Below are 288,358 nucleotides of genomic sequence, written 5' to 3' on the forward strand. Positions count from 1 at the left end.
ATACACACACATATATATATATACACACACATATATATATATACACACATATATATATACACACACATATACAGTTGCAAGAAAAAGTATGTGAACCCTTTGGGATTACGTGGAGTTTTGTATGAATTGGCCATAAAATGTGCTCTGAACGTCGTCTGAGTCACAACAATAGAAGAACACAGTCTGCTGAACATAATACTACACAAACATTAGATGTTGCCATGGTTTAATTACACATAACATGTAAACATTCACAGTGCAGGGAGGAAAAAGTATGTGAGGCCCTAGCTTAATGACTTCTCCCAGAGCTAATTGGAGCCAGGAGTGAGCCAACCTTGACTCCAATCAGTGTGATGATATTGGATGTGTTGCTGACAGCTGTCCTGCCCTTAAAAAACACACACCTGTTTTGGGTTTACTGGTTTCAAGAAGCACTGTCTGATGTGAACCATGCCTCGCAGAAAAGAGCTTTCAGAAGACCTACGATCAAGAATTGTTGACTTGTATGAAGCTGGAAAGGGTTACAAAAGTATCTCCAAAAGCCTTGATGTTCATGTGTCCACGGTAAGACAGACTGTCTACAAATGGAGAAAGTTTAGCACTGTTGCTACTCTCCCTAGGCGTGGTCGTCCTGTAAAAATGACTGTAAGAGCACAGCGCAGAATGCTGCATGAGGTAAAGAAGAATCCCAGAGTGTCAGCTAAAGACCTACAGAAATCTCTGGCACGTGCTAACATTTTGTTGACACATCTACAATAAGGAAAACATTAAACAAGAATGGAGTACATGGGAGGACACCACGGAGGAAGCCATTGCTGTCCAAAAAGAATATTGCAGCACATTTGAAGTTTGCAAAAGAGCACCTGGATGTTCCAAAGCACTGCTGGCAAAATATACTGTGGACAGATGAAACCAAGATTGAGTTGTTTGGGAAGAACGCACAACACTATGTGTGGAGAAAAATGGCACAGCACACCAACATCAAAACCTCATCCCCACTGTAAAACATGGCGGAGGGAGCATCATGGTTTGGGGCTGCTTTGCTGCCTCAGGGCCTGGACGGATTGTTGTCATTGATGGGAAAATGAATTCCAGAGTTTATCAAGACATTTTGCAGGAAAATGTACGACCATCTGTCCGCCAACTGAAGCTCCGCAGAGGATGGGTGATGTAACAGGACAATGACCCAAAGCATACAAGTAATTCAAGAAAACAATGGCTGCAACAGCACAGAATATGCCTTCTGAAGTGGCCCAGTCAGAGTCCTGACCTCAACCCGATTGAAATGCTGTGGCATGACCTTAAGAGAGCGATTCACACCAGACATCCCAAGAATATTGCTACACTGAAATAGTTTTGTGAAGAGGAGTGGTCCAAAATTACTCCAGATCGTTGTGCAGGTCTGATCTGCAACTACAGAAAACGTTTGGTTGAGGTTATTGCTGCCAAAGGAAGGTCAACCAGTTATTAAGTCCAAAGGTTCACATACTTTTTCCTCCCTGCACTGTGAATGTTTACATGTTATGTGCAATTAAACCATGGCAACATCTAATGTTTGTGTAGTATTATGTTCAGCAGACTGTGTTCTTCTATTGTTGTGACTTAGATGACGTTCAGAGCACATTTTATGCCCAATTCATGCAAAACTCCACATAATCCCAAGGGGTTCACATACTTTTTCTTGCAACTGTATATATACACACATATATATATATACACATATATATATATACACATATATATATATATACATATATATATATATATATATATATATATATATATACACACACACACACACACACACACACACACAGATATATACACACACACATACTGCATGTTGAAATGCGTTTCTATTACAAAATATATGAAAAATATTCTTTTAAATATACTGCATGTCTTTAAAAATACAAATCTACATTTTTGGAATGCATTTATACATATATGTAAAAATATATGTTAAAATGACTTTTGTATATGTTAAAAAAAAATCTGAAGAATATATTTAAAAATATATATATTTTTAAAAATATATATTTTTTAAATATATTCTTCAGATTCTTTTTAACATATAAAAAAGTCATATTAACATATATTTTATACATATATTTGTAAATGCATTCCAAAAATGTAGATTTGTATTTTTAAAGACATACAGTATATTTAAAATGTATTTTTAAAAATTTTTCATATATTTTGTAATAAAAACGCATTGCAACATGCAGTATATATATATATATATATATATATATATATATATTTTGAATATGGCCAAAATTGTAGCATTTTAAATATATGGCAATATATTTAGGAAGTATATTTTTAAAATATATTTCAAAATATATTTTTCTTCCATATGGGTAACCCTGAAATCTTTTTGATAATACAAACAATTGTTTGCTGTGGAACTTTAACTGAGGCATGACATAGAGCTGGGTTATGCATTATCAATTTATTCAACAAAACATAAAGTTGTTAATACATACATCTGAGGGTTTAAAATTACATGCTGGTTCCTTTTATCTGAGAAGTGTCAACGTAAAGCATACAATTCTTAAAATAACCATTCCATATTATATTTCAAAGAACACACCCAATAAAAAGGGGGGGGGGGGGAATACATCATAAAACTCAACGTGTTTCAGACTGATCCTCCAGCTTAAATGTAGAATGCACTGTATTAATCAAAATATCAAGAACTCCTTGTAAATTTGAGTGATATGAATTTACTGAAATACAGTCTCTTAGGGAGAAGACTGAGAGGATTTTGAATCTGAATCAAAGGCTGTAATAGGTGGTTTACCTCAGACACACTTCCAGGTAGGTAAGAAAAAGGTCCAGTAAGGTCAGAAAAAGATTCTGCTGTGGATGGCTCTGAAGTTCCTTTAGAATCTCTGTGAGAACACTGCTCCAATAATTGCACATGAACTGATAAATAAGACAATGTTGAGGTCTTCTGAATATATGGGAGATCTGAGCTTAATGTAGCAGAGCTATACATGACTACATGAGAATGACCCTGTAGTAATAGGGGTCCCAAGATGTAGGTTAAAGGTGTCGGTCCCTTCTGGGGATACTGAGAAATTACAAAAGAGGAATATGGGCTGAGGTCATTTCTTGCAGATGGACTGTCCTCTGTATGTCTTTCAAAATATATGCTACACAGCGTAACAGAGAAACAACTAGGCCCAAAGTGATGTAAGGTCTTGTGTTCTTACAAACCTGAGCAGCTGATGTTCAAAATGAATATAGGGGGCCATAAGTGACCAAGTCACTTTAGATGAGCAGTATAATGAGACCCAAGAGTGGTTGACCACAAAATGCTTAAAAAGCAGGAGTAGCAACAGGAAGTTGCTTCTGCTAGGTTGAATGACAGGAGAAAAAGTGCAAAGAATATATGCATTGGCCTACCTCATCGCAGGCTATCCCACCTTCAGTCTATCATGAACGCTGCTGCCAGACTCATCCACCTCATTAACCGTTCTGTCTCTGTCAATCCCTCCACTGGCTCCCAGTTGCCCACCGGATAAAATTCAAAATACTAACTATGACATACAAAGCCAGCCACAACACTGCCCCAATTTACATATCCGATCTTATCTCTAAATATCACCCAAACCGTACACTCCGCTCCTCGCAAGACCTCCTACTCTCTAGCTCCTTTATCTCCTCCTCCCATGCTTGTCTCCAAGACTTCTCCAGGGCGTCACCCATCCTCTGGAACTCCCTACCCCAATCTATCAGACTATCACCTACTCTACTTACCTTTAGGCGATCATTGAAAACCTATCTCCTCAGGGAAGCCTATCCCGCCCTCTGCTAATACTGGAATCCTCTACGCTTCCAACCACTCCATCCCCCACAGTTTTACCTATTGTACCACTCACCCCTCCCTCCTAGATTGTAAGCTCCAAGGAGCAAGGCCCTCAATTCCCTCTTGTATTGAACTGTATTGTTACTGTATTGTCTCCCACTATAATGCAAAGCGCTGAGCAAACCGTTGGCGCTATATAAATCCTGTATAATAATAATAATAATGCAACACTCCATCTAGTGGGTGACATCAGTTCCCTCAGTCTAAAACGTTACCACTGTAGGGTGGCGGTGCTGGGAATTTTAAAATGGTGCCCAATGGTACCAACTGTGGGATAGCGCCCAGTTCTTTAGCCTGACTGGCTTTACTCATTACATGATTCCTCAAAGACTGGGTCACACCAGGGGCTGTGCCATAGCTGTGGACCTGGAGAGAGCTCTGCAGCTAACAACTACAACACCACAATGCAGAGTCCAGTGTCTAAGGGTAATATGCCAGGTTAGCCTTGCCATTACCAGAGGCCCATTCACAGTGTGAGTCTTTAGGGACTAAGTCACACCAGAGGATGTGTCACTATTTTGGATCTGGAAAGTGCAAAGTGTGGGTGTAACCTCCAAAGTTGTTGCTGAGGATATGCCAATCTAGATATCTTATGTATAGAGACAAAATCACGAATGAAAGAATGGTATATCAAGTATCTTGACTGAACAAAATGAAAAAATCAGAATAAAAAGACTAGTAAAAACACATTTTTTTCAGTAGAGCTGAGGAAAAGACATCCAAGGACAGTAGAAAATAACTGTGGCATGACAATTAGAGGTGAGGTTTTACGGGGACTCCTAATGAAACAAGCTAACAGGAGGGCATGGAGCAGAATGAGCAATGATTCATCAGAATGCTGCTAAACTGTCCAAACAGAGATTTGGGGTATGTCTTGGACCAAAGGTTTGCTGAAGTGGAGGTCCAAAGCCAGGCTATCCTGTCTAGAGCACAGTGGATAAATGGTTAACACTTCTGCCTAGCAGTACTAGGGCCGTTGGTTTGAATCCCCGAGACATGGCACCTCCTGCCTGACGTTTGCATGTTCTCCCTGTGCCTGCATGGGTTTCCTCTGGGTACTTCGGTTTCCTCCCACACTCCAATGACCTGCTGGTAGGTTAATTGGCTCCTATCTAAATTGGCCCTAGTATATGAATGTAAGTTAGGGACCTTAGATTGTACGCTCCTTGGGGGTTAGGGACTGGTGTGAATGTACAATATATATGTAAAGTGCTGCATAAATTGACAGAGCTATATATCGTAAGTACCTGTAATAAATAAATAGATGGGACAACTGGACCAGCAGACTGATAAAACAATTATCTTTTGAAAGTAGACAGCTCAGATATAGATATTCCAATTGTGTTAGGCTAGTTGCCTGAATTTCAGCTTTAAATATTAGGTAAGATTTATAAGACAAATTTGAAAACCAACAAATTCTTTTTTTTTTGCAAAGCACATCATTAAAGCATTACTATAATTAGTATCCTGTAAATCACCACAAATTCTTGCTGTAATGTCTAGAAAATTACAAAAGAAAAGAACTCTCTTCTATCTATTATCTAAATATCAGATAAAACTACAACTCTTATGTGACTACAGATGAATCTCTGTGTAGGGATAGGTGACCACAACATTTTACCTGTGCAAAACCATTTTTAGAGAAAACCAAGAAGGCCTGTGAAAAATAAATGTTACCTGTAACAGCTAATTCTTGTTAACGTGTATTATCTCATCAGGACTTGAAAGCAGAAATTGGCAAGTTCAAAAAGAGAGAGAGAAATCGAGCAGCAGCCTACAAGAGTCGACAAAAGAACACAGAGCGTGCTGACATTCTTCACCAGGTATAAGACAACTACAGCAATCAGCTAATAGACTAATCTGCTGTGGTTATAAAGCATATTTTTACAATCATGTAATTTATAACATGCTGAAAAACGCAATACAAATGGGGATATCACTCTCATTGTCATGTCATTTTCTTCTGATTCTTTAAAGGTAATTTTCCCAAAGAACTAACATGAGTGGGCAATGTATGCAGGTCACTTACTTCTCCAATGGCTTTGTCTATCTCTTAAGACCCAATGAAAGTTTTGTGTTTTTTTTCACTATGATGCCGTCACTGCATAAACAAAAATAATCATGAGTATTTTTTAAAATATTTTTTAACTTACACAATTAACCCTAGCTACATAATAACAATGAAGTATAAAAAAGATGACCAAACATATTAATGTTATGCAGAACTGCAATCATATTTCCAAAGAATGATAAAAAATAAAATGTTTCAAGCTATAGGGATCCAGCAAATTGAAATGCCAATTCTCCTGTACCTGCAGTGCTAACAGATTGTAACATTTGCCTTCTGTACAATTAACAACAGTGCAAATTCTTGATTAGTAGGGTTAAAACTGAAGGGCATATTTATCTAGTTAATAGCTTCCTAAAGATAATACCAGAATTTATTTGCATTTCCCATGGAAAGACACTGACAATACAACATATTCCTGAGTAGTTTGCCAGTTTGTATTTCTTTGGAGAAAACTAGTATAATACCAAGACACTTTCTCTAGCCATGACTGTTTACAGCCTTAGGACATATCTATACATGTTTACTACTGATATCAATGGCTTGGAAACAAAAATAAAGACACATTTATTTCCAATGACATATACAACTCTGCAGAGTGGGGTTTGATTTACCAATGGAGTGTTCACTTTGCAAGGTAAATTTTTGGTTTGCAAAAGACATTTTCATTCATCTTAAGGAATGGGGAATGTGAAGCTAAGTATAATAGTTTTTTTTGTACTCAGTGTAAATTTATTTCAGTGGAGTCCATTGAGGGGCACAGGAAGTCTGAAACCTTCGATTATACTGTTGACCACAAGAGAAATGGACACACACTGGCAACAAAAAACTGTTAGCCAGCACAAGATAACCAGCTCATAAGCAGAATGCCTCAGTTTTGGAGTAATGTAGTAACTAGAGCATGACCATAAATACAGAAGGGTGGGACCTGTATCCCTCAAGGGACTCTAAGAAAAGGATTCTACAGTGAGCTCAAAACTCCTTTCTTTTTTCTCCAGAGGGACAAAGGAAGTCTTATACTATTGGGATATCAACAAGGAACCCTGTTGGAATACAGTGTTCATGTATTTTTTGTAATATCTACATCAGTATTCAGTAGAGATATATTCTTCAACCAGGAGATACCAGTGTTTATACAGTCATGGCCGAAATTGTTGGCACCCTTGATATTTTTCCTGAAAATCAAGTATTTCACACAAAAAAGGTATTGCATTAACACATGTTTTGCTATACACATGTTTATTCCCTTTGTATGTATTGGAACAAATATAAAACAGAGGCAGAAAAGCAAATATGACATAATGTCACACAAAACCCCAAAAATGGGCTGGACAAAAGTATTGGCACCCTTAACTTAATATTTGGTTGCACACCCTTTGGAAAACATAACTGAAATCAGTCGCTTCCTATAACCATCAATAAGCTTCTGACACCTCTCACCCGGAATTTTGGACCACTCTTCCTTTGCAAACAGCTCCAGGTCTCTCTTATTGGAAGGACACCTTTTCCCAACAGCAATTTTAAGATCTCTCCACAGGTGTTCAATGGGATTTAGATCTGGGCTCATTGCTGGCCACTTCAGAACTCTCCAGCGCTTCTTTGCCATCCATTTCTGAGTGCTTTTTGACGTATGTTTGGGGTCATTGTCCTGCTGGAAGACCCAGGATCTTGGACGCAAACCCAGCTTTCTGACACTGGGCCCTACAGTGCGACCCAAAATCCTTTGGTAATCCTCAGATTTCATGATGCCTTGCACACAGTCAAGGCACCCAGTGCCAGAGGCAGCAAAACAACCCCAAAACATCATTGAACCTCCACCATATTTTACCGTAGGTACTGTGTTTTGTTCTTTGTAGGCCTCATTCCGTTTTCGGTAAACAGTAGAATGATGTGCTTTACCGAAAAGCTCTATCTTGGTCTCATCTGTCCACAAGACGTTTTCCCAGAAGGCTTTTGGCTTACTCAAGTACATTTTGGCAAACTGTAGTCTTGCTTTTTTATGTCTCTGTGTCAGCAGTGGGGTCCTCCTGGGTCTCCTGCCATAGCGTTTCATTTCATTTAAATGTCGACGGATAGTTCGCGCTGACACTGATGCTCCCTGAGCCTGCAGGACAGCTTGAATGTCTTTGGAACATGTTTGGGGCTGCTTATCCACCATCCGGACTATTCTGCGTTGCAATCTTTCATCAATTTTCCTCATCCGTCCACAACCAGGGAGATTAGCTACAGTGCCATGGGTTGCAAACTTCTTGATAATGTTGCGCACTGTGGACAAAGGCAAATCTAGTTCTCTGGAGATGGACTTGTAACCTTGAGATTGTTGATATTTTGCCACAATTTTGGTTCTCAGGTCCTCAGACAGTTCTCGTCTCCTCTTTCTGTTGTCCATGCTTAGTGTGGCACAGACAGACACACAATGCAAAGGTTAAGTGAACGTCTCTCCTTTTTATCTGCTTTCAGGTGTGATTTCTATATTGCCCACACCTGTTACTTGCCCCAGGTGAGTTTACAGGAGCATCACATGCTTGTAACATTCTTATTTATCCGCAGTTGTGAAAGGGTGCCAATACTTTTGTCCAGCCCATTTTTGGAGGTTTGTGTGACATTATGTCGAATTTGCTTTCTTTCCTCCCTTTTTTTGTTTTGTCCCAATACACACAAAGGGAATAAACATGTGTATAGCAAAACATGTGTTAATGCAATACGTTTCGTGAGAAATACATGATTTCCTGGAGAAATATCAAGGGTGCCAACAATTTCGGCCATGACTGTATGTTTGTAGCTGCATCTATAGTAATACGCTATGTCTTTTCCCTGAATAAAGTTTCCTGTTTCCTGGTTGCAGTGAAGCAAGCAGAAAAGCACATAAGGAGTGTGCACTGTTTGTTCTGTAGGGCTATATACAGATATTCGAACAAGTTTAACTGATGGGTGGGCAACATAGCACAAAGGTTAAAGCTAGGTACAGTATACACTAGAAGAATTTTGAACAAAAATTCCTATGAAAAATATTAGGAAAATTTGCACAAAAATTCTCAGAACATTCAAGTGTTGTTTGAAAATAGATTTTGATTGCTTTTAACATTTGATTTTAGAAAGAATTTTCCAACTTGTTCCTTTGGATTTACACATTACTGCAGTTGAAAACAAATGTCAATAACCCTACTAATAAATAGATTAATGAACAAGTGTTCTTACAAAGTTCTTTCAATGAAATATGTCAAATAAAATTCTAATAGTGTGTACCCAGCTTAGCAGTCCTCAGAAAAGCAAATGAAGACTGGAGACTGCCTGCAGTTTAAGACAGCTATCTGAATGGTTTAATGCCTAATGCTGCATCAGATGAAGCCTGAACATCCACCTGGTAAAATTTAGAAATAATAAAAATGTGCTTGATGCTGAAAAGACCAAGAAGCACTCACAGATCTCATAGAGTGCACCTTGAGCGAAAACGGTGGAACCTGATCCTTTAGATCATAAGCTTGAATAATTGTCTGAGCTAACTAAAGATGGTGGAACAAGAAGCTGGTGCAACCCTTATTGGGTCCATCCAGGATGACAAGCAGTGGCTGAGAGATACACTCTTGAAGCCTGGAACACATCTAAATAATAGAGGTAACTTTCCTTCTGGGGAGCTGCAGCCAGACACAGCAATAGAAAAACAATGTCCTTGTTGAGGTGAAAGGCAGAGAAGGAAGTCATCGGCCTCAATACCACCTTGTCCCTATGCAAAACCATAAGGGGTTCATTGCCAGATAAGGCTTCCAGTTTAGATACTCCTGTCCAGAGGTGAAGGTTACAAGAAACACCACTTTATACGTAAGAAGAGAGAGAAAGGTATGCTTCTATGGGTTCAAATGGTTGTTTCTGAAGTGCAGAGGAAACCAAATTCAGGTCCCATTGGTCTCTGAAACAAAATAGGAAGGGCAAAACTTGACTCTTCCATATCTGATGACAGTCCATGCGAGAAGTAGACTCCCTTGTTGTGAGCAACATAGCAATCAGAGGGGCCCCTGATCCTCAAAACACTCAAAGCACAATGGTAAATCAGCCCTTGAGAAAAATGATCCTGATGATCTGGAAGAACCCTTGCAGCATCTTACCAGACTGGCATACCACATACACCTAGACCTACTGTCTGCTTACCTGCCCACCCTGAACTCGGCTTGTCTCCTGGATTTCCTTTTGTCTCCTGCCAATTGTACTCTGCACACAGAATTGGTTTCTGCATTCTCAGCTGGGTGTATCTGGGGGTCGCAACCTGGTTTCAACTTGCTGCAATTCCATCTCCACAAACAGGAGCCCTAGTGAGGAAGAAGACTGGGGCTTAGACTCTGCACCCCGGGGAACCCTCACTATCCCCGACACAGGTAAAGGGTCAGTCCCCTTTACATGGAGGACAAGGAAAGAATGAATTTCCACCTAGCAGGGGATCCAAACTAACTGTCTTGCTGGGGTGATCATTTTAGAACTTTTCTGATGGTCGATGTACCTCACCACCGTGGTGTTTTCCAACTGAATCTGGATTAGACAACCTATCAACAGAATCATTCAATGCTGTAGGGACAGCCAAATCACCTTAAAATCCTGGATATTGATTAGTAAAGAGACTTCTCTTCTGATGAAGACCCCTGTGCTGACAGGATGGTGGTCCAATACTTGACCAACATACTCCAAATAAAGAGTTGGTGTAACTGGTGTAACATCTGGACAACCAAAGCCACACTGTCTGACAGAGCCCACACTGTCTGACAGCACCATTGTGAACACCTGAGGTGAAGAAGATAGGCCAAAGAACAGGACCACAACTGGTAATGTAGGTACCCCACAGTAAAGTGTAGGAAACCCCAATGAATTGGAAAAATTGTGACGTATTCAGAAGGTATGCATTTGTGATGTCCAGAGAAGCCAGAAAGTGCCTCTGGTGCCGGAAGTCAAGGACAGGCCTGGTGGATTCTCACTGAAATTTCTGGACTAGAATGATTTCAAGTTAGGATATCCATGAAAGGGCAGATACTTACTTCAGGTATGAAAATGGTGAACAGGTAGAAGAATATCCTAGAAAATGTGTTGACATAAGAACTGGGACAATGACACCTAGGGACAGAAGAACCAAGAGGGGCTGATTGAGATCTGTTAAAATGTGTGAAACTCCAGTTTTAGCCCACTGAAACTGAAAGTTTGAAGGGACTGGATGTTTTTTGGATGTTTGAAGATGGGACTGTGGGTGGGGAATCTTTCAGCAGAGGGTTGTCCAGGTACCTTGTGACAAAGATGCCCTGAGGCATTAGCAGGACCAAGAGCAGAGCAAGCCCTTTTGTGAAGACTCCAAATGGCAGGGCAGCAAATTGGTCTCCCACAGTACAGCGTAGAAAATGATGGTGTGCTGGAAAGATATGAATCTAAAGATAGGCATCTTGGATACCCACTGATCCCTGAAATTCCCCTCATCTGAAAGAAACAATGGCAGATCTTGTGGACTCCATGTGGAGTTTGGGGACACACAGATACTGTATCTGCTTAGGGATTTTAAGTCGAAAATGGAGCATATGCCTCTATTCGGTTTTGGGACTGTGAATAGGTTTGAGTAAAACCCTTTGAATCTTTTCTCTGCAGGAACTGTGACACCACACATTGTGTCTGAAATTAACTCAGGGCTTGGAGGGTTTTGGGGTCCAAGTCACAGGATGAATGGATTAGAAAAGGATGCTTGAGAGGAGCAGAAAGATCTCTTTCTTTGAGAAGATGTAGTAACTATGGTAGTAGTAGGCCAAGGCTGTTTTTGGTGGCGTAAAGTACCTTCCCCCAATAACCTCATTAATAAATTTATCAAAGGATTCACCAAACAGGCGTTCACCATCAACAGGCATGAATAAAAGGTGCCTTTTGCAAGCAGACTTAGCAGAAGAAACCTTTACCCACAAAATTCTGTGCTCATACACAGAGAGCAGTGTCATCCCTGAGACTAGGCAAAGTACATTTTCTAAGGCATCAGTACAAAATAGCAGCAACAAAGACATGAGTTTGAATTGTTCCAGCAGGACAGGGACAAAGACAAGATTGTGTTCTCTCTTTATTTTCCCAGTTTAGTGATCAACAGTCTGACAAATGGATATACATAGTTGCAAGGGCCAGTTGTAAGGCAGGACTAGCAAAAAGCAAAAGGTGCTTTCAATAGGGTTTCAAAGAGTCTATCAAAAAAATCCTTAACCACCTTCCACCCGCCATATAGTACAATGACGGGCGCAAGGTGGTTCTCTCGTTCTGATAGGACGTCATAGGACGTCCTTCCATTCTCACCGCGCATGCGCGGCTCAGGGAGTGCTCAGCGTGGTGATCGCCGGTGCGCTGTGTCCCTCGGACACAGCGGATCACGAAAAGAGCCGAAGATGTCGGCTCGGTCATGTGATCAGCTGTGTCCAATCACAGCTGATCACATGTAAACACGGAAATGCCGGTCATCGGCATTTCTCTGCTCTCGAGGAGAGGAGAGCCGGTAATCGGCTTTCCGCGGAGGGGACAGGTACACTGATCATTAGGGCACTGATGATCAGTGTGCCCTGATGATCAGTGTGGCCCCAGAAGTGCCACCTGTCAGTGTCCATCAGTGCCAGTAGTCAGTGCCACGTTCCAGTGCCCATCAGTGCCACATCAATGCCACATATCAGTGCATACCAGTGCACATCAATGTCACATATTACTGCCCATCTGAGCTGCCTTTCAATGTCACCCATCAGTGCCAGTCAGTGCCACCTATCAGTGCCAGTCAGTGCTGCCTATCAGTGCCAGTCAGTGCTGCCTAACAGTGCCAGTCAGTGCTGCCTAACAGTGCCGCCTATCAGTGCCAGTCAGTGCTGCCTATCAGTGCCATGTATCAGTGCTGCCTCATCAGTGCCCATCAGTGATGCCTGTCAATGCCCATCAGTGCAACCTACCAGTGCCTCATCAGTGCCCATCAGTGCCACCTATCAGTGTCCATCAGTGCAGCCTATCAGTGCCCATCACTGCAGCCTCATTAGCGCACATCAGTGAAGGAGAAAAATCACTTATTTACAAAATTATATAACAAAAACTAAGAAAAAAGTTTTTTTTTTTCAAAATTTTCAGTAGTTTTTGGTTTGTTTAAGAAAAAATAAAAATCCTAGAGGTGATTAAATGCCACCAAAATAAAGCTCTGTCACAAAAAAAGGATACAAATTTCATATATATACAGTGTTGCATGACCACGCAATTGTCATTCAACGTGTGACAGCGCAGAAAGCTAGAAATTGGCCTGGGCAGGAAGGGGGTATAAGTGCCCTGTAGGCTAGTGGTTAAAGGAGGGAACATTCTCAACAGGAATATTGAGATACTTGATGAGAACAGAAATGGCAGGATCCACTACCAGGACAGACCATTTTTTTTCATAATTCTTTTTCCATAGGAAACAATGATGTTTGGAGGAATGAATACCCTTTCATGATTTGGCTTAGAACTTGTATTGAATAGAATACCAACATTACAAACACCCTGGAGTGTGCCATTGGAAAGTAATTCACAGTTCAATGCAGTCAAAGATATGGCTGAGGAGAGATGCCGACAGCGTCTGAATCAGAGGTTAAAGTGTGGCCTGTCCCAAGAGGGGAGGCTCCTTTCCAGGATAGTGAATCCCCAGCCTATCCCTTTTTGTCTGGAATCTTTGCCTACCACCAGTTACTTTACCTAAGAAGTAGGGTCTCTCTTCCTACACTAGCTACTCGCAAAATACATGCAAAAACCTGGGGGCGGGAACTTAAAAAAACCTTGCTGGCGCAAGGTGGCTGCCATAGTAGAGAAAACAGACTGCACCTGCCTACAAATTTGCATGTGACTTTGCAGCCATTAAGAGCCCATAAAAGCTTGTATAGACTACAGTAAATTCTGGTGCTAGTACAAACAGCCTTAGCTTGTGCCTCATAAAATGCAGGAGGTGAAAACTCCTCTGCAGGATCCTTCTCTGTATCCACCTCACCTTCCCCAATATCATTGTTCAAAGGGTTAGGAGGTTCAGGGTCATACTTCTAAATATATTCAGCTGGTGAAGAGGCAGAACAGTGCTTTTGGGCCCCAATGACCAAAGGGCAGAGAGTTTTCCAAAGGAGTCATCTGTTGTAAATTTGAGAGGGAGACAGAATTAGAGTAAGGGAGTGGTGTCAATATAAGACCTTGCTCTGGTGCAGGGGAACAGCTATCGCCCTGAGAATTTCACTGGTTTTAACCAGTGTCATGTGTAGCACAAATGTTATTAGCCTGTTTTTTTCAGTCTGTCTCCACCATTGCTAAGTGAGGGGATCCCCAGTGTGGTGATCCGATAATGGATGCAGAATGAGAGTTATTAACATGTCAGGGAACGGATTTGTAATAATACAAGCATTGGCTGATGTCCTGTGGCAGTGTTCTGGAACAGCAGGCAGTGAATAGACCAGCTGATATGCTTCTGGTGCTCTCAGGGAAAATGGCCAATGGAAGTGCATCAGCCAGAAGGCATGGTGCAATTATGTCATTACTATTTCAGCACCCAAGCAGCAACACTATGTGGGAATAACCTGCCAATGTAGAAGAGACATTTACAGAGGGGAATAACACAATAAAGAGAATTACCCCAAATGTAAAAACAGGAAAACCTTGTCTTACCTTATCTATGCTGCAGGCTCCTGGAAAGGAACCAAACTTCATCCATGAAGGCCTTCAAGGTCTGCATACCATAGGAATAGACAACTGGGCATGTACACTATAGCATCCTGTGGCTTACTACACTCATTGCACCATGTGTCAAGGTGAGCCCTCAATGCAGGATCCAGTGCCTGATATTTTGCAAAGTGGAAATGTACTTAACTTAGTGAACAGGAGGAATTTGTGCTGACTTCAATCGCCCAATAATATGTGTTCATAAATCCTGTTTTTTTTTTCAAATTTTCCTTGCACATGATTGTGTATTTTTTAAAAACGATTTTTCACTTAGATTCACCCCATTCGTTCAACTAAGTGAAAATACATTTTGCTATGTGAGCATGCTCTACTCCTTTAATCAATTAACCCCACTGGATAAAAAGCAACATACAGAAGTAAGTAGTGAACATTCAAAAAACTGAAGGAAAGAATAAAAATAATAATCAGTATTGGCCATTGTAATGAATTGGATGTTTGCTTTCCTTTTTATAAAGAACATAGAAAATTTAAAATTCCAGGGTAAATCTGTGGTTTGTTTCCTTCAGGTGTTATAAACCAGGCACAGTAGGTCAGCATGGTATGCTAATGTGTCATGCCATTTTTGTGTATCTGTGAATGAAAAGACTTACCAAATACTCCAGCCATCAGCTAGTCACATACATCAGCCTTGCCTTTAATAAGTGGAACGACAGTCACCAATTTTAAAAACCTGTCAATTGAAAATGATAATAACTATATACAGTGGAATTGTTTTAGTAATTATATTTTTGTATATAATGTACTGTATTATAACGCACTAAATGCAAGCTTTCAACAAAACATTTTCCTACCTGATAATAGAGCTTTGTAAAATTCAAGAGCAGCCACTAGAGACCCTCATAACACTATAAAAACAGCCCCACCACTAACAAGATCTTCTCTCACTAGCCACCTTAATAGGTACACCTTGCTAGGGGGTTGGACCCCCTTTTGCCTTCAGAACTGCCTTAATTCTTCATGGCATAGATTTAACAAGGTGTTGGAAACATTTCTCAGGGATTTTTGTCCATTTTGAAATGTTACTATTGCCTTTCCATCATCTCAAACCAGTCTGAACATTCTCTTTTGACCTCTGATATCAACAAGGCATTTTCGTCCACATAACTGCCACTCACTGGATATTTTCTCCTTTTCGGACAGTTTTCTGTAAACCCTAGAGATAATTGTGTGTGAAAATCCCAGTAGATCAGCAGTTTGTGAAATACTCAGACCAGCCCGTCTGGTACCAACAACCATGCCACATTCAAAGTCACTTAACCTCCCTGGCAGTATTCCCGAGTGTAGCTCGGGGTAAAGTTTCAGTACCAAAAGCGGTAACCCCGAGCTACACTCGGGCTTACCATGTGGCGCTGCTCCGGGATCCCTCGATCACTTACCTTGTCCTGCACTCTTCTGATGTCCCTCCTGCAGCATCCCCTGTAATGTCCTCCGGCGGATGCTGGCATTTGTCATCTGGGTTCTGTCCCCTGCAAGCGTCGGGACGTACGGGGGACGGAACATGTGGGAAATTTGAAAATGACAAAAAGTGACATTCACTAAATACACTAAAATCACATAGTAAAACATTACTGTATCAAACCATTTCACATACATTTTGTCCCGAGTGCTTTGTCCTGTGCCCTGCCTAGCGTCCAAAAAGTGTCCCGTTAGGTCAAAATTGGCTTTACACCAGCTAGAGAACAGCGATAGTAAATTAGAACCACTTGCAGAATTGAGTGATAATGATTTGTATGGAAATTCGTCATCAGACACTGAAAATGATTCTGCGACTTTGCTCAGTGATGTGCGAACTTGGCGCTATATTTCAAATTTCAGTGTTTTTGGTTTGATTATATTATTGAATTAAATTTATTATTATATTATTATTTTTTATGATTAATGTATTATATTATAATTTATGATTTTGTGTTTCAAAGTTTAAACATACCTGGGATGTTTACTAGACTCTTGGTCGGACAGATTTCAGTGAGTTATTCCTAAAAATAACAGGCCTACAATAAAAAAAATATATATTTTCATGCAAAAAAATGTACCGCTTTGAGCACAGAAATATGGACACAATCAGACCACTAGGGAGGTTAAATCCCCTTTCTTCCTCATTCTGATGCTCGGTTTGAACTTTAAAAAGTCGTCTTCACCACATCTAAATGATTTGAGTTGCTACCATGTAATTGGCTGATTAGCAATGTGTGTTACCAAGCAATTAAACAGGTGTACTTCACCTGTTAGTACACTCGGTGAGTGTACTTCAGTTCATTTCTCCCTATTTTGTGGCAAAGCATTGTTAAAACATTTCCCATTTATATGAAAGGTTTGGGATTCAATGGGCCTGAATTACCAAGGGCTCATTCAAACTGCCCACAAAGCAAAAACTTGGTTTCAGTTTAGGCAGCTGTCAATTTTCGGCAGATGCAGAAAGTAGTGCTGGCATCATCACTGCTCCCAAAATCTTTGAGGACCACTGGAGAAGATCAGGCTAGAAAAAGGACTGTGTGCATCACATGACCTCTCAGAAAACATAAAAAACAAAAGCATAGCATACACACTGGAGGGGCTGCAGGGGTATAGAGAGGTCACTATTGGTAGAAACATAGAGCAAAGAGATGGGTTTTAAGAGTTGAAATACTTTTGCATTCTTGCCTAAAGCATTTTTCATTTATATAAATTAAAATCGCATAAGAAAAACACAAAAACCAAAAATTTTAATTTGGGACTTAAAGCACTACTCACACCTAACCTAGGTCAAATGCACATTTTTCCACAGGTTTTTATCTCTAGGTCGCTCAACACACACAGGGCAGCCCATTGATTTCAATGGGCTGCCCTACGCATGACAAACATGGCAAAGTAGCTCATGGAGCTTTTTGCCATGTTCCAGTCTTTATCGTACATTCTGTCACAATTGTTTCTCATTTTTGCACACAGCAAAACTACAAGTACCATCATGCCTCTGCCTTTGGGAGTCACTACATGGGAGTTGTAGTTTGGCAACAGCTAGAGTCTGTGTGTATGTACATGTGTGTGTGTACATGTGTCTCTGTGCGTGTGTACATGTTTCTGTTTGTGTATGTACATGTATATGTGTGTGTGTACAGGTGTCTCTGTTTGTGTGTGTTTGTTGGTGGCGAGTAATGGCTAGTAGCTCAGGACTTGAAATTTTAAGAACTGTTTAAATGTATACCCTGAGCCCACTTTCTATCTGAAACTAGGAACTGTCATCTTTGTAATGTATTATATAAGCAAGATGGATTAGTGGTACACTCTTATTTAGCAACAAATATAAACACTAATTGAAGAATGAACAGCACTAGCTGTTTTATCTCGTTCTATCCCCACACCCGTGATAAAATATAGTAAGAATGGTGTTTTAGTTTATCATCCGATAGCTATCAGAAGCATAATGTCTACAGGTTCTATAGCCTGCATACCATGGTTTATTGTATATATCATGTCAGTGTTTTTTGTGCCTGGAAGGAACAGTCATTATCCAAATATAATTGTACTCTCTTCTCCCAGTCCTTGTGTGCAGCAATCACTCACAACTTAGCTGTATTTGTCCCTTCTGTCAGTATACTCACTGTCAAGCAGTATGCACCAACACTGCCTGTTCAATTGTGTAGTCTTTAATATAATTGGAAGTTTTGAACTTCCATGTACAGTACATTGACAGATGATGTTCTGTCCTTCCATGCAGACACAATGGAATCAAATGGCCTCTAAAGATTACTTTTGCATATATAAATTAATACTCAACCCTTAGTGACTGAAGGTAAAACAAACGTTAATGCCTGAACACAGTTAGTGTGTTAGTAAAACTGTACATAGTATCACAACTACTTTGTGTGTCTATTATTATACCTTGTCTTTTTTCAGGACAGATTGGGCTTTCTTTTGGTGGTAAATGGTAATGGATATCTAATTTACAGTATTTATGTTTTTAGATAGTCAAAGGAAAAAACTGTCCCAAAATAGTAAAAAAAAACAAAATGTCTTTTGAATGTTTAAATTTAGCTGCATATTTCTTGCTATTATTATGCCCTACCACCAAAGAACAATGCAATATAAATTCTCCTGCTCCTGGCAATGTGGCGATACCACATACAGTGGGGCAAAAAAGTATTTAGTCAGCCACCAATTGTGCAAGTTCTCCGACTTAAAAAGATGAGAGAGGCCTGTAATTGGCATTATAGGTAGACCTCAACTATGAGAGACAAAATGAGAAAAAAAATCCAGACAATTACATTGGCTGATTTGGAAAGAATTTATTTGCAAATTATGGTGGAAAATAAGTATTTGGTCAATATCAAAAGTTTATCTCAATACTTTGTTATATATCCTTTGTTGGCAATGACAGAGGTCAAACGTTTCCTGTAAGTCTTCACAAGGTTGGCACACACTGTTGCCGGTATGTTAGCCCATTCCTCCATGCAGATCTCCTCTAGAGCAGTGATGTTTTGGGTCTGTCGCTGGGCAACACGGACTTTCAACTCCCTCCAAAGGTTTTCTATGGGGTTGAGATCTGGAGACTGGCTAGGCCACTCCAGGACCTTGAAATGCTTCGTATGAAGCCACTCCTTCGTTGCCCGGGCGGTATGTTTGGGATCAATGTCATGTTGGAAGTGGCAAGTTCCTACCTTTCCTCAGAGCTTGCTGCTCCATGTGCTGGCATCCATCTTAGGTTTCTGCAAAGCAAGGTGGGAGCCTTTATGCTTTCAGGCCTCTGAAGCTCCTCCTCCAGGAGGGTGTGGCTGATCACATTTAAGCCTGCTGTCTGCAGCTGCTCTTTGCATTCGTGTCCTGCATGTTTCATTGCCGCAAGCTCTTGTTCAGCTCTCGTTGCTCTACTGGAAACCGACCCGGCTTTGACAAGACATTTCTCTGCCTTATCCCATTACCTGACCTCCCGTTGCTGAACCCAGCCCGTGACCTGAGTATTCTTGCCTACCGTCTTGTACTGTCAGTTCCACTGTTATCGACCCGGCCTGTCCGACCACGCTATACGTCTTCCCATCTGGCTCCCACTAGCTATACGCCATTGGCGGCAGACGTTACCGCAGCTGGGGTTACTCAGGGGTCAGGCTGGTCTCAGGCTGCGTCAAGTCCATCCCCACCATCAGGTGCCCTGGTGGAAGGCAGCCTGGGGCTTAGACTCCGCGCCCTGAGGGACTCCGGTCTGTGGGTGGTGGCTGTCGTCAGTCGGTGCGTGACCTTACCATAAGGCCTGCCTGTCCATTCCCCCGCTCCAGCCCCGACAGGAAGACCCAGCCACGTTTCATCTTCAATGCCCTTGCTGATGGAAGGAGGTTTGCACTCAAAATCTCACGATACATGGCCCCATTCATTCTGTCCTGTACATGGATCAGTCGTCCTGGTCCCTTTGCGGAGAAACAGCCCCAAAGCATGATGTTGCCACCCCCATGCTTCACAGTAGGTATGGTGTTCTTTGGTAGAAACACAACTCATCATGTTTGGAGGAGAGAGAATGCTGAGTTCCATCCAAACAGTTCTATTTTGGTTTCATCTGACCATATGACATTCTCCCAATCCTCTTCTGGATCATCCAAATGTTCTCTAGCAAACTTCAGACGGCCCGGACATGTACTGGCTTAAGCAGGGGGACACGTCTGGCACTGCAGGATCTGAGTCCCTGGCGGCGTAGTGTGTTACTGATGGCAGCCTTTGTTACGTTGGTCCCAGCTCTCTGCAGGTCATTCACTAGGTCCCCCCCGTGTGGTCCTGGGATTTTTGCTCACCGTTCTTGTGATCATTTTGACCCCACGGGGTGAGATCTTGCGTAGAGCCCCAGATCGAGGGAGATTATCAGTGGTCTTGTATGTCTTCCATTTTTTAATTATTGCTCCCACAGTTGATTTGTTCAAGCCGCTTGCCTATTGCAGATTCAGTCTTCCCAGCCTGGTGCAGGTCTACAATTTTGTTTCTGGTGTCCTTCGACAGCTTTTTTGTCTTCACCATAGTGGAGTTTGGAGTGTGACTGTTTGAGGTTGTAGACAGGTGTCTTTTATACTGATAACAAGTTCAAACAGGTGCCATTGATACAGGTAATGAGTGCAGGACAGAGGAGCCTCTTAAAAAAGAAAGGTACAGGTCTGTCAGAGCCAAAAATCTTGCTTGTTTGTAGGCAACCAAATACTTATTTTCCACCATAATTTGCAAAAAAATTCTTTCAAAATCAGCCAATGTGATTGTCTGGATTTTTTTTTCTCATTTTGTCTCTCATAGTTGAGGTCTACTTATGATGCCAATTACAGGCCTCTCATCTTTTAAAGTGGGAGAACTTGCACAATTGGTGGCTGACTAAATACTTTTTTGCCCCACTGTATGTGTATGTTAGTTGTTGTTCGTACCCGTTCCAGGGCGAAGAAACAATAGTGTACTTTTTATCCTACCTAAAACATACTGACATGGATACTAATTTAAAAAAATAAAAATAAAAATATCTTACCCAAAATGTACTGACTCTGGACTTTGACTTTTACCTTGACTCTAATCCCAATCCTGGTGCTGACCTAGATCAATCCTTGATCTAGCTATTTTCTTCTTTATTTTTAATTTTTTTATTTTTTACATACTTTTGTTTGTTTACATCTGTCTCTCCTGCAACGAGAGAAAGATGTAATTTATCTTTCTCTCTATTCAGAAGAGAAAGAAAACACAGTGACTGATCACTTTGATAGCCAACCAGAAGCTATCACAGCAATTGGGTGACTGGCAACAAGGAGTTGTTAGTACAAGACCGGGTTCTGGGTGAGAGTCCAGTCCCTGTGCTGGGACCATGCTGTGTGGCACGCTCTCAGCTCAAAGAGAGGCACACCAAATGTGTGTGGCCTCACAGATATAGACCCACTTCCTTGAGGCCGCATATCTGCGCACTGTTGACGGGAGGGGGTTAAGCTCAATTCACAAAGCTTTATCACAAGGATAAGTATCTTAAGTCATGTGACTGTAAATTTCAAAGCTCACTGGACATATATATATATATATACACACACACACACACACACACACACACACACACACATAGTCAGGTCCATAAATATTGGGACATCGACACAACTCTAACATTTTTGGCTCTATACACCACCACAATGGATTTGAAATGAAACAAGTAAGATGTGCTTTAACTCCAGACTGTCAGCTTTAATTTGAGGGTATTTACATCCAAACCAGGTGAACGGTGTAGGAATTACAACAGTTTTCATATGCGTCTCCCACTTGTTAAGGGACCAAAAGTAATGGGACAGAATAATAATCATAAATCAAACTTTCACTTTTTAATACTTGGTTACAAATCCTTTGCAGTCAATTACAGCCTGAAGTCTGGAACGCATAGACATCACCAGACGCTGGGTTTCATCCCTGGTGATGCTCTGCCAGGCCTCTACTGCAACTGTCTTCAGTTCCTGCTTGTTCTTGGGGCATTTTCCCTTCAGTTTTGTCTTCAGCAAGTGAAATGCATGCTCAATCGGATTCAGGTCAGGTGATTGACTTGGCCATTGCATAACATTCCACTTCTTTCCCTTAAAAAACTCTTTGGTTGCTTTTGCAGTATGCTTTGGGTCATTGTCCATCTGCACTGTGAAGCTGCGTCCAATGAGTTCTGAAGCATTTGGCTGAATATGAGCAGATAATATTGCCCGAAACACTTCAGTATTCATCCTGCTGCTTTTGTCAGCAGTCACATCATCAATAAATAAAAGAGAACCAGTTCCATTGGCGGCCATACATGCCCACGCCATGACACTACCACCACCATGCTTCACTGATGAGGTGGTATGCTTAGGATCATGAGCAGCTCCTTTCCTTCTCCGTACTCTTCTCTTCCCATCACTCTGGTACAAGTTGATCTTGGTCTCATCTGTCCATAGCATGTTGTTCCAGAGCTGTGAAGGCTTTTTTAGATGTCGTTTGGCAAACGACAATCTGGCCTTCCTGTTTTTGAGGCTCACCAATGGTTTACATCTTGTGGTGAACCCTCTGTATTCACTCTGGTGAAGTCTTCTCTTGATTTTGTTGTTGCTGAGCTCACCAGTGCGTTCCTTATAAGAATGTTCCAAACAGTTGGCCAGAGTACTTGGTGTCATTTTGGACTCCAACCTATCCTTCCAGCCCCAAGTCCACTCTTTAACAAACTCGTGCAGACTCCACCTCCACAACATCGCCAAAATCCGCACGTTCCTAACTCCAGAAACCACTAAACAGCTCATCCACTCCCTCATCATATCACGACTCGACTACTGCAACTCCCTCATCACTGGCCTGCCTCCCCGCTGGCTATCCCCGCTTCAGTCCATCCTGAATACGGCTGCCAGACTCATTCACCTTTCCAACCGCTCCGTTTCCGCCACCCCCCTCTGCCAATCCCTCCACTGGCTTCCGATTGCGCAACGGATCAAATTCAAAATCCTAACGCTGACGTACAAAGCTGTCCACCATACTGCCCCGAACTACATCACTGACCTAATATCCAAGTACCGCCCAGCACGCACACTCCGCTCCTCACAAGACCTCCTTCTCTCTAGTTCCCTGGTCTCCTCCTCCCATGCCCGCCTCCAGGACTTCTCCAGGGTGTCACCCATCCTCTGGAACTCCCTGCCCCAACCCATCAGATTATCACCTACTCTCCTCTCCTTTAGGCGCACCCTGAAAACCCATCTCTTCAGGGAAGCCTACCCCGCCCCCTGCTAACTTGCCGACCTCCTCCACTCTTCCTACCACTCCATCCCCCACAGCTATCTCCTCCTGTGCCACCATCCCCTCCCTCCTAGATTGTAAGCTTGAAAGAGCAGGGCCCTCGATCCCCTCATGTTTTGCATTGTATTGGTATTGTTCTGTCACATGTTCTGTCCCCCTTTATAATGTACAGCGCTGAGCGAACTATTGGCGCTTTATAAATACTGTATAATAATAATAATAATAATAATAATTGTTGACTTTGACACACATACACCTACCTCCTGGAGAGTGTTCTTGATCTGGCCAACTGTTGTGAAGGGTGTTTTCTTCACCAGGGAAAGAATTCTTCGGTCATCCACCACAGTTGTTTTCCGTGGTCTTCCGGGTCTTTTGTTGTTGCTGAGCTCACCAGTGCGTTCCTTATAAGAATGTTCCAAACAGTTGTTTTGGCCACGCCTAATGTTTTTGCTATCTCTCTGATGGGTTTGTTTTGTTTTTTCAGCCTAATGATGGCTTGCTTCACTGATAGTGACAGCTCTTTGGATCTCATCTTGAGAGTTGACAGCAACAGATTCCAAATGCAAATAGCACACTTGAAATGAACTCTGGACCTTTTATCTACTCATTGTAATTGGGATAATGAGGGAATAACACACACCTGGCCATGGAACAGCTGAGAAGCCAATTGTCCCATTACTTTTGGTCCCTTAACAAGTGGGAGGCACATATGCAAACTTTGTAATTCCTACACCGTTCACCTGATTTGGATGTAAATACCCTCAAATTAAAGCTGACAGTCTGCGGTTAAAGCAAATCTTGTACGTTTCATTTCATTTCAAATCCATTGTGGTGGTGTATAGAGCCAAAAATGTTAGAATTGTGTCGATGTCCCAATATTTATGGACCTGACTGTATATATTTTTTTTTAAAATAAAAATCTATATCCTGGTGCATTATCTTTGTGAATTGAGCCGAAGGGATTAATTCTTGGATTTGCTTCACACTATATTGTGAAATACAAGCAGATATACTATCTTAGGCTACTTTTGATTCAATGGACAAGGGCCAGGGGCCTGCAACTTATATAAATTTAAATTTCACAATTTCGTGAAGTGCAAATATGAGGAGTAATCTTCTATTTATTTTTCATATAAAAGTTTTTTGAGTAGATTATTCACAAGAGTGCATATGTATGATTAAACACTAAGAGAACAGGGATTTGCTTAAAGACAATTTTACATTTAATAGCCTAAAATTTTACTATTATGTCCCTGCAGGAGTATGAGAGTCTAGAGAAAAGGAACAACGCACTGCACAAGGAGATTCAAAAACTACAGCAAGAACAGACATACTGGGCCAAAGTCTTACAGCAACATGAGGACACCTGCCTACTTCTTTCTCCTGATATAATTTCGGAACTCCAAAAGCCAGCACCTTTGGCTTCTCCCAAAGAAACAAACCAAATGTTTTTTGACTGCTATATATAGTTTTATTATATGTGTGCTGCAAAATAAAAAGCATACAAAACAATAAAAAGAGTAAAAAAAAAACAACACCACAGAAAGGAAAGTAAAACATATAGGAATAAACCAAGAAAAAAGGGTGAGCTTGCAAAAATCCCACACTGTCCAAATTATGTACAGAATTAGAAGTAAAAGAATAATTTTGGAAACTTTTCTCCCTGACTGTCTCCATCTGCAATCTCATGTAACTGGAGGTAAAAATAAAAACTGACGGTAAAATAAAGAGCTAAATCTGTATTAATCTTAAACCTGAGTTTTAGACACAAATTAATCCAGCACCATACTCATTAATACATCATTATATTTTTATTTTTTTTTTAGATGCAAGCAGTTTAACCATTTCAATACCGTGCAATTTTACACCTTCCTGCCCAGGCCATTTTTCACGTTTCAGCGCTCTCACACTTTGAATGACAATTGCGCGGTCATACAACATTGTACCCAAACTAAAATTTTATCATTAGAGCTAAAGCATCACTAGAGCTTTCTTTTGGTGGTATTTAATCACCGCTGGGGTTTTTATTTTTTGCTAAATTAACAAAAAAAGACCAAAAATTTTGAAAAAAAAAAACACGTTTTTCTTTGTTTCTGTTATAAAAGTTTACAAATAAATAATTGTTCTTCATAAATTTAGGCCAAGATGTATTCTGCTACATGTCTTTGGTGAAAATAACCCAAATTAGGATGTATTATTTAGTTTGTAGGAAAGTTATAGAGTTCACAAACTATGGTATAGATCTGAAAATTGATCAATCCTGAAGTACTGACAGCCAATCTAATTTCTTGAGGTCCAAGAATGTCAGAATAGTACAGATATCCCCAAATGACCCCTTTTTGCAGAGTAGACAGTCCGACTTACTTCATAAGAGGCATGGCGAGTTTTTTGAAGTTGTATTTTTTTTGTCATAATTTTTCGGAAAATGAAAAAATTAAAAAAATTATTTTCACTATTTTTTTTTTACATACTGTCACCAGTGCAGTACAGCGTCATCATATAACTGGCATGGCGGTGAACAGGGACACTGACTGGTGACCGTATGAAAAAAAAATATATATATATTTTTTTTTATTATTTTTAATTTTTTATTACATTTTTTTTATTTTTTTTAAGATTTTTTTTTCATATTTTACTATGACCAAAGTAGTACAATGTTACCATAGTAACATTGTACTACTTTGGGGAAGTGATCAGTATTTTTTTTTTTTACACAATTTGCTTATAGCAAAGAATTACTTTGCTATAAGCAAGCATTTACCTGAATAAAATCGATTCATTCAGCTTTTTTTTTTTTTTTGTGCTTAGCTGTGATTTGGTCACAACTAATCACACGACATGTGCATGTGATTAGCTGTGACCATTCACAGCTAGGCACTAGTATACAATGGATGGCATGAATGAAGCCATCCATTGTATACAACTGTCATGTGACCTGCTGTGATTGGTCACAGCAGGTCACATGGTACCAGCAACGGGGGCCGGTACTCAGATCTGTCAACGGCCGTGTCCGAGGTACACGGCCGGTGACAGATCGTGCTGCTGCGCCACTCTGCATTAGCGCAAACTGCGCATGTGCAGGAGCATGCCAAATGGCGTGCACCCAGAATGCAGCAGCACTTTTGAAGCCGCCAAACGGCCATTGGCCGGGCGGCTAATGGTTAAATACCTGCAATTGACCTGTTATCAGCCTTTTACAGTTTCCAAACAGCAGGGCTGGAGTATGAGAGGAAGTAGCAGCACAAGAAGCATGCTGATAGAAAGAGAAAGTAGAGTGACAAGAGAGATTAGGTCATCATTGTGTTGCTTCTCATTTCACTGTCCAAGCACAGGCTGGGGCACTGATCTGGGCTCAGATAGGTTGAATGATGCTGGGGAAAAGACTGGGGTCATTCTGCAGCAAAAAAAGTACTGTGAGGAGAATCTTTGGATTAAGCCTGGGTTTACACTGATGCGGTGCAGAATTCGCAGCGTTTTTTGTGCGAATTCTGCACCACATCAGAATCATATGCCGTTCATGCTACCGCTGCAGGTTTGTTAACAACATCCCAAAATCGGTCCGCAAAACATGGTGCGATGTGCAGAATTGGATGCATAGGTGTGAATACCCATGCAATTTGATTCTAATGCAGACCCAAAAAGCGTTCTGCATCATTTTGGTGCAGATGCGGTGTGATTTGAGTCATGTATGGCTCAAATCGCACCGCACAGAATTCGCATGTGATTTGCACAGGAATGAGGTGCGGTTCCTGTGCGAAACACATGCGATGTACGCACCACATTAGTGTGAACCTAGCCTTAAGCTGAATACTGCAGCATACCAGCATTGTAATTGATTCTTTTATTGCAGCACTATTTTTATCCTGTTATTTCTGTCTGAATTCAGAAGAATGCTCACTAGAAAGGATTACATTAATTCCTATCTGTGCTAACACAGGGGATGTCTGACTCCCAGACCTAGTGTGCATCTTCACAAGTAATCATATGAGTAAGAAAGGGATGGTGAACTATGCAGGAGTTGGATACATTGTATGTTAATAATAACACCAGATCAAGGTGGGCATTCTGAAGAAACTGTATTGCTGACAAACATAGGTGAAGTATGCTGGAAATAGAAATAGAGAATAAGGGAAACATGCTAAAATATCATGGAGTGAAACAACTTTTATTGAGGTATGCACATTGGATGTAGTACACATGGCAAAAAAAACTTCATTGAAATACAGGGTGTTTGTAGTATGCCATGTCCTGCTCCGCTGCCACTCTTCCCTTGCACTTGCTGGCAATTACTGACTGTCAAATGTTAGCAGGAGTTGCTGTGTAAATACAACAGTTGTAGAAGCTACTGCTGTCCAAAATGGACCTTCTGACACTAGAGACAGAGATACTGTATAAAGTAACATTGATACTTTTGTATCTACTCTGTTTCACTGATCTGCAGATCAAAGATGCATGCTCTTCCATTTCTATATGATGTCAGCCAAAGCAACTACAAAAAAAAAAAAAAAAAAAAAAAAAGCTTTTGTTTCTATTTAACCCCTTATTAAATTATTAAATTACCCTATTCAGCCCTAACAAATTCATTTTCCTTCTTCCTATAACTTGCAGATTTTTGTATTTCTTTCTTCCTGCTTTTTATATTTCTGTTTCTAACCACAGCATTCCTCTGCGGTTCCTGTGTGGTGTATTTTGTAGCACATTCATTTGAATGGGCTGCAAATAATGTCACAATGCAAAAAAAATGTGTGTACCCACTGCCAATCGCTGCACCAAATCACATGGTACTGTGTTACCATGCAATCTGATGATTGCAAATCCACTGTGTTTGAGATCTGCATTTGGGGTGCCAGTAAGCAACACATCGGCACCCACAGTAGATCACAAAGGTGTGCGTTTTGAACACAGTGCTATAAATGTGTTTGGAATGCATCTTTCCTGCACCTCGTTCTGGTGTGAACTGGCCCTTAAACCTTTTCTTTTCTTTTTTTTAAGTGTAGGATTTGTAAATAAGTACTTAAAACTATCTAGTGTTTGAGATGATCAGACAACACCAATCTCCTTTGGGGCACTATCTCAAGTGTGCATGCAAAAAAAAAAAAAAAAAACCTTATAGGGCTCCATCCACCCCATGGGTACTACCCAGTGTAAGGTGGAGATCCCCAAATGAAGTGGGACTTTCAAACGTGCCAAAAATGGGAAATACAAACATACGCAAAATATAAAACCAAATGAATTTTTATTACAAAATGTAGTTAAAATTCCATCTATTAAAAAACCCCAAGTATTACATCAAGTATTTTGTCTACATGGTTTTTACAAACATGAATAATTATAGCATTATATCAGCAAGTAGGATTGATGTGTTTCACATAGCTTGCTTCCTCAGGATCCACACTTGAACATGCATGAAAAAAGAGATGGCTTCATTATCCAAACATATCAAGTGTAATAAAGGAGGGCTGTGACAAACAACCAGATGGCAATACTAAAAGTGCAATAGTCCACCAAGGAGCATTATCTCTTACACTTAGAAGGAGCAGTTAAATCCAAATGACTTTAACCTATTCCACTAAATCTGATATGTCCCCAAAGCATAGTCCAAGAGGTAAAGCACTTGTTGGTCTTAGGGTCAGCTAAAAATCTACCCAATATAAATCCACTCCTTAGCATGTGATGTGGAATTGGGTTGATAGAGGTAGTGATAGTTCAGCACTCTGGGTCATTAGGATCTCAAATGTAAAGAGTTATAAGTTATAACAAAGAAAGCCAAGTATTAAGCCCCTATATGTCCCTCCTTGGACTGTGCTGGGCCTTAAAGGATACAATGTCCTCAAAGAACCTTCCAATTTCTCAATGGCATGAGAAGCATCTGCCTAATGTATAAATTGTCTACTAGCACATAGCATTTATTCTTCATATACTGTATTACTGGACTTGGTGTGGACTTCAACTGATATATGTAGTATCCTTGTAGTTCCTTTAGGCTCCATATGTATTCCAAAAAATGTTCACTTCCTATGGATGGGCAGCCTCATTGATACAATGCATGGATTTCACCTTCATGGACAACAGTACATTAAAGCATCCCCCATTAAACTGAGGACAATCCTAAACTCCTCTTTATATAGATAACAGGCATACAATACATGTGTAAGGTGCATTCACACAGATCCAAAACCCATCATATCCTCGCAAATACACTCACAGGCCACTTTATTAGGTACACCTTGCTAGTGCCAAGAAAACATCCCTCACACCATTACACCACCACCAGCCTGACCCGTTCATACAAGGCAGGATGGATCCATGCTTTCATATTGTTTACACCAAATTCGGACCCTACAATCTGAATGTAGTCTGCCCATTCTCCTCTGGCATTTGACATCAAGGCATTTTCGTCCACAAAACTGCCGCGCACTGGATATTTTCTCTTTTTTGGACCATTCTCTGTAAACCCTAGGGATGGTTGTGCATGAAAATCCCAGTAGATCAGCAGTTGTGGAAATACTCCGTCTGGCACTAACAACCATGCCATGTTCAAAGTTACTTAAATCCCCTTTCTTCCCCATTCTGATGCTCAGTTTGAACTTCAGCAAGTTGTCTTCACCATGTCTACATGCCTGGATGCATTGATTTGCTGCCAGGTGATTGGTTGATTAGCAATTTGCGTTACCAAGAAATTGAACAGGTGTACCGAATAAAGTGGCCGGTGAGTGTATATGCCAATAAAACGCTGTGAATATACACACGTTTTTGTGGGGCACTAGACCCTCCACTCAGGAATACCAGTGAGTATAGAATGTCCATTCATAAATAACCTTATCCCCAATGTTATGACACAGACTCATTCCATACTGATAGTGACAAACAGTAATGCCTCAGTATAGACTTCTTATCAGCCCAGGGTAAAGTTACTATCCATACCCGTTTCCCAGAGACAATCCCGATTGTGAGGGGTCTGCGCCCAAAAAAATGGATGTCCCTGGATTTGTCCCTGAGTGCCACCACCTCTCCAATTCATCACACTGCACAAGCATCAGTTCAAAAGTGGTGCCAGTAGACTGCTCCACCTGTGCAGTTTTGGACTGAGCATGGCTGAAGCGGTCTGAGCATGCCTGACAACATAAATGGCTGTACACACACACAGCCCTCTAGTCTACCTGTGCCATTTTATAACTGACACTTAATCAGTGTGATAAACTGGAGTCCTGAACTGTGAGGTTTTCAGTCTACCCTGCTGGGCACAAGCTGCAATTGGTGAGAAACTCCAAACCTGGCTTCTCAAGGACTAACATAGAATTCTGGGGTCAGAATTAAAATAACACACAGAGTTAATGGCCTAAACTCTGTGTTACTTAATCATGACCCCTAAACTCTGTACATTACTTAATCATGACCCCTGAACTCTGTACATTACCTAATCTTGACCCCTGAACTCTGTATATTACTTAATCCTGACTTCTGAACTTTGTGCATTGCTTAATTTTGAACCCTGAACTCTATGTGCATTACCTAATCCTGATACCTGACCTATGTGCATTACAAAAAGTGGTTATAAAGCCTAATTATAGCATCAGTATTCCCCCTCCCCCAAACTTTTACTTACCTGAGCCGTCATTTGATCCAGTGCTGTGCATGTCTGCAGCTCTTCTCTCCCCTCACTTCCTGGTTTTTAGGCTTTGCTGAGGCAGCGAGAACCATTGGCTGTCAATCAAAGCCAATGATGAAGGAGCAGGGGGCAGGGGCAAGTCCTGCTGTCTGCATCTATAGACATAGACAGCGAGGCTGGGATGGCAGCCTCGCTGCCATCTATTGCAGCTTTCTATTGAGGCACTCGCTGCAGCTAGGAGCACTGTCAGGGAACCCAAGAAGAGGAGGTTCAGGGCCACTCTGTGTAATTCCATAGAGCAGGAAAGTATAAACCAGTTTTTTTTAATGCATTTAAAATCACTTTAACCACTTGCCTACCAGGCACTTTTACCCCCTTCCTGCCCAGGCCAATATTTTCCTTTCTACGCTGTAGCACTTTAAATGACAATTGCGCTGTCACACAACACTGCACCCAGTGGTTTTTTTCTTTTTTGCACTAGAAACGAAAAAAGACCGAAATATTTGAACAAAATGCGGTTTTCTTTGTTTCTGTTATAACATTTTGCAAATAAATAATCCTACACAAATTTAAGCCAAAATGTATTCTGCTACATGTCTTTGGTGAAAATAACCCACATCTGTGTTTATTATTTAGTTGGTAGGAAAGTTATAGAGTCCACAAACTATGGTATATATCTAAAAGTAAAATCCTGATGTACAGACAGCTGTTCTGATTTCTTGAGACCCAAAAAGCCAGGACACTATAAATATCCCCAAAGGAGCCTAGGCAACTACCCCCCTACCTCCACCTCTAAATCTACTTCTCCCCCCACCTACCTCCAAAAAGCCACCCATGACCAGTGCTGAAGAAGGTGACCCTAGAAGGTGAGGAGCCTAGGTACCTACATTTACCCCACCTATCTCCCCCAACCTACCTCTACCCCACCACCCCTCTGGACAGCACCCATGACCAGGCGGTGCAGGTGCTGAAGACAGGGAAGGTGGTGACCTTGGAAGGTGAGAAGCCTAGGCACTTTCCCTTCATACCTACTTCTACAAACCCACCCCCCTCCCTCTAATACTCCAACACCCACCTATTACCCCCTACCTCTCCTCCCGACTGCCACCCAAGACCAGGTGGTGCAGGTACTGAAAAATGTGGGGATGGAGGTGACCTTATAAGGTGACCTCCACCCACCTACCTCTACCCCACCTGTCCCTCCAAACCTACCTCTACCCTGCCCCTTCAGATGGTCACCCATGACAAGGTGGTGCAGGTACTTAAGAATGTGAGGATGGAGGTGACCTTATAAGGTGACCTCCACCCAGGGCTGTTGTTAGAAACCACGGGGCCCATATAGATGACCTAACAGGGCCCCAGCTAAAAAAAAGAACATTTTTTTTTTACGATGCTTCAGTTATGAATGAACACAGTGAGTGATTGGTACCAATCACTCATTATGTACATTCAGGAAAGAAAGGGGCTGGTAAATGTAACTTATTTACTGGGCCCATCCCCCACTCTCCATTCTGAAGGATTCTACTGTGTGCTTGCTTGCAGCTGCCTGTGGGAAGCCGACAGCACTGTCGGGGGTGGGAGCACATGATGGAGGCCTGAACAGCAGAGGGAAACGTATGGTGCACAGGGAGAAAATGGGTGCAGCGGGGGGGGGGAGCAATTACTGGAAATGATGCCCTGTATGACTATCTCTGTAGCAGATGGGATGGAGAGGAGACGAAGCCAACTTTCAGCTGCTGCAAAAGAGCCATACAGGGGATTGGTTCCAATAATTCCACGCCATGCTGATCACCCTCCCTGCCCACATCCAAGTCACAAAGTTTCCTGGGCCCCCCTGCTGGTCTGGGCCCCGTACAAGAGGACTGCTGGTACCCCCTTATCCACGACCCTGCCTCCACCCACCTACCTCTACTCCACCTGTTCCCCCCAAACCTACCTCTACCCAACTCCCCCTTCGGATGGCCACTCATGACCAGGCAGTGCAGGTGCTGAAGGAGGTGACCCTGAAAGGTGAGGAGCCTAGGCACTGAACCCAGTTCTCTGACCCCTTCAACTCCCCCAAGTCATAACCCTAGCGGAAGGGACCAGAGTTAGGAGGCACAAACTACTTACCTTGCCCCAGACGCTGACAACCCACACTACGCCACTGGGTATAGCGGTAGGTATAACAACTGACTATTATGAGCACCCTGCTGACAACTCAACCACAGGCAGATCACCCATGCTCCTCAGTGATGGCCCCTCGCCCTGAGATCTGATCATAACTGTTTCATGTACAGGAATGCAGACAACACAAGATGCTGGTGTGAGGAATCATGTTGTACAACAGAACTACATCCAGGTCAGCATAGAACAGGAAACAGGAAGTACAAGGCAATGCAATATTACCATATGCAAGTAGGGTCACAGTATTTGCATAATAACTCTATAACAATAACAGCCAATCAGGATGCCTCAGCACTGTCACGTGTGTTCCCGCAGTGTCAAATCTCTGATTGGAGGGAAGCGCTGGAAGGGATCTGTCACACGAAGCTGAGGTGAGGAGAGCGCTCACACAACCACCTCCATAGGAGAGCTATGTATCCGGTCAGCGTATCTGTCCGCTCTACACCTACCTGGTTTTTCCCACGGAGGCGGGATGTGATTGGTGGAGATCAAATGAGCGGGAACTCGCAGCGCGGGAAGAATGTGTGAGGGAAGCTAGTGAGGAAGGGTGTCATGGTATATCATTCTAGAGGACTCATTCACTCAGGGTCTGAGGAGTATTGTTCATCTGCATAGACTGACGCAGGCTAAATTTGTGTGATTATTAGAAGCAAATATTTTCTTTACACCATGCAGGTGTATGAGGTAAAAATGCAGTATGTCTCCAATTGATGCAGCGCAAAACACCTCGCCGCAGGTCATTGCAGAACGAACCAGTGTGATGAGCTGTAACAAAACATTTCCTTCCTAGCAGAGCACACATTATTTGGAACACATACAGGCAGCTGTAAACAACCCCTCAGGCTAGATTCAAGCTTTTCTGTTGGGATGCATCACCTTAACCACTTACTCCCCTTCCTGACCAGGCCATTTTTTTGCGATACAGCGCTGCATTACTTTAACAATTGCGCGGTCATGCAACGCTGCACCCAAATGAAATTTATGCCCCTTTTTCCCCCACAAATAGAGCTTTCTTTCGGTGGTATTGGATTAAAGGAGCCATCAAGCACAGTGTATAGCTAGAAAATGGCCTCTACCTAGGCTTCTTCCAGGCCCCTGGAACATTATGCCCCACCCACACAGCTTAGACATAGAGACCACTATGACTAGACCCCATAAGTAAGGCGAAACAAAAAACGTTAGGGGTGTGGCCTGGGAGGCGCCTAAGCTGAGGCCGCTTTCTGTCTTTACTCTGTACATGGGCTGAATGTGTTTTGTAAATTCACAATATATAACTGGACATGAATCTGCATAAATAATAACTGTAGATTTTTGTTTCAGGGAAAATCCAATTCAATCCAAACCTTAATTGATCACTTGATCAGGAAGAATGTTTCTTCCCCGTAGAGCTGGGCTTTAAAGCAATGGCGTTTGGCATGTTTCTATTCCACATTTATGTGCTGCTTGGTGGTTTAAAGCCTTAGGCTCCATGTACACTGCAGCTGATAAACTGACGTTCAGGAGCTGTTCTGCATTTTTTTCAGCAGCCCCTGAACTCTCCCTAATGTTTTCCTATGTGTCCATGTACACATCGTCGTTCACAGGCAGTTGAGTTTACAGTCGTTCTTTTGAACGCATCAAACTGGCGTTCAGGAGTAGATTTTGCTGGCATTGCAAACGTCAATCACTTGTAAACGCGGTTAACTGCATTTATAAGCGTTTGCATTTAGAAGTGTTTTTTAACTGTTCCATGTCCAGATGCTGTCCAGAGCCTTTTTTCATCATCAGAAATGCATGCAAAGCGTTTTCCATGTATTCAAATGGACCCGGTACACCAGCGCAGTCAGTTCCAGGTTTCGCATGAAGGAAAAAATGGTAGAACTCGCGGCATTATGATCATGATGGGATCCATAGTGAATACAACCAGAAAATACAGGTCATCTCAACACATACTGCTCTCTCTGCTTCTGCTCTCTCTATTCCTCTCAAAATGTCTGAAATAGTTAATTATTTACTATTTTTTAGTGCATTCTGGGCATTTGGGAGGTTATCTTTTAAAAACGCTTTTAAACGCAAACGCGCATAAACGTATGCAAACGCTCCTAAACTGACGTTTTTTAACCTACATTTTCCAGCAGCCAGTTTCCATTTTTCAGGAGAGTTTTCTAAACGCCCCGTGTACATGATCACTTACACTTGTTTTGAAAATGAAGTGATCTGATATTTGTACTTTTAGTAAAATAACATTCATTTTGTTCTCTGTGTCAGCAGTAATATGCCAATAAAACCTTTCTCATTTGCTGTTCCTGAAACACGATTTCTTCACTCTACAAAATATGTTTACAAGTTCAAAATCCGATATGGGGTCTGCTTTAGGTAAGTGTTACATGGATATTTAAAAGGTTTTTGATGTTTATAGTGTTAGTTCACCTTACTTATTTTTCCTCAAAACATCCCTATGCATTACAGGGTCCTTAACAAATGAAAATGCTGCGCTCTGTTTTGCAGATAAACTTACAAACAAGCACTTCCAACTATGTTCCTTACCCACACATGCGTAGTTTGCTCTCTCTCGCAGACTCAGCTTTTTGCGAGAAAGAGAGCAGACTGTATATCTGTGGGTAAGGAATGAAGCCAGGACTGCTTCTTTCTAAATTTCTAGGGCCACACATCCAATACCTTGGATGGTCTTGTTAGGTGTTGCTGGGTAAGGTGGAGGGAGCCTAGAGAACATCCTTTTGTTGATCCCCTATCCGGTGAATGAACCCAGAAGAGACATGTATTATGTCACTTATAGGTTTAGCCCTGTCATTCCCTGGCTGCTGTGGCCAGGAATGAAGCTGATCATGCAAGATCTGTGCTTGATCAGCTTAATTTGGGTATTATAGACCCCCCAAGGTCTCCTTAAAGAGGGCCTGTCACTAGCAATATGCTATCACATAGGGGGATATTGGTCCCCTATGTGATAACAATAAAGTTAGGTAAAAAAATAAACATAATGAGAAAACCCCTGAAAAAAAATATTTTCAAAGCCCCCAGACACATACATACATAATTGTGCGCATTGTGGGCTCCTACATACAATAATGACAATTGTGCAACACATATTAGGCATGACCGTGTGCTGGAGGAAGAAAAATAATTCTAGGGCCATCATTCAGGGTTAACTCTTAACTAATTTCATTAAATTGCTTCGTAACTCTGCGCTAAGACAAAATTTCTTATTACTAAATAAAACCCCAAAAAATGAAAAGTAATGAAAACACTTGCTGCTGCAAATATATCCGCATATGCAGATCCAGTCTTTTAAAATCCACCATGTAGGGATATGTATTAAACCACCAAAACAAATCAATACACAACTCCTAACTAATGACTTGTAAAGGCTTTTAAAGTATCGCCCATAGACTGTTTTTGGGTAGTGAAGTTTGTAACCATTTCATGCGCGTGCACAATGTTACAAATCAAATTAACTTGATACAAATCACATATTTTATATTTTACCCACAAAATTGGGTAATATATTGTGTTTGCGTGCACATAAATTAACTTTAGTGTATTTTGTACTGAAATTATATTTTAAAACAGTGATAATATCATGTGACATAAAAACTACCACCATTTTATTTGCAGGGTCCCCGCTTTCAGAATACATGTCATATATGGGGATTTTAACTAATCTTTGTGCCTACTGCTTCTTAAGAATATTTAAACAGTTTAATGCTCATATTCTTAGCATAGGTGCACTCTAAAGAGGAATTGCATTAGAGGTGGTGGAGAGAACTTTCCATAAAGTGTAAGTATGTTGTATGAACAGAATGCCTACATTATGGTAAAATTGCCTTCCAGAGATGAGAGTCAACCTCTCTCAGGGTGCACTCACACTAGCACTTTTAACTGGTCCCAGGTGCAACTCAACCCATTGGTCCCGTTCGTTTGTGTATTGTGAGTGCTCTGAACTGCCCCGGAACCGGATGAGCACACTGCGCTTGGGACTACTTGGAAGAAGCGGTCCTGGGCCCAGTTCACTTGTGATCCAGTATGGTTTGCTGCAGTGTGAGTGTAAACCATGCCAGAGAACAGTTCTCTCCTTGGAGAAATGTGTAGTACAACAGGGATCACTGGTCTGGATAACAGAGGAGAGTGCAAAGGAAAACTTCAGAATTGATCTCAGGTTAAACCTGCCCAAGTGTGAGCGCACTATCAGCTGGCTTTGCTGCCATCTTCCCTGCTGCTTCATTTGCTTTCAACATCTTTCTTCTAAAGCTTTGGGGGGGGCAGTGATGATGCAACTTTCACACATGCCTGCTAGAGTTGTATTGTCCGGCAATGGGCTCCACATCTTGCTGTACCATTGGGAAGAGTGTGAGTTCTCTTTTTTTTTTTAATTTAACCTGTCACGGGTTCATCCGTACACCACGCCCACAGCGACTAGCTAACCGAGGCGCGCACGTGCGGCCGTGACTTGGGGTAAGAGGGAATAAAGGGGACTTAACGTTGAATATACAGTGAGGAACAGAAGTATTTGAACACCCTGCGATTTTGCAAGTTCTCCCACTTACAAATCATGGAGGGGTCTGAAATTCACATTGTAGGTGCATTCCCACTCTGAGAGACAGAATTTTTTTTAAAAATTCAGGAAATCACATTGTATGATTTTTAAAGAATTTATATGTCTTGCACTGCTGAACATAAGTACACAGTATTTTCTGGCGTATAAGACTACTTTTTATACTTAAAAATATACCCCAAAAATTGGGGGTCGTCTTATACGCTGGGTATGAAATGTGAACCTTGAGTTTGTTTGGGTCAAGCTGGCTGGATGTGTGGTAATACTGTACATACAGTATACTGTGCTGAGTCAAGCTGGCTCAAAACAAATGTCCCTATGACAGATTAATCTGTCAACCCGCTGGATGTGCGGTATATACAGTATACTGCGCTGAGCCAAGCGGTTTCAAAACGTACTGGTACGTCCCTACTGTAATCAGCCTGCTGGATGCGTGTATGTACGGTAGCTGCGGCTACATACAGTATACGCTGGGCCAATCACGACGAGTGATGTATTCTACTAATGAATACAAAGCCTGCTCGGATTGGCTGAGTCAGAGAGGTGGGCTGATGATGTCACAACCTTAGCCAATCCGAGCAGGCATTGTATGTATTAGTAGAATACATCGCTCGCCGTGATTGGCCCAGTGTATACTGTATGTAGCTACAGCTACCGTACATACACGCATCCAGCGGGCTGATTACAGTAGGGACGTACCGGTACATTTTGAAACCGCTTGGCTCAGCGCAGTATACTGTATATACCGCACATTCAGCGAGCTGAGAGATTCATCTGTAATAGGGACATTTGTTTTGAGCCAGCTTGGCTCAGCGTGGTATACTGTATGTACATTACCGCACATCCAGCAGGCTATATATACTGTATACTGTATGTAGCCAAAGCTACCGTATTACCGCACATCCAGCGGGCTGTATATATACTGTATGTAGCCGAAGCTACCATATTACCGCACATCCAGCGGGCTGTATATATACTGTATACTGTATGTAGCCGAAGCTACTGTATTACCGCACATCCAGCGGTAACCATCTGATTTGGTATTTGATCCATATGATGACTGTCTTACAAATGTATCACAAGATGTCATTCATGAACTTATGATGTCAGAGGATGAACATGAGGATTTTGAAGGATTTTAAGTACCGGTAAGTCATAACCATTTCAATTAAAAAATCTGATGTCTTTAAATGGTGTTGCCTCGGAAGGGGGGTAGTCTTATACGGCGAGCATAGCCCTAAATCTTTGTTTTAACTGGAAAATTAGGGGGTCGGCTTATACACCCAGTCGCCTTATACGCCGGAAAATATGGTATTTGAACACCTAAGAAACAGCAAGAATTCTGGCTCTCAAAGACCTGTTACTGTGCCTTTAAAAAGTCCACCTCTACTCCACTCATTAATCTAACTTAGTAGCACCTCTCTGAGCTCTTTAAAGACACCTGTCCACCCCACAGTCAGTCAGATGCCAACTACTACCATGGGCAAGACGAAAGAGCTGTCAAAAGACACCAGAGACAAAATTGTGGACCTCCACAAGGCTGGAAAGGGCTATGGGGCAATTGCCAAGCAGCTTGGTGAAAATAGATCAACTGTTGGAGCAATTGTTAGAAAATGGAAGAGGCTAAATATGACTGTCAGTCTCCTTCGGACTGGGGCTCCATGCAAGATCTTACCACGTGGGGTATCACTGATGATAAGAAAGGTGAGCAATCAGCCCAGAACTACAAGGGAGGAGAATAGGCCCCAAGCACTAACTTATACAGTGAGGATCAGAAGTATTTGAACACCCTACGATTTTGCAAGTTCTCCCACTTAGCAATCATGGAGGGGTCTGAAATTCACATTGTAGGTGCATTCCCACTCTGAGAGACAGAATTAAACAGTGGTTTTAAACTGCTTGACATGCATGCTAGGATTATAAAATGTAGAAAAGAAATATCTTTGTGTTGTGGCGTCTAACAAAGTCTACACACAAAGTTTATCAATCTTGGGACCCTTTCACAAAGTGACAGAATCCAATTTGCTCAGCAGGGGATCTGCTGAGGAGAGCAGAGCAGGCAGATGACAAGTCCGTACCTGCTCAGTTTATGCAGAGCAGGCATGGATAGAGCCCACTTCGCTTTATGGGTAGCCTTCTAATCCACCTAGACAGAGAGAGACGCAACCCGTTCCATTTAAATTTAAAACCACCAGTCCAAAGGTATACATAGACCATCTGATCAGGTCTGCCTGAAAATCTGCTCAGATTGCCTATGTGAAAGGGGCCCTATAGATTCAAGAAACACAGTTCATTCTATTCCGACATTTTTGTTTAATAACACATTTTTTTCTATCAAAAAATGTTTTGTACTGTTATTGTAAATCAGCAATAGTAATTTTAAAGCCCAGCTGAATATTATTTAGAAATTCAATAGTTCAACTCAGGGAGTAAAAAAAAAAGTACTCATCAAGCAAACCTTACTTACCAAACAATCTCCAGCAGCTATTATAAAGTCCGTGTCTGGTCAGGAAACTGCAGACGGAAGCATGTCTCTGTATGAGAGAGCAGCAATATCTTGGCTGTGGTCTGGCATGCTTCCCTCTAACTCAAAGCTAAACAATCAGCAAAGCACACACTCCCGGACAAATCTGGAACTGTCCCTAAAATATATAGAACGTGGACCACTATGCATCAACACAGTGTTTCTCAACCTCTTTGCAGTCGAGGCACCCTTCAGAATTATGCACACTCCATTTTAAAATGTAAAAAACATAGTTTTACATAAGGCAGCCACATTCACACAGTTAGGACACACAACATTAGAGGTGATATATTCTTACAAAGCAAACACACCTTTGCACACTGGTACGCCTTAGTATTCCATTGTTTCTCTTCTTCAGTTTTTCTCTCCTTCACTCAGCTTATGTGAGCCCAGTGCTGACAGCCAGGGCAGGGGAGGGTCAAACAAGGCTGCTGTGCAGGTGTCCAACGTCCTACTTATCTAATGATGACATAATTGGTTGTTAGGACTCTGGTGGCTGAAAGATTAGAAAGGTGCAGAATTAAACCCCAAGGCTTTGTGTAACTAAAAAGCAGGCCTCATCTGCCCGCTGACTTGTATACAAATTTTTGGCAATTTTTAGGCATGTTGCCAAGGCACCCCTGAAGAAACCTGAAGGCACAACTGGGGTGCCTGGACACCCTGGTTGAAAGGCTGCATCAGCATATCCTAAATGAAAAGGTCTGAAAAAAAGATCGTGTATGAGAAAGTCTAGAAAAACTCATTCTAACTTCCTATGTTTAAGATCACTCAAAGATGACTGACAAAGAAACTCAAGATTTTGATTCTAGACTGGGTCCTCAGCTTTAGCAGACTTGGTTTCTCTTTAGCAGAACAGAATTGCATGTGTGAGAGAGGCTTTGCATGGACTGAAATTTTCTTTCTAAGTTGATATTGGAACAAGTGGATACTGTGTGTGTGTGTGTATATATATATATATATATATATATATATATACAGTCATGGCCGAAATTGTTGGCACCCTTGATATTTCTCCAGGAAATCATGTATTTCTCACGAAACGTATTGCATTAACACATGTTTTGCTATACACATGTTTATTCCCTTTGTGTGTATTGGGACAAAACAAAAAAAGGGAGGAAAGAAAGCAAATTCGACATAATGTCACACAAACCTCCAAAAATGGGCTGGACAAAAGTATTGGCACCCTTTCACAACTGCGGATAAATAAGAATGTTACAAGCATGTGATGCTCCTGTAAACTCACCTGGGGCAAGTAACAGGTGTGGGCAATATAGAAATCACACCTGAAAGCAGATAAAAAGGAGAGACGTTCACTTAACCTTTGCATTGTGTGTCTGTCTGTGCCACACTAAGCATGGACAACAGAAAGAGGAGACGAGAACTGTCTGAGGACCTGAGAACCAAAATTGTGGCAAAATATCAACAATCTCAAGGTTACAAGTCCATCTCCAGAGAACTAGATTTGCCTTTGTCCACAGTGCGCAACATTATCAAGAAGTTTGCAACCCATGGCACTGTAGCTAATCTCCCTGGTCGTGGACGGATGAGGAAAATTGATGAAAGATTGCAACGCAGAATAGTCCGGATGGTGGATAAGCAGCCCCAAACATGTTCCAAAGACATTCAAGCTGTCCTGCAGGCTCAGGGAGCATCAGTGTCAGCGCGAACTATCCGTCGACATTTAAATGAAATGAAACGCTATGGCAGGAGACCCAGGAGGACCCCACTGCTGACACAGAGACATAAAAAAGCAAGACTACAGTTTGCCAAAATGTACTTGAGTAAGCCAAAAGCCTTCTGGGAAAACGTCTTGTGGACAGATGAGACCAAGATAGAGCTTTTCGGTAAAGCACATCATTCTACTGTTTACCGAAAACGGAATGAGGCCTACAAAGAACAAAACACAGTACCTACGGTAAAATATGGTGGAGGTTCAATGATGTTTTGGGGTTGTTTTGCTGCCTCTGGCACTGGGTGCCTTGACTGTGTGCAAGGCATCATGAAATCTGAGGATTACCAAAGGATTTTGGGTCGCACTGTAGGGCCCAGTGTCAGAAAGCTGGGTTTGCGTCCAAGATCCTGGGTCTTCCAGCAGGACAATGACCCCAAACATACGTCAAAAAGCACTCAGAAATGGATGGCAAAGAAGCGCTGGAGAGTTCTGAAGTGGCCAGCAATGAGCCCAGATCTAAATCCCATTGAACACCTGTGGAGAGATCTTAAAATTGCTGTTGGGAAAAGGTGTCCTTCCAATAAGAGAGACCTGGAGCTGTTTGCAAAGGAAGAGTGGTCCAAAATTCCGGGTGAGAGGTGTCAGAAGCTTATTGATGGTTATAGGAAGCGACTGATTTCAGTTATGTTTTCCAAAGGGTGTGCAACCAAATATTAAGTTAAGGGTGCCAATACTTTTGTCCAGCCCATTTTTGGGGTTTTGTGTGACATTATGTCATATTTGCTTTTCTGCCTCTGTTTTATATTTGTTCCAATACATACAAAGGGAATAAACATGTGTATAGCAAAACATGTGTTAATGCAATACCTTTTTTGTGTGAAATACTTGATTTTCAGGAAAAATATCAAGGGTGCCAACAATTTCGGCCATGACTGTATAGATAGTGGGGTTAGCTCAGGTGGGGGATCACCTTCCGTGGGAAAAAGGATAGACCGCACAGCAGGCTTTCTTAAAATCTGACTGGTTGTCAGCTTTATTTTCAGGTTTGCAAAAATGTCAAAACAACAAAAACAAACGCAAACCTTTTCTTGTAGATATAGTACACACACAGCTCTCTCAGAATACCTCTCTGAGTCCCAGGCCACGAGCGACTCCTTGCTCCAGCCCTGCCTTTTTTATACCACCTATTGGTGGTCATCAGCGGAGCACAAAATCCGGTCTAGAACCACCTCTGCCATTGTGGCCCCGAAAACCCGGAGTGGACTCCACCTTACACTTCACAGTATGACCTCATGCGAGGTGACACATATCGTCCATCCATCACCTTGCCATTCATACTGTCACATATCCCCCCCCTCTGCTCAAGCCCCTGTGGCTGAGCAACTGTCCCAACCAGGCAATGGACCCAGGAGAGGGCATCTACATTGCTTTGCAGTTTCCCCGCTCTGTGTTCCACCGTAAATTTGAACGCTTGTAGCGCAAGAAACCACCTTGTCACTCGGCTATTTTTCTCCTGGTTATCGCACATCCATTTGAGCGGGGCATGATCAGTAACCAACTTGAACTGTCTTCCTAACAGGTAATATTTCAGGGCCTCCAAGGCCCATTTGATGGCCAAACCTTCCTTCTCCACAATGGCATAGTTTCTCTCATGTTTGTTGAGCTTTCTACTTAGGAAGACCACGGGGTGCTCCTCCCCTTCTCTGATTTGGGACAGTACAGCACCTAGTCCCACATCAGAGGCATCAGTCTGTACCACAAACTCTGTTGTGAAATCTGGGGTCACAAGCACAGGTTGGGCACAGAGAGCTTGTTTCAGCCTTTGAAATGCGGTCTCCACCTCAGGATTCCACTTAACCATGACTGACCCCCTACCTTTTGTCAGATCTGTCAGTGGGGCTGCAATGGTGGCAAAATTGGGGATAAACCGCCTATAGTATCCTGTGATCCCAAGAAATGCCCGGACTTGCTTTTTATTTTGGGGCAACTTTTGAATTGCCTCGCTTTTATTTGTCTGAGGCCTAATGAGACCTGGACCAATAATGTAGCCAAGATATTTGGCCTCCTCCAAGCCTATGGCACACTTTTTGGGGTTGGCGGTAAGACCTGCTTCCCTCAGCGAATCTACTAGCGCTTGCAAGCGGGACAAATGAGACTCCCAGTCTGGACTGTGGATGACGACATCGTCCAAATAGGCAGCTGCATGTTGGCGATGTGGTCTCAACGTTTTGTCCATCATTCTTTGGAATGATGCCGGAGCACCATGTAAACCAAACGGCATCCGCTTATACTGAAAGGACCCCACGGGGTAGAGAATTCTGTCTTTTCTTTTGCAGCTTCCGTTAAAGGAATCTGCCAAAACCCTTTGGTTAAATCTAAGGTGGTTATGTACCGAGCCGTTCCCAATCTGTCAATGAGCTCATCCACCCGAGGCATCGGGTACGCATCAAATTTAGACACACTGTTCAGTTTCCTGAAATCATTACAGAAACGAATTGTTCCATCTCTTTTTGGGACCAACACTATGGGACTCGACCACTCACTGTGAGATTCCTCGATCACTCCCAACTCTAACATGTCCTTTATTTCCTTTGCCACCACTTCCCGCCTGGCCTCGGGTATTCTATAGGGTTATCCTCTCCTTTGTTTTCTCTACACCCAAGTGTCCCCCCATTATATGCCCATGGGCTAAATCCAGTACCATCCGGCGAAAGGGTTTGGGGACCACTAACTGTTCTACCACCTCCTCCCCTTGCTTTACCACTTGATACAGCAAGTTATTTTTAAGAGCCATGTAGGGAAAAGACACCCCTACATCATTTTCAACAGGTTCCCCATCAATTATTTTAATATTTTCACGGGCTCTATTAAGTGTGGAATCTTTCAGCTGTTCCGTACAAAAATCCTCTCCTGACCTCTAGGTCAGGCACCACATTCTGTCCACTCTCATTAGAGCCAGAGATAATCTCTTGTTCCGTATCCTCAATGTCTGGGGTTGGATCCAACTCCTCCTGCTCCCCAGCCATTACAGAGAAAGGGAAAAGATCTACGCCTTCCTCAGACTCCTCCACAGTTTCTACTTCCACTCTGCAGTCAAAAGGGTCAGGAGTGAGTTCAGGTGTTTCCCCAGCAGGGGGAGCTCGGTCCTCCTGACTCCTCTCCTTGTCCCATAACCTCCAGAAATGGGGAAAATCTCTCCCCACTATGGCTTCATAAAGCAGAGAGGGCACCACTCCCACTGAATGTGTCACAGGGCCCCAGGGAGTATCAATCTCTACCATAGCAGTCTGGTAATTACGTGTATCACCATGAATACAAATAACCCCAATAGTGCTAGGGTGTAACCTTGCAGGGTTTACCAAATCACTTTTAACTAAGGTCACAACACTACCCAAGCCTAGCAGAGCAGTTACTGGCTTTTCATCAATTGCAATCACACACATTTGCTTTTCCATGCGTTTCTGACATGCTGCAGTACATACCACCTGTGCAAAAAGAGACATGCATTTTCCTAAATAAGCATTTTCACATTGCATAGGTTCATCATTTAAAGGACAGTTTGCAGCAATATGACCTAACGCATGACACCGATAACATTTTATATGTTCAGTACGTAAACCTCTAAACGGCTTTGGGGACCTTCCTGACCTATTTGGTCAGTCTCTAGGTCCTAAGCCTACAGTCTCATTATCTGACACAATAGTCTTATCATTTTTCCCTGAGCCTTTGACCCATGGAACAGTCCTACCGGATCCTCTGGATAGTTTTCCACCCCTAGTGACACTGGGGTACGGCCCAGGTGAGTGCAAAAAGTCCTCAGCGGCTGCATATCTCTCCACCAGCTCGTTTGCAGATTTAGGGTCTCCATGGCCGACCCACTTCCTCAAAGTGGCAGGGAGCGCACGTAAATATTGGTCAATGACCACACGCTCCACAATCTGAGAGCCTGACAATACCTCTGGCTGGAGCCACTTTTTGGTGAGATGTATCAAATCAAACATCTGGGATCTGGGTGGTTTGTCAGCCCTGTAATGCCACTGATGCACCCGTTGAGCCCGGACTGCAATGGTGACGCCCAGGCGTGCAAGGACCTCAGCCTTCAGTTTCTCATAGTCGTGGGCTTCCCCTGGTTCCAGGTCATAATAGGCTTTTTGGGATTCACCTGTCAGAAATGGTGCAAGCAGTCCTGCCCATTGCTCTTTTTGCCATCCTTCAGCAACCCTTTCAAAAGTTGTGAGATAGGCCTCCACATCATCCGCAAGTGTCAACTTTTGCAAAAAATAGCTGGCCCGCACCATTTTCTGCTCCACTGGCAGCGGATCTGCAGATTCCTTCTTTAATTCCAATAGGTGTTGGGCTATCTGCTTAAGGAGCTCTCGGTCTGGTTGTTGGGCTTCCGACAACCGGCAATTCACTTCCTGTTGTGCTTGTTGAGCCTTCGAAAACTGACGATTCGCCTCCCGTTGTGCTGCATTGGCCTGCAGCAAGGCTCTTATAACTTCCTCCATCTTCCCACTTGCTCAGGAAGTTGCCCGCCAAATCTACCATATGTGGGGTTAGCTCAGGTGGGGGATCACCTTCCCTGGGAAAAGGATAGACCGCACAGCAGGCTTTCTTAAAATCTGACTGGTTGTCAGCTTTATTTTCAGGTTTGCAAAAATGTCAAAACAAACAAAACAGCAAAATAAACCCTTGCCATCCAGGCACTAACTAAACATGAAACTTTCCTCACTCAGAGGTGAAGGGCTTCTCCCTGTCACCCAAAACAAAAACAAACCTTTTCTTGTAGGTATAGTACACACACAGCTCTCTCAGAATACCTCTCTGAGTCCTAGGCCATGAGTGACTCTTTGTTCCAGCCCTGCCTTTTTTATACCACCTGTTGGTGGTCATCAGTGGAGCACAAAATCCGGTCCGGAACCACCTCTGCCATTGTGGCCCCGAAAACCCGGAGTGGACTCCACCTTACACTTCACAGTATGACCTCATGCGAGGTGACACATAGGGGTTTATTTACTAAAGCTGGAGAGTCCAAAATCAGACTCCCTTCTGCATAGAAACCAATCAGCTTCCAGGTTTCATTGCCAAAGCTTCATTGAACAAGCTGAGGTTAGAAGCTGATTGGTTTCTATGCAGAAGGGAGTCTGATTTTGGACTCTCCAGCTTTAGTAAATAAACCCCATATCGTCCATCCATCACCTTGCCGTTCATACTGTCACAATATATATATATATATATATATATATATATATATATATATATGTATGGGAATAGGCATAGGAATTCACATTACATAGAGAATCTTTCCAGAGCTACTTCACCCAAGTTAATGAGGTCTTCTCTCCAGCCTCCACCTCCTCCCTCTTACACATTTGAAAAAAAAATGTTTTATGTAAAAAGTAAAAACCTTTTTTAGGCCTCCTTCAGAAGGATACTGGCATCTGCATGTGCCCCCTGCTGCGTGCAGACAGCCTATGGTGATCTATGCAGACACAGCAGCTGCACGTATACAGCCGCATGTCAGAATTTCTCAGCTGTGCAAGAGCAGGTGCATGGCAATGAATACAGACAATTTGTGTTAAAGGACGCGCACCCACTTTTGCATGGCTGTCAAATTTTGACATGCTGTTGTGTCCATGCAACCGCTACGTCTACATCCACCTTCATAGGCTGTCTCCATGCAGTAGATACAGACATCATACAAAGGCCTCCTTCATGCAGTGTGGGTGCCAGCACACATCTGATCGACGCCTTATTTGTTTATTTATCTTTACTGGCTAAATCCTCGCATAGCCAAGTATGATGTTAAGGGCCTCTCTACATGCACACACATGTTGATGGTATTGCAGCAGAGAGCACCGTGGTGGGCCTGTGCATGTTTGAGATCTCGCAAACTGCCCCCCAGAATGTGTGACATAGACATCCGAAGATGCAATTTACAAGATCTCATGCATGTGCAGACATGGCGGACTGTCGTCTGAAAGAGACTCGCTGCGCATTGGGTCTCCATTAAAGATGATGGCGCTGTAAAAGTGTGGTCAATGAAGAACTTCTGTTTCAAGAAAGACAATGCTGGACTCCATGGTGTAGCAAGTATGTTTTTGGGTATTTTTGGAGACAGGTACACGTTTTGGGCATTTTTACTTTTTCATTTGGGGGTTTGGTAGAGTGAAATTCCTCTTTAAAGTAGACAAAAACTCCTCCTCTCCTGATAGTTCAGAAAATTAGCATAGACGAGAAGCTTTATCCTTACAAATATATATAGAGGAGAGAATGGAGTTTAGGAAACAAATTGAAAGTCATAGACATCTTTGCTCACATACTTATGATGGAAAGGAGATAGCTACAGATACAGGTTTTCAGGATGTCAACACCTGGTCTGCATGTTAATTGCATGTACTTAATTTAGGATTTTCCTCTAAATTTTCTGCCAACCCAAAAGTATATGTCAGCTGTGTTTCTAAAAAAAAATGTTTTTTTTTTAAATTTTTAGTTCTCAGCATATAAAGAGCAAAAGACAGGCTCTCCAAGAATTAGTAGTAAGTATTTTAGTAGTTAAAATGTGATGTAATGTAGTTGTCCAATAAAATGTTATTAAAATCTATAAATAAAATCAATAAAATCTTATCTGTTAATAAACAGCATCTGCTTAAAATCCTATTCCACAGGAGTCCATCAGAGCCATAATTGCCAACCACGATAACTTATATCCATTTTCAACAAGGCGTTTCATGATTTTTCCTTGTATCCTTTGAATACTTTTTTATTATTCCTGCATTGATCTAATGGATGTTATAAAGAACTATACTGAATCCATAAGACTATTTAAATTAGTTCCTGACAATTTTGGCACACAGTCTAATATGCCATCCACAATTCTCACACTAATAAAAATCAGTGGCAATTTAGATAGAAGCCACATAACATACGGTTATGTTTTTGGGGTTTGGAATTTAACACATGGTCAGTACAAGTAAACACCATAGCGATCCTGTCCCTGCTGTTCATTGACACATCTCTGCCACTTAATTGGACTGACCACTTGCATATTAGTGCACAGTCTTCTCTAAACATGTAAGTCTTGTTTAATCTTGACTAGATGTCTCCTAGATAAGAGCAAATGGGAAAGTGCACGTTGTCTGAGGTTTAAATATAAGCATAAGTCCCTCTGTCCATTTCCATATGTCTTCACGGTGTATATAGAGCCTTATTCTATACTTCATGGTAAGTGTGCTTAAATATCACTGGAATAATGTACTTTATACACATTGCTTTACTAATTCTTTGCAATTAGGTGCAATATACAAACACACAGGCCCCAATGTTTTAGCTTCGCCTGTAAATATTAGTTTGAATAACATAAGACTCAGGGTGGGCTTTTTGAAGCCCACCCTCACCTTTCTGTTGGTGCTTTTAAAGTGTTACTAAACCCAGGACCCTGCATTCACTATATCTGGTCTCCTACAGTACATAGAACATGTAAATGCAATTATTTTAGCAATTATAAACTGCTAAATACCTTTTCTCATCAGCAGTATATAGCAGTCTTGTGACTTCTATCTATGTCCGGCCGAGCACTGGTTAAAGTTTGTAGGAGAAAGTTTTCCTTCTCCTCTGACTGCTCTATGAGTTTGATTCACCCCTGACCGTCTGTCTGGATAGTTCTGATTGGCCCTTTGCTTATCACATGCACCCTCCCCAAAAAAACAAACAAAAACTCTTTAGCAATACACATTAAACTGAGCATGTGCAGAGTGAATCCTAGAGCACTGTATTATCTGTACTAGATGGATTGGGGACAGTAGAAGAAGGTGAGGATCAGAGAAGACAGGATCAAACAGTCTTTTTACACAATGCAGAGGATTAACCCCTTAGGTTCCACAGTGAAAATAACGAGCATGCTTTACTGCATATACAGACTCATTTTACTGTTGTGGGTTTAGTAACACTTTAACATTCAATTTGGGATGAATAGTATTCCCCCCCCCCCTCCCAAAAAAAACCACACATACACTAAAAAATGTGATAGTTCAAGCATATTTCATCTTGCACTTTTGAATCTTCTCATCACTATGGAAAATGGCGAATACAGATTCAAAATTCTATCGAAATTCTACTAGTGTATGGCCAGCTTAAGGCAGCCTGTTACACTAATTGACCAATAGGGAGCCAGGCTAACTTAAAACTAAACCAAGCATCAAAGGGCTTGGGAATTTGGGTGCTTATGGGGTCAGCTGCTGGGATGTGCTTATGTTTTATTCTGAAAGCCAGCTTAGAATATTTTAAAGCAAGAGCTGTATTTTAAGGGCTTCAAGAAATCTAACCAGTTTTTTAATGGTGGACAGCAATACAAGTTCTTGTACTTCTTGTATTTCTTTTGTGACTGAGTTCCTTTTAAATGTTTTTAAAATACCAAGCTTGATCTATAGACCACAAGCTAAGACTCTACAGAATGCCTGTGTGTATTAAGTCTTGGATCACAAATATCTACAGGTCATGGAACCAGGGGAAGACTGGGCTGGGGGACATTTGCCCCTACCCTTGGGCGATCTGTTTTGGTCTGGTGCACCTGACTGGTGATGTTCCCAGTCTTCAGAAGCTTGGACCCATATTCAGTGATAGCAGTTGAGCATTTTATAGCTACTTGTTCAAACATTTTGATCACAGCTCTTGTCAAAGGAAAGGTAGTGGGGAATAGGAAATGCACAGTGTAAGATATGAGAAAAGGTGTTAAAGAATAAGGAATGTGCAGCACAGAGACAATGGGGAATATAGAAAGTGCAGGATAGAATAAAGAATGAGGAAATAGGGAATGCACAGTGCAGAATACAGAATGGGGTGGTGGGGAGCAGAGAAAGCAAAACACAGAATATAGATTGAGAAGGTGAGGAAAAGGGAATGTGTAGCACAGAGAAAATAGCACAGAGAAAATAATGAGGCAGTAAGGAATAGGGAAAAAACAGCACAGTACAAAATGAGGCAGTGAAGAATAGGGAGCAGACAGCACAGAGTAAAGAATGAGGTATAGAATATTTTGTGTGCCAGATTTACATACACTCACAGTGCAGTTGCAGAAACAAGCATGTCAGATCACAGCTCTCTTCCAACAACCTCCACCTCCTACTGTGCACACAAGTAATAGAAAACTCTGTCTCCTGGAAAAGTGACACTGCACTTCTTACATCTGGAAAACAAGTGAAGCTGCACAATTAGCAAAAAAGCTGTCCGTTTCTGTCACCACTGTTTGCTTGCTGCCAGGGCTATGCAGTAGAAAAGCTGCATCCAGTTTCAGAAGGTCTGTAAGCACTGCAATGGAGGCTGGGAGAGTAGAGAGTGGTGCACTCTGCATCTGAGGGTCAAATAGAATTTAATTTTTCTTTTATAGACCAGTTTTACACAATTCTTTTGTGCCTTTGTACATTGCACAAATACAATCCCAATTCCAAAAAAGTTGGGGCTCTGTATAAAATCTACATAAAAACAGAATGCAATGTTTTGCAAATCTCATAAACCCATATTTTATTCACAATAGAAAACATATCAAATGTTTAAACTGAGAAAATTTACCATTTTAACAAAAAAAAGTAATAATGAAGTTGATGGTAGCAGCACGTCTCAAAAACATTTTGGATGGGGCAACAAAAAGCTGTCAATGTTAGTGGTGCTAACAAGAAAGAGCTGGAAGAACATTTTGCAGCTAATTAGGTTAGTAACATAATTGGGTATAAAAAGAGTATCTTAGAGAGTCAGAGCATTTCATTAGAAAAGATGGCCAGAAGTTCACCAGTGTATGAAAAGCTCTGCTTAATAACTGTTGAACAGTTTCAGAATAATATTCTTCAATGTAAAATTGCAAAGACTTTTAATATATCATCTACAGTACATAATATCATCAAAACGTTTCAAGAATCAGGAGAAATCTCTGTGCGCAAAAGACAAGGCCAAAATGCAATATTGGATGCCTGTGATCTTCAGGCCCTCAGATAGCACTGCATTAAAAACAGGTTGATTCTGTGAAGGAAAAAAAGAATAAGAGAGGGCGCACTCTCCTCGTGCATTACTGGGATGCAAATAAATTTATTGTGATAAAAACAAATGGATACTCACAAACCAATAGGTCATAAAAACAGAGAGAGCCACAATTGATGGTCCCAAGTAGCGGGAATCCTGTAGTGGAAAGAGCTAATGCGTTTCGGGAATCGTGCTGATTCTGTGAAGGACATCACTGCATGGTCTCAAGAATACTTCCAAAATTCGCTGCTTGTTAACACAGATTGCTGTGTCATCTAAAAATGCAAGCGAAAGCTCTATCATGCAAAAAATAAGCCATATCTGAACATAATCCTGAAAAAACGCCATATTTTCTGGGCCAAAGCTTATTAAAAATGGTCTGTTGCAATGTGGAAAATTCTTCTGTGGTCAGACAAATCAAATATTTTACATTCTTTTTGGCATCCAGGGCAGGTGCATTAGTGTGTATGGAATAGGCAGCTTGCATATCTACAAAGGCACCATTAATGTTGAAATTTATATCCAGGTTGTAGAGCAGCATATGCCCTCATCCAGACAACATATTTTTCGGGAAAGGCCTTGCATATTTCAGAAGGATACTAACCCACATACAGCATGGCTTCATAGTAGACGAGCGAGGGTGCTAAACTTATTAGCCTGCAGCCCAAACCTTTCACCAAATGAAAATATTTGGAGCATCTTGAAATGAAAAATACAACAAAGAAGACCCAGGACTGTTGAGCAGTTGGAATTCTATATCAGGCAAGAATGGTACAACATTCCTCTCCCAAAGATCCAGAAACTGGTCTCCTCAGTTCCCAAACATTTACAGAGTGTTGTTAAAAGGAGACAGGATGCTACACCGTATAAACATGGCCCTCTCCCAACGTTTGTGAGATGTGTTGCTGCCACCACTTTTTTTACTTTTCTTAATAAAATATGGGTTCATGAGATTTGTACATTTTACATAGCATCCCAACTTTTTTTAGAATTGGTGATGTATTTATTTTTTTATTGATTGGGTGTAATTATAGGTAGCTGAATATGTTGTACAACCTATTTACATTGTTAAAGACAGATTTCACCAGAAAAACATACACCACCACAATTAAAATATTAGATGTGTCGCGCTCCACTACTCAAAAGTGTTTACAATACTCTCCCCTTCAAACGTATATAATAGGAACATCTATACTAATTAATAATACATGATCCAAATAAATAAATAAATAATTATTAATCCTTAGTGGTATAATTTAAAATTGAAACACCCCTTGTGCTGTAATTAATTATAATACAATCTTGCTAAATTAATAAAATTGATAATGTGAAAAAACTAAAAAATCTATTCAAATTCCATATGCGTGATATTAAAATTAATCAAATCAGATAAACAAAAAAACCTCCATTCATATTGATATATATGTGCAAAGCATATGTGTGCAAAATCGCAAAATACACATAACAATTTTATGAAAAAATAAAAAAATATTAAAGAGTAATAAACAAGTTAATATAAAAAATAATAAATAATAATAAAAAACTCTATTTAATCTTGCTGTGCAGATGATATAGTATGCTCACCTCACCTGTGCAGCCTAAAATAGTAATTAGAACTGTATACTGATTGTCCTTAACTTGGGTAAAATATAACCGTCCCAATCTGTATATAGAAGTATATGGAAAATATATTGCTGTTGGAGTGGGCTGTAATGTTACTTTCCTTCCACTAGATGGCCTCCCAAATTCTTCTGGGTTATGAGGGCTGGATGGATAGATAGGGATATCTCCCCTCGTCCTGTGGGGGTCTATCTCCTATCCCCTCTTCTTCCCTTTTACTCCTCCAATTTAGGCCATGAAAAAGAAAAAATCCTCACATAGTGCTTTATCCTTTACAAAAGCTTTTAATTTGTCTCCGGCAAAATGCGAACTCACATTCCACAAAGCAATACAGAGCGTTTTTCAATGTGTGCCCTTGCACAATAACAGTACTCGCCGTTCTGCTGAAAGTGGCGTCGTGACGTCAGAGCCCCTCCCCTACGCGTTACGCCACAGGGTCACGTGGCTTCCTCAGGGGGATACAATGAGACGCCATAACGCTACTGCCCTTATATAGGCCGTTCCAGCGCCATTTTCTCGGAGTCCGCACAGAGGCGGCCATCTCAATGGGGCCAGATATTATTGTTTGTGCACATACAATGTGTGCATATATAAAACACATTGCTTTTATTATAATTACATGGTTTATTGAAGAACAACCTTTTACTCTGACTCTATATCACTAGTACTGTGATCGAGCTAGGCACCATCAAATACAGTAATTGGATACACAAAACCTCTACTTTGACATATTAATACTTCTAATGCTTATTATCCCATACTTTACAGTATAAGAATCCTTTAATAAGTTCATTTAAAATATATGAGATAAGATTTAAAAAAGGAACAGAAGTAAAGAAAATATTTTTTAATGTTATAGGGAAAATTGTATAAAAACAAAATAATAAGAAGAAAAATAAAAATAAAAAAATAAAAAAATATATATAACAATAAAAATAAAAATAAATATAAAAATAAAAAATAATAAATAATAAAAATAAAAAATAATAAAAATAAATATAAAATTAGAATAAAAATTAAAATAAAAATAATGAAAATAAAATAAAAATAAAATTAAAATAAAAATGAAAATAAATAAATAAAAATAAAAATAAAAGTTAAAAATAAAAATAAAAAATAAAAGTAAAATTAAAATAAAAATAAAAATAAAATTAGGAAAAATAAATGTAATTTTAATAATTCTTTAAAAATATTAACTTAATCCCCTTACTATCTAGTCGTACAATCTTATAACCATACACAAATCGGTATTGTGCTTATTGCATATCCCTATATGGTTCAAACTCTTATTGTATTAAAATCTATGTTTGAAAAATGTGTTAAATGTTACAAAATCTATTTTTAAAATTTATTTTAATAATTATGGAATGATGATATGGGAAATCACCTACATCAATACACTACCCTTAAGCAGGATTATGCTGCTATCTCAATCTACACATATGTGCATACCCAGACCCACCATATATGCATGTGTCTGAAAACGCACACGAGCGTACACTACACGCAACATGCTGTGTTTATTATTTATTTAAAAAAATGTTTTTTAAATCTTATAAAATGATATACCCTTCACTAATAATTACTGATAAAACAAGATAAGTCAAATTCCTTATTCAGGCCTTTAGGATCTAAACACCTCATTTCATATATCCATTTTGACTCCTTCTTGCTAATCTCTCTGATCATATTATCCCCTCTCCAATGCTTAATGTGCCTCTCTATTCCCCAAAATTGTAAATGGGAAGCATCTGAATTGTGAAATTGACGAAAATGTTGTGATACATGATGATACTTGTAGCCTCTGTTTATGTTATACACATGTTCTTTAATCCTTTCTTTTAGAGCTCTTTTAGTTCTGCCTATATATATGAGGTTACACGGGCATTTTAAAGCATAAATAACTCTTCTCGTTTCACACGAAATAAATTGTTTGATCTTGTATTCTTTATTATTATGGGTGTTAACAAAAGTGTGTCTACGTCTAGGGTTACTCTGAACCCTGCTGCAACTGTAGCAGCGTCCACATGCGTAAAAACCTACACCCTGAAAAAAGCTAGTATTCTTAGAGTGAGGGGGTTCCAAAATATTTTTTACCAATCTGTCTCTCAGATTTGGTGCTTTCTTATATATATATTTGGGTTTATCAGGTATTATATCTTTTAAATGTTTGTCTAACTTCAGAACTTTCCAATGTTTGGAGATTATTTTTTGTACCGCTTTATATTGTTTATTGTAGTGCAAAACTACTGGTACCTCGATGTTTTTTGTAATTTTTTTAGGTTTATCAATCAACATCATGTCTCTATCCATATGGCCTACTATGTTTCTTTCATTCTCAATTTTATCCGGTGCATATCCTTTATCTATGAATCTTTGTTTTAATACTTCACTTTGTGCTCTATAATCAGTTTCTTTAGTACAATTTCTTTTAAGCCTTATGAATTGACCCTTGGGCATATTATTGATCCAAGGACGATAATGACAGCTTGTGGTTGGTATGTATGCATTACGGTCTGTCTGTTTAAAGGAATTTTTTGTATATATCATATCACCTTCTTTTACCATCAGTATGTCTAGAAAATTTACAGCCTCTTCACTTATATTCCAGCTCAAAGTTATATTGTTTTCATTCCTATTTAGGTTCTCATAGAAATCCTCTAAATCTTCCTTGTTACCATCCCATATAAGGATAATATCATCAATGTACATCAATTTGCATACTGATGGTATTACCCATTATATTTGCAGTACCAAAAATACACAAAGATAGTAAAAATCCCCCAGGACGACCAATGGTATAGATTCAATGACATCTAGATTAGGTGAATACATTGATATCCATTTACAGCCATTAGTTGAAAAAACTACAGCACACCTTAAGGACACAAGATATATTATTCAGTTGACTCAAAATATGAAGGCAAATAAAAACACATTATTGAGCACAGCAGACGTTTCATCCCTATACACCAACATAAACCATGAAGATGCAATAGAGGCAGCTAAATGGGCGCTAAAAGATGATCCTGCAACTTCCAATAAGCATAAAAGATTCATTATCAAATGCTTAAAGTTTTGTCTATATCACAATTTATTTTGGTATAGTGGTGAATATTTTCTGCAAATAAGAGGAGTTGCTATGGGCGCTAAGTTCATCCCTAGCATTGCCAATTTTTACATGTCAAAATGGGAGGAGGAATATATCTACAGAAATCAGAAAAAAGAAATACAAATATATAGTAGGTACATTGATGATATTATCCTTATATGGGATGGTAACAAGGAAGATTTAGAGGATTTCTATGAGAACCTAAATAGGAATGAAAACAATATAACTTTGAGCTGGAATATAAGTGAAGAGGCTGTAAATTTTCTAGACATACTGATGGTAAAAGAAGGTGATATGATATATACAAAAAATTCCTTTAAACAGACAGACCGTAATGCATACATACCAACCACAAGCTGTCATTATCGTCCTTGGATCAATAATATGCCCAAGGGTCAATTCATAAGGCTTAAAAGAAATTGTACTAAAGAAACTGATTATAGAGCACAAAGTGAAGTATTAAAACAAAGATTCATAGATAAAGGATATGCACCGGATAAAATTGAGAATGAAAGAAACATAGTAGGCCATATGGATAGAGACATGATGTTGATTGATAAACCTAAAAAAATTACAAAAAACATTGAGGTACCAGTAGTTTTGCACTACAATAAACAATATAAAGCGGTACAAAAAATAATCTCCAAACATTGGAAAGTTCTGAAGTTAGACAAACATTTAAAAGATATAATACCTGATAAACCCAAATATATATATAAGAAAGCACCAAATCTGAGAGACAGATTGGTAAAAAATATTTTGGAACCCCCTCACTCTAAGAATACTAGCTTTTTTCAGGGTGTAGGTTTTTACGCATGTGGACGCTGCTACAGTTGCAGCAGGGTTCAGAGTAACCCTAGACGTAGACACACTTTTGTTAACACCCATAATAATAAAGAATACAAGATCAAACAATTTATTTCGTGTGAAACGAGAAGAGTTATTTATGCTTTAAAATGCCCGTGTAACCTCATATATATAGGCAGAACTAAAAGAGCTCTAAAAGAAAGGATTAAAGAACATGTGTATAACATAAACAGAGGCTACAAGTATCATCATGTATCACAACATTTTCGTCAATTTCACAATTCAGATGCTTCCCATTTACAATTTTGGGGAATAGAGAGGCACATTAAGCATTGGAGAGGGGATAATATGATCAGAGAGATTAGCAAGAAGGAGTCAAAATGGATATATGAAATGAGGTGTTTAGATCCTAAAGGCCTGAATAAGGAATTTGACTTATCTTGTTTTATCAGTAATTATTAGTGAAGGGTATATCATTTTATAAGATTTAAAAAACATTTTTTTAAATAAATAATAAACACAGCATGTTGCGTGTAGTGTACGCTCGTGTGCGTTTTCAGACACATGCATATATGGTGGGTCTGGGTATGCACATATGTGTAGATTGAGATAGCAGCATAATCCTGCTTAAGGGTAGTGTATTGATGTAGGTGATTTCCCATATCATCATTCCATAATTATTAAAATAAATTTTAAAAATAGATTTTGTAACATTTAACAACATTTTTCAAACATAGATTTTAATACAATAAGAGTTTGAACCATATAGGGATATGCAATAAGCACAATACCGATTTGTGTATGGTTATAAGATTGTACGACTAGATAGTAAGGGGATTAAGTTAATATTTTTAAAGAATTATTAAAATTATATTTATTTTTCCTAATTTTATTTTTATTTTTATTTTAATTTTACTTTTATTTTTTATTTTTATTTTTAACTTTTATTTTTGTTTTTATTTATTTATTTTCATTTTTATTTTAATTTTATTTTTATTTTATTTTCATTATTTTTATTTTTATTCTAATTTTATATTTATTTTTATTATTTTTTATTTTTATTATTTATTATTTTTTATTTTTATATTTATTTTTATTTTTATTGTTATATATATTTTTTTATTTTTTTATTTTTATTTTTCTTCTTATTATTTTGTTTTTATACAATTTTCCCTATAACATTAAAAAATATTTTCTTTACTTCTGTTCCTTTTTTAAATCTTATCTCATATATTTTAAATGAACTTATTAAAGGATTCTTATACTGTAAAGTATGGGATAATAAGCATTAGAAGTATTAATATGTCAAAGTAGAGGTTTTGTGTATCCAATTACTGTATTTGATGGTGCCTAGCTCGATCACAGTACTAGTGATATAGAGTCAGAGTAAAAGGTTGTTCTTCAATAAACCATGTAATTATAATAAAAGCAATGTGTTTTATATATGCACACATTGTATGTGCACAAACAATAATATCTGGCCCCATTGAGATGGCCGCCTCTGTGCGGACTCCGAGAAAATGGCGCTGGAACGGCCTATATAAGGGCAGTAGCGTTATGGCGTCTCATTGTATCCCCCTGAGGAAGCCACGTGACCCTGTGGCGTAACGCGTAGGGGAGGGGCTCTGACGTCACGACGCCACTTTCAGCAGAACGGCGAGTACTGTTATTGTGCAAGGGCACACATTGAAAAACGCTCTGTATTGCTTTGTGGAATGTGAGTTCGCATTTTGCCGGAGACAAATTAAAAGCTTTTGTAAAGGATAAAGCACTATGTGAGGATTTTTTCTTTTTCATGGCCTAAATTGGAGGAGTAAAAGGGAAGAAGAGGAGATAGGAGATAGGAGATAGACCCCCACAGGACGAGGGGAGATATCCCTATCTATCCATCCAGCCCTCATAACCCAGAAGAATTTGGAAGGCCATCTAGTGGAAGGAAAGTAACATTACAGCCCACTCCAACAGCAATATATTTTCCATATACTTCTATATACAGATTGGGACGGTTATATTTTACCCAAGTTAAGGACAATCAGTATACAGTTCTAATTACTATTTTAGGCTGCACAGGTGAGGTGAGCATACTATATCATCTGCACAGCAAGATTAAATAGAGTTTTTTATTATTATTTATTATTTTTTATATTAACTTGTTTATTACTCTTTAATATTTTTTTATTTTTTCATAAAATTGTTATGTGTATTTTGCAATTTTGCACACATATGCTTTGCACATATATATCAATATGAATGGAGGTTTTTTGTTTATCTGATTTGATTAATTTTAATATCACGCATATGGAATTTGAATAGATTTTTTAGTTTTTTCACATTATCAATTTTTTTAATTTAGCAAGATTGTATTATAATTAATTACAGCACAAGGGGTGTTTCAATTTTAAATTATACCACTAAGGATTAATAATTATTTATTTATTTATTTGGATCATGTATTATTAATTAGTATAGATGTTCATATTATATACGTTTGAAGGGGAGAGTATTGTAAACACTTTTGAGTAGTGGAGCGCGACACATCTAATATTTTATTTGTCTATTTTCACACAGCACCATGAGTATGTGTTTTTGTGTTGATGCACCATCACATTTCTAGGAGTTAGTTATTTATAAGTATTGTTTATACCTCTATGGTAGCTCACAAGTACACACCATTATAAAATCTATACACCACCACAATGTTATCATTAATGCAATGTGCAGTAAATTGCCAAAATATTTTTCTACATTTTATTTGTTTTTGTAGAACATTGTCCTGAACAGATTAAAGAACAAAGATGTGAAGTAAGTTCACATGTAAAATATTAATGCAGTATTAAATAAACACAGTACAACAATTTCCCAGTGTTTGTTCTCAGCAAAGACCTTACTTTAAAAAAACTTATTAGAAATTGATTGGAGCAGTTTTATTTAGCCTGCTGGATTTAGTGTGAGCATACACTGGAGGTCTTCCACTGCCAATTTGCTGCGGTGGGCTTCTGGTGTGTCCCTGCGCCTTTAAGGAGCAATGGGCAACCTCCAGGCATACCTGCCATCAATGTTTCTAGTGCTATATACAGTAGGTTCACAGAGAGGCCTTGATGAAACAGTGTTGCTTCCACATATATTTGCAAATGTGCAACATAAACTTTTGATGTTAATGTAAATTGTTAAATAGTGCATTTTTTTTTTCTTCATGATCAGAGTGTGATGGAAAACCTTCGTATTGTGTTGGTTCTATACAAAGTCCTATCGTGCACCTCACTTTAAAACTTTAACCTTACCTTTAAGACCAAGAAAATAGTGATCAAAGAATGCTGATAGTTCAGTTTTTGGTCTTCAGTGAGCAGAGAGACAGTGACTGTCAGTCGCTGGCTTTCTGCTCTGCCCCTCCAGCGCTCAGTGGAGCGCTGGGCTGTGGAGGGGGCTGGGGCAGCTGGCTCAAGCTCTCGGTAGTACGCTGAGAGGCTGAGCCAGCTGCCAGTCAGGCATCTGAGTGGATTCCAACATTAAAGTTGGGATCCTTCCATAGTCTGGACCAGCTGAGTGACGTCATCTGACAGAGCTGTGTATTTTAATACATAGTTAAAATACACACCCCTGTTAACTGCCTGTGTAAAAGATTAGTTCATCTTTCTTGCACATTTCCTACAACCCCCACCCCCCCATGCATTCCAGCATCCCAGCTTATTTCACACTACTGCTCAGCTTTTTTAAAAAGATACTCCTTTTCCATCTCCTTTGACCATGCGCCACCTGTCTGCAAAGACTCCCAGGTAGCTGAGCCCACTTCATTCAGCCTAAACAGCAGGACAGGCTGGAGATTAGAAGTGTGTCCCCAGTGGGCACACATGTGCATTGCTTTTTCTTTCCCTCTAGCAGCAGAGGGAGAAAGAGCACAATGCACATGTGCAGAGTTTGAGAAAGGCAGGCGCACTTCTAACCTCCAGTCCATCCTGCTGCTTAGGTAGAATGGATCTGGGTTGTTACCTGAAGGTTTTTGGAGACAGGCCGCACACAGCCTACAGAAATGGAGTGAAAAGGGGGCACCTTTTAAAAATGTTGAGCAGTAGTATGTAATGAGATGGGAATGCTGAAATGCATGGGGGGTTTTGTTTGAAATGTGCAGGAATACGCATACATTTTAAAGTATATGTGAATTCAGTAAAAAGTAACTAATTCTTGATATTATACTCTTAATAAGGCTAAATAGCCATATGTTTCTTAATGTAAAGTGCTGGTAAGGTGTGAGTCTCTGTACAGCACTGCTTGCTGTTTACATCTGGTGCCTGGTACTGTGTATGTCTGTTAACTTTATCATGGGTCTGAATCCATGAATAGCGTTGGCAGGAAAGCATAGAAAGAAGGTTAGAAGAAAGAAAAGTGGTAGGATTTTCAGGCATTTTCACTTCATTGGGTTGAATAATATAGAAAAAGTACAAGTAAAGACGCACTCTGGAATTGATATAGGGACTGTTTATAAGGTTTACAAACACTTAAAAATTGTAAATATTTTTAGTCAGTTTTATAATCCTGGCACTGGTATGACACTGTTAACGACTTCACTTTTAAGTACTGCAGTTAAGCAATGTAGCCTGTCACCAACCTCTCCCACCTGCAGAATGGACAGTGAAAGAACATCTTTACCCCAGTGAGGTTACGACACTCCTCTGTCTGCTTATTTCTCTATTTCTCCTGCGAAAAAAGCTAATACACACACACACATATTTATGTATACAACATATACGGAATATATATATACAGTATATATATATATATTGCCAACAGTATTGAGACACCCCTCAAAATCATTGGATTCAGGTGTTCCAATCACCTCCATGGGCACAGGTGTATGAAATCAAGCACCTAGGCATACAGACTGCTTCTACAAACATTTGTGAAAGAATGGGTCACTCTCAGGAGCTCAATGAATTCAAGCGTGGTACCGTGATAGGTTGCCACCTGTGCAATATGTCTATCCGTGAAATTTCCTTGCTACTAATATTCCACGGTCAACTGTTAGTGGTATTATAACAAAGTGGAAGCAACTGGGAACAACAGCAACTCAGCTGCGAAGTGGTAGCCCACGGAAAATGACAGCAGGATCAGTGCATGCTGAAGCGCACAGTGCACAGAAGTCGCACTTTGCCTGCAGAGTCAATAGCTAAAGACCTCCAAATTTTGTGTGACCTTCAGATTAGCACAACAGTGCGTAGTGAGCTTCATGGAATGGGTTTGCATGGCCGAGCAGCTGCATCCAAGCCTTACATTACCATGTGCAATGCAAAGCATCGGATGTAGTCGCGTAAAGCACGCCGACACTGGATTCTAGAGCAGTGGAGACGTGTTCTCTGAAGTGGCGAATCATGCTTTTCTGTGTGGCAATCCAATGGACATGTCTGGGTTTGGCGGTTGCCAGGAGAACAGTTCTTGCCTGACTGCATTGTGCCAAGCATAATGTTTGGTGGAGGGGGGATTATGGTGTGGAGCTTTTTTTCAGGGGTTGGGTTTGGCCCTTAGTTCCAGTGAAGGGAACTCTTAAGGCGTCAGCATACCAAGACATTTTGGATAATTTCAAGTTTGGTAATGGCCCCTTCCTGTTCCAACATGACTGTGCACCAGTGTACAAAGCAAGGTCCATAAAGACATGGATGAGCAAGTTTGGGGTGGAGGAAGTTGACTGGCCTGCGCAGAAACCTGACCTCAACCTGATAGAACACATTTGGAATGAATTAGAGTGCAGACTGCGCGCCAGGCCTTCTCATCTGACATCAGTGCCTGACCTCACAAATGGGCTTCTGGAAGAATGGTCAAACATTCCCATAGACACACTCATACACCTTGTGGACAGCCTTCCCAGAAGAGTTTAAGCTGTTCTAGCTGCAAAGGGTGGGCCAACTCAATATTGAACCCTACGGACTAAGACTGGGATGCCATTAAAGTTCATGTGCAGGTGTCCCAATACGTTTGGCAATATAGTGTGTATATATACAGTGGGTAAAATAAGTATTGAACACATCACCATTTTTCTCTGTAAGTATATTTCTAAAGGTGCTATTGACATGAAATTTTCACCACATATCAGTAACATTTGTTCAATCCATATATACAAAGAAACCAAAACAAATAAGTTCAGAAATTAAGTTATGTGTAATAAAATGGAATGACACAGGGAAAAAGTATTAAACACGCTAACTGAAATTTATTTCATACTTCATACAAAATCCTTTGTTGGTAATGACAGCTTCAAGACACCTCCTGTATGGAGAAACTAGTCGCATGCATTGCTCGGGTGTGATTTTGGCCCATTCTTCCACACAAACAGTTTTCAAATCTTGAAAGATCCATGGGCCTCTTCTATGAACTCTGATCTTTAGTTCTTTTCATTGATTTTCTATTGGATTCAAGTCAGGTGATTAGCTGGGCCATTCTATCAGATTTATTTTCTTTCTTTGAAACCAATGAGTTTCCTTGGATTTGTGTTTGGGACCATTCTCTTGCTGAAGTGTTTACCCTTGTTTCACCTTCATCATCCTGGTAGATGGCAGCAGGTTGGTAAATTTCTTCATTCATCCTTCCTTCAACAAAATGAAGTTTGCCAGTGTTGCTGAAAGACAGCTCCATACCATGATGTTCCCACCTCCAAACTTAAATGTTGGTATGGTGTTTTTGGTGTGATGTGCAAACATGGTGTTTATTATTGCATCCAGAGAGTTCAATTTTGGTCTCATCTGACCAGACTATATTCTCCCAGTATTTCATAGACTTGTCTAAATGTTGCACAGCAACATGCTTCAACATGCTTTTTCTTGCATGGTGAGTGTGCATACAGGCCATGGCAGTTGAGTTCATTACTTATTGTTTTCTTGGAAACAATTGTACCTGCTATGTACAGGTCTTTCTGAAGCTGTCCATAAGTGGTCCTTGGCTCTTGGACAACTCTTCTGATAATTCTTTTCACTCCTCTGTCTGAAATCTTGCGAGGAGCACCTGGTCATGGCCGATGTATGGTGAAATGATGTTCTTTCCACTTACAGATTATAGCCCAAACAGTGCTCACTGGAATATCCAGAAGTGTAGAAATCTATCAGTATGTTTTGCAACAATAAGGTTGCAAAGGTCTTGAGAGAGCTCTTTGCTTTTAGCCATCATGAGATATTTCTTGTGTGAAACCTAGGGTAATGAGTCACCTTTTTATAGGTCATCAGTTGAGGCTGAACCAGCTGATATTTTCACTGACAAGGGGCAGAATTGTTTTCTAATTATTGATGGATTTCAGCTGGTGTCTTGGCTTTCAATGCCTTTTTACACCTCCCTTTCTTCATGTGTTTAATACTTTTTCCCTGTGTCATTCTATTTTATTACACATAATTTAATTTCTGAATGTATTTGTTTTAATTTCTTTGTATGGATGGATTGCATGGGTTTTTTCCGACATGTGAAAATTTCATGTCAGTAGCACCTTTAGAAATAAATTTTAAGTGAGAAAAATGGTGACGTGTTCAATACTATATATATATACAGTTGATAATTGTAATGAATACATAACTTGATTATGTGTTGATGATGAAGGTGGTCATTTATATCTGCATGGAATCTAAACTTTAAAGGATTGACCTGCTCAATCCCAATAATAATATTTTTTCTCATTTTGACCATCAACACTACTGTTGCTTTCCTAAACTGGATCATACAAGGGCAAGTTTACATGACTGGACAGATTTAAGCTGGCCATACATGGACACCCTGCTGAACCGAATTTCAATCCATGTATGGGCAGGATGGTTGTACAGAAGTTGATCTACTGTAGCCATCAGCATTTATCAGTGTATTCTGATGGCTGGGAATTCTCTTTCCGAGAGCACAGCAGGGAGGATTCCCCATCCACATCGCTTGTGTGAACGGGGAAATCAAGTCCATTTTTTTCATTGCTTGCTTGTAACAAAATTAAAGGATCGGTGCATTTTTTCGCTAAAATCAATAGTGCACCCTTCCATGCCCTCCTTGTCAACACTTTACATAGAAAAGCAGAACTCTGATTAAAATATTTCTCTGGCATCATAGCCAGGACTAGGCAACAGTATTCCCAAATTCCTCACTTGCTCCAGGCCCAGAAGTAGAGATTGCTGACCTGCTTAACCAGTTCCCTACCGTGCTATAGCCGAATGACGGCTACAGCGCGGTTGTCCAGTTCTGGTTGCCCAGCGGCCTGCACTTGGGGCTGTCTGTGATTGCTGTGTTCGTTGGACACAGCTGATCACATGACATGGTAAAAGGCCAATCACAGTGGCCTTTTACCACTTGATCAGCTGTGTCCAATCACAGCTGACCACCATGTAAATCCACTTTTCGGATATCGGCAGTACTTTTTTTATGCTGTCACAGCAACTGTCAAAGGAAACATCTGCTCTGATAATCAGGGCACTGATTATCAGTGCCCTGATTATCAGTGCAGCCCCAAAAGTGCCCAACAGTGCTGCCCATCAGTGCCCAGCAGTTCTGTCCATCAGTGCCCAACAGTGCTGCCCATCAGTTCCCAACAGTGCTTCCCAGCAGTGCTGCCAGTCAGTGCCCTTCAGTGCTACCTATTAGTGCCCATCAGTGCCACCTATCACTGCAGCATCATCAGTACCTCCTCATCAATACCCACCAGTGCCGCCTCATCAGTGCAGCCTATCAGTGCCCATTAATGCTGCCTATCAGTGCTGCTTCATCAACGTACATCAGTGAAGGAGAAAACCTGTTTGCTAAATTTTATAATAGAAACAAAGAAGAACGTTTTTTGTTTCAAAATTTTCAGTCTTTTTTAGTTTATTGTGCAAAAAATAAAAAACCCAGTGGTGATTAAATAAAGAAAACTCTATTTGAGTGAAAAAAATTGATAAAAATTTCATTTGGGTACAGTGTTGCATGACCGCGTAATTGTCATTTAAAGTGCGACAGTGCTGAAAGCTGAAAATTGTCCTGGACAGGAAGGGGGTAAAAGTGCCTGGTAGGCAAGTGGTTAAAGATTGGTGAAAGCACCCAAGACAGTCATTATTCTCTATTCCTGAGTACAACACAGACACTATCAGAAAAAGGTGAGAATTTCCAATTCTGCTCAGTGATGGGTAGGTCGTGAAATTAAGAAGGGCAGGATATTCATTTAGCCCTGGTTCACATTGATGCAGAGTTTTCTGTGCAAATTCCGCACCGCATCAGAATCGCAACCGCTGTGGGTGTGTATGTTGAGTTAACACCCCGAAAGCAGTCCACGAAACACGGTGTGATGTGCAGAATCGGATTGCATAAGTGTGAATACCTATGTAATCCGATTCTAGTGCGGGCCAAAAAAAGGTCCTGCATCTTTTTGGTGTGGGTGCAGTGCAATTTGAGCCATACAAAATGTATGGCTCCAATCGCACTGCACACAAATCGCATGTGATTTGCACAGGAATACGGTGCTGTTCCTGTGCGAATCACATGTGATATACTGCACCGCATATATGTGAACCCAGGCTTAAGGTTAGGAATTCTATGCTAAGTTTTGATTAACAAGGTTGTATTAAAATTACCATTTAAATACCATGGTTACTACTAGTGGCAAATAATTGCAAAGGCACAACCACTTTTCATTTAGCCCAACTTCAGTTTTGTAGGTTTTTTATTTTTTTTCAACAGTGAGCAAGCAATTTTCAAAAAATAAAAATCAGCTCTGGCTGCAATACTAACTTCCTCATAGTGCTTTCCCGTACAGGCTTGCCTGGTCTGAGATTCAGTGACAGTCCATTCCAGTTTAAAAGACACCTTGTGTCATTCAACCCACTTCCTGTGAGTTCACAGCCTCATTGGGCTGCCACCCTTTGGGGTCCATCCTCATACCACCTTGCATTCACTGTACATTGTTGCAGAGAGGTACTGACAGGGCCACTGTTAGATATCACGAAGCCCCATACAGCCTACCTGACAGGCCCCCCTCCCCCCCACCACCAGAGATGATATCAAAATTATATGTATGGTAAAAATACACTTAAAACGTCATTAATGTACATAATCCCAACAAAATTCCTGTTAAATCTAAATGATAAAACGGTACTGAGTTCATAAATAAAGCTCTGTGTGAGGTCTTGGGGCTCATTCACATGGGTGCTATGGCCTGTAGAGTGTGGTTTGTTTATGTGGCTGGAGTTGTTTGGAGCCGTTTGCAGGCAACCTATGTTACACTATGGAAATGCTGCAGGTCCTAAATTGACAGGCATATATGTGCAGGTGTACAGCCCTGAACTCAGACAGTGAGCATTCAGGGCCACTTTCCCATACCTGCACACCTGTCAGATTAAAACCTGTGTTCATACAGCTGCTGTATATAGCGTAGCAGGTGGATCGAGCCACATGAACAACCCACTCATTCATGCTGTACAAGCCAGAAGACCTGTGTGAATGTGGCATTTTTGACATTTTTTTTTCCTTAGCCCATTAATTTCAATGGGCTGCCTAACATGTGGGAACATGCAAAAATACTGCAGGCATATTATTTTAAAAGTGTGTTGCACCTAACCGCACAGTATTGTGGTAGCATGTGTTATGGTGGCTGTGAATGCATCTGTGTTTTCTAGACGTGTGCAGGTGCAATAAAGTATTCATGGTACCTGTGTACATCTGCAAAGCGCATTGGGTTTCTTTGCTGTGCAGGAAAATGCATGCTCTTGCATGCGTTTCTGCACCACAAATGGTGTGAACAAGTCCTAAGTGTTGGTTCACACTATAAAAACGCAGTCTAGATGTGTTCTGGATGCGTTTTTGCATGCATGTTTTTGATTTATTTTTAGGGTGCATTTTTGACGCATTCCAGTAGGAGTTTTATGCATTCCAGTTTATTTTTCCCCTCTTTTTCTTCAATTTAATTAGGGATATATGCGTTCCAGTGTGTTTTTATGTGTGAACCAATGCGTTCCAGTGTGTTTTTATGTGTGTTACAGTACAGCTGTGCAGAAAAAATGCAGCCTGTTCTACTTTTTTTTTTCTGCACCTGGAACGCACTGGAACTGCAAGCGCTGATGTGAACTATGACATTGACAACCATATAACCTTTCTGTGCATTTTGGATGCAGAAAAAAGTAACTGAAACGCATATAGTGTGAACTGGCCCTAAAGGTTATTATAGGAAGGGGATGGGACTGACCAGGGTTTGTGAATGCAATCAGACTAGTGGTGAGAATCAATTAGGAATCTTATAATAATACAAGATTTGAGATGTAGGTGATAGGAAAGGGAACACTAACTAGATCAGTAAATAAATAGTGAAATAAAAAAAGTTGAGTAGTGATCTATAGATTTGCAGATGGAACAAGTGATAACAGTGGAGGGGGATCAAGTTGTATAAGGAGAGAGGTTTGTAGCAGTGAACAGAAAGAGATCAGTCTGGGGGAGAGGAGAGAAACAAAGTTGCAATCAAATGTAAACAAGATGGAAACTTGAAAGTGTCAAAACTGTGGAGCAGAGCAGGAGAGCAGCTAACATTCACAACACTGAGTCATGTGTGATAGAATGACAGGAGGCTAACAATGGAATTTAGGAGCTGTAGATGGACTTTTCAGCTGCCTGGGCCCCCCTCTGTAGCTGATTGGGTCGGGCCCCCTACAGGAGGAACAGGGGTACTCCCTTATCAGCAGCCCTGGGTACTGAGTACTGACATGATGGACACCCCAGTGCCAGTACAAGTGAGAGCTTCAAGGGGGGAGGACTGAAAATGCAAAGGTAAAGGAAACTTTATAAAATTTCTACTGCTGAATAATACTGTAGGTGAAAAGGGGATATGAAGACATTAACTGCTAGCTTCTTAAACACATCAGCTACAAACTTTTAAGGCCCTTTTAACATGGAATATCTGACCGGGTCTGCCTGTCAGTTTTTCAAGCTGGCCTGATTGTAAGCTCCCTGCAGGTCTTTGGGCAGGTGGATGTAAATGATCTTGTGTCTGTTTACATCTGCCTCCCTCCATCCAGCTCTAAAGAAAAAACAAACAAAGGACTGCTTCCTTTTTCATTTTTCTGGATTTAAACATGATGAAACAAAGGTAGCCTGATGTAAACAGACAAAAGTCACTTTACATCCGGCTGCCCACAGAGTCATCATGGTTCTGCTGTAGTATGCTGTCATACTACATATGCTGTCAAAATGTGGACAAAAAATGAACAAGTATAGAGGTCACAAGACAGACATCTGTCCTGTTCAGCTTAGATTCAGCAGGGGATCTGCTCATGGATTCCCTGCTGAATGGAGCAGAGCTCCCACATGTGAAAAGACCCCAAAACTGCATAGAATCACAGATATTAAATGGAGAATGTACACAGGCAGTGGCATTGAGAACACCAATATCCATTGTTTATTTTAGACCATAAATTAAATGCAAAAAAATATATTTTGTGTTTATTTAATGTACAGTATATTACTAGAATGACTGCTTGTAAACAGTAAAAACTGGTCTTTGTCGATCTAAAACAACATCTGCTCTTCATTATCATAATGAGTTGATCTATGTGATTAATTTATTCTTAATAAATGTTGTGCTTCTTTCACCACACAAAGCATGAAGATGAAGATGTAGAAGGTAATGAAACTTGCAATAATGTTGGTGAGATATTTTTAAAATTATTTTAACAGATAAATCATGAAAATATAGGATGTACATGTATGCATAAAGTTTTGTGTTGAAATGTTGATCAGATAAGCACAAAAACTAGGCTATTTTATTTGGGCTATGCCGTCTTGCAAAATACAGGTGTACCTCGGTTTACGAACACCTCGGTTAACGTAATTTTTGGTTTACGAATGAAAATCCATTGAAAATAATGCCTCGGTTTACAAATGTTTTACATTTTTTTTTTCGGAATACGAAGTGTATGTTGGTGCCGATTTTTAAATGCAATTGCCGGCTTCTTTTTTTCTTCACTATAGCTCACAGAATTATCTGTCACTTTCCCCGGAGCTAGAGGATACTTTGTTTCTTTTATCTTGGGAAACAAACTAAAAGGAAACATTGTTTCTTTTAACTCGGGGAAATAAACTAAAAGGAAACTTTCTGTCTTTTAGCTGTCGGGAAAGTGAAAGCTGATTCTCTGAGCTATAGTGAAGAAAAAAAAGCTGGTAATTACATTTAAAAACTGGCACTGACCTATAGTGACAGCAACTTTTTTTTTACTTTTTTCTGACCTCCGGAACAAATGAATTGGTTTTCAATGGGAAACCGCATTTTTGGTTTGCAAATTTTCACAATACAAAACGTCCCAGAGAACGCATTAAATTTGTAAACCGAGGTACACCTGTAGTATTATTCATTCTCAGGGGTGAACTTTGCTATGCTACTGCCTAAGAGGAAAACAGAAATTACAACCAACTCCATCACCCCAGGTACTCAAAAGGAAAATAATAAATTCCAGGATTTTATGCTTTCCAGCCTGGAAATAAAAATAGCTCTATGACTGTGACACTGGGAGGAAAGTAAGTCGCAAATAGTCAGTGTCAACGGGAGCAAAATAAACCCGATCCTTGATGTCAGTGAGATTAATATAATCCCCATCATTCATGGAAGAGGCATAAAATAAACTCCATGTTGTTGGTGTATATGGGAGTAAAATTAGCCCCATCAGTGTCGGATAAACTAAGCACCATCATTGGTGTCAGTGGGATAAAATAAACTTCATGATGTTGGAGTAAGTGGAATAAAATAAACTTGGTAATGGGGACATTAGGTACAAAACAATCCCCAAATATTTGGTGTCAGTGGAAGGAAAATAAGCCCCCAGTTGGTGTCATTGGGAGCAAAATAAACCCTATATTGTCCATGTCAGTGGGAACAAATATGCCCAAATCACTGGTGTCAGTGGGAGCAAAATATATTCTAAATCGTTGAGGTAGTTGGGAGTAATACCTGCATTCTTGGCATTTGTACCTAAATACGCATACCACACAGTACAGGGTCCATTTGCAGCATATTTCAGCCTTTCATAGACTTTGACAGGCTGCAGGCAGCAAGGCTGGAAGGTGCACAAAAATGCTAGGATTGGACACACGGGCTAGATGCCCAGTGTGCTTGTGGCCTAAGGCTGGCCATATACGTGTAGATTTTCCGATAAGAACATTCGTAAGAAAAGTACGAAAATTCTTTGAACATTCAATGAATGAATAAATGTCCTTCGAAAATTGTCTTTTGCTTATAGCATGTAATTGTAATGTAATTTCTGAACGATAACTACATACACTGGCTGAAAATTTGTTTGATCGAGAAAAGTTTTCCTTCCTGCCCCTTTGAATTTTCCCATCACTGCTGTCAAAAATAAACATCGATTTGACCCTACTAACGATTAGAAAACAAACGAATATTCTTGAAACAAAAATTCTCAAACGAAAATCTATATGTGTATGGCCAGCTTAACCTCCTTGGCGGTATTCCCGAGTGTAGCTCGGGGTAAAGTTTCAGTACCAAAAGCGGTAACCCCGAGCTACACTCGGGCTTACCGTGCAGCGCTGCTCTGGGATCCCTCGATCACTTACCTTGTCCTGCGCTCCCGCGATGTCCCTCCTGCAGTGTCCCCGGCAATGTTCTCCGGCGGATGCCGGCATCTGTCATCTGGGTTCCGTCCCCTGCGAGCGTCGGGACATACGGGGGACGGAACGGCGGGAAATTTGAAAATGACATATTATGACATTCACTCAATACATTAAAATCACATAGTATAACATTACTGTATCAAACCATTTCACATACATTTTGTCCCGAGTGCTTTGTCCTGTGCCCTGCCTGCATTTTTACTGTTCTTTCTGCCTGGAAACTGAGAAATGTCCATGGCATCCAAAAAGCATCCCTTTAGGTCAAAAGGTTTTAGACCAGCTAGAGAACAGCGATAGTAAATCAGAACCACTTGCAGAATTGAGTGATAATGATTCGTGGGGGAGATTCGTCATCAGACACTGAAAACGATTCTGCGACTTTGCTCAGTGATGTGCGAACTTGGCGCTATATTTCAAATTTCAGTGTTTTTGGTTTGATTATATTATTGAAATAAATTTATTATTATATTATTTTTTTTATGATTATTTATTATGTTATAATTTATGATTTCGTGTTTCAAATTTTAACATACCCGGGATTTTTAATAGACTCTTGTTTGGACAGATTTCAGTGAATTATTCCTAAAAATTACAGGCCTACAATAAAAAAATACATATTTCCATGCAAAAAAATGTACCTCTTTGAGCACAGAAATATGGACATAATCAGACCACTAGGGATGTTAAGGGTTTAATAAATAAAATGCAAATCAAGTATATATATTCACTTTTATTACAGACAATGGAGCCTGCCAAACAGCCAGCTACCCAGACCAACCAGCAATAATTCCATGCTTACATGCAGATAACAGTGGTTATGGTTTTCTGCAGTATTTAACCAGGTATTGAAGGGTTTAATTGCACAGATAGAACTATCTTACCCATATCTTTCTCTTTGAATATTTGTTGAATTGAATTGTAGATGCTATAATATATCCATAGACTTTGCAGTATGTTGTAGACTGTTCTACATTTATGCATAATATCAATACATCCACACGTTGTTTTTGCCATTTATTTTACATATTTCCAAGGGCATTTTCTCTGTGTTATCTTCCAGTGATTTAAAACACATTACTACAAGTATAAAATAAATGTCACCTTTTTCCAAAATAACATGTCACATTTAGGCCAATACTACTTTATTATCATTACCCTCCCTTTTCAGATTGTAAGCTCTAACGAGCAGGGCCCTCTGTTTCCTACTGTATTACATTGTATTGTAATTGTACTGTCTGCCCTCACATCATAAAGCACTGCACAAACTGTTGCCACTATATATATCCTGTATAGAAATGATAATAATTATGAAGAAAAGAGCATATATTTAAAGCGGAACTTAACTGTATCTGAGCACAACAAAATGAAAAAGCTATTTAATTGATTTTTACTATTCAAGCAAACTCACCCATCCATCCATATCTCCATGCCTTATTTTTATTGAGAAATCACTCTGAAAAACACCCCCTTAGCATTTCTAGCCATGGCCATATTGAGTAAGGGAAAATGATTCATGTAGCATTTACTTCCTGGAATGCATCCGCCTATAGCTCAGACATGCAGGCAAGAAGGTGTGCTTAGCTGAGATGGCCCCTTCCTCCCCTCTTCCAGTTGAAAGAAAACACAGCACATGAAGGCTCATGGGACTGATGACATTTTGATGTCAAGACAGCTCCCCCTCTCTCCTCCCCCGCTTAGGACCAACATACAAACAGAGGCATCTGCATAGTGTAAAACATTTTATCAAAAGTAAAGTGCTTTAATATAAATATACTCACAAAAGGAGAAATCAATAAATTGAATTAAAATAAAATGACAAAGACCGGCACTTCCGGGTGTGCATGCAAGTGACATCACTTCCACTCTATGCATTCTGTCATTAGACTTCCCCAGGATGTGATGCCACGGCAATGGTGATCCATATATACACAAGTCAGTTGCCTTTACATGTTGCCCATACTTGTTCCATAAGGAGCCTTTGCATCCTTCTTATTACCTACTGTATATTTCCACCCACACTCTGGCAGTAGTTTGCTTCATTTTTGCTAAGTGCAGGGGATACAATATAAGTTTTATGTTCTAAAGGTGAACTTATCCTTTCTATGCCTAAAATACATTTTTGTGTAGTTTTGTGTACTGTGCAGTTATTCATTTTGTTTTTCGTGTCAGTTTTGCTCCTCTCAGGTTCCTATTTGGCAGAAGTCATTCTATGTGAACAAAAGCTATTTTGACCTTGTGAGTGACTTCTGCGTTTGTCAGCACCAGTGAATACATCCTCAAGGAATGACATCTTGAGTTTATCCATGTTCTTTCACTCTGTTTTCATTTAACAGTTTAATTTCTGTGTCCAGTTTATCCCAGAAAACTATTGTTTATGTTCATATCTAGCCCAAACAAGATCTAAAAGTGAAACCCATGTATCACCTGTTCAAAGGGCAGTCAATCTCATAAAGGCCAGTTCCAAATAAAATGTTTTTCTTTAAGTTTTTAATATTGTAAAGTAGGGGGAAAGAGTTAGATCTTTTGTGTAGATTCTATTTCCATCTGTTTCACTTTTGTGGAGATGTATATCCCCTTGTTGATAGAGCAGGAAGTGATAGGAGATGGGTACACAGACAAAAACACATTTTTAGAAGAGTAGGAGTTATGCAGACCATAGAAGGGTCGTCTATCGGCTGAATTTTCTTCTGTACGAAAAATCGTCCGATAATCACACCGTTAGTGAGGCAATGCCGTCGGCTGTTTTTCGCGGATCTTCTTGTTTCTTTTTATCGGTCATGCTGGAAAATCCACGAAAAAACGTCTGTTTTTCGTAAGCATTGGTGGCAGCATCCAAGGCAGCAACGACCGATTTTTCGTTTATCGGCCAACAATTCAGCCGATAAACGGCACATCTATGGCCAGCCTTAGCCATACACAGCTTGAATTTTGTCTGATTGCTGCTAAATTGTCACCACCTGGCTCAACAAAATTCAATTTAAAAAATGACTGAAAACTATAAGATGCTGTCACTGCTCAGGTGTTCAGACAGCCATGGGCACTGCAGATGTCTAAATACTTTTTTATGTTGCTGCTGTTTAGGCTGCCCACATACATAGATTTTTTTTCGTTTGCCTTGCAGACTGATTTAGAAAAATCTTACCAATTTCTCCACCACCCTAGCCATGGATAGACAGGGTTTTTTTGCTGTGATTATTGTATTTTGACAGCCAGTCCTATAAGAATACCCAAAGGTAAGCTGCATTGGATTGGATACAGTCACTGTTTGACTGACAATTTTCCACCTGATTTGGTGGTGGACAGGGCCAGCTTTAGGATGAAGAGAGGAATCTGTTGATTTTCTCTCTTTTAGCTTGTAACAGCGCATACACATTCTAAAGTCAGAAATCCTAATTTGCTTGTATGTTCTAGGTTGGTATTTCAGAAAGTATAAAGCCAGTTAGATCCGAATGACAGCTAGGCAAAGAACTTTTTTGCAACTCCAGCTCAATATTCCCTCAGTATGGGTTTACTTTAAGAATAGAATTTCTTATTGAATTGTTATTCCAGTTTTGAACAATCTGACATCAGCTGCTAGAGCTAATCAAAAATTGTTTGTGCTTTGAAAAGCAATGTTTGAATTACATGCAAGTATTGTCATACAGATATGAGTAATTTAGTGTCTTGGAATATTGGAAAGAGACATTCAAAGTACATAGTAATGCAACCTATTATGCATTGTACCAATAACAATGACCTGCATCAACCAGTGCAATAAAAATGAATATCAAAGGGTCCAGTTGTGTGAGTTTTGTTTTTAATACTGTAAATACCACTGACATATTGTGTTATTTCCATTTTCTTAAATTAAACATAGATAACATACATATGGATCACTGCCAACAATAACATATGTTTTGGGTTGTTTTACCAACAAATGGTAAGCATCAATGCCATCATTCAGTGTCAGTAGTAACAGGATAAAAGAAAATGCAAACACATTTAGCTCTGGTAAGTGACTGGCGAGTGACACTGGGGAAGGACACATTAGGGAATCTTATTAAGCACAGCCAAGTGATCTCCCTAAACACCTTTTACAGCTTGTATGTTGGTTATACTAGGCTGTTGTAAATCATGTGTTTTAGCTCTTTTGCTTTTTGCATGGTATTGTTAGTGTATTGTTTTATATGGTGTGCCATATAAAGTATACCAGATATGTTGTTGTGATTTATAGAATGCTGCAAGCATACAATAAGATGGATTTACTATAGGCAAATAAACTGTGTACTTTGCAAGTGCAGTTGCAATAATTTTCCCCAGAGCTTAGTAAACATGGTAAAGCTCTGCTGATTTTCATCATCCAATCATGTGCAAGCAAAAATGCTTGCAAAGTGCACAGTCTGTTTACTTTCAGTAAAGTTTCCCCATTGTTTTGCAGTAGCAGAACCTTATTCAATATTAGTTCTATGTCTTTACTTTAAAAACTGAAGGGTAACCACTTTTGTTAATTGCTCTCCACTCTGTAAGGTGGGTAAAACAATCAAGTACAGGTAAGGCAAAAAATCTGCAAACAAGTGTATAAGTGTGGAAACCAGACTAACACTGTACCTTCTAAGCAAACAGAATTATAAAAATGAGGGATAAAAAGGGATCATTAGAGGGTGCATAGGGGAGTTGAAAAGGAAGGAGTGTGGGGAAAGAAAGAATAGGAGAAAGGGGGTTATAGGGATATTCCTGCAAGAAGCCAGAATTTGTCATAGTATTAAATAAGTAGGAGGGACCTATCAATGTCTGCAGATACTTAGTGCGCAATCCAGGGAGCCTGTATTCTATTAAATTTTGTTAAGTTTTTCAAAAACCATGCAGACATTGACCTGCTATCTAAGTTCCTCAAAGGGGAGAGTTGACTGTCTCCAGGCCTTTGCAACTGTCTGTTTTGCCACAATAAATACCGTGTGTATGTGAGTAAGTGATATTCTGTTCTGGTTATTCAATTTTATTTTCTTTTAGCTATACCTCCAAAGAATCCTTGTGAATAGATCTGCCCATTCTCGCATAGACCAACTGTTATGTTCACGACCGTTAGCACGTACTTTTGAGACAGGCCCACCATTTTTTTAAAGTTCCTTTCGGCTTTGCAGCCTCAAAAAAAGCACAAATGTACCGCCCCACATAAACTTTGTAATTGGTCTTGCAGTCCACTTAAGGGCATATTTGGTGGTAGGGGCCTGGGGAAGTTGGAGACAAGCAATTGAGAATATATAACAGATACATTGCCTGGTGCATATGGGTATTTGCAGCAATTTTCTTTGAATGTGGTAAGGCTTAGGGGGTTGTCTGTGTTTTCCAACATAGTGGTAGCGTAATGTTTTTATTTGTAAATAACTAATAAAGTTTATTCCCAGGCAGCATAGCTTATTTGGGGTCCAGTGGAAGTCAAAATTGTTCTTATTGCTCTTGTTGATGTGTTGTGAAAAATCTGTATGTGAGAGATATCTAATATTTTTGATTTTGTGTTACTTACATGAAAGCTATTATTTGAGTCAAATTGTTGGAGATTTTTAATATAAAGATATGTGTTGTTTATGAAAGATTTCAGTAATTTTATTGGGATGATTTGGCACCGGTATCTTTAGGTGAATGGGTTTCTTAGTGAGGGTGTAGCCTTGATGGTGGTGGCTCTCACAAGCATTTCTTCATAAAAGGAATGTGGTGGTGGTGGATTTGATCTACATAAGCAGAAGAGGATTATAATTAATTTCTTTTCTGTTTTTCACATGGACCTTTTTGTATGAATGATTGCTTTATATCAAGTGGACTAAGTTGATTTAGTACACTGTTATATTGTGGATTTACAGTTAAGATATATATATATTAGCGCAGCAGATATATTTTGATTTTGGTTTACACAATGATAAATATGTCATGGTACTGTTGTAGGTTATAGACACGCACAATATTTTTTTATTTCACATAAGAGCAGTTAAAGTTTGTACTTTTTGGTTTAATTGTATTTTGACAGCAAGGACAAGGCAGATGTATATAGAAATATCTCGTATAGTATGTGGTGGTATAACTAATTGAAAAGGTCCAAGGTGTGACAATAGTAGTGTCAGATCCCTGCCACTACTATCAAAATATGACAAATCAGATCTCACTGTGCTTCCACCAATACATGTTGAGAGGACTCTCAGCCTCACCCTGCACAGAGATTTTTAGTGTATGAGACCACAATCTAAGTGCCAGCAGTCAGAGTCATCGACAACTGGGTTGGTTAACTACGCAATTTGCCCTTTACTTACAATGCAGTTGCCAGTACATGTTTTATTGGAAATGTGACACATTTGCAATATCTCAGATACAATTATGACTTTTGCGAAAGGTCAGTAATAAACACTCTCATTCCAGATATTGTTACAACTTGATATATGGATAGTTTTACTCACTTCAAAGGCCATTTTTTTGCTATTCAGCACTGAGCTACTTTAACCGGCAATTTGTTTCACACAATTAAAGCTCTCTTTTGGTTGCATTTGATCACCACTGTTTTTTTTAAATTATATAAACAAAAAACACATGTGCGGTGCGGTTTGAAGCTCTGGTTTCACAGTTAATTTATACAGTAGTTGTTCAGTGGTTCAGGTCAGATTTACATAAGGTATAGGACAGGTTTAGATCAGGTTCAGCTCGGGATTTTATCCTGTTCACAATTGATGACTTGTACGGTTTAGAAACGGTTCCCATTGAAGTCAATAACCTGTAATTCACACCTAAAACCGGACCGCACTGCACAGAAATTGGATGTAATTTTTTTTTTCAATCCGCACTTAATCCACACTGCCAGTGCACCAGACACATGAGAACAAGCACCATAGGAAGCAATGTTATTTCACATGTCATGCGCTCAAAACCGCACTAAAAGTCCCAGCACTGACAGTTTTACCAAACAACATTACATGAAGCTATTCTGTACCTTAGTTGATCAGAAGTATACTTACTCTAATTCCATCATGTTGGACAGCCCCCACCTTCGGAGGCCTTTTTGGCCCATATCACTGTCTTGCCCAAACCAGGGAAAGACCCCCAGTATTGTGCAAACTATCCGCCTATATTTCTATTGAATTCAGATACAAAATCCTGCCCAAGCTTCTTGTAGTCCAACTTCATATAATGGCACTGGTACACCCAGACCAGACTGGCTTCATGAAGCACGTGACTACACCATTTGCACCTTGCATATTCTGCATTGGGCCCAAATAGCCCAGATCGCAAGCCCTGTGCAGTACTATCAATGTATTCTAAAAAGGCTTCAATTGGACTTATATGACGGAACTGTTGTGTATGCTTGGGCTGGGCAATGGGATGCTTGGCTGGATTCTGGCATTATACAGCAGCCTCAGAGTGAGGGTGAAGGTTAATGGGCTGTTGTTAGAGCCTTTCCATATATTTATCGGAACAAGACAGGTGTCCACTGTTCCCATTGCTTTTTGCCTTGGCTCTGGAGCCCTTTCTTAGGCAGATTTGCAGTAACCAAGGTTAGCATAGGGTATGTAGAGCAAAATTATCTGCCTACACAGACAACCTCCTTTTTTATGTCACCCAACCTCAAATTTCTTTGCCTGTACTCATAGAGGAACTACGTAGGTTTGGTAGTATTTCTAAATTTAAAATCAATTATGACAAGTCGGAGCTGCTACATGTCCCCTTGGAGATACCCAATGCACTGGGCCAATCCTACCAGTTCCAGTGGTGAGTAGATTTACTGCCTTATTTGGGAACCTACATTTCCCCTGATCCGCAGGTTTTTTATGACCTTAATTATGGTAGATTATTAGAGCAGATTTCGGGAGATCTGAAATTGTGGCATGACTATTCTCTGATGTGGTTGGGATGCATAAATGCGCTCAAAATTACTATACTCCATTGGATTATATATTTGTTGTATACTTTATGTTCCACAAGCTTTTTTTTAAATGTCTGAAACTGACTTTTCTGATGTTCATTTGGCATGGCAGATGACTGGGACTTGCTTACTAAATTTTACACAGACCTAAATGAGACAGAGGGTTTGGTTTACCGAATATTTCCTTGTACTATAAGGCCATAATGCTGGTGTATATTTTAAATTGGAGGCATGATGCTCTACTAAGATTTTGGTTCCCTTAGAGAAGACCCTAGTGGGCAGGAACCTGGCTGGAGCCCCATGGCTACCGATTGGTGACAGAGGATTCTCAGACTGGATGTCCCCACTGAGTCGAGCAACCCTCAGTGTGTGGGATAGATTGAATATCCAGGTTGCATATGCTGCCTGGACCTATCCCTTGACGCCTTTTAGAGGCTTGCCATGGTTTAACCTAGGGGAGGATGTTCGTTTTTTTCCACTCTTGGGGAACAGACAGACATGTTGTGTGCTAAATTTGCATCTGGATGGAAGCTATTGTCTGCTGAAACTCTATGGTCCCAATATGTGGACTTCCTGATGTCATCGTGGAGGCACAGACAACTGTTGGACTTCCTCTCTAAATTGCAACCCGCACTGTGCCCACAGGGTACACTATCTCCCTTTGAATCTTGTTGTGTACGGCATTTGAAATCTAGACACCTGTACAGTATAAGTTAGTGCTTGGGGCCTATTCTCAGAAATCCCTGTATTTCATCAGGGAATGGGAGAAAGAAATGGAGATTGAGTGCTCCCCTGCTCAGATCCAGAAAATTATGCACTTATCCCATGTTTCCTCCATTCGTACTCGCATTTAGGAATCCTCTTATAAATTTTGGTGGTACCGAACACCATCCCGTCTTGCTCAGATATTCCCAGAGGCAGATTCTTGTTGTAGGAGGGGCTGTCCTTAACGAGGTACTTTCCTTCACATTTGGTGGAATTGCCCCAAGATTAGGGCATTCTGGGAAGCAATCACGCTTTGGATCCAGAAAACCACCCCTAGGCCTATTCACTGTACTCCACTTCAATTAGATTTTCATGATGTACCATTCTCGGTTAAGCGGTGCAAAAAGAGTGCGACTCCTTATTTGTTAGATGCTAAGTGCTTGATTCCAAGGTATTGGAGACAAGACACTTGCCAAACATTGGCTGACTGGAAGTGAGAAGAGGACTATATTATGGAAACAGAGCATTGGGTACACACTGTTAAGAACCAGATTGACTGCTTTCATAATATCTGCTCGGGGTGGATGTATAACTCTAATGAGAGCCCAGATGCTTAACTATTTTTCTTTTGAATTCTATAGCAGCTCCCCCATGTCAACTTTTCAGCCCTTATATGAATTTCAAGCCTCTATGTTGTACTAAGTACTGTTATGATAACTTTGGCACCTTACAGCCCCACCCTATCATATTTTCTCTTTTATGTTAGATGTGGATTTTGAAGTGCTCATGCCCTCTCCTTCCATATTTTTCGGGGATGGTTACTCTCCAATGGATGGTTATTAGGTGTGCCCCCATTGTGATCGTAGTTTGTTATAACTTGTCTTATTAATTTTTTGTTTTTCGTTTTTTTTCCCTTCTTTCCTTTTTTGACGTTTTTTCCTCTTGCTATGGTCCTGTATTATACGCTCTGTATGGGTGAATGGTACCTAGAATTTATACAATATTCCGTATCTTTATCTTCATTGTGGGTTAGACTGTGGTCTATGTATCAATCGATATGCTTCATTTGGTCTATGGACACGATCTGTTGTACTGCAACCTGTTCTACCGTAATGATGTACCATATACTGTCAGGACTTATATTGCAATGTTGATCTTTTTTGAATAAAAAAAGAAAAAAAGAATTGGTTTCTGCAAAAGTTATAGCGTCTAGAAACGATGGTGTATATACTGCAATTTATGCAGTAAATTGACGCTATACTAGTAATGGCGGTGATCAACGATTTCTAGTGGGACTGTAATAGTGTGGTGGGCAATCTGGCGCTAGCTGATGCCATCTGGGAGGGACACTGACTGACACTGGCATCAATAGTGACACTAATACAGTGATCAGTGCTACTACTGTACACTGTCACTGTACTAATGACACTGACTGGGAATGGGTTAACTTCTAGGGGCAATCAAGGGGTTAATTGTGTGCCTAACTATGTACAATGTGTGTAATATACGCTGCTTTTACTTAAGTGTATGGCTGTTCCCTGTACACAGAGGTTTGTGTTTTATAAGCACAGAACTCTGTGTCTGATTGGACATAGCCCTGCAGCTGATTTCAGACAAAATCATTGGCTTGGGTGTAGTCACATGATTCAGTATCAGCAACTCCCTTTTGTCAAGGAATGCTCGACAACTGGTCTAAATCCACAGAGCCTTGACATCACCCACTGCCTTCCATTGCCCTTTCATTGTCAACACTCCCTCCGATCTCCTGCAGCAGCCACTCAGTGTCACATGGGAGCCTGAATCATGTGACTGTCTCTGAAAGCAGAGATAACAACCAGCACTTTCCCTTAGTAAAACACAACAGAGTACACATTAATTACCCTGCCTAATGCACAACCTCTTAATTGACCCAGATGTTAACCCCTTCCTGCCCACCATCATTAGTGATCACTGTATTAGTGTCACTGGAGATGTCAGTGGTAGTTCCCAACCAGTGTGAGTGTCAGAATGCCCACTGCAGTCCTGCTATAAGTTGCTGATTGTCGCCATTACTAGTATAAAAAATAAAAAAAATAATTCAAGTATATACAGTATACCGCCATTTGTAGACACTATAAGGTGCACGCAAACTAATTATTATACATTTATTGGGATTTTTTCTTACCCAAAGACATGTAGCAGAATACATTTTGGCCTAAATTTATGAACAAATCTAGTTTTTTTTTCTATTGTATATATTTTATAGCAAAAAGTAAAAAAAATTGTTTTTTTTTTAAACTTACATTCTTTTATAATTTAAAATAAAAAACCTAGTGATGTTTAAATGCCACCAAAAGAAAGTTCAATGTGGGTAAAAAAATTATATAAATTTCATTTGTGTACAGTGTTGCATGACTGTGCAATTGTCCATTAAAGTGGTGCAGCACTATATAGCAAAAAATGAGCTGATCATGAAGGAGGGTAAATTTTCCTGAGGACAAGTGATTAAGCAGACATATTAGCGTATACTTCCACTTTCTGACTTAGTACATTACGGTTCTGGATTAGTGCATTACAGATGTGTTTAATGATTTAAAAAATATTTTTTAACCGCTTAAGGACCGCCCTATAGCAGATATACTGCTACAGGGTGGCACCTGTGCGCAAAATCACGTGATTTTGCATCTCCTGGTAGGGGGCGCACGCGTGGATGTCAATCACTGGGTCCCGACTGGTGATTACGCGCCAGCACCCGGTGATTACCGAGCATCTCCGATGGGGAGGAAGATTGTTTTGTTTACAAACAATCTTCCTGCCTATCAGTTCAAGCACACTGCTCGGGATGGCTGTGCACAGTACAGCCATTCCGATCAGTGTGCTTACAGTGAAGAACACCTCCCCCGCCCCCTAGTAAAACGCACACAGTTAACCCTTTGATCAGCCTTCACTCTAACCCCTTCCTGCCCAGTACCATTAGTACAGTGTCAGTGCTTTTTTTTTTTTAGCTCTGATCACTGTATTGCTGTCACTGGAGATGTCAGTGACACCAAGTTAGTTCCCCCCAGTGTCAGAATGTCCGCCACAGTCCTGAAGTCCCGCTGAAAGTCGCTGATCGCCACCATTACTAGTTGAAGAAAAAAAATCCCATTATCTATAGCGCCATTTATAAATGTAATAACTTTTAAAAAAAAATTTTTACTGGACATGTTTAATAGCAAAAAATCCGCAATATTGTTTTTTTCTGAAAATTGGTATTTTTTTGCTTATAGCGCAAAAAATAAAAAACGTACAGGTGATCAAACACCACCAAAAGAAAGCTCAATTCGTGGGGAAAAAAAGGACATACATTTCATTTGGGTGCAGCATTGCGTGACTGCGCAATTGTCAGTTAAAGTAACACAGCGCTGTAACGCAAAAAATGGCCTGGTCAGGAAGGGGGGTAAATCCTCAGAAGGGCAAGTGGTTAAAAATGAAAAGGAAACATTGTGCAAGCAAAATGTTTACAGAAAATGGATTTTTACAAAACTAGAAAAGAATAGCAACAGAAAAATAAATGTGAATAGCAAAGAGGAGATACTTAACTCTCTGGACTTTGGGTGCAGGCAGGATTCCAAGATTCAGAGTTTTTGGGCTCTCAGAAATTAAGACGCTTGGTAGATGTTCTTTGTTTCAGTGGTAAAGGAGAGTATCAGACTTCTGATGCAGTCCCTCTTTTCTAGACCTCCAGGATGGTGTTTATAGAATGTGTACTTTATTTTCTCATAAACATGTATAAAGTTGCAGTGTTTATACCCCTAATTTATAAGGCTAGCCAGTTATAGTTATATACAATATTATATGTAAATTGTGATTCTGGACAGGTTTGAAATTTAAAGTCATGCTAAACCCAAAAAACAACATTTAACGTTTCAGCTTTTTCATTTTGTGATTCAGCTAGTAAGACTGCCATTTTTCAAATTCCTATAACAGACCAAGCTGTCCGCCGAAAGTGGCAGTTATGGGGTTGAGACAAAACCATTAACACTGACATGGATGCTTACAATGCTTAGTTTTTATTCAGTTATACAAAATATTGCTCTCTGGAACTAAACCCATACATTTAAAGGGGTTGTAAAGGCTAACGTTTTTTTTTTTTTAACCTGTTCCCGCCTGGCTATGGTACAATGACGGCCGGGGAAACAGCTCGTCCCTCCGGGAGGACGTCCTCCCGGTCATGCCTCTAGAGCGCGCCGATCTCTCGTCGGCTGTGTCCCATGGACACAGCGCTTCTCTGATGCAGGTAAACAGCCAATGAAATTGGCTGTTTACTATGTGATCGGCTGTGTCCTATCACAGCCGATCACAAGTGTAAACAAACAGCGGTAACTTGATGTTACCGCTTCTCCTCCTTATACACAGATCCTGTGTGAGAAGGGGAACAGCGAGTTACCTCATTCAGCACTGTACACCACAGTGCGGATTGACTGTCAGACTGCCCTGATATCCTGTCACAGCTGCCCATCAGTGTACCTGTCACCAGCCCATCAGCGTACCTGTCACCAGCCCATCAGCGTACCTGTCACCAGCCCATCAGCATTCCTGTTAACTGTCGCCAGTCCATCAGAGTACCTGTCGCCAGTCTGTCAGTGTACCTGTCAACACAGTCCGTCACGTACCTGTCAGCACAGCCCATCAATGTACCTGTCAGCACAGCCCATCACATACCTTTCAGAACAGCCCATCAGTGTACCTGTTGTACAGCCCATCATGTACCTGTCAGCACAGTCCATCACGTACCTGTCAGCACATTCTATCAGTGTACCTGTTGTGCAGCCTGTCAGTGTGCCTGTCAGTACAGCCATACTTGTCAACACAGCCCATCACATACCTGCTAGCACAGCCCATCAGTGTACTTGTCGTGCAGCCTGTCAGCACAGCTCATCAGCATACCTGTCAGTACAGCCCATCAGTGTACCTGTCCAGCAGTCCATCAGTGTACCTGTCAGCACATCCATAAGGGAAGCCTATCAATGTACCTTTTCATGCAGCCCATCAGCGTACCTGTCAGTACAGCCCATCAGTGTACTTGTCAGCACATCCATAAGGGAAGCCTATCAGTGTACCTGTCATCAGTGCAGCCTAATCAGAGTACCCATAACAGAGCCACCATCACTGCCGCCCATCAGCAGTATGCCCATCATAGTTGGCTGTTATACAGCCAAGATGTAAAAAAAATATTTCACTAGTGAGGAGGCTTTCCAAATCCTCAACCTGACTAACGAGAGCAGCGGGGAGCTCTCACCATCCGATTCCGATTTGGACTACAAGCCAGTAGAAAGCAGTAGATTTATGACTAAGTCAGAAGAGGAAGCAGTCCCTCCTAAAAGAGTAAGACACTCTGAAGAGCAGAAAACCATGAGCAGTGCCAATGTACCAATGCCATTACACCCAAATGGTCAACCAGTAAATGCCAACGGAGCTAGACCCCAGGATGAAAGGCCCAGTACCAGCACTGGAATATCACGCTAGACCCCAAGAGTCAGGGCCCAAACATATCTCCCAGATGCTCTGGCAAACCCTATGTGGCTGCCTTCCAGCTCAGGATCAGCTACAATCCCCCCTTTTACCGCACAACCAGGCGTGCAGTCCAACACAGAAACATTTTCCCCAATTGATTTTTTAAATTTATTTTTCCCTGATCCTTCAATTAATTGTAGATCAGACTAACCTATTTGCCCAACAATATATCGCACACAACCCCAATTCATGCTATGCCCATCCATTTGAGTGGAGACGGCTAACAGTAGAGGAGTTTAAATTGTTTTTGGGCCTTACGATCAACATGGGGCTTACAAAAAAAAAATGAATTACATTCATATTGGTCCAACCACCCCATCCATCACATTCCCATCTTTTCATTTGTAATGTCTAGGTCACGCTATGACATGAAAATGCGCTTCCTGCATTTCAGTGATAATTCCCTTTGCCCTCCCCGAGATCAGCCTGGCTATGACAAACTGTATACAATTTGCTCGCTAATTCATTTTTTTCTAAAATATTTTCTGAACTTTATGTCCCTGACCAAAATATCTGTGTGGAAGAATCTCTTGTCCACTTTACTGGCTGGCTGGGATTCAAGCAATATATTCCCAGTAAAAGGGCCAGGTATGGACTGAAGCTCAAAAATCTCTGTGAAAGTGCCATGGGATATGTCCATGCCTTCTGCGTGTATGAAGGCAGAGACTCCCAACGCTAGCCCCCTGGGTGCCCAACCTATATTTGTACAAGTGGAAAAATTGTCTGGGACCTGGCCTGTCCACTTTTCCAAAAGGGGTATCACATCTACCTAGACAATTATTACACAAGCCTGCCATTTTTTCTGCCACCTGTACCTTGAGAAAACGATGGCCTGTGGTACACCCCAAACAAACAGGAAGGGCTTCCCACAAAATTTTGTGAACACAAGGCTACAAAAGGGGGAATCTGCAAGTCTGAGGAACGAGGAAGTGTTGACCGTGAAGTGGAGGGATAGGAGAGATGTTTATGCCCTGTCCACTATCCATAATGACACCATGGTGGAAATTCATAGAAGACAAGGTCCCATCCGAACGCCAGAGTATATCCACAATTATAATCGATTCATGGGGAGGGGTGGATTTAAACCATCAAATGCTGCAGCCCCATTTATCAACAAGGAAGTCCCTCTACTAGTACAAAGAAGGTGCAATATACTTTTTCCACATGGCCATTTTTAATGCATACATCACCTATCAAAAGTCAATGGAAAGACCTACCACCTTCCTCAAATTTATAGATGTCGTCATTGCCCTAATCAGCAAGGATCTCCACCACAAAGCATTCGCTCCGATTATGTCAGCAGACTTCATGAGCACCATTTCCCTGAGAACCATCACCATCAGAAACAGGAAGAAGACACCAAAAAAAAAATGTAGAGTATGCCACAGAGGGGGAGTTAGGAGAGACACCAGTTTTTAATGTTCCCAATGTCCCTCCCAACCAGGCCTATGCATTGGAGACTGCTTCCAACGTTATCAGAAGTTTGTAAGATATTAGTTCCCCATATTTTTCTGTTTCAATATTTTTATTAGGAAAGTTTTGTTTTTAATAATATAACAAGCTCAAAATACACCCTCACAGGTGCAGAGCAGAACAATAACATATTAATAGAGACATCCTGCTGACTTGTATTAGTCAAATAACGAAATGTCCAATGGCATCAAGAAGGGACGGCAAAAAAACTAGCCAAATAGCAGCAGTAATCCAGCATAATATCGGAAAAAAAAAGAAAAGAAGAAAGGTTAATAGAAAATAAAATAAAACGAAAGGGAATCAGAAAGAAAACATGAAAGAAGGGAAACTAGAGGGATCACGGAATCCGGGGCTATCACAGGCAGTGGCTGTAGGAGGCCATAACTAGTAGGAGGCAGGGATGGCAAGGAATAACGTATCCAAGGTTCCCAAACCTTAAGGAATCTCAGATGAGAATCATGAAGAATGCTAGACATCTGTTCATTGAACAACATAGCATTCATCCGGGTCTTCACCCCCTGGAAGGCTACCGAAGGGGTTCTCCAAGCTTGAGCAATAGCACGTTTGGCCGAAATGAATAGGTAGGATGCCAATTTCTGTTGAGACCTAGACAAACCCAAAATTGGGCAATGCAGGAGGGCCACCTTTGCATCCCTACGGACCATAATATGAAATAGCGTTTGTAGCAAACCAAAAATCCTAGACCAGAAGCCTATCAATCGCGGGCACGACCACCAAATGTGCAAGACGTCCCAGGTAGACCACAGTTCCGGAAACACCTATCTCCGCCAGTCGGATTAAAGTGAGCAGTCCGAGCCTGGACCCAGTACCACCGCAATAGAAACTTTGTAGGCTGCCTCAAGAGTGACGGTATTGAATGAACATTTCACCACCACCCCCCAGGCCCTACGCCAATCCTCCACCGCAATCGAAACACCCAGATCTCGCTCCCATTGAGAGACATAAGACAGGGATGATGAGGAAGACCTACTGTTAAGGGATGCATAAATTACAGAAATGAGACCAGGGGACCCTGGGGAATGCTGACAAGCGTGCTCAAAGGGCGTTTTGCGGTAAGGATATGTAGAGGTACGATGGAGGGATAGGTCCCAGTGGCGCAATTGCAAATACCGATAATATTCCCGTGGCCGAACCCCCCTTGATTCTCGAAGAGACTCCCAAGATGGAAGCGTATGAGCACTCAGAAAATCATGTACAACAACAAAGCCATGGGAGGTCCACCAAGAGAAAGAAGGGGGATGTTCTAGGCCTGGCAGAAATAAAGGAATGACGAAATCAAATTACCCGAATATTTTACAGAATCTCAGGTTCTTAAACTGTGAAGCATAATAGGGCTCAAATCCGAAGGGCGCAAGTTAGGCGGGAGCCAAAGCAATGTAGTTAAGGAAAGCGGAGCACAGTTGGGTAATTCTAAGAGTACCCATAACGGGATATCTTTCGTGGCATGAAGCATAGACAACTGGGAAATCTGAGCCGCCAAATAGTATCTAGAAACATGTGGAACTTCCAAACCTCCCTGTAGTCTATGAGTATACAGAGTGGCTCGAGGCACTCTGGGACGTTTATGAGCCCAAATCAAACTGAGAATCCAGCTCTGTAGTACACGAAGAAAAGACGCAGGGATATGAATAGGGAGAGTACGGAAAAAGTACAGGATCTTCAGCAGGATAGTCCTCTTAACATCATGTATCCGGCCAATCCATGATAAAGAAGGAAACTGCTAAGAATGAAGCAGGGAAGTAACAGAGCACAATAAGGGATAATATTTAGCTAAAAATAACGCAGAAAGGGAGGAAGTAAGAGTAACGCCAAGATAAGCCAGAGAATGGGATGCCCAATGGTAGGGAAATTGTGTCTGCAACCGTTCTACCAGGTCGGCAGGGAGCGTAATATTAAATGCCGTGGTTTTAGACAAATTGATGCGAAGGCCAGATATAGTCAAAAAACGGTCCAATATGACCTGGAGATTGGAAAGAGTGATAAGAGGATTGGTTAAAATTAAAAGGGCATCATCTGCATAAAAGTTGGCCTTGTATTGAGTGCTAGCATAGGGGACACCAGAAATATCCGGGCGATTTCAAATGGCTGCAACTAAGTGTTCAAGAATGAGAACAAAAAGAGCAGGTGATAATGGGCATCCCTGTCTTGTGCCCCTGAAAATAGGGAAGGATGAGCAAAAAAACCTGCATATTTAACAGAGGCCGAGGGAGACGAACATAAAGCCGAGATCCAAGCCAGAAATGCGTCACCAAACCCCCATCTAGACAGAGTATATGTCAAATATTCCCAAGAAAGTGAATCAGTTCCCCATATTTTTAACAGCCTGAAATTTCCCCATTTTTATTATCTGTGCTGATCTTTTGCCTGCTGCCTTGATTGACCATGCCTCTGCCTTCCACCTTAACTGACCCTGGCCTGTTTACTGACAATTCCACTGCTTGCCGTCTGAATTATTTCTAAACCACGTTCCTGCCTTCCACCGGAACTGACCATGGCCTGTTTATGGACTATGCTTCTGTCTGCCATCTGGATTATGAACCACGTTTATGCCTTCTTCCTGAACTGACATTGGCCTGCTAAATCGACAATGTTTTTTGCCTTCTGCTTGGATTGATCTTTTGCCCTGCTACTGCAGTAATGGGATTCAAGATAACACAGGGGTCTCACATATGTGAGGGACTTCAGAGTAGAGAAAAAACAGTTTTTGGCTTTCTCTGGCTTTTGTAATTCCCGAAACAGGGTCTGTTTGTCCAGAGTCTTCGAAGAGATTGGGTGGGATGAAGCCTCTACCCCTGTGCCCCAGTCCTACCTGACCAAGGCCCTAAGCCTGATGTTTCTGCTTGCTGCCTGGACCAATACTTTCTGATGATCATATCTCTGCCTGCATTGACCCAGGACTTTTTATGGACCATGTTCCTGCCTGTTGCTTGGACCAATACTTTGGCTGTGTTGATCATACCTCCTCTTGCTACATGTACTGACCCAAGACTTTTTCGGACCATGTTCCTGCTTGCTGCCTGGACCAATACTTTGGCTGTGCTACTCATATCTCTGTTTGCTGCCTGTACTGACCTAGGACTTTTTATGGACCATGTCCTGCCTGTTGCCTGGACCAATACTTTGGCTGTGCTGACCATATCTCTGCCTGCTGCCTGTACTGACCCAGGACTTTTTATGGACCATGTTTCTGCCTTCTGCCTGGATCTCAGCCTGCTGTCTGTTCTGACTCTGGCGTGTTTATCCACCATATTCCTGCCTGCTGCCTGGGCAAATCCTGTGGCTATTGCCTGCTTCCTGGTCCAATGCTCTCCTAAAACCACAGGTAATATTTTGCTTATCCTTTCTTCAGCTAGGCTGTGAAAATGTCTCAAATGTGGTATTGTATTGTCATGTTCAGGAGGAGTACCAAATGTATTTTTGAGTATAGAAATGATGAAAGGCGATGACGAACCGCAACTCATTGGCCGTGACTCGTCCGAGTTTTTGCATGTCCGGTCAGTGTGCTGCCAAGGATATATATATTGGACTGGCTGTGAGTTTTAATACAGTCATCTTTACTAACACAAGATTTTAGCTTGTGCTGGTGGTCAGTGGAACTTTGCCCCTTTGTGCTGGTGGTCAGTGGAACTTTGCCCCTTTGTGCTGGTGGTCAGTGGAACTTTGCCCCCTTGTGCTGGTGGTCAGGGGAATTTTGCCCCCTTGTGCTGGTGGTCATTGGAACTTTGCCTCTTGTGCTGGTGGTCAGTGGAACTTTGCCCCCTTGTGCTGGTGATCAGTGGAACTTTGCCCCCTTGTGCTGGTGGTCAGTGGAATTTTGCCCCCTTGTGCTGGTGGTCATTGGAACCTTGCCTCTTGTGCTGGTGGTCAGTGGAAGCTCTGTTATCGTGTTTTTCTTTAAAGACAAGATGTTAATGGGTTGTTTTTTCTAAACTAAAGCCTCAGTATTCAGGTTTAATTGCAGCGTTGGCACTTTGTGATAAATAAGTGGGTTTTGGGTTGCAGTTTGGGCATTCGGTCTCTAAAAGGTTTGCCATCACTGCCATAGAGGTACACTTCCAGGTATGTTGTACATTATACTGTAATGTACATTTTTGTCTTTGGATGTCTTTCTGCCTTATTGGTGCTGGAGGAATGTTAGACTAAACTGTATATGTGTTTCATTGCTGTGTTATCACATGCCTACTGATCATTGGGCTCCATTCACAAAGCATTTTTCAAATAGTTTTTTGAAATTCACAAAAAACTTTTCTAAAATACCGTATGCGTTTTTTTCCCTGACATATGCTGTATTTATCTCATGAAACCATGTGTTACCATGCAGTATTTTATCTTATGCAATATCCAATGGGATGTATACAGTAGAGAAGAATCAAAACCATTTTCACTAAGTCGGTGCTGAATGGAGCCCATTGCATGTGATGTCCTGGTCCTTTTTTCTTCAATAAACTTCTCTTGATTTAAAAAAAAAAAAGTATTCTGTGAATGGTGACAGTGCCGAGTGAGTGACTCCCTGTGGTCAAAAGGGAAGCTGCTTGGCACAGGAACCGGAGGATTGTGGCTATCACTTTAGTAGTGCTGACTACTACTGTGATTGGCAGCTTCCCTTACTAAAAACAAATAAACTGTTTCATTTACAATGGAAATTGCAATTTGCAAGGGAATTTTCTCCAGAGCTTAGCATGGTTGGATCCAGGTTGGTGCTGGGGTGGGCCAAGCCCCCCAAATTTCAGCTGCGCTTCCCCCCCCCCCAGGCAGACTTTATCCAAAGAAGCTGTTTGCATCGGTTCACGTAGCCCAGACAGCACGCTTCCCCCTCCTCTTCCCTGTATGGACAGGAGAGAGAGGAGATCGATGTACACTGCCTCCTCCCACCCCTCTCCTCCTGTCTGCCCTGCTCACACTCCCAATTCCTAACCAGTGCTCAGCCTGAGAAAATGTTTGGCCAGCAAATTTAAAGCACTGCAGCCAACAACTACATCGTAGTTACAAGACTAAGTCCTCAACCTAGATAAAAGAAATGTGCAGCGCTAAAATCAATACAATAAAAAGGTACATAGAAAACATCATGATAAATTAATTATAAAATGTTCATAAAGTGACTGTAAGTGTTCATAGGAATTCTGCAATCTAATACGGTGCTTGTGCAATCAGGTGTGGAAGAAATGGGCACTCACCGGAACGCATAAAAAAATGCACGTTAATATATTAAATCCTGATGTCATCAAGGTCATCCAAATTAGGGCAAGAATGGGGTTGAATCCCTCACAAAGCGTTTGGGTCCTGGGGCTTCTGATGTGGATCAAAAGAATGCCAGTGTTCCCCTTAAGGGATGGCTGGGTGCAGCTCACCAGGTATACAGGAGGCTCCCTCTCTGGAAACTGGATTGTCACCCCGACCGCTCCGGTCTCCTCACTCTGCGAAACACCTCCCCAGGTCAGTTGCTGGTCACAGGGCGCAGTTCCCTTAAAGGGAACTCTGGAATTCTTTTGATCCACATCAGAAGCCCCAGGACCCATACGCTTTGTGGGGGATTCAACCCCATTCCTGCCCTAATTTGGATGATTTTGATGACATCAGGATTTAATATATTAACGCGCATTTTATTATGTGTTCCGGTGAATGCGCATTTCTTCCACACTTGATTGCACAAGCACCGTATTAGAGAGATCGCAGAATTCCTATGAACACTTACAGTCACTTTATGAACATTTTATAATTAATTTATCATGATGTTTTATATGTACCTTTTTATTGTATTGATTTTAGCGCTGCACATTTCTTTTATCTTGGTTATTTGAGGTTTATTTTGGTTACCTTAAGTGCTTAGTGGCTAGCTGTTTTTGAGTGCGCTCGCATATATTTATTACTTAATTCCTCAACCTGAGCCTGCAGAGACCAACCTGGGTGAGTGAGCTGAGCTCTGCACTACAGCCGAACTCTCCCCATCTCTATCCCTTCTCCCCCCCCCCCCTCCATCTCCCTCCTTCTCTCCCCTCCCTTCTCTCCCCCCTCCATCTCCCTCTCTTCTGGCTGGTTAAACTGATGGAGGTTTCACTCAAGTTTGTGTTGCTTATGTTTAACCCCTTCCTGCCCAGCCCCAGTATCCCTTTAGGAGCTTGTTCACATGAGATTTGGTCTCTGAAGAGCAATCTGAATTCAGATCACTCTTTAAAGAGACGTTGGTTGGCAGTGAAGAGATGCTGTATCACCTCCTCACCACCTGCTTTACCCCTAGAACCCCACAATAGTTCACTGCCACCACGTTCATTGCACGCAGTTGTGGGGTGCTTGCAGAGCAGCCTCATACACTTTAATGGGTCATATTCAGCAGGTACTGTACCTACAGAATGCAACAGAAGATATAATTTCTGCCACGGCCACAAAATATTACAGTGGGAGTATGTGTACACCCCAAGGTGATGCTCATCCTGACTGCTACACTCCATATTTTGTTTTGTCTTTTACTTACTGTACTGGTTTTAATGAAGTTCTTCTTTAACTGCTTGCCATCCAGTCACTGTAGAAAAACGGCCACAATGTGGCACCGCTGGCAAAATCACGTTTTAAAACGTCATTTTGCAAAACAAGTAGGAGACGCGCGTGAAGCGCGCCCCCGCCCTACCCTTCCCGCCGATCACGGCAGCGGGTGTCAATCATCGAGTCGCGGCAGGTCATTTCCCACCGGGTCCCGGCGATTGCCGGCAAACAGTGACACAGAGCACAGCTGCATTGTTTACAATGCAGCTCTGCTCCCTGTCAGCTCCTAACACACTGATCCTGAGAGAGAAGTTTATCTCTCGGAATCAGTGTGTTCCTGTGAAGTACACACCCCTTCCCCCTAGTAAAACACTCCCCTCACACAGATAACCCTTTCATTACCTAAAAAAAGTTAACCCCTTCCTCCCCAGTGCCATTAGTACAGTGTCAGTGTTTTTTTTGCACTGATCACTGTATTGGTGTCACTGGGGATGTCAATGACCCCAGGTCAGTTCCTCCCCAGTGTCAAAATGTCCGCCGCAGTTCCGCTGTCCCGCCATAAGTTGCTGATCACTGTCATAAATCGCTGATCACTGCCATAAGTCGCTGATCGCCACCATTATTAGTATTAATAAAATAGTTCCCGCGATTTGTAGACGCTATAACTTTCACGTAAACCAATTAATTTACATGTATTGGGATTTTTATTCAGCAAAGACATGTCGCAGAATAAAATTTGGCAGAAATTTATGACGAAATTTGATTTTAAATTTTTTTTACTGGACATGTTTTATAGCAAAAAGTCCAAAATATTGTTTTTTTTTCTCAAAATTGTCAGCCTTTTTTTTTTTATAGCTCAAAAAATAAAAAACAAACACACAGGCGATCAAATACCACCGAAAGAAAGATCAATTTGTGGGAAAAAAGGATGTAAATTTAATTTGGGTGCAGTGTTCCATGACCGTGCAATTGTCAGTTAAAGTAATGCAGTGACGTAACACAAACCTCTTCTGTAACCGCTTCCTGACCGCCCTATAGCAGAAATACTGCTACAGGGCAGCATGGGTGCGCAAAATCACATATGTGTATATATATATATATATACATATATATATATATATATACATAATTTGCGCTCCCGTAGTTTTCACGCTCCTCCTCATGCACAATAAACCTCCATTGCTAGTATAGTGTCTGAATGGATCAATATCTTTGATCAGATCAGCACTATACCAGCGTTCACATTAGTATAGCATCCCCAAAAACGCAGCATTAGCGGCAGCCCCGGCACCTGCCAGCACCTACGTTTAGCCCCTATGCATACCCCCCCCTTCTCCCTCAGCAAGTGCAGTGTCAGTAGGTCACTGTCACTTGATACATTGCACACAAAACCGCAGTGTTCGCAGAATCAAGCCTGATCTCTGTTAGCACTTGCCAGTAAATTTTGATGACTCTCATATGCAGCAGAGTGCCAGTACTAGTGCCGTGCTACCTTTTGGTGAACTGGCGAGTACCAGCGGTCTAGTACATCTTGGTCTTTCACATACCTCCTTGATTTTTGAAGCTGTTTTTCACAGAATATCTGTATGCGTTGATTGTGGATCAAAGCAATTTATATGCACAACAATTTATCACCGCCAACCCAAATTCAAACTTTGCCAGACCAGTAGCATGGAAACTCATTACGGTTTCTGAATTTACATTTTTTTGGGCCTAACCCTCAACATGGGCATTACTAAAAGAAATGAATTGCGGTTGTATTGGTCCGCAGACCCGATTCATCATATGCCGTGTTCTCTGCTGCCATGGCCAGGCATAGATATGAGAGTATAATGTGTTTTATGCATTTCAACGACAATACACTCTGTCATCCTCAGGGTGACCCTGAATTTGATCAGCTCCACAAAATTCAGCCCCTCGCAAATCACCTTAACGAAAAATTTGCAGATGTCTATACTCCCCAGCAAAACATCTGCGTTGATGAGTCCCTGATTAATTTTTCTGGCCGCCTTGCATTCAAATAATTTCTCCCCAGCAAGCGTGCCAGATATGGGGTCAAGATGTAGAAGACCTGTGAGAGGACAATAGGCTATATTTATAAGTTTCGGATTAACGAGGGAATAGATAGTCACGTGGAGCCCCCCGGATGCCCAGACTACATGGGGAGCAGTGGCAAGATAGTTTGGGACTTGGTGCCATCCTTTTTCCATATAGGGTACCACTTATACGTGGATATCTTGGAACTGGCGCTTGTGGCAAAGTGTGACCTAATGTGTGCCCACCATTAGAAGTGGGTGGATGCAGGGCGGTATATTCTAATTAGAGATGAGCGAAGAAATGAAAAATTCGATTCGACTGATTCGGCGAATTCGTGGACAATATTCGATTCGAGTCGAATAAATTCGCTGTGAATTTAACTTAAAAAAGGGTGTTTCTAGGCTTCAGAGAGACTTAATATTAGTGCAGAACACTGTACCTTTAATTTAAATGCCCTTGGAGTCTGCTGGGGAAGAGAAATAATACTGTCAGTCAGTATGACATGCAGATGAGTGCCGTCGATCTTAGAATCACCGCACACTTCACTCATTTGGGCAGTCACGGGGCCAAAACCAGAGTGTGGAGCCACAGTGTGGCGGTGGAGGCAGCAGCAATGGGAGGCCATACAGCACCCTATGACAAAAATGGAAACCACCAGCAGTGTGAGGAGACCTGAAAGTGGCACATGGCAGAGTGTGGCGATAGAGACAGCAGCAATGGGAGGCCGTACAGGGACCCATGACACACTCTGGACCTGGCAGCAGCATGAGGAGGCGGTACAGGGGCCCATGACAGATTACGGGCCTGGCAGCAGCATGAGGAGTCGGTACAGGGGCCCATGGCAGATTACGGGCCTGGCAGCAGCAATGGGAGGCCGTACAGGGACCCATGACACACTCTGGACCTGGCAGCAGCATGGGGAGGCGGTACAGGGGCCCATGACAGATTACGGGCCTGGCAGCAGCATGAGGAGTCGGTACGGGGGCCCATGACACACTCTGGACCTGGCAGCAGCATGAGGAGGCGGTACAGGGGCGCATGACAGATTACGAGCCTGGCAGCAGCAACTTGGACAGGAGGACGTTCAGCTTCTGCACCGTCGGGTGCGTGCTCGCAAACTGTTGTCTCTTGGAAACGGATTCCAAGAAAGACTGCTGACGGAATCCGTGAAGAGGAGTAGCAGGAGAAGGAGCATCTGAACGAGCGGAATATGCCAACAAGCGACAACAGTGGCCCATGACAGATTACGGGCCTGGCAGCAGCATGAGGAGTCGGTACGGGGGCCCATGGCAGATTACGGGCCTGGCAGCAGCTATGGGAGGCCCGTAATCTGCCAGCACCCTATGACAAAAAATGGAACCCACCAGCAGTGTGAGGAGACCTGAAAGTGGCACATGGCAGAGTGTGGCGATGGAGACAGCAGCAATGGGAGGCCGTACAGGGACCCATGAGAGACTCTGGACCTGGCAGCAGCATGAGGAGGCGGTATAGGGGCCCATGGCAGATTAGGGGCCTGGCAGCAGCTATGGGAGGCCCGTAATCTGCCAGCACCCTATGACAAAAAATGGAACACACCAGCAGTGTGAGGAGACCTGAAAGTGGCACATGGCAGAGTGTGGCGATGGAGGCAGCAGCAATGGGAGGCCGTACAGGGACCCATGAGAGACTCTGGACTTGGCAGCAGCATGAGGAGGCGGTATAGGGGCCCATGGCAGATTAGGGGCCTGGCAGCAGCTATAGGAGGCCCGTAATCTGCCAGCACCCTATGACAAAAAATGGAACACACCAGCAGTGTGAGGAGACCTGAAAGTGGCACATGTTTGGGGCATGATTCATGGCGGATTTAGTCAGTTGTGTCAGGAACTGGTGGTTTGAAATCCAGACTAATCCACGCCTGATTCATTTTCACAAACGTGAGTCTCTCCACACTTTGGGTGGACAGTCGTGTCCTCCGCGGAGTTGCAATACCTCCTGCCGCACTAAACACGCGCTCCGATGCCACGCTACTGGCCGGGCATGACAGCCTTTCAAGGGCAAATTCAGCTAGTTGGGGCCAAAGGTCAAGTTTCGTTGCCCAGTAGTCAAGGGGATTGTCTACCTCGGTTGGCAGGGTGCTGTCCAAGTAGGCCTAAGCCTGTTGTTTGAGGTCCTGCTGCAGGTCCACCTGATGCTGCTGCTGCTGCTGCGGCTGGTTAGTAGTTTCCTCACTGCGCTGGTGAAGAAAGCTACTCATCATCGACTGCAGACTGAGGCAGCCGCTGCTGGTGGAGCTGCCACTGCTCCTACCACCCCACCCCTCCCCTGCTGCCATGGCAGCGGAACACGAGCGCACAGGGCCCACAGTGTCTGAGGATGGACGTTGGCGCAGACAGGCAGAGACCAGCTGACTACATAGGTGTTTTTTATAGTACGTTATTTTGGCCTCCCTCTCAGCAGGTGTGAAAAAGGCCACCATTTTTGAACGGTAGCGAGGGTCCAACAAGGTGGACAGCCAAAAGTCATCCCTCTGTCTGATGGTTATTATTCGGCTGTCGCTACGCAAGCAACCGAGCATGCTATGGGCCATTTGTGCCAAGGAATGCGAGGGACTCCCTGCCTCCATCTCCACAGCATACTGCCACGGTGCGTCTAGGTCCTCTGTCTCCTCTTCCTCCTCCTCTACCAGATGCTCCTGCTCCTCCACTCCTGTCCGCTGAGTGGAAAAACCACCCATTTCACTCAATAATTCCTGAGCACCAATGTCCTCCTCTACCTCCTCCTCTTCTTCCAGTCCTGCCCCCACAGGGGCCATGTGGCGTTGAGATCTGTGCGCCACGTCTACCGCACCCTGACCAGCCATTGTTAACAGCATTTGTTCCAGGACGTGCAACAGAGGAATGACGTCGTTCATCCCATAGTCCTGCCGACTCACGAATAGCGTGGCCTCCTCAAAGGGCCTGAGCAAGCGCAGGTGTCACGCATGAGCTGCCAATGGCTGACATCTAAGTTACACAGGGAGTACCTTTATCTGCTTTTAACATCAGGAAATCTGTGATGGCCTTTTGCTGTTCGTAAAGGCGGTCTAACATATGTAGGGTTGAATTCCACCTTGTTGCAACGTCACAGCATGAGGAGTCGGTATAGGGGCCCATGGCAGATTAGGGGCCTGGCAGCAGTTATGGGAGGCCCATAATCTGCCAGCACCCTATGACAAAAAATGGAACACACCAGCAGTGTGAGGAGACCTGAAAGTGGCACATGGCAGAGTGTGGCGATGGAGACAGCAGCAATGGGAGGCCGTACAGGGACCCATGAGAGACTCTGGACCTGGCAGCAGCATGAGGAGGCGGTATATAGGGGCCTACGGCAGATTAGGGGCCTGGCAGCAGCTATAGGAGGCCCGTAATCTGCCAGCACCCTATGTCAAAAAATTCAACACACCAGCAGTGTGTGAGGAGACCTGAAAGTGGCACATGGCAGAGTGTGGCGATGGAGACAGCAGCAATGGGAGGCCGTACAGGGACCCATGACAGACTCTGGACTTGGCAGCAGCATGAGGAGGCGGTATATAGGGGCTTATGGCAGATTAGGGGCCTGGCAGCAGCTATAGGAGGCCCGTAATCTGCCAGCACCCTATGTCAAAAAATTCAACACACCAGCAGTGTGAGGAGACCTGAAAGTGGCACATGGCAGAGTGTGGCGATGGAGACAGCAGCAATGGGAGGCCGTACAGGGACCCATGACAGACTCTGAACTTGGCAGCAGCATGAGGAGGCGGTATATAGGGGCCCATGGCAGATTAGGGGCCTGGCAGCAGCTATAGGAGGCCCGTAATCTGCCAGCACCCTATGTCAAAAAATTCAACACACCAGCAGTGTGAGGAGACCTGAAAGTGGCACATGGCAGAGTGTGGCGATGGAGACAGCAGCAATGGGAGGCCGTACAGGGACCCATGACAGACTCTGGACTTGGCAGCAGCATGAGGAGGCGGTATATAGGGGCCCATGGCAGATTAGGGGCCTGGCAGCAGCTATGGGAGGCCCGTAATCTGCCAGCACCCTATGTCAAAAAATTCTACACACCAGCAGTGTGTGAGGAGACCTGAAAGTGGCACATGGCAGAGTGTGGCGATGGAGACAGCAGCAATGGGAGGCCGTACAGGGACCATGACAGACTCTGGACTTGGCAGCAGCATGAGGAGGCGGTATATAGGGGCCCATGGCAGATTAGGGGCCTGGCAGCAGCTATGTGAGGCCCGTAATCTGCCTGCACCCTATGTCAAAAAATTTAACACACCAGCAGTGTGAAGAGACCTGAAAGTGGCACATGGCAGCAGAGTGTGGCGATGGAGACAGCAGCAATGGGAGGCCGTACAGGGACCCATGAGAGACTCTAGACTTGGCAGCAGCATGAGGAGGCGGTATATAGGGGCCCATGGCAGATTAGGGGCCTGGCAGCAGCTATGTGAGGCCCGTAATCTGCCTGCACCCTATGTCAAAAAATTAAACACACCAGCAGTGTGAAGAGACCTGAAAGTGGCACATGGCAGCAGAGTGTGGCGATGGAGACAGCAGCAATGGGAGGCCGTACAGGGACCCATGAGAGACTCTAGACTTGGCAGCAGCATGAGGAGGCGGTATATAGGGGCCCATGGCAGATTAGGGGCCTGGCAGCAGCTATGTGAGGCCCGTAATCTGCCTGCACCCTATGTCAAAAAATTAAACACACCAGCAGTGTGAAGAGACCTGAAAGTGGCACATGGCAGAGTGTGGCGATGGAGACAGCAGCAATGGGAGGCCGTACAGGGACCATGACAGACTCTGGACTTGGCAGCAGCATGAGGAGGCGGTATATAGGGGCCCATGGCAGATTAGGGGCCTGGCAGCAGCTATGTGAGGCCCGTAATCTGCCTGCACCCTATGTCAAAAAATTAAACACACCAGCAGTGTGAAGAGACCTGAAAGTGGCACATGGCAGCAGAGTGTGGCGATGGAGACAGCAGCAATGGGAGGCCGTACAGGGACCATGACAGACTCTGGACTTGGCAGCAGCATGAGGAGGCGGTATATAGGGGCCCATGGCAGATTAGGGGCCTGGCAGCAGCTATGTGAGGCCCGTAATCTGCCTGCACCCTATGTCAAAAAATTAAACACACCAGCAGTGTGAAGAGACCTGAAAGTGGCACATGGCAGCAGAGTGTGGCGATGGAGACAGCAGCAATGGGAGGCCGTACAGGGACCATGACAGACTCTGGACTTGGCAGCAGCATGAGGAGGCGGTATATAGGGGCCCATGGCAGATTAGGGGCCTGGCAGCAGCTATGTGAGGCCCGTAATCTGCCTGCACCCTATGTCAAAAAATTTAACACACCAGCAGTGTGAAGAGACCTGAAAGTGGCACATGGCAGCAGAGTGTGGCGATGGAGACAGCAGCAATGGGAGGCCGTACAGGGACCCATGAGAGACTCTGGACCTGGCAGCAGCAGGAGGAGGTGGTATATAGGGGCCTATGGCAGATTAGGGGCCTGGCAGCAGCTATAGGAGGCCCGTAATCTGCCAGCACCCTATGTCAAAAAATTCAACACACCAGCAGTGTGAGGAGACCTGAAAGTGGCACATGTTTGAGGCATGATTCATGGCGGATTTAGTCAGTTGTGTCAGGAACTGGTGGTTTGAAATCCAGACTAATCCACGCCTGATTCATTTTCACAAACGTGAGTCTCTCCACACTTTGGGTGGACAGTCGTGTCCTCCGCGGAGTTACAATACCTCCTGCCGCACTAAACACGCGCTCCGATGCCACGCTACTGGCCGGGCATGACAGCCTTTCAAGGGCAAATTCAGCTAGTTGGGGCCAAAGGTCAAGTTTCGTTGCCCAGTAGTCAAGGGGATTGTCTACCTCGGTTGGCAGGGTGCTGTCCAAGTAGGCCCAAGCCTGTTGTTTGAGCTCCTGCTCCAGGTCCACCTGATGCTGCTGCTGCTGCTGCGGCTGGTTAGTAGTTTCCTCACTGCGCTGGTGAAGAAAGCTACTCATCATCGACTGCAGACTGAGGCAGCCGCTGCTGGTGGAGCTGCCACTGCTCCTACCACCCCACCCCTCCCCTGCTGCCATGCCAGCGGAACGCGAGCGCACAGGGCCCACAGTGTCTGAGGATGGACGATGGCGCACAAAGGCAGAGACCAACTGACTACATAGGTGGTTTTTATAGTACGTAATTTTGGCCTCCCTCTCAGCAGGTGTGAAAAAGGCCACCATTTTGGACCGGTAGCGAGGGTCCAACAAGGTGGACAGCCAAAAGTCATCCCTCTGTCTGATGGTTATTATTCGGCTGTCGCTACGCAAGCAACCGAGCATGCTATGGGCCATTTGTGCCAAGGAATGCGAGGGACTCCCTGCCTCCATCTCCACAGCATACTGCCACGGTGCGTCTGGGTCCTCTGTCTCCTCCTCCTCCTCCTCTACCAGATGCTCCTGCTCCTCCACTCCTGTCCGCTGAGTGGAAAAACCACCCATTTCACTCAATAATTCCTGAGCACAAATGTCCTCCTCTACCTCCTCCTCTTCTTCCTGTCCTGCCCCCACAGGGGTCATGTGGCGTTGAGATCTGTGCGCCACGTCTACCGCACCCTGACCAGCCATTGTTAACAGCATTTGTTCCAGGACGTGCAACAGAGGAATGACGTCGTTCATCCCATAGTCCTGCCGACTCACGAATAGCGTGGCCTCCTCAAAGGGCCTGAGCAAGCGGCAGGTGTCACGCATGAGCTGCCAATGGCTGACATCTAAGTTACACAGGGGAGTACCTTTATCCGCTTGTAACATCAGGAAATCGGTGATGGCCTTTCGCTGCTCGTAAAGGCGGTCTAACATGTGTAGGGTTGAATTCCACCTTGTTGCAACGTCGCAGATCAGGCGATGCTGTGGAATTCCGTTCTGCCGCTGCAGCTCAATGAGGGTGTTCTTTGCGGTGTAGGAATGGCTGAAATGCATGCACAGTTTACGTGACATTTTAAGGATGTCTTGCAGTGGGATGGTGGATTTTAGGAACCGCTTGACAACCAGATTGAACACGTGAGCCATGCATGGCGCATGGCACAACCTTCCTTGACGCAGAGCAGACACCATGTTCTTTCCGTTGTCAGTCAACATGGTTCCGATTTTTAGTTTGCGCGGAGACAGCCATCTGTCGATTTCTCTGTTCATTACACTCAGCAGTTCCTCCCCTGTGTGACTACGTTCGCCAAGGCATACCAGGTGCAGCACAGCGTGACACCGTTGCGCCCTGCACATGTGATATGCCGGTCGGGTAATGGGACTTGGCACGGGGGTGGCGGCTGAGGACACGGCGGAAAAAGAGGTGGTAGAGGCGGACATGCTTGCTGGACCAAGGACGTGCAAACGTGGAGGCAAAAGCGTCGTGACCTGTCCAAGTTGCTGGTGCGGCTGTGCCGGCACCACGTTCACCCAGTGGGCCGTAAATGACATGTACTGTCCCTGACCGTAGTTACAGCTCCACACGTCGGCGCTGCCGTGCACTTTGGCAGAGACCGACATGCTCAAAGACTGGCCCACCATCTCTTCTACATGTGAATGCAGGGCTGGCACTGCCTTTTGGGCAAAGAAATGACGGCTTGGCACTCTCCACCGCGGCGCGGCACAAGCCATCATTTCTCGGAAAGGTGCTGAGTCCACCAGTTGGAAAGGGAGGGACTGCAGCACCAGCAACTTGGACAGGAGGACGTTCAGCTTTTGCACCGTCGGGTGCGTGCTCGCAAACTGTTGTCTCTTGGATACGGATTCCAAGAAAGACTGTTGACGGAATCCGAGAAGAGGAGTAGCAGGAGAAGGAGCATCTGAACGAGCGGAAGATGCCAATGAGCGACAACTCCCCTCAGCAGAGGTGTTGGAGCCTTGACTGGCTGATAGAGGGCGATTGACGACGTCGGGTGACGGAGCAAGTAACGGAGCGGGTGATGGAGCGGGGGCTGGGGCAGGCAGAACCGCCGTATGTTTATCACGGTTTTCCCAGGCCACCGAATGGTGACGCTGCATATGCTGACGCAACGCTGTAGTCCCAACATGGGCCCCCTGGCCACGCTTGCATTTCTGGCCACATAGTCGACATACGGCTACGTTTACTTCCTCGGGCGGCTTGAGGAAAAATTGCCACACCACCGAGTAGGAAACTTTGCCCCCGCTACTCTTCACTGGCTGACTGCTACTTCCTCCGTGCGCACCGGCACCACTACTGGCCGTGGTGGTAGGCTGCAGTGGAGCTGGTGCTCTACTCCGTGGACGTTTGGCTCCACTGACACTGATGCGACCCTGCTGCTGTCTCCTGGGCAACCCACCGACTGTTTTGCTCGCTGCCAAGCTGCCACCCTCTTCTCCTGATGATGCGGAAGAAATTGCCTGATGACGACGAGGCTGCCAAGTGCGATCAACCTCCTCATCATCAAGTAGGGTCTCCGCCTCACTACTAGCCCCCTCGGCTGCGTCTGGGTCAGGAGACAGACCTGTCTCTAGACCGGCTACCGAGCCACTCTCCTCGCCAGTACTTGTTCGCTTGGCTGCTGAAAAGGCCGATGTCTCCCCCCGTTCCTGACCGCCCTCTGTTAGCTCTTCCTCACTGTACAGTGGGGCTGAGCCCACAGCATGCGATACTTCGCTTGGTGAGGGAACAGCAAAGGACAGGGGCAGGTAGAGGACACGTGATTTCAGTGGGCTTGGTCCCGGGCCATGCCAACTAACGGTTGTGTCTGACGTACCCACCGACCGTTGGCTGTAGGTGTCAGAGGTGACCTGGGAAGAGGAAGACGACCGAGCCAACCAATCAATGACGGCAGGGTTGTCGGTGGAGACACGACCGCTGGATGACACCGGGAGCACTGGCCTCTGGCTGCGAATACTGCTGCCTCGACCCCTTCCTCTGCTGCCACGTCTGCTCGCTCCTAAAACATTGCCTCCTCTGCCACTCCTCTGCATGTTGTCTGACATACTATTTAATTCAACGATTAGGTGTCCCTGAGTAACAATTCTCTGGCACTCAGTAACAATTCTGTCTGTCCCTGAGTATGAATTCTGTGGCCCTGAGTAACAATTCTGTGTCTGTGCGAGTAACAATTCTGTGTCTGTGCGAGTAACAATTCTGTGTCTGTGCAAGTAACAATTTTGTGTCTGTGCGAGTAACAATTCTCTGGCACTCAGTAACAATTCTGTCTGTCCCTGAGTAACAATTCTCTGGCACTCAGTAACAATTCTGTCTGTCCCTGAGTAACAATTCTCTGGCACTCAGTAACAATTCTGTCTGTCCCTGAGTAACAATTCTCTGGCACTCAGTAACAATTCTGTCTGTCCCTGAGTATGAATTCTGTGGCCCTGAGTAACAATTCTGTGTCTGCGCGAGTAACAATTCTGTGTCTGTGCAAGTAACAATTTTGTGTCTGTGCGAGTAACAATTCTCTGGCACTCAGTAACAATTCTGTCTGTCCCTGAGTATGAATTCTGTGGCCCTGAGTAACAATTCTGTGTCTGTGCGAGTAACAATTCTGTGTCTGTGCGAGTAACAATTCTGTGTCTGTGCAAGTAACAATTTTGTGTCTGTGCGAGTAACAATTCTCTGGCACTCAGTAACAATTCTGTCTGTCCCTGAGTAACAATTCTCTGGCACTCAGTAACAATTCTGTCTGTCCCTGAGTAACAATTCTCTGGCACTCAGTAACAATTCTGTCTGTCCCTGAGTAACAATTCTCTGGCACTCAGTAACAATTCTGTCTGTCCCTGAGTAACAATTCTCTGGCACTCAGTAACAATTCTGTCTGTCCCTGAGTAACAATTCTCTGGCACTCAGTAACAATTCTGTCTGTCCCTGAGTATGAATTCTGTGGCCCTGAGTAACAATTCTGTGTCTGCGCGAGTAACAATTCTGTGTCTGTGCAAGTAACAATTTTGTGTCTGTGCGAGTAACAATTCTCTGGCACTCAGTAACAATTCTGTCTGTCCCTGAGTATGAATTCTGTGGCCCTGAGTAACAATTCTGTCTCTGTGCGAGTAACAATTCTGTGTCTGTGCAAGTAACAATTTTGTGTCTGTGAGAGTAACAATTCTCTGGCACTCAGTAACAATTCTGTCTGTCCCTGAGTAACAATTCTCTGGCACTCAGTAACAATTCTGTCTGTCCCTGAGTATGAATTCTGTGGCCCTGAGTAACAATTGTGTGTCTGTGCAAGTAACAATTCTGTGTCTGTGCAAGTAACAATTTTGTGTCTGTGAGAGTAACAATTCTCTGGCACTCAGTAACAATTCTGTCTGTCCCTGAGTAACAATTCTCTGGCACTCAGTAACAATTCTGTCTGTCCCTGAGTAACAATTCTGTCTGTCCCTGAGTATGAATTCTGTGGCCCTGAGTAAGAATTCTCTGGCACTCAGTAACAATTCTGTCTGTCCCTGAGTATGAATTCTGTGGCCCTGAGTAACAATTGTGTGTCTGTGCAAGTAACAATTCTGTGTCTGTGCAAGTAACAATTTTGTGTCTGTGAGAGTAACAATTCTCTGGCACTCAGTAACAATTCTGTCTGTCCCTGAGTAACAATTCTCTGGCACTCAGTAACAATTCTGTCTGTCCCTGAGTATGAATTCTGTGGCCCTGAGTAACAATTCTGTCTCTGTGCGAGTAACAATTCTGTGTCTGTGCAAGTAACAATTTTGTGTCTGTGAGAGTAACAATTCTCTGGCACTCAGTAACAATTCTGTCTGTCCCTGAGTAAGAATTCTCTGGCACTCAGTAACAATTCTGTCTGTCCCTGAGTAACAATTCTCTGGCACTCAGTAACAATTCTGTCTGTCCCTGAGTAACAATTCTGTCTGTCCCTGAGTATGAATTCTGTGGCCCTGAGTAAGAATTCTCTGGCACTCAGTAACAATTCTGTCTGTCCCTGAGTATGAATTCTGTGGCCCTGAGTAACAATTGTGTGTCTGTGCAAGTAACAATTCTGTGTCTGTGCAAGTAACAATTTTGTGTCTGTGAGAGTAACAATTCTCTGGCACTCAGTAACAATTCTGTCTGTCCCTGAGTAACAATTCTCTGGCACTCAGTAACAATTCTGTCTGTCCCTGAGTATGAATTCTGTGGCCCTGAGTAACAATTCTGTCTCTGTGCGAGTAACAATTCTGTGTCTGTGCAAGTAACAATTTTGTGTCTGTGAGAGTAACAATTCTCTGGCACTCAGTAACAATTCTGTCTGTCCCTGAGTAAGAATTCTCTGGCACTCAGTAACAATTCTGTCTGTCCCTGAGTAACAATTCTCTGGCACTCAGTAACAATTCTGTCTGTCCCTGAGTAACAATTCTGTCTGTCCCTGAGTATGAATTCTGTGGCCCTGAGTAAGAATTCTCTGGCACTCAGTAACAATTCTGTCTGTCCCTGAGTATGAATTCTGTGGCCCTGAGTAACAATTGTGTGTCTGTGCAAGTAACAATTCTGTGTCTGTGCAAGTAACAATTTTGTGTCTGTGAGAGTAACAATTCTCTGGCACTCAGTAACAATTCTGTCTGTCCCTGAGTAACAATTCTCTGGCACTCAGTAACAATTCTGTCTGTCCCTGAGTATGAATTCTGTGGCCCTGAGTAACAATTCTGTCTCTGTGCGAGTAACAATTCTGTGTCTGTGCAAGTAACAATTTTGTGTCTGTGAGAGTAACAATTCTCTGGCACTCAGTAACAATTCTGTCTGTCCCTGAGTAAGAATTCTCTGGCACTCAGTAACAATTCTGTCTGTCCCTGAGTAACAATTCTCTGGCACTCAGTAACAATTCTGTCTGTCCCTGAGTATGAATTCTGTGGCCCTGAGTAACAATTCTGTGTCTGTGCGAGTAACAATTCTGTGTCTGTGCAAGTAACAATTTTGTGTCTGTGCGAGTAACAATTCTCTGGCACTCAGTAACAATTCTGTCTGTCCCTGAGTAACAATTCTCTGGCACTCAGTAACAATTCTGTCTGTCCCTGAGTATGAATTCTGTGGCCCTGAGTAACAATTCTGTGTCTGTGCGAGTAACAATTCTGTGTCTGTGCAAGTAACAATTTTGTGTCTGTGCGAGTAACAATTCTCTGGCACTCAGTAACAATTCTGTCTGTCCCTGAGTAACAATTATCTGGCACTCAGTAACAATTCTGTCTGTCCCTGAGTAACAATTCTCTGGCACTCAGTAACAATTCTGTCTGTCCCTGAGTAACAATTCTCTGGCACTCAGTAACAATTCTGTCTGTCCCTGAGTAAAAATTCTGTGGCCCTAAGTAAAGTTTCTGGGGCCCTGAGTAACAATTATCTGGCACTCCGTAACAATTCTGTCTGTCCCTGAGTAACAATTCTCTGGCACTCAGTAACAATTTTGTGTCTGTGCGAGTAACAATTCTCTGGCACTCAGTAACAATTCTGTCTGTCCCTGAGTAACAATTCTCTGGCACTCAGTAACAATTCTGTCTGTCCCTGAGTAACAATTCTCTGGCACTCAGTAACAATTCTGTCTGTCCCTGAGTATGAATTCTGTGGCCCTGAGTAACAATTCTGTGTCTGCGCGAGTAACAATTCTGTGTCTGTGCAAGTAACAATTTTGTGTCTGTGCGAGTAACAATTCTCTGGCACTCAGTAACAATTCTGTCTGTCCCTGAGTAACAATTCTCTGGCACTCAGTAACAATTCTGTCTGTCCCTGAGTAACAATTCTCTGGCACTCAGTAACAATTCTGTCTGTCCCTGAGTAACAATTCTCTGGCACTCAGTAACAATTCTGTCTGTCCCTGAGTAACAATTCTCTGGCACTCAGTAACAATTCTGTCTGTCCCTGAGTAACAATTCTCTGGCACTCAGTAACAATTCTGTCTGTCCCTGAGTAACAATTCTGTCTGTCCCTGAGAATGAATTCTGTGGCCCTGAGTAAGAATTCTCTGGCACTCAGTAACAATTCTGTCTGTCCCTGAGTAACAATTCTCTGGCACTCAGTAACAATTCTGTCTGTCCCTGAGTAAAAATTCTGTGGCCCTAATAACGTTTCTGTGGCCCTAAGTAACAATTCTCTGGCACTGAGTAACAATTCTGTCTGTCCCTGAGTATGAATTCTGTGGCCCTAACTAGCGTTTCTTTGTCCCTAAATAACGATTCTGTGGCCCTCATTAACAAGTCTGTGTCCCTGAGTAATGGTTCTCTGTCCCTAAGTAACTTCTCTCTGTCCCCAATTCTCGTTTCTGTGGCCCTAACTCTGTCCCTGTCCCTAGTACAGAGCGGTCTGCCTCTGTTCAATGACTGCAGGCAAATGAAGATTTCCAAAATGGCCGCTATATATACCTCGACCATTACACAGTGCTGGCTGGCTGGCTGCTGATTGGCTGATGCGATCACATGTCGTTGAGGAATGCATTATGGGGCAGCGCGCCTTGTCTGCGCGCCTTCCCCGACATCCCCGCTCCGTCGCCGCACATGTCAGCCGCCATTTTCGGAAAAATTTCGATTCGCGCGTCCGAATTAGGCTGTTTTTCGGATTCGGCACGAATCGAAATTTTTCCGATATTCGACTCGAATTCCACTTCGGATACTTCGATTCGCTCATCTCTAATTCTAATGGTGGGCATACCACACACTTTTTCTGGCAGAGATTTATTCTCTTTTTTTCATTCAGTCCACAGGCTGCATACAAAAAAAAAAGAACATAGCATATACACCCAACAAGGACCAACGATGTACTGGTACATCACTGGAATTTCAGTGGTTATACCAGGATGATGCCTACAGCTGCAGGCATCATCCTGGTATAGTTTTTTTCAGCCAGCGATCAGCTTTCATGTAAAAGCAATCCTAGTGGCTAATTAGCTGCAGGATTGCTTTTACAAGCAGCGGAATATGATGCCCCCCTCCCCCGCTGCCTTCCACAGCCTTCTCGGGCAGTCCCGAAAATTGTAGTACCCACCATTTTATTCACTAGGGTGTCTGCTTTAAAAAATATATATAATGTTTGGGGGTTTAATTTCCTAGCAATACTGATTTTTTTTCATGTGAACAAAAAGTGTCAGAAAAGGCTTGATCTTCAGGTGGTTAGATGCTCCCACCCCCCAAAATGACCCCTTTTTGGAAAGTAGACAGCCCAAACTATTTTATGAGAGGCATGTTGAATCAATAGAAGAATTTATTTTTTTACCACAAGTTTTCGGAAAATGACAAAAACATTTTTTTTTTTTTTTTTTACACAAAATTGGCACTTAAATGATTTACTGCTCACACATGCCATAGGTATATGTGGAATTACTCCCCAAAATACATTCTGCTACTTCTCCCGAGCATGGAGGTACTACATGTGAGAGACGTTTTGGCAGTCTAGCCAAGCACAGGATCCCAAAATCCAATAAGCACCTTCAGGCTTTTAAAGGACTTTATTTCCTCATTACACTTCTAGACTATCTATCACAGTTTCGGAGGCCCTGGAATGCCAGCATAGCACCTAACCTCCCCAAATGACCCCTTTTTGGAAAGTAGACACCCCAAGGAATTTGATAAGAAGCATGGTAAGTATTTTGCAGATCTCATTTGTTGCCACAAGTTTTTGGAAAATGAAGAAAAAAAACAAAAACATATTTTTTTTTCTATTTCAAAACCTTGTGAGAAAAAATGAGATCTGCAAAATACCCAACATGCCTCTTTTTAAATTCCTTGGGGTGTCTACTTTCCAAAAAGGGGTCATTTGGGGGGGTTTGGTGCTATCCTGGCATGTCAGGGCCTTCGAAACTGTGACAGGTATTGAGGAAGCGAAATGAGGAAGTTACGCACCTTCAGGCTTTCAAAGTGGTCATTGGATTTCAGTCTCCTGTATGTGGCTAGGCTCCCAAAAAGTCTCAAACATGTGGTATCCCCATACTTGGTAGAAGTAGCAGAATGTATTTTGGGGTATAATTCCACATATACCATGGCTTGTGTGAGAAATAAATCATTTAAATGACAACTTTGTGTAAAAAAAACAAATGTTTTTGTCATTTTCCAGAAACATGTGGGAAAAAAAAAATCTTACATGGACTCAATATGCCTCTCAGCAGATAGCTTAGGGTGTCTACTTTCCAAAAAGGGGTCATTTGAGGGTGTTTGTACTATCCTGGTATTTTAGCACCTCAAGAAATGTGATCAGCAGTCAGAAAGCAAAAGCTGTGTAAATTTCATTATCTATACCATAGTTTGTAGACGCTATAACTTTCACACAAAGCAATAAATATACACTTACTGGGATTTTTTTAACCAAAAACATGTAGCAGAATACATTTTGGCCGAACTTTGACAAAATTTTAGTTTTTTTGGGATATTTTTTATGACCGAAATGAGAAAATATTGTTTTTTTAAAAAAAAATGTTTCTTCAAAACATTTTTTGTTTATAGTGCCAAAAATAAAAAGTGCACAGGTAATCAAATACCACCAAAAGAAATCTCTATTTGTGTGAAAAAAAGGACATAAATTTCATTTATGTACCGTATTGCATGACCGCGTAATTGTCCGTTAAACTAGCGCAGCTCTGTACAGCTAAAAAATGGCGTAAATTGCAGTATCTATACCATAGTTTGTAGACGCTATAACTTTCACACAAAGCAATCAATATACATTTATTGGGATTTTTTTACCAAAAACATGTAGCAGAATTAATTTTGGTCTAAATTTATAACTAACTTTGAGTTTACTATATATTTTTTATAGCTGAAAGTAAAAAATATTGTTTTTCTTCAAAATTTACGGTCTTTTTTTGTTTATAGCGTGAAAAATAAAAAGCGCACAGGTGATGAAATACCACCGAAAGAAAGCGCTATATGTGTGCAAAAAGGACGGAAATTTCGTTTGGGGGCAGCATTGCATGACCGCGCAATTATCAGTTGAATTACTGCAGCGCCGAGTAGCAAAAAGAGGCCTGGTCATTAAGGGGGGTAAATCCTCAGGAGTGCAAGTAGTTAAGGAAAGGCTCAGTAAAGCAGCCTATACATTAGCCTATACATTCGTCATTTTGTTTTGTTCAACAGTGGATTCTGACAGTGAAGAGATTTCAATACCACTAGAATACACTGATCAGTGCTGCCAGCTATAGTCGGTGGTGCTGATCGTGCAGAAATTTTCCTGGAAGTTGATTGACTTCCGTACAACCAGCCTACCCATACATGGATCAGAATTCAATTGGTCCCAGTTGAAGCAGATGAATTTTGATCCATGTATGGCCACCAAAGGAAAAAATATCCTTTTTGTGTGCATAAAAACATATGAAATGGAAACATTTAATTAAAAAAATGTTCCTTTGTCCTGAGGTTTGTGTCTTTGAGACTCAGTTGTGGCACAGTATTTAGTATTGTGAGGGTAAGAGTACTGTGATATAGATGTGCATTGTAAACAGCAGGCACAGATTCTGTTCAATCCCCCCTTAAGACCCTCCCACTGGCCAGCCACAGAACTTATTTCTCTGTTCTTTCCCAAGGTACCCCATGTCTTCCATAATCACAGTCTTGCTCACATTTTGTCATCCTGCTTTGACATTTTAATTGTAAAGCCAGTCAGATTTCTTGTTATGAGTATTGTTAATATTGTCAACGTTTACATATTGTTTATACTGTTTAGAGGCTAAGTTCGCCTTTAAAAACATAATATATGTCCTCCGCATTGCTGACCCCCTGTACACTACCATACTGATCCCTGTCCACTCCCCTTCTGACTAACCATCCTCTGCCCTGCTGACCCCCTGTACACTGGCATACAAACTGCTGACTCCTGCCCTTTGATTTGCTAAACCCTTTCGTCTGCCTTGCTGACCCCCAGTACACTCCACTACTGATTCCTGTTTTTGCATGCTGCCCTCCTGACCTCCTATCCTCTGCCCCCTGACATTTTTCACTGCACCCCATATAAGACCAGCTAGATCCGGCCCTGGAGCTTAGTAAATACGGTGGAATTTCACTTTGCCTTTAGTAGATCAATCCCAGAGTGTCAATTTAACATACAATCTAACATATTTGGTAAAATTTTTTAGATTTTCAGTTTATAGATCTGTGTTTGAAGTTTGTCTGTGTGTGTAGTTTATATTTTTATATGAGATAAATGTAAAATTCTAAAGAGAAATGTCTGTACTGCCTGTAGCAACCTATTGAATAAAAAGCTATATTTGTTTTTCTATTGAAAGTTAGAAATAAAAGCTCAAGCTGGTTTGTTGCCAGAAGTGACCATTTCATTTTTCCCTTTGCCAGTGACTTATAAAACTCTTGGCATAGTCACCTCCAAAATTGTACCATTCCTGTTTAGTTTTTTGTAATGGTGTCACTACCTGTGCTGTCTTTTATACAGTTAGGTCCATATACATTTGGACACAGACACAATTTTAGTGTTTTCAGGTATTTACCAAAACATATTCAAGATATAGTTATATAATGGATATGGGCTGAACGTGCACACTCTCAGGTTTAATTTGAGGGTATGTACATCCAAATTGGAGGAAAAGTTTAGGAATTACAGCTCTTAAGAGTAGCCATCCCCCCTTTTTTAAGGATTCAAAAGTAATTGGACAGTTGAATATAATCATAAATAAAATGTTCATTTTTAATATTTTATTGAGAATTCTTTACTATCAATGACTGCCTGAAGTCTGGAACCCATGGACATTACCTGGCTGGCTTTCCTCCTTGCTGATGCTTTGCCAGGCTCTAACTACAGCCGTCTTCAGTTGTTCTTTGTTTGTTGGTCTTTCTGCCTTTAGTTTTGCCTTCAGCAAGTGAAATGCATGCTCAATTTGGTTGAGATCAGGTGACTGACTCGGCCATTTCAGAATATTCCACTTCTTTTCCTTCAAAAGCTCCTGGAATGCTTTTGCAGTGTGTTTTGGATCATTATCCATCTGCACTGTGAAACACCGTCCAATCAACTTTGCTGCATTTGGCTGAATCTGGGCTGACAGTATATCTCTAACACTGCAGAATTCATCTGGCTGCTTCTATCTTCTGTCACATCATCAACAAACACCAATGACTCAGTGCCACTGGAAGCCATGCATGTCCATGCCATCACACTGCCTCCATGGTGTTTTACAGATGATGTTGTGTGCTTTGGATCATGAGCTGTTCCAAGCCTTTTCCACATTTTTTCCTTCCTATCATTCTGGTACAGATTAATCTTAGTTTTATCCGCCCAAAGAATGCTTTTCCAGAACTGGTCTGGCTTTTTTAGATGTTTTATGGCAAAGTCTAATCTGGCTTTTCTGTTCTTCAGGCTTATGAATGGTTTGCACCTTGTGGTGAACCCTCTGTATTTGCTCTTGTGAAGTCTTCTCTTGATTGTAAACTTTGACAATGATACACCCACCTCCTGGAAAGTGTCCTTCACTTGTCTGGATGTTGTGAATTTTTCTTTACCATAGAGAGGATCCTGCGATCATCCACCACTATTGCCTTCTGTAGGCGTTCATGCCTTTTTATGTTGCTGTGCTCACCAGTGCGTTCTTCTTTCCTCAGAATGTACCAAACTGTTGATTTGGCCACTCCTAATGTTCCTGCTGTCTCTCTGATGAATTTGTTTAATTTTTGAAGCCTTACAATGACCTGTTTCACTTGCATGAACAGCTCCTTTGAATGCATAATGTAGATTCACAGCAGTAGATTCCAAATGCAAATACCACACTTAGAATCCACTCCAGACCTTTCACCTGCTTAATTGATGAAGAAATAACGAAGGAGTAGCCCACACCTGCCCATGAAACAGCTTTTGATTCAACTGTCCAATTACTTTTGGTCCCTTGAAAAAGGGGGGATGGCTACTTTTAAGAGCTAAAATTCCTAAACCCTTCTTCCAATTTGGATGTACATACCCTCAAATTAGACCTGATAGTGTGCACTTTCAGCCCATATCCATTATATAACTATAGCTTGAATATGTTTTGGTAAATACCTGAAAAAAACTAAAATTGTGCCTGTGTCCAAATATATAGGGACCTAAATGTATATGTAGATTTTTTCAGGCTGCAGATACAAGGATGCACCTTCAAGGTGTGACATAAGAACAAGTATCTCAATTTGCTGCATAGCTTTCTGTATTTAAAGACAATAATTAAACAATGCAGGGATGCAAAGCTTGTATCCATGCATGTTTTAATTATTGTCTATGCTGTCAGGAATGGCTAAGATAGAGCCTAAAATGTGGGGACTGTGGTAAAGGCAGAATTACAGACTGGAGCAACTGTCTAATGCCACTAGGGGTACAGTGAGTAGGAAAAGCCCTGAATGGATTAAAAATATTACTTAGAATAAAGATGAGTTAGATATTAGGTCTGCAGTAGGATACAGGTTAAAATTGATGAGAGCATATTTTCTCCTTGATCCCGAAGTGGCTGTACCAAGAAACAAACATATATGTACAAAAGTGTTTTCATGGAGCCACATAAGAAACCCTCAGCAAAACCATATTATTACTTTTACACAAAGCATCACTCAGACATGGAATTACCCTCATTTTACTTAGCAAGAAAAGTCATGCAAAACATACTGTAGTCAAAATAGCAGAAAATGAATGGTCAACCTTGGTGAACCTACATCTTTTTACAACCTAATAACTAAATGCCTGTATAAATATAGGTTGCCAGAAGTTTTAGACATAAAGACAGGACATATTTCTGAGACCCAGCATTTAATTCAGCAGTGAACAGGTTAAATATCATATTCACCCCTCTCCTCCCCCTTCCCTCTGTGAACTAAACAAATCCAACGCTGACCATATTAAATACGAAATAAATAATAATACCATAAATAATTGCTTAAAAAAATAAAAATAAAAATTAAAACATTGCACACAATATATTTATATTTATATATACTCTTCGAGAATAGGCTAATTTATACCGTTAATAAGAGGATCAGTATTCCCCCCACACACACACATACGTAAAGAAGAGCAGTACAATTTCATCTCCTGCCTGTATTGCAATGGAAAGCTGCAGCCTAAAGAAAGCAGCATATTCTCCCTTATTCTGTCTTCTCTGTCGAAGTGTTTTGGAGTTATTTTAGGTGTCACACTGTGGAATGTCACATGGAACCAAACTGGATTATAATGCAAAATGTCTATCAAGACAGTCAAGCTGTTTCATGACTTTAGTTGATTCAATTTTCACAGAGTCCTTTGGTGAAATTTAAATCCTGAAATAAGTTGTCATCAAGAGCTGCTTGGTTGTGTCATCTACGAACAATAATGTTTTTGGGCTTATCCTCATTATTAACGTTTTCTGTTCTCTGATACAGCATGAAGGACTTTTCACATGACAGTAAGAATAATTCTGAGAAGTTCTGCATAGTGAGCAAGTTAGACCTCTTTTTATAGAACCATATCCTGCTATATTTTTAAAAGATCGGAGGGACAAGGATTTTGGCTTTTGGGTCCTCTTCAACAAAATCAGTGTATGTCCCATTTCCCTCTTTTGTGATTAAACATTTGGTTTTCCTTTGAGGTTTCTGCTACCTTTCAAAACCCAGTTCTAGAGTACAACAGACTGATGATAACTTGGAATTTTTTCAACAAATATAGTTGGCACGCAGCAGCTAATTGGATGATTGAAAAGCATATCTTGAGCTTCATGGCTTGGTCCTTTGTTGTTTTTTTTTTCAGACATTTTCCCCTTGTTTATTATGTTGTAGTTTTCTATCAGCATCTAAACCTTCCAATTTTTAATATAGGTTCAGCCAACTAAGGTACTTTCTATGTATAGTATCTATGAAACTAGAATCCCCTGCTCTCTCAAATAGTAATAAGCAAAAACAGTTGGTGTTGGTGAGAGCATTATCCAGAACATCAGAGCTTAACAACAATCCTAGCTGTTGACTGCCTCGCAGTTTGTATTCCAAAGATATTCCATTGATGGTTTCTTGTTGAAAAATTCTGTGCAATCGCTGGGTAATGCAAATGTTTGCCAGATGTAACCTGGGTCTGGACTTGACTAAATACAATCATTTGCCTTGAAATAAACAGATTTCTTGTTGAGTTTCCACAACATGCCTTTAAAATGTCATAATCAGCCTGTTATTATATTTTATTTACCGCCATGTCACCTTCAAATAGACAATGGAATGTATTTAATGTGATCTGTAATTAGCAGTTGGGTAGTACTCTTTATCACAACTTAAATCTAAGAACCCCTAGAAAGTTAATTTTTTATAAATTCCTGAAAGTACACTTTATCTTCTCTTCAAATGCAGTCAACAAAACCATTAAGTGACCTGGAGTATTCATAGGATGAACATCGATGGGCAGTGGAGGACAGGTCAGACTACCTAGAAGTCTTTGCTCCCATGAATCCAGCATGGTGTTTTCTGCATGTCCATTGTTCTTAAATCTTTTTCTTGTAAGATAGTTTCCTACAACCAGGAGAGATGTGTGTGGATGGGGGGCAGAGGTGGTTTCGGTTACAGGAGTGGTTCAGAATTGGCTTCCCAGAAGCCCAGACTCTTATTGACGGAATAAAGATAACTGGTGGAGAGACTTTCCCAGAAGTCTCTGCTCTCACAGACAGAAATTGACAGACAGGAGACATAGGCCTTTCCAGAAGCCTCTGTTTTTACAAACAGAAAGTGACCATTGCTGAATATTAAGAAGGCTTTCCCAGAAGCCTTTACTTTCATGGTCAAAATATGACTGAAGTGGATTAGTGACAGGCTTGCCCGGAAGCCTTAACTTTCACAAAGGGTTACAGATGCAGGGATCTTCCCAGAAGTCCCTGCTTCCACTGGACAGAAAGTGACAAAACTTTTCTTTTTTTTCCCAGGAATCCTTTGATGTAGTGACCAGTCTTGTTAACCTTCTTCATAGTACTCCATAATATCAATGGATACAAAGTGGCATAGACACATAATGGCTTTTACTAGAAGTCTTTGCTGTTTCTAAGTGGGAATGGCATATGGTGGTTTGCCGAAAAGGCTTCAATATGTGTTGCTCTCCCAGGAAAAGAAAATATACTGCTAAAACATGAAAAGGTGACATCCCTGGAATGTTTAAATCCCATAATCTATTAATGGTACTGGCATCACGGTGTGAGCTACAGCTCTTCCCCCACTCAAGGAGGTACGTATGAATTCTAAACAAAGGGTTCAATGTGGGGAGGAGGGGGTGTGGACTGGCTGCAGTGGTCTTCTGTTAAATAGTGGAAGGTGATTGGGGGTCTCCTAACTTTTACTCGCTCGGCTGTGCTGTAAATTAAGCTGGTTCATCTGAGCTTCTTCTAGACCACTGAGCTTTTTTAGACGCAGCTCATCTAGTTTTCTCCAAAGCTCCTGGCGTTCTTTTTCTCGCTTCATCTCCCTATTAGGAAAGAATTAGCACACATAGGTCAAGAGGTATACTCAGCTTAAATAAAACACAACTTAAAAGTGATACTAAACACACTTTGTTTAATTTACATTATCCATTCACTTTCCCTTTGTGGATGATGGCACTGTGATTATTTTAATTTAAAAAACAAAACATCTTTTTCCTAATAGATATACAGCTGTCACCAGACCCATCTCTTTCCCAGCCTGTCTGCAGAGAATCATAAGCAGGGGGAACTTCTAGTCTTCCACTACTGGTCACATGTTCAAAATTTAACAAAAACAACCTTTGGAATACTGAGTAAAAATAAATAAATGATATCAATAAACTGTTTTAAATTGGAATACAAATTTATATTGAAAATCAGATCTTTAATATTTTGTGGAAATAACATGGTGTGGGTAGATTTCTGCCAGTCACAGGCTGTGTCACACCCCTCCAGGACTGTGTCTTAAAATAAGAGGGAGGTGATTTCTCTGTTAATCTACATGCAATATCTCACCCCCCACTGTCTTTAGATGGTTAGTGGCCATGGAGGAAGAGGGAGAGCGTGGGCTGTCATTTACCACTGTGTATACGCCCAAATGTGTGACTCTATAGCCACATGGGCTGCTCAGCATAGAAACTCACTGATAACTAAGCATGTGCAGAGTTGTCTCTACAGCTGCAAAATCCCTAGCTGAATTAGGGACATAAACAGAAGGGGGAGATAGAGAACAGCAGGATCAACCAGACTTTATGCAGAATACAGAAAACGAATCTCATAGTGATGGAGTATGAATAGCATGCAATACAGCATTTATTGATAGTTTTTTTTTTATGTTTTGGGTTTAGCGACACTTTGTATGGGGTTAGCAAAAAAAAAAAATTACACTCACCTAGGTGGATGCATCATCGAGCCAATGCTGCCATCTCTCTCCTGCTACTTATAAGACCGCTGATTTCTCAGATCTTAGTCTTCACTGAGCAGAGATCTTGTGACTGTCAGTCACTGGCTCTCTACTGTGCCCCTTCGGACTGTGGAGGGAGTGGAGAGGCTGGCTCAGTCTCTCAGTGCCATGTTGAGATGCTGAGCCAGCTGCCAGTCAGGCTTTTGGGTGGATCCTGACCATATGGCTAAAGCTGTATGGCTAAGGCCTGCTGCTGGCTAAAAATGGATCACAGGAGTGCAGTCCTGTGATCCATAGAAGCAGGGCCAAAAAAGCTTTGGTCATACATTTATTTTTAACGTACTAAAATAGCAGTCTGCGATGCCTTTGTAAGAAATTCCCTACATGCATTATTTTCCCTCAGAAGCCAAGGGTAAGGATGGTTGTACTATCTGGTTCAAAATTTTGTATTCTCAGCAATGTCAATATCATCTATCTAATGTATAATTTAAGCATAATCTAAAAAATGAGAATCCAGTTTCATGAGAAAACTAACTATGAATACTTCCTGCATGTACAAACATTAAGAATGCTTAGATCTACAGTAATCAGTGTGATTGGCATATAAAATGTGTGCAATGGGATTTATCATTTGGCCTCCCTTAACTCATTGTCTCCATGCATAGTGCGATGAGACGGTTAAGCCACCATTCTACACAAAAATGGCAACCACCTCTGCTGGAGGCAGCTAATGGACACATTGGAAATTTTTATGTTCTGGTGTGTCATTGCACCTTTAAGGAGGAATGGACTGTCTCCAGGCATACCTGCCTTTAATTTATCCATTGCTATATATAATCCAACATGGAGGTTCCCATAGTCTGGACTTAGTCATTGAATTTTATGTTCACAATTGGGATTGATTATATCTTTCACATTTTTCTATATAAATTAGAATCTATTTGCACTTTTTATATTTGTTAAAAGCTTATTTTTTTGTTCAATTTGTTCACCCGCAATATTGTATGTGGTTCAATGTGTGGTTTAAAAATTAGAAATTAGAATTCTTCACCCTGAAATGTGATATTACATTTGTAGAGGAGGTGAACATTAATCAAACGTTTCCTAGGGGTTGGGAATCACTGCACTATAGCAATGCAAAAATGAAAAACAAAATGCGTGTGTGAAGGCTGTTCTCAGTATATTGATTTGATTGCTTTATTTTCGAATTTAAACTAAGTGTACTTTTTAGAATCCTACATGACCTGTATTCTGCATTGCTTTTTGAAGCTGAATATCAATCTGCTTTCTCTAACCCCTAAAGGTCTTTAACTTTTATCACACTTTCCCAATTCTTGATTGAGTTGGAGCACCTTTGATCCACTCAGCTACTCTCCATGAAAGCTATTACACGGCTTAATATTTAGAGATTATACTTGCTGCCAGATGGTCATGCATTCACACATACATAGGTAACGGTTACCTCAAGTACAACTTTTAATGTGGAGCCTAACTATAGCTATTGCTAAACTGTTCCCTCTTCTTCCTCCTACTTATCCTACCTGTCCTGTATATAAAAAAAAGATCTGTATACCTATTTTAGGCGCTTCCATATACTGAGCTGCAGTATCACGTGACAAAACTGTGAGGTAAATATATAGATCTTTTTTATATGGATTTTTTTTTACTTTAAGCTTAAGTAGACATCTGAGTAGAATCCAGCTGAGTACATGGATGGTGACATCCAGTGGTCACATCAGTCAAGGTATTATACTACATGTAAGTTATTATGTAATCTTGTGTATTCAAAGAACTAGCATTTCACCTTGGTTAAGCATACAGTTTTTATAGCAGGACTTACTGTTGCCTGTCAAGTTTATAGGATGCTGTGAGTTCATCAAAGAGTTTCCCATTCATTTCCATAAAAGTCTTCAGGACATTATAAATCAGGGAGACAATTGTTCTAAAGAAGAAACAGAAGGAATCAACGATAGTTGAAAAGGCACTCAGGCATAAAGGATGTGAAAGTGTAAGGCCATGGTTTCTCAAATATCAAGTTCAAGAACATATTGCTGGATAAAAGGTAGAAATAGCTTAACCGCTTCCCAACCGCCCTATAGCAGATATACTGCTACAGGGCAGCACGGGTGCACACAATTTTATATATATATATATATATATATATATATATATATATACACACACACACACACACATATACACGTCATTTTGCATTTTCGGCCGTGGCTGTCAATCACCGGGTCCCGGCTGGTGGGGTCCCGGCCGGTGATTACTTGCCGGTGCCCGGTAATTGCCGAGCATCTCTGACGGGGAGGAGAACTGTATGTGAACAATACAGTTCTCCTCCCTGTCAGCTCCTGCACACTGCTTTGGATAGCTGTACACAGCGCAGCCATCCAAAGAAGTGTGATTACAGTGAAGCACACACACAGAGCTTACAGTGAAACAGCACACAGTTAACCTTTTGATCGCCCCTCATGTTAACCTTTTCCTGCCCAGTGCCATTAGTACAGTGTCAGTGCTTTTTTTTTTAGCACTGATCACTGTATTGGTATCACTGGGGATGTTAGTGACACCAAGTCAGTTCCCCCCAGTGTCAGAATGCCCACCGCAGTCCCGCAGTCCTGCTATAAGTCACTGATTGCTGCCATTACTAGTAAACATAAAAAATTGAAAAAAAAAATACCAGTATCTGTACCGCCATTTAAAAACACTATAACTTTTATGTAAACCAATTAATTTACATGTATTGGGATTTTTTGTAGCAAAGACATGTGGCAGAATACATTTTGGCCTAAATTTATGACAAAATTTGATTTTTAAAATTTTTTACTGCACATGTTTAATAGCAAAAAGTAAAAAATATAGGGTTTTTTTTCTCAAAATTGTCAACTTTTTTTTTTTATTGCGCAAAAATTAAAAAACATACAGGCGATCAAATAGCAACAAAGAAAATGCAATTCATGGGAAAAAAAGGACTTAAATTTAATTTGGGTGCAGTGCTGCATGACCGCGCAATTGTCAGTTAAAGTAACACAGCTCCGTTACGTAAAAAATGGCCTGGTCAGGAAGGGCGGTAAATCCTCTGGAGGGCAAGTGGTAAAGTATAGCTATAGGCAAAACTTCTTTTGGATTAGAGGGGAATCTTCTACTAGGGTGAACATGGTGACAACAATAAATTTCCTCACTTTGGAAGGATTTCTTCTGGGACAGGAAGTGAGTCCATTCACACATGGAGCTGTGGCTTGGCCCTGCCCCCTCTCTCTCCTCATTGGCTGACTGGCTGTGATGGCTAGCAATGTCACCTGCTTGCTGTCTCAGCCAATGAGGAGGCAGAGACTCGGGACGGCCGAGGCTGTCATGCGCATTTATGGATCTCGATAGGGCTCAGGTAAGTATTGAGGGGGCTGGGGGGATGCTGCACCCAGAAGGTTTTTTACTTTCATGCATAGACTGCATGATGATAAAAAACCTTGGGCCTTTACAACCACTTTAATAAATAGTTTTAAACTATTTCCAACAACCACCTGAAGACCAGGCCTTTCCTGGCACTTTTTGTAACAATCAGTATTTTTTACTAGAAAATTTCATAGAACCCCCAAACAGTATATATTTTGTTTAAAGAAGAGGCCCTAGAGAATAAATTGGTGGGTGTTGCAATTTTTTTATGTCACAGAGTAATTACGCAGTGATTTTTCAAATGCAATTTTTTGGGGGAAAAATACACTTTATTGAATTTTAATGCAAAACAACAATATATATAACCCAATTTTTTGGTAATACGAAAGATGGTGTGCAGCTACAGGCATCATCCCAGTATAACCACTTTTACGTGACGGGTTGTTACGTTGATTGGTAAAATATAAAAGATAATGTGCAGCTGTAGCCATCATCCTGGTATAACCACTTATACACGACTGGTCATCAAGTGGTTAAAAACAGGGATTTTCAGTGCACATTTGCAGATCTATGTGAAACCACACTGCCACACCAAGGCACCTCTGCAAAGTGTGGTCTCATTTTCCTTTTCAGTGGGCTTGAACTTCTGATGTGCTGTGGTGCTTTGAAAGAGAAGGAGTACCAATTATAAGATGGTTTGGAGCAGCTGCCATTTTTGTAGTATGTGGTACTACAAAAATCCTAGTTCAGGTGCTCATATACTTTATAGAGTTACAAAGATGTCATTGCGTGCGTGGCAATGTAGCTACACATTTAATTTCAATTGTATTGAAAAAAAACCCTCTAGTTTCTAGTTCTAGCTAGCTGGATCAAGTGCTGGGGAAAGTTTGTAATCTCTTACCTTGCTCCAGAAAGCAACACTCTTCATTGCCTCACTTTACAAGAGGAATGCTAAAGTATAACTAAAGGCAAACTTTTTTCCTTAAAATTGGGACGTATTTTTTTAGATTGTGGTGAGGAGTTCAAACTACTTTCAGGTTTGTATTGCTGTCTGTGTTAGGAAGAGCACTCTCAATAATTGTTTTGATCACCAGTGTCACCAATATTGAAATTGGGGGGTCAATCAAAAATTTTGGGTTGCCAACAGAACAGGGAAGCCTTCCAAAGGGGACACTTGCTCCCATTACAACTGTCTAGGAGAGAATTGCCCACACATTTGAAAGATTTCATTTTCCTCCCTGTTGAATCTATCAGATAGAAGTGATGGGCAGGAAAATCTCACTAAAAAGGCAGATGGAAAAACAATACTAGCAGGTTTACACTCCCCTATTCTATCTGAAAGGAAAAAAAATATACCTTCGCCTCCCTGCTGCCCCAATCTGCAGCATGAAAGCTTTGATTGTGCAAGTTTTAATTTGTTAAGACAAAAGCTAGCAGTGCTAGGCATGCTTCCCCATATGAGCAATTTTAGTGAAGAACTATCCATATAATTAGCTTTTCAGCAGCCTGTATAAAGTGAAATGCTGAAGTGATTTTACAATCACTTTAGCTTTTCATTTGGGACAGGCTCAGTTTCAGCTTTCCATTTTGTGAGAATGAGGTGTTCAAATCACCAAAGAAAATACGTTTCCATCTTTAATGAGCCAAGAAATGTTATAATATTGTGCAATGTGCAACTTTTTTTTAGCATGTGCAAGTAATAGTGCAGCTTGATGAGTCAGTCTGTGCTTGACATCCTTAGTCCTGAGAATCACTTCATATAATCAATCTATTACAGGCCTCCCATTATTGACATATTACAGCATGCTTCCTTCCTGGGACAGCACTTACTGGTTCCAGTGCTCCTTAGAGACTTGGTAGAGTGTGCCGAATATCAGTGGGAGGATGGTGTGACAGTTTTCCTCTATCAGACTCAGGATGTACTCATTGTTCCAGAAATAAAGTGCTCGCTCTGCAACCTGAAACAAGATATCAAGACAAATTATGTAGTAAAGCGGTATTAAACCCAAAACCAAAAGTGACTAAAGTAACGTAATGCGTAGGTGCAGTGACGCACTTGCAGTTCGGACGCCATCTTGCTGCACCCAATTGAACATACCCATGCAGATACACCCAGTACATGAGGTTCTAAATGCTTGTTTGCTAAAGATGACAATGTGAGTGCAAAATTTGAATTTCTTTGCTTAATATTGAGTTTAATAAAAGGTAATACACTATGGAAGGTTCTACCTATGTTTTTTGAGATACTGGCAATACCTTACTTGTATACCTGGAGAGGATTTTGCTACTTACACGCACATCCCTGAGAGGGAGATCGCTGCAGGGAGAGATATCCAGAAATAGAGGAATCATATACATGTAAGATCCGGTTTAGTGATCCCAAAAGTGTTTTGACCCCCTGCGGGTCGAAGCAAGGAGGTGAACGGCCAATCCGGCTTTTGACGGATACTCTTCTGTGGTTACCCACATTCACCATCCACGTGCATGAGTGTTATCCTGTTTATTTGAATATATGGTGGTGTAGTACCACATTTGGACATTTTTTCACATTCTTACTTTTAGTTTGGAGTCATGCATTTTGCATGACGTAGTTATTTTTCACTATTGTATTTATCATTGGTTGTTTTTTTGTGTATGCATTGATTTGTATATGGAAACACTTTACAGTTTTTGGGATTCAGATATTTGGTTTTTGCATGTTTATGCACTTTTTTATGCACTTTTATGCGTTTCTTTCAATTTGAGTCCAAAATTTGGACGTGTCACCTATTAGTCCATTTTTTGGACTAAATTTATATATTCCTGTTTGTTCACACCATCACTTTGGATCCTAATTTAGGATTTATGCGCACTTACAGTTGGGCAAAAAAGTATTTAGTCAGCCACCAATTGTGCAAGTTCTCCCACTTAAAAAGATGAGAAAGGCCTGTAATTGGCATCTTAGGTAGACCTCAACTATGAGAGACAAAATGAGAAAAAAAATCCAGACAATCACATTGGCTGATTTGGAAAGAATTTATTTGCAAATTATGGTGGAAAATAAGTGTTTGGTCAATATCAAAAGTTCATCTCAATACTTTGTTATATATCCTTTGTTGGCAATGACAGAGGTCAAACGTTTCCTGTAAGTCTTCACAAGGTTGGCACACACTGTTGCTGGTATGTTGGCCCATTCCTCCATGCAGATCTCCTCTAAAGCAGTGATGTTTTGGGGCTGTCGCTGGGCAACACGAACTTTCAACTCCCTCCAAAGGTTTTCTATGGGGTTGAGATCTGGAGACTAGCTAGGCCACTCCAGGACCTTGAAATGCTTCTTACGAAGCCACTCCTTCGTTGCCCAGGTGGTATGTTTGGGATCATTGTCATGTTGACAAGACCCAGCCACGTCTCAACTTCAATGCCCTTGCTGATGGAAGGAGGTTTGCACTCAAAATCTCACAATACATGGCCCCATTCATTCTGTCCTGTACATGGATCAGTTGTCCTGGTCCCTTTGCGGAGAAACAGCCCCAAAGCATGATGTTGCCACCCCCATGCTTCACAGTAGGTATGGTGTTCTTTGGATGCAACTCAGCATTCTCTCTCCTCCAAACACGACGAGTTGTGTTTCTACCAAACAGTTCTATTTTGGTTTCATCTAACCATATGACATTCTCCCAATCCTCTTCTGGATTATCCAAATGCTCTCTAGCAAACCTCAGACGGGCCCGGACATGTACTGGCTTAAGCAGGGGGACACGTCTGGCACTGCAGGATCTGAGTCCCTGGCGGCGTAGTGTGTTACTGATGGTAGCCTTTGTTACGTTGGTCCCAGCTCTCTGCAGGTCATTCACTAGGTCCCCCCGTGTGGTCCTGGGATTTTTGTTCACCGTTCTTGTGATCATTTTGACTCCACGGGGTGAGATCTTGCGTGGAGCCCCAGATCGAGGGAGATTATCAGTGGTCTTGTATGTCTTCTATTTTCTAATTATTGCTCCCACTGTTGATTTGTTCACACCAAGCTGCTTGCCTATTGCAGATTAAGTCTTCCCAGCCTGGTGCAGGTCTACAATTTTGTTTCTGATGTCCCTCGACAGCTCTTTGGTCTTCACCATAGTGGAGTTTGGAGTGTGACTGTTTGAGGTTGTGGACAGGTGTCTTTTATACTGATAACAAGTTCAAACAATTGCCAGGTAATGAGTACAGGACAGAGGAGCCTCTTAAAGAAGAAGGTACAGGTCTGTGAGAGCCAGAAATCTTGCTTGTTTGTAGGTGACCAAATACTTATTATCCACCATAATTTGCAAATAAATTCTTTCCAAATCAGCCAATGTAATTGTCTGGATTTTTTTTCTCATTTTGTCTCTCATAGTTGAGGTCTACCTATGATGCCAATGACAGGCCTCTCTCATCTTTTTAAGTGGGAAAACTTGCACAATTGGTGGCTGACTAAATACTTTTTTGCCCCACTGTATACCATACGCTTAGTATTGGTTTATAAACGTCTGCGATTACCATCATTGAGGTGGTGCAATAATCACTGTGTACACTTTTGAATCCATTGAGGATCGGTTCACTATTATATATTTGTAGATCCCTGGAGGATCAGGTCACTGTTTATGTTTTTTTGCACATTGTGTCACTTTATATATATGTACTTTTTATATACTATTTAAGTATTAAGTATTAGTTATAATATTATCAGAGTAGCGCTGCATCATTTCCTTTATTTCAGTTTGTTTTTGGGTTTAATACCACTTTAAGGCTGAAAACAAAAGCTGATGAATTGAAAGTAGCATGTAACAGATAGACACATGTAATATGCATAAAATTATTTTTTTGTAGCAATATGACTGTTATGTACCTGAAAGTGAGGACTGGAAATACAGCGAGCGATCTGTTTAAATAGTGGCTCTTGAATTTTCACAAATTGGGAGGGTTCAATGACATCTAGAATTTCCTCCAACTCTCCAAGGAACATTACCTGCCAGAAGACACACACATTTAAATACACAACAGGAGTATGACTCTGGGGTTTAATGTGTGAGTGCAGCATTACCTACTTTCATCATTTACTGTCATCTCCCCAATTTACTTCTTTGCCAAGAAACATGCTCATTGTGCTATATGATTCTCTTTGGCTAATTTTACTATCTCCCAAGAGATAGTACAATACAAAAAATCAATTCAGTTTCAGGACATATAATCTGTCGATCAGTTTCTCAATGTTATTCAGGTCATATTCATTTAATTTGCATGTGTGTTTTTTATATGGGTGCAATATTAGGAATAATGCGACCATACTGTAAAATAGAGCAAATATATATTAAAATCTACCCTTTGTTAGAAGCATGCATGAGTATAAATAATGTATTTAAAAAAAAATAAAAAATGCTGGTATACAAAGGCTAATAGTCTTGCGGATGCTACAAAGGGGTACTTTGCAAGGGTTTTCAGTGCCTGCCAAATTGCCCCTGAATGCTTGCTAGGAAAGGGTTCATTCTGAGTCAGTGACCAGAAATGTATACAGATCAGGGAACTCAAAAGTCCTTACCTGCATGCTTGATTTGGCTAAATATCTCTAAATACTAAAACTAGAGGATCAAGCATGGCACCATGGCAACTATTATTTCCAGAAGGAGAAATCTGCAATGGCATCCTCCATGTTCCTTCCATGACAGATTTCCAGGTCTGGCTTTACAAGTGGTGATTGGTAGATTAAAATTATCCTCCATCTAATTATTTTTTCACTCGACTATTACATGATGAAATGGAAGAATTGTTCATTTGTGGAGCCATGGAATTTATTGCAGTATTTTTTTGTTTGAAATATTACATTGATATTTAGGGGGAGATTTACTAAAACTGGAGCATTCGGAATCTAGAGCAGTTGTGTATGGTAATCAATCAGCTTTCAACTTGTTCAATTAAGCTTTGACAATTAAACCTGGAAGCTGAGCTGCATCAGATTCTGCACACTCCAGTTTTAGTGAACCTTCCCTTTGTGTTTCATTTATAGAACCTGGGTTCTCCCCAGATAGGTTAACAAGTGCAATCAATTTATATTATTATTATAACTGTGTAAAAAGTTCCTATTTGTATGTGCTTGTTAGTTTATATACCAGCTTTAACTGGCATTTACATTTCACTGCAGGGGTTATGTGATTTAGCACTGCACCTTTGTATTAAAAACATATTGGAGGATCAAAGTATTAATAGAAGTTGTTTCTCTACATGTTTGTATTTTTGCATGGTTATATATTGTGAATTGTGTAGTCCTAAATGCAATATTGTATATACTTTCTGTCACAAATATTAGGGCAACTTTAAAAACTCAAGTCCAAGTATACAGTATGTAACATATTTCCCGTTTGTGGATAAACATACTGTACAGTGCTTCTAGTATATATTGTAAAAATACTAAATTTTTACTATTTAATTTTCATACAATATATAGATGATTCTTTGTTCATTATAACTGTGGTTTACCTCCTTTTGAGTGCAGGTTTTTGGCCAATACTTTAGCAAACCTCGAATTACCTGTAAAGATAAACATTGTTATTTCCATTTAAAATGTATTTGCTTCAGCTGCTCGCAGTTTTCTAACTGAGTCTTTATACTACTATTCCCAGCAAGACACATTTGGCAAATGTCTAAATGCCAAAACAAATTAGTGGTGTTACCATTAGTAACCTATCATTTTTCATTGTTGTTGCATACACTTGTCATTAATGGGCAAATGTTACTTTTTATCCATGTTGTAAATATCAAATTCATAGTATTAGTGTAGCTGAGTAGGAAGATTAATATAAATAGTTGTGTCTGAAGCAATAAGATGGCCAGTACATGGCAAGGATTAGGTGACAATACTGGAGCTAGAAATTAAGTTGAATACACTTCGTATATCTAAGTTATGGCAATAATAGTGTAGTATGCTTTTATTCTGCAAGAATCAATTTCAGTGGCGACATAAGCGATGTTTTAAAAAATAAAGTTTCATCAGTACAATGCAAACAATATAAAACATCATTATACTGTATATTTATTAATGACAAATTAATGGATAGACAGTGCATGCAGCGCTATTATTAATAAATATGAAGTACAGAGCTACACCTGTTGAGCGTTATACATTTAGCTTTAACATCTTTTTATCAGCGTTAAACAGTTATGAGATTATTTAATAAGAATATGAACTTATTTGGTAAGAAAAAGTGCAATGAGCTGCAATTCATTGCAAGCAACCAACAATCATCTTTCATTGATCTGAGTCTTGGGATTGCTTTGAGTAACAGCATTTAGCACCTCATCACTGTTCTTTGTACTCCCTTATTTAAGAAACATGTGCACAAGGATGAGCAAACCCAAGCTCAATTTTTACAGGAACCATTGATATATTTGCATATACATTCAGCTGTCTATATCTCAGGATCTACAGATTATTTTGGCATCACAGAGAGTGAGTTTAGAATAACCGTATTAAAAAAACCCCCAAAAAACTTTATTTCTACCACCTGCACTCTCCAGCTTCTTTTTTTACTCATTACCAATATCGCATGACCATGAATTAGGAAGGGCGTATAGACTGATTGGTATTGTGAGCTTTGGTTAGAAAACACACTATCATGTACCTGGTGTTAGAGGCCAATGGAGAGAGGGCTTCCCTTGCGGCTAAGTTCCAGACTCCCCTGAGAGTGGGATAGCAGGAGTCAGGCTCAAAGTGGCACAGGTTGTCTGTAGGAGTGCTCGTTGGTGGTCCACCCAGGAGCACAGCTGATGCACTGAGATGGGATCTGCAGACAGGTGGTGCCTGTGCGAGGTATGCAAGCCTTCCGGGTAACAGAGGATCACAGGATAACCAGTTCAAAGTTGAGGTCAGGTACCAAGTGGAAATCAGAGCAGACGTAGTCAGATGGGATAGCCGAGGTCAAACACAGAGGAGCAAGAGGGAATATCTGTTAGCCAAGGCGAGATCAGATCAGGGCTTAAGCAGAGAAGACAGGTCCAAGAGCAAGCCGAGTCGGTATCAGGAAATCACAGATCACAATAGCACAGGAACAGGACCAAGGTACTGGGAAGCCAGAGATCAACCAGCACCTGAGAGTAGGGCAGGGCTTCCTTATAAAGGCCGTTTGGAGCCAAATTTGAGCTGATGTGAACTTCTGTGTCCATGCAAGGTACTGGCAGGGGTGCCAGGTCTCCTAACACCTCTGCTGAGGACAGAGCCCTGACAGTGCCCCCCCCCCAAAGGGCAGCCTCTGGATGCCTACTTGGGCCATCTTGTCTGGATATTTGGAGCAAAACTCTTGGAGAAGTGTGGGGGCATGTACATTGTCCTTTGGTTCCCAGGAGCTTTCTTCAGGAGGATACCCCTTCCAATTGATCAAGAATTGGATTTGTCTTTCCAGTTTCCTGCAGTCCAGGATTGATTCTACCTTGTATTCTGCCTCCTCCCCAACTGTCATTGGTGGTGGAGGTGGTTCCATTCTTCCTGGAAATGGGTCATGAACAGCTGGCTTGAGCAGAGAGACATGGAAGACTGGATGAATCCTGTATGATTTGGGAAGGGATAGTTCATATGCTACTGGATTGATTTCTCATTTTATTTGGAAGGGGGTAATGTATCTTGGACCCAATTTTCGTGATGGGCAAGGAAGTTGTAAGTTGGCTGCTGACAACCAAACCTTGTCTCCGACCTTTAGAGCAGGATTTCCCGTTTCTTGTCATAGTACTTTTTATAGTCTGTATGTGATCATTGTATGGATTCTTAGAAAGCTTGATAGCTGTCCTGTATCCTGATAAGTCTGTCCTGTACTGCGGGTACTGAGGCTTCGAGTATGGTACCCGGAAGGCAGGAAGGGTGTAATCCATAATTAGCCCAGAATCGTGACTTATTCATAGCAGAATGGATAGAATTTTTGTAGGCAAATTCTACCAACGAGAGCAGGGACGTCCAGTCATCCTGGGAAACGGTGGAGAAACATCGTAGATATTGTTCTAAAGTTTGGTTTGTCCACTCTGTTTGGCCATTACTTTGAGGGTGGTAAGTAGATGATAGACAGAGTTCCACTTTCAGTGTTTTGCACAGGGCTCTCCAGAACCTGGAGGTAAATTTCACCCCTCGGTCAGAAACAATATTGCTGGGTAGTCCGTGTAGCCTCACAATCTCCTTGATAAAGGCACGTGCTGTCTCAGGCGAAGACGGGGTACCTATCATTGGCAGGAAGTGGGCCATTTTGGATAGCCGATCTATCACCACTAGGATGGTAGTAAACCCCTCAAAGGGCGGCAAGTTTACAATAAAGTCCATTGCAATCATTTCCCAGGGGCGATTAAAAATGGGCAGGGGTCTCAGTAGCCCCCATGCCTTGGTTTTGTCTCCCTTGCTGCGTAGGCACACTGTGCAGGATTTAATGTAGGCTCTGCAGTCCTGACTTAAGTTGGGCCACCAAAAGGACCGTTGGATCAGTTCCATAGTTTTACAGGCCCCAAAGTGTCCAGGAGGTAAGATCCTAGGTTTTCAGGACAAAGATCTTATCCTGGTCTCACAGAAAGCCACTCTGCCTCTTTAACGAGTCTGGTACGGGTTCGGAGTAGCGTGCCAAGGCCTGTTCAATTGATGATCTTAGACTGGGTTGGATTAGCAAAAAAGTTTGGGTAGACAGGATGGTGTCAGGGGGCGAAGGTTCAACTGAATCTGGGAACATATGGGATAGAGCGTCTGCCTTCCCATTCTTGGTTCCTGGGTGGTAGGTTATATGAAAATTGAGTCTAGAAAAGTATAAGGCCCATCTAGCTTGCCGGGGTCTTAGGCGTTTGGCGGATCTTAAATATTCTAGATTCCTATGATCTGTGAAGATCATAATCGGGTGACTAGCTCCTTCCAAAAAGGTACCTCCATCCTTCGAAGGCCGTTTTGATTGCCAGAAGTTCCCTGTCGCCTACGTCGTAGGGCTTTTCTGCTTGGCTTAGTTTCCTGGAACAAAAGGCTACCGGATGGAGCAGGGCTTTTGGACCTTGGCGTTGTGAGAGCACGGCTCCTGTAGGCACCTCCGATGCGTCCAGCTCCAGGATGAAAGGAAGTGTTGGTTCCAGGTCTTGTAGCACAGGAGCCAATGTAAATTGCTTCTTTAGTTGCCCGAAGGCTATTTATGCTTCCGGGCTCCAGAAAATCCGTGCATGCTGGCGGGTGAGTTGAGTAATCGGGGCAATAATGGTTGAAAAGCCTTGGATAAACTTCCGATAGAAGTTGGCAAAGCCCACAAATCTTTGGACCCCTTTCTTGTCAGTAGGTGCAGGCCACTCCAAGATGGCGGAGATTTTCTGAGGATCCATGGAGATTCTTTCAGTGGAGATGATTAACCCCCGGGAACTGGATAGACTGTTTCTCAAACTCGCACTTCTTCGCCTTAGCGTACAGGCCATGCATCCTCAGCGTAGTCAGTACCTTTTTAACATGGTCTCGGTGGATTTCCAGAGAGTTCGAGAAAATTAAGATGTTGTCCAGGTAGACGATCAAGAAGAGATCGAGGTATTCCCTGAAGATGTCATTTACGAAGTGTTGGAACGTCGCAGAGGCATTGCATAATCCAAACGGCATCACCAGGTACTCGAAGTGCCCAAAGCGTGTTCTGAAGGCGGTTTTCCACTCATCACCTTTCCTAATGCGAACTAAATTGTAGGCCCCTCGTAAATCTAGTTTAGTGAACACTTGGGCTGTCAGGAACCTCTGAAATAACTCGGGAACTAGAGGGAGTAGGTACCAATTCTTAATGGTGATCTTGTTGAGCTCTCTATAGTCGATGCAAGGTCGGAGAGATTGATCCTTCTTCTCAACGAAGAAAATACCTACCCCGGCAGGGGAGGAAAAAGGGCGGATGAATCCTTTGGCAAGGTTCTCGTCGATATATTGCCGGAGGGCTTCCAGCTCCAGTTCGGACAATGGGAAAATTCATCCAAATAGTATTTCTGCCCCTGGAAGCAATTCAATAGGGCAGTAATAGGATCGATGAGAAGGCAAAGTGTCAGCCTTTTTCTTATCGAACATGTCCAGGAAGCTGTGGTAGGCAGAGGGAACAGATTGACTGGCATCTGAAGTAGGCTGAACTGAGAGGCACACAGGGACATTGGAGGGTGTGGAGCTGCTGCAGTGTTGAAGGCAGTAACTTGATGGGAAGGTAATTTCTTTCCTGGGCCAGTCGATTTATGGGTTGTGGGTTTGCAACCAAGGTATTCCTAGGATGGCTGGGAACATAGGGGATCTAAGGACATCGAAGCAGATGAATTCCTGGTGGCCGGAATCTGTTGTCGCTAGGATGGAAATGGTTTCCTGGGTAACGGTTCCTGAACTACGGGTGGTGCCATCTGCCAGTAATACATCCAGCCTTTGTTTCTTAGGAAGCAGCGGAATTTCTAGGTTCTTGGCAAGGTGTTGATGTCAGAAGCAGCTACAAGCCCCTGAATCAACGATTGCCTGCAACTTGACTTCCCTTCCAGCCACCTGTAATGACATGGGTAGAATGACATGGGTGGTTAGGGTTCCGGACAACTGGAGATACGAGGGATGAGGTTGGCTGGACTTACTGGGTTGCACAGGGCAGTAGAAATGGCCCATGGCCCTGCAGTAAAGATTTAGGTTGCCTTGCCGTCTGAGTACTCTTTCCTCTGGAGTTAAAACGGGTCGGAGAAGGCCGATTTGCATGGGTTCTACTTCCGAGGTGCCGATGGGTGGAGGAATAGGGACATGAGCCATTGGTCTTGGAAACTTTGGCAGAACCCCCGTACGGTGAAAGGACTGGGTAGGTTCGGAACGTCTTTCCCGTAGCCGTCGATCTAATTGGGTAGCGAGCTGGATCAGGCCCTCCAGGGAGGAGGGAGTTTCCACCCTAACTAGTTCGTCCTTAAGGGATTCAGACAGGCCCAGATGGAACTGGTATTTTATTGCTGCATTGTTCCACCCGGTGTCAGCAGACCATTTGCAGAATTCCACAATGTAGTCCTCCACAGGCTGTCGGCCTTGTTGTAAAGCATGGAGGGCGGACTCAGCAGTAGCGGTCCTCTGGGGATCATCATAGAGAATCGCCATGGCTTAAAAAAATGTGATCACGTTGTTGAGTGCGGGGTTCTTTTGTTCTAGTAGGCTGTGTGCCCATGATTGAGGTTCATCAGACAGAAGAGAAATGATGAACCCCACTTTAACTGCCTCTAGTGAGAAGGTCCTTGGTTGCAATGCGAAATACAGCTCACATGCATTTTTAAAGGCTCGGAATTTGCGTTGGTCCCCTAGGAAGCATTCAGGGATGGGGACCCTGGGCTTTGGAGGCGGTAGTACCACAACAGGTGTAGTGGTAGGAGGCGGACTGGCTGGTGCGACTATTGGGCTCAGACTAACCAACGGACTCTGGTCTGTAGAAGTCGCAGAAGTAGTAAGCGAATGAAGGTGTCCTTCCAGCTGGAAGTATCCTTCCTGCAGATCTTTAACTGCTTGCGTGAGGGCCGTCATCTGTTGGCATAGGGCCTCTAGTGCGGCCTCAGACATATTGGCTGGTTGATACTATCACGTACCAGGCGTTAGAGGCCAGTGGAGAGAGGGCTTCCCTTGCGGCTAAGTTCCAGACTCCCCTGAGAGTGGGATAGCAGGAGTCAGGCTCAAAGTGGCACAGGTCGCCTGTAGGAATGCTCGTTGGTGGTCCACCCAGGAGCACAGCTGATACACTGAGATGGGATCTGCAGACGGATGGTGCCTGTGTGGGGTATGCAAGCCTTCCGGGAAACAGATGGAAATCAGAGCAGACGTAGTCAGATGGGATAGCCGAGGTCATACAGAGCAAGAGGGAATATCCGTTAGCCAAGCCGAGGTCAGATCAGGGGTTAAGCAGAGAAGACAGGTCCAAGAGCAAGCCGAGTCGGTATCAGGAAATCACAGATCACAATAGCACAGGAACAGGACCAAGGTACTGGGAAGCCAGAGATCAACCAGCACCTGAGAGTAGGGCAGGGCTTCCTTATAAAGGCCGTTTGGAGCCAAATTTGAGCCGATGTGAACTTCTGCGGCCATGCAAGGTACTGGCAGGGGTGCCAGGTCTCCTAACACCTCTGCTGAGGACAGAGCCCTGAAACACACCCATATTTCTTGGCATAGCCTTGTATAGAGTTTGCAAAAGTGCGGCCGTGACCCAATACATTTCTCTTACTTCTCAATCCCACATTCTTTCTTCTCACTTCTCAATAACAAAATTTTGAGAACTAATTTACAGAATGTAATTTTTCCCCATACAACTGAAACGAGCAAGTGCCTTGCTCTGAAGAAGGGTGCAGGTCCCCTGAAACGCGTTAGAGGTTGTAGGACATCCATTTGAACCAGAGGAGTTCAAAGGCCATTTGGGTTTCTGGACAATTTACAACCTTGTCATTTATATTCCCTTTGTGAGTATATATTATAATTTTAAATCATATAATTATGTGCTCTGGATAGGTGTTTGCACCCTTTGTTTAATTTGTTTGTACATTTATATTTAGTATTTAATTTTGTAACACCCCCCCAGCATTCCTCCTAGCATAGGATGCTAGATAAATTTAGTGTTTGGCTCCTGTAATCAAAAGAGCAGAGAGTTTGATTGCTTCCCCCTGCCTCTGGAAGAAGCTTCCAGAGCTTTGGGTGGAAGATTCAAATAACCAGCCTGAATATTATCATGCTCCAGCCATTCCCTGGAAAGAAGTGTCCAGAAGGGGATTGGAAAGGTGATAAATAGTCTGAGGCACTAACGAGCTGGGTTCTTTCTCCTCAGGAGGGTTCTAGAGCTTGAGGGGCTGCTGTCCTGAGGCAGCTAATCTAGAGGCCTCAGTGGTGTCAGAGCTGAAGTCCTGGATGGATTTTCATAGAAGCTGATTGTAGGACCTCACCACAATGGATCTGGTCTGAGGAAGGACTGTCTCACTCACTGGACTGGGTTTGGAGGAAGCTAGAAGGTGGCAGCAGTCCTGAGGACTTGTAAGTAAAGACCCTAAAGCACCATGCAGTGTTCTGGAATTGCATTGGCTACCAGTAGTTTTGCATAAACTTAAGGTAACCAAATGCCAAAGAAACTTGCCTGATGGTTGTCAGCTATGAGGTCTTAGCCTTTTCAGAAAGTTACCTCAGGGTCTTCAGCCATGGGGTTTTAGACTTTTCAACATTCATGCTTACTTAATGAGAAGATGGTCTTCTAATTGCTATGCGCTAATCATTTTGGAGTATCCCATGCCCTAACCCCTCTCCTGTTAAAGTTTCTTTAAGCAATAAATCTTTATAAAACTTCCCCTAGACTGTTATTGAAGCCAGTGTGACTAGACTGGTGCTTGAAGGGACAAGAAGCTTCTAGACTTTTAGGGAGAAAAATAGTTATTATTACAAACGGCCCCTATGGGGGTAGTGCTACATTGTGTCCTTCTGATATTCGTACAAACACCCAATGTAGGACATGATGGTGTTAAAAAGGTTCACAGAAGTGATGGGTAAGAGAAAGAGCAAGACAAGCTGACAGGAGGATAAAGGCAGGGCTAGCTTTTGGATTTGTGGTACCCTTGCAAATTATTATTATGCTACGTCGTCCTTCCACTTTCCCCTAGTGAAAAATATGAATCTTTTTCTAGGCTCTTTGTATTCTTCTCCATTGACAATAACACCAGGAACAGAGATCTGCTGCACTGAGCTCTTCCCTGACCTTTCATCTTGTTTTTATATTTTTACGCACAATATCAGAATAATACAATCTTTACACAGTGATGTAGTGGTATAGTCGGTTCCAGGAACCAGAAGACATGAAATGATGGGGGGTGCTGCTGTCTAAGGGGCATGTGCCCCCTCACTATTATCTTCCTGTCCTTATCTGCTCTGTTGTGTGAAAGACATTTATTACAATCATATGAACTTATTTAACAGTAAATTGACTTCTCTTACTGCAGAATGAAGCAGTACTTGCAACATCTGATGTGAGCTGTACAATGACAGCTTCAGAAATGTCATTGCTTGAATTTAATGAGAAGCTAAAAGTGAACAGTACACACTGCAATTTGAACAGATGCTTCACCATGTAGGAAGGGGAAGAGATTTTGACAGAGACCTACCATTGCTTTTACAGATTTCCATTAAAATGATTTAACTTTTAAAATCACAGAGGATGAAGAGAGGAAGGAATTCAGGCAGCAGGTACATCAAATGAGGATAATTCTGATGTACTGGACGTACTGATACAACATCTTTCACCACTGAGAGAGTGGTGTTAGCATTATCAGTAGAGAGGCCCCCAATCACATTAACCCCACCAACACTCATACAAACCCTCACTGTTACCCTAACACTAACTTTTCCTGTGACCCCATACCTAATCCTCACTGTAACCCTAAATATAGCTTTCCCTTTAAATTTTACCCTAATCCTCCATGTAACCCTAACAATAACACTCACACTATCCCTCTTTGTACCTCTAATACAAAACTTCTCACCAACCCTTACTGCACCCCTAACACTTACCCTCCCTAATAGTAACCTTAACACTAACACTTAATGTAAACTTATGGCTGAAGCTTAGGTATTGCAATATTTACATAGGTCCAGCTTGGACCAATGTAAGTATGTTTGGGCCATACCTGTGGAAATCCAGTAGGCATTACTGCAATGGTCTCCACTAGCTGACAGGTGCCATAGTGAGCAGCTGTCCTGCTGTATTCTGAACACAGTAGGCTCAGCACAGGTACCATTTAGAGAACACTTTGCATTTTGCTCAAAGAATGCAAAGCAAACCTCTGATTGGATGAGGTGGAGAGAAGGGCAAGTGAAGTCACCGTCTCTACCTCCTCCAATCAGACAACGCTTTGCATTCATTGAGAACATGCAAAGTGTTCTCTGAATGGTGGCCAAGCAGAGTGTGTGTTCACTAAGCAGCAGGGAAGCTGCTCGGAAAGGGACCTGGAAGCTAATGACAATTACTGTAGTAGTGGAGCTACTTACACAGGGATCCTAAAGAAGCATGGTCCATTGGTCGAAACTGAAATACTGTAATTATGTATAAATTGCCATACCTAAACTTCAGTTTTATTCACTGATATGCTTATTTACCTCTGCTGCACCAGGATCCTCTGAGCCACAAAAATAACCCCCCTGCACTAGAGTCTAGGTACCAGAACCAGAATCTACAGTTTCAAAGAGATATACACACATATTTTATATCAGGGTTTCTTAACCAGGGTTCCTGTAGAGGTTGCTAGGGGTTCCTTGAGGAGTGAGCAATTTCTGTCTCTCAGATATGTTCCCAATGACACCATTGAGCTTTCTAGCTATCTGTAAAAGGGTAATTCTTCTCAATGACCAATAGTGTAATGAACATTCTTCCTAATCATAACACTGATGTATCATGAATTTTTAGCAGGAATTCCCTGAAACCGGAAAGTTATTTCAAGGGTCCCACTATATTGAAAAGCTTGAGAAAGGCTGTTCTATAGGTTATAATCCTTTAAAACACATTTTAAATTACATAATTGTGCAAATAGCAAAGGCTAGAAATGACATAACCCTATCTCAATATTTATTTTATTAAATAAAATCCAAAAGATGAAATAAATATATCTGTAATAAAATAATACTTGTCCTGCAGAGAAAAAGCACCGTATACCTCATGCACTCATGGAAACGATGCTATACTTACATGCTCTGTTAGTGAGGAGTCTTTCTCCAGGAACTGAACTGCACAATAAGCCAGCTGCAGGGGACAAAATTACCATTTTAAGCGCTTGCTGGGAGCATACGGGTTAGTAATTTACTCTATTGAAAAACCAATTAACATTAAGACACATTTTATTATGCAGTGTGGAAGAAAATAAGTATGAGTTAAGCTATTTACTACACTGACAAAAACATAATATACATTTTACATCTTTCACATATACTTCTGTAATCAGCCCAATAGGGGTGTCTCCCAACAACAAAACAAGATATAAATATGTGCCTGCCTTGACGGGCATCTTTACAGGGTGATTACAAGTGTTTTCAGTGAGAATATATTTTAAGATATTAGTGTGCAATCTAAATTATATATTTAATGTTACTTTTACATTTACTTGTTTACTAGGCTCATACTTCTAAACTATAAGGTTCGTTTTTGCCGTAATAACCTTTATTCTGAACAACCAATGAGAGTAGAAAGTAACAGTTACTTTGGTGAAAATAATGATTGTAAGTCACTTGAGCCTATCATGGTACATTTTCACAATCGTATTTCAAATATAGATATGTGGATGCAGGGCAAAGTAAATAATTCACTTAACTGCTGCTCCCCTTGCCCCACCCAAAATCGCACACACCAAAGCTCCATTTGCCCTTAGAAGCAATTCATATAAGTTCAAATCCACTCTGGTGGGAGTTTATATAAGGATAATTACAGTGTGGGTGCCACTCAGGTACCCAGTGCTGCATTGTGGAAGGAAGGAGGGTCAGTCATGTGCTCCCTATAACCAGTACCCAATATTCTCTTCACAACAGGCAGCGATTCAGCTTCCTACATCATCTCTCTGCCTTCTGCATTCTCCCTGACCAGTGAATCAATGTAATCACTTCTGTCTAGTGAACAGGAAGCTGACCTAAATGTCATTAATTAACCAGGAAACAGCAGAGCAGTATTTATCACAAGACTGGCTGGCTTAAGTTACAAATCATTTGGTATATAATAAATGTGCCCAAACATAGCCTACATTACTGTCTTTTAAAACCCCACTCCAGGCAAAAAAATGTTTGAGTGTAACTAATCATATACCCAGTCAATCTGTGTCCTTGCATTCCAAATGTTCTGCTTCTTTCTTCTGTAATCTGTCGGCAGTAGCTGAGAACTCCCCTGTCCTTGCTGAAATTTACTATTCCACAACATCACTGTATGCAGGTGAGCAACTTGCCTGTACAGAACGGTGCTGCGGACTAGTAAGCACCAGCAAGAGCTGGAGAGTTCTCAATTCCTCTGTCACTACCTCTCTTCGCTCAAGCCCACTTCTTTCAGTCTTCACTTTTCTGCATAGTTGGTGTGTATTACACATAGATGTCTCTTTCACACTTGACTAATTTCTAACTCTTGCCAAATGCCCCTATAGCATTTGACAGGTGTTAGACAGGTGTTTGGGAAGCTTTCTATGTTTTTTTTAACTTTATTTTTATACATTTTCATCATCAATATAAATACAACAATTTTCCATATATTAAATCATGCAGATTTCTTTTTTTTAAACAGATACCCATCCCCTCCCTCCCACCTCACCCCGTTCAAATGGGGGCTTTGGTCACCTCTTAATTTCTTCCTATTCCAATATTCTATTCTTAACCTCTTATTGTCTCCCTCCACTCTCCTTTTCCTATAAAAAAGAACTAACCAGAGACTATCTTTCTTATCCTGTCTGAACCCTGTCTTGCCCCTTAGTCAATTCTGAATATCTCCTAGATGTTTTAAAGACCGTCTATCTGTCCCAAATATTCTTAAATTCTTCAACTTTATCCTCTCCAATATGGTACAACTCCTCCATCCTATATATAAACTCTATTCTATTTATCTAGTCCATGATTTTGGGGGCTTCAAGGGCCTGCCAGAACCTAGGAATCAGTCTTTTTGCCGCATTAATTAAGTGAAAAATCATTGAGCTCCTAAATAGTTTCACCGTGATATCACTATTATGAAATAAACAGACCCAGGGTTCCTTCGGTACACTAATCCCCGTTATTTCCCGTATTTGTTGTATTATTCCCTGCCAACATTGCTGTATTTTAGGGCAATCCCACCATATGTGTGCCATTGTTTCTATCTTTCCACATCCCCTCCAACATAAAGCTAAGTTCTCTATTCATTGATTATGTGCCACACTAGGTGTAACGTACCACCTAACTAAATATTTATAATTAATCTCTATTGTGTTCATATCCACTGTGCCATGTATTAAATTACATATTCTCTTTTTTTCTTGATCATTTAATTTTGTTCCTAATTCCTTTTCCCACTTTTCTAAGAACGATGGAAAGACAGTTCTAGACATAGCAGTAGGAATCTTATATATGCGAGAGGGCACATGCCTTCGCATTATGTCCGTACTAAAAAGCTGTTCAAATGGATACATGTCTTGGGAAGCATTTTTAACACTCCCCAAATGCACTATGCACGCCTTTGAGACATATTCTAAGTGTTAAAACCGCACCACAAACGCCTATAATAAAGTTTAATAGTATTAACGTTCTGCAAACGCCTCACAAATGCCTGCCAGGCGTTTGAGGAGCATCACCATAGACTTGAATAGGAGGCTTCAACTCCTCCTGACTGAACATGAGGCGTCAATTTTTCAATGACATGACACTAACTCTTCAGTGGGAACAGCAATCTGTGCTGCCATGTGTAGAATTTTCATAGGCATTTGAGGAGCATTAAAAATGTTTCCCAAATGACTGTCTAACGCCTGCTAACAAAGCTAGTGTGAACTTAGCCTTACACTTACATTACACAGAGCCACAAAGCAGGTTAGTGAGTCATTGTACAGCATGGTTGTAAGGATGTTTACATAGACAAGGTTTTTAAACGTGAACAAACATTTAAATGTATATTATATATGCTGCGCTGCCACTTGTGATTCTATAAATACTAGTGCTGCCTGTGCCACTCTTCAATCGTGATTGTGTCCCACAAATGAACGGACAAAGTAAATAGATAAATCAATATGTGCCTAATACCATATATAAACCATAATGTGCCTTATATCCACCCCTCCTCCCCAGGGACTCGATTCATTCCTATGGATAGGGGGACGTGTGCATGTCTATATAGCCGTGCATATATGAAATACAATGCTAAAATATGTGCAAATTTTAAACAACCATGGACATCAATCCTCCCAATATGAGCCAATCACAATGAAAGATTAAATAACATTAAATATTAAAAAATGTATATACAGTGCACTTGTATGCAATACATGAAGTCCCAGTGTAAAACACTTTCCACATTAACATTCAATGTGATACAATGTGCCCCAAAACCGATCAGCTTCCTCTATACTTCTGAAGCCTCTATCCACTGGTTTTGGACTCCATAAATGAAAAGCTCTCCAGACCATCCACATAACTCAACCACCTTAAAAAGCAATCAGAGGAAAGCTTCCATTCCATAATACTGTTTTTATTGGATATAAAACACTTAAATGTGCACTTACATGTAAGCATATGTATGGCGCTTTAAAATATCCTAAGACACTGCAACTCCTCTGTACTCCCTCATAGGAACACATGTGGTGCTATCAAACCCTTCCCTACGCGTTTCATCACATGACGTTTTCAGGAGCGGAGCTAAAGCGCCCCACTGAATGGCCATATATACCCCACAAAATCCTGGTATCAATCGATATTGATTGGCGGTCACCATTTTGTTGTGGTCCCGATGGCCGCCATTTTGTTGTAGTCAGTTCTATGGTGTTATGTACTAGGATGCTGATACTAGTGGTCACCATTTTGTTGTAGTCTAGGCGGCGGCTATGATGTCATGGCTATACACATTGGGATCCGAGCATATTGTTTCAAATGCCGTGCTACACCTCATGATCCACTAAGCACTTGGCTAAAGGAACCAGTCCAAAAAGGTTTAACAACTTAGCAATCCTAGTATGTTGTACTCACTAGACTCAATTATTGGCGGTCGTCATTTTAATGGAGGTCCGGGCGGCCGCCATGATATTGTGGTCAGTCCCAAAGTAATTACACTTTTAGTCCCGATAAACAATATCGGATACTGTACTAAACCATAAATAGACAGTACTTAATTGGTGGGACCAGACCAAAAAGGTGTTAGAAATGTGCTAATAAAGGGGTTGTGCAATTTGTTAACCGGCGCCATATTTCCATGGCCCCGGAACACTGTACAATCATATATATGTGGTTGAAACGGATAGAAATAATAAAAATAAATTATGCTATGCACAGCCATACAAAGCAGTATGCAGGAGCTGACAGGGCAGAGAACTGTATTGTCTACATACAGTTCTCTCCCCCGTCGGTAATACTCGGCGATCACTGCCTGGGACCTGGTGATTGACAGCAGAGGCCGCAAATGGCGATGCGGGTATGGTGCACATGCCCTCTACCCGGAACTGCAAAATCACGTATATAAACACACATGATTTTGTGCACCCGTGCTGCCCTGTAGCAGCATTGCATACAGTCATGGCCGAAATTGTTGGCACCCTTGATATTTTTCCTGAAAATCATGTATTTCTCACGAAACGTATTGCATTAACACATGTTTTGCTATACACATGTTTATTCCCTTTGTGTGTATTGGGACAAAACAAAAAAAGGGAGGAAAGAAAGCAAATTCGACATAATGTCACACAAACCTCCAAAAATGGGCTGGACAAAAGTATTGGCACCCTTTCACAACTGCGGATAAATAAGAATGTTACAAGCATGTGATGCTCCTGTAAACTCACCTGGGGCAAGTAACAGGTGTGGGCAATATAGAAATCACACCTGAAAGCAGATAAAAAGGAGAGACGTTCACTTAACCTTTGCATTGTGTGTCTGTCTGTGCCACACTAAGCATGGACAACAGAAAGAGGAGACGAGAACTGTCTGAGGACCTGAGAACCAAAATTGTGGCAAAATATCAACAATCTCAAGGTTACAAGTCCATCTCCAGAGAACTAGATTTGCCTTTGTCCACAGTGCGCAACATTATCAAGAAGTTTGCAACCCATGGCACTGTAGCTAATCTCCCTGGTCGTGGACGGATGAGGAAAATTGATGAAAGATTGCAACGCAGAATAGTCCGGATGGTGGATAAGCAGCCCCAAACATGTTCCAAAGACATTCAAGCTGTCCTGCAGGCTCAGGGAGCATCAGTGTCAGCGCGAACTATCCGTCGACATTTAAATGAAATGAAACGCTATGGCAGGAGACCCAGGAGGACCCCACTGCTGACACAGAGACATAAAAAAGCAAGACTACAGTTTGCCAAAATGTACTTGAGTAAGCCAAAAGCCTTCTGGGAAAACGTCTTGTGGACAGATGAGACCAAGATAGAGCTTTTCGGTAAAGCACATCATTCTACTGTTTACCGAAAACGGAATGAGGCCTACAAAGAACAAAACACAGTACCTACGGTAAAATATGGTGGAGGTTCAATGATGTTTTGGGGTTGTTTTGCTGCCTCTGGCACTGGGTGCCTTGACTGTGTGCAAGGCATCATGAAATCTGAGGATTACCAAAGGATTTTGGGTCGCACTGTAGGGCCCAGTGTCAGAAAGCTGGGTTTGCGTCCAAGATCCTGGGTCTTCCAGCAGGACAATGACCCCAAACATACGTCAAAAAGCACTCAGAAATGGATGGCAAAGAAGCGCTGGAGAGTTCTGAAGTGGCCAGCAATGAGCCCAGATCTAAATCCCATTGAACACCTGTGGAGAGATCTTAAAATTGCTGTTGGGAAAAGGTGTCCTTCCAATAAGAGAGACCTGGAGCTGTTTGCAAAGGAAGAGTGGTCCAAAATTCCGGGTGAGAGGTGTCAGAAGCTTATTGATGGTTATAGGAAGCGACTGATTTCAGTTATGTTTTCCAAAGGGTGTGCAACCAAATATTAAGTTAAGGGTGCCAATACTTTTGTCCAGCCCATTTTTGGGGTTTTGTGTGACATTATGTCATATTTGCTTTTCTGCCTCTGTTTTATATTTGTTCCAATACATACAAAGGGAATAAACATGTGTATAGCAAAACATGTGTTAATGCAATACCTTTTTTGTGTGAAATACTTGATTTTCAGGAAAAATATCAAGGGTGCCAACAATTTCGGCCATGACTGTATATACAAAACATGTATCTCTATCTATGTATCTATATACAGTATATGCCAAAAGCTTACAAAGACTATAGATCCTCTTTAACATAATATATTAAAAAATGAACAAAAATATATGTGTTGATGTACAAGAGAAGATAGTAAAGTGGGATAATCATAAGAATTTGGAATTCTAGCAGGGTTAGCTTGCTGGGCAGCTGGCCTATACAAACTCATCATCACATACAGTATACTGTACATACTAACCAGCTGCCTCTCTGTCTGGGCACTGGAGACATGTTATGGAACAGAGATTAAACATTTATTACATGGAATTAGGAAGCAAGACACAATGCATTATTTAAATTTGTCTACTGTATATATGCTACAGTCAAGATCTAACTGATCCATTACAAAAATTCCACCCATACATAACTGTATAGGACAGCATTTTGGTCAAATGGGCAACTAAAAACCACCTAGGAAATAACACGTTCTATTTTCCCAATACCCCCATGTTAACATTTTTGTATCCCATCCCCACATATGGCAGTGTGGTCAGATGACATCTCTTACCTGGGCGTGAAATATAGAAAGTGATTTTGCTGAGTGCAGTGGTATCAATACACGGACAAGAAACTGTTTGTGTTCTGATTTCAGAGGTAAAGCAAAGCCATTGATGATACTGTGGAAGGAAAAGCATATCAACCTCAGACTGTGTAAAGACATGACCATAATTTAATGTCCAAAAGTAATAGAAAGTAATATGTATTTGTGTTGTAAAACAAGGTAATGTTCCCCCTGTGCTTAATATGTCCCTAAAAAATAGAAAGCCGCTAGCACCTCAATCCTATACCTCTAGGTGTGATAGCAAATAAACAAAAATATGGTGCAGCGCTACATATAAACATAAGTATATATAAATAAATAATAATAACACTGTAAATAAATATAAGTGAAAAAATAAATGAAAATATAAATGAACCAGAGATATGATCCTCACAGGATCTAAAAATGACGTGATAAAAGTGAAAAAATGTGAATCCAACCAGTAGGTCCTATGCTTGACCCAAAAAATGAAATAGTATATACAAGTGATAAGTAAAATGCATACAATCAATCCAATCCCTAACACAGGATGAAATACATACAAGAAGTGTGTGCACAGTGAATCTCAAATGCGGGATATAAATGCAACAATGTGATAAAGTGCTTAATATGTATACACCTATCTGTATATACAGTGAATCCCAAATGCGGGATAATGATATAACGGCGTGACAAAGTGTTTAAAAACAATAAGCATATAATAAAACACAATCAATATATCAATTCGTGAAAAACAATAAAAAAAAGTCCAATAAACTGCATACATGCAACTAAAGTGCTTCACTGCTCCAGGGCATGCAAAACGTGCAGTGTATGTGCACACCACACTGATTTATTATCCTTCAATGGCTGTAATGGCCCCTCACCTCAAGCAAGCGACCCCAAAGGGCCAATGCACCTTTTGGATCACACCTGGATCCTTCCTGATATGCACTCCTTGCTATCAGAACTCCAGGGACTTTATCCACAATGGCACCACATAGCAACACAGGTCTCCCTTCCACTGGATAGGTAGGTAGATACCCTCAAAATTGCCAACTTACTTTCATGTAGCTCATGAAACAAGAAAAAAGATCCTCCATAGTGCAATAGCTTTTTATTCCATGTTAAATAGATAAAAAACTACAAAAACTCACTTACGTTTAGATGGTATTACATAGGCTTTCACACCACATGTAATGGGTGTATTTGCAAGAACCAAGGTGTACCAAGATGGTGTTCCGCTGGATGTACGTCACCACGTGTCGATGCGTTGCGTCACGTATACACGTGACTTCCTCTGGACTCAGGAAGGTCCTGAGGAAGTCACCTGTATACATGATACAACGCGTCAACAAGTGGTGACATACATCCAGCGGAACACCATCTTGGTACACCTTGGTTCATGCAAATACACCCATTACATGTGGTGTGAAAGCCTATGTAATACCATCTAAAGGTGAGTGAGTTTTTGATCTATTTAACATGGAATAAAAAGCTATTGCACTATGGAGGATCTTTTTTCTTGTTTCACGAGCTACATGAAAGTAAGTTGGCAATTTTGAGGGTATCTACCTACCTATCCAGTGGAAGGGAGACCTGTGTTGCTGTGTGGTGCCATTGTGGATAAAGTCCTTGGAGATCTGATAGCAAGGAGTGCATATCAGGAAGGATCCAGGTGTGATCCAAAAGGCGCATTTGTCCTTTGGGGTCGCTTGCTTGAGGTGAGGGGCCATTAGAGCCATTGAAGGATAATAAATCGGTGTGGTGTGCACATACACTGCACATGTTGCATGCCCTGGAGCAGTGAAGCACTTTAGTTGCATTTATGCACTTTATTGGACTTTATAATTGCTTTCACGAATATATTGATTGTGTTTTATTATATGCTTATTGTTTTTAAACACTTTGTCACGCCGTTAGATCATTATCCCGCATTTAGGATTCACTGTATATACAGATAGGTGTATACATATTAAGCGCTTTATCACATTGTTGCATTTATATCCCGCATTTGGGATTCACTGTGTACACACTTCTTGTATGTATTTCATCCCGTGTTAGGGATTGGGTTGATTGTATGCGTTTTACTTATCACTTGTATATACTATTTCACTTTTTGGGTCCAAGCATAGGACCTACTGGTTGGATTCACATTTTTTCACTTTTATCACGTCATTTTTAGATCCTGTGAGGATCATATCACTGGTTCATTTATATTTTCATTTATATTTTCAATTATATTTATTTAGAGAGTTATTATTATTTATTTATATATACTTATGTTTATATGTAACACCGCACCATATTATTGTTTATATGTATTTGTGTTGTGTGCTGCACACTCAGGATCCACCTAAAGTATCAGGAATGATCAATGATATTCAGAACCTTCAGCAGAAAAATAGGCTCTTGCCAACATGTACGGTCTGGCAGTACCCAGTCAGCACCAAAGTCTTTTTGAACATGTGCTGTGAACACTCTCAGAGTGCAGTCCCTAAGGTTGCCTTGCTGGTGGCACTAAGCAGCAAGACAGACTAAGGCAGGTACTAGTCAATAGGCAAGTTCATGATCAGTGTAAGATCAAGTGTTGTATCCAAGTAGATGGAGATAGTGGGAGGACTGGGGTACAAGGATAGGGTGAGTGTAAACAGGGCCAATTGCCAAAACCAGAGAAAACAAATAGTCAAGACACATCACAGGGGTTAAGGTGGGTGGAGTTCAAGTAAGATAAGGACAAGAGACCACAAAAATGTCAATATGTAGCATGAATAAAAGCATACTCAAGAACTAACAACCTATTAAAAACGGAGTCGATACATCAGTTTGCATACTGAGAACCAGGAACACATGTGCATGCTTTGTCACGCTCTTCCACATGAACAGGAAAGCTTGTTAGCGCATGTAGACATTGAAGAGGTATCTAGAATGTCATGTATTAGGAAGGACCTAGCAGTGGGAACCAGAGAGCAGCATGACAATAACAGTGCAACAGAGATAACAAAAAAATAGGGAGTGTAAGCAGAAATGTCAACAGGATGAGCCAGCAACAATTGTTCTAGCCAACAGTCTGACACCCAACTGCATTCCCAATGGCGAGCAACCATTTGGATGAATTCATAATTTACTGGCAGTTGTCTATTCCTGTTTTTCAAGTTTAAAGGGAAAAAGACCTTGACCTTTCAGACAGAGCCACTACAGGAAGTTAGAACTTTCTTCTGTAACCAAAATGGTAGCAACTTTGACAACTGTAAATCTGCTGCCAAACTATGATGAATGAAAAGATGCCTAAAAGGGAGATATGGCACTAATAATGGGCATCTGTTGACATCTAAGATGCTGGCAGTAGATTAGTACATTTCAGAAGAAACTGCTTCAGAATATCTGTTTATAACACACTCATGAAGTGCTTCTCTTTCCAAAACAGAATTTAATGATAGTGTTGTGAAATTCAGTTTTATCAAATGTTTGAGGCTTCAGAACAATAAACTAGATTAGGGACTTTTCAGAGAATATGTAATAGCAGTCTGTCTGAGAATAAATCACACAGTATAATTCTTACTCAATTTCCTTGGTGTGGAAGGTAATAACATCGTTATCATGGGTGTAAAGGAGCAACTGCCTCATGACAGAAAATCGACTACTTAACCACCTTTAGATGCAATTACTATATTTAAATATTTCTCTTAACTGTTGAGCAGAGTTTCAAATTGATGTGTAGGAATCTGGACCAACATAAGGAAACAATAATGCTTCAAAATTGCAATTACAAATAAACCCACTTTGATGAAGTTGCAGATATATACAGAAATGCAATGTTTCAGAGGCCGGTGGTCCCTTTCCCAATGAAGAGCTCCCAATCTCATATTGTTGAGGGAACAGTGGTCAGGCAGGTTAGAAAATGAGCCTAAACTATTATTTTAACCTGTGAGTGCAGAGCTCAGTCATGGTATTATTATACAGGATTTATATAGCGCCAACAGTTTGCGCAGTGGTTTACAAAATGAAGCTAGACATTACAGTTACAATACAATTTGGTACAAGAGGAAACAGAGGGACCTGCTTGTTAGAGCCTACAATCTAAGAGGTAGTAAAAAATGTTGTGTCATCCAGGGTTCTTACCCAGACGGGTCAAGGGTTTCTGAGGTGCGTATATCTTATGGAGGAAATTGGATCTTCAGTTTCTTCAGAAACTGATAAACTCGTAATGGGTCCTGTAGCCCTCAGGCTACATAGCGACTTCGGAGGGATGATGTTTCCAATTCAGGGTCCATGCATTGCTAGCAACCTGCCTGCTCATTGTGCAAGTTAGCAAAGATCTATTAGGTTATGTTTTGGCAACAGTTCAGGGCCCCACCTGAGGGTGAAAGGAAATCTGTGCCCACATGTTGGGGTGTTGGCCAGTGCAGCAGGGAGCTTTGGGGTATACAGAGTGTGAGCACAGAGATTGTGTGGAAACACTGTCTGGAGGATAAAGACAAGAACCTGAGGACTGAGATCAGAGCAGCAGTGTTGTGAGTGATAGCTAGGATGCTAATGAATATTTGTGTTTTGTGACAGTGGAATTGGAGCGCTGAATAACCCCTGCTTGTGTAACCCATGTGTTTTGGAACAATGTTTTAATAAAAGTGAGTAAGAAAGGTCCCCATGTAAAAGGATGTAACGAGTGGAGTGCATCCTTGGAAGTGCTACCCTTGAGCTAATTTCCATACCTGATATAAGTCATGTCTGATGCTCTGTCAGCATCTCCTTCCCGTCCCCTCACACATACAGGAATGTTTCTATTTGTTGACCCACTATCTGATTATGCAGGCTGAGCATCTGACTGTACCCATAGGTCTGTGAGCCTCCTAAGACATTTACCTGCCAAGGATCTCCAGAAGCTCTGCTACACCATTAAACCGTTCTGTTTCATAGATAAATCTGCAAAAAGAAATAAAAACAATAAGTCAAAAACCGTGCTTCTCAATACGTGGAGGTACTTCTGATAAATCCAGGTTCCTATACAAAACAAGCTGTATTAGATATTTTTGGTTGGTTGAAATGGACCATTCATCCAAAAATAATATTTCCATTATAGTCACCCACTTGCCTGTTATAGCTCTTGAGCACTCCAGTGGTGTGATCTTCATACCATAGTTCCTAGCTCTGTTCTCACCTCCTTGTTTCAGATGTTCCTGACCACCTTTAGTTGTCCCCAGACCTCATGTTGTACTTTTATCGTAATCCAACATGGACATAGGAAATGTTTTATAATGCCCACAGCAGGTGTACAATTTCAAAACTTTTCAAAATAGGGTTTAACCTCTTGCCGACCGCGCATAGCCGAATGACGGCTTCACCGCGGCCGGCCAGTTCTGGGTGGACGTCATATGACGTCCTCCCAGAACGCGCTCTCCTGCGCGCCCCAGGGGGCGCGCACCCGGCGATCTCCGTGATCGCTGTGTCCTACGGACACAGCTGATCACGTGATGTGGTAAAAGGCCAATCACAGCGGCCTTTTACCACGTGATCAGCGGTGTCCAATGACACGCTGATCACAGGGAAATGCAAGTACCGGTTCTCGGCTGCACTTTCCTCACGCTGTCAGATCGTGAGGAAAGTACTGCCGAGAACCGGCAGTTGTCAGAGCGGGGATCGGCACCGATCATCAGGTCACTGATGATCAGTGCCCTGATGATCGGTGCCCAGCAGTGACACCCGCAACTTCCGCCCAGCAGTGCGCGCACTAGCTCCGCCCACCTGTGCCCAGCAGTGCACCCACCTGTGCCCAGCAGTGCCCCCACCTGTGCCCAGCAGTGCACCCACCTGTGCCACTCTGCAGTGCCACCTACCTGTGCCCAGAAGTGCCACCTACATGTGCCCACCAGTGCCACCCACCTGTGCCCACCAGTGCCACCCACCTGTGCCCACCAGTGCCACCCACCTGTGCCCACCCACCAGTGCTGCCCACCAGTGCCACCCACCAGTGCAGCCCAGCAGTGCTGCCAGTCAGTGCCACCAGTCAGTGCCACCAGTCAGTGCCCAGGGGTTGTGCCAGTCAGTGCCGCCAGTCAGTGCCCAGCAGTGATGCCAGTCAGTGCCGTCTATCAGTACCCATAATCAGTGTCGCCTATCAGTGCCGCCTATCAGTGCTGCATATCAGTGCCGCCTATCCGTGACCCCTAATTAGTGCTGTCTATCAGTGCCGCCTATCCGTGCCACCTCATTAGTACTGCCTATCAGTGCCCTTTAGTGCTGCCTATCAGTGCCCATCAGTGCCGCCTATCAGTGCCCATCAGTGCTGCCTCATCAACGCACATCAGTGAAGGAGAAAAAATACCTGTTTGAAAAATTTTATAAAAGAAACAAATAAACTTTTTTTTTTTTTCAAATTTTTTGCACTTTTTTTTATTTATAGCGCAAAAAGTAAAGCACCCAGTGGCGATTAAATACCACCAAAAGAAAGCTCTATTTGTGAGAAAAAAATGATCAAAATTTCATATGGGTACAATGTTGCATGACCGTGCAATTGTCAATCAAAGTGTGGCAGCGCTGAAAGCTGAAAATTGGCCTGGTAAGGAAGGGGGTATAAGTGCCTGGTAGGAAAGTGGTTAATAATGAAAAGTTCAAAATTGTTTTTTTAAATATTTTATTTGCACCAAGATATTACAGCTTAAAAGAGAACAAGCCATAGCAAGACAAAGAGATGAAAAAGGGAAATACTTTCAAAGTCTTTAGTTTTAGCAGAGTTCAGTCACGAGTGAGCAAGGTGTTATCGGCTCTCATAACTTGACAGATGTTCCTTGGTTGATGGTATACGAGAGCTGTCAACTTTTGGAGCAGTCTTTATTTCTCTGGTATCAAGGGGGTGTTGTCAGAGATCATCTGACCAATTAAGCTGTTGGGGAGTGGCCATTGGGGTGTCACCGTGTTTATGACTGTATCATGGCCCTCCCTATCACACAGTCTGCCACTATGTACAGGTTGCATTCTGGAAACTGATAGATTGTAGTTCAGTATTATATTTCATGTCCAGGGATACCAAAAACAGTGTATTTTGTATGCGCCTGTCACCCAGGAGGTAGGAGACTGCTATCTCACTCTCTGTATGTGCCAGCTTAGTCATGTATGACCTTCATTTGTTTGGTATGATATTCCCCATTCAAATATATACTTAATATTAATGTGTTTTGGTTCTCTTTGATTTTAATATTAATGTGTTTTGGTTCTCTTTGATTTTATGAATGAAGGTAAACAGCCTTCTTTGTGCAGCAGCCCTCCCAGCTCCCCCAATACTGACCTAAGCCCCCTCTTGATCCAGCGGTTTGTACTGGATTCTCAGCTATCCCAAGACTCCCTCTCCACATCAACTGAGATGGCACTGGAAGCCATTGGCTCCCGCTGCTGTCAATCACGGCCAGTGAGCCAAGAGAGAGGGGGCAGGGTCTGGGAATGGACACATGGAGCAAAGGGTGCCCCCATAGCTGCTTGCTGTGGGGGCATCCAAAAGGAGGGAGGGGTCAGGAGAGCCTGTGGGGGCCCCAAGAAGAGGAGGATCCTGGCTGCTCTGTGCAAAACCACTGCACACAGCAGGTAAGTATAGACATGTTTGTTATATTTAGAAAAATAATAGGCCTTTATTATCGCTTTAAGTTATTAATTGGGCAGAGATCTCGGAGAGCTCACCCCACGCCTGACTGCTTTCTGGGTAGACATTTTATAGCATGCTATGTGTCCCTAGTGCTTTAATTGCCCTACAAACAATGGGTGACAAAACTGAAGGATTTTGTCATAGTTTTATGATAGATCAGAGAAAAATGTTAATCTGTAGACATTTTATGGTCAGCAGAAATTAATCGACATCCTGCCAGAACACAATTAGCTGTTTAAAGCTCTGAGAAAGGCCTGTGTGCTGGTTTCTGCTGTCCCTAAGTTGAGATAAAAGGCTCTTTTAAAGTGTGTTAAAAGTTAAGGCTAAGAATTCCATGAATTGAAGGAGGAGGGAGAGGGTAAGATCACTGGGCTATGCCTCCTCTCTTGACAAAAATGGCTGAGACTTGAGCAAAATGGATATCGCATACAACTTTCATGTGCCTAATGCTAACAGCCATTACAAGGGGTCCCTGTCTTTGTGGTAAGCCACCAAATACAGGATAATTGGGTTCAAGTAATAACTTTGTCTGCATTTTGATAACCTGTAAAAATAATTGTCCAGCTCACCTTACCACTAACTCTAGAACTGGCTACTACTGACCCAAGGGCCACATGCATCCCTGGGAGAGCAGGTTGAGCACCAGGGATTTATAGTATACAAATTTCAATATTAAAAAGTACCACATGTCCCATCCACCTACACTGCTAGCATCCAGATAAAGTGTTGTCTTCTCCAAAATATCAGATCTAACATTCATATCTTAATCTTCCTGTGCACCGTTAGCAAACATCCCCCCCTGTTAGGAATGGACTGGCCAGCAATGGTGGGACTCACCTGCCTTTTGATCTGCAGTACCAGGGCTGGCCAGCGGGTGCTCCCAGCAATCAGAGACTCAACCTTTCAGCCAGCTAACACCTGGAACTGATGATACTGGTGTATTTAAGGGATGGCCAGACTTGCAGACGCTGCCTTGGTGTTGTGTTTGTCCTGGGCCCTGTATCTGTCCTGCATCCTGTTTCTGGTCCTTTGCTGACTTCTCCTGCTCTGATCCTGGCTTGTGACCCTGACCATCCCTCTGTCTGACCCTCTGTACTACGCTGCTTGCTACCTGTTCTGATCCCTGGCTTGTGACCCGGACCATCCCTCTGCCTGACCCTCTGTACTATGCTGCTTGCTACCTGCTGAACCTGGCCTGTGACCCCGACCATTCTCCGCTTGCTCCCCCTGTACCTACCTGCCCAATTGATATTGACCCGGCCTGCCTGACGACGCTTGCTTGTATATACTGTTATCTGTGGGTGGTTTGGTTTGTTTGCACCGTATTATGTTTTAGTATTGCACTGCGTTTATGTTTGTACTGTTAGTGTTAATAAATTATATTGTTTATAACATATCTGAGGTCTGCGTTTCCCTGCTTCAGTCACACACCTCTGGTCATACCTGGGAGCCCTGACATTACACCAAGGCCAATCCTGACCAGAAGTGGCTGCACAGGGAAGCCATCTTGGCTTGTTGATGGGAAGGATGGATCTTGAGGAGGTTGAGTATTTATATCTGCTAGTGTTTGATGACAGGGAGTATGCTTATCAAACTCTGAAGGAGTATACCCGGGATGAATTGCTAGAATGTATACGGCTCGCTCATGTTCTAGTAGATCAGGGCACAGTGTTCTCCGAGGTGCAGCCATTGATTGAGGTTTGTGCAGAGTTGGTTTCATCTGGTTCCCCCGAATGCAGGGATGAATTTTTGCCACCATTTAGTGCAGACCAGGTAGAGTCCCTGGTGTGGTTATTAGAGGATGATGTGGGTTACTTTCTGGAGCGTTATTCCACATGTTCACCACAGACACTGAGAGATTGTATAAACGCAGTGCAGTCATTGACCAGACAGACTTTGTGTAAGCTCAGCTTTGTTCAACCCCTACTGCAGACATGGACAGATTTGTTGCACCCAGCCTCAGTCAGCTTACAAAGACCCAGTCCTGCTTCTAACTCTACTCCTGTATTCCCACCAGCTCCTCCAGTTACAGCCCAGTATACTTGGCTATCTACCGCATGTCAGTACCCTGTTCCCACTCGCTGCACCTATCCTGCCTTTAACCCTGTAAAAAAGCCCTCTGTAGCAACTGCTCCCTCTCCTGTTCCATCCTCCAGTTCTTCTCTGTCTCCAGCTGCTCCATTCGTTTGCAGACCTGCGTTTACTTGCAGTGCTCCAGTAGTTAAAACCAGAAAAAAGCGAAAATTCTTTCCAACCAATACCATCCTGCCAGTATCCAAACCGGTGAGCCTGCCTTCCGTGGTTCAGACTGATGCCTGTACGCAGCCTGATGCCTCTACTCGGCCTGAAGCCTCTACGCGGCCTGAAGCCTCTACTCGGCCTGATGCCTGTACTCGGCCTGATGCCTGTACTCGGCCTGATGCCTCTCTTCAGCCTGAAGCCTCTACTCGGCCTGATGCCTCTACTCGGCCTGATGCCTCTACTCGGCCTGATGCCTCTACTCGGCCTGAAGCCTCTACTCGGCCTAATGCCTCTACCCAGCATGATGAACTGATCCAGCCTGACGATCCTATTAGGCCAGTTGACTCGATGCCCGCTGTTGATCCAGATGATCCGGTACCTGATCCGGTGCCCGCTGTCGTGCCAATTAACTCAGAGCCCGCTGTCGTACCTGGTGACTCGGTGCCCACTGCCTTGCCAGATGACGCGGTGCCCGCTGGCAAGCCAAATGACCTGATGCCTGGTGACCTAGTGTCCGCTGTCATACCTGATGACCCGATGCCCGCTGTCGAGCCAGACAATCCGGTACCTGATGACCCGGTGCCCACTGTCGTGCCTGTTGACTCGGAGACCACTGCCTTGCCAGATGACGCGGTGCCCGCGGTCGAGCCAAATGACCTGATGCCTGGTGACCCGATGCCCGCTGTCCAGCCAGACGATTCAATGTCTGCCCCGGTGCCCGCGGTCATGCCAGTTGACTCGGAGCCCACTGCCTTGCCAGATGACGCGGTGCTCGCTGTCGAGCCAAATGACTTGATGCCTGGTGACCCAATGCCCGCTGTCCGGTCAGACGATCCAATGTCTGACCCAGTGCCCGCGGTCATACCAGTTGACTCGGAGCCCACTGCCTTGCCAGATGACGCGGTGCCCGCTGTCGAGCCAAATGACCTGATGCCTGGTGACCCGATGCCCGCTGTCCAGCCAGACCATCCAATGTCTGACCCAGTGCCTGCGGTCATACCAGTTGACTCGGAGCCCACTGTCGTGCCTGGTGTCTCGGTGCCCGCCGCTCCGCCTGGGGGCCCGAGACCTGTTGCTCCGCTTGGGGGTCCAGCGCCCGCCGCTCCACCTGGGGGTCCGGCGCCCGCCGCTCCGCCTGAGGGCCCGAGACCTGTCGCTCCTCCTGGGGGTCCGGCGCCCGCCGCTCCGCCTGAGGGCCCGAGACCTGTCGCTCCTCCTGGGGGTCCGGCGCCCGCCGCTCCGCCTGAGGGCCCGAGACCTGTCGCTCCGCCTGGGGGTCCGGCGCCCGCCGCTCCGCCTGAGGGCCCGAGACCTGTCGCTCCACCTGGGGGTCCGGCGCCCGCCGCTCCGCCTGAGGGCCCGAGACCTGTCGCTCCGCCTGAGGGCCCGAGACCTGTCGCTCCATCCGGGGGTCCGGCGCCCGCCGCTCCGCCTGAGGGCCCGAGACCTGTCGCTCCTCCTGGGGGTCCGGCGCCCGCCGCCCCGCCTGGGGGCCCGATGCCTGTCGCCCCTCCTGGGGGCCCGATGCCTGTCGCCCCGCCTGGGGGCCCGGTGCCTGTCGCCCCGCCTGGGGGCCCGGTGCCTGTCGCCCCGCCTGGGGGCCCGGTGCCTGTCGCCCCGCCTGGGGGCCCGGTGCCTGTCGCCCCGCCAGGGGGCCCGGTGCCTGTCGCCCCGCCCGGGGGCCCGGTGCTGTCGAGCCAAATGACCTGATGCCTGGTGACCCGATGCCCGCTGTCCAGCCAGACCATCCAATGTCTGACCCAGTGCCTGCGGTCATACCAGTTGACTCGGAGCCCACTGTCGTGCCTGGTGTCTCGGTGCCCGCCGCTCCGCCTGGGGGCCCGAGACCTGTTGCTCCGCTTGGGGGTCCAGCGCCCGCCGCTCCACCTGGGGGTCCGGCGCCCGCCGCTCCGCCTGAGGGCCCGAGACCTGTCGCTCCATCTGGGGGTCCGGCGCCCGCCGCTCCGCCTGAGGGCCCGAGACCTGTCGCTCCTCCTGGGGGTCCGGCGCCCGCCACTCCGCCTGAGGGCCCGAGACCTGTCGCTCCTCCTGGGGGTCCGGCGCCCGCCGCTCCGCCTGAGGGCCCGAGACCTGTCGCTCCGCCTGGGGGTCCGGCGCCTGCCGCTCCGCCTGAGGGCCCGAGACCTGTCGCTCCACCTGGGGGTCCGGCGCCCGCCGCTCCGCCTGAGGGCCCGAGACCTGTCGCTCCATCCGGGGGTCCGGCGCCCGCCGCTCCGCCTGAGGGCCCGAGACCTGTCGCTCCTCCTGGGGGTCCGGCGCCCGCCGCCCCGCCTGGGGGCCCGATGCCTGTCGCCCCGCCTGGGGGCCCGGTGCCTGTCGCCCCGCCTGGGGGCCCGGTGCCTGTCGCCCCGCCTGGGGGCCCGGTGCCTGTCGCTCCGCCCGGGGGCCCGGTGCTGTCGAGCCAAATGACCTGATGCCTGGTGACCCGATGCCCGCTGTCCAGCCAGACCATCCAATGTCTGACCCAGTGCCTGCGGTCATACCAGTTGACTCGGAGCCCACTGTCGTGCCTGGTGTCTCGGTGCCCGCCGCTCCGCCTGGGGGCCCGAGACCTGTTGCTCCGCTTGGGGGTCCAGCGCCCGCCGCTCCACCTGGGGGTCCGGCGCCCGCCGCTCCGCCTGAGGGCCCGAGACCTGTCGCTCCATCTGGGGGTCCGGCGCCCGCCGCTCCGCCTGAGGGCCCGAGACCTGTCGCTCCTCCTGGGGGTCCGGCGCCCGCCGCTCCACCTGAGGGCCCGAGACCTGTCGCTCCTCCTGGGGGTCCGGCGCCCGCCGCTCCGCCTGAGGGCCCGAGACCTGTCGCTCCGCCTGGGGGTCCAGCGCCCGCCGCTCCGCCTGAGGGCCCGAGACCTGTCGCTCCACCTGGGGGTCCGGCGCCCGCCGCTCCGCCTGAGGGCCCGAGACCTGTCGCTCCATCCGAGGGTCCGGCGCCCGCCGCTCCGCCTGAGGGCCCGAGACCTGTCGCTCCTCCTGGGGGTCCGGCGCCCGCCGCTCCGCCTGAGGGCCCGAGACCTGTCGCTCCGCCTGGGGGTCCGGCGCCCGCCACTCCGCCTGAGGGCCCGAGACCTGTCGCTCCTCCTGGGGGTCCGGCGCCCGCCGCTCCGCCTGAGGGCCCGAGACCTGTCGCTCCATCCGGGGGTCCGGCGCCCGCCGCTCCGCCTGAGGGCCCGAGACCTGTCGCTCCTCCTGGGGGTCCGGCGCCCGCCGCCCCGCCTGGGGGCCCGATGCCTGTCGCCCCGCCTGGGGGCCCGGTGCCTGTCGCCCCGCCTGGGGGCCCGGTGCCTGTCGCCCCGCCTGGGGGCCCGGTGCCTGTCGCCCCGCCTGGGGGCCCGGTGCCTGTCGCCCCGCCCGGGGGCCCGGTGCTGTCGAGCCAAATGACCTGATGCCTGGTGACCCGATGCCCGCTGTCCAGCCAGACCATCCAATGTCTGACCCAGTGCCTGCGGTCATACCAGTTGACTCGGAGCCCACTGTCGTGCCTGGTGTCTCGGTGCCCGCCGCTCCGCCTGGGGGCCCGAGACCTGTTGCTCCGCTTGGGGGTCCAGCGCCCGCCGCTCCACCTGGGGGTCCGGCGCCCGCCGCTCCGCCTGAGGGCCCGAGACCTGTCGCTCCATCTGGGGGTCCGGCGCCCGCCGCTCCGCCTGAGGGCCCGAGACCTGTCGCTCCTCCTGGGGGTCCGGCGCCCGCCGCTCCGCCTGAGGGCCCGAGACCTGTCGCTCCTCCTGGGGGTCCGGCGCCCGCCGCTCCGCCTGAGGGCCCGAGACCTGTCGCTCCGCCTGGGGGTCCGGCGCCCGCCGCTCCGCCTGAGGGCCCGAGACCTGTCGCTCCACCTGGGGGTCCGGCGCCCGCCGCTCCGCCTGAGGGCCCGAGACCTGTCGCTCCATCCGGGGGTCCGGCGCCCGCCGCTCCGCCTGAGGGCCCGAGACCTGTCGCTCCTCCTGGGGGTCCGGCGCCCGCCGCTCCGCCTGAGGGCCCGAGACCTGTCGCTCCGCCTGGGGGTCCGGCGCCTGCCGCTCCGCCTGAGGGCCCGAGACCTGTCGCTCCACCTGGGGGTCCGGCGCCCGCCGCTCCGCCTGAGGGCCCGAGACCTGTCGCTCCACCTGGGGGTCCGGCGCCCGCCGCTCCGCCTGAGGGCCCGAGACCTGTCGCTCCATCCGGGGGTCCGGCGCCCGCCGCTCCGCCTGAGGGCCCGAGACCTGTCGCTCCTCCTGGGGGTCCGGCGCCCGCCGCTCCGCCTGAGGGCCCGAGACCTGTCGCTCCGCCTGGGGGTCCGGCGCCTGCCGCTCCGCCTGAGGGCCCGAGACCTGTCGCTCCACCTGGGGGTCCGGCGCCCGCCGCTCCGCCTGAGGGTCCGAGACCTGTCGCTCCTCCTGGGGGTCCGGCGCCCGCCGCTCCGCCTGAGGGCCCGAGACCTGTCGCTCCGCCTGGGGGTCCGGCGCCTGCCGCTCCGCCTGAGGGCCCGAGACCTGTCGCTCCACCTGGGGGTCCGGCGCCCGCCGCTCCGCCTGAGGGCCCGAGACCTGTCGCTCCATCTGGAGGTCCGGCGCCCGCCGCTCCGCCTGGGGGCCCGAGACCTGTCGCTCCTCCTGGGGGTCCGGCGCCCGCCGCTCCGCCTGAGGGCCCGAGACCTGTCGCTCCGCCTGGGGGTCCGGCGCCTGCCGCTCCGCCTGAGGGCCCGAGACCTGTCGCTCCACCTGGGGGTCCGGCGCCCGCCGCTCCGCCTGAGGGCCCGAGACCTGTCGCTCCATCTGGGGGTCCGGCGCCCGCCGCTCCGCCTGGGGGCACGATGCCTGTCGCCCCGCCTGGGGGCCCGATGCCTGTCGCCCCGCCTGGGGGCCCGATGCCTGTCGCCCCTCCTGGGGGCACGATGCCTGTCGCCCCGCCTGGGGGCCCGGTGCCTGTCGCCCTGCCTGGGGGCCCGGTGCCTGTCGCCCCGCCCGGGGGCCCGGTGCCTGTCGCCCCGCCCGGGGGCCCGGTGCCTGTTGCCCCGCCCGGGGGCCCGGTGCCTGTCGCCCCGCCCGGGGGCCCGGTGCCTGCTGCTCCGCCCGGGGTCCCGGTGCCTGCTGCTCCGCCCGGGGTCCCGGTGCCTGCTGCTCCGCCCGGGGGCCCGGTGCCTGTAGCCCCGCCCGGGGGCCCGGTGCCTGCTGATCCGCCCGGGGGCCCGGTGCCTGCTGCTCCGCCTGGTAATCCGATGTGCCTCTGCCCGGAGTCCTGCCCGATGTGCCTCTGCCCGGAGTCCTGCCCGATGTGCCTCTGCCCGGAGTCCTGCCCGATGTGCCTCTGCCCGGAGTCCTGCCCGATGTGCCTCTGCCCGGAGTCCTGCCCGATGTGCCTCTGCCCGGTGTGCCTCTGCCCGGAGTCCTGCCCGATGTGCCTCTGCCCGGAGTCCTGCCCGATGTGCCTCTGCCCGATGTGCCTCTGCCCGGAGTCCTGCCCGATGTGCCTCTGCCCGGTGTGCCTCTGCCCGGTGTGCCTCTGCCCGGTGTGCTGCTGCCCGGAGTCCAGCCCGGTGTGCCGCTGCCCGGAGTCCTGCCCGGTGTGCCAGTCTTTGATTTCCCGCCAGTTGCCAGACCCGGGCGGTGGAACATTTTGCCCAGCTAGGACTGTTTGGAGCGTCCTGAGGCCGCTCCTTGAGGGGGGGGTACTGTTAGGAATGGACTGGCCAGCAATGGTGGGACTCACCTGCCTTTTGATCTGCAGTACCAGGGCTGGCCAGCGGGTGCTCCCAGCAATCAGAGACTCAACCTTTCAGCCAGCTAACACCTGGAACTGATGATACTGGTGTATTTAAGGGATGGCCAGACTTGCAGACTCTGCCTTGGTGTTGTGTTTGTCCTGGGCCCTGTATCTGTCCTGCATCCTGTTTCTGGTCCTTTGCTGACTTCTCCTGCTCTGATCCTGGCTTGTGACCCTGACCATCCCTCTGTCTGACCCTCTGTACTACGCTGCTTGCTACCTGTTCTGATCCCTGGCTTGTGACCCGGACCATCCCTCTGCCTGACCCTCTGTACTATGCTGCTTGCTACCTGCTGAACCTGGCCTGTGACCCCGACCATTCTCCGCTTGCTCCCCCTGTACCTACCTGCCCAATTGATATTGACCCGGCCTGCCTGACGACGCTTGCTTGTATATACTGTTATCTGTGGGTGGTTTGGTTTGTTTGCACCATATTATGTTTTAGTATTGCACTGCGTTTATGTTTGTACTGTTAGTGTTAATAAATTATATTGTTTATAACATATCTGAGGTCTGCGTTTCCCTGCTTCAGTCACACACCTCTGGTCATACCTGGGAGCCCTGACACCCCCAACACAAAATTCCTGAGCCTTCCAGTGACCCATCTACAGTGAGTATGCGTTGGGAACTGGCATAAGGGATTTCTTAAAAAGCACTAATATACATTTAGAGGACATGGGTTAAAAAACGTACATGCTTTAGGGTGCACTTGAGACAAGCTGGTATGCAGATATTGTTAAGAGCAGAAATATGACTACATATCAAGTGTGACAGAAATAAATGCTGCGCTGAATTCAGATCTACACATGATATCAGCATAGTGTAAAATAACTCTCAGATATCAGAAATGATATATCAGAAATGATTAACAAACATACTAATCATAAAAATTAAAAAAACAAATGTAAAAACCAAATAATAAACACTGTCCACTTTTATGTGCAAGTTGTGACAAGTGTTTAAGGCAAGGTTAACAAATGTGTGTTTTCAGTGAGTTTTTAGAAGCACAGAAACAATCGATTTAATATGGTCTCCTATGGGCCAACAGCAAGGTCTGGTCCATAGATACGCACACAGCTTGGCTTGGCCACACCCCTGCTCCCTCTTCACAGGATTTGACTGAGAGTAGCAGAAGCCTATGGCTCTCGCTGCTCTCAGTTTCTTGTGCGAACAGTGAGGGTTCATTCACACATGCTTCAATAAACTGTGCTTAGGTTGCATTTATTCAGCATTTTTAAAGCCCTTCAATGCCTGCCATGAATATTATAATGGCACCACACAGTGCAGTTCACACAGGAGCAGTAGCATTGTGTTGTGTTAAAACTTAAGTAACATGTTGCTTTCATGAAGCAGCGATGCTCATCAGCCACCTCCATTGATTTCAATGGTAATGCTCTGTAAACGCACCTTAACAGCACCTATGGCATTTATGGCGTGTTAGTGAAGCATTTATAACATGTTAGCTGGGCACTAGGGGAGAGGCAGTGGAGGTTCCTGTATCCCAGAATGCACTGGGAAATAAAGGAGAAGTAGGGCAGAGCACCTCTATCCAATTCCTGTTTGTACAGAGCAGCCTGTGGTAATCAAACCAGCAATACTGACAGTACCAGGTAGCAGCAGAACCATTGAGCATTATTGCCAGGGGCAAAGCTTTCTGTTTCAGCAAAGTGGAGCTGGACCAAGCCAAGTGTTAAAAAGATCAAAGTATAAAATCCATCTTGCAGAGAAATCACAAAAATGTCTGCTATCACACACTTAACCACACCTCGAAGCAGATCATTTCCTGTACATCACTTCCTTTTTCAGCACTAGAAAAGCAACACTTTCATCTGCATTTATTAAGCATTCTTGAAGCTTTTTCAATACTTAATAAACACAACGAAAACATCATAAACACATCATATATGCTATAGGCACGATAATGAGCATTGCTCCATTCTGTATAATCAACACACTTGTGAATGAGCCCTGGGTGAAGCGAGAAGACCTGAATCTGTTTGTATTGCACCAGTCTATTCACATGCTGATCCAACTGACACAGGTTTGGGGGGTATTTGAGCGGTACCATTTCATTCTATGGACAATAACTTTGCTATGACTTGTAAAGAAGTGAAACATACAGTATAATATTCAACAAAATGGCAGCCCTCTGCACATAGATGCCAACTCCTTGTAGCATGAATGTGAATAAGCAGAGTAAAAGATGGCTTCAGCTCCTGCTCTCCACATGTAGAGTCCCCACATTCATGCTACAGGGAGTCGGTGTTTTTGTGCAGATAGCCGACATTTTGTTGAAGTCTACTAAATCTTAACAAGCCAATTCTTTCTGTCTTGCATCAGTCTATTCACATGCTGATTCAATTGACACAGGTTTGGCGGGCATTACAGCTGTACTGTTTTTGTTGTTTTTGGCTACATACAGTGATATATATGTGATTTAGCATCTCTGGGTAGGGGGCACACATGCCCTACCTGCGCCGCCATTCACAGCTGCAGCTGTCGATCACCGGGCCCCGGACGGTAATTACTTGCCGGCGCCCGGTGATTTCCAAGGATCTCCGACGGGGAGGAGGACTGTTTTGTGTACTAAACTGTTCGAGTACACTGCTGTGGATGCAACAATACAGTTCTCCTCCCTGTCAGCTCCTGCACAGCACAGCCATCCACAGCAGTGTGATTACAGTGAAGTACACACACAGAGCTTACAGTGAAACAGCACACAGTTAACCCTTTGATCGCCTCTCATGTTAACCTCTTCCTACCCAGTGCCGTTAGTAGTACAGTGTCAGTGCTTTTTTTTTTTTAGCACTGATCACTATATTGGTGTCACTGGGGATGTCATTGACACAAAGTCAGTTCCCCCGAGTGTCAGAATGTCCACCGCAGTCCCTCTAAAAGTCGATGATCGCTGCCATTACTAGTAAAAATGAAAAAAAAAAATCCTAGTATATATACCACCATTTGTAAACGCTATAACTATCATGTAAACCAATTAATTTACACGTATTGGGATTTTTTTTTAGCAAAGACATGTAGCAGAATACATTTTGGCATAAAGTTATGATGAAATTTGATTTTTTACATTTTTTTACTGGACATGTTTAATAGCAAAAAGTCAAAAATACTTGTTTTTTTTCTAAAAATTGTCAGTCATTTTTTTTTTATAGTGCAAAAAATAAAAACCGTACAGGTGATCAAATACCACCAAAAGAAAGCTCAAGTCGTGGGAAAAAAAGGACATAAATTTCATTTGGGTGCAGCGTTGCATGACCAAGCAATTGTCAGTTAAAGTAACGTATCGCCGTAACACAAAAAATGGCCTAGTCAGGAAGGGGGGTAAATCCTCTGGATGGCAAGTGATAATATAATTGCATTCCTTTCTACAATCAGTAGCACAAGCATTACAAAAGCGCGGACCATAAAAAAACACTAATTCTTGTAAACTGTACCTGAGGAAAATGTTGTTGCATTGTTTTCTGATATAAGCTCTGAGTCCCAGAAATTTTCCATATACGCGGTGCAGAATTGTCTTCAAATATTCCCTCTCACGAGGATCTTCACTATCAAACAGTTCCAGGAGCTGCATAAGCATAGAAAGTGTTGTTGAGTCTAACTTCAAGTTTTCCCACATTCACTAAACACATACAGTATAGTAGAGACTAGTAACAAAAATAATCAGTGCTCTTTTTATGTATATGTGACAATTCGGCTCTAGAGGGCTTCAAAATCCAAGGCCATAGAAAGCAGGAGGCTCACTGAGAAATTGGCACAAAAGGACAACCAGATAAGAAGCACCATGCTGGCTTAGTGGTTAGAATTTCTGCCTTGTAGCAGTGGGGTCCCCAGTTAAAATCCCAATCAGGAATCTTCAAGGAGTTTAGATGTTCTCCTTCTGCTTGGGTGGGTTTCTTCCCACACTCTAAAGACACAGGCCAGTAGACTTGGGCAGTGGACTAGAAGACTTCTTTGCATGATGTACATCTTTCCAGATTGGTGTGCCTCACAGTCAGTATCTCAAACCTCTAACATGCAGACATTGGCATTAATAACAGCATAACCACTGTGTAATGTATGCTGAAAATGATCCCCATTCTGCAGTTTTTAACTGACTGAACACGTGTAATACAGTCTTAAAACCAAATTTAACCCTTAGTTTAAATCAGCTAAAAATGTTCCAGGTACATAATAAAAAGAGTTCCTCATTCTTTTGCAGAGGAATTTTGACCATTGCCTATTGAACCTATAATTGGTTGTATTGGTTGTACCTGAAACAATAGCTTAGGTTGTGACTTCTCTCCCAGCCACTCCTTCTGCATCCCACTCTTTGCCTCAATGCTTCCTATCATTTCTCTTTTACCTACTTTTCCAGCTCTACTACTTTCTTCTTTATCTTTGCACACTATTTCAGTGATATTTCGATTTGTGTGACTAACCTATACATCACTGCCAGCTGGTTACTGTAGGCTTATGCCTCTCTGTCCCCAAAATACTGTATGAGTTAGACATTGTTGTGAATACCCTGTTTGACCATTGTGCATGGTAGGCTGCATACAATGCTTGTCTGCTGTTTTTGCATTTGAAATTGTTAATAAAAATATAGAACAAGAAAAAAAACTTACAGTTAGTTTCCTTTCTAAAGCAGCCACAGCCCGAGTAGAAAAGCCTAACTCCTGCCAGCAGCTGCAAAGTATGTTTTTGCAAAGGTCTACCTCATCTCTAAACCTCATGCTCCCTGCCGATTGGAGAGCTCCATCTCTAACTCAGCAAGAGATGTGTTGAACACTGTAAAAGAATCACTGCTTTCACACAGAGAGCAAGTTTTCCACTCTGCAGCATGCTGGCAGGAGACAGGCTTTCTACTTAAACACCAGTAGATTTTAAAGAAAACAAACTGTAAGACTTTGTACACCTTTTGTTTTGATATACTTGAGATATAACAACATTCTATATGTAGATAGATAGTTATGGAATTAACAGACATAATATTTAGCCGACTTAAACTTAAAGGTCTATTGGGTTTTAAGTAATGATCACTAGACCACATTACCTGAATGATTTGGAGTTTTATCAACCAAACTGTCAGTCACTAGGGGTAGCTGAAGTGGTGTACACAATAGTTTGTGGAGGCACGGTGTTTTAAAGGTCCTTGTGAGATTTGCTCTGGAGCCTCCGGGTAAGAAGGAAGTCAAAGCACAAAGGGAAAGGTGGTATCAAATATGGACACGGTAGGGATACTGCCATGCTGCCTAAGAGTCAACTCCTGTCCTGAAGACCTAGGAGATGCCAAGAAGACAGAGGGACTGCACATGCAAGCTGAGTGCACAAAGTTGCACTCTAGTAACCCACTGGTGACAGAAAACAAAACCACAGTCGCTTACAACTCAGAGCTATAGCCCCATTTAACAAGATACTGTTTGTGTGCAAGAAAAGTAATCTGCTAAAAGCAAAATCAGCTGTGAATTACCCAACTGAAAAGGTCTACTATACTTGTAGGCAGCCGGAGGATGTAGTATACCAGCCAAGCTAAAGGTGGCACCGTGCAGTTTCTTCAGGCTGGAAGGAGCCCATTGAGGACTCATTTTAACCTACTATGGGCTCAAGGCAACCATCTTGGGCAGGATGGCAATGCTATTGGATACCAAAGTCCTGCAAAATTTTGGCAGCTATCTTGGCTAAAAATTCCATAAATAGTGGAATTCTGCATCATTCGTGTGCCCGTAGTGTGAGAATAAGATAGAGATAGAGCTCCCGCTGGTTAGGGAGAGATTTGGAGTAGCATTGGAGAAAGGTACCTGTCAAGGAAGGAAATAATAGGTTTCCACTTACAGGGTGTCTCCTCTTTCAGCTTACTACAACAGTCTCCCACTGGCAGACAATATCTGCAAGATCATTTGAGAATTGAAGTCTGAGCAAGCTATATCAGCTATATCATAGCCCCTTCCTAAGGAAGTGCTCCTCTGGCACTCTGTGGTATGCAGCAGCATTGCTGCTATACTACTATTAGGCCCCTTTTACAAGGACAGATAGATTGGGTCCACCTGTTTGTTTTCTAGGCAGACCCAATTGAACCCTCCATTCTCCTCCATGGAGCGGTAGATTGGATTACATGTCAGCGGGTGTAAATGGACACATGTCCATTTACACCCTCCAACATCCAATCCAATCTGCTAAAAACAGACGGATGGGAATTAGTTCCCCTTCTGTCTAGCAGATTGGATCGGAGGGCAGTGGGAAGCAAATGGACAGGTGGTCCGTTTACATCCAACCGCCCATAGAGGAGAGCGGGCTGTGTCTGTGTCCACTCTGCAAAAGCAGACTAGCCATCCGCCTGCCCAGCAGGGATCATTGGACAGATCTCCTGCTGAGCAAGCAGACTCTTAGTGAAGCCTGCCCTGTATGGAAGAGGGCCTTATAAAGTGCCTTGAGGATAAACAATGCCCATTTCTGCCTGAAGAAGTGTATGACCTGCAACATATGTGGTGCCTTACTGTTAATTGCATTGTTTCTGTGAATAGTCAATTTCTACAATATAAAGTTGAAGTATCCACGTGTGTTTACTCATTTCTCAGGTACACTGATAGGCCTCACCTACATACTGAGTTACGTATCAGGCCCTTATCCACTCCTGCAGAGTTGATTCAAAATCTGTACTCTCAACTGTATCATGGACAACATATTCCTGTTTAAGACTTTATTGTCAGTGAGAAATATACAGTGCTGAAATTAGGCCTGTGAACCTGCAAAATTATTGTTCTTTTTTATAGCAATTATTGTATAGTACTGTGCAAGACCAGACAGCCATTCTGCATGGGGAAAACAACCTTAAGTGAACAGTGAGACGGTTATTTTGAGTTTTCTGGCTGTCATCTGCATAGCACATGCATACACGCTACAATTATTTCTTGCTCTTTCTAAAGCGAGTCTGCAGCTAGGCTTGGTAGTTGATGAATATATATATATCGATACACATTATTTATTATTATACAGTATTTATAAAGCGCCAATAGTTTGCTCAGCGCTGTACATTACAATGGGAGACAATACATGAGACAGTACAATAACAATACAATGCGATACATGAGGGGTTCGAGGGCCCTGCTCCTTGGAGCTTACAATCTAGGAGGGGGGGGGATAGTGGTACAGGAGGAAAAGCTGTGGGGGATGGAGTGGTAGGAAGAGTGGAGGAGATCAGCAATTAGCAGGGGGTGGGGTAGGCTTCCCTGAAGAGGTGGGTTTTCAGGGTGCGCCTAAAGGAGAGGAGAGTAGGTGATAGTCTGATGGATTGGGGTAGGGAGTTCCAGAAGATGGGTGATGCCCTGGAGAAGTCCTGGAGGCGGGCATGGGAAGAGGAGACCAGGGAACTAGAGAGAAGGAGGTCTTGTGAGGAGCGGAGAGTGCGTTTTGGGTGGTATTTGGATATTAGGTCAGTGATGTAATTTGGGGCAGTATGGTGGACAGCTTTGTACGTCAGTGTTAGCAGTTTGAATTTGATCCACTGGGCAATCGGAAGCCAGTGGAGGGATTGGCAGAGGGGGGTGGCGGAAACGGAGCGGTTGGTAAGGTGGATGAGTCTGGCTGCCGTATTCAGGATCGACTGAAGCGGGGATAGTCTGTGGTGAGGGAGGCCAGTGAGGAGGGAGTTGCAGTAATCGAGTCGTGATATGATGAGGGAGTGGATGAGTTGTTTAGTGGTTTCTGGGGTTAGGAATGGGTGTATTTTGGCAATGTTGCGGAGGTGGAGTCTGCACGAGTTTGTTAGCGATTGGACTTGGGGCAGGAAGGATAGATTGGAGTCAAGAATGACACCAAGTACTCTGGCTTGCGGGGAGGGACTAATGGTGGCATTGTTGGACGTGACGTAATTTATAAATGGAATTACAATAATAGGGCTGCTACAGCTGTTGTACAGATGTTAGTAGTCTCTCTTGTCAACTGGGCCTTGTAACCGGTGCTCCTCTTGAAGACAAGGATACAGTTGTGGTAATGGTGCAATTTTACTACAACAGTGAAGCTTTGCAATGATGGATAATGCTAGATAAATCACTTTGCAGGTGTCATATACTGTAAGACAGGTCAGTTCCAGCTGCACCCTGCACTAAATCTCTCTTATTACACTTGCCACACTGTCAAATGTTCCAAAGCCCACAAGGCTACTGGGCATGGTAATTTCAGAGACACCAACCCTGTTCTTATGTGCCTCAAGGCCTAGACAATGGCTGATACACATTCTGGCAGTCTGTACCTGCATCCACCTATGCTCTCCTCTTCAGAGCATAACCCACCAAGACTCCTATCCAGAGCTTCATTGCACACTCTTCCTTCAGAATAGACACAGAACATTCTAAGGGGGTACACCAACCACACCCCTGTACGTTTTGCAGCTCTTTTATAGTATCAAGACATAGGTAAATGGATTAAAATCGATATACTGCTCTCTTGGGGCATAAAACTGTACTCTTGGGGATCTGAATATTTGGGTATGCTATAGCATTTGAAGTCCTAGGATCAGAAGATTTTGAATTCGCATATATCAGTTTGTCTTTGGACAAACTGCAGAGATTTGCAGAGATTCAGTGTAACAAGTATTCAAGATGGCTGCCAGCTTGACTAATTGTTACACTGAATCTCTGCAATTGAGGTGAACTACTTGCAATACTATGCTACACCATTTGGCGTTTGTATGCTAAAAAACATGGATAAAGCTGCAATACTATTTTTTGGCTTCCATATGCTGAATAAGCTGAAAATAGCTGCAATAAAATTTATAATGTTTGGGCTTGTACATGCTGAATGAGCATGATATTATTATTATTATTATTATACAGTGTTTATATAGCGCCAAAAGTTTGCTCAGCGCTGTACAATATAGTGGGGGACAGATATAGCTGCAATACCACTTTATACCTTTTGGCTTTAGATGCTGAATTTAGCTGGATATAGCTGCAATACCATTTTTTTACCGTTTGGCTTCCATATGCTGAATTTAGCTATTATACTCCTACCAATGGCTCAATAAAACTTACTACACCATATGAGCTTTTTTGTTTGGTGGCTTATTCCTGGAGCTACTTAAAGGTGGATATCCATGTTTGCTGCCCTGATTGGAAGCCGGGTGTAAGTGAAACCAAGGAGCTGTCCTATTTTACTGAGAGGGTCCCACTGAGAGGTCTGGAGTCCGTTCCCAAGGCGTACTGATTACCTGAGAAGTGTCTCATCTATATCGGTTCCTAGATGACCGCTAGTGCCCCTACTGAGTGCCATATAAATGCGCAATTAAATTGTGCATGTGGTGAGTGCAAGCATATCTCTTTTTAATTCACAGAAGTCACAAGCACCTTATGAATGCAACCCCAGTGAGAATTAACCACTATTTCTACGCACTGGATGTCTCATAGGCACTTATAAGGAAAAGTTGTCTTTGGACTGCTATACGTTTATATTGTGTGTTTACTTTTACTGTCATTAGATTGATTTAACATCACGCACTATTGTCACTTTATTGCGCTTACCTGTAGCGCTCTGATTTGTTTACTATCACCGATTGTAAATTGCATTTGATTTGTATGAGATTTATTGCTATTTATTATTTTATTTGAAATCTATTGATATTTATATTGGATTTAGCGCTGCATTGTTTGATTTTTATGTTTTTAAGGATTTAGAGGTTTTTCCTTATGCAAGCTGATTTTATCTTTATTATAAGAAGCACTCTCTTGAATGTTTATTCTATTTTCTAACTCTAGCAACTGCAATATAGAATACTACATCTGCTAACAGATCCACTCAGGGCTCCAAACACCCACCAGCTCTTTGATCACTTAAAGAAGATCTCTCAAAGACCACTGAGATATAACTACTGTATGGCCGTTCTGTAAAGAACCTTATGCAACATTACAATTGCCATGTTTATATGCTGTAAATCTGCAAAACTGTGTTTGTCTGCTGTTTATTTTATGTTTATTACTGTACAAAACTAATAAGTTGACTGAAACAGAAATCAGAAATATTAGCAGATAATACTTATTATGAGTCATCATAATTATAACGAACAAAACATAATTATTAAATAATAATCATAATAAACAATATATAAAATAGTCTCACCATGAGTACAAACTTCTGGTCCACATATCGCTTGGCCAGTGAAGGCTGGAAATCCTGGCTCTCCAGAAAGCGGAGGAAGAATTCATATACCAGCTATGGAGAGAAGACATGCAGAAAAGAGACTGAGGATAAGAGACAAATATGGATTAAACTAGACATAACTTTGCGATTTCAACTAAATTTATTACTGAAGAAATTTTCAATTTTACCAGTTTTGCACATTAGTTTATTACAGGTACTTAGCTGCATAGGCAAAATTTCCATTTTTTTCTTATTTATAAAATGTGGTTTTGGGCCAGAAGAGGTATATTTAAGGTAGTTTTTTTTTAAATGGTTCTAAAGCATTAAGGGTTTTTACCTTAATGCATTCTATGCATTCAATAAAAAACCTTCTGTGCTGCAGGATCCCCCCCAGCCCCCTCTTATACCTATATATAGACCACTATATAATGGTGTGCTGCACTACAAGTGACATACTATGAGTAAGGTCTTGTTTGACTGAAACGCGTTAGTGTTGCTTGCATTCTGAAACTATTTTTACTCTGCATCTGAATAAAACTTTCTACAATTCATCTTCACCTTGTTGCTGATCCTACATGATTTGATTTACTGTTTCATTGGATGAAAAGCGCAGGAGTTGAACGGTGAGATATATACTCCTTATGGAAAACATGCTATGAGGGTTGCAGCACCTATTCCTTGTATCTGTGATTTGCCCTCTTATACCTACCTGAGCCTGATTTCAATCAGCGATTGTGTGATGTGCACTCTCTCGGTTCTCTCCCTCCTCATTGAGCAGATTGATAGTAGCGGAAGCCATTGGCTCTTGCAGCTGTCAATCAAATTCTTTGACAAGGGAGTGGGAGGGGCAGGACTGAGTCGCACTGTCAGACAGACAGGCTCAGGAGTGAACCCGCATGAGTGCCCTCATAGAAAGTGGCGTCACTTCTGTGGGGTCACTTGCTAAATAGGAGGAGTAAGGAGCGCCGGCAGGGGACCAGAGAAGAGGAGGATCAGGGCTGCTTTGTGCAATACCACTGCAATTAAAAAAAAATCAAAGTTTTACTGTCACTTTAATTTCATTTAGTGTTTTTTGTTATTTTTTTCTCTTTATCTTGTTAACCTTTTACAGTCAATTCCCAACTGCCCTTTAAGGGGTTCTTAGAGTGAACCTAAACCCTCCTATCATATACAGCCAAGGGAGCTGCCATCTTAGCCTTTGTTAGATCTGCAGTTGCCAAGATGCTGCACATGTGAACAGTTATGACATTAGCAATGTGATGCCTTGACAGTATAAATGCATTTAATGTAATTATTTTGGAAAACCATTAAATTGATGAGTTTAGATCTGCTTTCATGCCAGAGGCAGAGCCAGGACTTTCCAATCAGGGATCACGCGATTGGAAGCCAGCCCTACTGATTTCAGATTGTAAACACTGACTGGGGACTGTGAAAAAGCAGTCACAGTGGTGGGAGTGCCAAGGGATCATGCTTGCAGGGGCACCAGCTGCACACATGTGTAGCAGCATGGCATTAAAGCTCACTGCAGAGCTGCCACATACTGTATAAGCATAAGGCCAGTGGCAACAGGTATTTGCTACACAGCGAAATACACAGCACTCTATTTGGTTTTTGCAATGCCATTTATTCTGAATGGCACCCCAACATACAAATACAGGAAAGACTTTTCCTGCATTGTGGTGTGTTGCACGACACAAAAACCTGTGTTAATGCAACATACTTCAACACTGAAATAGGAGAGGGTCCTTAAAGGAACCTGCCATGAAAGAAACATGCAAGCTTCCATTGCTAACCTCTGCTTCAGAGAATGCTAGTTCACTGGCTGTTATGTAAATACACTTGTACTTTGGGTCACTAACACAGAACAACCATTCAGATAAGGCCTGTTCTTTTTAGGTTTCTGACCCTCATACTCAGCATAATACGTAAGCAAGTGGAATTTTAAGACAGAGGCCATGAATACAGCCTCCTTTTTCTCTGACAGGGTTATTTAATTAAAAAAAATTAAAAACCCGACAGCTACCTGACAGATATAAAAATGCATGTTATCTGTATTGGTATCAAATACGTTTACACTATGACTTGCTGCTAGTCACAGATGACAGGCCCTGGAAGCAGACAGGTTGTATCCAGGGCTGATCATGTGTCTCTAACCACAGGTGACCACTGGTTTCATGGATACATACAAAGAGTGGAGGACAGCCATGGTCCTGTCACCCTGTCATTGCTTTGTATAGGCGTGCTGGCCGCAGAAGACTACAAGCATCTGTAATTCCAGCCAAGGGAATCGGTTAATGGCCTATATTACAAGTGTGAATGGAACCTAAGCCATAAGGAACCATAGGGGGTCATACAGTCATGACTGGTTTTCCCACATCAGTAGACAACTTACAACAAGAATACATATGAAAACCCTCCAAGTAATATGGCTCTGATAGATCTCATGACTAATCTCTCCTCCCAGCTTTTACATTTTTTATTTGTTTTTTTGCACTCCACCAGTTTTGGACTCTCAAAGCTGGGGAACATAATGCACATTTGTAAAAGCACATTGCGTTTTTTTCATAAGCAGTGGTTTCGCTGTGGTATGGACACACCCTTACTTTTTAAATGTACCATAAGAGAACCTAAACAACATTTCGATATAGCTTCATCACATGTCATGGCTATCTAATAAAATTTATAGTGCAAGAAATTCCTAAGTATCAGGGGATCAAAGGCACCACGTCCCATTGAAAATACATATTTGTTGTAAGGAAAAGGGTGGATTTTCAGGGTGCCAAAAACACATCTGAAAAAAATATTATTTGATACAAATTTCCAGTATTTTATTAAAAAACATTAAAACAACACAGCATTGAACTTAAAGCCACCACAAAATGTTCATGCCGCTTAGAAGTCTGTGCAGTACAATTCAGCTCTATATGTTTCTTGCTTTTCAGGAAACTTATGAATACTGCAGAAGATGCCACCAGGGTAAACAAACATGCTGAATGGTAAAAGAAATGAATTGATATCAAAATAACCAAATTAATAGGATTCTGCACCAGGGGTCCCACCCCAGATTAGATGTTTGTGGCCATAGCAGGGGAAAAACCTCCCCCTATATATAGTGTGACCCCAAAATGAATGCAAATAAGGGCACCCCCAGTAGATGGATTGAAATTAGTATATCCACTGAATAAACATCAACATAGCAGACCTCATTCAGAGAATGGATCCATGCCCACAAATAAGAAATAAGCACCCACTTCTGCTCCAATGTGATCAGTGGGAATCAGCCTTAACATACCATCTCCAGAGTCAGTAGCTGCAAGTGCTGAGTATTCATAAGTCTCCTGATGAAGCCAGAATTGTGGCAAAACATGCAGAGCTGAATTATATTGCACAGACTTCTAAGCTGCATTACATTTTTGGTGGTGTGGTGGTTTTCAATACTGTGAGAGTGTTGTTTTAATGTTTTGTAATAAAATACAGTACTGGATATTTTTATCACATTTTTTTTTAGTTTTGTTTTTGGCATCCTGAAAATTCCCCCTTTTCCTCACAACAAATAATAAAGTTTTTACCTGAAAGATGGTATTGACATTAACACACAACACTTAACATATATGCTTTAACACATCATTTGGCATCTTGATTATTCCTTTACTTATCAGTTAAGCTATACGAATACTTTGGAGGAGCTTGAATGGAAGTCTAAAAATGTGTTTATACTAGTAATGCTGTTTTAGACAAAAAAAAAATATTAGGAAGGATTTTACTCATGTATGTGATACAGCTATTATTAAGGACACATGCAAGAAGTAACCATGGTAACTTCTGCCTGCACGTGTTCCAAATTTTATTAGACTCTGGCATATAATATCACAAAGAAAAAAAGCACACACAACATCAGACTGCAAAATGTTTGACATCTTCAATCATATTACAAGCACAAGACCACTGCACTAAGAAATCATGTAATTACTGTATATACATAGTTAAATTATTCCAGGTACATAACATCATACACTTAAAGGAGCACTGGCAAAAAAATAATTTGATACGAATATATGGTTAATACCTCAGTATGTGACTTTCTTAAAATCAAGTCTTAGGTAATGTTTATCTTCACATTTACTGTACATTAAAGTGAAACTGAGTAAAGACCATGACACTGATAGGGGTGCTTGAGCAATTATAGCAACTTTTAATTAAGAAAAGGACCAGGAGAACAAAAGAACCCATGATAATGTCATGGCATGTCCCAACACATGTCACTGTGACTTTTTCTAGAACGCTTGAAAAGCTTTACATGGTCTTGGGTGAATTTCAAACATGGAACTTTTCTTACAGCACCACTTTTCACTTGCCCTTGTCTTTTTCCAGGTTAATGTTCCCCTTCTTCCTTTCCTTTCTTTACCTTGCTCTCATCCACAATCTTGAATAGCTCCTCTACAGCCAAGTCTCTTTTGATTTGGCCACAAAATGGCATTTTCTCTTCAATATTTCTTCCTTAAAAGGAAGGAATATTGATATAAATATAAAGGAAGAAATATTCCAATATTTCTTTCTTCAATATTCCTTCCTTAAGGAAGTATATTGCAGCATTTAGTTCCTAGCAGATTACATGTATTAAGACCCACTATATGAAATCAAAACCCTGAATAAGCAGACTGTTCTGGTTTAAACTTTCCACTATTACCACCAAAACAGTTTCTGGTAAATGAAGAACCAAAATTCCTGATTTTACATGGCTGGTGCTCAGAGATTCCAGCATGTGTTATTTGACTAATATAGACCATAATTGCATGTTCGTTGTGTCCTGGTGATTGAAATCCGATTGTATAGAATATATTTTCAGATTTTTAGGAAACATGTACCTTGGAGTGTTTTTCTGTAAAGTTATGTACCTTTGTAAAACAAGTAACCATTTATTCTACAAAAAAAGCAGAACCAAACAGAAAATTTCAGTTCTGGTGTAGAAAGTTTATTTCCTACAAACGGCAGACTCTTAGTAAGTTTAACCTAGATGTACGCTTATAAAGACGTGTCTAGCTCTGGTTCCCATTGCCAGAAACAGAGTTATCAGGGATTTTTAAAATGGTTTTTTATTATATCTTTATTTAAATTTTCCAGTATAAAAAATATAACAACCCAAAATCCATCACATTCACAAATACAAAAGTCTCTTTTACAACATCTTATCCCCCCCCCCCATCCTCCTGCTATACCCCCCCTCCAAAATACTCCTGTCCAGATCAAGTTAACTAAATTCTTACTCCTCTTACACATTATCTATGTATATCTATGTCCCCATTCCCCTCACAAGCCTCTCTGGCTTTCACGTTCTCCATCATTCTCTCCAGACTTTTCCCCCTAAGCTCCCTATCAGTTATGAGTATCTTTTAAATGTTTTAAATCTAACCAACTACTCCACATTTTCCTAAATATTTCCATATTGTCCCCCTCCAAATGACACAACTCCTCCATCCTGAAAATATTATCCACTCTATTTAACCTATTATTTATTCTTGGTGGTTCTGAGGCTTGCCAAAACTTGGGAATTAGGCCCTTAGCCTCACTGATTAAATGATATAATACCCTGTTTTTATACTGTTTGCCTACAGACTCGGAGTACAATAAACTCATCCATGGGTACTTTTGTATAGTAATCCCACTGATTTCCTGGATACAGTGCATTATTTCCTTCCAAAAATCCTGTATTTTCGGGCAATCCCACCATATGTGCCATTGTACCCTTTTTCCCACAACCTCTCCAACATAAAGGTGAAACATCCACTTGTTGTTTATGTGCTACACTCAGTGTAATATACCATCTTGTCAAACATTTGTAATTCATTTCTACTGTGCTCATATTTGTCACCACATGTGTTAATTTAAATATTTTATTCCTTTGTTGCTCATTTAATTCTGTTCCAAACTCCTTTTCCCATTTTTCCAAGAACCCAGGAAGATCAATTCCCTCCATATCTATCAGGATCTTATATAACCTGGAGGTGGTTTGTTTTGGAACTGTATCGACATTCGATAGTTTTTCAAATGGGTACATATTCTCTGAGGTCCTCAGTGGTTGAGGGAGCGATGAAACAAAGTGTCCCAATTGTCCATACCGCCACTCATCTAATGTAAAAAATAAATCATTTTTCCCTTTAATTCTTGGTATGTGTGTAATTTCCCCTTATGCAAAATATCTTTTAAATGTGTTAGCAGGGATTTTAACCAGATCAATATCATATGCAGATGCAGGGGGAGCAGTTATAGTTGTCAAGAATCCTCATTTGTGCCAAAACACCAAATCATGTAAAAAGAATGGAGCACTAGAGCTGTGGTTTCCTGTATGGTACAAGCGCATCAAAAAAACATTTTTGTGTAGATGTCAAATCAATGTATAGATTTGTAGATAGTATGACATTCATATAATGGTTTTCACATATGCCTAGTGTAGAATTTCAGATACATTATACATTTAATACATCTATCATAAATGATGATAAAATTCAAAGTTTGTGCTCTTATTTTCAAAAGTCTATTTGAGAACAAATAAAAAACATGACTCACAGTGAGAATATAGTCAGGAGGATGAATTTTCTTTCTATATTTCAATAATGATATATGAGGGCCATAGAAATGCTGCATGTGTACATATTACATTACTGCTAGTTATAATTGTTACAATGTATATAGGTGCTTGTTTATGTCTTTCTTTTTTAAAGGATCTGGAATAACGTGTTTACATTTTGAATTGGAGAACTGATTCTTAAGGCAGCCATAGAGGATGCGATTTTATTTCCCACAACCACAATCAGTGTTGATGTGGGAATCCCTCTCAAGGTGCGGGAAGCTGTCCCTGGCGGGAGAATACAGTGATTATTGTTAGCAGCTATAGCAGCTGGCAATAATCACATGATAAATCCAACAGGCTGGTTGTACCCAAGTCATACAACAATCAAATTGGGTACAATTAGCCTGCCCACAGATGGTTCAAATCTCATCCAGTCCCTGCTGAACCGGCCAAGATTCAAACCATGTATGGCAAGATATAGTCATTTGAGTGCATTGTTATCATCAGGCTTTGGGTTACAAGAAGTGGAGCAGAGCCAAAAAAACCTTAGGGAGTTTACGTTGATATATTTGCCAGGGGAAACTATAAATATCTATGAGTGATATTGCTTAGATATCTGAACATACAACCATCCAATACTTTAGATAGAATACCACATACATCAAAAGCCTCAAAGCACTGTCTATGCCTTCACAGTACTCATTATGGAGCTACTTTCGGACCTGGCATTCTTTAGAACTGAAGTATTCTAATGATCCTTCCTGCTCTTGAATTATTTGGATAAACTCCAAGGGGTGTAACTGCTTAGTGCTATCTTTTGATTGGTTGGGTCTGTAGTCAGACCTTTGTGAAGAAATATATTGACTTAAACACAGAGCAGGATAGATGAATAGAACATTCACTGCTGCAGTATCAGAAGCTGCTCATGCTGTACATTAGAGTCCACCCTGCTTAATGCAGTAGAGAGAACTCATAACTGAGGGTTATGAGTTAGGTGACTGACAGGTCGCATGACTGTCTCTCCTTCCAAATTTGTAAAGCATTTTATTTTTTGTTTTGCGATTCCCAATTTTTTTTCTACTGCACTCCACCAGTTTCGGACTGTCAAAGTCAGGAGATTGCAATGCACATTTGTAACGTATATTGCTGTTCTTTGTTAATGTGCAGATTTTTTTTTTAAGTAGTGTAGTAGTATGGCTGTGATACAGCCATACTATTGCTTCTTAAATGCACACTAAGAGAACCTAAACAACATATCGGTATAGCTCATTATGGAGTTACTTTTGAACCCCACATTCTTTAGAACTGACCTGCTATTGAATTAAATGAATAGTCTCCAAGGGGTGTAACTGCTCAATGCTATCTTGTGATTGGTAGTGTCTGCAATCAGACCTTCTGGGAAGAAATAAATTGACTTAAAAACAGAGCAGGATAGTTGAATAGAAATTTGCTGCTGCAGCAACAGAATCATCTCATAAACAGTTTATCTAGGTTAAGATGAAGAGGGAAAGGATTGCGGAGCCAGGGCAATGTTTAGCTTGAGTCATAGGAGGTGGGTAACCAGAGATGGTAAGCCATTCATGAAGCCGACACTGATCAGCACAACATGTACAAGTTTATGTTCGAGATGGAGGGTACTGGTAAAACGCTGCCCAGCCAGGAGGACAAACTGAGACCTGGACAACACAAGTTGGGGTGATGCTTTATAGCAGATGATGTATGAGCACACATATAGCAGCCTAGAAAAGGAACTCCAAAGACTGTTAATTCACTGTTAAGACCTCATTCAAGAGCAGATTGTTGATCTCAGCTTGGGGGCAAAATAAAAGCTTTGTATAGAGACTTTGGTTACACTCAGCCTGGGTTCACACTTGTGCGGTGCGGCATACTGCACCGCATGCCTGTGCAAATCAAATGCGAATTCTGTGCAGTGCAATTTGAGCCATACATTTTGTATGGCTCAAATCGCACCGCATCTGCACCAAAAAGGTGCAGGACCCTTGTTTTGGTCAAAACTAGAATCGGATCATGGGTATTCACACCTATGCGATCCAATTGTGCACAATGTACCGAGGTTGCGGACCGATTTCGGGGTGTTGTTAACTTAACATACACATCTGCAGTGGTTTGCATGATCGGGGCGCGATTGTGATGCGAATTTGCACAGAAACTGCTGCAAATTCCGCACCGCATCAGTGTGAACCCAGGCTCAGGGTTAATTCTGTGCAAAATAGTGCACTATTTGACTCTGAGCTTCTCCCCACTTACTGTACAAGCACCCAAACTTCATGAACACTAGAAAACTCTCCCCACAAAGCACCATGTTGATGGATGTGCTAATAATGAGCTATCAAAACTATTCACAGTCACAGTAAAAATACTTCCTTATGATCAAAACGTCTTTCATATAAAAATAAATAAATACAATACTTAGGTGCATTAGAAGTATTAAAATGTAAGTGTTCATATGAATGTATATTAATATCTGGAATATTGCATTGCCTAGCACCAGCAACATATTATACCTGCAGATGTGGCCAAGAGGGCTCAAAGTTTGGCTCATCCTCTTCAGGGTCAAACTCCGGATTATCACTGGGTGGTAGTGTGCGGAAAATATTCACTGAGATCTTAAGACAAGAAAAAGAGGAAACTTGGATTAAAGAACAAACTTGCAAAAATGTTACTACATAAAACAACACATACAGGCCACAATTAAAAATTAAAATTACATCATCTATTTGCCCACTGACATAGATTTTGTATTAAAATATTAAAGTAAATGTACTGAGAGAAACATTCCCAACCAGCTTCTGAAAGGTTTAACCCTCTGGCTGTTTCAATTGTCAAAACTTTCTAGGGTACTCTTTCATAACTTATAACTCCTTATTTACATACATATTCCAGTTTAGGGATTTAAGAAATATTGAGTCCAATGGATCAGCATGACAGCCAAGAAGTTAGCATTTGCTCAAGGAAAGGCTAGAAGTGGCAGCCTACCAACTATACCTCCCTCAGTATATGATTCAAATAAATAGCTGAAACAAAGAGGAAAGAACTGAATATGTAAGGCTGTATTTACACTTAGTGTTTCCGATATGCGCAACAAAGTGCACAGAAAAAATGCGCTTTGCCACGTGTTTTGGAACTGTGCTACAAACACGTGCAATGCTTGTGGTGCCATTTATTGTTAATGGCACCCAAAGCATGGTTAGCAGACATGCATTTTGCACTACGAATGTGCCAAAACAGTGAAAAAATGTGCCATGCTCCAAGAAGAAAAGGTTCTGAAGCTTCTTTGCGCACTTGTCGAGCATAGGGCAGCCCATTCAAGTTAAATGGCTACCCTATGTGTGATGCGCATAAATGTGTGAAAAACGCTGAAAACAAAATATGCAGGAGAACTCGAAGATGTGCATGCAGCCTAAGTGCTGACAAATAATTAGATGTATAATTTTCATTTATTATTATACAAATGTACTTGCAGTGGAATACAATGACATATCTTTTTGAAAACAGTACAAAGTATAAAGGTGTTATGTCTTCTCCTTGCCTAAAAGATTGCTGCATTTGAGGGGAAAGTTCCTTTAGATTACAGTGGTGTACATAGTCTGGTCATAGAAAGTCATTTGGGCGCTTTGCCCAGCTGGTAGCCAAACTGAGCCCAATCTAGCTTGTCATATTTAATATGAACAAGGTCATTATAACACAATAAGATTTAGAAGAAACTAAACATTTTCAGCACTCCCTTGACAAACTCGGAAGCTATTTTATATTCTCCGTATACAGATACATAGAGAATTTTTTTTACCCACCACCTCGAATTAAGGTTTTAATCACACATTCTAGATGCAGAAGCACAAGCATTGCCTGAGGCTTGTGCCCTGCTTTCTCCAAAGCACCGGGCTGCCATCCAGATCATTTCATCTGCTCTCTGAGCAACTGAAATTAGCTTGAGTTCAGTGTCAAATGTCCCCAGATGCAGCAGTCTGCATTTATTTGGTGTTCAGTGAACCAATCAGGGGGTATATGATGTGTCAATCAACCTGATAACCCGCTCGATTCCCAAATCAGCAAATCTAGTGCAGACACTCCCAAGGCCAAATATACATATACACACATACATACACACACACAATACTGTATATATTTCTCAAGTTAGCATTATGGTCAGAGCACTCAAAGGTATTTGAAAGAGCATAAATAATCCAAGTCTTTATTTACTGTGACAAGCCAAAATGTTGGAGAATAAAGCCTTGGGTTATTTATGCTCTTTCAAATATCTGCAAGTTCCTTGACCTTAATCTTAACTTAAAACACACATTTTATATATATATATATATATATATATATATATATATATATATATATATATATACACACACCGTGTTCCAAATTATTATGCAAATTATATTTTTTCTCATTTACCTAAATAATTGATGTAAATAACAGTCAGCATGATTCTCATGTTATCAACTATTAAGAGTACAATTCACATTTTATTGAACAAACCTCCTAATGATAACAGTATTTTTGTTAAACATAAAACACTTCCAATGCACTGTTCCAAATTATTACGCACAGTAAGTTTCAAAACAATTTATAGGTTGTAAAGAACTGAAAATTGTCATTTGTTGTGTTTGCAGCATATTTACTAAAATCAAAAGCTATTTCAATCAAACTTTTAACAACATTTTAACTTTTTAAACATTTTAACAGGTCACGTTACATTTTAACATAGGACCCCTTATTTGATAGCAGCTTCACAAGTCTTGCATCCATTGAACTTGTGAGTTTTTGGAGTTTCTGCTCCAGTTTCTGCTTGAATTTGTTTACAAGATGTCAGAATAGCCTCCCAGAGCTGCTGTTTGGATGTAAACTGCCTCCCACCCTCATAGATCTTTTGCTTGAGGATGCTCCAAAGGTTCTCAATAGGATTGAGGTCAGGGGAGGATGGAGGCCACACCATGACTTTCTCTCCCTTTATCCCCATAACAGCCATTGATGCAGAGGTATTATTTGCAGCATGAGATGGTGCATTGTCATGCATGAAGATGATTTTATTACGGAAAGCATAGTTCTTCCTTCTGTACCAGGGAAGAAAGTGGTCAGTCATAAACTCCACATACTTTGCAGAGGTCATCTTTACATTTTCGGGGCCCCTAAAGGGACCGACCAGCTCTGTTCCCATGATTCCGGCCCAAAACATGACTCTACCACCGCCTTGCTGATGTCGCAGCCTTGTTGGAACAGGGTGGCCGTCCACCAACCATCCACTACTCTATCCATCTGGACCATCCAGGGTTGCACGGCACTCATCAGTGAACAGGACTGTTTGAAAATTAGTCTTCATGTATATTTCTGCCCAATGCAACCGTTTCTGCTTGTGAGCATTGGTTATTGGTGGCCGAATAGAAGGTTTATGCACAGTTGCAAGACTCTGGAGGACTCTACACCTTGATGTCCGTGGGACTCCAGAGGCACCAGGAGCTTCAAATATCTGTTTGCTGCTATGTAATGGTATTTTAGAAGCTGCTCTCTTGATCCGATGCATGGATCTGGCAGAAATCTTCCTCAATGTGCCTTTATCTGCACGAACCCGTCTGTGCTCTGAATCAGCCACAAATCTCTTAATAGTGCGATGATCACGCTTACGTTTTCATGAAATATCTAATGTTTTCACACCTCGTCCAAGGCATTGAACTATTTCACTCTTTTCAGCAGCAGAGAGATCCTTTTTCTTCCACATATTGCTTGAAAATGGTGCTCTGCTTAATAATGTGGAACACCCTCCTTTAGTAGTTTTTCCTTAAATTGGGCTCTCCGGCCAATCTAATTATCACAGGTGTCTGAGATTGTTTTCAGTGATCAAAAGAGCCCTGACACACAATGCCATCCATGAGTTAAACCGAAAAACAAAATATTTCATCTTTGTGAAACTTAGATACACACACACAGTATATACAGTATATTTGGGATGGGATGAACAAAGTGAGCAACACTTCAGTCTCAGCAGCAGGTGCGATGCATTTAGGCCACTCCTAAGGCCATTTATAGAATAATCAAAGTCCAGGATTGCTGCACTACAAATTTATTTATAAAAAAAGAAACAACACAGATTGTTCCATTCCAGGAACAGATTTGGACAAAGTTACAGAATGCCTTTCATCAGGCGGGAACAAGATGTGTCTGATGAAGGGTGTTCTGTAACTTTGCCCAAAACTGTTGCTGGAATGGAACATTCTATATGTTTTTTGTTCCTTTTTTATAAATAAAATTGGAGTACAGCAAACCTGGACCTCAGTTTAAATATACTGTATACAATATCCTGCACCTAGGCATTTATCAATCTAGCATGTGCAGGGATCACCTATTGTCTTTTATGTATATACTGTATATAGTATATTACAGGGTGAGAATGCATTGCACTTGAGCTTCCCTTTATACATATATATCAGACAAGTTCACTCTGAAACAGTCACATCTAAAACATGCAAGCAATAAAGAGTGTTTTGCTGCAGCCTACTATACATTGGAAGACTAGCAGGTGTTCTCTGTATTGCTTTGTGCATATACCAGTAACAAAAATAAAAATAGTAAAAATAGTTCTCTGTGTCGCTTGTCTGGATAGAGTGCTATTTGAATTCCCCCTCAACTATTTTTACTTACCATTTTGATAACCTCTGGGTAAACAGGCTCGATCAGGACACCTCTATTTGTGGCAATACATTCTACCAGCTCATTCAGTGCAGCCCTCTTGATTTCTTTTCCCTTCAGGTCGGCCACACAGTCCATAAAATGGAAGATAACTGAACATTGCTGCAACTTCTTACAGAATAAGTCATGAAGTTCAGAAACAGGAGCATCTATTGACAAAAAAAGAGGAAAAGAAAACAATAATTTCTTAACTATTCACCATGCTGCTTTGCAATAGTTAAAAGAGGAGAAGCAAATTTTTTGTAACTTTAGAAGAAGACGTAAAACTTTGGTCAGGTCTTTATATCTTCTTGGGACCACATTCACGAGATTTTCCTCATGTCCTGTCCCTGTGACAAGAATGGGATGTTCAGGAGTCACAGGGACAGGAAAGCACAGACAGCATCAAGAACGCTGCCAAATGTTATTATCTCTTTTTTCAGTGTGATAAAATATGTTTTTTGTATCTCCTTTGGAGAACTATTCCATCAGTTCCCTTCCTGACAGGAGTGAGCGGAAATCTCCCCAGCAATGACATGGATGGCAAAGTACTAGACACGCGTCCTGACTTTCCCGATTATGCTGAAAACAAACATTTCTAAATGGGGTTCTGCGCATGTCACATTTCAAAGTGGAACATGTCCTGACAAAGGTTGAGGATTTCTGTTTTATCATTCATTAGTGGAAAGTAATGTTTGCTGCCTTTCCTATTAGTTCATTAATAAATAATACTTACAAGAATAACAACTAATACCATTGCTGCAGGGCAGAACATCCTGATTTATTGGCACTTAAAATGTACCTGAACTCAAAAAGTGAATATTAAGGGTCTTTTCACATATTCGTGTCCGCTCTGTTCAAAAGAGGATCTGTGAAATTCGTGAACAGATTCCCTGCTGAATCAAACCTGAACAGGACAGATATCAAACTACCTCTAATCTGTCTAAGTTAGGTATGAAAAATGGAAAAGGACTCAATCCTTTTCCATTTTTTCCAAACCTGGACAGATTAGGACGCTTGTCCCTTTGCATCCTCCTGCCCATAGACTTGCATGGCGCTTCCGATAAGGTCTGTCTGTCAGTTTTTCAGGTGATCCTGATCAGAAGTCCCATGCAAGTCTCTGAGCACGTGAATGTACAGCCGGTGCAAAAGGGGCAATACTACAGAATATGAAGCATTTATAAATGTTAATTGGGTTTAGGCAGCAACTTGAAAAATAAAGTAAAGATATATCAGTACAGCGCTAAACAAATTTTAACACCAGAAATGATATGCCTTTAATCAATGAAAAGACCAAATAAAAAATATTATATAGAACTAAATTCACAAGAAAAAAATGTAAATGTGAAAAAATTATAAACAAATATGAGACCAATCAATAGTCCACATATCAATGTGTATAATAAGTCCACCAATTCTTGAACATATGGTGCATAAATTCCTTCTTAACTTCATTCAAGATGTGTGAATTACACAGTAAAATCCACTCTGCCAAAACCACTAGCAGCACTTCGCTCTCACCGTAACATGTGGCTGCTAAAAGTTATAAGCAGCACATAAACAACACTTTATCTAATCGCTCAGATGACAATGAGTGTGATTGTATGAGATAGATGCTCACAAAATGGAGCCAAATATAACTTCCACAGTGCAGTATTTATTTGAAAATCTCCACATGCAGTACAAAACATAAGTTGAAAACAAACAAAAAGTCACTTACATGTGGCCACCACACAGAGTCTATGTGGAGACGTAATGTTAACATTACACCCAACGCATTTCACGCTCTAGCGCATCCTCATGGGACAAAGAGTGCTGATTGCAACAGTTCCCACATATATACACATACAGGGCTCGACAAATCCCAGGCGCCAGGTCGTCATGGTGACTAGAAATTGCCTCCTGGTGCTTTGGTTCACACACTGCTTTACGTCACACTGACTTCAATGGGAAATTGTGCCCCATAGACTTCAATGGAAAATCGCTCCCCATAGACATCAATGGGAAATCGCGCCCCATAGACATCAATGGGAAATCGCGCCCCATAGACGTCAATGGGAAATCGCGCCCCATAGACGTCAATGGGAAATCGCGCCCCATAGACGTCAATGGGAAAACTTCTCCTGTAGACTTCAATGGGAAAATGCCACCCATAGATTTCAATGGGATAAAGTCTCCCATAGATTTCAATGGAAAAAAGTCTCCCATAGATTTCAATGGGAAAAAGTTCCATAGACTTCAATGGGAAAAAGTCCCATAGACTTCAATGGGAAAAAGTCCCATAGACTTCAATGGGAAAAAGTCTCATAGACTTCAATGGGAAAAAGTCTCATAGACTTCAATGGGAAAAAAACCCATAGACTTCAATGGGAAAAGTCCCATAGACTTCAATGGGAAAAAGTCCCATAGACTTCCATGTGAAAATGCCTCCTAGTGACTTCAATGCAAAAACTCCACTCAATAGCAATCCTATGTGAACACTTATCTCCACATGCCACTCTAGTTTATCACTTGAGAGCCTGGAACGCACTTTTACAAACTCGCACAGGACCCTTTTCATAATGCAACTCAAAACACAATGTGCGTGGATCTCATCTGTGTGAACCACCTCAATAGGAACATAAAATATCTAGCCTGTCATGAGTATCTGTAAGTTTCAAAACAAATCCAGAATTGCATATATGTGAACCAGGGTGGCTCCATTCACACCTCTGCATTTTGGGATTGCAGAAGAATCGCTGTGATCGCAAAACGCAGGTTCAAGTGTCATTATTTTCAATGGTGCCTAAAACATGGCGTGGTTTTTGGCATGATTGTCATGTGGTAAAACGCATTGCGTGAAGTCCCAGGCACTGACAACCTATGCTACGCTAAAAAAAAAACTGGCTCCTAGATTCAAAGCAAATCTATCATGATATATATATATATATATATACTGTATGTGTTAGAGTTGCACTGATACCCTTTTTTTTATCGTTGAGTACAACGCGATTGGCGCGATTTTAACCTATGCAAAATGGATGGGCTCAAATAGCACCACAAAGAATAGCATACCATTTGAAGAGGAATGTGGTGCGATTCCTGTCCAAATTGCAAGCAGTTTTCCACAGCACTCCTGTGTGATCCCAGTATAGAAAGACAGGGAAGCAACATCTAAGAAGTGCAGCAATGGACAAACAGTTTATTAAAGTTATAACAACTCACATGTTAAAAGTACATAATATATCTTACATGTCAAATGCAAATACATGGCTGCTTGCAGTGCTCACGGGGCTGGAGGAGATGTATAGGCGGTCCGAACCCAGGCTGACATCACTTCCGTCTTATACCCACAGGGGTCCCAGAACTTCCAACATTTCCACCATCCCTGTGAGCACCGCAAGCAGCTGTGGTTTTGGATTTGACATGGAAGATAGATTTATGTACAGTGCAGCCATCTTCTTTTAAGCAAACACACTGATTCCAGATGTCTCTATAGAAAAGTGCATCATCACCATTTTGCCGAAGTCACGCAGCCATTTTCCAATAGACCACAGTACACTTCCAGAGGTCAGCCATTTTCCTGTAGTCCAAAACCTACAACAGGCATGTTTCAATAGTCATGCAATGAAAGCCTAACTGCCTTTCCTTGTACCTTTTGAATGCCTCTTAAAAACAGCAGTGCACTTCCTGGTAGAGTGTAATGTGCTTCAACACACCTGTGCCTACAGTCTCATATATAAAGCTGTATATATAAAGTGTGAAATCTAAGGCTCTGCTGTCTAGGGTTGCCACCTCATCCCAGTTATGAGAACATGTTACATGTTCCATCCTAAAAACAGGTGGAACATGTAACATGTTTCAAAGGTGAACTCATCCTTTAACCATACATACCTTTCAGTGGCAATGTAAAGAAACCCAATCCGAATGTGCCAAACTTAAAGATGGTTATCCAGTAGGGTTGCCACCTCATCCTTTTAAAACCGAACACATATTAATTGTACAGGTTCTATGGCTGATTAAGGTGGTAATTAAACTCACTTAATGCCTTATGTGCATTAAATTAGTCCCAGAACCTGTGTAATTAATATGTGTTCAGTTTTTAAGTAATGAGGTGGCAATTGTCCCTTACTGGTACTCTCAGGAGATTTTGAGTGAGATTTGGTGAGGTCACTGCTTTGCTGCTCATCGTCCTCCTTGCTGACATAAAGCAAAACCTTGCTTCTACGAATATGGTTGACTCCACACATAGACACAGTGCAGAAAAAGTAAGTAAGTAGTGAGTAATGGGAAAATATTAACTTCAGAGAGACCACAGGCAATACTGGTTGTAAGCACGTGCAGCTAGCTAGCCTGCCTATAACTGGCTCTGTCCCAGAATAGTGTGGTAATAGGGATGTGTGGCGTTAGTGCCCATTTATATATACCAGGTTGGGAAGAGCCCAGGGCAGTCGGGGTATGACAACCAAATACTCCACCATCATGCAGATGTAGGCAGCTAATGCAGAGGCCCTGGACAGGGCAGAAGGTCAGGAGAGACCAGTCTACACTCAAAAAAGCCAGCTGTAGTCATCCTGTCTCACTAAACATGATCTAAGTATACTGGGAACATGGCCTAACTAGACTGGGAGCAAGATGAAAAAGACATTTTAGGCAAGACTAAGTGTTCTCTGTGTGAGTGCTAATCCATCTGGAGATTCTGGGCAAATTGTACAGACACTAGAGGAGTAGCTGCAGCAGTCCTGTCTCTGGAACGACATGAAGGGAGTTGTGAGATGGATGCAATAAGCTTAATGGGCAAGTCAAAGGCCTCTGAGTGAGTAGTAATGAACCTGGGGAAGAGAGAGAGTTGCTAAAGCAAGATGGCGTAGCAGTGACATGCAGTGTGTCCCTTTCACAAAATGACTGCTACAGTATGTCCACTATAGGTATGTGATTGTCAAAGAATGCCAAATGACCCTGGATAGTATGTCTGTGTGATGTTACGTGATTTGTCACTGCCATCTTTGAACATCAACAGTAAAGTGCAGAAACTTTAATCTTTGTGTGGACATTCCTTTCTTCAGAAAATGGAGGCTAATAGCCAGGAATGGCATGGGAAGGCCTATGGTAACGAGTTGGGCACAATATGGCGAAGACAAACAACTACCATCAGTTGGATCCCTGTGCTATCCGAAGAGAAGCTGGGCGGAAGCTTGGGCTATATGGCACCAACCATCTGCCAATCACAATCTCCTTACATGGCTATTTGCCTTCTGTCTGACTTTTTAGAGCACAACTTTCAGAGTTCAGTTCCTCTTTAAAATAAAAGTGCCAGACTTAGGCTAGAAAACAAATCATTTTCAAAACAGGTACAGTGCTACTTATCATTAATGGGGGGATTTACAACAGAAGCTGTATGTTAGTGGTACATTTTTCCCAACTCTCAAAGCATTATATTTTACATGCTGAAAATCCATATGTCAGACCACAGTTGCCAGCATACAGAAAACTATCCTCTTCAGAAACTTTCAATGACACATGTAAGCAGGTGCTTCTAAGTGGGTCTAACGCAGCCTTTCTCAACCTTTTCAACACAGAGGAACCCCTGCAATAACTTTCTGGTCTCAGGGAACCCCTGCAAAAAATTACCGTACTATGTCTAAAACTCATGATACAATAGTGTGATGGCCAGTGGGAAGAATGCTCCTTGCACTTGTGTCATTGGGAAGAATTACCCCCTACAGATAGCTAAAAAGATTAATGTTATCTATAGAAATGTATCTGAGAGTCAGAAATTTCTCATTGCTCAAGGAACCCCTAGCAACCTCTGGAGGAAACCTAGGGTTCCACGGAACACTGGTTGAGAAACCCTGGTCTAAAGGGTTCAAAGTTTTTCTTATGTTCTTTCTCTGAAAGATCATCAGGTCAACTTTTGTTAAGTATAGCAATTAGTTGTTACAATGTGTCTGTTTGCAACATTTGCCATTACGTTGAACTGACAAGCTGGTGGATCTGGGAAAGAAGAGCTGCTGGCCAGGTTTTCCCAACATTTTTGTAAGGTTCATGGCCCCCTTCAGGTTATACCATATAAATACGGGTCCTAGAGAAAGGCCCAGAGAAACCTGTGGAGATATTTGTCAAAATGTAGCTGTTATGTTACTGGAGTGACTCCCCCCACACATCATGTGGAGACCCAATCAGGGATCCAGGGGATCTGGATCTGCATGGATTTATGTAAACATCTGCTTGACTATGTGTGGATTACATTCTGCCTTGTGGATTACTGCTTGTTGGACTCTTGATTTATTTTGAACTCTAAATCAGGTATTACTACCATTCAGGCACTTAGAGAACTCTGTACAGGAGAACGGGTTATGTATTGCCTTGAACTACTTCAGTAAAGTTCCATCTGTTGTTCATCTACTTTGCCTGGTCTGAAGTCTCTTAAAGGGGTTTACGCATGGTGTATCAAAGAACAGGGCTTATAGTAGGGAACTGAAGTGTTAGAGAAGACACAGTACATTAAGTCCAGCATTTAGGCTATATTGCCATTGCTAGTGACAACTGTAGTCATATAATTTGCTAAAGTCAGCCAGCCAGGAAACGGGTGACAGGCAAGGGTGATGGGCAGTGAGGAGGTGTTATGCTTGGCCCCTCCACCAGTTCCCACCATACTGGGACTGATCTTGCAACACAGAGTGCCTAGAGACTTAGCCAGGAGTCACATGAGAGGGCAAAATGGAAGGGCCGCTGAGAGGAGAACAACCATGTAGTTGCAGTAAGAGTGTGTTTCCTGTATCTTGTAGCAACAGTAGGAAAGGTCACTGGGAGTAAGATGACATTATTTGCTGGATTGGTGGAGACCAGTATAGGCTCTGCAGTACCGGTTCCTAAATACTACCCACATGGGGAAGTGCTGTTCTCTAACAGTAGATGTTGATGGAGTGTTCATAGTTAACAGTGTAACTGTTGGAGGTCTGCCCTAGAACTTGCATTAGCAAGTGCAGTTCCACAGTGTCCCCACTAGGGTGCCTTAAGCACTGCCCACACACAGAACATGAATATATTACTCAGTAAAAAATTTTTTTTTTGGGATTGAACTGAAGTAATAATGACATAATACAAGGGATTAGAATATTTTGTCATCAAATAAATATCCAGTACACTAAATAAAAAAAAAGCCAGAAACTCTGGCTATAAACAGGCAGAGCTTCCCTCCAGACTCAGGGCACTGATTAGATAAGAGTGACTGTAAAGCTAACAGATGGGCACCTTTATCATGTCTTGTCTTGCCTGTGATTCAAGTAACAAACGGTAGTCTCTTTGATTAATCAAAAAAAGACTATAAATGAGATGTTGCAATGTAGACAGTGTTCAGGGACTCCTATCAGGGATAGGATGGCTCTGTTGTCCGTGCTCCCTTGGGGTTTTACGAGTGTTCCTCCTCTATGGAGTTGAAACAGCCTATAGAGATACTGCTACTAGTTTAACAGAATAGGTAATCAACCAAATTATCAGACAAAGGGTAACTGTAAAGTGCAGTTTACTAAACAGCTGAAAAATTTAACTTAACAAAGCAAACAGGTTCAAGATGGCAGACCTTCTAATAAATGTAAGACATGTTTGGTAGCTTTCAAATAAGCTGTTGTGCGCTTTACTAGGGGTTGTAAAAATTGATCTATATACTCCCCCAGTCTCGCAGAAAGTGAATCAATGCCATTAATAATAGGGCATCCCGGTGGATTTAAAATATCGTTATGGATCTTAGGGATACAGTATATAACTGGTAATCTACAAGTATCAATTGGTAGAAGCATGAAGAGAGAAAGATAGAGGTCTTGATAAGAACTCTCTGTTGAGAGATAAAGTTAATAAGGTGGATAAGATAGCACAGGGGGTATTAGTTATTTTGGATTATAATGTTCAATTTAAACAAGTGGAGCAGATCATTAAGCAATATTGGCCCATACTTACACTTGATAAACATGTAAAACCTGTTCTTTCAGCTGTACCAAGGTTTTCTATAAAAAAGGCCCTACACTGAGGGATAAATTGGTGCGTAATGTAGTAGATCCCCCTAGGAAACCCGGATTTTCATTTTTTGGTGGTAAAGGGTTTTTTTGCCTGTGGTCAGTGCTACAGTTGCACTAGGGTTAAGAATAACAATAGAAGAAGAAGAAGATCTTTTATTAGTTCTGCTACAGGTAAGGAGTATTCCATTAAATATTTTGTTTCTTGTGACATGAAAAGAGTGGTTTACGCCCTTTCATGTTCATGCGGATTCCAATATGTGGGGAGCACTAAAAGGAAGGACATTAAAAGAAAGGGTGAAGGAACACGTTCGTAATATTGGTAAGGGATTTCTCAAACATTTTATATCAAGAGATTTTTTACATGCACATAGTAAGGATTGTTATGCACAAAATAAGGATTGTTCGGGTTTGCAATTTTGGGGGATTGAATCCTATAAATGTAATTGGAGGGGTGATAATAAAGTTAGAGAGTTGAAAGGGAGTCTTTTTAGATCCATGAGCTGAAGACTTTGGCTCCAAGAGAAATTAATAAGGAATTTGATTTAAATTGTTTTATAAGTGATTATTGAAATAGGGGGACAGTGTTTGTTTATATGCAATTAAATTGTTTCTTATTTTATTTTAATTACATTTTTTATTTGTATATTTTATTTTTATTTGTATTTATAATTTTTAATTTAATTATGGTATATAATTAGGGTGTGTCGGCATTGTGTATACCTTTTAAATATGTTATTGCAGGGAAGTTTAGTTACGTATGCTTATATTTGTTGTAATGTATATTTGGCAGCCCGGGATATATGAGAATCTGTGCTGTGTAGTCACAGTTCATCCTAATTTGGATTATTTACATGCATAGTCATCTTTAGACTAGTTGAATTCCTTTTGAGATTTAGTCCAAATAGGATACAGTATTTATCACTTCAAAAATGGCATGCCTTAATTGTTTACAACAAAATGGTGCCAGGTTCAATTTCTATGGCAGATCAGCGTAGGACAGACCAATAGGTTTCCCTTGAGAAAGTCATGTGACGAGTAACAAAACATCTAGTGGTGCAATTATGCACTTTTGAGTTTGAAGCACTTGGTGATCACAGGAGGAAGGGAACACCACAAAGAAGAAAAGTGTTGGGACTTTTTATTTCAATGTATAAAATTTCTCCTTAACACATTTGGATTAAGGTTTGGTTTATGGTTTGTAGCGCTTTCACTACATGACAAACATGGACTCTTCACAGCAATGTGACTTAATCTGGGTGACATGTAGCTGAATAACATAGTCTCTACATAGTCTCTAAGACTCTGTAACAACAGAGTGTCAAACCAAGAATCACATCAGTCAACAGAATTCAGAACACATCTACCTGCGATTATCCTCATGAGTTCTTCCCAGTAAAGTCCAGGGTAGTTCTGATAACACAGGTGAACATCTGAAGGGGTCCAAGGCCCACCAACAATGGGCCACCCCACTGGGACTGGAGGATTCGGATAGAAATCAAGGAGGTGGTCCTGTGGTGGCGTGAGCTTCCAGAGAAGTTTTGTGATATTAATCCACCTATATGCCAGTTCTTACAGTGGAGGGCCTCTCCCCTGGCTGCAGATACCTTACCCAGTTCCCTGCCTCATCAGATGTGGCCTCTCTGAGCTGCAGAGGGAGGGACGCTGAGGAATGTATTATCCCTGGGCATGTCCAGGACCCCAGAGAGTTGTGGGAAATGAAGTTAAAGGGACCTGTGCCTGCATTTGAGCATGGTGAATAAATGGGCACTGTACTACACTGCTGATGCCACTGCCTACTGTATGCTGTGAGACTGCTACCTGAACTGTAAAATTAAAGTACTTAAAGCAGAACTATAGGCAAAACTTGTTTTTCCATTTTGGATAAAGCATGGGAGGGTTATAACTCCTGTCAGATTTTTTTTCACCATCTGTGTCCCATTTCAGAGATTTCCCTTCACTTCCTGTCCCATAGCCAAACAAGAAGTGAGTGAAAATCCTTGCAAATTTAGGCAATCCCTTGGGGACCCCCAGGTCACCAGAACTGTTGTCTCCATTTGATGATATCCCCTCTATTATTTTTCTGGGGACAACCTAAAATTTGGGATTTTCTTTTACTATGCACTTTCATTGATAATGGTAAACAGGACAGACAGAGAAGGTAAATATCGTTAACGGGGGTCACAGACAGTAATAAAAACCTGACAGGGGCTCTAGTCCATCTTCGCTCTGTCCAAATTTAAAAAAAGTTTTACCTTTAGTTATACTTTAAAGTATATGTAATCCCTCACTTTCCAAAACAACCCATTCATTTTAAAATAGAAATGAAAGGCAAAACATTTGTGTGTAGATATAAAAAAAAGATAAATATCTTTTTTTCCCTTTTTATAAGTGATTCCCTCTGTTCTCAGCTGCATAAGAGCATGGGGAGGAAAAACAACAGCACGCTGATTTTCCCAGTGAAAAGCTGTGCAGGGACAAGTCTACTCATTGGAGGAGAGCAGACCGAGTTCCCAGCACAGCTACAGAACTGACCACAGTGTGCTCCCCTGCTTAGTGTGGTCAGTTTTTAATAGGAAAGCAGAGGGACTGGCAGAAACACAAAGGAAGCACTACAAAGAGAACAGGATACATTTTCATACAAGTACATGGTACAGCAGGCACATATCTGTAATCTGAAATGTTGGCTTTACATACTCTTTAAAGCCAAAATTTTCTTTTAGCTTTGGCGTCCTATGAAGATGGCTTAGTGATTACTGTCCATCCTAGAAAGGCAGTAGTGGAGTGGTGATAAGACTGTGATCTAGTAAGGTCCTGTCCTAAAATTAACAAAGATCTATATATATATATCTTGTCTTTCTTAGCCCTCAGGGAATACTAGTTGATTGCTGTCTGAACTGGTGAGGAGCTTTGAGAAAGCTGTAGCTTAGTGAGGTCTGGCTTCTCTTAGTGAGAAGCATTCTGTGGTGAACTGGGGGAAAATGGGAACCTGGAACATGGGGTACCCATCTGTTGCGGTTATGGGGGACTAATAGATGGTACCTGAAAGAAAGATCTTGCTCTAATAAGACTGTTGCTACTAATAAGAAAGTCCATACCTTGCTTCTGTGGCTGCCCCTGAAGCCCAAGCTACATAAATACACTGCACATGTACAATGATAAGCCAAGTTTGCTTTGCTTTCTCGGTAAGTTCTCAGAGAAGTATGGGCATCATAGTCCACAGAAAGTAGCGCTATCCTGTAGGCTGTGGGGTGGGGGAAGGCCCAGGTGGTAGGCGCCCAGAGGGAAGGCATGGCAACACAGTGGTTGTAAATGCGGAGTCATATTGTGAAAATGTTCCAGAAACAGTATCAGAGTTCTTCCTAAACTATAGAACAAACGCAACACTCCCAGCAGTATGTGGGACTTACAGATGGAGTGAGCAATGCAAAGAGGCTGACTGCACCTGGCACAGAGAGCGGTGGGGAGGCAGATGTTGCAAGCAGAAGTAGCTGGGAATTTCCCCAATGAGCCCTGAAGACCGTCTTTATGCCATCCCTCCTCCTCTAGAACCTTTCTCTGCACTAGGCACACTCTCCCTGACAGGTTCCTGGTCCTGACCTAGCCACAAGCAGAATGCACCGCAACTGCAGTTTGCCAGGGCTTTTTGTAATCTCTGCCCTCACTAGAGATGGCCACAGGGGTCTCCCAGGTGACAGCATCCAATTGGACAGCAGTTCACCTAATGACTTCTACGGACACCTTAGAGGAATGAGTATTCCCTAAAAGATGGATGCAACAGTGTCACTTTTGTAGGGAGGTCAACCTGCACCTACCTACAATCCAGTTAATTTATTCTAGGCTTATCCTAGCCTTTTATCTGAATATTCTTTATCCATTGTATTAGCTTAGGAACTTAGAGATACAGCAATGCATACGAGTTCCAAAAAACCCACATGGAAGCCAAAGGCTTCTCATGTGTGTACGAAACACTACAAAGCCATATGATTCCTGATCATTTTTCTCCAGATTTCCTGATTCCTCCACTAAAAAATTTAGAAACATGAGACTAATGGCTGCCTAGAGAGGCAGCTGATAAATTTGCAGGTGACGGGATAAATATAGACTGAGTGTTGAGAGAAATCATAGGAGCACCTAATGATGATCTCCTTCAGAAAATGATAGTTGCCAGGCTTTTATGCTGACCAGAGTAGGCGGAAACACCCTTTAACATGTTGTCACGTCTCTTCATGGCAGGTTGTGCTCAGTATTCTACCCTTATCCTTTATAAACTGTGAATAGGAGCAGTTCACCAGATCTGTGTGTACAACACACAGTTATGAAGAAATCATAGAGTGGAGTATGTTCTACTCAAGAGGAAAGGATGCCATGAGGCCTAGGGCCTGAAGAGTAGCTATACTGAAAGCTTTTCTAAAGTAGGTGAGCTCCACAGTCACCCCTCCTGAATAGTTTAATGGAACTTTAATAGGACTCAGTACAGCCCTGCTTTGGAAGTTTATACCAAGTGCCTTGAATTCTGATCTACCATTTTTAGAACTGTTACTCCCTAGTGTGCTGGACTGTAATGTCAACTGCATGGTACTATTAGAAAATACAATGTAATTGTACATCTGCAATTTTAGTAAAACTGCACAAAGCCACTACAGAGGCTGCTTATTGTCTGTAAATTAAAGTGAAGTTAAATAATGTGTGCAGGACACTCTGCTTTGCACTGCTAAGACAAGTGTGTGCACAGCCAAAGAAATACCAACCAGTGTAAAGGATAAAACTTGGCCTTGGAGTTGATGGTAGTTAAGGGAAGTGGTATCCCTCATGGCGGTGGCAGAATAACTCCTCCTCAGTATGGCACATGCCAGGTGGCTTGCGTCCTACGTTTCATGGCACCTCAGTTGTTTGGCTAGATCTATGGGGCCCTAACCAGTAACCACATAAAGTTGCAAGAGCTTGCATAAGATTGAGCTCCAGGCATTTATTTTTCACAAACATGTGTCCTTTGGTGACGTGGAAGCTGATGGATGGAACTACAAAGCACAGATGGGTTATTCTTACATCTGTGGTATGATCATCTCTCTATTTGTCAGAAAAGCTCTCCCCAAGGCTCAGAAAGCAAGGAGATAAAAGTATGCAGGTAGGTAGGCTGTCTTCCAAGCTGCACTCACTCCCAAGTGGAGATTTACAATGTGTGAACAGCACTTCCAAAAATGTTGGATGTACTGGAGTACAGCTGGTACCAGTGGCAACAGACACATGGTCTACACCCCCCCCCCCCCTTCCTTACCAGGAGCAAAACAGATTCTTCATTACATTTTTGTTGCCTTATTTCACTGTAGAGCCCCTGCTGCATAGTTCAGCCAGGAGTGGCAGCTAGGAAGCGCGTACATGGTAGCTTTGCTTGGTACTTTACTTAGGACTTTACTTAGTAGTCATTGATGAAGAACAAGTATGCAGATAAGACCTTTTGACTTTACTCTAACTTTTGTTTTCATGCTTGAACACTGGATGGAGGTAATCATGCAAAAACATCTAAAAGAGGTGCAAAAATTAGGGAGGTTTGTAGCTGCTTCAGGAAACTTGAATTGTTTTCTCTTGGGAAGAGAAGGCACACGCAATCCTGTTTAGGGAGATGTAGTCCATGAAGCTAGCTCTGCTTTCATCCCTTTAGATAACCTTACTGGTAACTAACAGTCATTCTCAAAACAGGTAAGTATTGAATGTTATTTTCATACTGGCAACCTTGTTCAGTTCAATTATAAATCTACTGGATTCTGTCTAGTAATAACATACTGATTATGACAAGAGCAGCCATGTCTACAGGCAGATACACATAATAACACAATCCATCTCCATCATGTAAGCCATTACCCTTGGTGAAGGGTAATGGCATATAATCATATGAAAGGCTTTAGGTATCTATAAATCAAGGGCACAAATCAAGCTGTATATATGCAGTACCAGTATAGACAGGAAAAAGCAAAATGCACCCATTTATTGAGGAAGACTATCTTTCTTACCTTACTCTTTATCAATCTATAAGTGAATATGTCTGGCTAGCTTTCTGTTTAGTAGGCAATAATATAGGTTCTCCACAGTGGTGTGGCTCTGTCTGGGCCTAGGACCTATGCCATCACAGCATAGAGACAATACAAGCCAAGCCATCAATGCTTTCCTATACACAGGATAAGCCTGTGAAGCACCACAATTCCTTGCTGCTGGGGCACAAACTTTATGAGAGTGGAAAAACAGGCACTTTTCATCATCATCATTTATTGGTTTAGGCACATGGGTGTATAATAATACGCTGTATTCATATCCATACTATGTACAGTTGTATACAGATCTAAAGAAAGCAGTATTGTATGCTATGTGCCCATTCACATAGCTGACTTGGTCTCAATGTTAAGCTGTGTAAACCAAAACAAGAAAAATTTGAATGCAGTCCACCTTTGCCCATATTGTACATGGTAGAAAAGTTTACATATGTAATAGCTAAATGGACATGGCCATATGCTCCACCTCTTTTAGGTTTCCACCTCCCCCAGCCCTGAATTCATTATGCAGAAATGTGTAAACAATGGTGGTGGCACTGACATAAAATGACTTTGGCCTTCAATCATTCTGTATGACCAAAGGATGGGGTCATTCTGCACTGCCTACACATAGTTGATGTTTACATCAGCTAGGGGCAGAAGGACCCTAAGTAAATGTATATACCCGTGTGCATAAAGCCTTAGCCCAAGGCACAATCTCACAACATCTTCAGTCACAGCTCCCAATAATTTGGGTTGGTAAAAGCAGGCAGACCATGAAAAGTAGGGCCCAAGAGAAATTAAAATGATAATTTCAATATTTTTGTTAACATAACATAAATCTTAATCGTTGTTGACTGCTGCTGGTAGATCTAGTATTATTCAGTATTGTGAGGAACACATGGCTGAGCACTTCTTGTTTGATTAGAAACAACTGGCATACAGACAGGAAATGACATAATAACTATGTGGTTCTACTAGGAGAAACAATACATTAGTAATAACACTACCACCTATTGGAACAACTACTAATTAAATGAAAATGGCTGTTGCGCCTATGTTTGAATGAACAAAATGCTAACACCCCCACTCAACAACTACTTAAAATATAAGTCCAAATTGCTTTTAGAGTTCTGATTCACCATTTGCACAAAATCTCAGGTTTATGTCATGAACATGTTTTAGGTACTTCATGACATTTGTAAATCTATTACAGTTCCTCTGCTGGGTTTACTTGCATATCTGCAAAGAAGTAACATTGCAGCTCTTATGTTTAGTGGTTCCAATGTATAAAAGTGCCTCTACTGCACTATCCATTGTTAGGTAGAAGATCTTTGTTTCCTTTCAACTTAGGTAAATTGTTTCCATTGGTTGCTTACACCTTTGCTTGTTAGCTTGAAGTTGGTAGGGAGATGTAATCTTTTCAGCTGCAGCATTATTCCCCTTTTGCTTCTCATGCACAGGAAAATTTTGCATTTCATCCTATGGTGCTGGAGCAGGCCGTGGTGCTGTACAATCCAAATATGATGGGTAGCTAGTTGGGATGCCCTTATTGGATATAGGATTTTCTGACTGAGGTTTCAGACGGTTCATTGGTTTTACATGCTATGCATGTTTGCCACCTGGAAAACCCTTCTACATTCAGAAAGTTACTCATATACTCATAGCTTTTGTTCCCATTATCTTTCATAGGTTTCTTCATAGATGGCCCATTCCCTCTGTTGGATATTGTAGGTGTTTTACATTCTTGTGCGGGCCATAGATGGGATGAAAAGCAGCTGAAAAAAAAAAAAGAATCGGCCGATTTTCGGATCGTTAGTGCGGTAATCAGTTGGCCGTTTTTAGTGATTTTTGACCTTTTGGATTATCGGCACTGCTGGAAAATAATCGGCCAAATTTGTCGTTCTGCCAATTTTCGTGGCAATGATGGACAAATCTGCCGATCTTTTTCTGACTTTAAAAAATGCGCATGAGCAGTGACATGAAAGAAGAAGGAAACAAAGAAAAAGAAAAAAAGAGAATATGAATGAGAAGAAAATAGAATATGAATAAAAAGAAGAAGTAGAAGAAATAGAATAAGAATAAGGAGAAATAGAATATGAAGATGATGAAGAAAAGAAGAGATAGAATATGAAGAAGGAGAAAATAAGAAATAGAATATGAAGAAGAAGAAGAAGAAAAAAAAGAATTTCAGTCCAATATTATTTGACATTTAAAAGTATAGCAACATTGTATCTATTTGTATCCAAATAGAAACATCTGTATCCGAAATGGATACAAGTAGATACAATGTTGCAACTTTTTCTTCTTCTTCTTCTTCTTCATATTCTATTTCTTCTTTTTATTCATATTCTAATTTCTTCTTCTTCTGCATATTCTATTTCTTCTTCTTTTTCCTCATATTCTATATACAGTAATTGCTAGCCGTAGATGGGATGAAAATCAGCCAACTTTTTTTTACCAATGGTGGTAACATTGGCTGATTGAACGACCAATTTTTCTAAAAAAAAAACGGACGGTTTTCTTCCCGTATATGGCCTGCATAAGAATGCTCTAAATCTTTCACTGTGTGGTGTGAGTTCTCTAGCTGGTAAGGACTGGTTAGATATTAACCCCTTATATTCTTGATTCATTTCAGCTATAAGCTCCTGCCATTTGTAAACTTATACTTTTTGATCATCAGTCAAGTCTCTAAAAGATCAAATACTAGGAAAAGAACTGCTGAAACATTCTAAATTTATCTATAAGAAAGCCAAAGCGTTAAGAAACATTATAGTGAAGAATGTTACAAATCCACCCACTAGAGGGAGTAATCTTCTGAATGTAAAAGGGTTTTACAGGTATCAAAAATGCATAGCATGTAAAACAAGTAGACCTAAAGATAGGAAGAGAACACATTTTTAGTCCAATGTTAATAATAGAACTTTCCAAATGAAATCGCTGATATCCTGTTAAAGCACATATGTGCCCTTGTCACTTCCAATATGTGGGGAGAACAACTAGAGAGTTAGGGAGAAAAGTGGGAGAGCATATTAACAAAATTAGGAAAAGATACACCCAACATAGTGTATCCAGACAATTCAAAGAATGCCACGGGAAAGGCGCAAGTCTACTCAACATTTATGGTATTGATAAAATAGAAGGACATTGGAGAGGATAAAATAAAAAACAAATGATATCCCAAAATGAGACGAAAATGGATATATATGTTGGACACATAAACCCTTGAAGGTTTCAATATAGATATTGATCAAAATAGTTTTTTAAGTTTAGGGTCTCCAAAAATATATATATTGTGTTTTTTAAGGGCATGTATGTTTTTAGTAGTTTGTTTTATGTGCACTAAGTACTGGGCCATTAGAGATACATGTTGATTTTTGCTAAATACCATACACCGATTGATGTATATAATTCTGGAGAATGGGTTGATAAATAGCTATATTGATAACAATGCCACCTTGGTAATGGTTGTATGTGAGGTGATTCCCTTGCCCCACTAATGAGTATTAAAAAGGTTTCATTAATAACAGCGCACATAAAAAGAGTATGGTTTATAAATGGTTAACTAACAGTGTATATAAGAAGTGGACCGAGAACTTCCTGTAACACCTCATGATGACATCAGCACGACGAAATGTACGTCGAGGCGGAGCTACAGGAAGTGACGGTCCAGTAATCTGGAATTGGTGAGACAAGTTTGTATTGTGGAAGCGGCCTGAACGATGAGAGGCAGGGCTGGCCGTGTATGAGATTGAGCATTCAAACCCATGTGCAGGGCAGAATGGATTGTTAAATGTGAGCAGGATAACTAATGGTTTTATGTTTATTATGCAAGTTTTAATAAAGGGTATTTTACACTATCAGAGTCTCTCTTTCTCCCTCCTCAATATATGATACCCTTGGCGAATATATATATATATATATATATATACACACAGTGGGGATCGCAAGTTTGGGCACCCCAGCTAAAAATTTGTATTAATGTGCATAAAGAAGCCAAGGAAAGATGGAAAAATCTCCAAAAGGCATCAAATTACAGATTAGACATTCTTCTAATATGTCAACAAAAGTTAGATTTTATTTCCATCATTTACACTTTCAAAATAACAGAAAACAACAAAATGGCGTCTGCAAAAGTTTGGGTACCCTGCAGAATTTATAGCATGCACTGCCCCCTTTGTAAAGCTGAGACCTGCCACTGTCATGGATTGTTCTCAATCATCGTCTGGGAAGACCAGGTGATGTCAAGCTCAAAGGTTTTAAATGCCCAGACTTATCTGACCTTGCCCCAACAATCAGCACCATGGGTTCTTCTAAGCAGTTGTCTAAAAAACTGAAACTGAAAATAGTTGACGCTCACAAAGCTGGAGAAGGCTATAAGAAGATAGCAAAGCGTTTTCAGATGTCAATATCCTCTGTTTGGAATGTAATTAAGAAATGGCAGTCATCAGGAACAGTGGAAGTTAAAGCAAGATCTGGAAGACCAAGAAAAATATCAGACAGAACAGCTCGCAGGATTGTGAGAAAAACAATTCAAAACCCACGTTTGACTGCACGATCCCTCCAGAAAGATCTGGCAGACACTGGAGTTGTGGTACACTATTCCACTATAAAGAGATACTTGTACAAATATGGTCTTCATGGAAGAGTCATCAGAAGAAAACCTCTTCTACGTCCTCACCACAAAAATCATCGTTTGAACTTTGCAAATGAACATATAGACAAGCCTGATGCATTTTGGAAACAAGTTCTGTGGACCGATGAGGTTAAAATTGAACTTTTTGGCAGGAATCAGCAAAGGTATGTTTGGAGAAGAAGGGGAACAGAATTTAATGAAAAGAACCTCTGTCCAACTGTTAAGCATGGAGTTGGATCAATCATGCTTTGGGGTTGTGTTGCAGCCAGTGGCACAGGGAACATCTCACGAGTAGAAGGAAAAATGGATTCAATAAAATTTCAGCAAATTTTGGATGGTAACTTGATGCCATCTGTGAAAAAGCTGAAGTTAAAGAGAGGATGGCTTTTACAAATGAATAATGATCCTAAACACACCTCGAAATCCACTGGGGATTACATCAAGAGGCGTAAACTGAAGGTTTTGCCATGGCCTTCACAATCTCCTGACCTCAACATAATTGAAAATCTATGGATAGACCTTAAAAGAGCAGTGCGTGACAGACAGCCCAGAAATCTCAAAGAACTGGAAGACTTTTGTAAGGAAGAATGGGCAAAGATACCTCAAACAAGAATTGAAAGACTCTTGGCTGGCTACAAAAAGCGTTTACAAGCTGTGATACTTGCCAAAGGGGGCAGTACAAGAAATTAACTCCGCAGGGTGCCCAAACTTTTGCAGACGCCATTTTTTTGTTTTCTGTTATTTTGAAAGTGTAAATGATGGAAATAAAATCTAACTTTTGTTGACATATTATAAGAATGTCTAATCTGTAATTTGATGCCTTTTGGAGATTTTTCCATCTTTCCTTGTCTTCTTTCTGCACATTAATACAAATTTTTAGCTGGGGTGCCCAAACTTTCGATCCCCACTGTATATATATATATATATATATATATATATATATATATATATATCTATCTTCGCCAAGGGTATCATATATTGAGGAGGGAGAAAGAGAGACTCCGATAGTGTAAAATACTCTTTATTAAAACTCGCATAATAAACATAAAACCATTAGTTATCCTTAATATATATATATATATATACACATATACATACAAACAAGCGCATATAAACCAACTCTTAATTGAGAAGGTCATGGCTGCCTGGTGAGTTCTCTGTTATGGTAGTGGCACACAGAGGTGAAGCGACGCACAAAGAACAAAGATTGGAAGTGATTGCATAAAGCACTTTATTTCCACGGAGGAGGAGTTATATATCATTGCACTTTTTAAAGGAACTGTGGCACTATATGGACATAAGCAATATTTAAGGAGTCACTGGTTTTTACATTAGAATATACACTTGTATAATGGCTATTTGCACTTTATATAATTATGTAAGAGATGTATGTCTTGGGAGATATGTGGTCAGCGGTACTTTCACTGAATACAATGTAAATCACTATCTAGTATTACCATTTATCACTCACAATATGCAGTGCTTACATAGATATAAAAAGTGCAAACAACTCTTATGCATAAAGTGCAATTTCTAATATATAAACACAACTCCATAAATGTGTAAGTGCTTCCTATATGTCCTTCAACTCAATACATCGGTCCATAAAGTGCAACATTTCCTTCACGCAAAAGTGCAATGATATATAACATTTTCTTTGTGTAAATAAAGTGCTTCATGCAAATCCAACACTTCCAATCACAGTTCTTTGTGCTCCACTTCACCACTGCTGCTGAGAACTCACCAGACTGCCATGACCTTCTCACTTAAGAATTGGTCTATATGCGCTTGTTGATATGTGTAAGGTTACCACTCCGGTATATTACTTCAGCACACTCCTCAGTAATGACCCCGACAAAGGTAGCATGTGTTTAGGAGGGAGAAAGAGACTCCAATATTGTAAAATACCCTTTATTAAAATCTCACATAACAAACGTAAAAACACTAATTATCCTGCTCACATTTAATAGTACATTGCACCCTGCACATGGGTTTAAACATTTGATTTCATACCTGGCCCACCTGGTCTCTCATCACTGGGGCCTCCTCACAGTACAAGCGTGTCTCACCACTTCCTGGTCACAGAGCCGTCACTTCCTGTAGCTCCGCCTTGACGTATGTTTCATCGTGCTGACATCATCAGGGCGACAACTCTTCTGGGAAGGCTGTCCACAAGGTTTAGGAGTGTGTCTATGGGAATATTTGACCATTCTTCGAAAAGCCCATTTGTGAGCCCAGGCACTGATGTAGGACGAAAAGGCCTGGCTCACAGTCTCCGCTCTAATTCACCCCAAAGGTGTTCTATCAGGTTGAGGTCAGGACTCTGTGCAGGCCAGTCAAGTTCTTCCATCCATGTCTTTATGGACCATGCTTTGTGCACTGGTGCGCAGTCATGTTGGAACAGGAAAGGGCCATCCCCAAACCGTTCCCACAAAGTTGGGAGCATGATATTGTCCAAAATGTCCAGGTATGCTGACATCTTAAAGAGTTCCCTTCACTGGAACTAAGGGGCCAAGCCCAACCTCTGTAAAAACAACCCCACACCACAATCCCCCCTCCACCAAACTTTGCACTTGGCACAATGCAGTGAGGCAAGTACTGTTCTCCTGGAAAATGCCAAACCCAGCCACGACCATCGGATTGCCAGACAGAGAAGCATGATTCCTCACTTCAAAGAACACATCTCCACTGCTCTATAGTACAGTGGCAGCTTGCTTTACACCACTGCATCCGACACTTTGCATGGCACGTGGTGATGTAAGTCTTGGATGCAGCTGCTCAGCCACGCAAACCCATTCCATGCAGCTCTCTATGCACTGTTGTTGTGCTAATCTGAAGGCCACATGAAGTTTGGAGGTCTTTAGCTATTGACTCTGCAGACAGTTGAAGACTTCTGCGCACTGTGCACTTCAGCATGCGCTGACCCCACTCTGCCATTTTACATGGCCTACCACTTTGTGGCTGAGTTGATGTTGGTACCACGCTTGAATTCACTGAGCTCCTGAGAGCGACCCATTCTTTCACAAATGTTTGTAGAAGCAGTCTGCATGCCTAGGTGCTTGATGTTATACACCTGTGGTCATGGAGGTGATTAGAACACCTGAATCCAATGATTCGGAGGGGGGGTCCCAAAACATTCGGCAATATCAGGAATATGAAATAGTGGGTTTACATCTTCTTTAACCTATGTCACATCAGCACCAATGATGCTTCACTTCAGCTTTGTGGCCAATATTTGCATAAGTAAAGACATCTTTTTTTTCCCAGTTATGTCTGTAGTGCTGACAAAATCCAAAAGATCCGATGCTGATACATGATTGTCAATACAAGGATACAATAATGCTCCAAACTAGCTGTCTGTTTGTCCATCTATCTAGCCTTTTACACACGAACAAACTCATCTATCTTAAGAAAATCTAATAATGCATAGACTGTATGACGCGGATTGTGTTTTATTTCATTTCCTGAGTGGCTGCATAATGATTTGCTGACAGTAGAAATGAGAGTGAGATGAGCATAGAAAATACTCAAGGGAGACGATGAATGCAGAAGGGTTGGGGGGGGGGGGGGGAGGACTTGGAGCTAGAAAAATATTAGAGGGCAGATGAGAGAAAAGGTATTACACAGCAGAGATGATGATTTTCCAACAGAAAAAGGCCGGCTACTAAATGAAGACAGCACATTTCCGGGTAAGGATGGTGAAAGATATGGAGATTCAAGGCAGAGAACTGAGAGACATACGGCAGAAGCAGATACACATGGGAGAATGTCTTCAGAGACCGTAACCAAGGACACCCACAGATCTCCTCTGCCACCATATGCCTCAATCAAAAAATTCATCTATATCACCATGCCAAGTACATGCTAAAAGAAAAAGAATGCCACAATGCAATCAGCAATGACTATGTGCCTGCCAGAGATGTGACGTATAATGATGATGAGTATTTAGACACTGACAAAATGTTAAATGGTAGAGATGTGAAATATTCTATTATATACTCCAATAGAGAAAGTGCAGCAGTGTATGATGAGCTGATTTACAGTGCAAAGAAACATGGAACTATTACAGCTACACAATTATATCTATTGTTTCACAAAGCAGGTTGAAAATAGTAAGGTAACATCTCATTGGCCACAGAAGGTAAATGGTTCTATTTTTCCTGTTTTCTTTTCACAAGTCACCCTAGGACATTTATTAAAAACTGGATCAAAGAAAATGAAAAAGCAACTACTCAGGTTCTCTCTTTCAATCTACACAATTGGTTGCCACCAGCTTTGCCTTCCTTGCACTTTGTTCCAGGGTTTCAGAAACAGCTTCTAAAAGTCCATAGCTAATGATAAAAAACATTGTACTGTGCGGTGTTCATTTTTCTTTTTAACACTGCACACACAATGGGGTTGATTTGCTAAAACTGGAGAGTTTGCATAGAAACCAATCAGCTTCCAGTTTTTTGGTCAAAGCTTTATTGAACAAGCTGAAGTTAGAAGCTGATTGGCTACCATGCACAGCTGCACCAGGCTTAGCATTCTCCAGTTGTAGTAAATCAACCCCACTGATGTTGGTTAATTTGGCAAAAAACACACATAGCCTTAGGCTGGCCATACACTATACAATTTTCTTACAATTTTCTGCCCAATTTCCTTTAGATTTACCCTCAACTATGTAGTGCAAGGGCCTGCTTAATTGGATACAATTGAACCTGTTTAGGTTTGACCTCCTGTTATATGTTTTTTGGTAAATCTTAACCAAAAATCTCAAGAAAATTGTACAATGTATGGCTAGCCTTACCTTCAACTATGTAGTGCAAGGGCCTGCCTAACTGGACACAGATGAAAGTGTTGTTTAGGTTTGACCTCATATTATATGGTTTTTGGTAAATCTAAAGCAAAATTCTCAAGAAAATTGTATAATGTATGGTCAGCCTTATTCTGTAAACACCTCCTGATTCTTAAGTGCTAATTCTAAAATGCAGTGCCTGTTCTAGTAGTCCAACCGCAGTATGCTATCAGTTACTGCACTGAGGTATTAAGAGCCCTTAAGACATATTTAAATCATTATTAAATAGGAATTTTGACTGAAAAGATACATGATTACCATTTACATAATCCAAAGGTTAAAAATCCTGATACAATCCATAATGGTTGTTTAACAATGTTATACAACCAAATGGTATGTAAGATGTGTATGTCCCTATGCTGTAGACATTACATTTATATTGCAGCTTAGATGATTTGTATCTATAGAGGGAGTGAGAGAGAGAGAGAGAGAGAGAGAGAGTGAGATGTGCTGCATAGTGCTGCTGCTGAATACATATGCATTATTATTGTACATCCTCTGAGCTATAGAAGATGTAATGTCAGCTGTACATGCATTGAGTATATTAATATTGTATATGTGCTCAGTATGTAGGAACTATGCTGAGTACCCCTGCATCATCACTGGATGATCTGCACCACATATAGGGCAGTTATACTACAGGCTTGGGATGACACTGTACCTGCAAGAGGAATGGCAACAATGGAAAAATTATGGTTGCGTGCGTGCGCGTGTGTGTGTGTATGGGGGGGGGGGTTCTGGAGATAAAACGACCCTGCCTACAGAATGGTAGTATAAAAGACGATAATGTTATCTGAACACAGAGAGTTATTGATCTGAGGATCAGCATCAGACAGTGGGGGAGGGGTAGAGAGGATGGTAATTCTGGAAATAGGGAGAGGAGAGATGCAGCACACACAGAGGGAGCCAAAAGAATAAATGTACAGACGAGAGACTGGAGCAAAGCTGTAAAGACGTAATTTACAAAGATTTTTTGGAGCTAAATATTATAATATATATATATATATATATATATATACACACACACATACTGTATACACATGAAACCGACAACATAGTTCTGGTTGACCTTTGAAAAACTACACTAGTGATCATGAATTTAAGGCCTCGTTCACACCATACTTGCAGAAAAACAGATGGAATCGTATGCGAAGATTTCACTTGCAGTGGTATCAGTACATCAGTTTTCATGCACGCTTCAATGAGTTTTATACACGTTGCAAATTCCTGCGCAGAAAAAATCTGCACGTGATACTAGTGTTGTGGTGTGAACAGGGCACATAGAGAACAATTTATTTTGTTGTGCCCTTGCAGAACCCATGCAGAAAACTGATGTCTCTGCGCCGTGGTGCGAACGGGCACTATTTGTAAATAAAAGCGAAACTAAACTCATTGATTTAGCATTTTAAAAAAAAACAGTTACATTCAAGGCATGCGGGAATGCTCACTCTCACATTTGCTTGTATTCTCAGCCAAACTGTCAAACCATCAACTGGCTGGTGTCATAACTGATTGCATGTGCAGCACCATGGAGGCTGCAGCTTTTACTTTAACAGAAACAAATTTTGTGTAATCTTCTACACCAATAAAGCAGCATCGTTGAGAATGTACCTTCTGAAGCCTGTACTGGGTCTCTGTTTCAGTGATAGGCTGCTGGCAGAAGTATTTTTGTATAGACATTTTTAATATCATGGTTATTGTATGGGAGAGAGAGCAAGGAGCCCAGAGGAGTTGTATTGGTGACAGCTCCACTGCATCATAGGTAGGGCCATGCTTACTGCATTCATTTCCAGACCTAAAGTGGAACTAAACCCTTCTATCCTTTACACCCCGGGAAACAGCCATCTTAGCCTCTGTTTAATCTGCAGTTGCCATGTTGCTTCATGTGTGATCAGTTGTGACACCAACCATTTGATGGCTTGACAGTTCTGTTGAGAGAACTAGAACCTATGACAGTTATTAATCATGGCATGCCTTTTGGGAAACCATTACATTGATGGGTTTAGTTCCACTTTAAAGGTTTGTACCACTTTCTATCCTTGTGATGACCACACCAGGGGCGGACTGACCATTTGGAAACTTGGGCACTGCCCGAGGGCCCAGGGTCAGTAGGGGGCCCCATGAGATGCCCCTGGTACCTTTTTCATAGGCTTTTTTGAGTTTGGGCAAGGACACTGGGGCCCCATGATCCCCTATTGCCCGAGGGCCCCATGAGTTGTCAGTCTGCCCCTGGCCCACACAAGAAGTGGTATAAGGGGTATCAGGGTATGAGCCTCTCTTGGACAGGAAAGAACTGACAGCAATAAACATTTTCAGAAGCACCCTAAGCCATAGACAGATCAAAATTCAACTAAACCCTGTTGAATTAGATGAACTTCGATCCATGTGTGGCCATCCCTGTTCTACAGAATCAATGGTTAGACCAGACAAGCTGAAAAACGTTTGTTAATCATCAGCTGCAGCGTACAGCAAATGCTTCTACATACTTGTAAGTACCAGTTATTTTCCTTTGTACCTAATGGCCAAATGGAATGGAAGGAGACCCATGCTTTACCCTGCATGGGTTCCTTTGAGTTTGAATTTTGGCTGAGTATACCTTTAAGGTGCCATACTGTTCTGGGACCCTTTGTCCCGCATCCTCCATTGGATGTTTGCCATAGATTTCCATGGGTCATACACCTAAACTGATAGACCTAGTTTAAAAATATGTTTGCCTTTAACATTAGAATTTGAAATTAATGTAATTTCCTGAGGGAAAACCAAATTCACTGTTTGAAATTCTACAGTTCAAGAAAAAATGTCCATCCTTCTCTTTCAAACTCTCTCATTGCCATGGCCAAAAATGATTGTCAAATTGACCCCACTAACGATTAGATAATCAAATGAATGTTCTTAAAACAAAACATTTCTAAAAAAAATTCTAATACTGTATAGCCAGTTTTTTGGCAGGCAAACACACTATGTATGATGCGTGGCAAGGGACTTTATGAGCAAAATCTATGAGACAGACACTGTGAAAGATACTTACACAGGTTATCAAAAGAATTCAACTCTCTACTCAGCTGACAATCTAAAAGGAACATTCTGCTAGAAGCTAATTAGAGGTAGTTTTTTTTTTCAAAAGTATTGATTCACCACAGGGCATTATTCAATTTTCATTAATAAATTATTGCTTTTAAGTATTACTAGGTTAAAATCACATTATGGTTATATAGCAGCATCTCAGTAAGTGAAGGTAAGTGAAGTCCTGATGAAGGTGACCTACAGTATTTACTTTTTTGATGAGGCACAACAGGCTTCATTTATCACAGAATGAAGTGAAGTGAAATAAATCTGTGTTAACCACTTCCCATCTGGCCCATGTACATAAACGGTCAGACGGGAGCAGTGCAGGAGCGGGTGGCCATTTATAAACGGCACAGCGATCCGGTGCCCGCTGTATGGGACCTCTGTGTGAGGTCCCCATTCATGTGATCTCTGATTGGCCAATCAGTGATCACAGGAACAGTAGTAAACAAGATGTCACTTCCTGACATCATTGCTTACTACTAGTGAAATCTGTGAATGATCACAGACGTCACATGGTACAAGGCTATTTAGAACAGCCTTGTACCATGTACAAGAATGCAGCCAGAGAGAAGGAGAAATGATTGCTTTTCCAGCCTTTATGGGTGTAAAAGCAATCAGTGTACAAAAAGAAAAAAAAATCTTCATCACTCCCCACAAGTAGTACAGTGTCACTATGGTGACACTGTACTGCTAGGGTGACGGTATGTAAAAAAAACAAAAAGAAACCCCATAAATAATAATATAAAAAAAATATATATAAAAACATTTTTTGAAAAATTATAATTTTTGGTTATAAACTTATTTTGGTTATTTTTTTTTTTACTAAAAAGGTATATTAATATATTTTGGCCAAGATTTATGAAGAAAGGTTATTTATTTGCAAAATTTTATAAGAAAAATACTTTTTTTCAAAATGTTTGGACTTTTTCATTTATATAGCAAAAAAATAAAAATCCCAGTGGTGAATAAATACTTCCAAAATAAAGTTTTATCTGTCTCAAAAAATGCTAAAAAATTAATATGGGTACAGTGTTGCATGACCGCGCAATTGTCAGCTGAAAATTGGCCTGGACAGGAAGGGGGTGAAAGTGCTCAGATTTGAAGTGGTTAAAGAGGATGGGAACCCTGAGGCCCCTTTCAGATAAAGGAGCCTATCAGGTCCTCCTGTCAGTTTTTCAGGCAGACCTGATCAAACCAGTTAAAGATAGTTATTTAGAGGTTGTATAATAAATTACCATATCACCCAGTAGATGGCCTCCATTCAGTAGCCAAAAAAGACATGCACAAAAAGGGGGGGTTGTGAAAAGAAATTCACAGAGAAAGTGGCTACATTATGAACAGAGTGTGACAATCAGAAACATTTCCAAAAATTATGCTTTATTACATATACAAGTTTGACATTTGGGCAATCGCCCTGGTTTACCATCACCTCAGTATGAGACAATACACACAGACCTAAAACCATATAAAATGACACCAAAACCGGTCCAAATACTTGTGCAACAAAGACAGTGACTACTAGAGCCTAAAGTCTTTGTAGCACTGGCTCAGAGGTGAACACTTCCCACAGGAGGTGTATGCAAAAATTATACCATAGGTATACCATGTAACATGTTGTAGATATGTAGACATATGCTACTACCAAAATGGTTATATCCCAAGCAGGGAGTGTCAAAACATTACACTATAGATATAAAATATCACATGTATGCAGTGCAGCAAGCACAGTATGCGTCAAAAAGAGAAGCATGCCTCTATGCCTATAAGAGACAAAAAATAAATGTCATATATAAAATGCAGTACACTCCTATGCCGCCACATGAGGTTGAGGCCCATTCATCTGTAATATAAGCGACTGTTTCCTTAGGGCTCTTAAATGAGAATAAGCCCCATATGTTACCAGGATGGAAGGATAGATGCAAATAGCAGAGCACTGCTTGAAATGGTTTCTTCACCACTAAATGTGGACTACACACCACTTTCTGTAAGGAAAACAAGACAAATCCCAATAAATCTTCTGCCTGTTGAGATACACATGGTATATCCTGTTTCCTATGAAAAGCACCATGATGTCCCCATCCTGTAGTGAAACAAACAATATGTGGAAAGTCACTGGAAGAGCTTTACTCTATATAAGATGTATAGGTTATATCGATCACTGAGGACCATATAACTAATGTCCTGTAACAGTCCACTCACCACCTGCGCAATAAATAGTAGGAGAGGAGAAGATGTCCTTCATAGGTACTGCCTTACAAGGCCAGAGAGGCCAGGGAACAACCGCTGACATCAGCCGATATACCGCGTGTTCCAGCCTCTTCTCGGCGCCTGTGCTGCTTAAGCCTGCTTCGTGGCATGTGAAGATGGCTTCCTCCTTGTAGGTCAGCGTGCGTTCCACCTAGTGCGCATGACCGGAAGTGACGTTACTGACGCATGACGTCAACGCGTTTCGCCGATGGGCGTATCTCACTCAGCTTCGTCAGAACCAATGAGATTCCTGCATTCCAATTTTCTATTTATAGTGGGTTAAAACCCACCCATTTATGCAAAAATTAACTTGCAGTTATTCCCATTGGAAGAAAAAAAAGAATTTTAATTGAATTTAATAATGACCAACAGCTGTGCTAAGTATTTAGCCCCCTTTTTTTCTTCCAATGGGAATAACTGCAAGTTAATTTTTGCATAAATGGGTGGGTTTTAACCCACTATAAATAGAAAATTGGAATGCAGGAATCTCATTGGTCCTGACGAAGCTGAGTGAGATACGCCCATCGGCGAAACGCGTTGACGTCATACGTCAGATACGTCACTTCCGGTCATGCGCACTAGGTGGAACGCACGCTGACCTACAAGGAGGAAGCCATCTCCACATGCCACGAGGCAGGCTTAAGCAGCACAGGCGCCGAGAAGAGGCTGGAACACGCGGTATATCGGCTGATGTCAGCGGTTGTTCCCTGGCCTCTCTGGCCTTGTAAGGCAGTACCTATGAAGGACATCTTCTCCTCTCCTACTATTTATTGCGCAGGTGGTGAGTGGACTGTTACAGGACATTAGTTATATGGTCCTCAGTGATCGATATAACCTATACATCTTATATAGAGTAAAGGTCTTCCAGTGACTTTCCACATATTGTTTGTTTCACTACAGGATGGGGACATCATGGTGCTTTTCATAGGAAACAGGATATACCATGTGTATCTCAACAGGCAGAAGATTTATTGGGATTTGTCTTGTTTTCCTTACAGAAAGTGGTGTGTAGTCCACATTTAGTGGTGAAGAAACCATTTCAAGCAGTGCTCTGCTATTTGCATCTATCCTTCCATCCTGGTAACATATGGGGCTTATTCTCATTTAAGAGCCCTAAGGAAACAGTCGCTTATATTACAGATGAATGGGCCCCAACCACATGTGCCGGCATAGGAGTGTACTGCATTTTATATATGACATTTATTTTTTGTCTCTTACAGGCCTAGAGGCATGCTTCTCTTTTTGACGCATACTGTGCTTGCTGCACTGCATACATGTGATATTTTATATCTATAGTGTAATGTTTTGACACTCCCTGCTTGGGATATAACCATTTTGGTAGTAGCATATGTCTACATGTTTACAACATGTTACATGGTATACCTATGGTATAATTTTTGCATACACCTCCTGTGGGAAGTGTTCACCTGTGAGCCAGTGCTACAAAGACTTTAGGCTCTAGTAGTCACTGTCTTTGTTGCACAAGTATTTGGACCGGTTTTGGTGTCATTTTATATGGTTTTAGGTCTGTGTGTATTGTCTCATACTGAGGTGATGGTAAACCAGGGCGATTGCCCAAATGTCAAACTTGTATATGTAATAAAGCATAATTTTTGGAAATGTTTCTGATTGTCACACTCTGTTCATAATGTAGCCACTTTCTCTGTGAATTTCTTTTCACAACCCCCCCTTTTTTTAGACCTGATCAAACCCTCTTTTCAGCCCTGTGGACCAGTGGGTATAAACGGACTTGTGCGATCAGTGACTTACAGCGGGACTGCAGCAGGCATTCTGACACTGGGGGGAACTGACTCGGTGTCACTGACATCCCCAGTGACACCAATAGAGTGATCAGTGCTAATAAAGAGCACGGACACTTTTTTAACCTTGTATAAAAGGTAAGAAAGTTAATTTCTAAAACGAAGCAAAAGCAGTTATGGTGCCTGCATAGTTATAACTGTATTAGAAAGTAGTGATGGGCTGAACACCCCTGTGTTTGGTTCGCAGTCAAACGTTCCAAGCTAATGAATGTTTGTCCTCAAACTTCAAACTCAATGCAAGTCTATGGGACTTGAACTTGTAAATTCAAAAATTCCCATTTTGAAGGTTTATATGCAAGGTTTTGGCCATAAAAGGGGTATGGAGACTGCCAGGAGGAAAATGAAAAAAAGGTCAAATAAGTACAGTTTTTAAAGGGGCAGTAATTTTTTATTGCTTAAAGTAAAAAAAAAAACAAAAAATAAAAATTCCATTAAATATCATGCCTGGGGGGGTCCCCTTAAACTACCTGCAAAGTTGCACATCTGTATAGGCCTGTGCTGGATCCAGGGTCTGGTAGGAATTTAAGGGGGACCCCACGCCCCCCCCCCCACTTTTGGGTGTGGGGTTCCCCTCAAAGTTCTATCAGGACTTTTTTTTGTACATTTTTTACTGTGGGGTCTCTCCTAACCCTCCTGCCAGACCTAAAGGGTCTGGTAGGGATTGGGGGGGCAATCTGTTCTTTGTTTTGTTAATGTATTTTTTGCTTTATTTTTATTTATTTTTTAAATATTTTTTTCAATTATTATTTATTGATTTTTTTTTTCTGGGAGAGTAGTCTCCCCTGTCTTCTGCAGTGTCCAGCAACACACTACACAAGGCTGCTGTGTAATTGTGTCACAGTGCATTGTGCTGTGATTGGCCAAAGCATTACAGTCAGGTGGATTGCTTTGGCCAATCATGGCTCCGACAATGCACCGTGAGAGCAAAACGCAGTGGGGGGCGCTGGGCAGGCGAACAACCCGCAGAACGCCCTTGCTGTTCGTGCATTCGCCAAACACACGAACAGCTGATGTTCAAGTTGAATTTATGTTCAATTCTCACATCACGTTCAGCACTATTAGAAAGTGTCTATGACATAGCATACTCACAACTACTTTAATATGTTAAAGCTTATATGAGTTTAGTTACATGATTTACATTTACTAAACTTAAAAAGGTATTTATGTATAATGGAAAACACAACCTCCCCTTCACATAAATAGGTGTTTTAGATTCATACAGGTCCTCTTTCTTCATTTCACCATATGCCACAGTTTAGCAACAGGAGCCCCAAGTGTGAAGTAGTCAAAACTATACCCAAATTAGTTTTTGGTTAGAAGGAAAATAAAGAAAAGACCTGGTGGAAGTGTAAATGAATGAGGTTCACACCTTCTGAGATAGACACCAAACATTTCTCCTGAGAAACAATCTTCTGAATACATTTCAAGCCTCCTTTCATCTTATACATACCTTTGAATAATTATGTTTTGTACATCATAACAGGCCACTGACAATAATCTTGTGTATTTTTACTTAACTTCCCGGTTTTCCTTCCCAAACCTTAATTATGTGATGGTTTGTATGCTTCATCATAATCTTGGAAATCTGAATACCACTATTATGTTTGGTAATTATGCAAATTTGAGTGAGCTATCTTGCATACTTGATACATTTATTGTTAATGTATGTTATACTGTAGAAAGGATAGCTTTCATGCTGGCATGGTGCTTTATAAACATGTACTTTCACTCATTATTATGAGGATTCACACCTGTAAAAGTCTACTTTTGTCTAGTTTATTGCAAGCTCCTAGATTTCATACCTGCCAATTGGGGTCCACTAGTCAAATTTAATTCCTGTGGACTGTTTGCGCTTGGTCATCCTCTGCATTCCAACTCCAGATTAGGGATGGAGTGACACAAAGACCAATGTACAACTGGTAAGATGATAGTATAGCTGATAACCCAGGAGTATAGCAAATTACCTGCAAGGGCTAGTCTTCTCTTTGTATAGTGTTAGCTTGTTAAATTATATGCATGAACAAGAACTGCCTTCTTGGTGACTATATACAGGCCCTTTTTTGCTTTACAAAAACAGTGTATTTAGTATATGTAAAATGTTATTTGAAATATAATGTTTATATGGTGAGTAGATAGATAGATAAATAGATAGATATTTGGGGGTATTTATCTCAGTGGTAGAAGCATTTTTAGTGAGACCAAACTGTGGTTCAGGGCTTGCCAGCTTACTTTTACTAAAGAATTAAAATTCATCAAAAATTAGTTCATGCACCATCGAAAACAGGTAATGAAAATAATGCCAGGCCATCTGACTCTCCCTTCAGCAGTGCCATTGCTTAGACATCAGCCTTGGCTGTTGGCTGGTCCCCTAGACCATCTTACATGGTACATCAGTGTTCATTCAGCTCACCCAGCTCTCTCAGTCTTGACTCTCTCATCCCTATGGACAGCGAATCTCCAGCATGGAGTGCTGTCTCTTCAGTGGAGCACACCTGTCTCCTAATGGGAGCTCTGAGCTATGGCTAGGTTCATTATAAGAAATGTGCACACCTGCACTCAAACTGGGTTGGAGACTAATTCCCTCGCAAAACTTTTCAAAGTCTCCAAACTCCAGAACCCAATCCAGGAATACCAAAACCAGAATAAAAGCTGTTTTCGCCACTCATAATCCATATTCTGGAACCACCCAACTCTGCATAAATGTGAACCCTGTATCATATCTACTTCCATATTCACAGGGCCTCGCACTGTCACATATATATATATATACACACACACTGTATAGTCATGTATAATAATAATTCATGACAAACTTTTTCCAGACAAAAAAAATCTTATCAATACCTTTTTTTCATTAGTTTACAAACAATCACATGGCCTCTATGAGGATCTGCATCCTGAGCTCAAGGAGGGGGGATTTACCATGCTAGGATAGTCCTGTATCTGTGGCTAGCATGCTCAGAAGGAAACATAATGAAGGGAACTGGCAGGATCACCAGATTTGTAATGTGAAATAAAAAAGGCTCACTAAGAGCATACTGGGGAAAAAGGAAATGAATCCCCAACTATACAACTTAAAATTAAGGTCTAACAAGTTGGCATACAATTTAAACCAGAAGTATTCAAGCTAAGCAGTTTTTATGAACACTTTAGCTACTATAGTCACATTTTGGTGAAACAATAATTACACATGATATTCTTCCCCTCTCTAAAGTGCCTTTCAGTGGAATTATTTAAACCCAGACCTTCACTTACTGTAGAATGTTCTATCCAGAGAGAAAAAAAACTGCTAAAAATGAATTAAATAACACCCCCCCCCCAAAAAAAAATCTTTTTTTCTTGGTGCCTTGCTTGTTAGACCTGTTATTGGCACTATTTGGAGCTCTGATTCAGAAAATTGCATTAGCTACACTGCATCAGCTCTAGTTTTTTAGATATGGTTGAATTTATATAATTTTTTAGTGAGTTTTTGAAACGATCTTGCTTATTAACTTGTTCTTCTGTTGCCTAGTTTGTGTTTTTGCATTGAAGTTGTCAGATGTAGCGAGAGAGTGTTTTATGTACTTCCAACTGTAACATTGGGTTAGAAACATTGGATTCTAAAGTGTAAGTTATTAACTGTATATATGTTATGATTATATAGCAGGTGTGTGTACATTGCTATTCATATAGTTTCATTTTTGCAGATCATGCACCGTAGAGGTTATGGCTTTTAATGTGTTTGTTTCATGCTACAATGAGATTACATAAAACACTACATTAAAATATCCTTATTTTTGACAGTCGAAGAGTGGTATATGGCATTTATGCTGTATCTCAAAAAGAAGAGTTGATAGGGAAATTTAGTGCCATTTTTTTAATCAGTATAGAGGGGTATAGAGAATAGGTGATAGCAGCTCACTCACTAGGTTCTGTGGAGCGCAGGGGGATTTCTATATATTTTTTCTGTTGAGTGGCTCAAATATACCCAGGAACAGGTCTAATACTCGAGGCACCAAAATTTGTTAGACTGTGTAATAAATGTATTGTATGTAATGTATATTATGAGCAGTATAACCTTTTTTTCAAAATTCACTTTTGAGGTGACCAACTTTGGAAGTTTAGTTCAAATGTGTGCACTTTAAACACAATGGTTACATTTATTTGCTAATTCTTGCTAGCGTTCCCTATAATTGTTGTAATGTAACTCTTGGCACATATATCTATGTGTTTCCTATGCTCTTCAGCTCTATCTAGTAACCATAATGTGGTATTGTACTACTGCCCATAATAAAGCAAAATTCATTCAGTAAACAGCCTAAAGAACATTTGTTTTTGCCCAATCCACACAGAACAAATGTGCATGCAGATTTACTAGGCATATTCTTATACAATTTTTAAAAATAAATAGACCATATGTTGCAGTTCATGTTCAGGTAAAAGTGGCATTCTCTCCAAATTGAGAGAATTTGATTCAGGAATGCTTGAATTGAAGGATTGCATTTCAATGGCTATTCATAATGTGCAAGTCCTCTGCAGCAGCCATTCAGTGGCTGGGGATGAGCAGGGATGTGGCATGCTATAAATATGTCTCCCCCTATGCACTCTGAACACCACGTTTGTAGTGACAGACATCCTATTGGATGCTAGAGAGCCCTTGATATATGGCCCTATCCATGACCTTTAAATATTACAGCCACCAGACATGCACAGAATGGGGATCTAGCTAGTTTGATCAATTCTGTGCTGAGGAGATAAATAGGATTTTTTGGGGGGGAATACTTGGATCCTTCTGCTGCGTGGGGCATTTTCCTACTGCTGCATGGAGCATATTCAACAGAGATTGGCTCCTAAAACAACTGTAGATAAACAAAGCTGTAATAGGGCTTGTCACGGTATAGGGACCCCTGCCAAATGGCCAAATTACATTACGGTGGCTTCCCCCCTCCCGCCCAGCTGGCTGCATGTCCTCCACTGCCCTAAATCATTTCTTGCACCAGTCCCTCTGATGTCCCCGGGGGTCCAGTGTCATCCTGGCTCCCTCCCTGTGTCCCCTGTCGCCAGCCCGATTCCTCCCTGTACTCCAGTGACCGCCCCCTCCACCTCTCATCCTGCCGCCGTGGGATGAGAGGTGCTGCTTTCACCACCCCTGCTACTGTCTTCTCCCTCCCCGGCCGCGGCCGGAGAGGAGAAGGTGGCGAGACTCACACCTCTCCGCGGCGAGGCGCGAGCCTCCCGCAGGGATGTTCTGGGCTACGGTGTCTCGCTGACGCCACCTCAGCCCTGTCATCCGCAGCGCGGGCACAGGAAGTTCCGCTCCGAGTCGTTGTTCACCACTGCACCAGCCACCGAAGGAGCCCAGCTGCGGCGGGACCTTTGGGGGACAGACTCTGCTGACCCCCCTAGCCAAACGGGGAACCGCACCCACAGCTGCCTAAGACGTCAGAGCAGGGGAGAGATTGCCTGCTAGCTGCCCAAGACCCCCAGTCCAGGGGAGGGATTGTCTGCCAGCTTCCAGAGACCCCCAGCAGGGGAGAGATTGCCTGCTAGCTGCCCAAGACCCCCAGTCCAGGGGAGGGATTGCCTGCCAGCTGCCAGAGACCCCCAGACGAGGGGAGAGATTGCCTGCTAGCTGCCCGAGACCCCCAGTCCAGGGGAGTGATTACCTGCTAGCTGCCTGAGACCCCCAGCACAGGGGAGAGATTGCCTGCCAGCTGCCTGAGGACTCAGCCCAGAAGGGGAGACCACCCGCATGATCCGGACTCCAACAGGTACCTGTGTTCCACTTTCTATCCCTGGGAGACCAGGCACCCTGTCGGATCCGTGAGTATATGCATTCTCCCTGTTTTACCTGAACTGTTCCTGTACTGATCCCCCACCCCCCTGTTGGATTACAGTTGCTACAGAGACTCTTCCTTGGCTTTCGGGGTTGGACTATAAGTGTTTTAGCCCCTCCTTGCTACCCTGTACTGGCGAATTTACCCTCCCTGCAAGTTCCTCTATTGCGTGACTGTCATCTGTTTGTCTCAATAAAGCTTTTTGCGTTTGCCATCTACTCTGTGTGTTCTGTCCTGCCTACCCTCCGTCACAGGGCTACACAGCTTCCAAAGGGCCAGGCATGTCTGCCATTTCTTAGCATCCCTTTCAAGATTCTACTGAAGTTTTAAAGATTTAGTAAAGTGGATGAACCAGCATGAATCACTTTAAACCACCTCCACCTCTTCCCTTCCCTTTCCCTCACCTGAACCACAAAAAAAAATACCCTCCAAAAAGGAGCTTCTCCCTCCGCACTGAGACTAGGCTACTTTTTAAACATAATTTGATAAAACAAAAACTCTCTTTTCCCCCAGTTTACACTATAACGTTTTGCTGTCTCTCTGCTTCAAAAAATTACAATATTAAAATGCTAAAACAATACAAATTTACAGTAAATATTAAGACATAAAAATTACAATCTACAACAAAGTTATTCCTCCCTGCCCATTGTTAATGCACACCATGGTCACGACTGTGTCAAAATCGCCTCAACCTGGTATCCAACCGAATATACCACTAATGCATTTCACCTCATTTAGGGCTTAATTGTACTAAACAAAATGTGTGAGAGAGGTGTTCTGCCTTGTGTGGAGACCAGGCTGAAGCCATTTTGATACAGTTCTGACCATAGTTTGCAAGACCATAGTTTGTGGAGAGGCGCCATTTTGTTGTAGACTCAGGCCCAAGTTTGTCGAGCCCTTGGAAGCCAAACCAGCACCTGGCAACAGGAACTGAGCTAGCCAAAACTACATACTGGGGCATTGGAGCAGTACTGTTTTGTTTTTCAAGAACCACTTTTACATCAAAATACAATATTTTGAAAGTAGGGGTGGGTGACACCAGCATGGGTCCTGGCACCTCCTCCTCCTTGTCTTCTTTGAGGCCTTTATCAAGAACACACTCTCTACCTGACTTTCAACACTATTTGGACCTCCAAAGCCATTGCAGGCAGGTGCGATCACAGGTTGGTGGTTTCCACCAATTAAGATAATAAATAGATAAAATTAAAAAAATACATACGCACATAAATGAAAATACAAAGAGATACAATGTAAACGTTTTACAATTAAAACTTAAATAAATAATAAAAAATATATATTTTGAGACTTCAAGGGTCTTCTGTCTCTTTTTTGGAGAATACCCCTCCACAGGCTTTTTGACACCCTCTTAGATCCAAGGTACAAGATGAAAATGGCCAGTCGCATGCCACCGCATGAGAGGGAGGACATAATGTTTCACTATGCAAAGGTGCTTGTACAAAGCCTTTCCTAAGGGCAGCAGAGAAGCCTCTGCTACCCAGTGCAGCTCTGCTACCCATGGTGGAAAAAAAGGTAGCAGCAGTAGCACCACCAGCTGGGGATATCTAACAGAGGTGTTGCAAACATTCTTCAGGCAGCGGTGAGCAGACCTGACCCCAGGTAGCATTTCTATGTACAGCTTGTCCACAATGGTCAACAAGTTCATTGTCTCAAGTTCAGACACCAACAGCTTCAGAAGTATGTAAAGACCACATCAGGGGCGGACTGACAACTCATGGGCCCCCCGGGCAATAGGGGATCATGGGGCCCCTGTGTCCTCGCCCAAACTCAAACCACACCCAAAAAAGCCTATGAATGGTACCAGAGGCATCTCATAGGGCTCCCTACTGACCCCGGGCCCTCGGGCAGTGCCAGAGTTCCCAAATGGTCAGTCCGCCCCTAGACCACATGCATTAATGGGTGGATCACTGGCTTGAACTTGCAGAACATGTGCTAGAGGTGCCGATCTGCCCTGCTGAAAGTGTCTTTTTAGAAAGGGAGCTAGAAACATGAAAGAGTAACAGCAGAAAAAAGTGATCCATCCAAGTCCAAGCTTCAACTACTCTTGGTAAAATTATACTTTCTAAGATGAGTTATGAACTTTCCTCCTGCTAGTTTAAGGTCATGTCCCCATGTTCTTGATTTGGGTTCATATTGAAAATGCTACCCTCCTGAACCTTATTCACCCCCTTGTTATATTTGAAAGTTTCAGTTATGTCTTTCTGTTCCCTTTCCTCCAGACTGTACATATTAAGTTCCTGAATTCTCTCGTGATGTTTTATTCTTCAGACCTTTCACCATTTGGAGTCATTATATCTTATCAATATCTTTTTGTACATGAGGACTCCAGAACTGGACACAGTATTCCATATGAAGTATATATGGTAATCAGGGCCTCTTTTTTTCCTGCTGGTGACCCCTCTAGGGATGAATCCTAGACTTTTATTCACTTTTCCCACTGCCTGGTCATACTGTTTGTTCATTCTGCAATCATGTGAAATAAGTACCCCCAAATCTATTTCCTCTGTAGTGCTAGCCAACACTGTACCCCAATATTGTTCTCTGTCAAGGGATTAATTTCCCTATGTGCATTATTTTACATTTAGTAACAATAAACTTCAGTTTCCACTGCTTTGACAAATGGCAAATCTCGTTCCATGTTACAGACACTTCCAGGGATCTCAACCCTATTGCACACCTTTGTGTCATCAGCAAAACACATACCTTACCCAGCAAGCCTTTAGTTATATAAACCTACATAGAGATTTAATAGAACGGGACCTAGTACAGAGCCATGTAGTCTCTGTTCCAAATTAATTCAATTTACAACCATACTCTGGTATCTTTCCTTTAGTAAACTAAATAATCACTGAATCTCCAAGCAAAATTCAGCAAAGCTGGATGTGTGGTGACTGACAGACTCATCCACCTGTCCACAAGCAATGGTCACCACCTGAATTTTATCAAAGTGAACCAGGCTTGAATCTACACACCACTTGACAGCATCCACCAATTAGCTGCCACATATAGCTCATGAAATTAAAGACACACACTGTTCTTGTTAGGTGGTGGTGCAGCAACTTCATATAGTGTATCTGTAATAATTCTGATTTCTAAATTAATGGTGCAGGCCACCTATCCCAGTGCCAACCTAGGCAATTCTCCCCTCAAAAAGAAAATCAATCTATAAATAGATAAATACATGAAATAAACAAAAATATAAAAAATTTAAAATACAGAAATGTAACCCTTTAAAAATATATATTTCTTCTGTTATGAAGATGGCTTAAAGTACCTTCTGCCTGACCATTTATGTTTGGGAGTGCTGCTGTCCAAATGTTACCATGGCCAGGCTAATTGATTTTTTTTTTATGTTGTTGTTGTTGTTGTTAACAAGACAGCTATTTGTGCTTCGTAATGCCATGTTAACCTACAAACCCAGACGTCTGAAGCTTAAATTTTGGTTATCATCACAGATGTCTACTGTAAAGTCAATTTCTGTTTTTAGCTTGCAATCCTTTTTACAACTACTAAGAAAACAACCCTTTTACTCACTGACAATGATGAAATAAGAAGTTTTTGGGAAGCAAAACTAAGGGCTGCCCTGAACACAAAGGACAAAGAGCACATGACAGGGTGGGCTGGAAGGCAGGAGAAGAGTTAAGAGTTGGTGAGGAATAGTTTAAGAATAAGACATAGGGAGCAGGGTAGAGGTGGTCATAGCTTAGGGAAACCTTGAGGATGAACAGACAGCGTGGTGAGCAATTAAGCCCATTCACCCACTCTCTTGGTAGATGTGTGAATATGGATATGATTAGCTGTGTATACATTTGGGAAAATTAGGTATGGGAAGAGAAAGGGGGTCTTGAGGGGCATGTCATACTTTTGTCACAGCATTGGCAGATCCTTGATGGTGCCAAAAAGTAAGATCGTTAAAGTAAAGTTTGGACAACTGGTTTAACCTTAATGGTCACAAATATGTTTAATTATATGGTATTCATGAAGGAAGTACTAAGGTTTATTCCAGGTGAATAATAATGTAAAATTACTGGTGTGTACCCATCGAGCTGGTTGTCTATGGCCAGTGGCCAGGACAGGTTTCCAATGGAACATGACACTGGATGGCACTGTCAAGGACCTGGCTTAAATGGTTGTATTTTAATTCCTATATGTTTTTAAAGAATTGGCGTCTAAATGTTGTTATTGTTATTGTTACTATTTATTAAAAGCTGTGGCCATAATATTCCAGCAAAAATAATTTGTCTCATATTGTATCGTTTGCAATGTTTAATGTGTTTGGCTTTGACGTTCAATATCACTTTCAGTCCTACGTGAGTCATATGCGGCTAATACTTTTTGCTAACCTCCCAGCAGTTGACGCTCATTGTACAAGAAAAAAAGCCTTTTAATTTGACTTACATTTCTTTGAAAATTTTTCATGAGGTGCTTCTGATGTGTAAAAACAAAAGGTATTAACATTTTTTTGGCATATAGAGCAAAGTATACACTGCCAACATGACAGTCAGTGTTGGGAAACCCCAAAATCACTCCTAGTGATTCCTTAACAGTGTACACAATTAAGGGACCCCACAAAGCTGTAATTTGAAGGCCTAGTGTATTCGCATGCTGCCCCTTCCAAAACAATGTACATATTTTTCCACTTTTGTTAAATAGCAACTTGTTTCTTACAAGTGGTGGGCTTCTTGTACAATTTTGCTTCATTTGACTGCTATAGTTTTCCTCCAGAGCCCCCCCCCCCCAAAAAAAAAACCCACCAGACTTTTTTCCTCATTGACTTCAGTGAGGTTCAAATTTGATTTCTTATTGAATCCCATACATTCCTGAATCTTCCTAATCATATACTGTATTTTGGTCTCTTAGGCCGAACTGTGCGTGAAGCGAACAGAGGCATATTCAAGCAACACTATGCGTTAGAACATAACTAAAAGTGAGGTGCAGCTTGGCATTGGTAAACAACAGAGACATTTCCAGGAACAAACCTAAAAAATCAGGCATAGTTTGGAAATAAGGGATTTTTGTCAAATAAGATCTAGTACACAAAAACATATCCTGTATTGAACTGACACAAAAATACTAAATCAGAGAGTCTCATATTACAACAAAGCTGAACATGCTTTGCTCTCTCATGCATAAGGCCCAAGAATTTGTTTGGTAGTCACTAAGCCAAGGTTCACACCTTCTGCTTCTTTATGTGCTTTCGGTGAATTTTTGCAGCATGTTTATGATGCATTGCAATGAGTTTTTCATGAGATTTCTTAATTTTTGGGGAGTTTTAGTCAATGGCCAGCTATAAAATGTGTTTTTTTTGCATAGTTAGCAAAAACGTTTGTATGCAGATCTGAACCGTCTCTTTGTGATAACATTTTTCCCTTTCTGTTCCGGTTTTATCCCCTTGTTAAGTGGTCTTCCGGTTCTACCTTTTTTAAAGCTGTATATGTTTAGCACCTGTTATGTAGACAGGCATTCTACACTGTTTGTTTAGGGTAATGTGAACTTGTAGTCTTTCACTTCTCTAGATTTCATACTGTGCTGTTGTGCTGTGCTGTAGAGTTTTGTTGTGGGTGGGGAAAACCAGGTGCCAGACTGTCTGGTGGGGGTGAAGGGGGCAGGGATTATTGCCAGCATGTGTTGTATAAACTGAGCTGTGTTCAAAAAAGCATTCATTCATTCACTCTACATGAAATTCCGACTCGTGGTTTGGGATATCGGGGAAAGATTGTCTTTGAGCTCTAATACCCGCCTTGGCAGAGTGCTGGAAGACTTGCCGGAAAAGGGGACCATTGGCTGAGATGCATCGCTCCTCACAAGGAAGCCTAGGCGGAACTATTCCGCCACAGCAGAGGTGTCCTTTTAATTGGCATACATTGACATAAGCATTTAAGTTATGACCAAAAGAGAGCTATGTTTGCTTTTTTTCAGTGTGATCAAGTACCTGTCCCAATCTTTGTACAACTCATGGGTAGTGTCCTGCTATGTCCTCTCACTTTTGGTGCAATTTTTGTAAGTACAGTGATCATGTAAGAAACATGTCAACTATGCTGTGATCTTCCAACTTCCTTATGTGCAGCCTGTAGAGAGTAAATGTTGCTAGGAGTTGTCTTGTCATACTATCAAACACATCAACGCAGCACGCAATTGCATTTTTTATGCACTTCTAATGAAGTCTATAGACTCAAAACTCACCATCCATCACTAATAGAAGTGCCTGCATCGCTTTTAAAATTGCACTGCGGAAAAGGGCATAGGTGTGAATGGGCTCCATAGAACAGAATGAGAAATGGCTTGTTTTGCAGAGTTGTGCTTCAGTAAACGTGCAACAAATCGCACAAGGGTGAATCCAGGGTGAATTACCATAAAGTGTGTAGGCCTGAGGCCATTAGGCCAATGGAAGTAAGCCACAGCTTTTCTTTGGCTATATTTGGTCACACAATGAAAAGTGTATCACTTTGAATTCCACAGTTTTGGACAGTTACCTATAAATCAGAACCATTGTAAGGAACTTTGCAAACTTCTTTCTTGCATTTAATTTGCTTTAAAGGGTAAAGCCCTTTCATGGAATAAAGAAAATAGCAAATAAAAAAATAAATAATACAGTATACAGTATTAAGTATATAAGTAATACAGTATACAATTGCTACAGAAGCCATTATGTAATAGAATGTTACTAAAAATGACTTTTCCTCTTCAGTCTAAAGCACTGCAAGTTTCTGTAAAACTCAATGCAATATGGCAACCTGGACGCATTCTGTACACCTTTGGTTTATGGATCAACCCTCCGAAATGTAATTTCCAGCATGTGTGATTGGCTCACTGATTTTCCCATAAGTCTGCACTAAGATACAAGTCACATTCTAGGCATTTTCATTTTTGGTGGGAAATTCCAAAAGGGTAATCGGGTCTAGAGGGATACTATCAGTGTATCATTCCACATTGGAACCATGCAAGTGCATCAGCTGATTAATAATAAAAAAGTAACTCCCATTTGGAATCATGTTGCACATTGACATTAACAAACAAACAAACAAACAGCATTTTCTTCAGAGCAACAAAATGTAGGAATCTGCATCAAAGTTTGGCAAATTCTTGCAATGATTACATACATTGATAACCAAGATGCAATTGTTGTTTTTTTTTCTCAACAAGCATGGAGTTATTGTTTAGGAGCGAACAAAAAGGGTCTAACCAATGCAAATCCTTGCTATCACCCATCTTTCCATTCTCCCATACATGCAGGAGGGAGAACAGAGGTACATCAATGAAGGCATCTCCTGGTCCCTTTTGCTTTAAGATGGTTAACTCTTGCAGGGAATGCCTTCTTTCACTACATGCTGAAATTGTTTTGTTTTCTGCTTACATACAGTATGCTGATTGACACACTGGTTCTGTATAGACAGCACACTGTAACCCTACAGACATTATCATTGTATGGCTCCAGGCACTGAAGGCATTGAGTCAGCTAAGTATGTGGAAATGTATGACATTTCAATCTTATTACAATGTTCAGTTACCCTTTACACCACATACTGTATCTTTATTTTATGACATATACATTTAATATAAAAACATACTTAAAGCACACCTAAAGTCAAACACTAACTTGAATTCCATTGCTTCAAGCTGCAGTTCCCTTACAAAAAGCCAGCTATAACACTGAAATAGTTACCCATCAGCTAATGCTGGCTCTCTTCGGTTTCCACTGGCTGATATCTTACGGCTCTGTGTGAGGCAAAGGCATTAATTGGCAACCTCTGCCTGAAAGCATCCAGTCAGTGCCTTTGCCCTACACAGCACTACAGCAAATAAGTGGAAGTGAAGGTACCCACCAATGGTACACAAAAAGGACCCACACCAATTAAAGGTAAGTATTTCAGTGCTCTGTCAACTACCGACAATCAGGAGCTGGTAGGACAGACTGTCAATGATGTCAGCATTGTGCAACCAATTACAGTGCCGCATGATCAGGACCCCCTTCTACTGGCCTTCCATTGGTGTGAAGGGTTACACTGACATTTGATTTGTTGCTATGGTTTACTGTGCTTTGTACATCATCATTGCTCTTTTCGCTGATTCAATTGTATCCCAAACAGGAAAAAGAACACACAAAGTAAACTTGAAAGACATTTATTTGGCACACTTACCTTTCAGAGGAGGTAATGGTGTCAGCTCCTGCTGCTTGCTCTGGTAGCGGAATTGTGAAGAACTATGTGATCTGCGCTGGCGGGAACGGCGGAGAGAACGGCGGGAAAATCCATCCACCTTATCGGCTGCCAGAACAGGGGACAAGCCTGGAGAGGATGGACTGGTAGGAGTGACAGGAAGTTTGGTCTCCATTAGTGTGTACAAAACAGCCACAAAAAAGGCCCAGGTGGTTGTTAGTGCAGCTGAGGATGAAGAACACACCCTTGGGAATAACTAATAGTCTAGACCCAGGTGGGTCTTAATGGAAACAGGGTTGGCCATGTGGAGCAGATGGAAAGGCTGAAACAAAGAGAGATTTCGATGGTTATTTTCATTTTACTGGCAGCAGAAAAAAACAGAACAGAAATTGCATATCATGTGACCAAATGTAAAACGTACACTAATTGAAAATCATCATTGGTAACTGTAGCATTATGATTTAAAGGATAATACGTAAGTGTAGATGTCTTTACAAAAAGCACCTTCTTAAACAGTGCCACTCATACATTTAGATATGTTCGGACTTGTATGCATAGCTTTAGGAGAAATGCAGGTTGTAACCCATACAGATTACACCTAAAACCTATACATACCATTATAACTAAAGCACATCTCAATGTATAAAAGATGTGTCCTTGTGAACTATCAGATCCACTGTTTCTGTCCTCTCTGTGTATTACAGCCTGGGTTAACACAGGAGTAAAGGCAAGCTGTACACATGCCTCAGTGCATATAAAAATGGCAGAAGCTTTGGCTAGTATAATGTAACTCACTACGTATTATTCAATTCTGGATGGATTCTGGGCTGGGCGGATTCATATTCATTATGTGCTAGGTAATTATCAATTTAAAAAAATGGAAAAAAAGTCACAAGGACTGGGAGAAGGCAAAAGAAAAATTTGCTGGTCCTGTTATTCTCTCAGAGGCCTAAATGGTTTTGTACAGTGTATAATAATCCAAACCTATTGAATACATGCAAGTAGTACTAGCACCTGCTTTACGTGTAACGACAAACAAAGTTATGTTAGTTATGTTAGTTCAAACATACTGGATAACCATCTTTGAGTTTGGCACGTTGGAATTGGGTTTCTTTACATTGCCACTGAAAGGTATGTACGGTTAAAGCAGTGGTCTCCAAACTGCGGCCCGGGGGCCATATGCATCCCCTTGCTTGCTTTTATCTGGCCCCTGGGGCACTATTTCATCCACTGATACCAACAATGGGGCATAATCCCCCCACACACAGACACTGAGATCACTGAAGAGGCACAATTCCTCCCAATGTCACCAACAATTGGGCCCAATGACACCAATGATGGGATTTGCACCCCCCCCCCCGCAGATAAAACAGGGAGAAGTTTCCCTGTACTATATGTCAGATTTGAAAACGGCCATGTCACTCATTCACAGAGTTCTGTGAGTGAGTGCCTACAAGTCCCGACAGTCTTAGCGGATGTGGGCTTGTAGTTTTCAATCAGCTACCATGGTGCTGTGGAGCGCTGTGATAGTTCATTGAAGCTTCCTGTCAGTATATCTGCATGGCATCAGCGATCTACCGATCGCTGGTGCAATGTTTTCCAGGCTCCTTTGGACAAAATTAATAAATGCACATTTTTTTACCTACAAAAAAATGTGCATTTATTATTTTTGTCCAAAAGGTGAACTTATCCTTTAACATCACTGATAAGGGTATTCCAATCAATTATGAACTGGATTTCTCTATTACTTTAGCAAACCTTGGTTCACACTGTACACCACATGTGAATCACACCGGAACCCCTCCACATTCCTGTGCAATTCACATGCGATGCAGTGCAATTTGAGCCCATTCATTTTGAACTGGCTCAAATCACACAGCACCGCACCAAAGACATGTATGCACCTTTTTTTTGGAGCTGCACCGCAACTGGATTGCATCATTTTGTACCATGAGATCTGGTGCAGGCAAATGTACTGTGTTTGCAACCTTCGTTTGGGGTGTTGTGAACTTTGTATTGACACCCGCAACAGATTGCAAGGCAGTGCAATTGGAATGCGATCAGGGGACATGTATACAAATTGTTGTGTTTCTCACACCACATTAGTGTGAACCTATGCTAACTCTTTTTAACCCTTATGCTGCTAGCATTGGTAAATAGATAAGAAAGTATATTATATTTTCTTGTTTTAGCCTTTTTTTACATTTCATCAGCTGTTTCCTGGTGTCTGGCCTAGGCCAAAATGATTCCACTCATGGGTTTTCATGGGTATTCTTTTCTTTCATCTGGAGGAGGTGTTTTCTCAGCTAAGCAGGCCCTCCTGCCTGCATGCCTGAGATAAGGGCAGATGAATTCCAGTAAATGCTACATCATCCGCCATAGCTAGAAATGCTTGAGGGGTTTCAATGTGATTTTTCAATATAACAAACATAGAGATAGATGGATAGGTGAGTGTGCTTTGGATATTAAAAATAAACTAAATAGTATTTTCAGTTTGTGCTTTTCAGATACAATTTAGTTTCACTGTAATTAATAGATGAAAAGAACCATAATGTCCTACAATTTCAGATAAAGCTCACTTTTCAAAGCAGAGAATCTCCTAAAAAAAATGAATAGTGTTTGGTTACCATAAATATACCAGCCATCAGATACATCAGCTTGGCCTATTATAGCTGATGAGGAGCGGTGATGGTATTCTTTGGGAAAGATATTCCTGCAGGAGTCCTCTTAGTAAATTGATGGGTGACCCAGCTGTTGACCACAAGAATTAACTTTGTGGCATGCTGCATAAAGACGGTTTATTCCTTTTGACTGACAGTGAACCTTACTGCTTGCTAAAATGAACATTTCTTTCAATACAGTACAGTAAAATGCATTGTATGTCCATTGCGGTGTGCTGCAGTGCGGGTGCATTGCCCTCTACTTGTAATAGTACATTGGGGTGCTGTGCAAAATCACTTGCCTTGCAGTGTGGCAAGTATGTGGGGTTACACTATAAAATGCACATTTTACCCCACATTACCAAAATGCAAAGATGTGAATGGGCCCCCTAGAGCTACACTAACGATTACATCTCTCAGCTACTGAATTATTTAAAAGCTTATTGACAGTTATCTTATTGATCTCAGTGCTGCAAATGAGCTGACAGACAAAAAGTAGTTAAATCTCTCCATAACAAAGATATCTATTTGCCAATGTAGCCCTAGGATAAGTTTTTGGGATTTTTTTTAAAGAATTTTGGACAGAAGATAAAAAACAAAGACACTGCAAACTAATTCAGTTTGCAACTCCTTCATTCACCAGTTGTCTGACAGCATGCACAGCTTGCTTTCCAGTGCATGTATCAACCAATGATCTATAGGCTGTCAAAATACAAATACAATCAAATGGATTATGAAAGTTGAGAACAAATTCATGAATTTTTTGGAAATATGCAGAAACAAAAGCAGTGAACTAGAATAGAACTTATACAGAGATATATTGAGAGATTGGAGGACTTTTTTGACTGCCGCTGAGCTTTGAATTGCCTGGGTTTGTGATGGTAGAGTATTCGGTAGGCAGTCTGGACCAAATTTGAAAATAATAATGATTAAAAGCATAATATACTTTGTATTTCACTAAGATTTCTTCCTATAAGATCAATGTTTTCTTGAATAGGTGCTGACATAAACAGAAAATAAGTTACAAAGTTTCTGCGTTTTATGGAAAATACAGTTGTGGCCATCATGTCATAATTTAGATCAGTTCCGAATATTAACTACACAGTTGATCATCTTACTTTAAAATACCTTTAATGTTGCTTGGGATTTGTTTAATAGACTTTTATGAATATAACAGGGTATGTCTTTAAATTTGATTGCACAAAAGTAGATAATGACAGGTGGGATCTCTTTGCACCCTTTTGGTCTGTTAAATAAACACCAAAAAGGTGCAAAGAGATCCCACCTGCTGTAAGCTCTGATCCCACCAATCAGTTTAAGGACAAGGGCATCTAGAGCCACGTGCAAACATGCCAAACTGTGCCCCCCCCCCTCTCAGATGTATGAGAATTATGTGTCAGTAAAAAAACCCCCAACAAATTGAGCACTAATCCGCATGCTTACCCTCAAGCATAAATTTACACTCCTCCCAGCACAAATCTTTGACCCTCCCACCCCAGCTCAAATCTTCTCTCTCCCCAAATCCCTCTAGCTCAGAACCTGCCAAAATAAAAAAAAAATAAAAAAATAAAAATCGCTCTTTTTGAACAAGTCCTCTACCTCTCAAATTTCCTCTCTTAGTACACCCCCCCCCACCACACTCCAAATTCCCCCTCCCAGCACATATCCCCCCCTCCCCATCCCCAAATTTCCCCTCCTAGTACAAATACCACCCCCAGTCATCCCTACTAGCACAAATCCCCCCACCCAAAAATAACTTCTCCTCCTAGTGCAAATCCCCTGCCTCCATCAAATCATATCTTTCTTGCACAATCAACACAAATTCCCTCAAACCACCACTTCTAGCCCCCCCTCAATTCCCCCTCCTAACACAAATCCCCTTCCCCCAATGTCCTCATTATGCCTCCTCTCCTCACATGATATCACAGTACCCAGGGCAGCTACCTTCCTGCCCACCCCTTGTCCCAGCCCTGATACAAATGTATTTTTTAGTGATTATAAAACTGCATGACTGGAAACTGACAAGCAGCACAAAAGCCCACAACCATCCCAAACTTATTCTAGCTTTGGATGGATGATGAATGGGTTTCAACATCTGTGAGGTTTTACCTGCTATCTGGATACCCATGGATGAGATTTTCCTCACTTACTGTTCTTCTGTTACTGGGACTGGGGGAGATTTCCCATTCCTTCCTGTACCAGTGACAGCCTTTCATACTCTGGCACACAGGGTGTCAGCAGGACAGGAAGTGAGAGGAAATCTTTGCAACATAGACATAAATAAAAAAACCTTAGAGTTCTAAACCTACCTCACTTTATCCCAAACTAAAAGCAGTTTTGGCTAAAGCTGGACGTCTTTTACTAATTTTCTAAAATTATGAAGGCAAATATTAGACATTCTTCCAGTTAAAAAAAAACACATAATAAAACAACATTTAGTAGTAGAAGTACTTGGTAGGATTAAGGACTGACTAGCCTTTTAGACTTGCAATATTTTTAAAAATTAAAGTATGAAAATTTTTAATTCAGTGTACACTAAAACATTTTGGGATTTGAAAGTGAGCCTGTGGGAATCCTGACCTCATTTTGCCCAGGAATGAACATGAAATCAGTGACGTTTGAGAAGTCTGAACTACTGTAGTGTCCTTTATACTTGCTCAAGGTCTGTAGTGCACTAAGTAGTTAAAATAGGATTATGATAAAAGCCTCAAACCTTTACTCCTCATGCACACTGGATGTTTTTACAGCTGCTGTTTTTGGCTTTTGGTTTTTTTTTCTACAGCTGGTAAACTCCGCAGCATGTTATCCTACGTGTCCATGCAAACATAGACTGTATTCAGCGTTTTTTGGCTGGAAAAAAAACCCAAGAACTAGTGGGTTTCTAGAGTTTTTTAGCTGTAAAAACGCTCTAACGCTGAAAAACGCGGCAAAATATGGTAAAACATGGCACACCGGTGTTTTTGGATGTCTTTGTGAGCAAATGAAAACATTTTTCTTTTGGTAAAAAAAGCTAAAAATTGCAAACGCAGAAAAAGCGGCTAATCGCTAATGCAAAAATGCTGAAAAACTTGCGTTTGTAATGTGACTTTACACAGTTAACGTTACCAGCGTTATTAAAACGCCCCGTGTGCATGGAGCCTTAAAGTGACTGTCAACTACAACTGCCTAAAGAATATTCTGCATCCGACACTTCTGGGAGTGTCAACTGCTTGGTCTCTCCCCTCGTGCTCTGATTCCTTCTGCCAGTCTCTACGTCACTAGAGGATACACTAGTGATGTAGGGAGGCTGACTGATGAGACCTCAGTGCAGGACCAGAAGTTTCAGATGCAATAGAATCTTTAGGCAGCAGTAGCTCCTAATAAAGCACAGATTTTCTGCATGAATAAGTACACTGCATTCTTTTACAAGTTTGTCTAAACTTTCTTTTTAACTTACATGGTCAAATCAGTAATTGTAGCTCCCATATTCCTATCCTTCCTGGTTACCCTTACATTTTTTTTGCATTGTAGGTTTACCCCTAATTTTTTATCAGGTAAAGAAAAATAATAAGTGTAGATGATTGGAGATACAGTACTAATATTATTATACAGGATTTATATAGCGCCAACAATTTGTGCAGCGCTTTACAAAATGAATACTATGCAAGCCTATGACTCTCTAGTTTGTATAGATGTATTTATTATGTACTGTACATGTATATGCTATGTGTTCACATCTGATTTTTTACTTTGCCACAATTTTTTTACATTACCTTTACTGCTGTCACAAAGAGAGAAGCATGCCCATTATGTTGCAGTTTACCATGCTGTCTTCAGACAGGCTTGTCACCCACTGAGGGGCCAAATGAACAATGAGATGGGTTGGGTTCACAATATGCCAATGGTCTAGCAGGAAGGATTTTAGGAGACAGTTTCTCTTTGTGAAAGTGGCTGCCAGTTTTTCAGATCTCAGGTTGCTCAGGTTTGCTTGAAAGGACCAGGAGCTGATATGACTAAGAGACAACACTCTTAATTTAACAGCCAATATGGCCATTCCCATTAAATATTAGCAAATAAACTCATAGCACTGGCAGGAAATAAAGGTTAAAGACATGACAATATTTGATTTTAACTGCAATAAAGTACCTTGATCGTTTTTAGTATTTTTTCTGTAAAGGGAAAAATGACCCCTCTGTGCATAGAATGTTGCAGTTGACAGTGAGTGCAGTGAAAGACAATGAATGGCTCCAAAAGTGCAAGATCAGTTTTACATGTGGTATTAAATTGCATTGGTATGATCCCAGATGCTTACATTGTTATATCCAAGCCTAGGAGTGAGGTTTTGAGTGCAATTGGAATCCTGCATACATAAAGAGCACACAGCATGGGGCATCAGTATCCCCCCCCCCCCCCGCCATGCTTTGAAATAATTTATGACAGCTTCTGGGCTAAGTGTGCGTGTGTATCTAGCTGAGCAATATTAAGCCTTATGGGCTCTGGAGCAGCTGTCCTCTATGCCCTGTGGTAGTTATGCAATGGGGTGAGCTAATTTAAAGAATATATTCACCTGTTTTACACAAGTTCATTTTGATGCCAAGCATTCCCCCACCACTGTCCCCACCTTTTCTTTGGTGCCCTGCTGCCAGAGCCAAAAAAAATTAAGTATTTTTGAGTATGAAGAAAAATGTGACCCACTTCCTATACTCTCATGAGGCAGAGTTGCTGACTGGTCCAATGCTATCACATGGGGGCGGAGGGGGAGTCCTTACCTCTGTGTAAAGCTACTCTGTCTGAAAAACTGACCTGATTGGACATTCCATTCATCTTTACGGACTGGCGGGTGTAAATGGACTTGTGAGCAAGTCCTCCATTCCGATCTGCTAAAACAAACAGAAGGGGACCCATTCTCCTCCATGTAGGTGGATCAGAGGGCAGTTGGGTGTAAACGGACAACTGGTCCGTTTACACCCAGCTGGCCATAGAGCAGAGCGGGCTTTGTCTATGCCTGCTCTACATAAACTGAGTGGGCACGGACCTGTCATTTGCCCGCTCTGCTCTGGTCAGCAGGGGATCAGAGGACAGATCCCCTGCTGAGCAAATTGGATTCTGCCCCATGTGAAAGGGAAATGGATCATAAAGTGATACCTACCTAGGCAGCTCTGCTAATTAGATCAAAAAGTTCTGGTGATTTTTTTACCCTTGCCACACACGCACAAACACACACACACGAGCATAAAATCGGGAAGAATTTGGATGGTCTCAGACTTGAATGGGTTAAAAATGACAAACATTTACCGTATATCCCCATATTACTATCAGACTTCAGAACATGATAGCAAAGCGATCCACTAAAATGCCTGAATTGTGTTGCTTTGTCCTTTTGACGTAATAGCCTTCTTGCACACAGAACTGATGTTTGAACATCAGCATTTCTGGACATATTTTCTGGCATGTATTTCAGGCACTTTGCACTGTATATTGTAAACAATAGGCTGCATTTTAGATCAGTAGAAAAAAAAACATTTTATGCCTGAAAACTGAGCTTTTTCAGACAGCAGCGTGCAAGAGGCCTTATGATGAAATAAACTCTCATAGCCTCTCAACATTTAGTCTGGCACTCCTGTTTTTCCCTGTATCTCTTGGGATACACCCTCTAGAGGCTCTCATGTCGGAGAGTTGCCAACCAGGGCCCTGGTACACTTTAATTTGGTTATATATTGACTTGTGAGATAAATCTACATTTGGATCCAGCGCCTCCTACATTGCCTCCTACCTCTCATCTCTCACTGATATTTATTGTTGTCTGTGCCCAAACCAGGCGGACCTCCTCTCACTTCCTATTTAGTTGACTCATATCAGATGAAAAAGGAAATTAATTGCGATCTCCTCAACTGACAGAGGTTCCAACCCTTCCCCGCTGAACTCAAAACTAAAAAAAAAGATCTGGCTGATGTTGAACTTTCAATGTGACCTACTTAATCAGCAGAGCCACAAAACAAAAATGTCCCATCTCTTAAGTTGGGTATACATGGATTCCTGATGAATCCACTGAAATTCATTCTGTGGGTGGCCTGTTGGTGCCACCTGGCTCAACAACAGTCGATTTTTCAATCGACTTTTGCTGAAGGAGTTGGGCAGAAAATTCTCAGCAGAACAGTTGCTGCATCCATTCAGATGCAGGCACGGTTTAGGTTTTCTGACAGCGAGCTGTCAGAATAACCAGCATTGCAGATTCGTCCATCCAGGCTGTGTAGTGTGGATGGGGGAATCAAGTGACTGGGCTGAATGGGAGAAATCTTAACATGTATGGATTGCTTTAATATGCTACAACAAAGATTAAAATAATACTTTAAGGAAGGAAATCTTTGGGCAGAGCAGAGTAGCTATATTGCATGTCATTCGGTAGTGGCATTACCTTTGCACACGTGCATAATGATTCATAGGGCTGAATTCACAAATACTATGGGCCACTCCCAACACCACAGGTAGAACTTACAGCTCCAACTTGCGTGCTACCTCCTTCTGCAAGGATGCTCTTTCCCGGGGTGCTGTTGGTATCCAATCTCTAAACTAATCCCTGCAGAATTAGGCCACGATCCTTCAAAATCAAGAAGCCAGATAACAGAAATTCACAAAGCTGCACACATATCCGGATAGCTTTGAACTCCTTCAAAACAGAGGCGGGGAATTTACACCTCTCAGCAGGATTCTTAGAAGTTAGTCTTCCTTAAGCTTCTAGAATGAAACAAGCAGGAGATCGAATCACAAAGCACCAACATGCAGCTTCTAAAACGATTGCTTCGATTTAAGACAGATGGGTTATACAATGAAATACAGCGTTCCTGAAAAAAAAATCACCTCCGTAGACTATGGAGTGAATAATACATGCACAAGCTTTACACAGCATCCGATATTCCCACAAGCTGAATTCTCTCTAGAACATGCGCTTGCAGTAGGTGGAACATATGAGGTCTGTACAATCCAGCAGAATAATGTATTCAGGAAATCAAAATTGACAGCCGGTATAGCGTGCTGAAGAAGTGCATGCCTAATTTTTAATAGGATGGGCGGCCTGGCAAGACTCTGGATTAACCCTTTGTGTACCTTTTCTCGTCCGGAGGCAACGGTCCAAAATCCCTTTGCAAAAAAAAAAAAAAAAAAGGATTAAAGCACTGTTATTTAGGCTTTGGCAATACTGACTCCTTTAGTGATACAATCACCTTTTCCCTTTTAGCTTCCCCATAGGATCAGGTGGTAGGAGCTTGAAACAATTGTACCATTGCATTCAAAGAAAGCGTAGACCCTCTGGTGGGACCTGTAATTCTGAGAAATTCTGCAGGATGGTGATGAAACAAAAAGCCGGCAAAGCAGGGATTGTCTGCAGTGAATAGGATCCTGGTTTCAGGATTCCCTCTGATTAAGGATTTTGCTTAGGCCCCTGTGACCCTCCTTTCTGCCATCCCGTCCTTGATCCATAGAAAACGTCTTCCTCTGATTTCAAAGATCTGCAGCGTCTCTTTTTCCAGGTAGAAGACAGATGCAATGCTTATATGGGATTAGTAAGATTTCCCTGTGGTTTTTTTTTTCTTCTTCCCCAATAACAGCAGTCTTGCTTTATCTGTAGCTGCAGGATCAGTACAATGACAAAACCCAAACCTATTCCTCCCCCCCCTGCACTTCTCCCAAATGTCATGTGACCATAAATGAGCAGGTCTATTGGCCTTTTAATAATAGGGTCTGCGTCACTGCTGGTGGGTGATGTCACTTCTCTATAAAACCATTGGCTGCAGGCATGCTGGATTTAAAGGGACAGTTGTCAGTGCTTCAGTGTGGCTGTGTGAAGAGGGAAGAATGAGTGTGTAAATATATATACATTCACATAGTGGTTAACTATGTGTGTCTAATTCATTGTGAGCTGGGAATGTGTACTTCTCCTTTGTGATATCCAGGGTGCATTGCTGTGTTTGTACAAGTCAGTGCATGCAGATCTCTGCATCAAGATTACAAATCTGCATTCACTTTTAGAATGGTAATTATTGCCATGCAAATTAGAGATTTCTTTTTTGACATAAATATAATACTACATACACATTCATTGGCATATTAATCACACAAATCTATTGTACTGTTGCTTCTAAAAATGATAATACAAATTATTTTGTATAATTACAAATCAGTTTATAATATCAGAAGGATTAAATGGCATTATATTAGGACAATGTTAGGGGCTTTTTATGCCATATATCATTTAACTGGACATGCACAGCCTTATCTTCTAAGCTTGAATGCTCCCCTGCAGGCATTAATGTCAAGGCAATATGATTCATGCTTGTATATCAGTCTCTCAATGTCAGCAAGAACAACCGTCTTTGAATTTTATATTTAGTATTGACAAATTAAATTATACCTAATGCCAGTCTTTTATTTTGGATAGAGTAGAGAAGGGTTAGAGCCTCTGCTAGTTTTTTGTCCCTGCTGGCAAGATTCATCCTCTGTATTTATCTTAGTGACTATTGTTGTCACTGGAACAGAAATAAAGGGGAAACCTTCCAATAGGGATACTTCTTTAGGGGGCAACTATCAAAGAGAGGTTTTCCCCTACTTTGAAGAGTTCCTCTCTCACTTCCTGTTGCGTATATATGAGAGCAAATGTTGGTAACTCTCTCTAACAGAACATAAACAGCAAAAAGAACAAAAACTTGCCAGGGTTTAACTTATCCAAAACCAAAAAAAGCTTTAGCTTAACTACTTTTGTTGGTTTAAAGCCACCTGATCGCTTTTACAGTACCAGAAAGGTGATGACCACCCCCCCCCCCCCACACACACACACCTCCTTTCCATCAGTGCTGGCTGTGGTGGTTCCCAGGATCTTCCATTCATCCAGGGAACCTGAGACTGTGATAAAATGCCTGATCACAATGTGCATGAAGAGATCAAGGAACATCCATTTTTCAAACTCCACTGTAAATGAAAGAACCCAATATGAACATGTATTATATCACTTTCAGGTTCAGGGCTGTCATTCCATAGCTACTGTGGCCAAGCTGCAGTGGAGGGCAAGGGAGATATTAAGGGTCTAAGAGGACCTGTCACCTGCTCATGCTGTCATATGAATGAAAAAAATGAAAACTAAATTAAATTGTAATAAATAAATAAACATTACAAAATATTTTAAAGCACCCCTTTCGCCTGCACATACAGTCAGGTCCATAAATATTGGGACATCGACACAATTCTAACATTTTTGGCTCAATACACCACCACAATGGATTTGAAATGAAATGAACAAGATGTGCTTTAACTGCAGACTGTCAGCTTTAATTTGAGGGTATTTACATCCAAATCAGGTGAACGGTGTAGGAATTACAACAGTTTGCATATGTGCCTCCCACTTGTTAAGGGACCAAAAGTAATGGGACAATTGGCTTCTCAGCTGTTCCATGGCCAGGTGTGTGTTATTCCCTCATTATCCCAATTACAATGAGCAGATAATAGGTCCAGAGTTCATTTCAAGTGTGCTATTTGCATTTGGAATATGTTGCTGTCAACTCTCAAGATGAGATCCAAAGAGCTGTCACTATCAGTGAAGCAAGCCATCATTAGGCTGAAAAAAACAAAACAAACCCATCAGAGAGATAGCAAAAACATTAGGTGTGGCCAAAACAACTGTTTGGAACATTCTTAAAAGGAAGGAACGCACCGGTGAGCTCAGCAACACCAAAAGACCCGGAAGACGACAGAAAACAACTGTGGTGGATGACCAAAGAATTCTTTCCCTGATGAAGAAAACGCCCTTCACAACAGTTGGCCAGATCAAGAACACTCTCCAGGAGGTAGGTGTATGTGTGTCAAAGTCAACAATCAAGAGAAGACTTCACCAGAGTGAATACAGAGGGTTCACCACAAGATGTAAACCATTGGTGAGCCTCAAAAACAGGAAGGCCAGATTAGAGTTTGCCAAACGACATCTAAAAAAGCCTTCACAGTTCTGGAACAACATCCTATGGACAGATGAGACCAAGATAAACTTGTACCAGAGTGATGGGAAGAGAAGAGTATGGAGAAGGAAAGGAACTGCTCATGATCCTAAGCATACCACCTCATCAGTGAAGCATGGTGGTGGTAGTGTCATGGCGTGGGCATGTATGGCTGCCAATGGAACTGGTTCTCTTGTATTTATTGATGATGTGACTGCTGACAAAAGCAGCAGAATGAATTCTGAAGTGTTTCGGGCAATATTATCTGCTCATATTCAGCCAAATGCTTCACAACTCATTGAATGCCGCTTCACAGTGCAGATGGACAATGACCCAAAGCATACTGCAAAAGCAATCAAAGAGTTTTTTAAGGGAAAGAAGTGGAATGTTATGCAATGGCCAAGTCAATCACCTGACCTGAATCCGATTGAGCATGCATTTCACTTGCTGAAGACAAAACTGTTGCAGTAGAGGCCTGGCAGAGGATCACCAGGGATGAAACCCAGCGTCTGGTGATGTCTATGCGTTCCAGACTTCAGGCTGTAATTGACTGCAAAGGATTTGCAACCAAGTATTAAAAAGTGAAAGTTTGATTTATGATTATTATTCTGTCCCATTACTTTTGGTCCCTTAACAAGTGGGAGGCACATATGCAAACTGTTGTAATTCCTACACCGTTCACCTAATTTGGATGTAAATACCCTCAAATTAAAGCTGACAGTCTGCAGTTAAAGCACATCTTGTTCGTTTCAATTCAAATCCATTGTGGTGGTGTATAGAGCCAAAAATGTTAGAATTGTGTCGATGTCCCAATATTTATGGACCTAACTGTACATGCAAATGAATATGGGGCACACACATGTATGTAATCTGCAACTGCAACACACATGTGAGGTATTGCTGCAAACATTAGAGTGGGAGCAATAATTCTAGGGTCATATTATACAGTTAACATATATGTAAACCCTTCAACAATCTACTCAGTTTAAAATAAAAATGAAAGGCAAAATATTTGTATATAACATTATAAATACCTTTTTTTATCACATAATCTCTGCTCTTAGCTGCATAAAGGGCATAGAGAGCTAGAGATGCAGAAACAGCAGCATATTGATCTTTCCAGTGAATGGCTGCGCGGGGTGGGTGTCAGCACAAGTCTTGGCCATTGGAAGCCAGGCAGACTGTTCTCCCAGCACAGCCAAAAAACCAGGCCACAATGAGATGAATGTGCTGTTATGCCTAGAATAGTCAGTTTGAAATAGAAAAGCAGGGAACTGCCAGGATCACTAGGTATTTCACACAAAAGAAACAATACAAAGAGAACAGGATACTTTACGTTGTACATTATCTTGTAAATAGTACAACAATCACATAACAGGAATATGAAATGTTGAGGTAACATATTCTTTAAATCTACACAGGTAACCTGTAAAGGCTTTTAAAGTGTTATCAGTAGACAATTTTGGGTATCATAGTATTTCGGCATTTCTAGGACGCATGCAGTTTTAAGGTGTGACATGTTTGATATCTATTTAGTCAACACAACCCCCTCTTTTTAATATACTGTGCCTGTGTGTAACAAAATTAATTTCAGGGTACTTTTTCTGTAAAAAATATGCATTTGATAAAAAGCTGCACAACTATTGACCAACCTAAAATTGCAACCGCCACCATTTAATTTTACAGGGCCTCTGCTTTAAAAAAATATATAAAGTTTGTGGGATTAAAGTCATCTTCCAGGAAAAAAATACTGATTTTGTGTGCAAAAAAATTAAAAAAAGACAAGTATTTAAATACAATTTAATGAAAACAAGTGAGAGAAATACACCTAAAGACATGGACATGCTAATTTCCTGTCTGCTCTGGCTTGAATACGTTTGAGCCTTTGACCTGAGACAAGCATGCTTATTAAACAGCCAGGGGAAAGTCAGAATTCCTAATCTGTAGTGTATGTTTGTTTCAGGTCAGTGCCTAAATAAATACCAACAGCATTAGAACAAACTGATAGCCAAGTAACTAGCATTTTCAGACAGCTAGGTCAGCAGTTGTAGCCTTCATATACTCTTGTTGCAGGTTTCCTTTAAAATTAATATACTGTACTTGGCAGATTTTCCAGCTCAAGGCACCTTAAGAAAAATGTGTAAACAAGAATATGTTAGCAGCAGTTGATTGTCATCTTATTAGTTAGTGTTCACTTTATCTAGTACAGCATCTCTAAACCTGTTTAATTGCATTGTATTCTACCACCAAGTTGCTTGTGACCGGTTTTCAGAGTGTTATTATAGAGTGGTAGCATACTAATGTTTAAGGTATGTGGGTGTGTTAGTGGGGTCCGACCAGTGTTAAGAGTTGTAGCAGAACAGAGGACCCATCATATTTAGTGGCTCCTGTGGGGGTAAGTGCTACAGAGTAATATTTACTTTAATTCCTCCCTGCCAGTTTGAGTTGTGGTGACCCATGCCCCAAAGTTGCACTTCTTGGTAGTCACCATCCTGTCTTTACACTTTCCCACTTGCTGGTGTCATCAGGTACAATACAAGACCAGCAGCCATGCCCCACCCTCATGAGGTGGCTGCTGGTTCTGTATTGTACTTGATGATGTAAGAGTGCTCACCACATTCCATAGTGGAGGCATTCAAATACATATAATATCATTACATAACAGTGGTTTAGCAGTCAGTTTCAGACAATTGAGTTGACAAGTCAGAGTTGGAAGTGTCCCATGATTCCCAAATCGCTTCAAAAGTGGTAACAGAGTTAGTATGCACAGCAGTAAGGTACTCCATTTTTCTAATTTCTGCTATTACCTTCTTCAATTCCGATTGTGTAGGTGGTGTTGTAGAAAGCCAATGCATGGGAATGGTTCTCCTGGCCACCATTAAAACGTGGGAGGAAAGTTTCCGTGCAGACTAGCAGAGGCCTAGAAAAGGTAGGCCCAACAGAAAGTGAATAGTCTCGAATTAAATAGAAGCCTACAAAAGTAACTGTAGGAGGCCAAGTGCAAAAATGTTTTTATGTACATATATAACTTCTTCTGCTGTCCACATCGCTGAACTGTAGTGGAGAGATTGTAGTGCTTGAGGATCCTGCAAAATCTTATACTTCCGAAAGGGTCAAATTCATGGTCCCCGGACATGCTCGTTGGTTCGATCCACCAGCTCTTACGTCACCACCGTCTCCTATAATGATGTACAGGTTGTCAAGAGGAAGAACTGAGTGCAGTGGGAACCAGGACATTAGCACCCTCTTAGTGTCTCCTGTCACTACTATCTCTTCACTAATGCAGAGATCAGCAGCATTGGCAGCAGGAGAGGTGCATATTCAATGTCTTCTTTGCAGGGAGGATCATATTGCAAGGGTTTATTTAAGCAACGGCCTCACTTTAATTGATTACAAGTTCTATCATGACTCTAACAAAATCCAAAAAATACCCTGAAAGTATGGTCTTCCCCCTGTACTTTCCAGTAAAAATCATACTTATTTACCCCATTCCTTAATCCCACAGTTTCCTTCTTTGATGCAATCGGTCCACTGAAACCTATTCTTGTCAGCACTTTGGCCTGCAGTTGCAGCTGTGACGTCATCATGCACAATGCAGGACCATCAGTTCTGCAGTGTAAGTTAGAATGACGAAGACCTGCTTACAACTTGGATTACTACAGCATTGGAGATGTATACCAGCTGCTGGGAGAGTGAATACTAAGGTTGAAAAGCGCTTTTTTTTACTTTTACCCTTGACAAAAAACCCTTTAACCCCTGCAGTGCCAAAGCTATATTCTGCCAACAGGTTTTCAAACCTTAAAATTAGGAATAATTAAAAAAAATATCTAGCATAAAGTGTACTTCAACACTGGTATTTGAATGAAAAAACAAATTAAAACTCAGGTGCAACTGGTCTCAGAGGCAATGAGATAAGAACTGAGCTGGGTTTCAGACCTTTATTTGATTGAGGTATGTACAGTCACCAACTAGCCTGAACAGTTTCATATGTGTGTTTGCAATGCAAAGTTTTGTTTATAGTAATTGCAGTGATAAAAATTTTTGCAACAATGTTTGGATCAGATGCCAGTCATAGAAGCATTTAACTTTAGGAAATCAGGTCCATATAACTTATTGATTGATCATTTATCGACTTGGTTTCATTTAGGGCCTGTATACATGGGCGTAGCTATCAAATGCTGGCTTTTATTTGCACATAGTGCAGCTCAAATGCATGTGTCCCAACACAAAAGGTTGTATTTGACCTTCTCTGCCTCACATGAAAATGCATCTTCAGTAGGATATGCTGTGTCCAGAGCAATGCAACGCAGATGGTGAAACTCAGCCTCAGAAAACTGTACCAATGATGTAAATGGGAATCTGCTGGGAGTGATCTTTTGCAATTCTGGCAAGACTTAAATTCAGTATTATATTAAAGTGGAAGTAAATTCCACTTTTTAACTTGCACCTTTAGGTAAGCCTATAATAAAGCTGTAGGTACAGCGAATAGCTGCTAAACTTGCATTGTTTAGGAGATATTCACACAGCATGGAGCCGGTGATGTCACCAGCGCCTGCGCTCTGAATGGACGACATACCCATGTTATACTTTAAAAGCTTCTTGACGTGGCTCCCACGAACCTGGAATGAAGACCGGGTGAAGATGAATGTGCCTGCTAGCCATGACGGTGATGTGGTGCAAACTTGTACATTATGACTTAAATTATGACTTAAACCTGCAGGAGCCCAATTTTTTTTTCAATTTTTGTGACGGTTTACTACGGCTTTAAGCCTGATCGCCCTTACATTGCATTTTGGTAACATGCAGTCAAATATGTTTTTATAGCATAGTACACACAATGAGAAAATCGGACAAACAAAACACATTTGGAGCAATAGTTCGATAATCTATTCGTTAGTACTTTCAAGAGCTGTTTCATGTGAAAATATCCGAAGGGAGAAGTATGAAAATTTTTCTTGTATGACCAAGACCACGCATGCTCAGAAATGAAAGAATACAATACATTATTATATTATTATTATACAGAATTTATATAGCGCCAACAGTTTTCACAGCGCTTTACAAAATGAAGGTAGACATAAGACATTACAGTTACAATACAATTTGATACAAGAGGAAACAGAGGGCCTGCTCGTTAGAGCTTACAATCTAAGCACTTTCAAAGTTGTATTCTGTTTTACAAGAATGTTTTAAATTTTAGTAACATATTCGTTTTCAATATGAGACTAGAATGCAAAAAAACAAAAACAAAGGATCATTCATCCAATATTCTCATGGTGTGTACTAGGCATTACTGTTTGCTACAACTCTGCATGGTGCATTTTGGTACCCCATCACACAAGCATAGTAGGTCTGGTTTTTCTTCCATTGTCATGCATTGGCATTTAAATCTAAATGTTTGAACTGCCTCAACACAATGTATTTTAACGCATAAATTACAGCTCCTTAAAGCAGAGCTCCACCCAAAAGCGGAAGTTCTGCTTTAATGACGCGTTCCCCACTCCCTGTTAAGGACTGGCACCTTTGGGGAGCCTAGGCGATCAGAAGAGGATGTTCTCCTCCCTCCCTCCCCCCCCACTTACCCTTGCAGTCTTCTGGGACACATGACAAGTCCCAGAAGATTGCGGGACCATTCACAATGCGCAGCACTGCTCGTGCATGTGCAGTGGGCATCCGGTTGTGAAGCCGCATGCTGCCACAGCTGGGTGCTCACTCTTAAGATGTCTGTGCCAAGGACAGAGGATTGCTGGTGAACATGGCTGGGGCAGGGGCGGAGTGACCATTTGGAAACTCGGGCACTGCCCGAGGGCCCGGGGTCAGTGGGGGGCACCATTATATGCCCCTGGTACCTTTTTCATAGGCTTTTTTGAGTTTGGGCAAGGACACAGAGGCCCCATGATCCCCTATTGCCCGAGGGCCCCATGAGTTGTCAGTCCGCCCCTGGGCTAGGGGGAGGACACCGCTGGATTGCGGGACAGGTGAATGGCTGTTTTTTTCAAAATCAGCAGCTACAGTTTTTGTAGCTGCTGACTTTTTTTTTATTTTTTTACAGGAGACTGGAGCTCTGCTTTATCTTTTGTGAAGTACCACTGGAATGTATGGGTGTGAAGGGGCCTAAGGCATATTGCATGTTGCTCTGACAACAATCACAAGTTCAAACACTGACTATATTGGACTGTACTGCTACTGAATTAAGACAGACATAACAACGCAATGAACAGTAATGGCATACGCTTTTATATAGAAGAAAATGTTTAATAAAAAGATACAATTACATAACTACACAGGCAACATAAAGTACAATATCACAAAATAATCAATATAACAAAAAATCTGTAGCTTCCTCACATACTATGAAACATACCATAAAATGTTTATGTTATGCCAAGAACAGAATAAATTGCAGTGGGTGGGAAGTGGGTAGTATAATGCATACACATATTGTGAAAATAAGATATATCCTGAATAGAGTATCCTGTGTACAACACAGAAATTGTTGACCAAAAAATCTGAAATAGGTTAAGTAATAAATGTTCAAACATCAAAGCATACATTATTGTGTAGTTATTTTACTATATACAGTACATTTTCTGATAAAAGTGTTTAATGTGATTGTAAGTAAAAGATAATTTAGACTCCACTCTGTCCTATATAAATCTCGTTTCACTTTGTTCAGATAGTAAGCGCACCCAATTATACAAGGTCAGTACATTGAGGGGGGATATCATCTTTGCTAAGGGGGTAGCAGGTGGATAACTTGACCTGGCCTTCACAGATCTTAGACCCCTGTGCTCATAAATCAGTTTTTTTAAGACAGAGTTTTATCATTCTCAATTTACCATTGGTTCACTGTATGTTGTAAATTGTAATACCTGTTTCCAGGATTTAGATTTAAGTGTTCTGACTATAAATAGAGTTTCATGTACAAACGCACAGGAGTAATGATCTAGTTGGTCTAGGATGCCCATCTAGTAGGGTTTGGGGTGTAATTTTACTGTGGAACTCATTTGATCACATAGAAATATTATTATTTTCAGAATTATTAGAGATGAGGGCTAGAGCAAAAAAGATGTAAGAGGCTATCATGCTCCTGTTTGCATTTGGCACATAGAAGATTATAAGAGGAAAATTAGACACAGTGATTCTTTAATGATCTATTAATCACAGTGCTTAAGAGTATATACAACATATCCATAATATATATATATATATATATATATATATATATATATATATATATATAATTTATTGATACAAATAGAAACTACATATATCATCAAGATTAAGGCCTTGTTCAAATATCACATAGTGGGAACGAGCATTACGAGCTATGTAATTTTCACATTGCGATTCTCATGCGATGCTGTGTCTCGCATAGGGCTAGCCCATTCATTTTCAGTCGACAAGCTTCATGTGATTTTTAAAGGCATCATGTTTGGGGTGCCATTGAAGGATAATGGCACTCAAATGTGTGTTGCAAATTTTGCAGCGACTGCCACGCGATTCCAAATCACGAAGTGTGAATGTGGCTTAAAAGTTGGTGCTGGGCAGTGAGCACAGGGCCCACTAGAGGACGTCGGGCCCTCAGACCACCGTCATGAAGTCTGTTTCTGAATGTTTAATCAGAGACATTCACACCAGTGGCCTGATGGAGGTAACTTTGCAGGGCTCTGGCAGTGCTCACTCTGTTCCTCTGAAGGGAATCACAGAGGTGTTCTATTGGATTTAGGTCAGACGAGCGTGGAGGCCATTCAATTATATCAATTCCTCCACCCTCCAGGAACTGCCTGCATACTCTTGCCACATGAGGCTGGGCATTGTCGTGTACCAGGAGGAACCCGGCACCCACTGCACCGGTGTAGGGTCTGACAATGGGTCCAAGGATTTCATCCCGATACCTAATGGTAGTCAGGGTTCCATTGTCTAGCCTGTAGAGGTCTGTGTGTCCCTCCATGGATATGCCTCCCCAGACCATCACTGACCCACCACCAAAACGGTCATGCTGAATGATGTTACAGGCAGCATAACATTCTCCACGGCTTCTCCAGACCCTTTCACGTCTGTCACATGTGCTCAGGGAGAACCTGCTCTCATCTGTGAAAAGCACATGGCACCAGTTGCGGACCTGCCAATTGTGGTGTTCAATGGCAAATGCCAATCAAGCTCTATGGTGCCGGGCAGTGAGCACATGGCCCACTAGAGGACGTCCGGCCCTCAGGCCACCCTCATGAAGTCTGTTTCTGATTGTTTGGGCAGAGACATTCACAGCAGTGGTCTGCTAGAGGTCATTTTGTAGGGCTCTGGCATTGCCTGTCCTGTTCCTCCTTGCACATAGGAGCAGATACCGGTCCTGCTGATGGGTTAGGAACCTTCTACGTCCCTGTCCATTCTCCTAGAGCAACTGCCTGCCTCTTGGAATCTCCTCCATGCTCTTGAGACTGTGCTGGGAGACAGAGCAAACCTTCTGGCAATGGCACATATTGATGTGCCATCCTGGAGGAGTTGGACTGCCTGTGCAACCTCTGTAGGGTCCAGGTATTGCCTCATGCTACCAGTAGTGACACTGGCCCTAGCCAAATGCAAAACTAGTGAAAAACAGTCAGAAAGAAAAGTAGAGAAAAAATGTCAGCGGCCTCCACCTGTAAAACCTTTCCTGTTTTGGGGGTCATCTCATTGTTGGCCATCTAGTGTACCTTTTATGTTAATTTCATTAACACCAAAACAGCTGAAACTGATTACCAACCCCCTCTGCTACTTAACTGACCGGATCAATATCCCAGGAGTTTAACTGACTTGACGCTATACTCTGATTAAAAAGTGTTCCTTTAATTTTTTGAGCAGTGTATATACACATATTTACTTTATCAAGACCAAAGGAGAAATAGGAGTGTAGCGCTTATCCCCGCAGGAACTTCTTGAATATTGCCCAGGCCTTCCCTGTCTTTGACTTGCAGCCAGGCACAAGGTATTTCCCACATCCAGATGCACACACTCGTTGTCTCTAATGACCAGGCTAGGGGTTGTTTTTTGTTGTTTTATTGGAGAACTTGGATAGGGATGGGGAATTTAGAAGGATACTCCAAGAATAGAACTAATTGCAGATGAGGACACTATCTGATCCCTTAGTCAAGCTTTAGGTGAAGTCCTTCCTGGAGCAGATAAAAGACTTCTCCTTTGCAGCAACAGTACCTTCAGGTTAGAGCAGCAATGGGCAAACTACGGCCCGCGGGCCGTATACGGCCCGGCGGACCTTTTAATCCAGCCCGTGGAGCGTGATGCTGTCAGGATGTGTGTAGGCGGGGCACCGTGACGAACGTGAGGGGAGCTAGGCTCCTCTCACAGTCCGCCCTGAAGACCAGAACGGCACGGGAACACGGCGAGAGGAACGCGCGGAGCAAAGGTAAGTGAATGAATTACTATGGGGGATGAATTACTATATGGGGGATTAATTACTATGGGGGATGAATTACTATGGGGGATGAATTACTATATGGGGGATGAATTACTCTGGGGGATGAATTACTATATGGGGGATTAATTACTATGGGGGATGAATTACTATGGGGGAGGAATTACTATGGGGGATGAATTACTATATGGGGGATTAATTACTATGGGGGATGAATTACTATGGGGGATGAATTACTATATGGGGGATGAATTACTATGGGGGATGAATTACTATGGGGGATGAAATTCTATATGGGGGATTAATTACTATGCTTACTATGGGGGAATATTACTATACTTACTATGGATGACACATACACATCATTCGTCTACTCTTGGTCCGGCCCCCGGGTCCAATATATGAACCCATTGCGGCCCTCAAGTCAAAACGTTTGCCCACCCCTGGGTTAGAGCAAAGTCCCCTGCAGTAAAGAGTAACTGGACAGAGCTCTCCAGAACACCATGCGGTATTCCCTTTTTCCAGATCCATGCTGACTATAAAACACCATAGTGGTAACAAAGCACACAGAGTCCCCAAGATCACACAGTGTCTATACTCACAAGGCCCAAGGACAGAATGGTAGCCTCCCTCCAAATGTCCAAGCGATGGAGGATGGAGGAGTGATACTAGACAGAGCTTTGGCAGACAGCTCCCCTCAGTCAGCTTACTGAAGAACCAGGGTCACTCTTTCTTTTACATCAGGTTCTCAGGTAGCCCACCTAAGGCCGCATGGCAGCAGGTTGGCTCTGAGGAAGAGGTTGTGTCCTCGAAATGCGTTAGCCAGTTAGTCATCCAGGGTTCGATCGTATGGACTCAGATGTTGTTTGGATCATACATCTTGTTCAGTTTGACATGCCTGTGTTATTATGTCCATTGTGAGTATGATACCTATTTTGTTTCTTCAATAAATTATTTTAAACGATAATGCACTAGGTCAATGCGCCCTTTTTTTGTTTCTCCATTTGTATCCAGTGTATTTGGACGACCCCGGTCTGTTCAGGGCAGCAAGCAGTGCATATTCCAGAAAATTCCAGAACATTCCTATTGGGTCTACTGAGTCCTTTCCTAGCGCAGGAGTAAAGTGTTTGTTGTGTTGGACATGGCAGCAGGTGCCAGGGGAGGCAGCGTGCTCTCCCCTAGCCTGGTACAACCCACTCCTGATAAGACCTAGAACTCAGTGTGCCCAAAGAAGCACCTTCTTCCAAAAATCCTCAGGGCAGCATTCCCTTTGATTGACTGGAGTGGCATTAATATTCATACAGTGTTCAGCATGAGTTCCACCTATACATCCAGAACCTTCCTAGGTTGCTTGGATACAGATAAAAACAGAGACAGTACTAGCAGCATTTGAACACACTTAGCAGCCACTACAAATCAATTTCAGCTCTCTGTTAAGCAGAAAGCCTAATTAGATTTTCCTTGCAGTTCTCCTGTTAAGCAGAGGAACCAACTATAATCTACTTATCCTAGTACCTATCTAGGAGGCTGCTACAGAAGGTATACAAATTATGTAGTCGTCCCAGAAGTTCTGAGTGTCTCACTCCTGGGAGGCTGCTTTTGGGGGAACCAGGATAGGATGATATAGGGCCCTCAATGCTTCCTCCTTGACTCAGCCTGTCCAGGGGTCATTCTAAAATTTGGAGTATTGATTCAAAGATTTTATTTGGTATATCTTCTATTTTGCCTCTGGTCCTGCAGTCAAAAGTTGTTGATACCAAGTAGATATCGATTTTCTCAGAAAAGGCTACATTAGGGAAGTGAAAATGGGGTTATCAGGGGGAATATTGGAGGAGCATTTAAATTGTTTTTGAACAGCGTTTGTAAGCAGGTGCTTCATCAAGTTTTACTGTGTGGGTTGTATTCATTATTTTCTTGCTTAAGTGTGTTTTCTGCTGTGTATGTTCCACTGATTAATTAATGTTTTCCAGCAGAAGTGGTGTTGTTTGGTAGGCAAGGGTTAACTCTGCTATAGTGAATTTCCCTGGCTTTTCTGAGGAGTACCACCCTCTGCTGGACAAAGCATATAAAATGGGGAACTCTATGTAGGTATAAGGTTGTTGTCCTGGTCTATGCTCTCAGATGGGAAAAGAAAGAGAGTGCTGCTTGTCACAAGTTAGCCTGCAGTTTCTTGTTTGTGTATTCTTACCTCCTTGCTGCAGTGCTGTTCCTGATCCCTTTCACATGTGTGTTTGTCTGTGCTCACCTATGGGTGTCGTCTGCTGTTCTGTGGATTTTATTTCCTTCCCATCCATCACTTCCTGGCCCTCCTCCTTGTTTGCCTGCCTATATAAGACATGCTCAGCCTAGGCCACTTTGCCTGAGCAACTTTCTAGTTGTCTGAGCTCCTGTGTGCTGCTATTGCCTGTATCCTACATTGATTACTCGTGTACTGACCCTGGCTTCGTTCTCTGACTGTGCTTGTTTTCCACCCGTCCTGACCTCGGCTAGTCTATCAGATTTCCGTTTGTCTCCTCCCATTGTACTCTGCTTCTATGAGCGGTCTCTTCATCCTCAGCTGGGCGTACCTGGGGGCCGCGACCTGGTCCCAGCTTGCTGCAAGTCCATCCCCACCATCAAGGGCTCTGGTGAAGAAGCAGGCTGGGGCTTAGACTCCGCGCCCTGCGGAACCCCAAGTTGACTATCTACAAAGGCTCACTACCACAGGTGCTGACACTGCTGAGGATGTAGTCACCACTCTGCCACCTTTTTCCACCCCTTGTGGGTTCGCAGTTGGGGTTCCAGGTGATACAGACTTATGCTACTAATGGACTTATGGATTTTCTCACCTAATTAAGCTATTACCATCTCATGGCACAAGGGAACACCAGGGATACACAAAAAATGGGTACTTAGAGGACTTTGTACAGGAAGATGTTGTTGAGCACTGTCCATCTGTTATATTTAACTACTTCAGTAAAAGAACTTTGTTATTATGTCAATTTGCCTCGTCCGAAGTCACTAAAGGGGTCATGCATGGCGTATCAAAGAAAAGGGCTTAGAAGGTGGATGAAAAGAAGTCAGTGTAAACACATTTCAAGGGTCTAACCTGCAGCAGAAAGAGAAGAGGCTATGTTGCTGTTGCTAGTGGCATCTGTAGTTTTGTCAGTTGCTTAACCTCCTCGGCGCTATGATTCTTTCCATTTTTTTGTGCTGAAAGCGGTACAATTTTTTTGCATGGAAATATGTAGTTTTTTATTGTAGGCTGTAATTTTTAAGAATAACTTACTGAAATCTGTACGAGCAAGAGTCTAGTAAACATCCCGGGTAGGATAAAACTTGAAACACGAAATCATAAATGATAATTTAATAAAAAATCATAAAAAATAATAATATAATAATAATAAATTTAATTCAATAATATAATCAAACCAAAAACACTGAAATTTGAAATACAGAGGCAAATTCACACATCGCTGAGCAAAGTCGCAAAATCGTTTTCAGTGTCTGATGACGAATTTCCCCACAAATCATTATCATTAAATTCTGCAAGTGGTTCTGATTTACTATCGCTGTTCTCTAGCTGGTCTAAAACCGCTTTTGACATAAAGGGACGCTTTTTGGACGCCATGGACTTTTCTAAGTTTCCAGGCAGAAAGAACAGTCAAAATGCAGGCAGGGCACAGGACAAAGCAGTAGGGACAAAATATATGTGAAATGCATTGAAACAGCAATGACAGCAAAAATGAAATTTTTTAAAAATTTCAAATTTGCCGCCGGTTCCGGTGCCTGTACGTCCCGACGTCACAGGGACCGGAACACGGAAGCCGGATGCCGGCATCGGCCGGAGGAGATGGCCGGGGATACTGCAGGGGACACATCGCGGGAGCGAAGGACAAGGTAAGTGCTGCAGGGACCCCCTGAGTGATGCCGCATGGTAAGCCCGAGTGTAGCTCGGGGTTACCGCTCTTGGTACTCAAATTTTACCCCGAGCTACACTCGGGAAAACCGCTAAGGAGGTTAAGCAGCCAGCCAGTGGGAGTTTTGGTGACATGGCATGGGTGATGGAGAGCTCTGATGGGGGGGTTTGTGAGCTTGGCCCCCTCCCTCGCAATTGGTTCCTCACACACAGGGACTGATACTATGGCACAGTTTCCCATGCATCTAGCCTGAGATGTCATGGAAGAGGAGTAGAGAGAGTGAGAGGACTTGGGAATGGAGAAGCTTGGAAACATGTGAAGTGAAGATCTCTTGTGTCAGGGAGAAATCTCATAATGTCACTGGGAGTGAGGTGATATGTTGGGCTGTGTTGGTGGAGTGTGGTACAGGCTCCACGGTACCCACTCAGAATTGCTGCATCCATTGGAAGAAGTTACAGAACACCCAAAGGAGAGGTGTACGCCATGAAGAAAGTAACACATACAGTTGTGTTCAAAATAATAGCAGTCAGACATCACTAACCTGATCAATCACTGTTTTTGGTAGAAATGATATTTCTACATGGCAAATAATTTACTAGCAGGTGTAGTAGAGTAATAGAAATCCAACAGACCCAACAGTCATGACATGCATGCTGCTGATTCTGTGTAATTGAATCACTAATTGAAAGGGGCATGCTCAAAAAAATAGCAGTGTGGAGTTTTATTAGTGAGGTCATTCATTCTTTGAAAAACAGGTGGCAATTATTGCCCTTATTTAAGGAAGGAAGGCAGCAAATATTGTACATGCTGGTTACAGTGCATTTCTCTGTGAAATTCTGAGGAAAATGGGTCGTCCTAGACATTGCTCAGAAGAACAGCGTACCTTGATTAAAAAGTTGTTTGGAGAGGGGAAAACATATAAAGAAGTGGAGAAAATGATAGGCAGCTCAGCTAAAATGATCGCAAATGCTTTAAAATGGCAACCAAAATCTGAAAGACGTGGAAGAAAGCGAAAAACTACCATTCGAATGGATAGAAGAATAGTCAAAATGGCAAGGGCTCAGCCAACAATCCGCTCCAGGAAGATCAAAGAAGGTCTAAAGTTACCTGTGAGTACTGTTACAATTTGAAGACACCTATGTGAAGCCAAGCTATCTGCAAGAAGGCCCCGCAAAGTCCCACTGTTGAAAAAAAGACATGTGCTGAAGAGGTTACAATTTGCCAAAGAGCACATTGACTGGCCTAAAGAGAAATGGCGCAACATTTTGTGGACTGATGAAAGTAAGATCGTTCTTTTTGGGTCTAGTGGCCGGAGACAGTTTGTCAGACGACCCCCAAACACTGAATTCAAGCCACAGTACACTGTGAAGACAGTGAAGCATGGTTGTGCAAGCATCATGATATGGGGATGTTTCTCATACTACAGTGTTGGGCCTATTTATCGCATACCAGGGATCATGGATCAGTTTGAATACATCAGAATACGTGAAGAGGTCATGCTGCCTTATGCTGAAGAGGAAATGCCCTTGAAATGGGTGTTCCAACAAGACAACGACCCCAAACACACCAGTAAACGTGCAACATCTTGGTTCCAGACCAACAAGATTGACGTTATGGAGTGGCCAGCCCAATCCCCGGATCTTAATCCAATAGAAAACTTGTGGGGTGACATCAAAAATGCAGCTTCTGAGGCAAAACCATGAAATAGAGAAGAACTGTGGAATGTAGTCCAATCATCCTGGGCTGGAATATCTGTTTACAGGTGCTAGAAGTTGGTTGACTCCATGCAACACAGATGTACAGCAGTTCTCAGAAACAGTGCTTATACAACTAAATATTCATTAAGTGATTCAAAGGAAAGCAAAATCTTCAAACATTTTTCAGTTTATATAGTGAATGTTTGAGTTTGTAAAGAAGAATACAAACACTGCTATTTTTTTGAACAGTCTAATATTCACTTTTCTTCAATTTTTTTAGAGGAACAACACAAATTTGATATATTTTTCTTCAAGTTTTGATTTGGAATAGAATGTGTAGTGTTCCCAATGCATTTGTGTGTATGGAAATAAAAGCTATTAGAAGGATTTTGAGCTTTATTCACTTTTTTCAACACACTGCTATTATTTTGAACACAACTGTACATAAAGGGTTAAAGGATAAGTTCACCTTTTGGAACATGTTACATGTTCTACCCATTTTTAGCATGGAATATGTAACATGCTCCAGCTCCTGCTGCCGCCCGCTCCCTCTGATCCCGTTCACATTGTAAAAACCAGTGAGGGATCTTCTCCCTGCACTGGCTGTCACCGTTTAAAAACAGCTTGGCTGTGGGGGGCTCTGCCTCATTCATTCATTCACAGAATCCTGTGAATGAATGAACTACAACTACACATCCACTGAGGAAGACACCTTGCAGTTCTGAATGGACTGTGAAGGCGCTGATGCACGCTCTCCTAGTCAGGAGCGGACTGACCATTTGGAAACTCGGGCATTGCCCGAGGGCCCGGGGTCAGTGGGGGGCCCCATGAGATGCCCCTGGTACCTTTTTCATAGGTTTTTTTTGAGTTTGGGCAAGGACACAGGGGCCCCATGATCCCCTATTGCCCGGGGGCCCCATGAGTTGTCAGTCCGCCCCTGCTCCTAGTTCATTCACAAGCCCTGCAGTTTGTAAACAGCCTGTATGGACATACAGGCTGAAAGCTGTAGAGCTTGTCTGCAAGAGTTTGACATTGCATCCCCGATCCACTGATCATAGATGCAATGCTTTGTAGGCTCTTTAGGGAAAAATACTAAATACACATTTAATTTCCTGCAAAAATATGTACATTTATTATTTTTTCCCAAAAAGTGAACCTATCATTTAACTCATTTCTAAGTCGGAGTGCTGCCTTAACGATGATTTCACAAGACAGCAGCCTCTGCCTGTAGATGCAGGCATTAGCTAGCATTACTAGCGTGTCTCCCCCATTGGACACATCAAGTCCCTCCCCATGCGTGTCTAATGTCTACATCTTTGGGTAGGCTGAACTCTTTCTTAAGCTGATATAATAATTTGACATGCTCACCCTAAATGATGTGGCTTAGATGAGCAATCCCTCAAAGTGTGGGATAGAAAGGAATTTAGAAAGTAGTTTGATCAGACATGGGTATGTTTTGTAAGGCTGGGATATGTAATTTAATCACTGATCACACCTGTCCCACACCTTCAGACTTCAGAACCAGGATGCAGTCTGCGTCACACAACTTTGGCATTTAAAACCATAAGATACAATATATAAATAAGGGGTAGCCAACCTTAAAAAGGTGGAGATTTACCTGAACAACATGGGAGAAGTCAAATATCACCATGCACAGTGTCGCCTCCTCATATCTGATTTAAACCTCTAATTGTGGCGCAATCATGTGCATTGCATGGTAATCATGGGTTTAAATCAGGTGGTGAGGCGACAACATATCGCCTCAACATACCATTGTGGATAAAGGGGTACCACCAGTCCCCTTGTACAGGGCCCAGGCCAGCAGGGGGCCAGACAGATGGGTGAATTGGATGTGGGCAGAGATGGTGATCGGAACGGCTGGGGAAGGGGGGGAGGCAATTACTGGAACAGTTCCCCGTATGGCTCTCTCTGCATCAGCTGCAAGATAGCTTCTTCTCCTCTTCCTCCCACTGACTTTCAGCTGAAGCAGAGAGAGTCAGACAGGGGATTAGTCCCAGTCATTGCCCCTCTTGCTGCACCCATTGCCCTCCCTGTGCACCATAGATGTCCCACAGTGCTGCCATCTTCCCTCCTCTACTTCCCACCGGCAACTGCATGCACACAATAGGATTCCTCAGGAGAGTGGGGGAAGGGTCTGGTAAAGATGTTACATTTGCCAGGCCTTTTCTTTCTTGAATGAACACAATGACTGATCAGCACCAATCACTCACTGAGTTCATTCATAATTGTGTTTTGTTATTTATTTTTTAATATTGGGGGGGGGGGGGCTTTCAGGTTGGCTGTATAGGGCCCCGTGGTTTCTAACAGCAGCTCTTCTCCTCACCACCTGTCATACACACTCAGATCGCTTTTCAGAGGAGCAGCGGCACCTGCTGCACTTGTGAATGAGCCTTTAGTTGCATTTGGCAGTGGCACCCTTAGGGCTCTTGCTGTCTTCCCAATCTACCATTCACTTTGTTGCCATGCTGCAACACTTACTTTTAATGCAGAGCACTCAGGGAACTGCTGTAGCATGGGGCAACATAACCAGTTTCAAGTAACACATTGGAAAATGTTGACTGTGCATTTCTACTCTAAATATGTCTCCGTCACTGACCTCTGCTAGTAAAGTAGTAGGTGACAATAAAGGGAGGCAAGGCTTTATTCATGTAGTGGCCAAATTGTAGCTGTCTTTCTTGGCTTTAGCTGAGTGAGATATGAATCCCATTTTTCTGTGTTTCTTTGTGTATCTTTATTTAGCATATGAAGCCTTATATACTGTATGTTCAAAAGCCAACCCCATGTAGATGGAAAATGTAGAATCACTTTGCTGTGTTTTGTTAAAGGATTTACTGTTGACATACTCCTTGACATATATCAGGAAAGCTATAAAGCCAGATTCGCTGTCGTTTATTGGGAAACAAATCCCAAGTGAGCTGTAATGTTCTCTGAGGAGGAATTTTCTGATGATGATGGTCTTAAAAGGAACCTATGAGAGCCATCACTGACTTGTGTCGGCTCCAAGGATGTCATCCTAGAATTGCTACTAAGGCCTAGTTTACACTGGCTTTGAAAGCAGGTGTTTGAGGGGATGTTTTTAACGCTCCTCAAATGCTTATGGAAATGATACTATGGGCAGCACACAGTGCTGTTCACATTATCGAACATGAAGCGTTTAGCGTCGTGTCGCTTCAAAATTGAAGCCTCATGTCGAGTTAGGAGGAGTTGAAGCCTTTCAACGCTTCCCATTCAAGTCTATGGTAATTCTCCTCAAACACCCTGGCAGGCATTTGCGGGGCGTTTGCAGTGCAGTTGTGACGCATTAATACTATCAGAGTTTATTATAGGAATTTGTGGTGCATTTTTAATGCTTTTAAAACGCCCATGCTAAAGCTCATTAATGCCTGTCCAAATACCATACTAATGCTATAGGGGCATTTTTGAAGACTTAGAAATTTAGTCAAGTGTGGACAAGCCCTTAGGGATTCACTGACTTGAAACAAGCATGCAAAACAAGAAAAAGGGTTTTTCAGGCTTCCTTGGCTGCATGATTGTTCCAGGTAATGGCAGGTCATACCCAAATAAAACGTGCACAACTTTAGTGTACTCTTTGGAAAGATACAAAACTTAGCCCCTGCTTTTGAGGAAAACAAAACACCCTTAAAATACAGAATGGTAAATTAAAGAAAGAACATAAGTGAGGATGTAGCTATAGAAAAGCCCATTGGCTGACCTGAGTGGTGAAATAAACTTGCCTCAAAAGTCCTCTATCTGCCTGAAGCCAATAAATACTTCAAGAAAAGTGGGCGTGCTACCTCTTGAAAATTGCAATTGTGCAATCAATATAACTATATCAAATCATATTTTTATAAGGAATTAATAGTGTAAACTTAATACATGCAATAACCTAAAAAATAAAAATAGAATACCAAATATAAACAAAATTGTGCCGTATGCTAAAAAATCATTCAAACATTAAAGCATGTGTAATACCATGCTTGACTTCCAAAATAAAGACAACCATGAAAGAGTATATATATGTACAGATGGACAAATGTGTATATGGACAATAATAAGCTCAAAAGCACTCAAACTTTAAAGTGTATTTAACCACTTGCCTATCGGGCACTTCTACCCCCTTCCTGCCCAGGCCAATTTTCAGCTTTCAGTGCTGTTGCAATTTGAATGACAATTGCGTGGTCATGCAACACTGTACCCATATGAAATTTTTATCTTTTTTTTTACACAAATAGAGCTTTCTTTTGGTTATATTTAATCGCCACTGGGGGTTTTATCTTTTGCACTATAAATGAAAAAATGCAAAAAATTTGACAAAAAAAAAAGTTTTCTTTGTTTCTATTATAACATTTTGCAAGCAGTTAATTTTTCTCCTTCAATGATGTGCATTGATGAGGCTGCACTGATGCGCACTGATAGGCAGCACTGATGGGCACTGATGAGGTGGCACTGATAGGTAGCACTGATGAGGCGACGTTGATGAGGCGGCACTGGTGGGCATTGATGAGAAGGCACTGATGATGCACTGATATGCAGCAATGATGGTCACTAATAGGTGGTACTGATGGGCACTGATATGCAGCAATCATGGGCAGTGATAGGCGGCACAGATGGGCACTGATAGGCGGCACTGATGGGTGACACTGACTGATAGCACTGCAGGGCACTGACGGGCGGCACTGCTGGGCAGTACTGATGGACAAAACTGCCGGACAGCCCTGATGGACGACGCTGCTGGGCACTGATGGGTGGCACTGCTGGGCACCGATGGGTGCCACTGCTGGGCACTAATGGGCCGCACTGCTGGGCACTGTTGGGTGACACTGCTGAGCACTGATGGGCAAAATTGCTGGGCGATTTTTTTTTAGGTTATGGCATGTATTGAGTTATTTATAGTTTTATATTACAAAACGATATATAAAAATACTATATTATAGTATTATATAGTTACACTATTATTATTATTATTATTTCCTTATAAAATAATATGGTTTGGTAAAGTTATATTGTATGCACAATTGCACTTTGGAGTTTTTAAGGGACAACGTGTCCACTTTTCTTGAAGTAGTTGACATCCTTGGAGCCGACACAAGTCAGTGATGGCTCTAGCATATAGTTTGTGTAGTGGATGCAGCAGTCTATTTGTATTCTCTTTTTTTGCTATCACAAGGAAATTTGGTTTGGTTGAAGCCAATTAATGCTTCTAACCACTCACCATGGTTCGGGAGCTTAGTAGGACTTCAGCCATTCAAATCGCCAAAACTGGTAAAGAGATAAAAAGAAAGTAGTTTGCTGAATGCATCCAAAGTACACAGCTAAAAAACTGCAAGCTTCTGCCAAACATAGATCAGCTTTTTATGTCATCTCAGTCAGCCAAGGGTGTCAGGGTCCAGATATCAACCTAGAACCCTATTGGAATACAGTGCTCATGTATTTTGTGCAACAACTACATCAGTATTCAGTAAAGATATATTCTTTTTTTGTTATATGTTTTTTTTTGCCATCAGTGTTTCATTGGGGAGATTTTCCCTCACTTCCTGTCCCATAGACAAACAAGGAAGTAAGAGAAAATTCCTCCAAAGTGAGGAAATCCTGCGGTGTTATTAGGGTCACCAGAACTAGTGTCCCTGTTGGAAGATTTCCCCTTTATTACTGTTTTGATGTCAACCCAAGATTTGGGATTTTCTTTTGCTTTCACTTTCAAAGATGATGGTAAACAGGGCAAACAGAGAGGGTGAATCTTACTAACAGGGGCACAGACAGTAATACAAACTGGCATATTACATATAATCAGGTAATGGGTAAGTGAGCGCTAAAAGTCGTTATAGCCGCTGTACACCAAAATGTACCAAACAACCTCAAATCAAATATATATGCAGAGGGTGCACCGCTGGGGGATCTTAAATAATGCATAAAACAAACATCAATGAATAAAGTCCTGGAATGCTTAAAACCAGTGTCTCAATGTGCACAATTAATGTAGTATATAACATACTATGGTGCAAAATACAATAAAGTGCAACAGATATAGTCCACACATAAGTCACTGTGTCGTGACTAATTGATAATGGTTGTGAGTGCCCAGTCCACAATATCCCAGTGTGTTGAGTGCTGAGAGAATTGCAGAGATCACTATAGTAAATTCAAAAGGTGGTGATATCCAAACCAATAACAGACTGCGCACTCACCAGATGCACAATCAATATGCGCATTTAAGAGATAACCCCTCTTAAGGTTTTAGATCCAGAATTCCCTCTGGAGTGTGGTCTGGTCTGTTCCTGTACTCTGCTCACTCATTCATAAAGCATGGCTCTGTCCTCCTTAAACATGACTCTGTGGGTGGTAGGAAGCTCACAAGGAGCCCCAGAAAGAAAGGAGGCCCAACAGCGTGATACTGCTTAACCAAATTGGTTTATTCCATCCAGCAAGCATAAGAGTAAAATATTTACTGACCAGATAATCCAAAAGAAGATGGCCGCGCGGGACCCACGTGGTGCCGGCGGTGGCGTGACGTCTTTGCACTGTAGCTCCTCCCAACGACGTCACGCCGCCACCGCCACTACATGGGTCCCCACGGCGGCGTGACGTCTTTGAGAGGAGCTACAGTGCAAAGATGTCACTCTGGGCCCAGCGGCCATCTTCTTTCGGGTTATCTGGTCAGTAATTATTTTACTCTTATGCTTGTTGGATGGAACAGACTGTACTGTAGTTGCCCAAATAAACACTGCATTGAGGTCAGCCTTTAAGTTGGAGACATCCTGTAAGGACGATTTTCCACTACAGAGCTTGGTGTCATCTGCAAAGACTGAAATGGGATTTTAATCCCAGTCCCTATATCATTTATAAATATACTGTATCAAAAAGTAAGGGTCCCAACACTGAACCTTGGGGTACACCACTGACAACTCTAGACCATTCAGAGTATGAATCATTAACCACTACTCTTTGAATACGATCTTTTAGCCAGTTTTCTATCCATTTACATACAGATTTTTCCAAGCCCGTACACTTTACCTTACACATTAGCCATGTTTGGGGAACTGTGTCAAACGCTTTTGCAAAATCCAAGTATACCATGTCCACAGCCACCCCTCTGTCCAAGGTTTTGCTCACCTCCTCATAAAAAGAAATCAGATTTGTTTGACAACTTCTGTCTTTCATGAATCCATGCTGTCTGTTGCTTAAAATTTTTTTCCAGCAAGAACTCATCTATGTTGTCTTTTATTAAATTCTCCAGTATCTGCCCAACTATAGAAGTTAAACTAACAGGTCTATAATTACTTGGTAAAGATTTTGACCCCTTTTTAAATATTGGCACCACATTGGCCTTACGCAAATCCAGTGGTACTATGCCAGTCATTAAAGAGTTCCTAAAAATTAGAAACAATGGCTTTGAAATGACAGAGCTCAATTCTTTAACCATTAGCCGTCCAGCCAATGGCCGTTTGGCGGCTTCAGATGTGCCTCTTCATTCCGGGTGCACGCCATTTGGCGTGCTCCCGCACATGCGCCGTTTGCGGTAATGCAGAGCGGCGCAGCAGCGGGATCTGTCACGGGCCGTGCACCTCGGACACGGCCGATGACAGATCCGAGTACCGGCTCCCGTTGCTGGTACCATGTGACCTGCTGTGACCAATCACAGCAGGTCACATGACAGTTGTATACAATGGATGGCTTTATTCATGATGCCATCCATTGTATACTAGTGCCTAGCTGTGAATGGTCACAGCTAATCACATGCACATGTCATGTGATTAGCTGTGACCAAATCACAGCTAAGCACAAAAAAAAAATCGATTTCATTCAGGTAAATGCTTGCTTATAGCAAAGTAATTCTTTGCTATAAGCAAATTGTGTAAAAAAAAAAAAAAAATACTGATCACTTCCCCAAAGTAGTACAGTGTTACTATGGTAACATTGTACTACTTTGGTCATAGTAAAATATGAAAAAAAATCTTTAAAAAATGTAATAAAAAATTAAATATAATAAAAAAAAAAAATATATATATTTTTTTTTTTTTTCATACTGTCACCAGTCAGTGTCCCTGTTAACCGCCATGCCAGTTATATGATGATGCTGTACTGCACTGGTGACAGTATGTAAAAAAAAAATAGTGAAAATAATTTTTTTAATTTTTTCATTTTCCGAAAAATTATGACATAAAAATACAACTTCAAAAAACTCGCCATGCCTCTTATGAAGTACGTCGGACTGTCTACTCTGCAAAAAGGGGTCATTTGTGGGATATCTGTACTGTTCTGACATTCTTGGACCTCAAGAAATTAGATTGGCTGTCAGTACTTCATGATTGATCAATATTCAGATCTATACCATAGTTTGTGAACTCTATAACTTTCCTACAAACTAAAAAATACATCCTAATTTGGGTTATTTTCACCAAAGACATGTAGCAGAATACATCTCGGCCTAAATTTATGAAGAACAATTATTTATTTGTAAACTTTTATAACAGAAACAAAGAAAAATGTGTTTTTTTTTCAAAATTTTTGGTCTTTTTTTGTTAATTTAGCAAAAAATAAAAACCCCAGCGGTGATTAAATACCACCAAAAGAAAGCTCTAGTTGTGTGAAGAAAATGATAAAATTTTAGTTTGGGTACAGTGTTGTATGACCGCGCAATTGTCATTCAAAGTGTGAGAGCACTGAAACCTGAAAACTGGCCTGGGCAGGAAGGTGTAAAATTGCACGGTATTGAAATGGTTAAGGACCCGTGGGTGTATACCATCCGGTCCAGGTGCTTTATTCACCTTTATTCTGTCTAAATATTTTGGGATCATATCAGTTGTGAGCCAATGTGGATCATCTGGGGCTGTGTCAATACCATGCCCATTATGGAGAAGAGCTCCATCATGCTCCTTTGTATACACAGAGCTGAAGAAGGTATTTAATACATTTGCCTTCTCTTTGTCCCCAGTCACTCACTCTAGATTATTTTGTAAAGGGCCTACATGCTTTTACTATTAATATAGTTGAATAATTTTTTGGGGTTGGTAATTGTGTTCTAATTCCTATCTAAGCAAGTCTGTTACAAAGGGTTAACTCAGCAGGAGGAGTGGCGGAAGAGAGTAGTTGCCCTGGGTAACCAAGGACTGGTGTAAAGTGTTTCAGCAGCCTGTTGTGAAGTGTGGTACCTTGGTAAGGTGAGGTGTCCTCTGGTAGTGAGGGGGGTCGGTGTTCTGGCTCCCTCCCCAGTGGTCATTTCCCATAGCAACCGTGACTGAACCCGCGTCACAGAGGCCTGCAGCCTAGCTGCACGTTAGGGAGAGAGTGTAAGGAGTTAAGTGTGAGCATGCATGAGGTCTGTGCCAGTGCTCAACAGGACCACTGTCTCTGGGAGTGATAGAGATAAGAAAGGAGGGAAAATATTAGAAGGCTGGGTTGAATACTTTATTTTGTACAGAAAATGGGATGAATACTTAAATAAAAATGAAACAAACAAAAGGCAATAAAGAAGTTTCATTTTATGGTCTAGAAATTGAAATGGAACTCCTATTGCAACAAGAAGTAGGAATAGCTATCACTACGTTGGGTGGGTGCAGCGTGGTGCTACAGCTGTGAACACACAGAGGCCTGAGATCCAGGAAATTATGTATTGCAGAACTGGTAAACAGTATGACAGCCCAGCAGGGGAGGTCACCCGACCAGGAACTTACGACAATTGGAGCAGAGAGTCAGTGATGAGTAGGCCTGAATATAGACAGTGCCTGCAAGGAGGGTAGAATATGGCCTGCCCGGTCCAACCCAAAGGGGAGTGTGCTGAAGATTGAAGATGCAGAAGCAGGCCCTATGATTTCCCTACTCCTCTGAAACCTCTCCCTGCTACTACTGCTGTCCCTACACTAGCCACTTCGCAAGTTTATGCCAAAACCTGGGGGCAGGGACTTAAAGACTCTTCATGAATGCTGCTTCAAGGGACTGAGGGAATCATAGAGAAATCCAATTTCTCTTGACTTCCTCCTCCAGCTGCACTGCTGTTCCGGATGAGGGCCACCTGCAGTGAAGAATGTAGACTGCACTTGTCTATAACTACTTCAGTAAAGTTCAGAACACAATCAGCTACGTTATCCTCATAAACAGCACCCCCTCAGTGAAATCCAAGGTAGCCCTGGCAACACAAGTGAACATCTGGTGGGATCCAAGAGCAGAGGACACAGGAGGGCCATCCCATTGAAACTGAAGTACTCTGGTAGCAATTGAGGAGGGGATCCCCATAATAGCTGGATATTCCAGAGAAGTTGTGTGCTAGTAGGCTTCTGCCTGGCTGTTCACACACTGATTCAGACAATAGAGTGCCACTCAACAGGCTACAGACCACCTTGCCCAGTTACTTCTGCCTCACCAGGTGTAGCCTCTCCAAACTGCTGAGCAGGAGATTCTGAAAGCTAAGGAATATCGTATGTACTCTCCAGCGCTTTAGGAAATGGACAGCCAAAGAAAAGCCAAGGGGACCAGGACAGAGGCAACCAAAAAGAGATGCTTCAGGGGTGCAGCCCTCCTCAGACGGGGAGATCAGCCACTAGATAAAGAGTAAACAGGTGGCGCACACACCTAGTGCATTATCCAAGGCATTATTCAAAGGTATAAAAGACAAAAACATACTCACAGACGAAGCATGTATAAAAAGCTTTTGCATTAGGAAGATCGCCACAACGGCAGGCAAGGTATTCCAACTGTCAGTGCGGTCAAATGGCTGACATGTTTTGAGGAGGAGTCCCTTTCCTCAGAGCTGCTGACCAGCCTCTCGGACTGGTACAGATGTATAGTGAATAATGTAGACCGCTGGTTAGAACAATGGTGCTGCTGATACCTCTGCTATAGGAGTACCGAGGCTGGGGGCTATAATGTTTTTAGGAAGCTATATACAGCAACCTGCTGGCCCTTTCTTCCACCTGTGATCTGCCTGAATTGCCTAGAGAAGGAGAGTGACCCAATGATAATATTCCTGGAAAGGTTTCATTTCACAGTTTCATTAGGATGTTGATGAGGGGGGTGAAAGGAACCAGGGAAGGCCAAATATAAGCAGATTAAATATCAGCTTTATTGTCACATCACAGGGATCAGATGCTCAGCTGTTATCATTGTGTGTGTTTACTGCCACACTGTAAGTGGAATGAAATTAATGCTCTTTCAAAAGCTCTCTGGTTTGTTAGTAATTAAATATTGAATACCATAAGCCATAAAATCTAGAACATGCAGTTTTTATAACTGGTAGAGCAAAGTAAGGACACCCTACTGATTAGGTAGAGACATTACTAACATGAAGTATGACATGGGCATAGACAAGAAGTAATTTTATAAAATGATGAAAACTTAGATCTTTCATTGCATCTGTCTTTGTGCATATGTACGATATCTCTCTTTATGAAGCTGTGATTGTGCAAATCAGCCTTTCTCAGCCTTTTTTTTACTATTAGAGAAACCTTGAAAAAGTTTTCAGGTTTCGAGGAATCCTCACTGAGATTATTATATTTACAGCTCACATTACTCTTGCATAAACAGTATATTGTAGAGAGTTTTAATTGACAGAAGAATGGGGTAACGTAATCCTCCAACTCTATATGACAGAATTACAGTATATAATAAATAGTAATCATGGAAATTAAACAGATAATACAAATGGGCAGAAAAGAAACCACAACATTACAAATTGTACTGACCCCTTACATTGGTGGTTGGTGTAGATAAGAGATCAATCTGCCACTGCCGTCTCCTCAAGAAATGCCTAGCAACCTTGGCAGGTATCCCAGAGTTCCACGAAACTCAGGCTGAGAAAGACTGGCCTTGGTAAATAAAGATAGACTGGTTTAGGCGTACATTGGTTTGTGGTATGGCACTATAGGTGTATGTCACCAAATAGAATTGCTCTCCACTGACAGTGTAGAAAAATTATCCAATGATTGTTAGATCAACTTCTGACAAGCAGGAGCAGGCTACTATGGATTAAAATTCAGCTATTCTCTGCTGGTCCAACCAATTTTTGATCCGTCTGTGGCCAGATTTAAGTTAGTCAGTTATCTAGGATTGGGGGAGGGAGTACAAGATAGTTGACCTAGTGGAGCAGGAAGTATTTAGAAATGTCATATCTAAGATGTTAAATGTATGCTGCCAAGCTATTGTAAACTATCACTGCTGATGAGTTTGGTTTACAAAGAAGTGCTTCCTCTATAGTTCAGTATTGGGTCTCCTGACCCATATTTTTGATACATTAACAACTTCCTGACTGACAGATAAGAAAATTCAGTACAATAATTCATACATGTCAGTAGACGTGTATTGCTCCACTAAGCCAACCAAGACTGCCTTAGTTAAGCTTCTCTACAAAGCTCATCTGAACATTGTGTGACACTCATATGTTAAACCTATTGACCAGTTCCCAGGTATGTGTAGCGCCACTTCCCTCTTCGAGGCCTACTGTACTTGGGTTTGAGCAATGAAAGCTCTGAAATCCCAGTTCCAATACTTTGGCAATATACTTCTCGGCCTATGGGCTACATAGGGAAACACACCTATATTTGCTCACAGGGGGCCCCTCAGATTCCAGTGGTTAAAGGCATAATCGTGACAAACACCCATGCCCAGTAATCAACAGGTTCTTGGGTTATAAGGCACGTGGTCTCACATGGGGACCTATCTATCCACTGCCAGTTTGGCTGACCTGCCATCACCAGGCCACCACCCATTTCCTGACTGAGCTTTTTTTCCTCTTGTATGGAAACTTGTCTAACAAAATATATAGGCAAACATTGTTCCATCTTGTATGAATGGCCAAACTTCCACCAATAGGATATTTTTTGTTATAACTTCCAGTTAGCCTTGTGATGCCCATTGGGGAGAGAACTGATGGCATTTCTCTGAAAGGAAAAACTGCATAATGTTAACCTTCCATATACAGTATCACATAGTCTCTGATGAGACAGTAACTCTTCCAAAGGGGCCCAGACCTCCTCTTCATTCTCTGAGTCACTCACAACTCTCAAAATATGACACTACGTTGAAACTGCAGGCACTGACTCCACCCCAGCTATATACTCATACCTTCCTACCTAGGTGAAGACCGTGCCTATCACTAACAGGCCCTACATGGGCACATATGCTTGGCTGTTTTAACAAGTGCAGTGTAATGTATTTTAATATGCCCTACTCCGCACTGGGTTCTGTAAAACAACCTAAGCACAGACCATGCAGGCTGGACCCAGATAGCTCCTTAAAAGGTGATCTACATGAGCCCTTATAGTGTCAGTGTTTGTTTTCCTGTTAAAACTAAAACACGAGATTCTTAAATTAAGTTGAAATAAAATCTACAACTTTTATAACTAGTTGCATCTAAGAAGCTGTGAATCATGCATAGAACAAGTCAAGGTTCATGGTGGCAAGCTCCACTGCACCTACATTGTTAATAAATGATAACATGCCTGGGAAAAGTAACTGCTCTGGAAAAGACTGCTGAACAAATGTCAAGAATTCAAGCTGAAATACAACAAATGTAGCAACCCCTTACCCCTGGGCAAGTAAAGAGGACCTCTAGGTGTCTTGGAGTGTTAGCATTTCAGCTCTCAGAGTGGAATCATCCTTTGCGTCTTTTGAGGTAAAAAGTTGTGTACCAGTCACTTAAATATGTTTTGAAGTATAAGGGCACGAAATATCAAGAAAAAAAGAGGCAAAAATACAACTCCAGATTTCTCTTCTAGTAAAGTATGTAGCTGGCCCTTTAAGCACTGCCAAGCAGAGCTCAAGCCATATAAAATCAAACACAGGTACCTTAGTAAATGAGCGGTGAGAACTCACTCAATGTAGCATGTGAGAAGTACACTATATGCATTAATAATCTACTTTTGCTCAGTCAGTGCTTTTACCATTGTACGGTTGTGCCAGTGTTTTACTAACAAGGTGAACCAGTGCAGTATCGGATATCAGCCAATAAGCACTGATGAGTCTATTTCAAGCTACTAAAAACAAATGTATAATTGCTGGCAATGAGCTAATGCACATTAGCAGATTATAAATAATATATGCTAATTTTACAAACAAGCAAATGCGTCATACCTTTACCTTTATAAAATTATTTATCAATTTACAAAATTGTCTTCAATTATCTTACAGCCTGCCTTGTTGGTGTAGATTCCTATGTTGTTGGATTAAGCAATCTTTAGAAGAAGCCTACATAATTGTTCGAAAATGTTCATGCTTTATGACGGCAGTGTCTTCAGGTCGATTTACAGGTACAGTACATCTGTACATTTGTCACTAATTACTGCTAGTGAGGATATATTGATTAATCATAAAATGATAGACATAGTAAATACAAAACAGGAAATTTAATTATGGTCTTATGAATCTCAAATGCTGCCTTTAAGGACCTATTTGCACTGATATTGCTACTGTACTGTGCAGTACTGCAAACGCACAGCAATTGTGTATATTGCATTGCGGTGAATTGTGTTGTGTTCATTTTGAATATGCTGTAACATAACACACTACAGCGCTAATGCATTGTAACACAACAGAGCACACAGAGGTGACTAACCTGTGTAGTGTGGTGCATTGTGCTAAGAAATGTGTGACTTGCAGCATTTAGCCTATTCAAAATGAATGGGTTTCCTAACACAATGCACATAAAATGCCTGATAATGCATATTCAACATGCATGCATAACACAGCACACCAGTGTGAACAGGTGCTGCATCTACTATGCACTAAAGAAAAACTGTTGTGAAAGAAGCATGGATTCTCCATTTGGTTGTCTAGCTGTTGTGCCGTGAACCTGAAACATCCAGTATATATATATACACACACACACGTGTACTTTGCATATTATCTTTAAAGTGGAATTCTATGCAGCTAAATATATTGTTGAAATATACACTATATTGCCAAAAGTATTGGGATACCCCTCCAAATCAATGGGTTCAGGTGTTCTAATCACCTCCATGGCCATAGGTGTATAAAATCAAGCAACTAGACATGCAGACTGCTTCTACAAACATTTGTGAAAGAATGGGTCACTCTCAGGAGCTCAGTGTATTCAAGCGTGGTACCGTGATAGGTTGCCACCTGTGCAGTAAGTCCATCTGTGAAATTTCCTTGGTACTAAATATTCCACAGTCAACTGATAGTGGTATTGTAACAAAGTGGAAGCAACTGGGAACAATAGCAACTCAGCCACAAAGCAGTAGGTCACATAAAATGACTGAGCGGGGTCAGTACATGCTGAAGCGCACAGTGCGCAGAAGTCGTCAAATGTCTGCAGAGTCAAAAGCTAAAGACCTCCAAACTTCATGTGGCCTTCAGTTTAACACAACAACAGCGCATAGAGAGCTTCATGGAATGGGTTTCCATGGCCGAGAAGCTGCATCCAAGCCTTACATCACCAAGTGCAATGCAAAGCATCAGATGCAGTGGTGTAAAGCACACTGCTACTGGACTCTAGAGCAGTGGAGACGTGTTCTATGGAATGATGAATCACGCATCTCTGTCTGGCAATCCGATGGACGTGTCTGGGTTTGGCAGTTGCCAGGAGAATGGTACTTGCCTGACTGCATTGTGCCAAGTGTAAAGTTTGGTGAAGGGGAATTTTGGTGTTGGGTTGTTTTTCAGGGGTTGGGCTTGGCCCTTTAGTTCCAGTGAAGGGAACTCTTAAGGCGTCAGTATACCAGGACATTTTGGACAATTTCATGCTCCCAACTTTGTGGGAACAGTTTGGAGATGGCTCCTTCCTGTTCCAACATGACTGCGCACCAGTGCACAAAGCAAGGTCCATAAAGACATGGATGATCAAGTTTGAGGTGGAGGAACTTGACTGGCCTGCACAGAGTCCTAACCTACAACCCAACAGAACACCTTTGGGATGAATTAAAGAGGAGACTGTGAGCCATGCCTTCTTGTCCGACAACAGTGCCTGATGTCACAAATGCGCTTCTGGAAGAATAGTCAAACATTCCCATAGACACACTCCTAAACCTTTTGGACAGCCTTCCCAGAAGAGTTGAAGCTTTTATAGCTGCAAAGGGTGGGCCAGCTCAATATTGAACTCTATGGACTAAGACTGGGATGCCATTAAAGTGTGCTTGCAAAGGCAGGTGTCCCATTACTTTTGGCAATATAGTGTATATTATATTAGGTTAAACTCAAGGGAAATCTGTACTAACTGTGTGCCACATACAGACACAAATACAAGTGAATGGCTTTACGTGACCATACTCATTTAACGCCAATTGCTTTTGCAACAGCATTTACCCAAGCATGTTCATAGACTAAGAGGGTCAGGTCAAGGTTTTATGCAACCACTGAAGTAGTTGGCCTTATTACAGTGATACAATGGCTAAAAGATTTCATACCAAACATTTCCTCCATCAGATCCTACTGCCCACTGAAAATAATTTTGAGCTGAACTCCATGCACAAAAATGCCCATTTAAATATTTTCTTCATATTTGTCATTCTATGTTGCTCCTGCAATCTGATGGCACCATGCTCTTGATATTCATCCAGTATTCCTAACGGCTGGGGACACAATTCACGTTTATCTCTATCTTTGACCTTTCTCCCCAAATAGGAGTAGGCACAAATTGTGCCTACACTTTGCAATATCAAACCGTGCCCTAGATCCTCGATGGGCACATTAGATTTCATTCAGGACACTCTCCTTAGAATGGCCTTTTTTCCCCTAGCCCTCGATTTCTTACACTTTTCCCTTATCATACTTCTTCTCACTCTATGCTTCCTCTACTTACCTGCTGACCTCTCATGGTTATCCCTCCTCTCTCTATCTAACTCCATCATAGCCCAAACAACTTCAGCCCTGCCAACACTTAAAATATGCTCATATAATGCTAAAAAGCTAAATAATGCATCCTAAAGAGGACAAATCCTATAACAAATGCACAAACATAAGGTCCGTATTCTTTTGTTTCAAGAAATTGCTATGCTGACTCTCTCCAAAGCTGTTACAAAAAATACTTATCTACGTGCTTCCATAGTGCAAACCCAGTGCAGAAAACAAAATGAGAGTCTATCACATTCCACAAAACTCTACCATAGACCCTGATAGACCATGAAACTGAGGATTGTCTTTGTTAAGTTTTCTTTATGGGGTTCTAAGATCACTGCCACTAACTTTTACCTCCCAAATGTCAGTCAGACACAGGCTGCTTTACGGCATCTACAAACTATATCCCAATTTGCAGAATTCACAGAAGGGAAAATTTTGTTAGGCGGGGACCTAAACATGCCCCTAGAACCACACTTATACTCCTCTACTTTTTGCTCTTAAATCTTATATCCCAAATTGAAAGCTGTAAAGTGAGCCCTTTTTAATCACTATCAGATAGATGTCTGGAGAGTATTACACCTATTAATCTTCACCAATCAGTCCTACAGTCATATTGACTACTTATGAATTGACCACAGCTGTTTGGAATGGCCCCCCATATGACACCATGATCTGGTCAGACCATTCACTAGTGTTTTTCACACTTGCACTGCCCACTGCCCGATTGCAGGAATGGACATAGTATCTTATTGATTCCCTTTTAGCTAACCAGGAATGCAATAAACAAATAGCAGACACGATCTGGCATGCTTTACAAGACCATGCTTCTGATCCCACTTTCAGTGGGAAGAAATGAAAGCAGTCCTTAGGGGGATCTTTATTCAACAGGGTGCTTGTTTGAAGAGAGAATGAGCTGAATCTATAATTACCACAGTACATACACTCAGAGACTTAGAAACCAGACATAAACAACTCAGAAATCTCTGCAGTCAGATCTCAGTTTTGTGAACTGTATGAGGTCTCCACTGCTACCCAAACAAAATTGTGCTACAGCAATACAAATTTAGTCATAAATGTTCCAGACCTCTGGCTAGGACTACCTCCACCCCAGAACGATGCATACTTATATCACCCAGCTAAAAACTGAATGAGGAGTTGAACTATTCACCTTTAACCATTTTACAGATGTTCAGTGAATTCCACATGGTAATTTTCACGTGGATATTGGACTGGTTTCATCAATCCTACATTAAATTATGGGTCCAACTAGAAAGCTACATGACCCCTGTAGACCTATGTGCTCTACCCTGCATTCTTCCTATACAATGCAGCAATATCTCCACTATCACCCAAAATTTAGGAAATATACACTATCTATTTGGAACCACACAATCTCCAACCTACAATTATCAAGGTACTGAATGTAGGCTTCATGTCCCCCTTTTTTAGCAGTCCTGTCTTCTTGCCAGCTGTCCGAACACCTACTTTTGGCCCTTGTAATAGGACAGATCACCACAGGCTTCTACAGCTGATATAATCTAATCCTTCGCTTATGTCTATGGGTCCAGTAGAAGGGCAAACTCATGACATCATTCATTTACTCCAAAGACAACAGACTTTATCTTTTATTCCTTCTCTTCTCTAATTTCTTCCCTCAGCCCTGGATGTCACTGCTATCCCTGTCATTTCAAAGCCATTGTTTCTAGAGACTCTTTAATGACTCTTTAATGACTCATATAAAAAATATTAAAATATTTTAAGCAACAGACAGCATGGATTCACAAAAGACAGAAGTTGTCAAACAAATCTGATTTCTTTTTATGAGGAGGTGAGCAAAACCTTGGACAGAGGGGTGGCGGTGGACGTGGTATACTTGGATTTTGCAAAAGCGTTTGACACAGTGCCCCACACAGTGCCCCACACATGACAAATGTGTAAGGTAAAGTCTACAGGCTTGGAAAAATCTGTATGTAAATGGGTAGAAAACTGGCTAAAAAACTGGCTAAAAGATCTACTATGTGGCAAATGAGGTTTAATTTTGATCAATGTAAGGTTATGCACTTGGGGGCTATGAATGTGCATGCATCATACATACTAGGGGGAGAACAACCGGGAGAATCAATGGTGGAGAAGGATCTGGGAGTTCTGGTAGATAACAAGCTTAATAATGGCATGCAATGCCAAGCTGCGGTTTCTAAAGTGAGAAAAATCCTCTCTTGTATTAAATGAGGTATAGACTCTAGAGAGGGAGTTATCATTTTACCCCTGTACAAATCATTAGTAATACCTCATCTGGAATATGCAGATCAATTTTGGGCACCAATTCACAAAAAGAACATTGGAACTGGAGAAAGTACAGAGAAGGGCAACCAAACTGATAAGAGGCATGGAGGAGATCAGCTATGAGGAAAGATTAGAGTAATCAAATTTATTCTCTCTTGAGAAGAGGAGATTAAGGGGGGATATGATCAACATGTATAAATACATCAGTGGTTCATATAGTGAACTCGGTGTAGAGTTATTCACCCTGAGGTCATCACAGAGGACAAGGGGGCACTCTTTACAACCTTTTTGAAATTACCTAAACAAATTCAAATAAATGAATATAATAAAATTCAAAATGAAATCAAAAAAAGTCCAATGCAAAGTGTCCCAAAAAATGTCCTACTACAAACAAAAATAGTGTCCAAAAAATTGTCCAAATATCCAAATTTGTTCATCCAGTAGGAAGAAATTCCCTTTCATCCCGTAGTACCTCAAAAAAAACAAATTCAAAAATCTAGTGCATTACCTTTATAAATAATATATTCACTCCGTGCAAAAACAAAAACACAAAAAACACAAAATTGTGCAATAACTATATATGTATCTCTTCCGTGCACATATGAGTAAACTGTGACCACTCTGTGAACACTGCAACACTGTGTATCCACCAACACCAATAGTATTAAATACTATTACCCTTTGTATCCATATACCAGCATCCAAATGAGATCTTCTAAGATGCTCCAAAGAAATTATTCCAAGGTCCTCAAAAGACAAGAAGGGTCTCAAGGCTCATATTCAAGGTGTAATAAAAAAATTTAATAGCAACTTACATTAAAATTTCATTATTCCGGCTTCCAACATGCTTCCTGTGTGAGTTCTATCAAACAAATGCGATATACCATGTGTTGACAACCCACAAAATGGCCGCGGCGACACCTCCGGTCTGCGTGCATGCGTCACGACGTCACACCCTTAACGCGTTTCGTCACTTCCGGACTTCATCTGAAGGGATCCCATGTTGAAGCATGTTGGAAGCCGGAATAATGAAATTTTAATGTAAGTTGCTATTAAATTTTTTTATTACACCTTGAATATGAGCCTTGAGACCCTTCTTGTCTTTTGAGGACCTTGGAATAATTTCTTTGGAGCATCTTAGAAGATCTCATTTGGATGCTGGTATATGGATACAAAGGGTAATAGTATTTAATACTATTGGTGTTGGTGGATACACAGTGTTGCAGTGTTCACAGAGTGGTCACAGTTTACTCATATGTGCACAGAAGAGATACATATATAGTTATTGCACAATTTTGTGTTTTTTGTGTTTTTGTTTTTGCACGGAGTAAATATATTATTTATAAAGGTAATGCACTAGATTTTTGAATTTGTTTTTTTTGAGGTACTACGGGATGAAAGGGAATTTCTTCCTACTGGATGAACAAATTTGGATATTTGGACAATTTTTTGGACACTATTTTTGTTTGTAGTAGGACATTTTTTGGGACACTTTGCATTGGACTTTTTTTGATTTCATTTTGAATTTTATTATATTCATTTATTTGAATTTGTTTAGGTAATTTCAAAAAGGTTATAATACTATTGCTTTCTGGGGAGAAGGTGTGACTTTTTGAGGGGTTTGGGGATAGGTGGTTATACACATACTGAATCAGGGCACTCTTTACGTCTGGAGGAAAAGAGATTTAATCTCCAAACATGGAAAGGTAAGAACTGTGAAAACGTGGAATAGACTCCCTCAAGAGTTGCTTGTGGCCACCTCAGTGGATTGCTTTAAAAAAGGCCTGGATTCTTTCTTGGATACACAGAATATTACTGGATACTAACATTTATAGGTAAAGTTGATCCAGGGAGTATCCTATTGCCTCTCGGGGGATCAGGCAGGAATTTTTCCTCTGCAGCAGCAAATTTGATCATGCTTTTGCCTTCCTCTGGATCAACTGTGGGTGTAGGATTATAACTTTTTTTTTTTTTAATGGTTGAACTGGATGAACTTTTGTCTTTTTTCAGCCAGACTAACTATGTAACCAACTGTATTCTAATCACTACTCCTTCAGATGTTCCCTACAACCCACACTATATCCCAGTTATGAAATCCTTGGACCCATTGTCAGACCCTATGCAGGTGCAGTGGGGCCTGGGTTCCTCCTGGTGTACGACAATGCCTCATATGGCAAGAGTATGCAGGCAGTTCCTGGATGATGAAGGACTTGATACCGTTGAACGGTCCCCATGCTCTCCTGACCTAAATCCAATAGAACACTTCTGGGATATCATGTTTTGGTCCATCTGATGCCACCAGGTTGCACCTCAGACTGTCCAGGAGCTTAGTGATGCCTTGGTCCAGATCTGGGAGGAAATACCCCAGGACACCTCCGTCATCTCATCAGGTGCATGCCCCCACGTTGCCAGGCATGCATACAAGCACTTGGGGGCCATACAATCTACTGTGTACCTTTTTGAGTTCCTGCAGTGAAATTTCAGCAAAATGGACTAGCCTGCCGCATCATTTTTTCACTTTGATTTTCGGGGTGTCTTTGAATTCAGTCCTCTGTAGGTGGATCATTTTCATTTCCATCAAACAGTGGGGCATCCTTACGTTCCTAGCACATTACTCAGTCCATATCAGTATAGATATCTAGCATGATATTTTTCCTCTTTGAGATCTGATGTGTTTTCAAAGTGTTCCTTAAATTTTTTTGAGCAGTGTAGTTTTGTCTGTAATTGGATGTCTTCAGGAAGCTCATGTTCACCATTTTGATAGCTGGATTAATACTATGCCGAATTAACTCTTTGGGCACCGGATGCAGACAAGCCAATATGCATCACTGGATGTACCCTTATTGCCACCATATAATCACTTAACATTCACAGATACAACCTATGTTTCAATAAAATAAGACAAAAAAAAATTATGTAACAATAAATGAAAAGCAATAACATTTCCAGGGCATCCGCTTTGTTTTGCAGTATACTTAAACATGCTATAACCTCGTATAAACTCGTATTGCACACTGCACCCTAGTGGGTGTCACTATTATTGCTTATATTAAATCACAATACAGATAAGTAAACAACAGAAAACTATACTAAAAAAAGTATTACAAATGTCATTTATATAATCTAAAAATGCATTTAAAATACTAAATACTTTTGAAAATCTAAGCCTACATGATCTAGGTAACTATGTAGAGTCTACAAAACCTTTCAAAGATTTGAGCCTACAAGATCTAGGTGAATATTTTGGCATGATGCTTTCCATTCTCCCCATTAAATAATGCATTACATGAAAACGCATGTGGCCATGAATACCCTATAAATGCATGTAATTCTACAAAACGTTGGAGTAAAAAATTATTGATAAACAGTTAAACTCAATAGATAAAGAATGCATTATACACATACACATGTGGCCATGTATGAATGCATGTAAATTCTACTAAACCTTTTAAAAATTACTGATAAAACAGTTGAGGGTCTGCAATTCATTATTATTATTATACAGTGTTTATGTAGCGCCAAAGGGTTTGCTCAGCGTTGTACATTAGCGAGGGGGACAGAACATGAGACAATACAGTACAATACAATACACGAGGGGTTCGAGGGCCCTGCTCTTTCAAGCTTACAATCTAGGAGAGGGGGATAGTGGTACAGGAGGAAGTGGCTGTGGGGGGTGGAGTGGTAGGAGGAGGGGAGGAGATCGGTTGTTAGGTGAGGGTGGGGTAGGATTCCCTGAAAAGATGGGTTTTCAGGGTGCGCCTGAAGGTGAGCAGGGTAGGTGACAGTCTGATGGATTAGGGTAGGGAGTTCCAGAGGATGGGGGAAGTCCTGGAGAAGTCCTGCAGTCGGGCCTAGGAGGAGGAGACCAGGGAGCTAGAGAGTAGGAGGTCTTAAAAGTCATAATCAACAACGTAATCTTTTCTTTTGGTTTTCACATATCAGGCCATTGTGCTGAAAACACCATACTGTGTGTGGCAGAGAATATTTCATATGAATGTCATTGTAGGGTAGACGTCACATCTCTCCTTCCCTAGACAAATCTACACTGACTCTTTTTCAGTACTGAACACTTCTGTTACAATAGCTTAGATATGAATGATCAAATTATGCTGACCCTGACAGCCAGGAAAGATGCAAAGATTAAAATAAACACTTGTTGCCCTCCACATCTAGTGTGAATCTTCCTGGTAGCTAAGCAGATATATACTTTGTCACCATGCCAGTATCTCTAAAGATGTGAACATTATTTATTTATAAAAATGAATACTGGATGCATAATTACTACCACATCTAGCAGCATCCTTCACATATTTCCTTTCAGCACCCCCCTTCAGGTGCATACAATTCAAAATATGAATAAAACCAGGTATCTATTTATAGTGTCAGTATTGTTCCTATTGAAATGTATAAATATTTCACAAGTTGCAGATTAAAAATGGCTGGCTAGATGAAAGCATGACTGTCCATATTGAAGGTACAAATACTGCTGATGAATGAGCTGTTTCTTATACATATTAAAATGGATTATAGTAATAGAAAATACAGACAGTGCACATTCCTTGTCTCTTTATCTGCTTAAGGCCACTTGCACATGGATGATGCAACATAAATTCCAAGGTATTTTCCCCATTTGGAAAGCCCAGGTGCTCTTTACAGCTGCCTATAGATGTGAATGACTGCACACCTCTACTCAGGAGTATGTCGGGGCTCGCGTAAATACGAGTGCACTATAAAAACTAGAAACTGCAATATTTTACCTGTATGCCCATACGCTAAACAAATGCTTGCACCAGCACTGGGGTATATCTAAGTACTGGTGGTGTACACCTCAGTGTAGCTGCGCACAGCCATTCATGTCTATAGACATCTGTATACAGAACCTGGACTTTCCAAGTGGGGGAAATATGCAGGAATTTACGTTGCATGGGCTCAGGCGTGAATGGCTGCGTGCAAATGGCCTACAACATTGTGTATGTAGCACCCTCCTAGTTTAGCTAGGGGGAGCTAGAGTCCTGATTGTTAGTGAGGAAGGCTGAGTAGCAGCCTGGGTGTAATAGCCAGAAGGTCAAATTGTGGTCAGGAGTTGAGAGGCTCTGCAGGCCAGCCCCTCTGGAATTTCCCCCTGCTCTAGGGCTTTGGATGAAGGCCCTAGAGGCAGTGGGTGGATCTGAGGAGTGGCTGGCTTGCACTGAGGGATCCTAGCCAATCCCCAACAGAAGGTTTCTTAAGGGGTTGGGGCACCCTTAAAAGTTTTGGAGCCTGCTCAGCTGCAGTTGAGATTGGGTGGAAGATAGTAAGGAAGATGTGAGGCTGAAGGCAGGAGGCTGCAAGGAGGCCCAGTGGGATGGGGCTTACCTGCATTCCTGGAGCGGGAAAGGGAGAAGCTCAGAGTTTCACTGACCCTAGAGCGAAGACCACCTGCATGGCAGGGAAAAAGCGGCTCGGCTAAAAGGCCTGGAAGCAGCCACCAACCCATTAGCAGTACAGGAGAGGAGGAGTGAGTACCCCTGCACCCCTTGAGAGGATAGGGGAAGACTGGTGGGAAACCAGATTCGCTGCCTACTTGGAACTGTCCACTTTTAACGTAACAGACACCAGATCCCCTGTTCAAGGATACCTCTAGATTGCTGGGTGAAAAAGAGGAGGTGGTACATTAAGGAGATGCTGGCTAGCTCTCCAACAGAGACTGTGCTGCAGAGAAGGCTTGTAAATAGTTCTAGGAAGTTGTTCGCAGTTCATCAGTTCCCTTGGACATCCTGTACACCACTAAACCTATCCCAGTTTGAATCCCCTAAATAAAACAACAAAAGCAAAGCTCAAGGACTGATCTCTGACTCTGTATGCAAGCACAGGTAGAGATGTGTGTTGCCTAGCTGTGCAGGAATATAGGGGGACCCAAATCTTCTAGCGACTCCTACGGGGGCAGTGATGTTGAGGCTGATTTTTTAAAGAAGTTGAGAAATGCTGAGAGCCTGAGCCAGCCACTCCCTTCCCCTGCAGAGCCCAGCGCTCCAGTGAGTGGGGGGGGGGGGGGCAGAACAGAGAACATATACCGATTCTGCATCCATCTACATACTTCTTTTAACTCATTTAGTAAATCAGCATATGATGTATCCACAGGAGCTGCAGAACCTGGTATAAGGGTCATAAGAAGGGACAGGTGATGACAATGAAATCTGGGGAACCCCAAACTCTGTGGAAAGAAAAAGGCAGTCATACTGAACACCGTACTCTGGTCTCCAAAACTCATAAGCCTGTAACAAAAATGGTCAGACTGAAATTTCATTTCTGTGCTTCAGCAGCCATGCCTAAACATTCCTAATATTATTCAGCTTCTCCAGGAAACCGAGCTACTGTGGGGAGCGCCTCCACAATTGTTACCAGAGGGCTTCAGTTTCAGTGGGGTGGCCTCTGTCTTCGGGCCTTGGATCCCTCCAGATGTTCACCTGTGTTAGAACATACACTATATTGCCAAAAGTATTGTGACACCCCTCCAAATTATTGGATTCAGGTGTTCCAATCACCTTCATGGTCACAGTTGTATAAAATCAAGCACCTAGGCATGCAGACTACTTCTACAAACATTTGTGAAAGAATGGGTCGCTTTCAGGAGCTAAATGAATTCAAGCATGGTACCGTGATAGGTTGCCACCTGTGCAATAAGTCCATCTGTGAAATTTCCTTGCTACTAAATATTCCACGGTCAACTGTTAGTGGTAGTATACCAAAGTCAAAGCAATTGGAAACAACAGCAACTCAGCCATAAAGTGGTAGGCCAGGTAAAATGACAGAGCAAGGTCAGTACATGCTGAAGCGCATAGTGAGGAAAAGTTGCCAACTGTCTGCACAGTCGATAGCTAAACACCTCCAAACTTCGTGTCGCCTTCAGATAAGCACAGCAGTGCGTGGAGAGCTTTATGGAATGGGTTTCCATGGCCGAGCAGCTGCATCCAAGCCTTACATCACCAAGTGCAATGCAAAGCATCAGATGCACTACATGCCACCAGTGGAATCTAGAGCAGTGGAGATGTGTTCTCTGGAGTGATAAATCACTCTTCTCTGTGTGGCATTCCGATTGTCTGGGTTTGGCGGTTGCCAGGAGAATGGTACTTGCCGGACTGCATTGTGCCAAATGCAAAGTTTGGTGTGGGAGGGGATTATGGTGTGGGGTTGATTTTCAGGGGTTGAGCTCGGCCCCTTAGTTCCAGTGAAGGAAACTCTTAAGACGTCAGCATACCAAGACATTTTGGAAAATTTCATGCTCGCAACTTTGTGGGAACAGTGTGGGGATGGCACCTTCCTGTTCCAACATGATTGCGCACCAGTGCACAAAGCAAGGTCCATAAAGACATGGATGAGCGAGTCTTGAGAGGAGGAACTTGACTGGCCTGCACAGAGTCCTGACCTCAACCTGAGAGAATACTTTTGGGATGAAATAGAGCAGAAACTGCGAACCAGGCCTTCTCATCTAACATCAGTGCCTGAACTCACAAATGCGTTTCTGGAACAATGGTCAAACATTCCCATAGACACACTCCTAAATCTTGTGGACAGCCTTCCCAGAAGGGTTGTTATAGCTGCAAAGGGTGGGCCAACTCAATATTGAACCCTACAGACTAAGACAAAGATATGTAAAGGCAGGCAGTGATGGGACAAGGTCACCTAGCGCCCAGGGCAAACATGCCAAATGGTGCCCCCCTCCGCACAAGATGTATGAGCTTTGTGTTAGCAACAATCCCCCCCCCCAAAAAAAAATAAAAATTTGACCACTAATCTGCATACTTACCCCCCAAGCATACATTTCCTTTGAAATACAAAATTCTCCCAAAACCAAAATTCACTGTCACAGTACAAATCTCCTTTCCCCAATGCAATCTCCAACCCAGCATAAATCTTTGCCTCTCCTCCCCCCCCCCCCAAATCCACCCTCCTAGCACAAATCCTTCACCCCCCCAAATTTCCCCCAATCCCTTCTTCCAGCACCTCCCTCCAAAAATATTTCCCCTCCCAAATCCCTCTTTCTAGTACAAATCATCTTACTCCATCCTCCCTCTTAGCACAAATCCCCCCTGAATCATCCATTCTAGCGTTCCCCCAAATCACCCCCAGCACACATCCCCTCCCCCCCACAAATTTCCACTCTTAGAATACATCTTACCCTGCCTGAAAATTCCCCTCTTTCAGCACAAATCTCCCTAGCACAAAGTATCCCCTTCATACCCCCCTTACTAACCCCCCCAAATTTCCCCTGCTAGCATCCTCGCACAAATGTCCCCCTCCCAAATCACACCTTTTAGCACAACCTCCCCCCCCCCAATAGTCTACAAACGTCCCTTTGCTGTGCTATAGGTGGCTCCTAAAAGAGACTATTTATGCTGTATGCCTGCTCATGACAGTAAAATGTTTGTTGCCATCCTGCTTGCCAATGCCTGGAGCAACCAGAGCAGCTCATCAATGTCTCCAAGTCTTTTCTCTGCTCTACAGGTGGCTACTATACAAAATGCCTGCTAAAGTCAGAGTTTTCCATGTGTTCATGCTTGTCGTTGCCCGAAGCAACCGGAATTGCCTGCAACCCAGTGGATTACAAATGCTCAGCTACTTTGCACCAGTTGGGCCAAGTGACTTGCTTTATTCAACAGCGCTCAACAGGGTGGGTGTCCCGTGCCTCGCCATTGCCCATAGCAACCGCTGTGGATCATTATGTCTACAACTACTGGTGACACCCAGTCATTCAACAATGGCTGGAGCGAAGTGTCCTGTTCTTGCCAGCAAGTTGCCTAAGTGTTTCTGCCCGGATTCATCCATATCAATGCCTGCAATCCAGTCAGTCTATCCCCACCTGGAACAGCAGGGGTTAATACCAGTAGGAACATTCCTGCATGGCAGTCTAGCTGGTGCCAAAGTTTCACAAGGAGGGGCATGGCAATGCCCTCAAGTCTGCCCTGTACACCCAACATGCTGTGAGAGAGTGAGAGGAGGAAGATGGCAGCTGCACTACCGTTGTGTCCCCGACGTTTCATGCCGGAGGTTACCCTGGTGACACCGGGGTACACTCAGAGCATAGTGGCTACTTTGCTCTAGTGTTCATGGAGGGAATGGAGAGGTTGTGTCTGCTATGTCCTGAGTGCAGGAGATCGACCACCCTGATCAGAACATGGATCAGGTAAAGGCACTGTGAGGTGCCATTGACCAGACTACTGCGCAACGATCTGGCGCTGTGCACATACACAGTCAATTTGCACATGTAACTATGTACTGAGAAGCAGGAGCGATGAAAGGTCAGAGGATGTCTCGCTTGGGAGTTTCAGAGAGGGGTAGAGTCTCAGGACTGTGACTCCCCTGCACGGTCCACAAACCCCATCATCAGACGTTGGCCTGCTGTGACTTACGCACCACCCGGTGATGCCGCTGATGCCCAGCATAAGACAGCTGATGTACCAGAGATGCTGGCCTCCCGCTCCAGCCCTGCACAATCTCTCCAGAAGGAGCCAGTCAGCGAGGACAGTTATTCCTAAGGTGAGCCAGTGGAAAGTGTTATTGGTGGGGAGGTGGATTAGGAGTCTCAATTTTTTACGAAATTTGGACTTTTAGAACTGGAGAAAGAGCAGGAAGACTGGTCCCCTGAAGACTCAGAGGAAGAATGGGATTGGGGGGACACTACTGAGGACTATGAGTCCATGACAGGGCCATCAGGGAGTTCACATACCCGACATCCAGCTGAACCTCCACTCAGGGCTGAGTCTGTTCAGATGCCTCCTCAGCCATGGCCAGAATTCATCGCACCCTGGCCTAGGACCAGAGCCAGGAACACAGAATTTAAAATGCTGATTCACAGAGCCCTAAATCCCTGTATCTACCCGGGAACAGGGTGCAAGGACAAGTTACCCTGGTTCTCCAGATTTCAGAGGGCCATACAGAAGGGAGTGGCTCTAGACTACCCCTATGTTCTCCAGAGTATCATGGACATTATTGATGACTCCAGGCAAGAATGGGAGGATGATCTTGTCTGGGATTACCTTCATGTCCCTAAATCTTTGAGAGGCCCTTATCTCACTCAAGCTTGGGGCCGTTTCCTGGAAATAAAAGAAGAGTGGAGCAGGGACTTGGCCATCTATAAGGACAGAGTGGTGGTCGTGAAGGCAGGGAGGCCTAAGGTAACCTATTCTATTTCTGCCTGCAGGACTGATGATTCTATTATTAAATAGCCCAGCCCCAAGCAATACTATTGAGGATGGATGCAGGATTCCCATCCCAATAAGCCCTGCTTAATGTCTTTTCCTTTTTGGACTGAGCTGGACTTTATTTGCTGCCCTGATAGGCTGATCTGGGAACATTTCAGTGGCTGCTTAGTTTGTCTGCTACTTCTTTAGGAGGGGCTCCTCCCCTAAATTATACTGAAGTATCTTGTCCAATTAGTCAGTCGGTATAGGGCTGTATGTTTCTTTTTTTATTGTCTTGTTTGTCTTTGTCCACTGTTCTGCAGAATTTCCAGGTGGCTGTCTCCCTGCTACAGGACTAAGAAGAGGACTTCCTCACTTCTTGAAGGATTTCCCTCGAGGGGGGAGGGGTACTTCATACCTTTTGCCCTTATACTTTTATACATATGTTATTGTGTATGTTATGTTTCCCTTCTGTCAGTGGTAGTTAGCTAGCATCAGGCTATATATACTACTGCATATTTGTACAGCAAAATCTATTTATATTTTTGATACAAATATTTATTTGTAGATATATTTTTCCTCTTCTCCCAGTTTTTGTACCATGTACCCTGTGTAGTTTTTGCACATGTGTATCCAGGCATTCCACTTCTCTGTCAATGTGCTTTGTGAAATCCTGATAAACAGAACACAAAGCTCAGTTGTAACTGAGCTGTGACTATTGCACAGGAAAAGTCACATTCTTCCTGTGTAGTCTGCAGGACTTATGGTCTCAAATGAATTAGTAGGCAATGATTCGATCAAAATGGCATTCTGCTGATCATAAAAATAGTTTTAAACCACATAAAGTGGTAGTAAAAAAAAGGTGCGCATGCGTGGGCAGGCGGAGCGGATGTCCCGGTGATCTGCTCCGCACCCTCACGGCACATACAGCTCTCTATAGCGGCACCAGACATCGCACGGGCTCCGCACAAGCACCGGCCAGCTCCGGGCACTACAGAGCTCTCCCTTACGCCAGGCCTTGCAGCTGGGAAGAGCCAGTGCGGCTCACAGAACCTGATCCCTGTGGCAGGCAGGGGGGGCAAGATGGCAGCCAGCTTCAGTCCCACGGCCTGTAGCTCTTTCCTACAAGCTAAGCCTCTTCCACAGAGGACCAAGGCTGGCACCTCCTGCACTGGAGACCGCGATCTGAGCATTACGGCTTGTACTAAGGGGGTGAGTGATCTTCTGCAATCCCCCCATCCTTCCTCTAATCCTGCTGCCTCTCCATCACAGGCTTCCGCCTGCTCCCTAGGCCATGTTTCCCACACCTTCTCTGCCTTGGATAAGGAGATGGCTGATATTTTCCTCAGTTAAAATAGTGGTGTGGACCCTGATCTGGATAGCCCTGAGGGATCTCCAGCACCCCCACTTATCCAACCGCGTATTTGGGGGACACAGTCCTTATTGCCCGTTTTGCTGATCTGTTACAACGGGAATTGGATAAGGGTACTAATAAATTAGCGGTGTATTTAAAGCAGGACTTCCAGGAATTAGGCCAAGGTTTGTATAGTATTGAATCTAAAGTAGACGCAACTGTCTATAATGTGTCTCAAAATTCTAACATGATTACTGAGCTACAGGACCGACTGGAAGAAACTTACACTAAAATGGATGATCTGGAAAATGCTACAATTTTCGTATCCATGGACTCCC

The 288,358-nt window shown here is 42.2% G+C and overlaps 2 protein-coding genes and 1 pseudogene across 6 annotated transcripts; 2 read left to right on the forward strand and 1 right to left on the reverse strand.

The window, feature by feature from the left end:
- The first annotated feature begins 2,797 nt into the window (after positions 1–2,797).
- LOC149435297 (basic leucine zipper transcriptional factor ATF-like pseudogene) lies at positions 2,798–25,112 on the forward strand (annotated as a pseudogene). Its single transcript, XR_016308519.1, has 3 exons — positions 2,798–2,823; positions 5,596–5,700; positions 24,644–25,112. The product of XR_016308519.1 is annotated as a basic leucine zipper transcriptional factor ATF-like pseudogene (transcript).
- Positions 25,113–35,413: 10,301 nt separating this feature from the next.
- MAJIN (membrane anchored junction protein) lies at positions 35,414–74,258 on the forward strand. The gene is made up of 8 exons (XM_089662812.1): positions 35,414–35,514; positions 48,401–48,446; positions 48,576–48,651; positions 49,018–49,131; positions 60,222–60,259; positions 70,022–70,067; positions 72,783–72,885; positions 74,213–74,258. Exons 1-8 carry the CDS (start codon positions 35,414–35,416, stop codon positions 74,256–74,258), a joined length of 570 nt encoding a protein of 189 aa, XP_089518938.1.
- A 41,377-nt stretch (positions 74,259–115,635) lies between these two features.
- On the reverse strand, positions 115,636–240,083 carry PPP2R5B (protein phosphatase 2 regulatory subunit B'beta). 4 transcript variants are annotated; one of them, XM_089662815.1, is made up of 16 exons: positions 239,656–240,083; positions 239,540–239,572; positions 238,932–239,170; positions 229,779–230,118; positions 185,154–185,350; positions 181,013–181,114; positions 171,899–171,991; positions 165,244–165,374; positions 151,028–151,087; positions 146,153–146,261; positions 139,442–139,495; positions 129,249–129,299; positions 127,624–127,743; positions 124,611–124,738; positions 121,222–121,323; positions 115,636–118,482 (listed from the first exon to the last, which is right to left on the reverse strand). In XM_089662815.1, exons 4-16 carry the CDS (start codon positions 229,969–229,971, stop codon positions 118,347–118,349), a joined length of 1,476 nt encoding a protein of 491 aa, XP_089518941.1. In that variant the 5' UTR covers positions 229,972–230,118; positions 238,932–239,170; positions 239,540–239,572; positions 239,656–240,083; the 3' UTR covers positions 115,636–118,346. The 4 variants fall into 4 exon arrangements, with proteins under 4 accessions (XP_089518941.1, XP_089518940.1, XP_089518939.1 ...); XM_089662814.1 differs by having other exon boundaries at positions 239,540–240,083; XM_089662813.1 differs by having other exon boundaries at positions 238,932–240,083.
- Positions 240,084–288,358: the final 48,275 nt, after the last annotated feature.

This window comes from Staurois parvus, unplaced genomic scaffold (assembly GCF_062004578.1).
Source record: "Staurois parvus isolate SC_StPar_1 unplaced genomic scaffold, SC_StPar_1.0 ptg001556l, whole genome shotgun sequence".
Lineage (NCBI taxonomy): Eukaryota > Metazoa > Chordata > Amphibia > Anura > Ranidae > Staurois > Staurois parvus.

Bases quoted from the DNA above. Each gene is read 5' to 3' on its own strand.
- MAJIN (XM_089662812.1), top strand. From the start codon at position 35,414: ATGCCAATAAAACCTTTCTCATTTGCTGTTCCTGAAACACGATTTCTT. The intron at 35,515-48,400 runs GTAAGTGTTACA...TTAAATTTTTAG, and splicing joins CGATATGGGGTCTGCTTTAG to TTCTCAGCATATAAAGAGCA. The intron at 72,886-74,212 runs GTATTGAAGGGT...TTTTCGTGTCAG, and splicing joins TTTCTGCAGTATTTAACCAG to TTTTGCTCCTCTCAGGTTCC.
- PPP2R5B (XM_089662815.1), bottom strand. From the start codon at position 229,971: ATGGAGACCAAACTTCCTGTCACTCCTACCAGTCCATCCTCTCCAGGC. The intron at 127,744-129,248 runs GTAAACCACAGT...GTCTTCTGGCAG, and splicing joins AAACCTGCACTCAAAAGGAG to GTAATGTTCCTTGGAGAGTT. The intron at 124,739-127,623 runs GTACATAACAGT...ATCTTGTTTCAG, and splicing joins TTTCCAGTCCTCACTTTCAG to GTTGCAGAGCGAGCACTTTA.